Consider the following 288,358-nt stretch of genomic DNA (forward strand, 5'->3'; position numbering starts at 1 on the left):
TTTCCAACTTTGTAAGTAAGCGCCGCCGTACCATTTCCCACAGTGTTTGAATCATCATCCGGTCTCACACACCGTGTATGTGATTTCCAAGGTCTCCACACCTGGCCAGCGTTTGCTCTGGTCTGTATTCTTGAACTTTGCTGTCGCTGCTGGGATGAGATGACATCACGTTGTTGTTTTGATCTGCATCTCTCTCCTGGCTCATGATCCCTAGTATTTCTCCCTTTGTTGGTTGGCCACCTGAATCCTTTCTCCGGTGAAGTTCCTCTTCATGACTTCTGCCCAATTTATTAAATGGATTAAGAGCAAAAAAAAAAAAAGTAACAAAACACTTCCTGATGACTGATCATGTGAAAATCCCAGGGCCCCATGCAGCAGGGGACCAAGATAATCAATATCAATATCCATGCTTCAAAGAAGATTCCAAGAGGTTAGAGGAGGTGCTGTTTAGGGAAGAATCCAGCAGCCAAAAGACTGTTCCCGGGACCACATTGCTGAGGCCAGTCATTTATTATTGAACACTGCTTTTGATCTCGAGGCAGAGGGAACAAGTGGATTTAAGGCAACATATTAGAACTTCTAAGACAAACTTTAAAGCCCATGTGTTTGACCAGCTTTAACAGTAGGTAGACAACAGCACACATCTTCATTTTATTTACCTACTCATTTTGCGCAGGCACTGGACCCAAAGCCAGAAAACACTATATGCCAAGGCCCTGATTAATCCTTGCTGATATATTTATCTTGCTTACATGGAAATGAGAGGCTCCCAAAAGGTTAATTTTCAAGATGACTAAAGTTTATTCCCTCAAGCACAGTCAGTTGTTTTTTGTTGTATTTTTACCCTTTAAAGAAATTGATCTAAAATTCTTATAAACCGTTCCACCCTCGCAAACGGATCACTCGACACAACTCAACTCCCGGGGGGCATCAGGATGAATCAAATAGTTTCCCCAACTTGGAACACAACCAAGCCTCCCAGAGTCATCCGTGAGGAGGACTGTTATCCTGTCCCCACCAGGGCTCAGCTTCCCAACTTCCGGGACTCGTGTTTCTGCTTCCGTTTGTCCACTTCTGCCAGACTTAAACTCTCTTTTCTGTGACTCTCTGCAGGAGAAAGACTGCAGGCTTTCTCTTCCTGAAAGCGTTCTGGTCTCAGAAACCCACAGGTGCAGTTCGCCCCTGACCTGTAGGGACACTTGAGTTGGAATGTCTCAGTGACAGTGGTTTTTATTGGGGGCAGGGGGGCGGGGTTGATGACTGTGGCTATGTCTGCTTTCAACAGCCCCCAAACTTTATAATTGGATGCAATTAATCTTCTGCTGGTTGGGAATCAGATAACAAAGTCTGCACGAGTTCGGTATAAAATTAGAAAAGGAAAAACTTGAATCTGTATGAGTGTCTGAGGAATTCCCCCACAAAAATACATCGTTGGCTCCCTTTTTGAATGTCTATTTTTAAAGCTCTGGAGGTGTTAGTTTGCCTGTTTGTTTCTCTGGGTTTATAGATAAGTTCTGAGTGCTGCGTTTACGGGAGTCTATCTTCCGACAAAGTAGAATATTGGTGTGTTTTAATCCTAAACCCAAAGCCTGCTGGCCTGTTCCCATCTACTGCAGGTCCTTGGGGGCACTGCACCCAGTTTTCAAAAAGCATGCTTATGAGAATGATTTGTGAATCCACAAATCTGGGGCAATTGCGAGTAAAAGAGCAGTGGCTGCTTTTGGAGAACCGTTCTTTAGTCTCTGATGCAGAGAATCTGGAAGGACTGACTTGGGAAGTTAATGCTCTCATGAGGAATTTGTCTACTGGGGCCTTCGTGTCCCCATGCTGCAGAAATACTCTAAGTGGGTGACTTTGAAGAAGATGCATTTATTTTCCCATTGAGATAAGAATTCAAGACACAGCTTTATGGGAAAGTCCTTACTCTGCCAGCTATGATGGTGGGGGTCGGGTGGGTCCTTGTCTCAGTTTCTGTAACCACAGCATCCCTGGGTTCTCTGTGGTGCTCATGAGCGTGTCTGTCATCCGTAGTTTGGGTTGACTGACCTCTGAGTCTCCTCTCTTCTTGACATCACACAAATGATTACTTGTGAGGCAAAGTTCAACTCAAAGGCAGTGCATTTTACAACACACACTACACTGATGAGGCAAGGCAAACCTTATTTCTAGGAAGAATCCCATCCACAGGTATAGAGGTCGCTTAGTATCCCAATAGAGATTTGAAGGAGATTCTAGTTAGATGCTGCCATCAAGTTGACTGGGGCCCACGATGATCTTAAGTACAACAGAACAGAGGTATATATAGCTCTGTCCTCAGCCATCCCCACAAAGACAGGTGTGTGTGAACCCATTGTTGTAGCCACTGTAGCAATTCTTCTCATTGAATGACTCCTTTTGTTTCACTAACTCTCTACTTTACCGAGCGTGATGTCTTTCTCAGGGACTGGTCTTTCTCCACATGACCTGTCCAAAGTAAGACAAAGTCCTTAGACCACACTGAGCAGAATCCATATCTGGAGTGTTGTCTTGGTCCGACTCTAACCCTTCCGTGTCACTGCTTCTCAGCTTGCTGGACTGATCCCTGTTTGTCTTCTGACTTCCTGCCCTTATTCTCCTCCCTCTCTGATCTCTCCCTAAGCAGTCCCAGCCTTGCCCATGGCTTCAATTACCACCTAGGAGCAAATGACTCACAAGGTTATATATTGGGCATAGACCTTTATTTTGAGTTCTACATCTGTAACTTCAACTATCGACTTGTCACCACCTCTTGTTTGTCTCAAACGCAACACGTCCAACCTGAACCCTCCTCTAAAGCTTTGTTCTCTCCCCAGCTTTCCAGTTTTAGTGCAAGGCATCACCCTCTCAGATTGCAGGCTGTCAGCCTCAAGTTTCCTCTCCCTCCAGCTATGCCAGTTTGTTACCGAGCACCATACCATGCTTTGGTATACCCCCTCTTTTCTCCGTTTCTATGTCTCTGGCAGGAGTCTCTAGATTGTGCAAACGGTCACAGGATCAATCGCTAACCAAGAGGTTTGCCGTTCTTGGCCATGCAAAGCCCCTGAGTAGAAAAACTTGGTGATCTCATTCCACAGGGGCCATCTCTGAAAATTCCACAGAGCGCAGTTCTACTCTATCCTAAAGGGAAGCGAGGAGTTGACGTGAACTTGATGGCCCCATTTTGGTTTTAGTCGAAGTGGCGATCTGTTAGCTGGACTGAACATGGGCAATGGTCACATCAAGCAGTGCACATTTTCTGTGAGCTTTCTCCCATTCGTTCTTCTCACTGTGACCAAGACATTTTTGAAACACATTCGACTGTATTCCCTTTTACTTGTAGCCTCATAAGCCCATCAGTGGCTTCCAGGAAGTTTCCTGGTGCAGAAAATGTTCCTAAATGTGGTATATAGCCCCCTCAGAGCCACATTCCTCACTGTCCCTCTGCTGCCCCCTGATCTTCCCTATCCGTATCTGCCCAGCCTTTCTCATTGCTGCCGATGGTCCATTACTCATCTCAATTCCTTCACCCTGGGCAGCCTATTAGACACATTTAATCTCTAGGCTCCCTCTCACCACAGATCAGTTAACTCACTGCTTGCTCCTCCTTTCAAATATTTCCTTATATTCTTCTCATCTTGAGATGTTATCTCAAGCATCACTTCCTCAGGCATGGCTCCCCTGGCCCCCTGGCAGGTGCAAACCCCTTGTTAGGTATGCTCAGAGTAACACAACTTCCTTAACCTTTATCCTAGCACAGTTATAATTGTCCACTGAATATGTGTGAACTTTTGGTTAATATGTGTCTCTGCTACTGTACTATAGGTGTAACCATTGATCACCCTATTCATATAGGTGTTTTGTCAGGACCTGGCATATTGTAGTTGTGTAATAAGTATCTATTGAATTAATGAAGGGATAAAGGTAGAAGTAAATCTATGAAAGAAAATTGATGTGATTACAGTGTTTCCGAGGTTATATCCACCCAGGAGGAGAAATAAGTTAGGTCATCAGTTATACATCTGGTGTGGAATTTGTAAGAATTTCAGATACTGGTTGAAGTATCATGTTTTTGGAGATAAATAGTAGCATGTGAAGAAATAGAATGTGTTTGTAAGATACATGGAAATATTGTAAAAAGTACTTTCCAAATCTGTGGTTTATGTCCAAGGATTAGAGGCATATCTCAGAGTTATAAAACCGATGATTGGAATCTCTCAAAGACCGGCTGCTGTTGTTACTACTTCTTTGAGTTGGCTTCAGTTCATGGGGACCTTATGTACAACCGAACAAAATGCTGCCTCGCCCCACACCGTCATCAAGATCACGGATATATCTGAGTTCTGCTACACTATGAGTTTTCCTGTTTGTCACAATATTCCCCTAGAACTCAATGGTCACCAATTTCTGTCCTCCACATCGAAACCACCAACCTCTGTGGGAAGAATGACGAGGCTTTCTACTCCCATAAAGAGGTAGGTACCGTCTGGGAAACCCAGAGGAACAGTTCTGTCCTGTCCTCTAAGGGCACTTTGAGTCGGAAAGAGTGACCCTGCATTCTGATTATTCACTAGGTGGCACGGTGTCCTGACCTCTCTTAAGGTTCTATTGTTAAGTTGTCCATCCTAGTTTGGGCTCAAATAAAATTGCCAGCAGGACTACATTCTTTCTGGAGGTGCTAGGAAAGAGTTCTTATTTTTTCTAAGTCTTAGAGGCCACTCACATTTTCCTTGACTTGAGGCCCTTTTTTTATTCAAAGCCAAAAGAGTCAAGTTCATGTGTCCTGTCTCAGCTCTTGGGGTTACTACTACAATTCAATGAAAAGAAACCTAAAATCTTCACAACTGAACCAACAGGTAGTAAGAATTGGACGGCTAACTATAAGGTCAGTAGTTTGAAACCACCAGCTGCTCTGATGGAAAAGGATAAAGCTTTCTACACCCATAAAGTGTTTATCTTCTCAGACAAGGCAGTTTTACTCTGCCCTATATGGTCACTGTGAGTCTGAATGGACTGGATGATGGTGAATTTAGTTTTGGTTTGGACCAATAGGCAATATCATGATAAATGGAGAAAAGATTAAGATTGTCAAGGATTTCATTTTACTTGGATTCATAATCAATGATCACGGAAGCAGCAGCCAAGAAATTAAACAAAACTTTACACAGGGCAGAGGTGCTGTACAAGAGATCTTTAAATATGCTGTACAAGAGATCTTTAAAGTGTTAAAAAGCAAAGATGTCAACTTGAAGATGAAAGTTTCTCTGACCCAAGTCATATTTCAATCATCTAACTTGCATGTGAAAGTTGGGCCATGGATTAAAAAGGTTGAAGGAGAACGGATGCCATTGAATTGCTGTGATGATGTCGGCCAAGAATATTGGAAGAAGCACCAGCTGCCAGAAGAATAAACATTTCTGTCTTGGAGGAAGTACAAGCAGAACGATCCTTAGTGCAAGAAATGCACGACTTCATCTCTGGAGTTTCTGTCATGTTATCAGCAGAGCCAGTCCATGGCAAAGGACTCGATGCTTAGTAAAATCAAGTGGCAGGCAAAGAGAGGAAGTTCTTCAACAAATGTGTTGGCCCAATGGCTATAACAATGGGCTCAAACACAACAATTGTGAGGAAGGGGCAGGACCACGCATAGTTTTGTTCTGTTGTACATGAGATCAGCGTGAGCCAGGACCCACTCAATGGCAGCTACAAACAATACTGATTGCATTAGTTCTGCCTACATAATCTAAACTATTCTCCCTATTTTAACTTCAGCCAATTGGTAAGCTTCCAACATAAATTACTTTTTTTTTGCCATAATGTGTTAGCCTAGGTTGATTAGAGAAACAAATCCAGAGACACTCATATATGTATAAGAGAGAGTTTCATATCAAAGAGCAATTGTGTACTGAGAGAACATCCCAGCCCTTTCCGGATCAAGTCCATAAGTCCAATACTAGCCCATGTGTGTGGCACTCATCTATAAATTCTTCTTCAGGCTCATGTTGCCACTTGCAATGATGCTGAGTGCAAGAAGATCACAGGCCAGTGGGTGAAAACTCTTATGGACCCAACGGCAGTGGGAGCATCACAGGGTTGTCTCCACTGGTCTCCACCACATGGCTTGCTCATGTCTCAGTGTAGCTCCACATGGCTTGTCCACAGGAAGAGGAAGGAAGAGGGAGAGTGAGTATGTAGCCCACTTCCAGGGAGAATGAGAGGAAGTTCCCAGAATCCTCAGTAGAAGGTCATGCCCACAGGAGGTGTCATCAGGTTGTGACATTATTGACAGACTAGATTCCACCTCCATCACTCTTAATACCCTCAACTTGACAGGAGATTATATAACTACCACACCATGTAAGAAACCATATTCACAAGTTCCAAAATTGAGGATGTGGACACTTGTGGGGCCTATTAGTCTACCAAACTTGGTAATATAAGTACTGAAGATTATTAAAAAGAGCCAAAAAATCTAGTCAAGGAGCTGATTTCTCAAAATATTTATTTTATTATAATAAATACTGAGGAAATAAAAATATGTTTTCATAACTGACAACAAATAGATGGGCACACTATCATATTACATGTAAAGAAAGTGAGGTATAGATTATAAATTATATATTTACTCAAGGTCATACAACATGTAAGAATTAGAATTAGGATCAAGGGCAGTGGTGCTCAACCTTCCTAATGCTGTGACCCTTTAATACAGTTCCTCATGTTGTGGTGAACCCCGAACCATAAAATTACAACCATAAAATTATTTTCCTTGCTACTTCATCACTGTCATTTTGCTACTGTGATGAATCGGGTGACTCCTGTGAAAGGGTCGCTCGACCCCCGAGGGGTCACGACCCACAGATTGAGAACTACCGATCTAGGGCATTTTCTAGGCTGACACCACTTTTTCATTTCATATACGAGGCAGTTATTTTGCAATATAATTTAGAACACATCTATCAGATGACTAACATCTTATTGTTTGTGGTCTGTGGATTTTAAAATCATAGATTTAAATTATGTGGTTGATTCTACGATGTGCATTGGGTCCCATTCTTTCATGTTGCCCAGAGAAGACATCCCTATAAGCACATGATATGGTGAGCATTGTTATGCTTAAGGTGACGTACACAGGACTCTATGTGGCCAGATACAAACTCAGAGGTGTTTTTCTACTGTCCCAGCACAGCAGCGGGTACCACGTGCACTCTTCCTCTGGGAGGCAGAGGTCCTCCACTGGCTGACATCGGCACCCAGAAGTGTGTGCAGAAATTGACAAACATCGGGGAGTTCTTTTCAAAGGAGTCCAAGATGAACCTCACTGAAGAAGAACATCATCTCTCTTGGTGGGGCAGGCCAGCGGGACAGTGAATGGAGATGTGGGAGCTTCCCTGAAAGTCGCCTAGTATGTTCCAGTGTTTGGAGTGGTTACGACATGTCCTGGTGTGTGGAGTTGCATCATGAAGTGCCATCGACAGTACGGAGTCCCTTCAGGGCTAAAGAACACTAGACAAAGGCCCCTCATGTTCATGCACAGTCTCATAGAAAGGCTGGGAAATGCTGGCTCCTTTGGTCGACTGTGCTCTGTAAAACTCACATAGGAGATGCTATTTATATCCTTAATAAAGCATTTAGATTGTTGTGTTTTTTTTCCACCAGTGTATCACGGGCCCATTTGGAGAGACACGCAGGCACCCTGGCTCGGGGAATGGGCTCTGCCCTTCATCTTAGCAAGGAGCCTGTGTCACTTTTCCCTCTCTCCGCCAGCCTGGACCACCATCGTTTGGAACACATTCTCTTTCACCCATGTCTTCAGAAGTCTAAAGATACCCTCCAAGAGGACTGTCACCTCCAGAAGGAGAAGGCAGGAGAGAGAGGGGATGTGGAGGGAGGGGGAGGGAGGGATGAATGAGGAGGGGAGGGAAAGAAGGGGAAAGGAAAATAAGAGAGGGGAGGGGAGGGAAAGGAAAGAGCAGCTTTTGGAAGCTTTTTATCCCTTGATATTGATTTTTCTAAAGAGTGAAATGGGATGGGTTTATCATCTGCATTGGAAATGCTGAAAACGTTCTGCTTAGTTTGAGATCCCTGTCATGGTAGTTGCTAGCAGCTGAGTCAAAGAGCCACAAACAGCGTTTCCTTGCTCTCCCTGTTGAATCTAATTTTGGATGCCATGCCTTGTGGATGTGCTTCCCTCGGGTGGGCGCCGGGATCTTGTTCTTCTTTGTTGTCTTTTTCCGTGGGGAGTACCGGCTCCACTAGACGAACGCGCTTCGCCTGGCAAACGCTTTCCTCACAATGTCTTTCCATGTTCTCTCTCTCCCCATCCTGGTTACTCATAGAAGTTACACCTTTGAATTGGTTTGCCATCAAGGCTTTTTGTTTAGATCACCAGGTAAGTTCATCACCAGATTAGGTCCCCAAGTGGCACAGAAGGTTTGCATTTCACTGCTAAGCCAAAGGTTTGAAGTTCAAGTCTATCCAGGGGAAACATGGGAGTCTGTAACACATTGGGTTACTTTGAGTTGGAATCTGCTCAGAAGCATCTCACAGCAAACACAGCATCTTTATATTAGAAGCAAAATGAACAGTAGGGAGCTCTGGAGAGGAAAGGGAATAACAGTCTGCAGTGTTAACAACCCCCGACATCTCAGAAGAATCCTCTTCAGTCAGAGTGAAAAAGATGTACATATGTTTAATGTGATACTAATGTGCTAAAAATACTTTAATAACATATGCATAGGTATATCATTGTGATTCTGTAGAAAACGAATAATCCCATATCCAAAGACAACGTATTTTCTGAGTTTTAAAGGTCTTCCATGAGGATCTGGGTCTTGTTCATGGAGGGGAGCCTGAGTACTGTCCCCTGTCACTGCTCAAGTTGTGAGCAATTAACTCCATCCAGATAGGGTTGAAAGGGAAAGCACATAAGCAAAGTCGACTTGGTGATTGGGGCCTGGGTTGGCTAGGTTCACACCCAGCTTTAGTGACCACACGCTGGCTTATTATATAAGACGAGGTTGCTAGGCTCAAAAACAGCAGGAGTGACATGGTTCAGGCCAGAAATAGCAATTTTTCATCTAAGAGAGGAGTTATCCAGCCTAAATGTACACAGCCATATCACAGTGTAAAGACCCAGACTCGAGATTTTCCAATTCATCCCAAACCCATCCTGAAGATGCTTGAAAGCAAAGTAGTCATTGGGGCTGAGGAAATGTTTCAGGGCAAAAAAAGGCCTGCGATGTGGGGAGACGCCTGAATTAGTTGGGTCAGGAAGTAATGCTCTGATGTTCTTCAATGATCGCCTGGAGTCGCAGGGAACTGGTTCCCATGATTTGCTGTCAGCAGGCACCAGGGTTTAATGGTTTAGGAACTCCATCCTGAAGGTTAAAGAAGCCAGAGCCAAGTAACTGTTGGCATTTTGCGATTGATATGGGGCAGGGCAAGTGTTTCTCTCTGCAGTAGAAATGACACCTTCCACACAGTCATCTAAGCACAAGGGCTACCTGGGTTTGATGTTGCACCCCAGGAGCTAATGGAAGTCAGAGAACAACGAGGAGCAGACACCACTGGTCCTTTCCTATCTGGAAAGAACACACATCTGTTTCCTGGTGTGATTTGAGGGGAATACAGGTTAAATTGTGACCAACAATGTTCCCTGTCCCCAGGCACACATTCCTAATGAATAAAGACACTCCTGCATAAGAAAAAAAGGCCTCTGATGGCATCATGGCATCTGCAATTGGCTGCGAACCACAAGATCAGCATTTTGAAACCACCAGCCACTCCATCGGAGAAAAAGGAGGCTTTCTACTCCCACACAAAGTTAGTCTCAGAAACCCATAGGGGTAGTTCTACTCTGTCCTGTAGGGTCACTATGAGTCAGGATGGGATCAATGGCAGTGACTTTGGTTTGGGGGACATAGGGCCTCTTTGAGTTAGAACGGACTAGACAGCATCAAACAACAATATTGGAAAGTGGACTTGATATCCCATAATGTCTGGCTACATCTGTTTTTCCAGAATGCTATGAAACCTGAGCCCAAAGATTAGCTAGCTGCTCATTGTTATGGGTGGATATGTGCCCACCCCGCCCCCCAAAAAATGACAGGTTGTAGTCATAACCTCCAGGCCTTTTGACTGTGACCTTATTTGGAAATAGTGTCTTTAAAGAGAACATGAGGTCACCCTGGGGTAGGGTGGGCACTCACCCCATGGGACTCATGTCCAGAGAGAAGATGGGCATGTAAAGACAGAGGCAGCGACTGGGGTCAAGGAACGCCTGGAGCTACCAGAAGCTGGAGGAGACAAGGAAGGATCCCCAGTGTGGCTGTCAGCCAACATGGCTCAGGTGCCACCTGGATTGCAGACTTCGGGCCTCCAGAGCTGAAACAGAAGCCCTGTCTGTGAGTTTCAGGCTGCCCTGTTTATAGAGCTTTGGGAAGGGGACTCAGGAAGGCTAGCCCAGTGAGGAACGTATGCCTTCAGCTTCAGGGCACCTTGCTGCTGGCAGATGTACATCTTGTAAGTGCTGTTTGATCCTCCAGAGTATTTCCCCGAAAACCATGACACTTGTCACGGCTCCCAGACCCCAGGTCAAGTGAGGCTGAGCAGGAGTCCAGCTCTGGGACTAGCTCTGAGCAGGAGAAACCTCAAGGCCCAGCCATGAGTGAAGAATCCAAGATTTTCTCCAGGGGGACGCGAGAACCTTTCCACATGTGTCTATCCCCCCTCCGAGGTGTGAGCCTCAAGTGCCCAGGGCTCTCTCTGGATTTGCCTTGGCCGCTCTGATCTCTGTGCATCAATCGCATGATACATGAGTGCTGGTGGGCCGATCGCCAACCCTTCAAAATCAGCTGCAGTTGGGTTTTCTGAGAAGCACTCAGCTCTGAAAGAGCCGCAGGCTGGCGCTCTCAACAGGGCTGTCTGCAGTTCACCGCGCTGCAGGGAGGAGTTCAGCCATGGCAGCCTGCTTACAGAGATAGGGGCAGTTGGACTCATTTGCAGGTAGTGACCTGGGCGAGGGGGTGTCCCCTCCACATCCTGGGGCCCATCAAAGGAAAGCACACAGCACCACGCTGGAGCTCTCTAGCAGATCCTAAGTGCTGGTGCCGATGCTGCTCAGCGAGGCCCAACACCTGCTTTTGGGGCATCCGGCTCCAATTAACTCACTTTCTAGGAAAACGTGTTGTCAATAAAAAGGTTGGGAGACAAGGAGCACGTGTGTTGCCTTTGCCCTTGGCCTTGACTCGAGCTGCCTCAGAGTCATCATTCTTCTGCTTGTGTGTAACCCAGGCTCTTACCCCACCCCAGCCCCCTGCTACCACAGGAGGCAGAAAGGACAAGGAGTTTAGGCGCTGTCTTGCTAGGGGACTGCTTTAGAAGTTGTGGTCCTAGGCCCGGGACTCAGAAAGAAGCCATTTCTAGAGCGGAAAGCTCTCCATGTGGACTGATATTCTTAGCCACCCTCTGTGGAGACTTGCTTGGCAGATTCTGCTCTTGGGGTCACCGTGAGCTGGCTGCACCCTCAAGGAAGCAGAGGCTGGATCAAACCCCGTGCGTCACTGGTGCTCAGGCACTGATGGTTTCCAGGATCTATTTCTGTGGGATGTGTTAGCCTTTCCAGGTCGCCCTGGAAGGGTCCTTCCAGTCAGCTGACCAAACTGGCAAGTATCATGACTAAATAAACACAACCGAAGTGGCCTTCCAGCGTATTGTGACTCAGGCTGTCGGAGTAGAACTGTGCACCGTCGGGTTCAGAGGGATGGTTTGGGGGGAGCAGGTCTCAAGCCCTTTCTTCTAAGGCACTTCGGCATGAACTTGAACCCCTGATCTTTGGGTGATTGGTCATGCAGATGAACTGATTACAGGACCAAGGAGCTCCCAGAACGCAAACCAAGCTCACTGCCTTCCGGTCCATTCCAATTCATAGGGACCCAATAGGGCAGGGAGAACATGTCTTTTGAGTTTCTGAGATGGTAAGTCTCTACAGGAACAGACGGCCTCATTTTGTTCCTTCAAGGAAGCAGAGGCTGGATCAAACCCCGTGAGTCACTGGTGCTCAGGCAGTGATGGTTTCCAGGATCTGTTTCTGTGGGATGTGTTAGCCTTTCCAGGTCGCCCTGGAAAGCAGCTGGTGGGTTTGAACCGCCAACCTTTAGGTTCCTCACTGAACCACATCAGCCACACAGAGCTTCCCTACAGGATAACCCGGGGCTCTGCAGCCTGCGGCTCTCAAGCCATATATAGATCTTTCAGTACCTACATGTGGCTCTGAAGTAAAATTGGAAGAAAAAAACAAAACAATTTTTAAAGGATATTATTCAGATAACAGCGACTTCACTTGGATGTAAAAATACACTTATGGCTCTAGAATAAAGTTTTAAGTGTTGTGAGGCACAGGATTGGCTCTTCCCATCTCAAAAGTTTGCCGAACCTTAAGTGAGAAAGATTTCAGGTATTCTTAGAGCCACTCCACCACCCCCCTTTTTTTTGCACAATGAGTCACTGACTGAAGTCATTTGGGGGGCTGCCTGGAGAAGAGTCTGATAAGACAGGTCATTGTGAACATGGTGAACAATTTTATCTCTGGGACTCCAGCTTTGAACTCTGGCTGCCCAAAATAATCTTTTTTTTTTAAAGGGATATTTAAGCTGTTTGTCAAAATGCACTGTGTGAGGTATTGCCTGTCACATGTCTCAGTCCCCTGTCTTAGAGGGTCAGGGCTAGCTCCTAGCTCCGGGTGGGACCCACTCTTGCACAGACCAGCTGCCTCCCTTAGCAAACAAGGTCCTACCCTGCCTTTCCCTGGTCATCCTTAACCCTGTGATTTAGCGGCCTCCCAGTGGCATAACATTTTGCAGGGCGGAATTGTACCGGGACCCAGACCCCTGCATCTTTCCTTTGTTTCCTCCCTCCCTCTCCTTTTGCCCCTTCCTCGCCCTGCCTGTTGAAAAGAGCACCCGTTCTCAGTAGTTGGGAGTCAGCACCAGAAAATGTTTTCAGTCGCTGGATCACACAGCCGCGTCTTGCGAGGAGGAATGGTTGGAAACAGCTGCGGTGCCAAACTTCAAGAGAAAGGACAAGGCGAGACCGCGGGGAAAGCTATTGTTTGGCAGCCAGTCTCCCAAGCACTTCCCTCAGAAGCATCCCCGTTTGTGGATGGAAAACTCCTCCTCCGTGGACCGGATCTGAAGAAGAAAAGCTTTGTGCTGTTTGTTCTTGTTTTTTCCCCCAGGAGAAAAGGAGATTATCCTAAATAGCTCAGGATGAGAAGCCTTTAAACAACTCTCAGGGAAGGTTGGTAGGGAAAATGCTGTGCTCTGAGATGAGTCGGGTATCTCCCATGGCGCTACATTGAGATTTTTTTTCTTCTGGGAAGGCTGCAGAAGAATCTATTGGATGCCTAGGTTGTCATCTGGTGAACGCCCCCAGGACTGTGGGATGCCTGATGAGGTCGGAATGGTAGGGGAGCTCCTTCAGATCTCCTGCTCCTAAGTGCTTGCAGCCTTCCTGAGGTAGTAGTGATGCTTTCGACTGCAATCCCCAAGTTCACTAGTTCACCGGCGGTTTTGTGGGAAGAAGACTTTGCGGCCAACTTAGTTCCAAGAGTGACAGTCTTGGAAACTCCCAAGGGCAGGTCTATGCTGTTCTATAGGGTCACTATGAGTCGGCATCAGCTTGAGGGCTGTGAGTTTGTGGGGTTTTGGGGGAGGGGGGGCTAGTAAGTGCTAGGCTTCTCTGTTCCCATGAGCATAACAATTATTAGTATTGTGGGTGTTTAAGATGGAGTCCGGGTCATGTGACTATTCATCATTAATCTTTGGGCTACTAACTGCAAGTTTGGGGATTCAAACCCCTGCCAGGAGCTCCACAGGGGAAAGACCTGGTGATCTGATCCCCTAATGATTTGACCCCCAAACCAAAACCACTGCCATCAAGGGTTTCAGGGGTGGTAATCTGGACAGGAGCAGATGACTGCATCGTTCTCCCTAGGAGTGGCTGCTGGGTTTGAACCACCGACCTTGAGGTTAGCAGTCCAATGCTTGACTTAGCCAACAGCACAATGTTTAGGGCTCCTTTGAGAGCAGTTGTCCTCTGTCACGTGGGGCCACCACGAGGCATGATCCACTGGAGGGTACCTACTGCCAACAGCAACAAGAAGGGTCTAAGTAGTGTGGGGGTGCACACACCTGTCTGATGAGCAGTTACGAACACTAGAGTTGGCAGTTAGAACTCACCCAGCACCTCCGTGGAAGAAAGGCTTAGCAAATGGATGGCAAGAAGGTCACAGCCCAAGGAATCCTATGGAGCCATTTGGCTCTGAAACAGAAAGGAGGCTTCCATGGCAGTAACAAACAGAGGACAGAAATCACCTGGTTGGCATCTGTCCCCTGGACCATTGAGGGATGGCTATTCCTGCTGAGCAACCACCACCATGGTAAGTTCCAGACACACCGCGGCAAGGACTATGTCCCTCCTTCTCTCCCTCCCTCCCTCCAACAACCCCTCTGACACACCCCTGGGAACTTTGGTCGGTATGCATTTGCCTATAAATAATCCCTGTCATCAAGCCTATCCCAACTCATGGTGACTCTACAGGACAAGGTAGACCTGCCCCTGTGGGTCTCCAAGAATGTAAATCTTTATGGGACCAGACAGCCTCCTCTTTCTCCCATGAAGCAGCCAGTGGGTTCAAACTGCTGGCCGCATGGGTAGCAAGCAACCCAACACATAACCCACTACACCAACAGGGCACCTGGGGGGTTGTATTTGTCCTTTTGGCTGTCTGACTTCCTCCGCTCAGCATGATGTTTTCATGATCCCTCATGCGGTGTTCTGAACCACGACTTCATGCCTCTTTTATCCCCCGTACATAGTTTTATCGGCATATCATTCACATAACATACATTTCAATAGTCCAATCACATCAAGAAGAGTTGTACAATTCTTACCACAATCCATTTGAGAACATTCTCTTCCTTTACTGCATTCCTTGTTATTAACTGCCCATTTCCCCGCAACCTCCCCAGCCACACCCTCAAGGAACCATCATTCCAGTCACTGTCTCTAAAGATTTGCCTATCCTAGATTTCATATGCAGAAGCACACACACGTGCACACACGCACAAGCTGACAACAATAATCAAGTAAAACGGAGAAAAGCCTCAATTGAAAATAAAGCAGAAAATATTGTAAACTAGAACAAATTTGAATGAATTATAAGGGAGATCAAATGATAGGCTGCTACATTTTAACCTGTGTCTGCAACAATCCAGTTTCCAATGCCTTCTGCATCATAGCTGGATTATTCACATCCCAGGTTCATGGTCAGTGGTGATTCACCAGGGGCTAAATCCACATGGATTTTCCCCTTCACTTAACCAACAACTGAGACAGCTTGCCTGCTCCACTGTGCGTGCAGACCACATTGAATGTGTCCCTTGCTCTGTTCATGGACACCGGGGTAGTTTCCACCTTCCGGCTAGTGTGGACAGGGATGAACAGTTGGCATCAGTGGGAGATGAAGCACGGGGTGGGAAAGAACCACACCTCTTGGTCCTTTCTCCTCCTCACAGCAAAGGCCTTCATTCCATTTTCCTGGTTCTTGGAAAACAGGAGAGGGAGAGAGACAGCCACCCAACCTGGCAGGGAACCACCCGTCCGCCCTCTTAACCCAGCACAGGATGAGAGAGTGCTGATTTGTGCATCTAATTGCTGAAGCCTAATTACTGCTGCCAGGAGTTCAACACGCTTCTACAACTCAAGTCTCATTCCCAGGGATGTGGCCGGCAGTCAGTGGTGACCTGACTGATCCTCTTCTTCCAAAGCCTGCTTCCTCAAAAACTCAAAGTCATCTCTCGATACAGCTCCACAGAGCATGCCCCAAAGCAGCGAGGGGAGCTGGTAGGTAATGAAGTTTTCCTTCACAAGGGAAAATGACTAATTTATTAGAGTTCTCTGAGGTGGAAAATAGGCATGCAGATAAAGGGAAGCCCGTAGATGCATTCTGCAAAGGCTTTAGAAAGCACCTTGGAGAATGTTCCACCCCAAAGGTTACTAATATGCAAATGCCATGGTCCCCGGGTTGGAGGCAGGTCCTCTTTAATCTCGGAAACCAAACTGGCTCTGGAGATAAAACACACACACACACACACACACACACACACACACACATCTATACAATGCTCAGGAGACACATGATCTTTCCTTGTGTCTAAGGGCCACAGGAGGGCAGGGCGGAGAATAGAGTTCTCTCTGGTCCCTCTCACCAGGGATTGCGGTTTCACACCGCTTTCTGCAGGATGCTGGGGAGCTATGAGGTCTCTCTGGGTGGCTTGCCTCTTCACCAAGGCTCATTCTTAGCTACTGAGATGCTGTTGGTTGTAAGCGTGGCCCAGGAATCTCTATTTTTCAATCGTCACTTGTAACTAGAACTAATAGCCGTTGTGTCCCCCACGTGCTTCTGAGAACTTCACAGGCCCGAAGTCCGTCATCTCACATAACTGGTGGCCTAATGGTCAAGAGCCTGACAGCTAGCCCAAACTTTGGCAGCTGGAACCCACCGAACAAAGCGTGGCAAACTGCTTCTGTGGATAATCGTTGTCGTTGATGTTGTTTGGTCCCATCAAAGCAGTTGCAACCCATGGCAACCCCATACACAGTAGAAGGAAACACTGCCCAGTCCCGCACCGTCCTCGCACTTGCTCCGATGCTTAAAGGCACTGCTGCAACCGCAGGGACAACACATCTCCTTAGTCCTTCCTCTCCTTCGCTGTCCCTCCGCTTTACCAAGCATGGTAGTTTTCTCCAGGGACCGGTCTCGCCTGACACTATTTCCAAGGTATATAAGATGAAGTCTCACCATCCTTGCTTCTAAGGAGCATTTTGAGCATATTCTTCCCAGACAGACCAGTTTGTCCTTATAGAAGCTCATGGCGCTTTCAATATTCTTCTCCAGCACCAACATTCAGATGCACTGATTCTTATTCAGTCCTTTTTATTCCATGTCCAACTTTCACATGCAGATGAGGCAATTGAAGATACTATAGCTAATACAACCTAGGCAACCCTATGAAGGAGCCCTAGTGGCCTAGTGGGCTACAGCAGAGCTGCGAATCACAAGGTCAGGGGGTTGAACCCACCAGAGGATCCTAGAGAGAAAACTGAGGATGACTATCCATGGACAAGAGATCAACAGCTGGATTGCATTAGGTAAATCTGTTGCACGAGATCTCTTTAAAGTGTTGATAAACAGGGGCGTTACTTTAGGACCGAGGTGCATCTGACCCAAGCCATGGCATTTTCAATCACATGGTGTTATCATATGCATGTGAAAGCTGGACATTGAATAAGGAAGGCAAACGCAATTGGGGAAATTGGATGTGCTGACCCACGGAAATAGAGCTGAGTGTCATCGGGGTGTGGCCTACTGGAGTGGGGTGCCTCTGAGCACTTCTTCAGGGAGGTGGGTGAGCTGAACCACAGAGCTTCAGTTGAATGTCTTTGTACATCAGAGTGGTCCTTAGAGGCAAGGATGGTGAGGCCTCATCTTACATACTTTGGACATGTTGTCAGGAGACACCAGTCCCTAGAAAAGGACATGGAGCTTGGTAAAGTGCAGGGGTAGAGAAAAGAGAAAGCCCCCCAAGGAGGCATGTGGACACGGTGGCTGCGACAATGGGCTCAAGCATAGGAACAATTGTGAGGCTGGGGCAGGACCAGGCAGCATTTCCTTCTCTTGTCCATCGGGTCGCTATGGGTCAGCACGAACTTGGTGGCACTATGAACAACAAAAACAACTTTAAACATTTTTGTTTCGCAAACCCAAAGAGGAAGCTCTACTCTGTCCTGTAAGGTGTCTGTGAGTCAGGGCTAAATTGGTGGCAGCCAATTTCTATCTGTTGCTGCAGTTGTCCTTTGCTGTGGAGGTGACTCTGGCTGGTAGAGACATCATGTATAACAGAAGGAACCAGCGTTGCCCCCTGCTTCACCTGTACAGCTGGTGGAAGTTGTGAGAGGATCCTAGTGGAGTGTGCTGTCAATCCATCCTTGTGAGGGTCTCCCTGGTTTCCCCTCTCCCTGTACTAAACATGATGCCCTTCCAGAGATTGATCCCTGCTGGTAACACATATGAACTGTCCAAATTGATGGGTCCTCTATTTTATTTTTCTGGGTCTATTACCCATTGCCATGGCTACACAGAACTTACAGACCAAACACATGATCAAAGGGCTTATTAAGACGTTAACAAGTTGTAATGCCGGGGAGAAATGCTCTGGGTTGAGTTGTTTTATCAGGACATGCTACAAAATTTTGTCAAGGCTGCTAATAAATTCCCAAAGGTCAGACCACTCTGCTATGAGTTTCAACCTGAAGACATTCAGCTTAAGCTCTGTGGCTCAGCACACCCACCTCCCTGAAGAAGTGCTCAGAGGCACCCCACTCCAATAGGCCTCACCCCGATGACACTCAGCTCTATTTCTGTGGGTCAGCAAATCCAACTTCCCCAATTGCGTTTGCCTGGGTTGACTAGAGAAACAAATTTATAGACACTCGTCTGTATAAGAACTTTATATAAGAGAGCAACTGTACATTAAGAAAGCATTCCAGCCCAGTCCAGATCAAGTCCATAAGTCTGATATTAACCTATATGTCTGATACCAATCTATAAAGCCCTCTTCAGACTCATGAAACACATGCAATGATGCCGAATGCAGGAAGATCACAGGCCAGTGGGTGGGAGGTCTTGTGTACCCCGTGGCAGTGGAAGCATCTCAGTGCTGGCAGGGCTCTCCCCATGGCTCCTCCAGCTCAGGGACTAGTGCAGCTCCATGTGTCTTGTCAGCTGCAATGTCTCCCAGGGAGTGAGCTTGCCTTCTGCTTCCAGCAAGCTATTTATCTCCTTAGCACCTCCAAATGAGGTTAGCAAAATGGAATCTGATTGACAAGCTAACCTCCACCCCTTCATTCAGTCCTCTCAAATGGACAACAGATTATCTAACTACCACACCAATTAAGTGCCCAGAGGCACTCCACCCTGCAAGCCAGCTTTCTGCACCAAAAATGTGCATCATCTTCACTTGCTCCTGGGTGGGGAAGTCCCTCGCTCTGTTACATGCTCTGGCTCCCGGTTCTCTGCTGCTCATTTGATGGTGTAGCCGTCACCTGGATCCAAGAGGTTCACTGAGCAGGGAGCTAGGGTCTAGAGGACACACAGCACCCCTAGCTCTTGCTGGTAAAGAGACCTACGCCTGCAGACAATTTATTTTATACATAGCAGGACGGCACTCCAGGAAATCCTGTTTGAAATTACTCACAGGTGAATCTTATCAGTCTTCTCCCACCTTCTTACCAAACCTACTTGGAAAGATCATTTGGTGGGAGTTAAGAGACTTTGGCTAGAGGAGCCACGTTAAATAATCCACTGGCTCTGCAATATCCTTAGCAGGGAAGGTGGAGTTTCAAGGAATACTCTGCCATCTATCGGGTTTTCACTGGCTCATTTCTGGCTGTACATCATCAAGCCCTTCTTCCTAGTCTGGGGCCCTGCTGAAAACTGTGCATCCCGAGTTACCAGAAAGGTATTTGAAATGCTGGTGGCCTAGAATCGAGCACCATAGCAACACACAAGCCATCCCCAGATTACAAACTGGCAGAGCAGCGAAAAGACTGTTTTACAACCTCCTACACATCAGGCTGCTCACCACAAGGTCAGCAGTTCAAAATCAGTAGCAGCTCCGTGGAAGAAAGATGATGCTTTCCACTCAGGTAAGAATTCACACTCTTAGAAAGCCACAGAGGCAGTCCTCCTCTGTCCCAGGGGGCCATGGAGAGTGAGGGTAGACTGTATGGACAGTGAGTTTGGATTCGGAAAGACTCAAGGAAATTTACTGTTCCAAGACCCACCCAAGGTCACCAGGTGGTCGATGTGCAGGTGGAGGGTGTTGAGGAGACATGGGATCCTACTGCTTTCTTTCTGGCGCAGACTCTACAAGTGCCGACACCCACTTGGTGGTCACTGCAAGCCAACAGAAAGGACAGGGACTTTCAGCATGGGATTTCCATGTACCCATTGATTCTATATTGCTGTAGAATTCACTGCTTTGAGTGTCTAACTGATAAATAAATGTCTTATATGCAACTTATATTTATAGACAAAGTCAATGCTTGTAAAGGACAGGGACACTGGGCTTGGGTGTTCTGTATATGACCTATGACCTCTCACCCCAAACACTGAACTCAATGTGCGGAACTGAAGGCCACTGGGCATCTTCAATCAATGCATCCTACATTTGCTTTTTGTCTCTGAGATCTTAAAAGTGGTGCCTCCAATTCCGGGTTATTCAACTGACAGCTCCCATCATGTTTTGTACGTCTAATTGTGGAAGACGCACGAGACAAAAGCAGGCAGGTGACCTGACCATGTCTTGGATGAGCTCAGCACACACCCTGACTTTCCCAAATGCAGGTCTTGGCCTCAGCAATACGCAAGAACCATTTTATTCTCGAATCAGCATCAGAAAGCCTACTTAATCTAATTAGGCGATTGGATGCACTTTGTGAATTAATAACGGGGTTAATACCTAAAAATGATGGATTCTTCTCTAGGAAGCAATTCCTCATTGCAGCTAAAGAATAAAACCAAACGGGAACCTAAAGAAGCAACGTTCACATACTTTTTCCCCCTTTAAGTGAAGAGCACACGCAAAGCATCATGAATAATCCTGTGAGATCGGATGGGGACGCTTTCAGAAACAAAAGCACGAGTGTTGACTGCCGCTCTTAAAACCAAACCTGGTCCTGGAGAAACAGACAGCCCAGGCTTAGCTCTGGAATACAGCGCCTTGTATTCCACCTTCCTCCAGAGAAACCAGGCTGGCGGGTCATCTTCAGGGATCAAAATTCAGCTCCATGGAGGGTGGAGAGAAGGTGGGGGAGAAAGAGGAAACAGATTACAAAGATCTACATATGACCTCCTCCCTGGGGGACTGTCAGCGTGGGTGAAGGAAGACGTAGGATGGTGTAGGATATGACAAAATAGTAATAATTTATAAATGATCAAGGTTTCATGGGGCAGGGGGGAGCAAGGAGGGAGGGGAGAAAATGAGAAGCTGATACCAAGGGCTGAAGTGGAAAGCAAATGTTGTGAAATGATGAGGGAAACAAGTGTGCAAAGGTGCTTGACACAATGGATGGATGCATGGATTATGATAAGAGTTGTAAGAGCCCCCAATAAAAGAATTAAAAAAAATCAGCTTCGAGTTCTTCGCCAATTTTCCTGTTATCTTTCTAGCAAAGCCTCACCTTGCAAGGAGGGCGCTGTGGTGCTGGGTGCTAGTGTACGGCTTCTGAGCCACGTCTCAAGCCCAGGGAGAGCTGGGCTCCAGGGACGGACGCGGCGCGGGGCGCAAGGGAACTGAAGAAAGTGCAGTCATCTTTGCTCCGGAGAGCCGCCAAATCAGAGAGCAGAGGGAATTTCATTGGAGGAGCGTTTTCACCAGCAACTCATCCTGTCATATTGAAAAAAATTGTAGACGCTCGCTCCAGAAATTGTCCGCCCCTGGGAGCCCATCGGACCCACACGCACCCACACAGACGCGCTCTCCTCCCCAAGCCCAGGCGCCAGGGCGCAGGGACCCATCGAGCGAGCCAGCGCGAGCGCGCGCGCTCACACACACACACACACACACACACACACACACACACACACACTCCTCCAGCCAGACACACGCACGCACACCAGCCTGCGGGTTGGCTGGACTCCCGAAATCGCACCCGCTACTAGGACGTCGCTCGAGGCCCCCGGGGAGGTGTGGGCCCGGCTCACAGGGCTCCTTTCCCCCACTGCCCAGCACTGGGGCGGGGAAATGCACGCCTCCCAGCTCGCCTCTCGGGCCGAGTCTCAGTGCCCAGCTCTCCAGACTCCTAGCCGCCGCCAAAGCCAGGTTTGAAAGTCGGGTCGGCGTCTCCTCGGGGGCTGGGGGAGAAGCGCGGGGGCGGCGTGGGGAGCGCAAGGCCGGCGGCCGGCGAACGCCCGGGCCTGGCCGCCTGCCGCCTCCCCGCCCCACCCTCCCCTGGGCGGCGCGGCCCCAAGTCCCCTTTGCCTTTTCTCTCGCAAGATCCTGGGCGACCGCGAGCCGCCGGCGGGCTCCCGACTCTGAGCGCCGCGCAGCTCCCGGCCGGCGGCGGGTGGTTCCGACCCGGCGACCCACCGGCTCCACCGCCCCAGCCTGCACCGGAGGGAGACTGCAGCCAGAGCAGGTAGGACCCCGGGGCCCGGCGGCTTGCGGGGGTCCAGGGCGCAGGGCGGAGCAGGGCGCTGGGGACTGGCCCCCTGGGGCAGACTCGCGGGCGGAAACTTCGGCCCGGAGGGGTGGCGGGAAGGAGGCGGCGAGGCAAGCCCCGCGGGAGGTGGCCGCCGTTGGGGAGCCAGGGACCCGACGCACTTAACCGCCATTCCCGCGCCCTCACCCGCCCTCTCACCCACCAGATGCCACCACAGATAAGGTCAGTTGAGGGTCCCCTCCCCTATCCTCCTGTGCCTTCTACCCGGAATCTGGCCGCAGGTCAGGGAGCGCTGGGTGACAGCCGGATCTCCGGGCTTCCCACCCGCCCTGCCGGAGCCTTCCGCGAAGCCCCCTGGGCGGTTGCTCTGGGTCGCTGGGCAGAGGCGCTGCGGTGATGGACCCCGGCCAGGAGGAGAGGGCTGGATCCTGGGAAGAGCGGCTTTCTGGGACCTCATCCCACTTGATTCCTGCGCACGAGGTCCGTGTGCACGAGTCCTGCCTGGGACTGGGTTTCGAAATTTGCCACCCCTTTCACGACGGGTCCTGGCCACCTCCCCGCGGTGGTCTCTGCGGTCCTCACCTGTGGCGCACGGATCCCACCACCTGCCTGCAGCTGGGCTGGTGCGCCCGGGTGGAGGAGGCGCGGCTGGAGCGATCCCCCGCCGCCTTCCGCGGCGCCCTCCTTCTCTCCCTCAGTACCTTTCACCACCCTTAAGGCTTCGCGGAGCCCTCATTTGCCCCAGGGCGGGTCGCCCAGCCCGCCTGGCAGGGCCGCAGGGTAAGGCGGGTTGAGCCTGGAGATGTCAGTGCTTCCAGCACTAAAGCGACACGGAGAGGTGCAGCCAGCTCGCTCGCTCTGAAGAGAGTCTAAGGTCTCACCTGGGCCACCCTGGCTCCCGTTCCTGTGTCACTTCAGAGCCCAGGCTGAGACCGCATCAAGGCGGCCAGGACTCCTAGTGTGCCCACCCTGGCGCGCAGTCTGGAAGCGCGGCGCCACCCTGGCTTCCAGCCCAGGTATCCCCCGCATCGACTGTCTATTTCCCCGCGTTCTTTTCTGGGTGTTTGTTTTGCTTCTCTCTCTCTTTTGCTTAGCGCTGGGGGCACCGCCCGCCCTGCAGTGTTCCGTCCCCTACACACGCAGTCTGTAACCCCGCGGCCCGCGCACTGGCCACCGGGCTTGGTGACCCTGTGGAGGGTGGCCCTGTGGGAAAGCTGGAGGCGGAGGTAGGCAGACCAGATTGTGGATTGAGGCATGGGGCGGGCTCGCGGTGCTGGGTGCAGGGCGCTGCAGGCCACCACCGTCACTGGATTTGACCGGAGGGGGTACCTTTCTGGGCCCCTTGGGGAAGTCCAGCTGTCAGTTCCTGTGGAAGCCGGCCTGCGCCCCATCCTAGGCATTTCTGGTTTCACAGAATTGCAAGGCTCCTTGGAAAAACTTGCGGTAATGACCTGGGGGCGCTTTTGCTGAGGTAGAAGGGATTGGGGTAAACATATGCTAGGCATATGCATTTCCAGTGCATGATAAGCAAGCAAGACGATGACATGCCACTATGGAGAAGGGACAAATACCTCAGCAGGATGTGCCATTGTTGGGGCGACAGATCGAAGTGTTTAAAACCAGGTGTTTGGACATAGCGGCAGTTAATGTCATGCTAGGAGCAGAATTTGGCCCGCCATGGAGAAAGTGGGATTCTTTGGCTCAGTCCTCAAATGAAGGGTTACATGTTGTGACAGCAACCGGTGCAGGGGGAGCCAGGGTTTGGCAGCGAAAGGCTCCAGAAGAAGTGTCATTGTTGCTTCTCTAAGCGATGATATTTTCAAGTTGTGCAGATCCAATGGGCAAGCAACTCCCCTCGGCGCCCTTTGCTTTGCTGGACTGAACAGTCTGTCCATTAAAAACTTAAAAATAAAACCTGGCTCTGAAAAGAGGTTCAACAATCCCACAGCCAGCCACCCCAGCTTCCCGTTTGAAAACTCTGAGAATTGAGGTGAAGGGTGGCAGTGTGGGGAAACTTTCAGGACCTCAAGTTCCAGGTGGGCTGGCTGCATACCATGTTATCTCTCTGGAAGCCAAGGAGAGAGGCGGCAGGGTGTTTATGTAAGTCTGTTGGAGGAGAATCTTGGAGGGGTTAGAGCCTGAGGCTCCCTGGCCAAGTTCAAGCCCAGGATCCTTGAGGGGCAAGCCTGCAGCACCAGCCCAGCTGACTCCCCAGGCAGACATGCGAGACCCTGGCAGTCTGAATCAGGTAAAAGTCCCTTTGGAATGTGTCCTTAGTCTTGGAGTCTCAGAGGCACAGAGACCACTGTCCTAATTTTTTAAGGCCCCAGCGGTGACCTTTTCTCCTGCTTTACCCAGACCACTCCCAAAGCAGGGCAGCCAGATTTCTGTGCAGCTGGGGTCTCCCCTTTCCAATTCCTATCCTGTTCCAGAACAGCGGGTCCCAGGACCAAGGACCCCTGAGGAAGGGGAGCTTTCCCAACTTCCAGGACTGAAGGCATGCCGCTGTCCTCAGAGAAGGGAGCGCTGCTTTGGGAGGGGGGGGCGGCTTTTCTTGGACCCACTGTGGCAGGCAGAGTGAAAACACGTCGTCAAGAGGAAGAAGAGTGGACAGAATAGAAGGAGGACCAAGAAAGAAGCGGAGAAGGGAAGGGGACAGAGGACAAGGGTCCCTGGGCATGCCGTCGATGCCCACCTAAGTTCCAGGGTTGCCTTTGTCTCCAATGCCAGTCCGTATCTGGCGGTATATGGGAGACAATGCAGAGCCTTTAATGCGATCACCCAAACCCCATCCTCAATCGTGTCTTCATCTTTCCACACTTTGCCCTATAGGATCAGTAGCGTTTTTACCCCACAGGTCCATTTAAGGACTGCTTTTCCTCATTCCCACTCCTGTTGGCACTGGGTGGATATCTCATGATGGGGAGGCTCGCTGTGTTATCCTTGATGGACTCCTTTGGTCACACTCTGTTAATATCCTCCAGGTGGTTCATCCCCGGCCCCCCTGTGTGTCTCTCTGGGCCACCGAGCAGATGCTAGAGCTGCTAGCATGCAGGGGTGTTTGTGCTGGTGTGCTGATACCATGCTCCACGGCCGAGTGAGACCATCTCGTTGACGGTGGTGGTGGTGGCGTGTGTGTGGGGGTGGGCTGGGGGTTTGTTGGTGGTGACGGTGACGATAGTGGTAGTATTTTTGTCGCGGGGGCTGGGGGTGAGGGCGTTGTTGTTCCTGGTGGTTGTGTTGGTGGTGGAGGTGGAGGTGGAGGTAGAGGTGGTGGTGGTAGCAATGCGGTTAGAGATGTGATGTTGTCTGTTGCGGTGAAGGGAGTGGCGGTGGTGGTTCAGTGGTGGTGTGGTTTTTGTCAGTGGTGGTGGTGATGGTGTTCGTGATTTTGTTATTGTTGATCTGGGTGGTGGTGGTTGTCGTGGGTTGAGCCAAACAGGGCCTCGCTCCTTGAAAAAGGTATTCTTGTGACATGCTAACTTCCTAGCACTGTCCTAGGGGCTTCGTACGCAATATGTATTATATGATCAGCTTGGCCTGTGCTTTGTCGCCACTGTTTAAGATGGTGCCTGGCACCTCCAACGACTCACTAGTCATTGAGTGCGTACGTGCATGAAGGTGATTTCTCATTTTACCACAGCGACAGCCCTCTGCAGGAGGTGTCACTGTCCTGATCCATCAGAGAGGAAGCTAGCATGCGGAGGCTCAGGTAATGGCCCAAGGTCACACTGGCTTTCAAATGATAGCACCTGGAGTCAGCCACTGGGGCCCAGAGTCTTGGCTCCCCTTGGGTCTGATGCATGCTCTACAGAAGACATGGCTCTGGCTTCCCTGTGTTTAGAGAAAGCAAAACAGTGGTGTTCAGGGTCCAAGTACATTCTTCTCATTGTTTTAATTCAGCTCAGCACAACCAGTTTGGATCCTCTAAACCCCAAGCCAGGATGCTTCCTTCCCAACTACGTGGGTTCTTGGCTGGCACTGCCTGCTCAACTGTTCACCCATGATCACCAGATGCAGAGAAGAGGCAGGGTACCGGAATGAGGTGATGTCGTGGCAGATGCACTTCCTATCCATCTGCTTTCCTGAGACATGACTGCACAGGTTTTCTCTGGTCCCATGGAAAAGGATGACAGAGCCCTTGATTTTGTCCAGGGAATATCAGGAGAGTGCTAAAGAGGAGGGATGGTCTTCTCCAAGGTCAAGAGCAGCCAGGACCAGAGCACACAACCCAACTTCTCATCCAGTTATGTCTACTTTGGGTCACACCAGGTGATAGCTTTTTGGCTTTACCCTGCTGCATTTCAATGGCGCCTTTAAATTTTAATTAGGGCCTTGTATCTGCCCTTACTTTGAAAAGGCACAACAAGGTGATCCTCAAACTACTACTAGCCAAGGGTGAAGTCAATCCTGGATGCTTTTCCTCCTGCATTTTTTAAGATATGTTTGAAACGTAATCCCACCCCCCTTTTTCTTCTTCACATGTTCAAGCTCCTTCTTTTACACTATGACCTAAATATACAGTCATCTTAACCAGTGCTGTTACCATGGTAATGCTTCATGGTAGATAAGGGCACACACTAAAAAATCAGTTTCTTTCATTAGCAATGGAATCTTCCTCTCTCTTTCTCTCTCTCTCTCTCTCTCTCTCTCTCTCTCTCTCTCTCTCTCTCTCTCTCTCTCTCTCTCTCTCTCTCTCTCTCTCGCCCTCTAGTGTTCAGTGAGAGCAGGTATGTTGGTTTGGATGGGACTAGGATGGTTTGCCACTTACAAGGCATTTAATCCCAAGTTGAAACAGATGTAAGCGAGAAAGACTAGACCCTACACCTCATCTGTTTTGAAGTAAAGACATCACCAGAAGGCATGTATCCTTTGAGTGTGTCCGGGTCTATTTTTTAGGTGGCATTTTAGAAAGGGTTGGGAAGATAGGGATAGCTATACGCTCGTGTGAGGGGGCTTCAAAAGGTCCGTGGAACCAAGGGAATGCAAAGATAAGGGGACTTTCGCACACACTTACCGAAGCCCTCTTGATGTGTTTCCTGCTGGTGAAAGCCTGTTTGTGGATGAGAAGGAGGTGCTGATGGGAGACCCATGGATCGGAACATTCTCTACACCCGAGCATTCCAAGTGGTAGGACGTCGATATAGAGGTTGTCGCACCTCAGAAGACTGGGGATCTCAGGAGCGTCACTCGACATAGGTACATAAAACCAACCTGTACACTTGTGTTCCTTGCAGAGGCCAGGACATGCTGGCAGGGCGGCCCCAGGGTTATCAGGTGTCTTTCTGCCTCCTCACGCCAAATCCCACGCCACCAGCACCCCAGCAAGGGCTAGTCAGACACCACGTTGGATCAGTGCTCCCTCAGCCATGCTCACTCCACATGGCTCCCAGGCCTCTAGCATCTCTCTAGGGAACTGTCTCCAGAGCCATCTGTTTCCCACAGGCCCCCCGCCCTCCCCGCTCTCTAGTACAATCTAGCCCTCACCCTGCAAAGCGTGGCCTTTTCAAGATGCAAATCTGAACATGCCATTCTCTTGCTAAAAATTCTCCTGTGTTCCTTAACCAGCTATGATAACCCACACCCCACTCCCCATTCACAGGAGTGCTTGGGTACATGGCCTCCCTGCCACCCCTATGCCTACACACGTGGCTGCTGTCTTGTGATGCCCTGTTAGTGCCCACTCACGCCAGCCACATAGGCCTAGCAGGGCTGTGCTAGGCTGTAAATCTTCACGGAGACAGATCACCAGGTCTTGTCACCCACAGAGACACTCTCTTGCTCCCACTGCCACTGAGTGGATGCTGACTCATGGCAACCCTGGAGGGCAAGGTAGCACTGCCCCGGGAGTTTCCCAGACTAACTCTTTATGGGAGTAGAAAGCCCTTTCTCCCCAGGAGTAGCTGGTGGTTTGTTGCTGCAGACCTTATGGATAGCAATCCAAAGGGGACCCCTGTGTGAGCAGGACTTCTCTCAGAGTCACTGGTGGATTTGAAACCATGACCTTGAAGTTAGCGGTCAAGCTCTTAACCACTGCACCACCGGGCCTCCTTAGGAGCTTCTTCAGGTCGTGACTAGTGCAGAAGGAATGCTCAATAAATAACTGCCCAGTAGAGATCTATTTCTTTGGCATTCACCTCAACTTCTTGTTCTCCTCCTCCTCCACCACCTTCTTCTTCTCCACCATTCTCACCTTTCTCCTCCTCTTCCTTCCCACCCTCCTCCTCTCCTTTCTTGCCCAATTTACTATGATCCCCACCTCACTGAGCACTATCCATCTCAAATGAACAATCGCTAAAATACAGCTCTCACGCGGCAGCCATTTGCGCTGAGCATTTTACATCCTGTATCTTATCCATCGCTGGCAGCTTTTCCTTCTCTGTGTCTGGCTCATTGCTTGGTATGTACAGGGTCCCCCATCTGCCTTGGCTAGTTTTTCATCCAGAGCCAACATAACAATCAGGGACATGGTGAGCACTTCAGAATCACACAGAGGACAGTGAAACATGTTGCATTTCAAAGAGCTGGCTGAGCCGATTGGCACAGGACTGGGCAGTGTTTCATTCTGTTGTGCATAAGGTCGCTATGGGTCGGAAACCACTCAGTGGCATCCAACAAACAACAACAACGACAACAAACTGAATAGAATTACAAAAGGATTCACCTGTCAAAGAGCTAGGCCACTTGGGTGATACGAGATGTTGCCTTCGTAAAACAACAACTGGAACTTTGTTAGGGACGTTGATGAAGTCTGGGATGAGAAAAGAGGACACGTTTTTGTATTTGGCAGCAGGATGCAATTCAAATGTGTTAACTATAGAGAACTTTAATTTCTTTCCCCCAGGTTCGCTCTACCCCCAAACCCCCACCCCTGCCCAAATTCTTGCCTGGATAATGTATCATATCTGAGTTACGCATAGATTTTTCTCCCTTCCCATGTTTTAGCAAAGAAACTGTAAGCATCTCCACCAGCTAAATACTATTTTAAATTCAGCTCTGCAGCCAATGGATGATAATGTACAACAACAACTTCTACAATAACACCAAAGATCTGCCTCTCTGAGATTAGAGAGAATAAGTAACATTAAGTAGCAGGCCTATGTTTTTAAGTTCTCTGTACCTATCACAGAAATGTTCACTACCCCTCAGTTAATTATGACCCTTAGTGGCCCTACAGGACAGATTAGAACTGACCCTGTGGGTTTCCAAGACTGTAATTCTTTAAGGGAATAGAAAGCCTTGTCTGTCTATCTCATAGAGTGGCCAGTGGTTTTGAACTGCTGACCTTGTGATTAGTAACCAAAGGTGCAACCACTTCACCACCAGGGCCCCCTCTGTAGGTGTGAGGTTCAGAAAAGCTGGACCTTGGAGGTCCCTTCAGCAGCCTGCTGTCACAGTAACCAGTGATGTTTGCTAAATTGCATCTAAGACATTTATCCAAAGAGATGACTTCACAGCATAGAATCTGAAATACTCTCTTCTTCCTGCAAAGATATGGATTCCTTTGGACTCAGGAAGCAGGCCCAGCCACCTGCCCACTGAAGAAGTCCCTGAGTAGTAATCTCAGGGTCACACTTGAGACAAATGCCCTTGGATTGACACCTAAAGGCCCCTGAAGAGGACAGCAGGCAGGATGCTCAGCACACTTGTCCGTGACCTTGCCATCCTCCTAGTCTGCTGCCCTCTGCAGGCTGTGCAGGCCCTGGCTGGGAACTCAGTTGTGGCCAGGGACTTGGTTCCTCAGGAGATGGGCAAGGAGCCCTGATGGTGTAATAGGTTATGTGTTGGGCTGCAAACCCCAAGATCAGCAGTTCTAAACCACCAGCTACTCCAAGGGATAAAGATCAAGCTTTCTAATATAGTAAAGAATTACAGGCTCAGAAATCTATTTACTGGGCAGTTGTTCCCTCTGCTATAGGGTCATAAAGAGTTGGACTCCATTTGGTGGCAGGAAGTTTGGGGTTTTTATTGCTTTAGTTTTTGTTTTGGGTGGGGGAGGCATAGGCATCCACAGGTACAGACCTTCTCTTCCATTTTATGTGACTGGCAGTTGATATGACATAGCCCCATGCAGGCCCTCTGCCCTTGGAGCTCAATGGGGCCAGCCCATGGAAAACCCAAGTTCATGGTATGTCCTTTGTCCTCCTTTGCTGATGCCTTTCTTCCTCCCTGGTGGCTTTGTGGCTACCTGCATCTTCAGGCCCCCAGAGACCCTCTGTGCTGTCCTCCACCCAGTGTTCTCTCTGGCTGTCACTAGCATTCTAGCAGGGCCGAGCCCTGATCTCCTCCTCTTCTTCCTCTTCCTCCACCTCCTCCTCCTTCTTCCACTTTCTTCCACCTTCCTCTTCCACCCACCCAGCCCCGTTGTTGGGTGCCATCCATTTGGTTCCACCAACCCATGTGACAGTGTACAAGGGCCCCCTTAGGGTTTCCTGGATGTGCTCTGGAGGGGAGCAGACCACCAGGTTCTTCTCCTCCAGGGGCTCTGGGTGGGTTCTAACCAACAACCCGTCGGTTGGCAGCTGAAGGCTTAACCCTTGAGCCACCAGGTCTCCTCCTGCGCTGTGTGGAGAGTTGGGGACTCCTGCGTGTGAACTCGGTGCCTTTCACACTGCTGTGGAGCTCTGTGGGTGCCATAGGATGACATCGAGTCAGAGATGGGCACGTGTGACCTCTAGGAAGAGGAGACTGAACTTTTCCTTGTGTGTGTTCACTTGAACATGGAGGTGATTCTTCCCACTAGTCAAGGAATGTAGAGAGAAGAGCTTGCTCTTCCTTGAGCAGCGGTTCTCAACCTGTGGGTCGCAATGCCTTTGGGGGTCAAACAATCCTTTTACAGAGGCTCCCTGATTCATAACAGTAGCAAAATGACAGTGATGAAGTGGCAAAGAAAATAATTTTATGGTTGAGGGGTCACCACTACATGAGGGACTGTATGAAAGGGTCTCCGCATCAGGAAGGTTGAGAACCCCTGTCCTAGATTATTATTATGAAGGGCCATTCTAGAAGGGGGACGACGGGGAGAACTTTCCAAAGGCCACCCTCTCCTACTTTCCGGAAAACCTGGGCATGGAATGATCTGATTCATCAAAGGAATGCAATGGACTTCCCACTGAATTCCCTAGTGCTGGAGACGAGGCGGGCTGCCCGGTCCCGTGTCTCCTCCGGTGAGGGTACTGAGCGAAGTGGCTTCTCCCTTTTAGCTAGCATCAAAATACAAAAGGACTTGGCTATTCCCTGGAATGGCCTTCTTTGGAGAACACCGGGCACTGGGTTTCAGTCTGGGGAGAAGGTTCAGTGTGACCTCAGGGCCACAATGCAGTTCCCAGAGCTGCTCACTGGTCCTTTGTTCCTTGGCTTTAACCTCAAAACAACATGCTTCTCTCTCTCTCTCTCTCTCTCTCTCTCTCTCTCTCTCTCTCTCTCTCTCTCTCATCAGATCTTTATCCGTGGTATGGGCATTTATGGCTTCATACATTGGCCTCCACATGAAAGTGGTTTACTTTTGTTTTGGACCAGATGCTGATGAGCAGAGAAGGCTGGAGAGGGGATGGGACAGGGAAGTGAAATGCCTTTGTTGGTGCTCACCCGACAACTCACAGACACACCCTATTGGACAGGGATAGCACTGCCCTGGGTGGGGGGTGGTTCTAAGTCTGTAACTCATGATGGGAGTAGAGAGTCTCATCTTTCTCCTGGCTGGTGGTTTCAAACTGCTGATCTTGTGGTTGGCAGCCCGATGTGTAACCACCACAGCACCAGACTCCTGTGTTGGCCAGTCGTCTCTTGAAAAAATATTGGTCTCCAAAACAATTTCAGCATATGGTGACCCCAGGAAGCACTTGACTCCCTAGGGGGTTCCATGGCTAGTTGCTAGGACATAGAATCAACCGGCAGATCTTTCTTGCAGGCAGAGCATCTGTGGGGGCCTTCAAGCCCCTAGCAGTGTCTGTTGCTAGTCTAGGGCGCACATGGATGCTTTCCACCCCACCCACCTCCCCAGGAGCAACCCCTCCACCAGACTCCTGGTTCAGTCTAACCTACTGGCTTCACATTTGAAGGGGTCTGCCATGTGCCCTGGTGGGGACAGTCTCAGACACTCAGGGGGGCAGTTCTACCCTGTCCTGTAGGATGCCCATGAGTCAGCACCGACTCCATGGAAGTGAGTTTGTGGGGTTTCTGAGCAGAGTCCCTGGGAAGCACATGGACCCTTCACATCACCCAGGTAGCCCGCAGTCTCCTGGTTTTGTCTAACACATTTAAGGGGCCCGCAGAATCCCCGAGGACCTCATTTCAGGTAGGAAGGCTTAAGAGGCTCAGCAAGACTCCCTGCTTGCAAGGGCCCAAATCTCAGTTCCCTACATTTTCATGAAATGGACATAGCTGGGGACTTCTCTGTTGACGACAAGAACACTCGGTGTTGGTGAAATGCCACCCTTGGATCCTCTTCTGCTTCGCGCTGCTATCTCTGGGCTCTGGCAAACAGGCCCTGACTTCACCCCTGCAGTGCAGGCGCCTGCCAAGGGCCAGAGGAGCTGGCTGCTCAGAGGAAAACAAGTGAAACCAAACTCACTGCCTTCGGGATCCCGACACCCGGAGACCCGACCGATCGGCAGTAGATGGATTCCCGTTTCCATGTCCATCGTCAACTCCAATCATTTGGTTGTGTATGCTCTAAAGCTCCCGAGAACCACTAGTGTCGGGAGGGAAATGATAACACTGGCTAATTTTTATTATTTTAACAATTAATTGGAATTCCACACTCTTGCATCAATATCAGTCAATATTTTTACACTTTTAATCAAGGATTATCTTTCACGAGGGAGCGACAGCAGAGCCCTAATTAATTAACGTGATCATTGCTCCTCTCCCTCCCCGTTGGGTAGTTCCCTAACACTTCCTTCGGAAAATTCACAGGCTCAGCATTCCCTTTGTAAAGTTCCTCCATTCATAAGGAGCCGCGCCTTGGTTCTCCAGGGCTGCAAGGATGGACTGAAAATTCCGTTTTCTGAAATGGTTCTGGCAGTGAGACGGAAAGGAGGTCATATTTATTTTCCAGCAACTCTTCACATTCACGGGAAGCAAACCGCCTTCCTTCCATCATGGAAGCGTCTGCCCGCCGGAATCCCTGGGGTGGTTTTCAGGGAAGAGGAAGGTTGGGAAGTGTCGCTCCTTTGATGCGTTCCTGCTTATTTTAGCTCCTTTGTCACAGTGCAAAGGAGCCCTGGTGGCATGGTGGAGCAAGGGTTAGCCTGCCGCTCAAAGGACAGTGGTTTGAACCCACCCTCTGCTCAGTGAGAGAAAGTGAGGCCCTGCCCATCCTGAAAGGGAGAGACCCAGTGGGTAGTTCCCTCGTGGCAGGGTCGCTCTGAATCCGATTCCACTGGAAGGCAGTGGGATTTGTTCTTTTGTTTTTGTTTCTGGTATTATCATGTAAAGAGACCCGCTGGCACAGCAGGTTAAGCGCTTGGCTGCTTTAGGAGAGGTCTGCGGCTCCAGCCATAGGACAGTTCTACCCTGTCCTTACAGGACTGCTGTGAGTTAGCATCCACTTCCGGGCAGTAGCCTTGGGCTTGGTCGGGTTTGGTTTGTATCACAATGCAGCCTCCCTCCGTGGTCCATTCTTCCTGCATTTGTCCCCACTCCCTGCCACCAAATTGCTCCCACCTTTTCCTGTCACTTTCCCGGTGCATCAGGTTCCTTTCCCTCTGGTTCCATCCCATGATTTTTCAGAGACCTTTGAATCCAGAGGGCTGGAATTCATTGTCCACCTGCTCTTTTCTACTAGACATGGCTTCTCCTCCTGTGCTAGTTTCTTACATGAAACCCAGCTTCAGAAATCATTGATGGAGACGCCAGATCCCCTAGCTGGGTTCCCCCACGACTTGGAAATGCGCCTCCCTCTCTGCACCACGCACTGGTCAGAGGTGGAAGCAAGGGTCCTGCCCAAGCCCATGGCTTCTTTTTCTTTTGATTACCTGGATGTGCGTCGTCCATCCATCGGCAGGATGCACTGGCCAGACTGTCGGCATTTCCCAAACATCCATGAGCCCGTGCAGACACTTGACACGAGTGGTTCCCTTCCCTGGCATTCTAACTCTCATTTCTCTCTTTTCTCTTGCTCTGTATAATCACGACAGACACTGTTTCTGGTGGCACGCCCTGCAGCTTGCCTTTTGTAGTTTCATTATTTGCGTATTGCCCTTTATTCTCCTTCCGAGTTCCTTGAAGATACATTTTTGCTATGTTTTAGAGAAGTGCGTCTCTTCTTTTAACCCGCCGTGTTCATTCTGCTTTTGTTCTTGCCTGGGCGTTTCTCTTGGATTTACAAGTTCTTCCACTTGGGAACGTCCTTGCAATGTGTCCATCACTCTGATTCTGAATATTTGAACTCCCCCAACACCCCTCTCTCTTTTTCCTGTTTCCTTCACTTTACCTCTGCCCCGATTTCAGCCCCTCGTGAGAAAAGGGCCTAGTGCTTGGCATCTCATGGCTTTTATTGAATAAAGGGTAATCTTTATTTTCCCATGATGCTATTCCTTACAAGCTGGGATTTAGGGTTTTTTTGTTGGGGTGGGGGAGTGTTAGTTTTATAATTCAGGTAACCAGAATCTCTTACCACTCCGTAGAAGAATTTAAATGGCGTGTTTATCTATTTTTACCAAGTGGTCTGCTCCCCTGAGTCTGCGCAGACAGGGAGGGAAGAATGGCCATCGACGTGCTGTTTCTTTTCCATTTCTTTTCCTCAATTGCTTGCCAAGACTCCCCAGCCATGGCCGGCCCTGAGTACTGGAAGGGACAACGCTGAAACCTACCCAGGATGCTTCTGCCGACTCGTTAACGAGGGACCAGATTCTACCAACAGCACAAGGGCCGTCTGGCTTCACTGGACCTGGCAAGAGAGAGGAATCCTCAAAGCTTGCTCAGTCATCTTCCATTTGGGTCGCTCCTGTGTTTTCTGCCTCTAGATTCTGACAAAAAGATGAGTCTAGTTGTTCCGTTGTGCAGGTCCAGCCTGTGCATGACGCAATTCATGGGGGTCCTGCTTTCTTTCCTTTGCTACTCACATTGTCGTTTGGGTTCGCTTGTTAACTTCCATCAAACTGCAAAACCAGTCCCGTTGTGTTCAGTGGATTCCACCTCATGTCTACCCTATGGGAGAGACCAGCATGGCTCCACCAGCTTCATAGCAGTGGGCAGCCTCAACTTGCTCCTGTAAAACAGCTGGTGGCTTCTAGCTACCAACCATTTGGTTAGCAGCTGAGCGATTTAACCACGGGGCCTCCAGGGCTCCATAACATAAACTTATGCATAGGCTTCATGTTCATCTTCTTTACACTTGATGCTTTTGATTGTTGACCGTCAGGTTGACGGGGCCTGCCAGTCTACTTCCATGAAAGTTACAGCCAAGACAGGCTCTGGCCTGTAAGGTCGTCATGAGTCAGAATTCACCAGACGGAGATGGAGTCGATTGGGTTTGATTATATGACAAGGTTCTTTTCGATCCTGTGGTTTCATTAGAACCTTGCTTCTCCAAGAAAGAATTGATGTATCTTCCCCCCAGCTTCTCCTTCCCAATATTGGACCTCCTGGTGCTTGGTTATGTTCTTGGCACAGAGCAGCATTTGATAAATATTTAGTTCATGATGATTTTATGCTACCACTTGGCTCCGAGTCCCATGTTTTCTGCATCCTCAACTTGCCTCTTACAGGGGTCTCATTATAAAGTCCTTGTAAGTCAACTTTTCCTGAAATAACTCAAAGTAACTCTGCCCAGGGGTAAAGATTTTCCTCTCAGAATATATCTTCTCTGCAGAAGCATTGCCTTCTCTTTGAACAATTTTTTTTCTAGACTTAAACAAGATCTCTGGGCTGATTTTAGAGATCTGTGGTAATAATATTTTGCTTATGTTGATTTAATGAATCCTCATGAAAGAGATTCAACTCTTGTTTTGTACCTCACCTGTTGTTGTTGTTTGGTGCCATCGAATTGGTTCTGACCCATAGCAACCTATGTAGGACAGAACAAAACACTTGGTGGGCCTGTGACATCCTCACAGTTGCTCCTTGCTTGAGTCCATTGTTGCAGCCACTGTGTCCGTCCATGTCCTTGAAGGCCTTCCTCTTTTTGCCGTCCCACTGCTCCACCAAACATGATGTCCTTCTCCAGGGTCTTGTCTCTCCTGATAACATGCCTGAAGTATGTAAACTGAAGTTTTGCCATCTTTACCTTTAAGAAGCGCTCTGGCTGGACTTCTTCCAAGACGTTTGTTTTCCCTTTTGACAATCCATGATATTTTCACTATTTTTTAACAGCACCGTAATTCAAATGCATCGATTCTTCCTTAGTCTTCCTTATTCATTGTGCAACTTTCACAGGCATCTGAGGCGATTAAAAATTCTACGGCCTGGCTCAGGGATCCCTTTGTCCTCAAAGTAACATCCTTGCTTTGCAATTGTCTAAAAGGGTCTTGGGCAGTGGATTTTCCCAATGCAATGAGTCTCTTGATCTCTTGACTGTGAACTTAGCTTTGGCACAGAACACACAGGTAGATTCAAAGCTAAGCCCACGAAGAACACACATGATTTAAACAGGCTATCTGTCCCCATGAGCAAGATAAGGTTTTAGAGCATCGTTGACCCTTTTAGCTTTTGACTCCTACAAGACAGAGACATAGGTCCTTAAAAATGAGAACAATTTGCGTCATTGAATTCTGGATAATATGCCATACTATAGGTTTGATTTTACTGGGAGAATTGGGGGATCCATTCATCTATTATGCAAAAGCTATATTTTGCTGTGTTTTGGGATGAAAGTTTAACCAGAAAAGCAGGCTTGCATTTGACAATGATGACCTCAAGTGGCCGGAGACAATGGTTTTTCACAATGTGCTAACCTCAACGACTCTCTTCTGTATGCTTTACTTCTTGGTATCTGGTCTCCCTGACCTCATATCTTTTCATCATTGCTTTAGATTAAGCGCTGACCATGTGGCCTCAAGGAGCCCCGGTGGCACAGTGGTTATGAGTCAGGCTACTAACTACAAGGTTCGTATTTCGAAACCATCAGCTGTTGCTTGGGAGAAATACAGGATATTTTACTCCCATAAACAGTGAGTCTTGGAAACTCACAGGGGCAGTGGTACCCCATCGTATCAGGTAGCCATGAGTGGACATTGACTTGATGGTAGTGAGTTGTTGTTGTTGTTGTTTAGGGTGGTCTCATATAGGTGTTTTAAAAAGAGTGTTGAGTTCTCACTAGTAATGTTCTTTCTTTTATAAGTCAACATAAACAATGACCTCAGGGGTATTTTGATTCAAGGATTGTGGAGAATCTGAGGGCCATAGTCTGAGGGAATCTTGGAGTCTCCACAAGTACAGTCAGTCTGGACTCTGTAAGCATCTGGGCCTCTGTTTCACATTTTCCCCCTGCCTTCAGGACCCATGTGTTCTGGCTCTGATCAGAACACTCGTTCTTTGTAGCTGGTTACTATCTAGCTTTTTGGGCCCCGGGGTAGATGAAGCCATGGTTTTGGAAGACGGTTCTTCTGTAGACAAGTTTTTTCTCTAAGTCTCTGCTTTTCTTCTTTCTCTTTTGCTCCCAAAGAAATAAGACCGATGGCTATAGCTTGGATGTTTATTTGTTTCTCTCTTCATGCATGCAAGTAGTATTTGCTGAATATGTTTTGTGTGCATCTGTGGACGCACTGCCTTCATCTACAGCCTCCACCCACTTTCCTTCACAAGGCTGAGTCTCTCCTCTCGACACCACTGCTGCAGCCATGGTGTTTGGGTGGAACAGTGCTCCCTGCCAGGTGAACTGCCAGCTGGCCAGCAGTCCCTCCGGGGAGCTTAATACAGAAAAGAGAATCTGCTCATCTTTTCTCGTCTTGGGGTTTAGCTCAAGAGGTGGATTGTATGTGAAATGTTGTTGTTGTTGTTAGGTACCATCGAATAGCTCTGACCCATAGCGACCCTATGCACAGCAGAATGAAACACTGCCTGGACCTGCACCAACCTCACAATGTGCCAGTGCCTGAGCCTGTTGTCACCCTGCTGCCAACCCCTCTCCTTAAGGCCGTCTCCTTTTTCTTTGCTCCTCCACTTTACCAAACATGGGGTCCTTCTCCAGAGACTGGTCTCCCAACAGCATGGTCAAAGCACATGAGAAGAGGTTTTGACATCTTGTCTCTAAGGCGCAATCTGGCCGTTCCTCTTCCAGGACAGATCAGCTTGCCCTTTTCGCAGTCCACGGGACTTTCAATATTCCCCCCAGCCCCACAATTCAAATGCATCGATCCTTCTTCAGTCTTCTTTATTGCTGTCCAATTTTCACATGCCTATGAGGCAACTGAAAATACAATGTGACACACTGGCTAATAATGTACACTTTGGAGACTGTGTCTACATTGCAACATTAGTGTTTCTTTCCCCTACAATCAAGGGTGTACTAAGTATCTAGTTAGCCAGAAACATTGTCCAGCCTGCTTTCCTTATTTTATATGTATTTTATATCCTTCCTTCAGGAGACCTTGACCAGGAAACCCAAGTGGATTGGCCCACGGAGTTCACTGTTCTGAGACTGAGAAAACTAAGCTTCACGTTGGAGCAGCTTGACAAACCAATCCACTGTCAATCCTGTTACCCACTTTGGCCATCCTCATGTAGTGTCCAATGTACTTATTTTTAAATTTGGAATTTAATTCTTTGGAATACTCATCTGAGGCTATCCATCCCTCTAATATTTTCCCTTTGTGTCCCTAGGATGCTAAGCAGATTTTAGTGGTGCTTAAAAGAGGAAGGGCCTCGAGATATACTTCTGGGAATTCGCCAATGAACTTCTGGATGACAATTGAGTCTCAGCGGATCTTGGGAATGCTGCAGGCCCAGGCAGGGTCTTGTTCTGTTGTATGTGAGGCATGCCTCGAGCAGTCCAGGGCCTCCTCTGTTGCATAGCCCAACACCGAAGCTCTCTGTGGTTCTGGGAAGGGTGGCTCGGCTTTGTGGTGAGACCCTGTGTTGGAAAGGCTAGTGTTCAAACAAGAGTGCCCATCGCACGGCAGGTCTTATTGGATGAAAATCAAGGAGCATGCGTGTCTGCTATTATGCTCTTCTGGTGACATAAGGCCCTGAGCCCTTCAGATCCTGAGAGTACTTACTGTCCTACTTCCCAGGGGTTTGGGAAATCTCCATAAATTTCTGTCAGTGATCGCATTTAAATCATTGCTTTTCCTTAGTCCTTGCAGAATCTATATGGGCCAACAATTACATATGTGTGTCTGTGTGCGTGTATATATCAACGTACACATGTATCTATAATTGGATATGTATAATTATATAGGTAATATATGTGCATGCATACATATAATGTTGGTACTCATAAAAACAAAGCAACTCCACCGTTTAGCTTGCATAATCAAGAAGCATTGAAAGCAAATTGCCGAAGTCTTGTTCCTTGGAGTTGTATGGCCACTTTGAGGATGTGAATGAAGCCTTTTTTAAATTTTTAAATAAAACAACTTTGAATCTACTTTATCCTTACATCTCCATTTCATGAGGACATTAGGACACTTGTCTACTGCCAAATTGGCATTTAAAAAAATCCATGTGGTACCTTTAGTGAGAGAAAAAAGAACAAACAGGAAAGCTACATTTTGATGTCACTTCTCCTAATTCAATTAAAATACTTCTTCCAGCTGAAAGATTAATACATCCCGGAATCCTGACAACCTTAAGCATAACCAGCTACTCCATGACCACTTCCGGAATGGAATATGCCTCGCTTGAGGTTCTTGTTTCCTCGTGCTTTGCTCTGTGTCAGGGGAAAGCAGAGAAGAGATGTGCTTGGTGGCTGGTTGAGGAGCTGGTGTTGTCTGGGACACTGCGCATGCCATGGTCCAGAGAAATTTGCAATGAGGTGACAGATTGCTCACTCTGACCACTGCCACTTAGACCTGGAATGTGATGTGCTCCTGGGGAACGTTGGGAAGGCACTCGCGAAGCTATTTTAAGAGGCGTTGGGAACTGAGAGGACAAGGAAGCGCTGGAGAACGGGCCAGCAGCCTCCTTTGTCGATTGTGTTTTCTCTTCAGGGGTTACTCAGTGGCAAAATCAAAAGGATGTGTTGCCAGGAAATAAAGCTGCTTATCTTGCCTGGAGGATTCCTGGTGGCGCAGTGGTTATGTACTTGACTTCTAATGCAAAGGTGGGTGGTTCAAACCCACCAGCTGCTCTGCAAGACGAAGATCTGACAGGCTGCTTCCGCAAAGACTTCCGGGCTTAGAAACCCCAGGAGGCAGTTCTACTCGGCTTTGCAGGCTGACGATGAGTTGGAATCGACTCAGTGGCTCAAATCACACCCCATTTTAAGTCAAAGTCAGGGAATCTGGCTCTTGTGTGTTAGCTTTTGTTTCTCCCCTGTGTGTGTCCCATGCTCTCTGCGTGAAGAACTCGTGTCATTCGTTGATACAGCTTTTCCTCAAAAGACAGATGGGGTTCTATTTCCAAAGAAGCTGGATTTGACCAGGCTAAAGGCTAATCTTCTGCCGTCCTTGCAGCAAGTGTTCCATCCATCTTCATGTAGGCCTACAGGAACAAGGATCTGGACCGGCAGGGTGGCAGCCCTTCCTTCATCTATGGAGCTGGGATTCTTGCTGTTACTGTCAGGCGCCATCCAGTTGGCACAGTCGAAGGAAACACTGCCCGCTCCGCCATTATGCTCACAATCATTGTTACGTTTGAGCCCATTACTGCAGTCACGGTGCCAATCCTTCTCCTTGATGGTCTCCCTCTTCTTTTATGACCTTCTACTTTTCCCAGCATGATGCCTTTCTCTGCTGATAACATGCCCAAAGCACTGTGATGAATGAAGTGAGACCATCCTCATTTCTTCTTTTTCAAATTTTCATTAAGATATCATTTTATTGGAGGTTCTTACAGCCCTTATAACAATCCATACCTCAATTGTATCAAGCATATTTGTATATATGTTGCCATCATTATTTTCTAAACATTTACTTTCTGTTGAGCCCCTGGAATCAGCTCCTCTTTTTTCCCTCCTCCTCTCCACCCCCTCATGTCCCCTTAATAAATGATCGATTATTGTTATTTTCATATCGTACACTGATCAGTGTCTCCCTCCCCCCATGGTTTCTGATGTTCATTCCCCTGTGTGTGTGTGTGTGTGTGTGTGTGTGTGTTGATCATTGTGGTTGGTGCCCCCTTCCTCCCCACCCCTTCCCTCCTTTCCCTTACCCTCCTGGTATCACTACTCCCATTCCTGTTCCTGGATTCCGTGTGTCATGTGCTCTTCTCCTATCAGAGCATTCAGACTGCACTTCTTCCATGCCAGATCTGCTTGCTCTTTCGGCAGTCCGTGGTACTTTCGGGATCCTTCACCAGCTCCGTCATTCGATGGCAGTGATTCATAGAGCTCTTAGGTGGCACAGATGATTAAGCCCTCGACCACCAACCGAAATGTTGAGTGTTCACATCCATCTAGAAGCACGCCGGGATATAGGGCTGATGATCTAGTTCCCAAAACTCACAGTCATATGAAAACCCTGTGGAGCTCTGCCTTGCGGTGCACCCAGGGGTCGCCCAGAGTTTCAACCCCCTCCATGGTGATCAGTAACAACACAATCCATGGAGCAAAATGAGAAAAAGAACCCCGGAAACACCCTGCCTTTTCAGGATGGGATGTGCATGGATGTCAGAGACCTGTGCACAGGCTGCTGACTCAGCCAAGGCAGCTCAGTCAAACCACCTCTTCTGGAGAAGTACCTTCTCCGCCCTCAGTGGCCTCATACTTATATGTATTCAAAGGGGACGTTATAGTCACTTAAAACAGATCAAATTCAGCACTAAGTTCAGTACCATGCTCAGCTTGCTGCCACACCCCCCCGAGTCTATATGGTACTCTGCATCATCAAGCTGCCTCTTCTCCCTCTCCACGTTCCCACACCTTTTAGGGAAAGGCATGTCAGTGCTTTTTACGGGCTAGCTATTGATGCACTAGACACATAAGGTTCTGTATTTTTCTCTTCATCATTTATTGCCTGCACAATTAGGTGTGGCCAGACTCTCTAGTGGGCATCTAGGATACCAAGATGATTCATTGCAATCCTCCTCCTGTTAGTCTGGCCTCGATGCTCAATCAGATAGGGACAAGATACCGGCGCCCAGTGGGACGGGAGCTGCAGCAGACAGCAGGCTGTTTGTTGTTGTCAGGTTGCACGGAGATGGCACTGACTCCTGGTGACCCTGTGTGCAACAGAATGAAAGATAGCCGGTCCTGTGACATCACTGTCACTGGTTGGGGACCTCACTGTTGCGATCCATAGGGTTACATTGACTGATTTGGGGGATGTACATTGTCAGGCCTTTATTCCTAGTCCATCTTAATATAGAAGCTTCCGTTGAAATATTCAGCATCTGAGCAGCACAGACGTTTCCACCGACAGATGGGCGGTGAGTGAATTTGAAGTACATTGTCCAAGAGTTGAGCCTGGTCTCCCTTATGAAAGGTGAAAATTCTCCTAATGAATAACCACTGTGTAAGATAAAGGTTTTTATTGTTGTTGTTATATGCTGTCCGCTGGCTTCTAACTCATTATGACTCCACGTGTCATAGGATTTCCTGGAATCATTATGGAATCATTTGTAATCATGATGGAAGCAGACAGACAGGTCTTTCTCATAGGGAGCCTGTGGTGGGTTACAACTAACAACCTTTCTTTTAGCAGCAGAGACCTTAACCATTGCACCACCCGGACTACTTTTAGGTGAATTAGGACCTTCAAGTCACAGAGGAAGTGAGTGAGACTAACCTCAGTGATGTTTGGGGTCATAGACTATTAAAGAGTGAGTGGCAGCATGCGGTCACCATGGGTTGAAATGGCCTCCATGACAACCAGTTTGGTTTGGCTTAGGGTTTTGATGGAACAAGACTAATGAGAAAGGCGGAAGGGAATCACAGAAGAGAAGACCGCATGTGCCAAAACAATCATGGGATATGCAGGGGCTTGAGCATTATCTAAAGTGGCTATGGCCCGGCACGGGTATGAGTAAATGGGAATGAAAAATGAAGAGGTAGATTAGACTCCTCCATGAAATATTAATCTCAGATGCCAAGAAGTCTAGATGTATCTTATTGGCTAGCATAAACAAAAGCTCTCATGTAAAGGACTCTATTTTTGTTTTTAAATCCTATGCCCTGCACCATTTTAACATCAGCTGACATTTACTTAAGTTATTGTTGTTATGCGCTGTGGAGTTGGTTCCAACTCACAGTGACTTTATATACAAGACCATGAAATATTGCCCCACTCTGAAGTCTTGATAGAATCTTGGCAGAGTAAAATATTTAGATTGTTCAAGTGTCCACATCCCTGGGATGATGTCTGCTAGCATAAGAGAGGCGTGTCCTAAGATCAAATGGCCCATTGCACATAGGATGCTATCTTTCTATCCTTCCACAACTTCCTCCATTCATAACTTCAAAATGCCTGGCTTCAGATCAGACACAGGGCCACACCTACTTGCTTTGGAATTGGGCAGAGGCAGTGGAAGGAGTGAAAAATATATCTGACTTACTAAATGTTTCATTTTGTTGACAGATATAGAGTTGTTGGCCGTTTCCAAAATACTAAAACATCTGGGGTGAAGCACTGAATAATTGAATTATTTGTCCAAATGTTTTATATCCACTAGCTGTTACAGATGCTGGTACATATTCTAAAGAGCTTGTTTGTAGAATGAGAAAAGGAGATTCTTTCATTTGCAGGCCAGTCAAAGCCAAGTTTATTTCAGGGAATTACTCTATGACAACTAGTCAGGATCTGTCAACTTAGTCTGGTGGCTTCCCCAAGCAACCCTCTACCCCACACACAATATAATAATTCATGGACTTCTGGACTTTCTCTTGGTTGCTTGATTGTGCAGACATACCTAGATAACTTGACATATGAGTGCCTTGTTCCAATAAAAAGACCAATACCAGACTCATGGCCATCTAGACAATTCCAGCTCATAGCAACCTTCTAGGATAGGCTAGAACTGCCTGTATGGTGTACTAAGATTGCAACTCTTTGTGGGAGTAGAAAGCCTCATCTTTCTCTGATAGAGTGGCTGGTGGTTTGAATGCAAAGACCAAAATATTTTTTAAAAACCACCAATTCAGTGCTGTATTTGGTGCCCATAACCACTTGGGAAGTATTTGATCTAGAAGGCAAAGTACTTTTTTAAAATATTAAATATGGACACCCAGAAGGATAGGTTCTTAACCGGCATCATCTTACACCCTGTACTATTGTATGTCGACAGACATTTACTTGCAAAGGTGGTAGAATTAAGACAGAAGAACATTTAGATAATTCAAGTGTCCACACCCAGCATGGACACTACGACTCACTAAGGTGGGCATCATCATCCCAGTGGTGCCCAGGACGGGACGGAATCCAAAGGGGTCAATTGTTTCACTCCCCACCAAGTTGATAGATGAAAGGGCTGAGATTTGAAGCCAGATGCACTTAACTGAGAAACTGCAAATCCAGTTCATAAAACCAGATTTTCACGGCTAACATACTTATACACCAACCATGATTAATACCTTTGTCTGTGGGTATTAGATTGAAGGATTTACTATGTATCCATGCTTATTATGTACAAGGGACACGAGCACAGGGGACCTAATTCTGCTGACGGATGAGTATAAGATTTGAAGATGGTAACTGCCCTTTATCATAACTTGCCAAGCTGTCTCATGACAGACTGAAAGGACGAGTGTTTAAATATGTAAACGTTCTCATCTCAGTACATTGACATCCAGTCAATGCCAACTCATAGCAACCCTCTACAGCAGACTGCCCTGTGAGTTTCTGAGACTCTCACTCCGTATAGAAGGAGGCAGCCCTATCATTCTCCCTTGGAGCGGCTGGTGGTTTCAAACTGCTGGCCTTGCGGTTAGCATCCCAACATATGACCGCTATGCCATTAGGGCTCCTAAAATAAACATTGGAGACCAGAAAAACAAGAGTGCGGATCAGAACTATCTATCCTTTGTGTTGGCACGGTGCTGGTGGATGTGTTGTGTGTTTGAGTAGAATCGGAAGCATGTACAACTCTGCCCTCTTTGTCTGGCCCGCCAGTGAGGAATGCTTTCTGCATTATTAATGGCTTGTTACCAAGAAGGAGAAAGTGCAACAGACCAAGTGTAGCCTCAATATCTATAATGTTTACTAGTTGGTCCTTTGCAGAAAAGGTTCTGACCTCTATTCCAAAAGAGGCCTCCGCCAATCCCACTGTAGGCTCTAAGGCAAGGTGAGTGGTGGTAAACACCCTGACACTAATGCGATCTGAGTTAAGGACCCTTGATGTCCTTCATTGGTTCTAAGCAGCAGGTTTTGTATCCCGTGTCGCAGTAAACTGAGAGTGCCGTCAAAGGGGAGTCACTGTGAGCCCCCATGCCAACGGACCAAACTTAAGTTCCTGTTTCCTATAGATGCCTTCTTGGGAGCCAAAATCTAAGTCGATGCACACAGCCCCACTTGCCTCTGTATTGGAAAAAGCAGCGATGCCAATTCTCTGTCATCCTTGACTGAGCGCAACAGTGAGCAGTTGACCTGGGGTGCTGGGAGCTCGGGGAATTCACACCGAAACATTTTAGCAGGTTCTCAAAAAGGAATTATACATATGAGCAGAGATCCTATTTCTCAAATCACACTAATCATCCACCCTGAGCCTGCAGGAGGAAGGACTCGGTAGGGATGTGTTTTGAGAATTGCTCAGGGGGTTGTTTATAACCCCAGCCCTCCAAAGCTCCTTAATTTAACATGGGACTAGGACTGAATTTTTTTGCTCCTGCGGGGAAATGGTAAGATCAGTTGATTTCTTAATAATGAAGTGACTTGGGGGGAGGTGGGGGTGGGGTGAAAGTAATGTTGGTGTGTGTTTATTCTAATTTAAAATAATCACCTATTGACAAAAGGACATTTCTGAGTCATAATCCACTCTGTGTGTGCCCATTGCTGTCAGCGTTACTGCTGGTGAGCAATGCACCCCAGAACTGTCCAGGGAGGGGTGGCATGCACTCAGCACCTGGAATCCCAGCCCTCTGAAAGGCCCCTCCAGGGAGGACAAACCCCTTCTCAAAAGGAAGTCGCTTGATAGCCTTCCCCACTAAGGATAGTCATCTTATACCTGCATAGCATTCACTGTTTTGGTGTTTTTAGCATTCACTGTTTTATGTTTATTTTTGCATTCTCTTTTCCCTCACAGTCCTGTGAGGCAGGTGTTATTATTCGGATTCCCAGGGAAGGGATGTGGGTGTTTGTACAAACAAAGCAAAAGGCACACCAGCTTCTAGTTGACTCTGACTCACAGTGACCCTGCGTGTGTCAGAGTGGAACTCTGTCCCAGAGAGTTTTCCAGGCTGAGTTTTCAGAGATCGATGGTGGTCAGGTGTTTCTTCCTTCAGGTAGCAAACAGCCAACCTTCAGGTAGCAAATCAGGAAGGCGTTCAGGCACAAATCCCGCTTTCTAGTCCAAGTGCACCTCTTTTCAAAATGTGGATTCTGAGGAGATCTCTGGACCTTACAAGTACCTTTCCTTTCTCAAATAGATACTACCAGTGCTTGGAGTTCTTCCTTTCAAGGACAGAAAAACTAAATTTGGGAACATTTTGAAAACACTTAATATGTTATAAGAACTGAATTAGGATCACCATTACTGTTCATAGAGTCCTGGAGGTGTAGTAGGTTATGCTTTAGGCTGTTAACTGCAAAGTCAGCAGTTCAAAACCACCAGGAGAAATATGGGGTTTCTACGCCAATAAAGGTTTACAGTCTTGGAAACCCAAGGAGCAGTTCTGCTTGAAGACAGTGTGTGGAGTTTTATAATGATTCACTGTCATTTAGATTCCAATAAATTCTCCAATGTATTTGGTTTATGAACTTTGTGGTACTAACTTTTTTCTAGATGGAATGAATTTTGAAGTGTATGCCTTATATTTTAAGATTATTTTACTTTTCCCATTGGACCCAGAGTCTTTTCGTAAACTCAGTATGCAGATATCAGATATATATGTGACTTTCTCAGTTGTCTAGGATAATTTCCCAGGATGGAATAGAGACTTCTCCCTGTCATACCATACCTTACAATCAGCGGCCCCTAATTTTTTTCCATTAAAATGCAGTATGGCAGTAACCAAGGAAGAAGGGAGAGTTGGGAATGGGAGAAGGCCATGGGATACTTGACGAGTTGCTGTGGTAGTTACATAATCTGGTGTCAGAGTGAAGGAGTGGAGTCTAGCCTGTCAATCAGGAAATAGCCAATGAGGCCTCTGTGTGGGCGTGCCCTTCTCTTGAGTCTGGGAACTCCTGTTTTTTCTCCTTGGAGACTGAAGACACTCTCTCTGCTCACTCCCTTGGAGACTCTTTACTGTCAAGACTCAACACTCACTCCCTGAGAGACGCTCTACTGACAAGACACATGGCACCATGCTGATAGACCCTGTGCCCTGGGAACTGGTGGAGCCATGTGGAGACCCTTGCCAGTGCTAAGATGCTACTTCCACCACTGGATCCATAAGACTTTGTACCCACTGGCCTGTGATCTTCCTGTATTCTGCGTCATTGCATGTGTTTCACGAGTCTGAAGAGGACTTTATATATTGGTATCAGACATCCGGGCTAATATCAGAGTTATGGGCTTGATCTGGATTGGGCTGGGATGTTTTCTCAGTATTCAATTGCTCTTGCATATAAAGCTCTTTTCTATACACATATGAGTCTCCCTGGATTTGTTTTTCTAGTCAAGCCAGACTAACACAGTTGCATCCATTAACAACTGCCTCTTTGCCTTGAGACCAGCAGAACTCTGTGGTGGCCAACTACCACTAGTGAACAGTTTGAGCCAAGATTCCCTAGAAGAATCCTGATCAAAATGGAGGAGGAAATACAAACAGAATTTCAAGTTCTCTTGGATGTCACAGTTCCTGTATGAATTCCCAAAACTATTGCCCTGAGATAATTTTTAAACCTTAAGTTTTCACCTAAACATACCCTCTGGTGTCTTCTCTAAACCAAACAATGCTTGGTTCAATTAATCAATAATTTCTGTCTCAAGCATTGACACCAGCAACTCAGAAGTTAGACAGGCAGCTTCGGGGGCACAATGAGTTTAGGGTAATGGTCAGGACTAATTTGGAACAGGAGGATGAGAACGGCTGCTTGTTGGAAGTAGTAACCGATGTCTTTATTGACGATGTGGAGGTTACTGAAAGGTGCATGTTTTCTTGTTTTCATTTCAAGCAAAGCCATAAAATAAATTATTTTTAAAGGGAAAGATAAAAGAAAGTTCAACGTTAACCTGAAAATTAGTCTTTGTGTAAACCTCGCCCCCCCCCCTTTTCCTAACTGAGAGTCAGTCATAGGTTAAAGTTGTGGGCAAATTATTAAGAAAATTCCTTCATCCCCAAGATACTATATTCCTACTCGTGGTGAGTTATGAAGCACCTAGTTTTCCCTTAAAAACAGTTTCTGGGAGTACTAATTTGCATGCCACTGATGAACAGGGAAGGAGGGAGCTGGATAATCTAAGGGCAGGTGTGGGTACGTGGAGTCAGAACTGTCATATCACCCCAGTACCACTTGGTACCGCTGCCTGTAATCAAGGCGTGGTGCTGCTTGATGTGCACAGGCCATTGTTTTTTTTTTCTGTGTTTTTTTCAATCTTTTTATTGGGTGAGGATTTACTGAGAAAATCACAAGGCTTACATTCAATAGTACAAACACATTTTGCTCTATGTTGTTTTTTTGTTAGTCTGGGTTGACTGGAGAAACAAATTCATAAACACTCATGTGTATAAAAAAGAGCATTTGTATACTGAAAAAGTAACCCAGCCTAGTCCAGATCAAGTTCATAAGTCTGAAAGTTGCCCATATGTCTGATACCAAATCTGTAAAGTCCTCTTCAGACTCATGAAACACATGCAATGGCGTCGAATAAAGGAAGATCACAGGCCAGTGGGTGGAAAGTCTCGTGGATCTAGTGGTGGCTGAAAAATCTCAGCACTGGCGTGGGTCTCCACGTGGTTCCTTCAGCTCCAGAGCTCTAGCGTAGCTCCATGTGTCTTCTTACCAGGGATATGAAAGAGAGCACCTCCCGCCTCCAGGGAGGAATACAGGAGTTCCCAGAATCCTCAGGAGAAGGCCGTGCCCACACAGAGGCCTCATTGGCTATGACCTGATTGACAGTCTAGACTCCATCCCTTTGCAAGTTGACTGGAGATGATGTAACTGCCGCACATTGATTGAAATTCCTTTAATGTAACATCACTTATCTGACTTCCTCCCTGTGTTTCCATTTCTCCTTCAGTCCTCTCCCTTCTGAGCTTCCTCCTTGGGGAAGGTTTCCCCTTTCATTTTGATCCCAAATGGTTGATTAGCCTAAGGTCTCCATACCTGTCTTGTGTTACTACTTCCCTATAGACCTGCTTGTTGTTTGACGCAAAATCCAGCCACAAGGGGTGGGAGTGGGGACAATGAATCCAGTTCCCAACCTGAAGCGTGACTAAGGGCCATAGACTTCGGGGTTCCTCCGGTCTCCGTCTTTGCCTCCTTCAGTTTCTGGGAACCTTGGGCATTTCTGGATTTATAGATAGGTCCTGACATGCTGTCATTTCCTCTGTGTTTGACTCTCTCCGTGTCTGTCGTCTGAAAGGATGAAGATCCATCCTCCTCCAGCATAACCTCATGGACTTACCTGATAATAAACCCTGTCTCCCTGAGCAAGTCCTCATTCGCACTGGCACGCGCTAGGACTTCATCATATCCCGAGGGGAGGCAATTCCATCCATAGCATCACTTGAATTCTGTACTTTTCCCCTGGAGCACCCCCACAGGTTGCCAATATTCTAAAGAAAAGTGCCAGCTCTGCCCTGGTGACGACCTGTGACTCAGAGGCTGTCTGGGCCCCGGGTGTTCTAGGGAGACGCCCCAGAGGACTGTCTCCTTCCTGATGGCCAGGACCCAGTGCTTTTCCCGTCGTGAATAATGAAACTGTGCTGTACAGGCTTCCGGCCTGAAGATGGGGTGGGGATTCCCTTACCACACGACTGCGCACAGTGTGATTCAGTGGATGACGCTAGTGAACCGGTATTGATTCATGATCTTAGGCAAAGCCCATCTTTATTGGAATTCCCTTAGTTGTTTTTCTCCCCGCCACTCCCCCCCCCCCCCCCCCCCCAGCTAATGGCCTTTTTTGGTTCCAGGGTCTCACGATCATTTCGCAGGCTTCCCTTGTTTGAAATGATTTTGACAGCCTTGAGCAGTATCAGTTGACTGCTTTGCAGATTGCCTCTCATCGTTCATCTGATGCTCCGCTGGCTAACCACGCTACCAGAACAACATTCCACAAACAGGATGTCTTACACTCATGCTCTGCACTAGAGGCCCTGGGAGGTACAGACAGCTCTCACACACTCAGCTGCCGATGGACAGAAATGCTGCATGTTTGAGCCCCTGCCAAAGCACCCAAGAAGAAAAACCTGGCAGTCGACTTCTGGAAAGTCCTAAACCCCTCTGGAACATGGGTCTTACTGTGACCTACACGGGGTCGCGTGCAGTTAGAATTGACTCGGTGCTAACTGGTTTGGGCACGGTCTCACACTTCCAGTGACTAGTATTCCAAATCTTGTTTCTTCTTGTTTCTTCACTGGTGGCCCCAGATGTTCCTCTGCTTGCAGCCACCTGTTTCTCTTTGAGATAGGAGGGCACTTAGATTAGACTAGGACCCGCCCTATTCTGGTGTGGCTTCGTGCTGATAAGATCTTCAAGGACTATTTCTAAACAAGTCCACATTCATAGGTATCAAGGTTGCAGGCTTCAGAATAGGTATTTGGGAAGCACAGTGCCATCCAGAACACGGGGGTTAAGGGATTGGATGGGGGCAGGAAGACCATAGAAGACGGAGGGGACAGGCTGTCAACAGGATGTGTCACTGGTGTTATGTTGGGTCCCATGACTAAGAGTATCTGCCAGGACTCCTTCTTGTCTCTTGCTTTCTTTTCTTCATTATTCTTCTTATCTTCAAGGTCCCGCCTGATCAGGCGCCTTCCGTTGTGAGCTGCTGGCTATCAGGACTGGTTTGTACTTCCCTCTTTCGACCATGTCATGCTCTTTTCTGTGTTAAGGCTTCTCCGGGGACAGTGTACCAGGTACTCTCCCCTTCGTGCGGGGCTTTCCTCGTGCTCTTTCTCCGTGGTTAGCGAGACGGGCACCTCTCATTCTTCAGTCTGCTCATCTGCTGCTCCTGCCAAGTCTCTCCTTGTAACTCATCTACAGCGGAGCCCTTGCCTGCAGAGCCATCAAAAGGCCTGGCCTGTTTCCTTCCCACAATTTAACATCAGATGCTTCCTCACTTTTCCTTGATGGTATTCATTTCTCGCAGGCAGGGATGACAGCTCTCCAACTCAATGTTGGAGCCACCCCCCTGTGGGTGAGTCGATTCTGACTGGGAGTAACCGTACAGGACAGAGTAGCACTGGCCCAGAGGGCTTTCAAGGCTGGAAGGTTTACAGACACAGACGGCAGCATCGTTCTCACGGGGAGCACCTGGTGAGCCCAGCCCATCGATTTCGGGTTAGCCGCCGAGCACTTAAGCCTCATGTTCCCAAGAGCTCCTACCATGAGATCTGAAGCATAGTAGGTATTGACGCTAGTTGAATGAATCTATCAATCATAATGTCTTAGGGCAAAAAGGGAGATTTACACAGGATGTCCACGATGATAGCTTACATTTAAGAGAATCCCTTTTGCTTAAGAAATATTGATAATTGGTGAATTGCACTTTCATTTAATTTGTTTCATGCTAGTTGCTTTGAAACAGTTAAAGGACACACTTTAAGAAGAGAGAAAAGTAAGACTTATTTTCCGTGACGCATAAAGGAAAGTGGCCTAGGAGACGGCATGGGTCTTGTGAGACCCCAGATGGGCCATCACGCTTGGTCATCCTTGCTTATCAAGATGGTGCAAACCGATGGACCAAGCTCAAAGGAAAGAGAGAAAAGGACATGTGATGTGGATGCGGAAGTCCGACACAGATCTGAGCAGAAACAAGTGTTCAAGCTCATATGGGGCAACATATAAGGAAAAGATGAAAGAATATTGCCCAGATTTAGCATCATCTAAAGATGCCGTCAGAGAAAGTCATAAGGATTCTTAGTGATGCTCCTGTACAGGAAGGTAAAATAACTTCTCAGTTCCAACTACTAAAATTTTCCTCTCTCTCAAAAGCCATGGGCTCACTCACGAAAAGCCCTTTGAGCTCTCCTTGGCTTTATCCTCAACAAACTGCACTGACCATGGACATGATACCCCATTCGATGAACCATGAGAACAAAACGAGAGGAGCTGGCAAAGTGTTTGAGAAGTGTGCGAACAAAATGCAGTAACGTCTGACCGCTCTCTATAGCGAGGCCCTTTTAATGATGTTACGACCGTCCTAATATAGATATGGAGGATAGAACGTTAATAAAGACCATCTTGAGAGGGATACAGACAGTGTACTACTGGTTATCTCTCAGAAGGAAATAGAGTGGACTTTCTTCTTTTTTGTTTCTATTTTTAAACATTTATAACATATACACGCATTCTGAAATGAGAAAAAAATATTGTTCTTGAAAATGTAATCAATATATAAGACATTCTCTATGTGGCCAACCTTTAGCTGTGACCTTCCATCAATCCCTAGGAATTGTCTACAAAAAAGGCAGTATTTCCACAGCAGGACCCTGGCCATTGTTGGTAGGTAAGGATGTAATCAAACTAACACATTCAGGGCTATCATTGAATAAGGCTTAAATCTGTACTTCAACTGGCTTAAAGCCTCTCCCCACCCCCTGCAGTACATCGGTATTGCTATTTCACAGGATTTCAGAGTATGTTTGCATCTTTTTGTTGGCATAAGCTGAATAATCTTTTCCAGAATCCGCCAAGAAAATTGGGGCAGTTTCATCTGTATGGATTCAAATGTTCTTGGGAATGATAACATTGCCAACTTCTATAAGGCATTACATATTATTTTCACAATATTATCCCTTATTGAATCTTCACAAAGGGGTTGTAGGTAGAAACGCCATACTAGCTGCTTAAATTAGATATAATTTCCAGTGTAGATAAAATAAATGGGTCCTGGCTGGCACCATTTTGAGCATGTGTAATGAGAACCCATGCCCTAACAAAGTTCCAGAACACTGTGAAAATATAATTTGGAAATGTCTAATTTTTAGCAAGTCAATCCCACTGCACCCAAGTGTTTCTTCTTGATGTAGGCTTGGCGCTCTAGTCTTTCCCCCATTCCACTCCTGGTCTCCATTCATCTGGAGCTGTGGTTCATTTGACAGGATTAAGAAGGTTCTATGAATCTTTGGTGTGTGTGTGTGTGTGTGTGTGTGTGTGTGTCCATGTTGTTTCTCATTCTTTTTCCATTTTCACTTCTTAGCAAGGATTCTCTGAAACGAATAGTAGTTCTGTTTGTAAAATATGGAGCTTGTAGCTTTAACTGGTCCGTGCTCCTGTAGCTGTCTTGGTTGCCGTAGTAATATCCACCCAGTTTTACTCGAGACACAGGAGCTTTGGTGGCCTCGTGGTTCTGCTTTGGGTGGTTAACCACCTGGTCAGCAGTTTGAAACCACCAGCTGCTCTGAAGAAGAACAATGAGGCTTTCTACACCGGCAAAGAGTCACAGTCTTGGAACCCCAAATGGAGCAGTTCTACCCTGTCCTGTAGAATCTCTCAGAGTCTGAACCATTTGGATGGCAATGAGTTTGAGTTCTTTTACTCACTGTATGTTTTACTCTCTCTTATGATATTCTTTGGGGAATCACTTTCTAACCCAGTCATAAAACTCTGCTTCTCGCCATGTAAGTCTCAAAGATGTAGATCACCAATTACCGTAGATCAGTGGTTCTCAACCTGTGAGTTGTGACCCATTTGGGGGTCATATGACCCTTTCACAGAGGTCGCCTAAAACCATCAGAAAACACATATTTCTCATGGTCTTAGGAACTGAGACACTGCTCCTGTATCCATCTCCAGGCAGGTCCGCCCACATGCAGATACGCTGATCTGGTGAGAAAGAAACTATCTCAACCTTGGCACTGACGTTGGCTTTTTGCATAGACTGTCGCAAAATGCAGCAACATAGTTTGCTGTTGTTATATTAAGACTGTTACCCATGATACACCGTGCTTCAAGACCAACTTTCATTTATTTGTCATTAGAAATAAGTATTTCACAATATATAATGACATATTGTTTTTGTGATTCATCACTATGCTTTAATGATGTTCAGTTTGTAACAATGAAAATACATCATGCCTATCTGATATTTACATGACGATTCATAACAATAGCAAAATGACAGTTATGGAGTAGCAATGAAAATAATTTTATGGTTGGGGGTCACCACAGCATGGGGAACTGTATTAAAGGGTCGTGGCCTAAGGCAGGTTGAGAACCCCTGAAGTAGGTCAGTGACCTCCACTCTTTCATGAGGGAGCTGGAAGGGACTGTGCTGTGCCAGGTCAGACCCTTCAAATGGTGCATCTTCTTGAACACTGCATGCCTGTTTCCTTGTTTCACGAATCTTAGACCCCAGGGCTTGGCTTCAGCAGTGCCCTGACAATGTGTTTATCATTTCCTCACAGTTCATATGAGAAGGAAATAAAACCATTTGAGCAGCAAATCCCTCTCTCTAAAGTTTTTCATTAAAACAAACAAAACAAGACACAGCAGACCTATGGTGAAAGTGTATCCCACCCTCTGGGCTTCCTCCGCAAGTGTGGGGGCTGAACTAGGTAGCGTCTGAAAGATTGTGGAGACGGGGAATTCTTCAGAGGCCTCTACAATACCAGATTGCATTTCTTATTATCCAGAAAAACCCGTTCCACAATTACCTGAAGATGCAGCACCGTTTCGTGGCGACTGTGAAGTTCAGGAGGAAACAGTGCCTCCCTGAATTCCCTTAGGTCTAGGCAAGAGTCATATAGAGATCCTCCTCTGTGTGCCTCAGGGCAGTCTGAGCTTCCTCTCATTGGTGGGTGATTATTGTCCAGTCCAGCACCAACATCAGAGTCGTTGTCTTTCCACCTATTGTTGCAGTCATTGTGCCAATAGATCTTGGTGAGGCTCTTCTTCTGTTTCACCAACCTTGTACTTTGCCACGCATGGTATCCTTCTTCAGGGACTGGTCTCTCCTGATAGCATACTTTAGAGTTGGTAAGACAACACAGCCCTCACTTCTAAAGAGCATTCTGATAGTACTTCTTCTGAGACAAAGTTGTTGTTCTTCTGCCAGTCCATGGTACTCCCAATATTCTTTGCCAGTGCTTTCCGAGGTAATAATTGTCTTCCTGGGACCACACCCCCCCCAGTAGGGTAGACTTGCTCCATAGGATTTTGGGGGGCCATCATCAATGTGGAAGCAGTTCACTGGGCCTCTCTTCAGCAGAGGATTCACATCATCAACCTTTAGCATCGTAAATGAGGGCAAACTATACATGGCTGCCATGACTCTGTCATATATGGGACCTGTGTGAGCACGCCCACATATGTGCACACTTCTATCTGAGAGGCTTTAGCGAAAAATGAGAAGTGTGTAAGAGCATCTTTAGAGTCATGCAATAACAGACGAAGTTGATGATGCCGCTGAAGGGAGAGCTGGCTGTGTTTCCTAAGTCCAGCCGCTGAGCGTGGCGAGACGACAGTCATTGGGAGCAAGTAGCAGGGATGGGTGCACTGATAGGCTCTGGCAGAGAATCAACAGCCTCTTGTGCTCATGACCTTAAAAAGGTGTGTTTGAGGAAGCAGAGAGCCATTGCTGTGTTCATCAGAGGAGTGGCGGGGCTAGCAAGTGTTTCAGAGAGATGGCGCTGGTTGAGTCATGCAAAGTGATTTGGAAAGAAGATTCAAGAAAGAGGGTTGATGAGTAACCAAGGGAACATCAAATGATGGCATTGAAACCCAGTGTCAATGGAGAGGACACTGCAGGGTGGAGACGAGTAATGTGACAGAGGCAGGACAGAGTGGGGTGGATGACTATTCGTAATGATGGAGAAAAGTTACCCAAGAAGAAAGTCGGTCTCAAGGGTAGTTGGACTCTCATAAAGGCAAACAGGCAGATGGAGGCGGTTCAGGTCTCCTATGAAGGGTGAATAGTTCAGGTTGAGGAAGCTAGAAGAGCACTGGTGAAGGTTCGTGGACACACAGGTCCTTGTAGAGGACAATAGAGACACCTGCAGTAATTACCAGGCTGGTAAAAGGCAAATTTACAGGATTGTATGTTGTTCGTTGTTTTTGTGTAGCCTCCAATTCCTATTGCCCCACATACAGCAGGATGTGGCATTTCCCAGTCCCTTGCCATCTTCCCAGTCCTCGGGAGGTTTTAGCACAAGTTGCAGCCACTGAGCACTTCAAATACTTTCCTCCTTGCACTCGAACCAAATGCCATCCTCAGTCTTGGAGTTGATTCCGATTCATTGCGACCCTATAGGACAGGATAACACAGCCACCGTGATTTTCTCTGACTATAATTCTTTATGGGAGGAGCTCTCATGGTGTATGTACCCTTGGACTGTGATCTGCATAGTCGGCAGTTCAGAACCACCAATACAGCCCTGTAAGAGAAAGACTGGGCTTTCTACTCCATAAACAGCTGCCGTCTCAGAACCCCACGGGCGTTTTCTCTGAGTCAGTATTGACTCCATGGCAGCGCGAAATCTTTATGGGAGTAGAGAGTTTCGTCTTTCTCCCACGGAGAGGTTGGTTGGTTTTGAACTGCTGGTTTTATGGATAGCAGCCCAAAGCACAACCACTATGCCACTACAGTTCCTCTTCCTTGCACTCGGCTGGCCAGTCTTCTGCGGGAGAAAACCCTATCCGTGGGGTGGGGTTTTCATTGGCTAATTCTTCCTAATCGATTTTCCTCTAAAGATGCCTTGGAACCCATCTCTGTGGGTGACCCACTCTGCTGGGATTTGAAATACTAGTAGCATTGTTTTTCCGCCGTCATGGCAACACACAAACCACCACAGGACCAGCCCAACCAGCTGACAGATGGGTGATGGACATCATAGGTATATTCATATAAACAGCTTATTGTCAACCTCCATTCCCTCCTAACTCAACAACTCTCTGCGGTATCCCTTTAGGAAGTCAAATGGCCAGACAATGACAAACAAAGGCAGCTTTGTAACAAATGAGCGATTAAACCGGAGAGCAGAATTAGGTCATTTTTCTTCATTGAAAGCAGTTTATCTTTTATTCATTTCCTCTGCGTTTTGTTTTCTGTGCTCGCCTTTCGAATGCCATAGGTGTAATTCGGAGTCTAATGAAAGGGTTGGGCATTGCACCAGCATTAGGGCCATTTTTAGCAAGCATTTACTGAGAGCCCTGAGAAGGGAAAACAGACCAGGCGCTTCCCAGGAAGAGCTTATCTTTGCTTAGCTGGGCTTCATTTAACTGTGCGGTAAGCCTAACCACTATTTCGTCCACATTTTGTTTTCATTTGTGTATTTTTATATTTTATTTTATTAAAAGATCATTTATTGGGGTTCTTACAACTCTTATTACAATCCATTCATCAATATTATCAGGCGCACTTGTACATACGTTGCCCTCATTCTTTTCCAGACATTTACTTTCTCCCGAGCCCTTGGTATCAGCTCCTCGTTTTTCCTCCCTCTTCTCCCCTAATGCGTTTTTTAGTACATGTTTTGAAAAAGAAGTTCGGTCAAGAAAAATGAAATTCTAAATGCCCTCTCTACCCAAAACCCAATCTAATTTTTGTGCCAGTTTCTGTTACATGATCATAGAACCCATCACTTACAGTGGAGAACACGCTCCTCTCTTGGATAGTCAAGAATTGCAACTGATATCAGTCAGCACCGTCCTCATGAGGATGGCAATGAGCACCTTCCAAGTAATGTTTATTTCTGGTACAAGATAATTATCCTCAAGAGCAGAACGCGAATGAAGCAGAAGAGCAGTTTCCTTAACGTTAACCTTGAAGGTTCAGAACTATTTTTCTCAGGGTTTATGCATTTATTATAGATATTGTAGTTATTCACAGTATACAATATGTACTTCTGGCAGTATACAATATATGGTTCTTGTGGTGCTTCTTGTGATAAGCTTAACTCAATATCGTGTGCTTCTAGGATTTAAAAAAATATGTCTACTTATCATTTGGTACATGCTCTCAGATAGAAAGTGCTCCTAATTTGATGGCAAGTTCCCTCTACTGGCAAACCCTCAAGAGAGCTAGAGGAAGACATTGTATTGACCTTATCAATGATCAGTTTCTTTGGTGCATCAGTTTTACCACTCATTCAGTTAATGATTCCCATTGTTCAATACCCGAGATTGAATACTCAATTGGGTGTGTGTTTCAATAATAGAGGGAGGCTGTGTAGGCCTTTCTGAGACCCTGTGGAAGACAATGTTCTAGCGCCTAATTGATTTTCAAGGTTAAAGAAGGAAGAGGCAGCTGACTAGAATGGAGGAGCCACAGCTTGATGCGCAGCAAGTACAAAGCAGCAGAAAGGATTGGCCCAAAGTATATTGAGTGAGGCCGAAAAAGTGATTCTAGAGCCACACCAAGTGGTGAATTACGAGGTGAATGGGACCCACTGGCTATTATTTGCTAAAGGAAGCCTATCACTGTTCCCTATCATGAGAGGCATGCTAGGGAAATGTTCACAGGATCTTCAAACCTGGTCCTTAACGGAGGAGCATGTGTAGGAGTTACAGAAGACTGAACGTGAAACTGTCCGTGATCAGGCACTGAGTTAGCTGTGCAGCACGTTTGGAAAACTAAAGTCGAGGTAACTGATTTATGATTCATGGTGAGTTCCTTGTGCTACACACATTTAACGTATCATAGTATTATGAGCTGTGGAGATTTCACTCCTAAGAGAGTATTTAATCTTGAGTTTTCACATTGTGGTTATAGTCCCAGTTTTGTATTATAACTTGCAATCCAAGTTGTTTATACTGCGGGCTAATAGGCATGGTTGTTGTGCCCAATAATGGAACAATTTTGTTTTCGGGGAGATTTACATTCAAGGGGGCTTCACGTAGGTTGTGGCGAATGGAATGAAAAGATAGTGGAATTTTTCCACAAACCTTTTGATGCACTCTCATATTTGTTGCTCTTGTTCATTCTTTAAAAAACAAAATAAAGAACCAATTCTGCCCGGAAATTCCTTTTTGCAAACTGAAAATGCCCCCCACCATCAGGTCACATGAGAGGAGTGACAGCTACAGTGTCCACCACAAGTGCTGCCCACTGGCCCATCTTCAGCTTAGTAGTGGTAGAGCGTGGCTTAGCTCCAAGAAGAATCTGAACCACTGGCTTTAAACTTAAGAGGATTTTTGGAGGGACACTGTCAGAGGAGGTTGCATAACCAACACGATCTCTTTCTTCTACCATGTTGCTGTTAGCTGTCACAGAGTGGGTCCCTGACTCATGGTGGCCCCATGCAGAATGGGTCACAGTTTGTGATCCATAGTTGTCTGATTTACAGAGGGAAATCATCAGGTTTTCCATCCTACTTAACATTAGTTTAGAAGCACCATTGAAACCTGTTCAACATCATAGCCACACAGAAGCCTCCATGGACAGACAGCTGGTGACTGTACACGAGGAACATTGGTTAGGAATCCAGCCCTTGTCTCCTGCATAGAAAACAAGGATTCTCCCCCGGAACCACCATTGCCCCTGCTACTGAATTAGATAAACAATATGGATGCTTTCTGTTAAGCTGTGTCACATTCTTCCAGTTACGCTGATTAAGAAATGAGATGTGTAAGAGTGTAATGATTCATGTTGCTTAGAGCCTGGATGTAACTCAAGCCTGGAGATGCAATACTGAAGGATGCTATGGGCAAAATATTGAGAAACGTGGAACCCTCAAAGTCAGAAGGAGGGAATACGCAGAATCACCGTACCCAAAATAATTGGTCAACGTCCAACCATTCTTGGAGGCAGGATATGACCACAAGCCATTGTCATTGAAGGAAAAAATTCAAGCTACACTGAAGGCATTGGCAGAAAAAACAAGGCTACAGGGATTGACAAAATACTGATTGAGAGATCAATCATGCGGATGCCCTACCGCTCTGTGCTAAGAAATTTGGAGGGCTGGGCCAAACGAGTAGGGCCATAGACATACCCATTCCGAAGAAAAGTGACTTGATAGAAGGTGGAGATCATGGAACAATAACACACAGAGAACACAATTCAGAAGTGGATGCCGCCATGCATCCACAGGAAGCTGCTTGGAATTCAAGGTGAATGCAGAAGAGGATATGGAATGAGAGGCAAAAGCTGGACACTACGTAAAGAATCCCGAACAACTGTTGATGCTTTTGAACTACGCCGCTGGCAAAGACCATTAACTACACGACCGAAACAAGAATGGCAAGACTTGGTCTCGCGTACTTTGGATGTGTTGTGAAGAAGAGCCAGTCCCCGCAGAAGGACGGTGAGCTGGGGGAAGAAGCAAATCAGAAACAAACGGAGATCCCGAATGTGATGGATTACCCCGAAGAGCTCAGACATAAGAGTGCTTGTAAGGATGGAGCCGGAACATCCATACGGTGGCTGTGTGTTCCATGTCCCCTAACAGCCATATAGCTAGAATCTATGTCATCCTATCAAAATGAAGAAATTCAGGAGGCATTAATATATGAGTATTGAGGAGTGTCCCACGACTTCCTGTAGATACAACTCAGCAGAGTTTTATAGACAACATTGAATTTCACCCTTTTCTCCAGCATATGTTAATATATACTATGAAGCAAAAAACAAAGAGGAGTAACCATCCCTTGTTTTACAGTATTTTATCATGGACCTCATGGACCTGCTTTTTGTCCACATCAGAGTGGTTTGGGGGATTTATTTGGGAGGAAAGATACAAAGAGAGGATTATGGATGCAATGACAAGAGCAGGGGTGGGGCGCGCTTGCTAGCTTAAGAGGTTGCTTTCATGCAAATATATCTAGTCAACTCCTAGGGGAAGATAAATACTGAAAATTATCTGATGAAGAGGAATAATTTTCTCTAAACAGGAGCGCTTCACTTTTATTGCCATCATTATTTTTCCTTTTAGTTTTCCAGGAGGCTCCGAGACTGTTTAAACAAAAACAAATACAGAAACCTAGTGCACCTTAGTTCTGTTTGCACGAATGAGCCACCGAAAAGTCATTTCCCCACTTGCGAACAAAAGGCAGGGCGAATTCAGATAGTGTTATTTCCACCGCCCTTGGGTACCTTCCCATCCCTCCGTTGGTGGTGACCTCACGTGGACATTAGAGACAGTGGTTAAAGGAAGCAAGGATAGATGTGTTGCTGTTGAATTTCTTTGCTTTCTTTCTTTTTGGGGTATTGTTTCCTGAAGCCGGGCGAGAAAAACCAGTAGAACTGGATTTCCTTGTGTCAACAATTAGGAGCAGATTGCCTTGAAGATCAGGCCTGGCCATGGTGAGAAGCAGCAGCTGTGGGTGGTTTTGGGGTAGCACATCCATTTGGGTTGGAGGTCTCCCAGAATCCAGACTCCACATCTGCGTGTGAAGTGAGTTGCTGTTTGTGGTCATGGTGTCAACTCTTGACTCACGGAGACCTGGTCATTGCTTCCTGTGAGTCGTCCCCATATTGTAACATGGATACTTTCATCAATGCACCATCACAAACACCCGTGTTGTGTCCATTGATCTCATGGAGGGTCCTCCAGTGATGGGCTTTCCATGACACGGGGTGCCACCAAGGGTAGCGTGGAGCATAACCACCCAGGGAGTTCTGAGGAATGGCGCCGAAACACTAGGCTCTTACCAGTCTTGCCTGAGGGTTGAGGGAAGTTAGCACTTCTATGCGGGAGCTAAGGATCATTATTTGTAGCCTATAACCAGGGCTTGTGAATCCCCAGGATATTTCCAGTTTGGCCTACGGTGCAGGCAGCAGAGCCTTCTTGGGTTCCTGAAAAGTTCTGGGCCGGACAACAGAGACACATTGGGAAGTGGGCCGCAGCGGCACACTGGACAAGCCCAGGGAGATGGGTAGGCTACCACAGATGCCTGCTAATATACCTGAAGCCACAGCGGTGTTTTAAACTCTGAGGAATGTATAGGTGGTTGTTCAACGCATGGATTATATAGTGGATTAAAACATGACTCGAGGGCGTGTATTGTAGGACACACAGGGGCAGAAAGAGTCAGATACACACAACTGAGAACAGAACCTCTGCTACTGTCTCCTGCACACCCGAGGGTTGGCTTACCTGACCTTGGAGCATGGGCACCTCAGAGGCAGGTCACTCTCTGCTCTGGGAATGAGGAACCTCCCTCTTTCCACATCCAGTGATTGACGAAGTTACCCACCCAACCTTGGGTTAGTTGTGGAGCATGGCACCACTTGCACCTCCAGGGCTCTGCCAGTTACGACAATGGTGCTTTTGCGATCCCAAAGGGGCCATTTGGAAGACACGGGTGCTCACAGCGGCTTACAGTAAGGAGCTTTAAGAAGACGGAAAACTGCTTTAGTGGAAAGGGCAAGGACAGGTGGACCCGGGCATTGTTTTCCAGCATGCCAGTGCATTTGCTTACTCTTCTAGTGTAGCAAGGATTATCCTAGCAAGGAGGATTTTGTTGGGAAACTGACCCCGTGCAGCCTACAGCACTGATCTTGCTCCTTCAGAATTCTTTTTGTTCCCCAAACACAGATCAGTGAAAAGGAACACAATTTTGAGCACCCTCCCCCACCCTCCAAATGCCAAAGTGCCGTTTTGACATGGCATAAGTGGAAGGGTGCAGATGTTTTTGAGGAAGGATTGGAGAGACGGAAACTTCCCCTTCAGGAGCATCGAGAAGGAGATGTAGGAGATGTTGAATCAAGACAATAGCCTCCTATTTTGATAGTTTACTAGCATTCTCTATGGTTCTGTAGCCATATTTTGACTGACTTACCCTCAGGGTGAGATGCAATCCTTTCCAAATCCTGTCACTTCACCCTCTGTAATGCAGGCGCTTTCCGCTGCTCCACCTGCAGCAGAGTCCAGGGACTACCGTTTTGCTGTGAGAGGAGATCAATGTAAAGCCGTGGAGCACAGAGTGGATACTTCTGATGAGCTGAGGCCCATAGCAGAAGCAAGCACTAAAGAACCAGTCTCTGGGGAGCCCCTGAAATGCAGTCTCTGGGGCGCTGGGGGCAGATCACAGAAGGGTGCAGCAGCTCAGAGCGAGGGCACTTGGGAAAGGATCTGCTGTAGAGAGCAGAAATCAGATGAAACAAAACCCTTGAACATGGGTTGCATTTCTAAGCCTAGGTCAGAGTTTGCAGGTAATAACTAGCCGGCATCCTTCCTCCGCCCAGGCAAGCACAGGTAACAATCACCATCAGAAGCACCCACCTTGAACTTTGAAATTCCGAAAGGAAGAGTAAATATCTGTTCACCAACTCCTTCTCCTCCCCAAACCTGACCGTTGCCACCAAGGCGACCCCGATTCATGGAGAGAGCCGGTGCACCCAGGTAGAACGGTGCCCCAGAGCTTTCCTTGCTGTCGTCTTTAGGGGAGCTGGTTGCCAGGACTCCTTTCCAAGGTGCTCTGGGAAGGTTCAAATCACCAACGTTTACTCTACGACACATGACGTCAGTGTGAGTCAGAACTGGATTAATAGTACCAGGTTTGGTTAATACGAAAGAGTCTAAACTAGTTATTGAATATAGTTCAATGCGCTTCTTAAGCAGTAGCCTGACTGTAGTTCCCATGCTCTGTAGATCCCTGCTTCCCAAATTGGTCACTGGAACAATTAGGGCAGCAATGAAAGCGCATCCTGGATGATTGGCTGTAGTAGAAACGTTTTTAAATGCTGTGGGGGTGCTGAGTAATTAATTTCTTTCCTGAAACAGGGAGGGGGAGGGTAAATAAATTTGGGAACCGATGATCTAGACCTGGTTGATGAGATAGATAACATCTGCAGAGGGCCCCATGTGGAGCCGAAGCAAAGGGCCAATGGAAGGGGCGAGACAGAGGTTAGGCACTAGTGGATGCGAGGACAGGTGTGGGTTGTGTGTTCTACAAGCATCTAAACATCGGTGGGGAAGAGGAGCACTCAGTCTTGATGGCAGCCTTGATGGTTTACAAATTACGTGGTTCGACACCATGGATCTCCAGGTGGGTCCGAGATAGACGCACACCAACCTGGTGGACTCCATGCTGTTGAGCTATTTCACAAGCAGCGATACTTCCCCCAGGAGCCAACTCTTCATCAATCGCCATGCCAGTCTTCAGAGGGAAATTCTACTCCTCCCTCTCCCAACAGCAATAACCAATCCATACCCGCATCTGCATCACAAGACAGAGGATTGGATGCATATTATGAAGGCAATCAGTGTCATGGTGTGTAACGTTAGAATAATTTTTTAAAACTGTACAAAGTTGTCTTTTCATACGCTAACTAGAAATGATAGAGGTATAGGTCAAAAATTGATTTGTGGGTTTTATTTATACATGGAGCCACTTTTGGTAATAAGTGAGCCTAGTATATGGAAACTCAACACATTTCCCCTAAAATTTAAGCTTACTGAACTATTGTTGGTTATAAAACACAAACAAGGAAAAAGTCCCTCGCTTTACATTAGATATGTTAACTTATTTTTGAGTTGGTGACACTTTTTCCTTCTTAATCAGCGTTAAACTAATAATGCAGAAACCGTCAATCTTGTCATATTTTAATTAGAATTCTACCAGTCTTTTACCCCTAACATGATATTGGTGTTTGGCGTAATGTAGGCATCTCATATGATATTAAAGAGTTCACGTTTATCAAATGTGTTATGCATGTTTTCAATACACAAATGTATATATCTATAGGGACTATTTTGTGATGAATAGTAGTTTCCCATAATAAAATTAACTACATGCTCTATGTTACAGACAGCAATTATCATGAAGTATCTATTATAATGACTAAACAATGGACTCTTGTTGTCACCATATTCTAGTGATGGACCATCAAATTCTGTTTGTGACTCTGTTACTAAGGTTATGTGTGATCCTCACTCATAAACGAGGTGGATGGAGTGTTTTAATTAAATTCTAAATGATATCGAACATGCCTCTGTACCAGAACTGCACTATGTGGAATTAATTGGATGCACCCCACTTCTCCCTATGCAGTTGAAGAATGTATATTCATGAGCATTGCCTCTTATTCTTTAACTACTTGAAAGTCCCCACCTATAAAACTTCTCATAGAAACTGAAATCTATTTTTAACAAGAATTTTAAAGATTGCTTGTAATGCTTCCGTCCATCGTTTGCTTATGCGTGTTTCACATATACCCATTAGTTAATTTGGGATTTTTAACCAATTATTTATTTGATGTGAAAACGAACATATAACTGTGCAATATAATACCAAACCTAATTATGCTACATCTCTATTATATCTATTTTCTTGATTTTAGTTGTGTTTTTCTCATGCTGTCTTGGTAAGGTTTGCTAGTTTTGTGAGTTTTAACGTTTAATTTATTCTATTGTTTTGATTTTATAACTTATTTTCATTACGTGTAATGGCTACTTTTTCATTCCATGAGAATGTTTCCCCTTTAGTCTTATTATTTTTTTAGTTGAATATTTCTTCCTTTTTCTTTCCCAAGCCCCACCACCTCACCTACTAACCGGCATCCTTGTGATCAGTCATGGAAGACTAGGAATTCGTCTCTGCCAACAACTTTGTTTTCACCTAAAGCATTTTCTCAAGACGCTATTCTCTACCTAAGCCTCAGTGTCTTCCTGTGCAAATGAGTCACAGTTCTTCTCTACGGAGTGTTTTGTAGGCGTCAGTGAAATAATATACGTATAAGTGCCTAATACACTGCAGCAATATTAGATGCTGAACTTAAACCGTGATGTTTGTGGAAATTGAAGTTTGACTTCCCTTTGGGCTCTTAGTGATTTCAGTGTATTTAATCTAAAGTTCTGAGCCTTTGCTGCTTTTATTAGCTTTTAAAAACAGTTTTGGTGCAATTTGCTTAGATATTGTGGCCTTAAAACGTTTATTTATGAACTCTTCTGAGTTTTCGATTTTTGTGTTACTTAAACACCAAAAAAGCAACATGTCTACTGAAGAGGGCCAGACTAGAACATTGATTTCTTTCTTGAAGAAGACCATGCTATACACACACACACACACACACATACACACACACACACACCTATATGCATATTCATAGTCAATAGTCATATTATTCCTTTTGTCTGTGCTTTTTAATTTTTCATTTACCTAACCCGTAGCTTTATTTTCATTTCTGGCACCACCTCTTGTGTTTTCAGTCAACTTCTCATATTCCTAACAGCTGTTCCTTTATATTTTTTATTTTTATACATAACTGATTATTCCTGTTTTTCTCTGTTCTGCTAAATGCTTGAGATTCTACTTCTACTTTGCTTGTAACTCTGCTCCCCTTAAAACTAGTATTGTCTCTTCCTCTCTTGTCTCTTTCGCTTTGCATTGCACACATTTGCCATTCTCTGCCATTTAAGTTCTGCATCCCAATTTGTTCTGGGCAGTCTCTTTTAACTGGGACATAATGGGATTCTACTCTTTGTTTTTTTAACTGTGAGTTTTTGCTTTGAAATCAATAGCTTCATCCTATCATATTTTCTTCTCTCCTTTTTATGCTTTATTTTATTGCTGTAACCATACACAAAACTCAACACTTGCCAACTCAGTAGCTTTCCACGGGACAGTTCCATGACTCCAATGACAGTAATCATGTTGTGCCCATGACTGAGCTGCGTGACTCATTCTCCCTTCATGCTTCCTCGTTGTTTAAGTTCTTTTTCTTGTTTTGTTTTGTGATGTCTATCTCTGCCTCTCTCTGTCTGTCTATTCCTCTTGCATTGTAATGATTCGAAGAGTGTATGCCAACTCATAAATTCTTCATTTTATTCTTTTTTTTAATGTGCCCTAGGCATGAAACAGCTCTGGCCACGATCTAGGCATCAAGCTAGGATGAACAAAGGGCTGCCAGTCTGCTCTGCCCCTGACTGATATAAGAGCACCACCACTCAGGTGTCTCTTTGCCCATAGCCAGGGGATTCATTTTATTCTTAGGATCATATTTTATTATTATTCCCCTCCCTCTGGTAAATTTCAGAATCAAGGATAAAATGTTACATTGTCAATTATCATTTGATAGTTCTTTCACCCCTAATGTCAGATGTTTGGTGATAGAATGTGGAGATTTAGAGTCAAATCACTGCTATGGTCCACACACATCCATCTACGTTTTCTAACCTTTTTCAATCTGCTTTTAAGCCATTACATCGACTCTTTCACCAGACTCTGTGACTGAAAGTCCTCATGGAGCAGTGTGTATCTATCTCTAAATCTCTTGCATGGTTGAATTCCATGTCTTGGAAAATTGTCTTAAATACATATTCCTGTTCTCATGAAAATCTTTTTTTCCCTCCAGCCTCCACATATCTTTGTACATCTTTCTGTTCCCTTCACATGTTTGAACGACCTTGTGGATGACTCCAGACTTTTGAATGCAAAATTTCTATCCCATGAGTCTACAAATGTTTCTTAATCAGCTCATAAAAGTACAGGTGGAAACAGTGGTCAAGAATTTGGCAGCATACCTGATTGCTTAGGACAGACACATGGTTGGAATTCTCCCTTGCTTTCTTTCCCCCCACCCCCGACTCCTCCTTTTCTTTGTATGTTTCATCCAATACAAACTTACTGGTCTTGCTCTTAGTGGATATTCTTCCCAAATTCACCCCACATTATTAGCGTTTGGTTATTTTTATGTGTCTTTTGATGTATTTCAAGGAGGAGCGGGTGCATGGTGCCTTAGGCTGCTGGGATCATAGCATCCTAAATCCCAGAGAATATTTAACTGCCACTAGAGTGGCAAGGGGGTTGGAAATGGCATCACACAGGAAATTACTGCAAGGACAGGAAATGGGCATCCAAGAAAAATCTCCATGACTCAGAGGAATAAATAAAGAAGGCTCAATAGCCAAATGTTCTCTACTTTCAGAGGCCAACTGTAATGACTGAGAGAAATTATAATTAAAAAATCAAACAAATGGTATTTTCCCAAAACTGGTAGGCTCTATCTTGATAGAACCTAGGGACCTCTCTGTAAGAGGCCTCTGAAAGAGAAGTCTCCTCTTTGTAAGAGGAGCCATGGTTACTCTGGGGTCGCTTACAGAAAGGTATGCGGTTTGAAACCACCAGCCACTCGAAGGGAGAAAGTTGGAGCTTTCTACTGGAAAGATTTAGTCTCACAGACACACAGAGGAAGCTAGGCTGCCCCACAGGGTTGCCATGGGTTGGAGTAGACTCTATGGACGTGCGTTGGGGGTTGGTTGCGTCGAGGGCTGACCTCTGTAATGTGCTTGTATTCTTATTGGGTCCTCGCCAACCAAACTCGTTGTTCTTGAGTAGGTGAGAAGAACTCATGGTTACCCCTTGTGTGTGAGAGGAGAACCATGCCATGTGGTTTCCAAGTGTGACCTTGAGAACTCAGACTGACAGGTCTCTCTTCAAGATACCTCTGGGTGGGTTTTGAACCGCCAACCTTTTAGTAAGTAGCTAGGCTTTAACCATTAACACCAGTTAGGGTGCCAACAAAATGGGTGCTACCAACACCTGAGCACAAAGGAAAGGGAGGGATGAACCAAAAGTCCATCAAAAATACCTCAGTGTAGCATTTACCCAAGGAGTCTTGGGGGGTACGCTGGTTAAACACTTGCCTTCAATCCAAAGGTTGGCTGTTCAAGCCTACTAGCTGCTCCACGGGGGAAAGATAAGGCAGTCTAGATCCCTAAGGACTATAGCCTTGAATAATAGGCTAGAGGGCAGTTCTACTCTGGCCAACAGGGTTCCTATGGGTTGAAATCAACTCTGGCGCCATGGTAGAACTTTGCCCTGGAGTTTTATAGAAATCTTCATTTTTATCCCAGAAATTATATCTTCCCAGATAATAAAAATCCTCCCAGGGACTCAGTAAAGTGAACGCACAGCCCACCCAGGTCTCTGGCCGAGGGCAGGGTAGAGATGGTCTCCACTCTGCCTTTTCTTATTTCTGCAGCTACTGCCATCCTGCCTTCTCATGGGGACGCTTTCCCGCTTCTCCCCAAGAGCATTTGCTTGACATCACTTGAGCTTCTACATAAAGTATAAATATAGGTTTACTAGCAGAATAAATGGGAAAAGAGCATCCCAGGCACAGAAGATAATGAAAGAAAGAAAAAAAGGAAAGACAAGCTCTTAAATGTTTGAGGACTCAATTCATGCCTGAAATGCTCCAGCCTTTGTATTCATTCTATTACTTAATTCTCAGAACCGCTGGGTGAGATTGCGGTAATAACCAGTCACTCTCTTTTTGGGGGGCGGGGGATAAGAAAACTGATTGAGTAATTTGGTCAAGATCAAGCACCTCGCAAATGAAAAGGCACCCTTTGAAGGCACATTATCCCTAATATAACTATGTAGCCTCAATACGTTAGCTTTATTTTGGACGAAGACAAGGAAAGAGAAGAGCAGGCATGCGTTTACTGATGAAGAAAAATGCGGTCTGTGCTTACCCATAAATAGGTTTATATTTAGATAATGATGATGGCCTTTATAATTTTGGTTTTTAAATTAGGCTAGTGTTGTTAGTTTGGCTCTGAGTCGGTTCCAACTCTTTGGGACTTTATGTATAACTTAATAAAGCGCTGCCCAGTTCGGCACCACCTTCAGGGTAAGTAAAGGCAGTGAAATGCGGAGCCATTAGTGGTCAGAAGCCTGCCACTTACCCTGATACCTGAAGTAGAACTGGCTTTCTGGTTAATTGGTGGGGTTAGTCTGAGTTGACTAGAGAAACAAATTCATAGAGACTCATATGTAGATAAGAAAGCGTTTTATATACAATAGTAATTGGATATCAAAAAAATGTCCCAGCCCATCCAGTCTAAGCCCATAAGTCCGATATTAGTCCATCTGCCCAATACCAATCTATAAAGTCCTCTTCAGACTCATGAAACACATGCAATGACACTGAATGCAAGATGAACACAGGCCAGTGGGTAGAAGATCTTTGGATCCAGTGGCATTGTAAGCATCTCAGCGCTGGCAGGGGTCTCTATATGACTGGTCCATGTGGCTTCTCCAGCTCTGGGCACTGACTTAGTTCCATGTGTCTTGTCAGCTGCAATGTCTCCCAGGGAGTGAGCCATGAGAGAAAGTGTCTCCCACCTCCCAGAAGGAAAATACAGGAGTTGCCAGAATTCTCAGGAGAAGAATTGACCCAATTGACAGAGTAGATTCCACCCCTTCACTCTTAATCCTCCTAAGTCCTAAATGGACACCATATTATGTAATTACCACAATTAGCAATAATTGTGCATGTGTCAATCATTCCACTTCCCTTTTTCTCTTAGGCTTTAATAGAATGCTTCTGCGTAGTGACTACGTTTTGAATGTTCAGGAGTTATTTCTTATTTAAGATTTAAAAAACCACCCTGATGTTTAAACAGAAATTTGTGATAGTCAATCTGTTTTCTTGGAGAATCTACTTGTTTGATTAATATCCTGTGAAAGCATAAGCAAAAAAACAAAACAAAACTATTTTCACTACCCCTGAATTTTCTCCCTTATGTGAACAGAAGAGGAAAGTGAAATATATTTGCAAGAATAAATTCAGAGAATCAAAGATAAGCCTGCACTTTTACCATATGTGTGAGATTGTCTTAATATACACAGAATTTAAGATGCCAAGTAGATCATATACACTGGCATTGAACAAGAAAAAATTTAAATTATTTAAAACTATGAGTCATAGAGATGTCTGAGGGTCTTCAGGAATTGATTGAAAACACTATTAATGAATTTCAAAACTTTTTGGACCCAAATAAATATCTACTACTAACAGAACAAGATCTAATTTGAGGGATCAAGGAGGATAAGATATCAATTTGAAAAGAGCTCCAAGCAGAACAACATGAATTCTACTAAAATTGAAGCAAAAGAAAATATCGGATATATGGTAAGGCTTAGGTGAAAGAATGGTGAAATCATTGGTGCATCACAAAAAGTTTATGGGGACAATGCCCCCCAGCCCCAAATGGGCTGTTTACAAATGGGTTAACTTGTTTTAAGAAGGGATGAGACCATTTTGAAGATGAAGCCCTCAGTGCCAGACCATTTTTCTCAATTTGTGAGGAAAACCATCATCTTGTGTTTGCTCTCGTTGAAAAGGACCAACAGTTAACATAAGCAGAGGCAATAGCCAGCACCGTGATGATTCAATTAGTTCAGCTTACACAGTTCTGACTGGGAAATTTAAGTTGAGCAAGCCTTCTGCTTCATGGATGCCAAAACAGTTGAACTAAGGTGAGCTGCAGACAAGAGGATACCATTCAGTGGACATTGTAAACAAGTGGGATCAATTCATGCCTGAAATGCTAGAGCATTTCTGGGGAGATGAAGCGGGGTTTTACCACTACAATCCTGGAGAACACAGGGTGATGACTCACAAGACATGGAATGGATCCATCAAGAGCAACAATTACAGCAATAGCTCTGGGGGTCGCTGCAATAAATTTTCTTGTTGACTTCCTGTACCGCCAAAGGATGATAACGTGTGATATTATGAGAGCGCTTTGCGAAAGGTAGCCAAAGCTTTAGCAGAAAAACATGCAGGAAAACGTCACTTGGAGACTATTTTGCCATGACAGTGGTGAATGCCAATAGGCATTCTTCAATCAAACCCGGGAAATTTTGCAATAATATCTATGGGAAATCACTGTACAGTCCTGATTTAGCACCTTATTTCTTTTTCCCCTTGTTTCCTAATCTTAAAATATCTTTAGTTAATATTATTTATATATATTTGACTTCCTTAAATTCCCAACTCCTCAGTTCTTTAAAGATGGACTAAATGGCTGGTATCTTTGCTTCCAAAGTTTCTTGAACTCGGTGACACTTGTATAGAGAAATAGAGTTTATGGCTTTCATTTTTATCTTTTCGTTCCATTTACCACATACCTTTTTGAAATTCTCTTGTATTTCCCAAGGATGTGACACACCTTTGCCTTGGTTTACCTGCCTCTTTCTTTTGTGTTGTTGTTAGTGCCAAAGAGTCAGCCCAACTCTTGGTGAGCTGATGCAAAATGGAAAATGCTCCTTGGTCCTTGACACCCTATGATTGGTAGCAGATCCGACAATGGTGATCCATAGGGTTTCATTGGATTATTTTCAGAAAGAGATCCATGGGCCTTTTTGCTTGTACCATTCTTGTCTGGGACCTTTTTGCTTGTACCATTCTTGTCTGGAAGCTTCATAGAAACCAGCCCAGCATCATCGCTACACCCAACTGTTCATCACCAGAAGGTTGGTGGCTGCTCATGAGCAGCACTGGCTGGGAGTCAAACTAAGGTCTCCTGCATGGGAAGAAGCACATTCTTCCACTGAACCTCTTTATTTTCTATTTGTGTATTAATATTAATTAATCAGACTGGGCACATGTGGTCCCCACCGGAATTATAACTCTTCAGTTCAATAATTGCTTCCATCGATTCTTACCAAAAGGAGCCTAGTGGCAGTCGTTAGGCTTTGGGCTGTTAACCATGAGGTCAGCAGTTTGAAATCACCAGCTGCTCCATGGGAGAAAGATGAGACGTTCCACTTTTGTAAAGAGTTTACAGTCTAGAAACTCACAGGGGAAGTTCCACCCTGTCCTGTAGGATCACTGTGAGTTGGAAGTAACTCAATGGCCATGAGTATTCTTACTAGTTTTCTATTCTCATGACTGAGAAAGTGCCAACATTTATATTTACGGGGGTAGGGCTGGAAAGCGTTATTATATATGCACAAGTTATAATAATCTTGCTTTCTAAATTAGATAAGCCATATAGTTTTATTTATTAAAGAACATAGCCTTTCCTTTTGTGTCTGTGGAGAAGAATGGGCAAGAATATATACTAATTACTAACCATGAACCACATCTAAGACTTAGAAAAGTTTGCTTCATTTAATATTCATTACAGTGTCCTGAGGTAGGCACAGTTTTAATACTCACTTTATAGATCAGAAAATTGAGGCAAAGTTAATTTAAAATAACTTATCTTTCCAATACAGCAAACTGAACTATAGAATTCAGGCTCATAATTATATTAAATTGGACCCTCAATATGATCCATTATATGCATATCTACATCGTGCATCCAAGTCAACACACTCATGAAAACGTCACTTGGAGAAACTCAAGTCCATAGATACTCACCTGCACAGACCCACCCACATGTGGCCTTGTAGTTGTGTTTTCTTCTTCATGCTCCACGTGTATGCACCTCAGTCCAGTTCTTGCACAAGTGACACAGATCTATACAAGTATCCATGGGTGAACAGCATTAGAAACACATCATTTTTACTACAGAAGAGCTGATTTTAAGATCACCTGCACAGTACAACCATCATCAGCAGAAAGAATTGTTCTTAGATAAATTTGATCTGCAAGATAAAATCATATATGCACACATATATAATGCACAATCTATAATGTGCATCTAGAATAGGAGATGTGTATATAGAATAAGCAATGTGCAAAATATAATAGTTAACATACACACATTTATTATTTTAATGAAATTCTGCATCCACATGACCCTGGTGCTTCCCGTTCTTCTGTGGTTTTGGATCGAAGCAGTCAAGTTAATTATTGTTGCCACAAGAAAAATTTGCCCATCAGGAGTTTGAATCATCTTTGAGAGCTTTCTGGTTCTTCTTTAAAAGCATCAAGTGCTCCATCAGCTCGGCTACTATTCCTGTCACCTTTGTCAAGTGCTCAGTCTATGTGCATCCTTTCATTTCTGAGTTCCCAGCACAAAGCATCCGTGTTTAGAAAGGTGGACCCTAACAGGACACGTGATTGGAGGGGAGCCTGCACCTGGGCACAGCGCAACCTGCCACCATGCCGTCCTCCCACCTCTCAGCCCTGCACCACTGCCTTTGCCAACTCGAGCCTGGCTACATTATTAATCGCAGCACACACGTTCTTTGCAGCTTATGCTTTCTCCGGGATGGGCAGTTGATAGTTCTGGTTGTATCCCTCTTAGGCTTTGGTGTGGCTAATTAAGTGATGTGCCTAAATGTCTTATATTTCTGTATAGATGCATACGTATCAATAGCATACACACATCTATATCATGTGTGGATGTGGATGAGATAATCAAATTATATCATGTTTCACTCATGTCACTCATGTGTCATGTCACAACTAGGTCCTAAATTAGTTGCTGCTTGGTGATTTCGTTGTTCCAGCACACCATTGCTGCTGTTCCCTGCAAGTAACTGAGTGGTTAAATTAGCATGTCCTTGTCTCTGTTACGCCCAGAGAACACTGTAGACATCTCTGATCAATGCCACCAAAGCCTTTATGGTACATCCATCATAAGTTGCTCATTTGGAACATGATTTTTATTTCTCTGCCTTTAGCAGGCTTACATGTTTGGTTTCAGCAATGAGGGAGACGGAAAACGTGTCTGGTCATTTTCTAAAATTAGCACAACATCCGTGTAATCTCTAATACAATATTATGCCTCATGCAATAGCTTGCCTTGGATTTATAACCCCCTTGAACATAACTCAAACCAAAACCAAACTCCTGTAGAGCTGATTCCGACTCATGTGGACCCGATACGGCCGGGCAGAGCGGCCTTTGTGGGTTTACAAGGCTATACATCATTGCTTGAGCAGAACGCATCTTCTTTCTCCTGAGAAGCAGCTGGTGGGGTTTGAGCTATTGGCAGCTCAGCGTGTAACTCATCATAAACATGAAAGCAGCAAAATCAATAACAAGAACGCAGAGCCAGCATTTCTTTCAGTGCTTGTTGTACCTTTAGGCTTGGCTCAGCGTTCACACACACTTCATCCTGTGAATTAGATGCCCTATTTTCCTCAATTGACATCAGAGAAGATTAAAGGTGACAGTACTCATCCAGCAGCTTGCTCAAGGTCATCCAACCAGTTGCTGGCAGAGGGTGGGCAAGGCCTTGCCATTCACTCCCATCATTCACTCCCATTGGAGGCTGACTGATGTCCTTGGCTCCTCAAGCAATATCCTGCACACTTTGCTTTGGAGGCAGGAGGAAAGCGGTGGGCTAGTCGACTAGAGTTTGGCTCTGAGCGTAGTTTTCCAATGAGTGACTATGTGATAGAATGTCTCAATCCAATCCATTTTTTCTCACTTGTTCCAATCAACTTGTCTGTTGTCTTTTTCATGTAGTACTTGTACAGGTGGAAGGAGCCCTCGGGGTGCAGTGCTTACAGGTTGGATTACTAATCACAAGGTCAGCTGCTTGAGAGCACCAGCCACTCCATGGGAGAAAGAGAAGGCTTTCTATCCCATAAGGAGTTGCGGTGTTGGAAATCCTGTAGGGTCACTCTGAGTCAGAATTGACTTGATAATGCATTTGGGGTCTTATCTATCTATCTGTCTACCATCTATCTATCTATCTATCTATCTATCTATCTATCTATCTAGGTAAATCAGATTTTTTATTTGTTTGTTTGCTTTTCCCCTCAATATAGATTATTAAATTCTTATTGGTGTGGATTAGGGCAAGCCTAAGGGTAAGTTAGTAGATCTTCTATAGGCAACAAAATCTGCTTTTTGAATGAAATAGCCATCTATAAAATTCTTCCATTCTATTGGTACAACTCTTATAATAAATATCCTTACAGGCAGCGCTTGGAAACACTAATGAACACATATGATTTCTCATTTGTTTATTTTAATAATTTCTCCAGCCATTGTTACAACTTTCTCAATATAAAGGTGATCAAAACACAGACCTTAATTTGTATACCTTCCTATGAGAATTTCTTTATAGGAAAGAGGATTTTTTAAGATCATAATTAAATATGATTAAAATGAAATAAATAACAGTTTCTGACTCAACTTTCCCCAAGAACATTATGGCTCTTTTAAAAATAGGATAAAGTTCTATATTTACTTCTCTACTATTGGATGTTTTGAAGAACTTTTAAAATGTCTGCTTTGGCTTCTGTCCATCCATCCGCCCACATTGAATTCAACCAATAGTTAGTGATGCCATCCCAAGCACTGCCGTGGGTTTCCTGGCTCTGGAAATGTATCATCGACGTGACATGTTTTGCAAATAATTTACAGACAAAAATATTCAGACAGCCATTTGTGAATGCCTCCTCCTTTAGTAAATGAAAGCAGATAAATATTAATCCTAAACTCAACACTTATGGGGGTGGTAGCCTCATCCTTCTGCTGTGGAGCAGCGGGTTGGATAGAACCACCAACCTTGTGGTTAGCAGGCCAACGCTTACCTGAAGTGCCACCAGGGCTCCTCTTGAATGTAGTCATTCACAACTTAGTATAGGCCCTCAAATGACAGAAACTATGTGGAATAGTATTTATTTCCCTGTACATTTCCAGGCATGTTCATTTATGTGTCTCTTGTAGACCCATGGCTATAACAACCGAATAGAACCTTGATCTGAGAACTATCCAGGAGGTAATCAATCCTCTTCCTGTCCTGATAGAATTTCGACGCAATGCCTTCTTCTCATTTTTAACCCTACACTTGCTTCCCCACTCTTCACTCGGTCTTAATGTGGTGATGGAATCTTACGTTTATTTAAAACCCATCTTTCTTATCACTGTCGTATAGTGAGGAGCAGAGAGTTGTTTCTTTGAACCTGGAACTGCTGACTCTTGGCATAGCTTGGGGAAAAGGCTGTTGTTTTTTCATAGTTAGTGGCTGAGTAGTAGATTACAACTCATGACGCCCCCCCCCCCCATGTGTGCAGAGTAGAACATGGTGCCATAGGTAACCTTTCAGGTGGGTGTGAAGCACTTACCCGTTTGCACCCCCTAGAGCCTCCTGGTAAATATTTACTATCATATTATTATGCCTGAGAGCATCGGGGCTAGAAACATCGGAGCTCCTCTGGAAATGTCATTTATTACTAAAAAGAAATAAAATGAATAGTTTCACTGTTACTATCTAGAAGTTAATGGAGTAAAAAACTAGTGACCTACAACAAACAACAACACAACTCACTGCCATCAAGTCAACTTCGACTCCTAGAGACCCAGGTACAAGCAAACAAAACAAAGCTGGTCCTTTGCCATCCTCACGAGTGTTCTTATGTTTGGGCCTGTTGATGCAGCCCCTGTGTCCATCATCTTGGTGGTCTTCCTCTGTTTCTCTTCCCCTCTGAAGTCTTGCCATCCTCACCTCTAAGGCACATTCTGGCTGTACTTCTTCCGAGATAGATTTGTTTGTTCCTTTGGCAGTCCACGGTACCTTCGAGATTCCTCACCAGCACCATCATTCCCATGCACTGATCTGATCCCTCTTGGAACTTTCCTATTGAGTGCCCGTTTCTCACATGCATATCAGGTGAATGAAAAGACCACGACTTGATCAGGCGCACCTTAGTCTTGTAGGATAGAAGAGAGCTGCCCCTTTGGCTTCTGAGACTGTACTCTTAGTGGAGTAGAAAGCCTCGTCTTCCTTCCCAGGAGCAGCTGGTGGGTTTGAAGAGCTGACTTTGTTGTTAGCAGCCCCACAGCATTAACGTAGCTAAGCCGTGGTTTCACCAGTCTGTAATATGGGGTGAGAATGATATCAGAGGGTGGCTGTATCAGAGGGCTGCTGCATGGAGTCAGTGAGTATCTCATCCATTAAGGAGTTTACAACTGCACCGCTAGGCATGTCTCGATGAGTGTTATTTTTTAGCGTAACTATTGTTAGTGTAATAATTAATGCGATTTTCACATTTGGTATTGTTTAGCTACTTTCATGTGGGGGAAAAAAGCAAAGAATCTAGAATGCAAACAGGAAACTGTTTTTATATATTAATTTATAATAAATAAATTGGTAATTAATACATTTATACCATACTAAGCTCCTGGCAGAATGTGTAATTTAATGAGTATTCATTATCTACCCAAATACTTGCATCATGTAAAATAGATGATGATTGTGAGCACATTCTTTGCAGCTGGTGCCTTTCTGACTGGGAGATTTCGAATAAAAATAAAATAAATAATGTATCAGACTGCTTATTATTCAAGGTGGCAGAGAACTGGCTCTCTATTTCTACAAGAAGGAGCTGCTTATAAAGGAACTCTTTTTCAGAAGCCAAGTCCCTGTGGCGACTTGACATAACCCTCCTTCCATTCTCCGCCGCACCTCCCTGTCTCTGTTATTGAGGCGACATTCTTTCAAGTTTCCATCCACAGCAGACACAGCTCCACTGTGTCTGCCATTAAACGCCGTTAAGTATGTAACTTTGCAGAAGAGCTCATGACCAACTGTCATGTCAAGTTCCTAGTGAGTGATTAGGGTCAAGGGAGATCCAATTGCATGGGAGAGACCTGGTACAGGATCTGGTCACTGTACCTCGTGCACAGCTACTACCTGTCAGTCATTGGGGGCCTGCATGATGCTAGAATGCTGAATGGCTTAACACTAAGAAGGCGCTTCCAGACAAAGAAGGGTTAGAAAGAAAAGCCAAGTGATCTACTTCTTTTTATCTTTTAACCTCACTGCCAGACCCTGTCTCTTTACTGGTGCATTTAAGCCCTTTATATAAACTATATATTCATTGATATAGCCATTTATATTCAGTGTGATTATCTATAGGTGTGAGTTTATTGCTTATTGTCTTGAGTATTCTTTGGGGTGGTATCGAGTAGTTTTTGTTCTATTTAATTCTTGATTTTCCCCTTGTGCTTGGTGATCTACTTCTGGCACTCAGCCAGTGAGAACCCTGTGGATCACAGCGATCCAATCTCCAATTGATCACGAAGTGATCATTGCCCGGTGCCAGGGGTCAATGGATGATTTATTTCCTTCCAAACCAAACTCCTTGTTGTTGAGTTGATCCAACTCCCAGCAACCCTAAGCTATAAAGTAGATACTATGATGATTAGTTTTAAAGACACTAGAACAGAAGTACAATCCAGGGAAATGCCTAGTAAATATGTAGAAAGCAGGTCTTGGAGTGTGGCTGCAAACTGCCTTCCTTTTCCTTTATCATTCACTGTCCCCATTGGAAAGGAATCCTGGTGGAGCAGTGGTTAAAGGCTTTGTGTGGGGAAAGTCAGTGCTGTAAACGTACCAGTCACTCCCAGAGAAAGCTGTGGAGTCTGTTTCCCTAAAGAATGACAGCCTTGGAAACCCTGTGGGGCCACTCTGCTCTGTCCTATGTGGCCTCTGTCAGTTGGAATGGACTCAATGGCGGTGGATTTGGTTTTATCCCAGTTTAAATTTGTTCCTTAAAACTCATTTCTGAACGTCACAATGATATCTATTGGAATTGACTGCGCATTGAGCCACGAACACTGTCATTCTAACTGGTCGTGACCTTGAAATACATGGACTGAAAAGCCTTGATTTCAGCAGCTACAGGAGCACTTCGAGTGAAAGTTGGCCGTCCCTAGTTGACTCCGATTCCTAGCTTGCATCCGATTCAAAGGTGATGGATTTGCTCTGCCTCTTTTCATTCCGTTTCATCATAGTTCCACGCGTTACTCTCCCTTCCTGGTTCACGCAATTTTCCTCAATTGATTATGCAATCATTGAAGTGGCAATCTCCAGTTTACCTGCTCCCAGAAGATTGCAAAGAATTCATAAAAGAGCTTCTAAAGAAAAGTTATATTTGGAAAGGAAAAAAAAACAATGACAGTTTTCATTTCTTATTGCATATTGCAGTGGTGAGTGAGAGAATTAATACTGCCGAGCTGCTTGTTTCAGCAGAGTTCTTTGTGAAGGCATTCAGAACACTCACACTGCGTCCCCCTGGACATGAACACACCTCTCCTCTTCTCAAGGTAGGCTCAGGTGTGAGCATCGTGACCTGCTCTGGAATGACCCCTGAGTGGGAAAAAATAAACCTTGAAGATCAATCAAGGAATCCCACAGGATCGTGTCAGAAGGTGGCCATGGCATTGGCTGTGGCAAGTGCTTACTGTGATGGAATGTTGGGCATCTGAAATAAACACTGGAGCTGTTGAAGTGTACTCTAAAGTATACATTCATTTTTTTTAGAGCAGTTTTAGGTGGACAGGAAAATTGCCCTCCAAAGAGTTCCCACATATGCTGCCTCCCTCAGACCCTACCTCTTAATCGCATCTCACCTTTGTTACAATTGCTGCATCTCTATTAATATCAAAGCATGATTAGTAACTGAAGCCCACAGGTACACCAGGGTGCTGCACCCTTTGTCCAGTGCGGTTCTTTGGGTTTTTACAAATGCATCCGGGGAACAGCAACACTGTCCTTCAAATGTCCTGAGCGACGTCTATTCATCCCTCCCCCTCCATCTGGAACCCCAGAAATGACTGATCTTGGTTGTTTCCAGCAGCAAGATTTTTGAGCCTTGTTTTCCTCATTTGTGAAATAGAAATATTAATCAGACCTACCTCTTCTCAACCCAGGACGATGGCAGAGGAACAAATGAGATAATGCAAATGACAGGTTCGTGTAAATTGTAAGCAACATATGAATGTTTGTTATTTTAATGAAGAGAGTCTGTTTGGTGAATAGCAAATTAAGTCCTTGGGTGCTTTAAGTTCTCTGAGGAAGGTGTTGGTTCTTTCAGATAATAATTGGTCCTTTCTGTGGATAATAGAAAGAGTTGAGATTTCATGAGAAACAAGTGGATTAGACAGAGGTATTAGTGGCCCACCAAATGCCCCCCGCCACACACACACCGAATACACCCAGAGTGTTGTCCTTCCAGGGTTGGCATCCCCGATTAACTCTTATCCTACCGCCTTCACACCACTCCCGGTCATGAACTTCAAAAGGAAATAGGCCTGTTTTGGAAATCCCATGTATTGATAGATAGTGCCACATTCACATCCAGAGATTTGGGGGGAAAGATACACGGGGGAATGCCCTGGAAACGTTATGCATTATCTTGAAAGGCACAACGTTCAGCTAGACATTAGCAGTCCCGGGATTCAGAGGGATTTATTCATTAAGGCCTTGCCCTGAACGTCATCAGATTAATTGACTGAATAATTCACTGAGAAAAGTCTGCTCCGTTTTCAGAACCTCTCAGTTCGGATTTCTTCTCTGGACACACTTAGGTCAACTTCTAGTTCCCATTCTTTCTCACAAAAGCTGACTCTGAAGAGAGGAGCCTGTTGGCAGCAGAAGTATGCCTGCGCCCTTGTTGAACCTCTGCAAGAGATCCTTTGTCCTCAGGGCAAGGACAATAGCAGTACCATATTTTCAGAGAAATCATGATTCATAGCAACGCCACGTTTTCAGGGAAGAGCTGAGCTCCACAGAGTTTGTAAGGGCTGTGGCCTTTTTGAGGAAAATCACCAGGTCTTGCCTACTAGGGAGTTCAAACCGGCAACTTCTGGCTAGAAGCCACATACTTAACCGTTCATGCCACCAAGGGCTTCCAAGGCCAGCGGCGAAATACTTTTGATTATTCTTCACGATAGAACTCACTTCCCACAGCCAGTGGGCCAAAGTTCATTGAGGTCGCTGCAGTGTGACAGCAAACCCCAGAGAAGTGCTTTCCAAATTAGGAGACAGCTTGGAAAGAGGCACATGTTCATTTCTTGATCTGATGAGATAACCTCAAAGACGCCGTGGGTCATTAAAATTTCTAGTTTAGAAACAGAAACCAGGAGAGGAAGTAGACAGCAATTGAGCACCACGTCACATCCAACTTTATATCAACTCAATACCCCCACGCCTGGGCCTTTAGGCTACTAACCACACTTGCAGCCATTGAGTCCACACCGACCCAGAGAGGCCCTCTGTGAACGTCTGAGACTGTAACTATTTGTGGGGATGGCAAGCCCAATCTCTCTCCCAAGGAGTTGCCTGTGGTTTTAAACTGCCGACTGCGTGGATAGCTTCTCAATGTTCGTCCCCTCCCTATTGATGTTGAATTAATAGTAGTAGATGATCTAACCCCTAGGTCCCCCAAATAACTTGGCCTACCACCCCTTTTACAGAAAAAAAAAAGATTACCCTGGCAGTTAAAAACTTTTGTACGATAGCCCATTATCTGGAATAAAGTCTAGACATCTGCTTTTGCAGCCCTTCTGGATCATTCCATCACCCCTCAGCGGGGCTGACAGCGACTGCCCTGGGGCGCACTGAATTGGTGCAATCTGCAGCCACAGTCTTGGCTTCGGCGTCACCCTCGCTGTGTGTCAACTCAGCCGAGGACCTCTACTTGAGAAAATGTGGTTCTAACGGTTGCTTAGCACCATCACTGAAATTGCCCATCTTGATTTCCGTATCAGAACCCTTATTAGTGAGAGCAGTGTGAGAGTATACATTAAATCTGGTCTCGCTTCATTGAGGAAACAGCTGCACAACTTTGAAATCAAATTTGATCTCAAAAAGAAGAAGAAATAAGATTAGAACAAACATAGTTTACTAGCCTTTTGCTCGCATTTCTTCATCTGTTTTCTAACCTCCCCTTATTTTAGAGAATACGCTGTTACCTCCAGAGACTAACTCACTCCGTTTCAAATGGTTCTGCCTTGGACTTCATAAAAGGGGACTTTTATCTTGAGGTATTTAAAGAATTTCATCTTATCTATGAGAGGACCTCTTGGTCTCCATGCCCAGGACCATAACTGAGGATGAATCTCATGCCTACTTTCTTTCTATTCTTTTCTCGAAGTGAGTGTTGTTATCTTGGGTGTTTTCTCAAGATCTTCCATACTCTTCTTTCTTGATTTCCTTTTACCTTTTCATTCCACTTGAAAGTATATCCTCTCCCCTTGTTTGTTGTTCCTATTTCTCTTTAAGCATTCCTTTTGTAACAGTCTCTTCATCCTCAAGACTGCAACATGCTGTGTGTCTCGGTTTGGAAGACTCCCACTGGGAATACGGTTTTCTATGGGAGCGAGCCCCCGTGGGGCTGTCAGGAAACCACTGAACAGCAAGGTCGGTGATTCAAACCCACAAGCTGCTCCACTGAACAGAGATGAAGCGATCTGCTCCCTAAAAGATTTACCATCTCAGAAACCCTATGTCTACCGCCTCAGAAACCCTATATCGCTTCTCTATGCACTGGAATCAACTCGATGACAGTGCGTTTGTTTGTTTTTATGTGATATGAAGTTCCATATAAGGTCACAGAAGCTAAATACCCATTGTAATTCAGCATGGGAGAAGGGGAGTTGACAGCTCATTTTATCTTTCTTTTATTGTGTGTGTGTGTGTGTGTGTGTGTATGAGAGAGAGAGAGAGAGAGAGAGACTAGAGAGAGAGACTACAGAGAGAGAGAGAGAGAGAGAGAGAGAGAGAGAGAGAGAAAGAGAGAGAGAGAGATTTCTTTAGTTAACAGAAAGCTCAAGCTTAAAGCAAAGATTTTGATTCCATTTTAGAACTTTTATTTTCTGGAAATTTTAATGACCACTCTGGCCTGTCTATGACTTCTGGGACTCTTGGCCCTTGTAATAATGGATTCAATATGTTTCTGACTTATTATAAAGCTCCACCAGTCCCTTTAGTGAACTTGCTATGTTATGAATTTAGGAAACAAAAACAAAACATGTGATAACATCTGCATACAGCGCAGTCTTATTCACAGTTTTTCTCTTTCCTCAGTCTTATTTTGACTCAACCTCCCAACCTCACTGGCTCATTCATTTATTATGTTTTCTGGTATATTTTTCATCCTCCCTTCCTTCCCAATGTTCAGATCTTTTCTATGTCCATAACCACATTATTGTTGTTGTTGTTTTCTTGAGCTCTAGTTTACATACAATGCATTTCAATCATCCAACAGTACTAAGAAGGGTTGTGAAAAGATCACCATGATCCACCTTGGAATACTGTCTTCCTTCTCATGCCACGTTTTTATTCCTTATCTTCTCCCATGATCGAGCTGGGAAACCCTGGGAGAATAACCAGCTTCATGTGTCACTTGGCCCCCTATTGGTCCACAAATACTTCCACTTGTCCCCTTGAAAGGAAGGCTGTTTGCTCGATGTTCCCAGGCTTGGAATGCCCAAGTGGCTCTGGGAGATGGGTTGGTTGTGTTTCGTGGTTCCCTTCTGCAGCACTAAACCCAGAGAGCTCTTCTGCACACCTTTATTACTGGTTGCAAGGAAACAATGAGGCTATGGAGGTTTGGGAGGGTGGGTTGTGGTCAGCTCTCACCAATTCCGTTAAATCCCAATGGTGATTCAAAGTGACCACCTTCCTAGAAAACAGAAATGTCTAGAAGAGTAGATCTACAATAAGGTTTGCTTGTTTGAATGTACACCCTTCCTCATGTCGAATCTTTCTCCCATCACGGCCACCGAGTCTGACAGTGAGCCTTTGGGTTAGAGGGTAGGTGGGGTTCAGGGTCGGTAATACCCATGGAGTCTGATAGAGCATGAATATGGCCAACGAGAGCATAGCCCATGAGAGAAGATGCAGACCAAGGTTGGATTAAGAATGCTAAAGTCTTTACAGAGTAAGTCCTGGCATCTCCTCTCGTCCAGTAATCATGAAATTCAATATAAAAGTGTTCATCTAAAGTTTATAATGAGGACAAAGAATGCCACCCTGAATGCTTTTCGTGATATTGACTTCAATACATTTGGATGAATTATCAAATTCTTTTCCTCCTTTGTGAGAAAACACATAGAGGGATTTATTGAGAGGATGCGAGAGAGAGATCTTTTGTTTTCATGGGGTCTTAAACATGTGCGTCCATTTATCAGATAGGTAATCCACAGGAAGCAGGTATGAAAACTTGAAAGTTCACTACAAAATAGATATAAGATATTCTGATGCCTTTACTTTAGCACATAAATGGGGCTTATGCTGGTTTTACGCCAAGGGCAAATGAACAAGGACAAAGGAAAGGAAGAAAGAGCAAGGGCCAGGCTTTCTGGTGAGGCAGGAGTCGTCTCTTCCCTTGCAGTTTATAAGCCACGCGAGCCCAGTGCTGTACAGCAGAAGACCCATGCTCTGTCAGTGTTTTGTGGGGAATGGGCATTCAAAAATAATGTATGGGATGAACTAATGATTCCTCCCACCCTCAAGCAGATGGAATGACACAGCAGTGACAACAGTGGGCTCAGGCATAAGGAGGATTCTGTGGGACCATGCAGTGTCTCCTTCTGCTGTGCATGGAGTCCTTCTGCGTAGAAATTGATGCAGTAGCCCCTAACCAACACCAAATAACGCCTCAGTGGGAAGGAGCTTGGGTAGTGTGATGAGCTAAGTGTTGGGCTGATAACCAAAAGGCTGCAGGAGTTCAAGTTCACCGGCCCATCTGCTGGATAAAGGTATCATGGTCTGCTTCTGTAAATATTTACAGCCTGGAATCCCTGCTCTGTCCTAGAACCTCTGTCCTAGAACCTCTGTCTTAGCGGCTCACGATGTGTCATTATCTACTCAGTGGCAGTGGGTTTAACATCTCAGTGGACACAGACAGTTGAAATTCACTACTTCAGGGCATAAGTTATACCCTTCTAATTATATGACTATTTGATAGAATTTTGATTTAGCAATAAGTAGCTATGAATACTACTGACAATTTGTATTTTGATCAATCTTTTTCCATAATAAAATGCTATTAAATGTCAGCCAATTGCATTTGACTTGGAGACTAGCTTTCACCTTCTAAGATTCGTGTAACACTCATCAGAATCCATACCCCTGTGTTCATCTGTCTCGATGTTGATACCCTCAGCATTCCCCAGTGACAGCTTTGGCATTGTCAGCTAGGCTGTTGATTCACAAGGCAGGTGTCACAGAGAAATGCCCAGCAGTCCAGTGATATGATATCTCTCAATGGGACCTTCATGACCCAGCACTTCATTCCTGGCCAGTGAGAAACACGAGACAAAGCAGATACCCCGGGAAGCATACTCTAGGCAGCACTCGGGTACCCAGCGATGCCATTTCCTCTTAATATGGATAAAAAGGTTTAGTTGTTGTGGGTGATTCCCCTTGGGGAGTTCTAAGGTCTTCAGACATCATTGCATAATGAGAGGCTCATGCCAGATGGTTTCTTAATAGAATGATTGCTTAACAAAATGGAACTGCAGTCATAGCTACTATTGATGACCCAAATACCATGGCCAGGTAATGAAGATTTTTAATTTTTATGTGGCTATTTATAAAGTGCAATGAGGCAGAAAAGAGTTGGTTGTGTCCTTTACATTACGCTCAATAGGCAACCTTGTGAAGACCGCTATGATGTGCCTCCTCATTTCATTTCACCTATTTTCAGTTCAAGGCACTGATCCAAGACAATCATTTTTCTGGCCTTGCTATATTTGTTAAGTAATATTGCATCTTTTTCTGACTCATCGTGGTCCTGTACACCACAGAGTCAAACAGGACCTGGTCCTACAGCCTCCTTTCCATTGCTGTTACACTTGAGCGCCTTGTTGCTGCCACAGGGACCATCCACCCCTCTGAGGGTCTTACTCTTTCTCACCTGTGCTCGATGCTAGTAGGCCTACCGGCAGGGGTGTTTACATCAATTGATTTCCGACCGAAGGCAATATTCTTTTTATAACTTGACATTTTGAGCTAAGAACTTACTATAGCTCTTGGTTGCTTCTGAGTTGGCGCTGGTTCATGGTGAGCTCATGTGTGATAAGAGGACGGGACGTGACCTAGTCTTGCACTAGCCTGTGTTTGTCAGGGTGTTGGGGGTCCATTATTGTCAATCCATCTACTTCAGTGTTTCCATTGTCTTCACTCACCTCCCATGTGTAAACAGGAAGCCTTTGCTCGTGATTGTGTCTTGATTTCAGTCAGGAATTGCTTCACTCCTCCTTGCTATTGAGTCCCTCCCAGCGCCGACTGACCCCGTAGGACAGAGGACAACTGTCGCTGCCACTCGGCTTCCAAGATTATGATCTTTAAAGAAGAAGGCTGCTACATCTTTCTTCCACAGAGCAGCTGGTGGGTTCAAACTGAAGGCCTAACCACTGTCAGATCCCCGCACTTCCCTGATCCATCTTTAGATTGACTCCTTCCCTAGATATTTATTTCATGGCAACTGGAGATCTTTGTACAGATGTGACTTCATCATACTTCAGACATACCCGTAGCATCAATGGATGCAAGCTTGTGAAATTGACAAAGACATCCAAAGAACCTCTAACCAAATGATCCAGTTCTTCTGATAGTTTGTGTGTGACCCTCATCCATTGAATTTATTTTCTTTGTCATCTCTTCCTATTATTGTCCATCCTTGTTGCTGTCGATGTTCTAGCTGCCAATGCCTAGGAAAGATAATGAAATGTTTTGCATCTCACTTCTTCCCCTATAAGCAAAATATTAGTAGAATTCATTTGGGGAGCATAAAATTCAATGAACTGTTAGCATCAATGTTTGCAAACGATTCTGATGTTGGTCTTTCAAGGACTAAGGTCACTGAGGCAATGTTAGTTGGAGAACAATGCGTGCTCATCAGCTCCACGCTGAACGCGCTCACCAACCAGATCGCTAAAGTTTGTGGAAGCGTTCGGAGACTTCAGCAGAGAAGTTTTGATGGGGTGTGGATGTGAAGATATCATTCCTCAGAGGGCTTGGACCTATGTCTTTCACTCTTGTAGACTAAGTCCCATGTTTTTATTCCCTCAGGTCTGACCACTCATGAACTAGACTTACATACTAGTCATTTTGAGGGGGGAAAATGATCCCAGTGGGTTGTTTTGTTGGTTGGTTTGGGTTTGGTAACTGATGTGATCTCTTGAAAACGCCTATTTTCTGAAGCCTGTCTTGTTATTTGTGGTCAAAAGCTAAAGTTCCTTGATGGAACATTCAGCATTCAGTATGATTGTCTATTATGGTGTCTCCTATAGTTTCATCTTCCAGGTCCTGCCTTTCCACCTCTCTGTCACCTTAAGGTCCTATGAATCCTGACATTCACCCTCCCTGATCCCTATGCTCACTGATACCTCCATCACTGCCTACAATTGGCTCAGAGAACACCAGTCTACAGTCCCATTGGTGAACTGGATGCCATTCATCTGGGAGGCCATTTTTAACTCCCCCTCGGCAATCAGGAGCAATTAGTGTATCCTCCTGACACTGATCGATCATGTAGCCGATGACCTCACATGTAAGTTGCTGCCGCTTCTGCTCTCCAATCTGTATGGTGTGGTCCAGTCTCACAGAGACCACTCAGGTCTCCATCACCTCTTAAGAAGTACTGCAAATGCAAAACAGCAGTTAAGTGAGAAAGAGATTGATTTCTAGAGTGGCAAGCCCTAAACCGTATCCTGAATCACGGACTGTAGAGCAAAACTTTTTAATTGCTGGGGTGTGCCAAGTAATTTTATTTTCTGAAAAGGGTATGCCATGACAAATAAGTTTGGGAGCCAATGTTGTAAGTCAATCGCAAATATCAGCTGGATAAACCAATCAAAGTTGTGAGCCATAATATGCAGTTGTGTGGCTGGGAGCTGGAAGTTGTGATTTATGTGTTAAACAGCAAAGAAAGAAATCAAAGCAAAATATGACACCTCTAGGTGAGGAAATCTACAGATCAGTTAATCCAGAGATTCACTCCTTTCCGATGATGCTCAAGGAACAGGGCTGACTCGTGGAAAATGAAAATTTAGCTAGTTTAGCACTGCCACTGGTGTCTAGTCTAATTATCAATCTTAGTTTTTTGTTTTTATTGTCTTTTCTTCCACGGAGTTTCCTGGCTTTCTTTATTTAAACACAATCTGTTGATCATTCAACTTAAAAAATCCAGCCCATTCGTATTTATTGTGATGACTAAAAACTTGATGCTAATCCTTCCATCTTATTTGTTTATATTTGCTTTGCTTTGTGGTGTCTTCTGTTTCCCTAGTCTTCTTTTTTCTGGCTTAATCCAAGTTCTATTTATGCTATTTCCCCATATTCTATTCTATTATTCTATTACTAACTTATAGGTCTTTACCTCTCTCTGTGTAGTAAACAGTATCCCTGCTCTAGTGCATGGGTTGGAACGCATGACTTCTAACTACAAGGTTCAAACCCGTCGTTGCTCTGCTATAGAAAGATGTTGCAGTCTGCATCCTCAAAGATCTTCAGTCTTAGAAACCCGGCTGAACAGCTCTGCTTTGTATTACAGGGTAAATATGAGTCAGAAGCCACTGGACGGCATTGGGCTTGTTTTTCTTCTTAGTTACCTTCTTTTCCCTCAATAAATAGACTCGTGTTTCTCTGCTACTACTTGAAAACAGAATGTCACATATCCCACCACTTACCCCGTAACCAAAATAAGCACAGACTTCCTCGTGCTCCCTTACGAATCGGCAGGGAACAATTTCACATTTTTCCATCCCATCAAAGATGCTTTCCCTGGGTCTGGCTGACATCTGTTTCTCTCCCAACCTCACAGCACCTTCCTACAGGATCAAGACCTCTTCTCAAATTTACAATCCCTGACAGGGGCAGAATAATTAGCAAGCAAGGTAAGGGCACACTTACTTGTGCCTAGCTAATGATCTTTGAAGATGTTTCACGTGTCTCATGCAAGTGCTCACTCCAGGCTGTTAAGTAAACACGAGTTAGGCCCTGCTCATTTTTCATGTGGTGAAAAACACGAGAAACTGTTCATTATGGATTAATAAGCAAGTTCAGGTAGATCCATCCCCACCTCACTTCCTGGGAGCTGTCCCCCTGGCCACTCCCCTGTGTGCTTTCTCAATTGGACAGATGTCCAGGCTCTGGTCAGTCTCTCTTCCCTTTTTGTCCTATCATTTCCTTGTGCAGTTCACTCGGAGGTTACCATCTTCTGTCCACCTTACGCTTCTCCCTCATGCTGACCCCTGATGGACAATTCTGGTCTGGGAGGGGTACACCTGAGTTGGAGGAGGGACTCCTTCTCCCCCGAGGCCTTGGCTTCCGAGTGGACCGGCCTGTGACCTGGGAGTGGGGAGGCAGCACCGTTTTCTATAGTTCCTGCAGCTCTGCTGGGTTGCCAATGAGAACTTGCGGTCTCCAAGGCAGAACATGTTACCGCCTTCTCAGAGGAATAGCTGTGACCACAGAGAACGGGTGGTGAGGGATACACTGAGTCCTGCTGACCTGTCCAGCAAGCGTCTTGTGCTTTTGGAGGCCAAGGGAACGTTCCAAAGTCTGAGGTTTGAGCCAAATTTAAGACACTTGGCTTAATTTGGCAAATACGGTTTCTCTTACCTCATCCAAGATTTAAGGCACGTAATAGAGCCCCAGAGGAAGACAAGCTTTTTTTTGTCTTCTTCTTTTGCTTCTTATGGTGCAGTAACAAGGAGACTTCACAGCTCCCTTAAACCTAAAACACAGACTTCCTCCTTTGAACGCGCACAGCAGCGATCTTGGAGGTCGTGCCAATTCTGCTTCAGCGCCCATCTCAGTTTACATGCTCTTCTTCCCAGAGAAAGGGGACCTGAGAGCCCAGTGGTTAAGCACTCAATTGCTGATTGAAAAGTGAGCTGTTCGGACCCATCAGTCTCTCCTGGGAGAACGAAACGGCAGTCTGTTCCTGTGAAGAGTAATCCCAAGCTCACTGCCATCGAGTCAATCTGGACTCATGGCACCCCTGTAGAACCGTGCAGATTTGCCTCTGTGGGTTTCTGAGACGATGGTTCTTGGCAGGAGGATGCCTCACCTTTCTCCTCTGGAGCAGCTGCTAGTTTCAAACTTCTGACCTGGATGTTAGCAGCCAACAAGTAATCCTCTAGGCCACCAGGGATCCTGTCAAGATTAGAGCTTTAGAAATCTTTGCCCTGCCCTACAGGGTTGCTAAGAGTCCGTGCTGACCAGACAACATTGAGTTTGGGTGTGGGTTTGGGTTTTAGTCTCAGAGGTTAAATATGTCACACTTGTAACAGAAGCCAATAAGGGATTGAGTGGACATTCAAACCACAAGTCTGACTCAAAAATCTCTAAATCTCTAGCTTTGCCAAGGATGTCGTAACTGCATCCCCTTTCTTTGCTCTGTGGCCGTGAAATCACGAGTGAATTCTTCTTTGAATAATATTTACTAAATAATCTCATTGAGGAAGAAGTAACAGCTGGAATAGCCACACAGCTAACTCAATCAGTCCCATTATTTACAATGAATACAAGTAAAGTGGGTGAGTATTAAAAACATTGTTTCCGCTGATGCTTTGAAGAGTCGCGAAGCACGTGACCATGCTCCAGGATCAACAGAGCATAGGATATGCACACCCCCCTCTCAGCACTCAGAAAGTCACCACCGTGCCAGGCTCCTTGGTGCTTTACCGCTCACAGGGCCTTTCCTCTTCTGGTGGCTTTGTTAGGTGCCCTCAAGTCACTTCCACCTCACAGGGACCCATGTCCAGCAGAAGAGAACACTGCCCAGCCCTGCACCATCCTCCCATGCATTGCTGTGTTGGAGTCATCTCTGTGGTTGCCATGTCAATTCATCTCCTTAATAGTCTTCCTCTTCTTCCTGGTCTTCTACCTTACCAAGCCTGGTGTCCTTCGCAGAGACTGGACTCTTCTGATAACATGTTCTCATAATGGGAGATGTGTTCTGACTTCTAAGGAGCATTCTGGCTATATTTATTGGCAGCAGATACGTTGGTTCTCCTGGGAGTCCTTGGCCCTTCCAATATTCTTCACCAACACCATACTTCAAATGCATCGATTATTCTGCAATCTTCCTTTTTCATTGCCAGCTTTCACATGCATAGGAGATGATTGAAAAGACCTTGGCTTTATTCTACAATCCGATTCATGGAAACCATGAGGTTCAGACGGGACCAATAAATTACTTGTTGGCCACATGGTCAACAAGAAAGGGTTCGGATTTGGTCCCAGATTCTAGTGATCGTTGTTTTCTGTCTTCCTCCTCTTTTTGTAATGTCCAGTACAAATTTCCCTTATTTGTTTTCCTCTGATCCCTGTTTTCTGACCCACTCCAATCTTTTGATGCAACATTCTCTGTAGCATCTCCAGAGAGAAGTTATTCTGCCCTTGGAAGGATGTCTGAGCCATGACATGCGAAACCTGTTTTCTACCCAGGCCAGACAGTATTTTGTCACAAATACCCGAGCATACTAGGCAAATGCCTTTGGAGTCCAAAGCATAAATGTACTCTGGCCTATAGGGTCACAGTGATATGAGTCAGGAGCTATTCAATGGCAGCAGGTTGGGTTTTGGGTTTTGTAGCATGAGTCTATACTCTGTAAGTTATTCACTTGAAAGAAAGATCCCACGACATTGTAAACTTAAACTTCTCTGGACAGATGTTAAGAGGGACCCTCTGCCTTGCCCTGACCAAGATCCTAATATTCAAATGTGCTATAAGTGATGAGGATGAGGATGAAGATGAGGATGAGGCTTGCTCCTGACTCCTCCGAGAGAAACAACTCTCTTGACCCCATTTCCATCCTGACTTCAAACAGCTGCGCAAGACACACTTCTGGAAATGTTGTCCATTGGTGCTAAGACATAGGGTGATTCATTCTATACAGTAAGTCTCCCCGGTTATGAGTGTCCAACGTAGGGACACAAATTTGCTACTTGCCCTGGACTCTTATGTAAATTGGCCCCCTTTGATCTTTATGGGAACGGAAAGCCTCACCTCCCTCCCTCCCACAGGGCACCTGGTGGTTCAAACAGCCGGTCTTATAGTTACCAGCCCAATGCGAGCCCCTCGTCTTGTACCAAACCCATCCACGCAGCACCATCGAGTGGATGCTGACTCATAGTGACCTACAGGATGGAGTAGAACTGCCCCTCCCTGTGGGTTTCTGAGACTGTAACTCTTTACAGGAGTAGAAAGCCCCATCTTTCTCCCTCAGAGCAGCTGCTGGTGTCAAACTGCTGACCTTGCAGTTACCAGCCCAATGCTCACACCTGCTACCCAACCAGGTTCCTTTCTTGTACTCAAGGAAGACTACAAACAACTGAATGCATCTGTTCTCATCCATGTCCAATTTAGACTTAAAGACGTTCTTAGGAAAAAAATGTCCTTCATAATCTCATGTAACTGGAATCAAAACCAAGCTCATTGCCATTGAGTTGATTCTGACTCACAGCGACGCTACAGGACAGGGTAGAACTGCCCTTGTGGGTTTTCAAGAGCTGTTACTCCTTATGTAAGTAGAACGCCTCCTCTTTCTCCTTTGAGAAGCCAGTGTTTTGAACTGCTGGCCTTGTATGTCACCACCAGGCCATCGGGGCGCCTATAATTGGGATCCTCTAGCATAAGTGTTGTAGTGCTTCTTTGTGGAGTTGTTAATGATATAATTCCCTCAATCATATTTCTCTTTTTAAAAAATCTACAATCTAGGGACCCATCAGTGGATGGTGGCTAGCAGCATTACTGGCGCGAAAAGCAAATTTGTGTTAAAAAAAACTTTGTGTGTCCCTTTCCATTTAATACCCATGAGAACTGAGGCTTGGGAAAGCTCAGCGACTTCTCCAAAGTCACACCGGCGTGGAGGGCTCGGTGCAAACCTGGGGACTTAAATACGGGTGTTTTGCCTTCTGGTCCAGAGCCCCTTTCAGTGCTCATCCACTCCCCTGACTGAACAGCAGATACGGAGTAGTAATGGTGATCAAGTGTCGAGTGCTTAAGGAGTCCTGATGGACTATGGCTTAGGTGTTGGGATGCTAGCTACAAGATCGGCCGTTCAAGGCCAGCAGGCAAAAAAGGGATGGCAGTCTGCATCCGTAGAGATGACAGCCTTAGAAATCCAAAGGGCAGTTCTGCTCTCTCTTCCTGAGTGCATGGGAGTTGGAATTGACTTCATGGCAGTGGACTTGGTTTGCGGCCTTGGGGATGTATATTTCACCTTCCTTGACAAGTCCTGCTGGTATGGTGGTTAAAACTCTTGTTGCTAACCCAGGATCAGAGAATCAAATCCACCAGCTGCTCCACAGGAGAAACATATGCTCCTGTCAAGATTTGAGTCAGAACTTAAACATACTGGCTGGCAGTGGGATTGGTTTTTAACATATTGAATGCTCACCATGTATGTGCTAATTGCTGTGCTATGATTTTGATATGATCCTTTATGCAAACTCCCCAGTACTGTATGGCAAAGATGATCTACTGTATGGCTCGACATTGTAGCTTAGTGAATAGAGACAGAACTTGAACCCAGACAAGCTGCTAACAGAAGCTACACCCCTAACATCACACAACTAGCCTAGTCTAAGGTGTGACTCGGGGGGAATGGAAAATGCATGTTGTAGACACTGCCACTTGGATGCTGGAGACGGTAACAAGAGGACCCACTGAATCTGCTGGTTTCAGGAGCAGGGCTTGGTTTTCTAAGTTTATCCCTGAGTATAAATAGAATTTCGTCAATTACGTCTCCATCCATCTGACAGCTGCAGCAGGAGCACCGTCAGGAGGCATCGCAAGTGTAGGAGCTGCCTGGTTCCTGGAACTGCACAGCAGAGGACAAACCCAAGCCTGGGGAGGAACAGAGGCAGATCCTTTGGGCTCTTGGGGCTCAGAGCTCTCCCGCAGCACCTTTAACACCACTGATTCCATTTGCTTCCTTTGGAAGATTTCATGCTACAGCTTCCATAAGCCATGCTACGACTTCCACAAGATGTGGAATAATGTGTTCCTCCTGTGTGTTATCTGATGTACCTGAGTATCCAGTTTCCGGACCCCAAGCCAATCCCACTGCTTTGGAGTCCATGCCAACTCACAGTGACCCTGCAGGACAGAGCAGAACTGCTCCGTAAGGGTTCCAAGATTGTGGGGCTCTACAGAAGCACCGTGATGCACACATTCCTCCTGCGGAACAGCTGGTGGGTTTAAACCACTAACAGTTTAGCCCTGTTGGTGACTCCAAGGTCCCTGCACTATCTAATTGAGAAAGACTCAGATGTGTAAAGTCCCTGGCCTGAGTGTTCTTATGACAAATGTATGAGCACAGGATGCAAGGGAAGACCTGCATTTCTATCTGCGGGCCAGTATCACCCATAACACCATCCCTGACATGGGATTCAGGGTGTATATGGCCTTACCTGGCCACAAGCAGCCCTCTGCCTGTGCCTGACACTGGGCAGGTGCTCAACAAGACATGTTGAATAAATTAACGACAGGCAGGAGCTCAGACGTGTTGCATTGGGTAAATCTGCTGCACAAGACCTCTTTACAGTGTTGAAAAGCAAGGATGGTAACTTGAGGACATCCTCACAGCTGTTCCTAATAAGATGGATTGACACAGCGGCCACAAGCATAGGAACAGGTGTGAGGATGGTGCAGGAGCGGCCAGTGTTTCACTCTGTTGTGCATAAGGTCATTGTGAGTCAGAACCTACTCAATGGTTAGTCTGGGTAGACTAGAGAAACAAATTCAGAGACACTCATATGTGTATAAGAAAGAGTTTATATACAAGAGCAATTGAAGACAGAGAAAACACCCCAGACCAGTCCAGACCAAGCCAATAAGTTCAATATTTGCTCATATGTCTGATAGCAATCTATATTTTCCTCTTTAGACTTATGCAACATATGCAATGACACTGAATGCAGGAAGATCAGAGGCCAGTAGTGGAAAGTCTCATAGGTCCAGTGGCGGTGGAGGCATCTCAGCAAGAGTGTGGGTCTCCACGTGGCCTCTCCAGCTCCAGGGCTTTAGTGTAGCTCCACGTGTCTTGTCCACAGGAATGTCTCCCAGGGATTAAGCGTGTGTCCCTCCTCCAGCAAGCTATTTATCTCAATAGCGAATCCAACTGAGGTCATCTAGCTGCAACCTGATTGACAGGCTAAACTCCACCCCTTCATGCTTAATAGTCGCAAATTGACAACAGGTTATATAACTACACAGCACCTAACAACAACAATGGCTCAGAGAACCGTATCAAAGACTAGACCCAGAATCTCTCCATGCAGATGCTCTCCTCTAAGGAGATGCGTTGAAGGTTTATCTGAGAAGACCTCAATGTGGAGACTCTTCAGGGTCAGGCAGATACTGGAGGCGCCATTTAAGTTTCCCCACCCCTAATCAATAGAGGGAACTTTGTTAAAGCCACCAGGGGGGGTGTTACTTTTGAGTTGGCGCCAACTCGAGGCAACCCTAGACATAGGGGAGCAAAGCACAGCCCGGTCCTGGGACAGCTCCAGGGTTGACTGGGGATCTACCAGTTGTAATGCACTGAGTTCTCCATGGCGGATGGTCAGGGGGAGCGCTCCAGGTCTTTCTTCCTCCTTCGTGTAAGTTTGAGAGCTCTGCCCAAGCCTGTTCAGCATCAGATTAATACTCGTCTCCCCCTGAGAGATGGGTGGTGGTTGCTGATGAGATGCACTGGCTGGAATGGAACCTGTTCTCCGGAATGGAAGGTGAGAATTCTACCACTGACCCACTGATGGCCTTTAAGCCCCCAAAGAGCCTACCCCGCATAGGAAATGCTGGAGGATGATGAAGACCCATAGCTTAACATAGCCACGTTTTTTTAAAGTTGTCTGTACTTCTAGATTGTTCTACCTTTTGGGGATAAGAGTTCATCAATGAACCTGCTGGGAATTGAGAGTTCTGCTTCTTTCCTCCCACTGCTGTCCAGCCAATTCTGACTCCCTGTGACTCTAAAGGACACAGCAGAAATGGCCCATAGGATTTCCAAGGTTGTAATCCCTATGGGAATAGATACCTTAGGCCTATAGAGCAAGTGCTGGGTTTTGAGCCTCTACCGTTCAATTAGCAGTTGACCATGTAATCACTGTGCCACCAGGCAGGTTTGAATTGCCACCTCTGGGTTTTGGGTTGCCATCCGCTTAACCACGGTACCACCTCCATTTACTTAACCACCTAATTGTTCTGTGACCTTGAGCACATGACACCATTTTACTGCATCTTAATCCTCTCATAGGTCTGAAAACACCTGGAGGGCTGTGAAGACTAGACACAATATGTGCCCCGCAGTCAGGATGGGATTGGTCATTAGCTGAGATCAAGGAAGACATGCACTTTTATTGGATGCCCCTACAATGAGGCCGGACAAATACAGGCTTTGCTAATAGAAACATGGGATCCAGATCAAGAGAATGCGTAGCCTTCCTGCATTCTGCATTGCTCCGAACTCATTGCGAGGTGGTGTTCAATTCTTTATGTGATATATTAAGAGGACATCAAAAAATCACTTGAAGATGGAAGTGTATATTAGGGGTAGGGGTAGGAATCAGTTTAGAGGTAGAGTAGAGATGGAGAGAGGTATTAGAGGCAGAGAGCTCTAGTACCAGACAGGATATCCCATATTTTTAAAAAGCTTTTACTAAATAAATGATTACAAAGTATGGATGGTGGGTCCTTTTCTTTTTTTTAAGTTCCTTCTGCTTTATTTCTCTCATGCTTTCCATAATGAACATGTACCATGTTATATTTTATTTCATTTTAAATAAACATACTTTTAAAAAAAGGTGTGCTCAAAGATCATCCATGGTCTGGGCAGACCTCAGTCCCACTGGCCCGTCTGCCCTGCAGGGAGGAAGCCGCTTCTACTTCCTCTTCGGGTGGAGGGCAGTTTCTGGGGCGACTACCTGACTACTTATCTTCAGGAGGGCAGCCCGCCCCTTTCTTTCATTTTATCCTAAGTCCAGAACTGATAACAATGTCCTTTCAAGCCACTGATGTAACAGGAAGCCATCCCTTTTTAAGAGGACAGCTCTGAGCCCGGCTGCCGGGTTGTTCCCCTGTCTCCCCTCTTGCAGTTTCCCGACTGTGCATCTCCCAGAGGTAAACACTGGGCGTAGAGAGCGGCTGAGGCAGCTCTGATGTGGAAGCTCCAGCGGCTGCTCAGGCAGAACACGCAATGGTGGAGGGCAGGACATGGCCATATGGGACCAAGCCCTGGGCACTTGGGATAGTTCATCCTGTCTCCCAAAGACACGCGGTGGCCATTCTTGCTACCAAGGAAACATCAAGCCCCAGGGTCTGGATTGGAAGTAGCGCCTGGCTGGGATTTTCCGTGGGAGCAGGTGACAGATGCAAAGCATGCAGCACTGGTGGAGTAGGAAGCACAGCGCATGGGTACTGTGGGGCTTTGGAAAATAAAATCGCACATGGCTTTTATTGATGCTCCGATTTGGAAGGGATGGTAACACTCGGACAACAAACACCATCAGGGCAAGTTAGAAAAACAAGGAAGATCTCTGAAATGACTTTACGCGACAAGGAGCCCGAATAAGTTAAGGGACCGGTGGCCTCCTCTGGCAGGCGTCTTACTTCATGTTCGTCACAAACTCCTCTCCCTTCTTGGTGGAGACTTTCAGCTCGGGGATGGCATCGGCGACCATCTCCTCCTCGAACGAGGACACCTTGCCGATACCCAGGTTTTCCTCAGCCCGTTTCGCCCCAGCAGCAACGGCGTGGAGAAGTAGGTGCAGTCCGTCTCCTGGGACTTCAACAAGGAGCGCTCGATGACGCTCTCCTTGCCGTCCAACGCGTCCACGATGGAGAAGATGAAGCGGGCGCCCGCGTAGGCCATGGACAAGGTGGCAGAGCCTGCCCCTGCTTTCTCCTGGACCTCCTCCGTGCTGGCCTCCTGGATACGCCCCGTGAGGGCCATCAGCTGGACCTGGGGGCAGTCCACCTTGGGCATCCGCTGGGAGATCAGGAGGATGATGGGCTTCCTGGCGTGGCCGCCAATGACTGGAACGTTGACTCGAGCCAGGTCCAAACCCTTCAGCTCTGCCACAAAAGTGTTGGCCCTGAGGACAACATCCAGGGTAATCACGCCGAAAATTTTCTTGGGGTTGCCCATGCTGTGCTTATTGAACATCTCCAGGGTGATGGGGATGGTGGAGTTGACCGGATGGGTGATGATGCAGATCATGGCTTCGGGGTGATGCTGGGCAGTAGCAGCCGCCACGGTGGCCACGATCATGGCATTGGTGTTGAACAGGTCGTCCTGCATCATGCCTGGCTTTCTTGAGACTTCCGCTGGGATGGCCACCACGTTGCAACCTTTCAAGCAGTAGGCAGCTGCTCGGGTCCGAGGTACCCTTTCATATGGACTCTGGTCTCGACGTGGCTCAGGTCAGCAGGTACTCCAGGGGTATGAGCGATATCGTAGAGGGTCAGGCGGCTCACCAAGGGGCTGTTCTTAAGGAGAAGTGAGAGGGGCTGCCCGGTTCCTCCAGAAGTGCCCAGCACGGCTACTTTAGCATGGTTCTGGGCCGAGGTGCTGAAGCTGCGGCGGAGAGGGCAGGCGAAGACTGAGAGCATGGTTGGCGGGAGGGAACAGGCCGTGGAGCAAAGGAGCTGGATGGTGGGTACTTTCATGGGTTGAATTATGGCCCCCTCAAACTGTGTGCTGAAATCCTCACCCCTATTCCCGCGGATGCAATGCTATTTGGAAGTGAGGTTTGCACCGTAATGTTAATGACGCCCCACCAAGATAGAAGGTGTCTTATGCCCAATCATTTCTGAGTTGTGGGGAGCAGCACGGACGCAGAGACAAGAGGGCCCTAAAAAGGGTTGGGGAAGACGACAGTTTCTCTGTGCTGACTATAGAGGCAAGACTTGCATAAGCCCGGGGAACTCTAGGATTGTCAGGCACTAGGAACTGCAATGGACAATGAAGACCCGCTTCTTAGAGCCACACCTTGAATTGGGATTTCTCATCAGTGAGTAGAAGTTGAGAAGATGGAAATTCAGTTCACCTTCCAAGGGCCTTCCTAGCAATACATCTGGGGTGGCCAGTGGGCCAAGGTAAGCACTATTGGGAAGGTGTCAACTGGGTAAGGACAGCCACACATCAGAGTCAGCAGAAGACGTTCCAAGTTGAGGGGCTGTGGGAGATGTTATCTGCCTACCTGACTAATCCCCATCATGATGACCTCTCCTGATGTGTAAACCTGGCTTCCGAGCTAAGCTCCTCCTTCCACAGTACCAATGGGAAGGGGAGCTTAGAAAGGATGTAGGTACACACACATACATTTTCTTTAGAAACTTTGCATTCAGGTAAACGGGTGGGACCTTATTGGGAACACGCCTCTTTCAGTAAATGAGAATTAGAAAAAGAGGGGACGAAGCAATCTTTTTCGTTTTGTGGTTCAAATGATTACGGGCTGGTGTTTGTACAATCAGGAAAAGGGCATTCGTAAGACTAATGAAATCCCATCAGGATGCACAATGCACGGGACTATGGCCTCCAAGCAGACACACGGCTCCTGTGTGAGGATGTTCTTAAAATTCAATAGCAGTCTCCTTATGGCTACTCTACATTCCAGAGCAATCCTAGAAGTCTCTGTGCTCCACATGCCCGACTCAGGCTGAATTGAGGTCAAGAGCTGATGAGACTGAACCAGCACATCGGTCTCTTGATTGACAAGGAACACTCATACCTGACCCATTCGGATCGTTTGCATAGATGGTATAGGGACCACATTTCTGGACATGGGAGTGTCCAGGCCATGTCCACAGTACCCACCAGAGCTCAGACTCCTTGGAATCTGACTTGGGAATTCTGTACTTGCACAGGCTCTTCACGAGCCCTGATGGAGGTCCATCCGCCGCCTGAGCGAGGACGTGGTCCTCTGCTTCTGTAAGCAGATGAACAGCTGTGGAATCATATTGGGCAGGTCTACTCTTTGCTATAGGGCCACGATACGTCAGAACTGATTCCACAACAGTGGGTTTGGGTATTTCTGGTTTTGGATTGACCATTGGAGAACAAAATGATAATTTGGATGTTATTTTTATTTTGACCATTTATAACCGCTGTGTTTCAATAACTGGAGCCCTGGTGGTGCTTTTGGGTGATGTTGACCTGCTAACCCCAATGCTGGCAGTTTAAGCCAACCAGACCCCCCACTCAACAGAGATGACGTTGTCTCCTCCCCCAAAGAGTCATAGTCATGGAAACTTGATGTAAGGTTAGTATGTGTCAAAGCTGATTGATGACAGTGAATTTGAGAGTTTGGTTTTTGTGAGAAGCATTTGTATCACCATTTGGTCCTTGAATATTTGGTTGCTGAATTAAAGAAAATGTCTTCCATGATATTTGACATCAGATTTGAAAAAGATGAAGGCCCTCAAGGAGTTGGCTGGACGCAGTGGCAGCAACCATGGGCTCAAACCTAAGAACAATTGTGAGCACAGGACAGGAGTCCATGGGGCATTATCAATTCGTTCATTGACATGCTCACAGAGTACTTGCTAGTTCCTTTCTTTACATCCCCTTTGTCTTTAGGACGCTGACTTCTTGGGCTCTTGAAAAAGAAAAACAGGCTTTGCTGTGTTATGTCTTGCTCTTTTGTCTCAAGGTCATTGTTTCAGCAATAACTTTCCCAATAGGATCTCATTGGGGGGTTCACAGAGCAATGTCTCCCCTTCATCCAGAACCTTGTTGGAAAAGCACTGAAGTCTCAGAGCTGTGGAATCATAATCTGCATTTTCAGAAGCCCCTCGGTTGATCTGTTTCATGTTGAATTTAGAGAAGCATTTCCCTACACTTTTATTCGTCTGATATGTTAATTCTCCAACTGAAATTATGATGGTGGCTCTGTAGGAAAACAAACAACCAGAAAGGTTTTGGGGCCCATGTTTTCACTCCTTTCTTTATCTGCAGGCAACTTGGGGCTGCACAGCGCGCCGCATCGCAGCGATTTGCCTATCGCACGTTTTCTGACACCGTTATCTCTGTTTACATGTTAAGATGGTTTTAATTCATTCTGTTGCTTAGTGACTTAGACGTGTCCACATTTAATGTGCATAAACATCTTCAGAACCTTCTGGGAAGTGGTATTCATAAGAAGGAGGGGAACAAAATCTTCAAAACATTGTCTTTTCGGATGGAAGCCTTTAGCCGTGATGGGGACGAGACATTACTTCAGCTTTCAATTCAGTTGAACGCCTTTGGGCACAACGACAGAAAGGGAATTTTGCTCCTGCAAAGGCATGGTTGGAACCCAGGGAGAGAGAATGCACTAAGTATAGCAGTCAGAGATAACGGTTTTGATTCCTAAAGTGGCAACTCCCAAGCCTCAAAGCAGCCGTGGCAGCAAACAAATGGCATGCGGCTTCCGGAGCGGTAAGGGGCCTTGGGGTCTTGTCAGACTGGAGGTACGTTCTGTAGGGACGGACAGTTGCGACTGGTGGCAGTCACCTGGGGATCATACCCACCACCAAGCTGTCCTCAGAGAGTTACCAGAACTTTCCTAATCACAAGAGCCAACAGTCTTTTCCAACTTGTTCCCCGTTATCTCTGTAATGCTATGTACTCCTGACACAACTATTTTATTTTATTTAGCTTTGGGCTTTGCGGACTGCCTTGTGCTGTCCTGACTTGCCTTCTTGTTCTGACCTTTCAGTGATGGCGCTTCCTCCACTCAGCCTCTTGAATGTGTTGCTTCAATTTTTCATTTCCAGAGAGGTAACTGAAAGGCACGTCCAAGTCCATACATCCAGAATCCAAAACAAGAATAATATCTTGGCTGTACTTTAAAATTGTTAGTGCATTAGAAAGAAAGCCAAAAAGAAAAGAAAAAACCATAGAACACCATATTTTTAATGCTGTGCCCTATATATTGGTATTGAAGTCTACCCTATAGCATGATAGCATTTTTTAGGGTTGCCGCGGGAGTCAGCAGGTAAGAGGACATGCCCCCTGAGGTTTATGCAGACCACTCCGTTCGTGTTTGATATACTGGTAAGATAGGTCAGGAAGCATTTGGTAAAACGATAATGGTGATAATGGCCAAATCTGTGTGAAAACTTACATTATCAGTGTGACCGAAACGGAAAGGATTATCAGGGAGAACTATCGACAGCAGCAGATTGTATAGAATGGACCAAATCCTGGAAAACACTGAGATGAACTCTAGAATGAATAGAACATCTGTGTACAGATATGATAGAATATGATATGATTTAAATAGTATATGTGTTGTTGTTAGTTGCCATCGAGTTGGCTCCAACCCATAGCAACTCTATGAACAACAGAATGAAACATTTCATGGTCTTGTGACATCCTCACAATTGTTCCTGTGCCTGAGCCCGTTGATGCAGCCACCGTGTCCACCCATTTCTTCAAGGAATTTTGATTTTTTCTGTTTCCATTATGTACTTACCTCTATATTACACACATATATACATATATATACACCCCTCTGTGTGCATATATGTGTGTGTAACATTAAAGAGATTAAATTAAGAGTCAAACACTAGCCACTAAGAAAAACTTAGGCCCATTACGAATTCTAGCAAATGCTTTCGATTAGAATTAATTCCAGTTCTCTACAAATTTCTTTCAAGACAAGAAGAGGAGAGACCCTTCCCACTTCTCTCATGTGGCATTTATAACCCAATCCTAAATTCAGACAAAGACATTGCAGTAAGGAAAAAAAACAACTATAATTCCTATGGGTACAGATACAAGAATCTTTTACAAAATATTAGCAAACGGAATCCAGGGACATAAAAAAGGACAATAGACCTTAACTAAGTGGAAATTTATTCCAGAAATTCAAGATTGGTTTAACATCTGAAAATCAGTTCATGGAATACATTAGATTAATAGAATAAAAAACTGCCCCAGGCTGGACTCCCTAGGGAAGCCAAATCAGTGAGTGTGCATACAAGGGAGCTTCAAAAATTTCATGGAGAAATGGAATAAAAAGATAAGAGAATTTTCCATGAGCTTTTTGAAGTTCCTTCTTATATAGAAAAGATAAGGGATTTATCTCAAGGAAGTGGCTCACATGCTTGCAGAGACTGGCAATCCCCAAGTCCATGGGTCAGGCACCAATATGGAGGCTTTTCCTGTCTCACTCAACTGCAAGACTGATGTATCCCGAGATCATCAGGCAATAGGACAGCTCAAGACCCAAAAAGTAGAGGTCAGATGATGACAAGCTGGATGCAGTTTGAAAGCAAATTCCAGTGAGCTTTGCCCAAATATCTGCCTTTATCAGACACAAGCCACACTCCAGAAAAAACCCTCCTTACAATTTATTGGCAATCTGGAAACACCAGAATACATCTTGAAAATAATTACATCAGATCACAAAATGCAGGCTGATCATATCATTATATAATTGCCAATTTACGTCACAACCATCAAATCACTGAGAATCATGACCCAGTCAAGTCGACACAGATACCTGACCAACACAGTCAAACCCTTATCAATGTGGCACCTGAACGCATCCACTTAAACCGCACATAGTCTCTAAACAAAGACAATGATGAAGTTGTACGTGTGTCCTACAATGATACAACTAACACATGTAGAATCGGAAATCCACTGGTCCCATTTACATCTTATATCTTATAGGTAAAATATTTTATATACACATACAAGGTAAAAACACTCAAAACAAGTATAATCCTCATTTCTGGTCTTTAGAACTACCTGCTTCCACCATCCAATCTGTATTCCCTTTGGCCTCGGCAAGCACTTCAGCTGGTTATAGCTCTTGGCCTGGTGGCACGACCTTCATTCCTGAAGGGTCTGGGTCACTGGGTTGTGAGAGTTTTCCATTGACTTTAATCACAGGGCACAGTAATTCTGAGAGAAGCCCTGCAGTGCCGTGAATTACTGGATGTGGCTCTTTTTAAATTCCTTCCAAGTGACTAGATGGGACTATGAAAATGAAGGTGTGTGGCTCAGCAAAGGGTTTAGATATCTTCCTGATAATGTCCACGGGGACCGTGGCACCCACGTGGAACGATAATGTCCACGGGGACCATGGCACCCATGTGGAATGGGACCATTCAAATAGGAAACATGACACTCTACTGTGGGGATTGCTTAGTTTTGTCATCCCACTAGGTTTAAAAAGAATCATCTCAGAAACACAAAGGGGGACCTCAGGTCTATCAAAAAAGCAGAACCCAGAGTGGAGTGTGTCCATTGGACCTGGATATCTCTTCATGCTGAACCTCCTTGAGCCAGGAGACAGGAAGATGTGACACTCGAGACCAAAAGAGACATGGCAGAGACACAGCAACAGCACAGGAAGTAGATCCAAGAGGACAAGACATCCTGGTGGGCTTCCAGGTCCCTGGAGTGAGAAATCTGTGTGTGGTAGAGCAAGAGGTTTGCTGGCAGGGTAGGTTTCCAAGCTGCAGACACCTATTAATGGTGTGGTGCAGAGAACTTAATTTGTAACCCATGGAGCTAATGCTGAGTGATTGGGGGCCGTGGGCTCACTGGCAAAGTGAGCATTTATCTATTGGTAAAGTTGCACATTCCCAAACAGGTCACAAGCCAAGGACTCATGTGGCCAGAGCCTGAGTATCAGAGAGAGTGCGCCTGGTTGAGAACAGGCTGTCCTGATTACAGAACTGTACTCTGAGCATTCCTGATGCTGATTTGTAACCTGTTAACTTTTCTAATAAGCTCCATAATTATGGATATTGTCTGTGAATTTTGTGTGGCCATTGCAACAGACTACCATCCCTGACAGAGAAATAGGCAATGTGTTGGGAGGGATGATGGGGGGCGGGGGGAGTTGTAAGAAGGGTGCAGGGCAGAGGTCAGACACTAACCCAAGCTATTATGCCATGTCCCAAGGAACCTTCTGTATTCCAGACATGTTCTTCTTTACCTCCAGTCTGCAATATCAATGTGATTTCCCCTCAGTAATGAGGATCAACAATATCAGCCAATAAAGTTAACTCCTTCCGGCGGCATGAGGAACCCCATGTTGCAAGGTAGTGTTATTAGCTTCCAGTTCAATTGAATCAATGTTGCGTCTCCTTCTGGAATGTCGGAACTAAGATTTCTAGATCCACAGAGCACAGGGTCACAGGTCAAGAAGCCAAAATTTGCAAGTCACTAGAGATAATTGTGTAGGTGTCACTTTTATTTCTGTCTCTTGATTTCTGGGCCCCTGAATTCTGAGGTTGGGAGAAAGAGCACTACATCTTGGAATCTGGGTTGAACCATACACAACTTTTTGGAGAACTTTGCCCCAATTCCACCAAGAATTACCACCGACCTGACTTTTTAATTATGCCTTTAGAAGGCCATTATACTTTTCGCTCAAGCCAGTTGGTTGTGGACGATGGGGTCGTGGTAAGACAGTGGATTCCATGACCATTTCCAGGCTTCCTTTGCTGTGACGTGAGTTCCTTGACCTGAGACAATGTGTGGTGGGATAGTACCATGACTGTGCATGAGGCGTTCTGTACTGGCAGGAGCAATGGATATTGGGTTTAGTAGAAGCACTGTAGGCAGGGAAAGTAAACTGTTATCCAGACTGTCTGCTCCTGTAAGAGCAAAAGTTGCCTTTTCCATAGTGGAAACGATTCAGTGTAAGCTACTCGCTGCCAGCTTGTTAGCTGGTTTCTCTGAGGAATGGCTCCCTGTCAGCGACTCAGTGTTAGTCTCTCCAGATGCCAGCTTAGGCACTCAGCAGTGACTGTAGCCAAGTCATGCATCCCCTTAATCCCTGCCACCATGTCCACTTTGTTCATGGGACAATGAGGCAATGACAGGAGTGACTTTGGAAAGAGGATGGCTGGTTTCCACAGAGCATGTCAACCTATCCCCTTGATGGTTAAGATCCTCCTCTTCCCAGATTGGTCTTTGGTAAGCAATCACACAAAACACAAATACCTTCACCTTTTTTTTACCTACTTCAGAGGTCTGTTCACACACCGTTTCCTCATATCTCCTTGTCACCAATTTTCTAATCATGTTCCTTCCAAGCCAAAGCTTTGGCCACAGCTCATGAATCAGCAAACAATCGCACATCTAGCCATTTCGCCTTCCAAGGGAAATGCCCAGTCAAGTGTGGTGCTCAAATTCTGCCCATGGTGGGGGCACAGATGTCTGTTCTTCACTCTGCTTCAGGAAGGAGCTTCAATGCTGCCACCATGCATATGTGAGCAGTGGTTGTCTGTCACATGGAAAAATCTATTCAGCAGACATACATTTTCTCTTCCTCAGTCAACTGAGCCTAAGGAACTCGCCATGAGACCATAGGTACAGACTGTGAGGGGCAGGGTAATGCGGCAAGAGGGGAAACTGTGGGTGTTTAGACCACATCATCCTGCAACTTACTTGTACCTTCCGGTCCTGCTTGATCCAGATCTCATATCGACCACTTCCATTTAACCATGCAGTGCTACTGTCCACATCCAAACTGATAACTATAAGTCAAACAAGCATCAGTCATTGTGGTCGGCGCAGGTCACATGGTGACTTGGTGGCCCATGCTTTCAGTTGCTACAGTGGCCCAGTAACAACCCCAAATCTGTTTCTCAAAAAGAGAATGGTTACCCGCAGAGATTGGCAGGACTTGGTGCCCCAATCCTAAGGGTCTACACTGTGATTCCCCAAAGACTTCAAACAGCATTTCTATGTGCTCCTGTGATGAGGAGATAGCTCTGTGACTTCACACATTAAGCAGGTGGTGCTATGGTATGTGACATGTATCTTGGTAGGGCTACTTTAAGAGAATACAGATAAGTGGGGAAAATAAAGTCCCAAATATTTGCCCAATATCTTTTCCCACTTCCCTGTCAATTTCATTATTTGCCAAGTTTCCCAAACTGAGTTTTCTTAGCTCACTCCCTCTCTTTTCATTGCCTTTCTGGATGGCCATAGTGAGCCCGTTTCTTCCTGCGTAATGTCTCCAGTCCATTTCTTACTCTTCATTCTGGTGTCCACAAGAGGCATTCCTGGGCATTCTTCACCTTGATGACCAAAAGTATCTTCTAAATAGCTCCTCCAGTCTGTCTCTTTAAATGGCCTAATCAAAAACTCAGTGGTTTGAACCCACCAAATGGCTCGGAAGGACAAAGACCTGCTGATCTACTTCCATAAAGATGACCAACAGGAAAATCCCCCATAGGAAGAAGAACTAGGCAGCCACCGTGAGGCCAGTAGAGGAGACACTGACAGTATTGTTCACCACCAATTGCACTAGAAGCACCATTGCGCTTCATGGGCATGGCATGTTTAGAGGTCAAACGTGGCTCTCTACCTTCGATTTTCAATACTGTGCAATGAAGAAGAGCCTGGTGGTACAGTGATTAAGCACTGCACTGCTAACAGAAAGATCTGCAGTTCAAACTCACCAGCCACTTTCATAAAAATAGAAACAGTTCTACTCTGTCTTGTAGGTTCACTCGGAGTTCACATCCAGCAAAGGATATACCACCATTACCACCACCACATGCAATGCAGAAATAAGCATTAACTAAGATATATGCAGTAAGGCCGGAGTGCTCTTTAGAAGCAAGGATGTTGAGACTTCTTACATAGTTTGGACATACTGTCAGGAGAGACCAGTGCCTGGAGAAGGACACCATGCTTGGTAAAGGAGAGGGACAGTGACAAGAAGACCCTCCATGAGATGGATTGACCCTCTGCTTGCAACAGTGGCCTCAAACATCACAACTGTGAGGATGTGCAGGACCTGGCCGTGTTTTCTTCGGTTGTGCAAAGCTTTGCTGTGGGTAGGAACCAACCAGAAGGCACCTAATAACGATCATCCACCCCAGCAGCAAATAACAAGAAAATAAAATTGCAAAGAAGGCATTGGGTCCTACAGTATCAGAAATTATCAAGAGTCTAGAAATAAATCCAAAAATAATTTCATTCCTTGAGTGGGGAAAATCATGAGCATTATGTTCTTTGATAACTAAAACAGCAAAAACAAAAGTGTGTGTAAGAGACCCTATGGACAGCAGCTCTCTGAGAGCAGACGGGAAGTTTCAGGGGGAGCCGGGGAGGAAGTAGATTCTAATGGGAGTGAAACCAGAGGAACAGAACTAATGGGAATGTTGACACAATGCGAAGATTGTAACCAATGTCATAGATCATTATGTCCAAAAGCTGCTTCGTGGGAACAGGTTTTTCTGCCTGGGTTTTCACCAAAGCAAAAATATTAATATAAAGAGCCATAAAGCTCAAAGGTGCACCAGTGCTGACCCGCCTAAAAATTGAGATGAGATTGGGTTCAAAGGTAGGGAGACAGGATGCTGAAAATCTCCATTCTCCCTTAGCTGTGTGGTAGAATCAATGCCCTCCTAATTAAAATTTCTAATTGAAATGCTCATGGAATGTGATTAAGCCATTCTACAATGCATATGGAAGAGCAAAGGGCCGAGGAAATGGAAGGCTTCAGCTCTACCCGATATTATGACTATATGAATCCATCATAATTAAGGCAGCGTACACTTACGCATGGTAAATAAATTGACCAGAATCATAAAGTAAGGACCCAGAAATACAACCATGCCTGCTGGAGAACCGACCCTTTATAGGAAGCCAGATTCACCCCTCAGGAAGTCAGCAGCTACAGGAGTTGGTGGAGGTGGGAGGATGGGGGAAGTCCATCCTAGCTCAGATGCGGCCTGGCAAAGTAAGGAATCATTTGCAACCCAGCTGGACCTAGAGTAATATAATAGGCTGTTGTTGGGTGCCTTTGAGTGGTTCCCAATTCATTGTGACCACATGGGACAGAGCAGAGCTTTTCCCACAGGGTTTCCGGGACCACTGGGAATCACCTGCAAAGCACACAATAGCAATCTTTCCGGGAGCATATCGCCAGGGACTTCCTCCCAGGGAGCGGCTGGTAGATTCCAACTTCCAACCTTTCTGTGAGCAGCCCAGCGCTTCACTGGTGGGCCACCAGGATCCCTAAATTCCTGGCAGCATCAGGCTGCTGAAACACCACGGGCAAGTTTCCAACAAGTCTAGACAGGCAGTTCTCAAATGCAGGGACAGAGATCTGCGAGTGCACTCAGCCTTAAAATCTGGTCCTTCCCTCCGGAAGGGACTGCTCCCCTAGAGTCTTTTGTCCTGGGACAGCCTACTTATTCAGGTTGCCCCACTTTGGTTTGCTCTCCTACTTATACACGATCAGTCCCACTGGAGGTGAAAGCCATCTTCACGCTCATAAGATCTATTGCTATCTTGATCAGAAAGGAGCACTGCCCCTTTCCCACAAGATCAGTATCCACAGAAATGACCTTGTCCTCTGGGAATCAAAGAGTTGGTGTCCTGGAGGCACAGTGGGTCAAGCATTGCATTGCCACCCTAAAGGTCAATGGTTCAAACCCACCAATTGCTCATTAGGAGAAAATTGAGGCAGCCTGCTTCCATAAAGATTCCCAGCCTCTGTGAGCAGCCCAGCGCTTCACTGTCTCCTTTAAGGTCGCTATAACTTGGAATCAACGCAACAGAAATGGGTTGCATCTTGTTCTGGTCTGTGATAGTACAGAGCACAGCTCCATTCCTCACTCAAAAATGTGTCCTCTGGAGACCTTGGCATGCCTGGGAAAGCAAAGTGTTCCTAGCCCAGTCAGAGCCTCAGCTGTTAACCTTCAGTAGTATTTATGAGATGAACATGGACACTAGGATCCTTCCCTCTGTGGCTGTCCTTCCACGGCTACTCCCCACGTGTCCCAGGAGCACTGGGAGGGCAATGTGTAATGGGTGCATACTGAGCCTTTGCGCTGATTGTCTTATTTGGAACTCGACAAAAACTCTGCTTTCAACAGGCACATCTACTTGTGGGAAGGGAGGATAGTCCATCATCATCTATTAGGATTCCAGTTCACATGACCCTAGAGGACAGAGCAGAACTGCTTCCTAGGGTTTCAGCAGCTATAAATCCTTGAGGGAGCAGACAGCTGCCTTGTATTTATTCTAAGGAGTGATTGGCGAATTTGAACTGCTGACCTTGAAGTTACCAGTCCAACACCTAACCCAAATTGCCACCATGGAACCTGAGGTGGCTATAACTTAAAACTCTGGACCCACTGCCATTGAGCAGATTCCCTCTTACGGCACCCTGTCAGACAGCGTAGAACTAACTGCCCCTGTGGGTCAGTCTTTATGAGAGCAGACAACCTCATCTTTCTCCTGAAGAGTGGCTGATGGTTTCAAACTGATAACCTTGTGGTTACCAGTTCAACACTTAACCTACTATGCCACTAGTTGGTAAGTAATAGGGACCTATCACCCGACGCCTGTTGACTGGTGAATGTAGGAAGTGCCCTGAAATGAATGACAAAATTGAAAGCACAAGTCAGCCATGGCTCATTGAAACTCTCCTGCGTGTGTGTGTGTGTGTGTGTGTGTGTGCGTGCATGCACAGGCACACTTAGAGGTGTCTGAGTTAAGTGTATGCATAGAAATGCAGGCCTGGTAAAAACCCCAGGGACAATTATTATGGTCTTTGTTTTGCTAGCCTGCATATTTGACATTTTTTGCAATTCACTTGTTCCACCCTTATCATCAGAAACAAAACCAACGACAATTTCCAAACATCTGCAGCATGTTTATATCGGTTTTGTCACAATTGTGCATTAAGCACTTTTTTCCACTATCCCTTTCTAGCCCTGCCTGCTTTCCTTGCTCATTGAAAGGGCTCTGCATAGAGGTGTCGACTGTAGCCGGAGACCCGTTGTCCCAGCTCTCCTATACGATCAGCTGTATTTCAAGCAGATCAAGGTCACACATGCCTTCAAGTCTTAAGATCAAACCTTTTCTATCAAGCCAGTCAACATGAATCATTTCTTACACGCACTGGCTTATACTACAAGTCCTTTGCTCATCTTTTTACTCAGGACATGAATGCATTGCAGCTTTGCTCGTTGTCTCTGAGCCCAAGGACTAGAATGATAGCACAGAGCTCCAGTGGTGTGCGTATTGACTCGGTGACCTACAGAAACAGTGGCGATCCCTTTCGAAGGACACGGGGACGAAGGTAACAGCCTGGGTGATTCAAATAGACGCTGTCCAAACAGAGGGGCTTCAGAGTCGGGAAATGTTGGCTTGGGGATCCCTTTTCTCTCGAGTTGCGACATAAGGCAGTCTGAGGGTGCAAAGGTTAAGCGCTTAGCTGTTAACGTGAAGGTTGGCGGTCCACTGAACTGCTCAGATCTGACCGTCTTTTTCTGTACAGATTACAGCCCAGACATCCACAAGAGGCAGTTCTGCTCTGTCATGTGGGTGTTGACATTGACATGAGGGTATCCAAGAAGAAGTCCTCCCTGTGAATGAGAGACCCAACTGAACGCAAGGATTCATGTCGGACCTTGATGGGTTTCCTGATGCAGACAGTGGCCTTTCTCAATAACTTGTTGGATGTCAATGATTTCCATTTACCTGGCGGGGGGTTTATTATAACACACCCCACTGCCATCAAGACAATGCTCACGTATAGTGGCCCTACAGCCAGAGAAGGACTGCGCCCTAAGGCCTCCGAGGTTGTAAATCCTCATGGGAGCAGACAGCCTCATCTTTCTCCCCAGGAGCAAATGGTGGGTTCAGACCGTTGGCTGCATAGTCAGTGGCCCAAAGCCTAACCCACTGACTCACCAGGCTCCAGTATTGACCAAATTGAAGCATATTCACCCCAGGAAGGAGCGCTAGTGGTGCCAACTGGTACGTGTGGGACTGCTTAGCAAAGGTCAGAAGTTCAAATGCACCAGCTACTTTGCAGGAAAAAGATGAGACTGGCTGCTTTTGTAAAGACTGACAGCGCAGAAACCTTCTCAAGGGTTGCTATGAATCAGAATGGATGGAAACAGGTGTGGGGTTGGACCCTCCTTTGTATTTAATAAGCGAGAATTAAAAGGCGGGGTCACTATTATGACCACAGCACCCTCCAGCTCCCGGGGCAGACTGTGAGCAGTTGGAATGGACCTGAGTGCCACTGTCAAGAGCCTGTCACAGCCTTCGGTGTTGACTACCACTTGAATAGTGGTCCAGCATAAGGAGATAGTCCAGTAAGTGGATAGAAAAATGAGTCGTACAAGCTCCTGTAAAGATGGTCCTTTTCCCTGGACTAACTAGGTGAGATGGGGTTGAGGGGGAAAAAATAGGGAATCAGGTCTTTAGAAGATTGACACCTGTTTGTTTGACCACAAATGCTGTCCATCCATGTCAGTTAGCCAGGAAAGTAGGGCTCGCGATTTCCTGCATCATCCAATACCTGTAGGTTGTGGCATCTCTTGCATGACGTCATGGGAGAGCGTCGGAAACTCGTGGTTGGAGTCACGAGTTCGCTGGGGAACTGAAGGGACATTGAGCTCCGTGGCTGGCTGTCGGTGAGTGAGAAAACCCCCACAGCGTCATTGGCAGCAGTCTGGCAGGTACTCCCCGTGGGACGGTGTCTCTGGCTTCATTCTGAGAGAGGCAGGTATTTGTGCTGATCTGAGTTGGCCTGCGGGGTGGGGCGGATCGTCTTCCTAAGGGGAACTAAGTCCTCCAGAAGCTGTTCCACTCTGTAAATAGTTGCTTCTCCCTCCGAGGAGCCGGCCCTTTGAGCTTTGGCCAGGGGCATCTGAAGCTTTGCAAAGCTAAGTGCTTGTGAAGCCGTTTAATGTATAAATAATCCCAGTTCCAAAAGGTCGACCACCGCAGACAATGGTTTCAGATGAGGGAAGTGTCTCAACCAGTCTGCTCACTACTCCATTTTGCAAGCCGTCTCCTAATTTTGGCTCCGCTCTGCCATCCCGGACATTGGCCTGCTTGTTCCCAGGAGGATGTGGCCCTGGGGTTAAAACGGCTTCACTGGCGCCCTTTGCAGGAGAACTCAAACCCCACGTCTCACCTCCCTCTTAGAGAAGGACCTTTGGTTTAGAAAGAACTCACTGTCCCTCGGGCTTTTATCAGCTTGCCGAGATGTCATGCCCGTTTACCTTGTAACTCCATTCAGGGCCTTATGGTTCAATAATCATAACAGAGGTCAACACTGTTTGTTGCTGTGGAGCTCTGACCCAAGCAGATCCCAAATACAACAGCTGAGCAAAACCAAGCCGGGTCCCACACGCTTGTCGTGAGTCCATTGGTTTGAGCCCATTGTCGTGCCTACTGCTAAGTGATGCCTTGCTAGCATGCCATCCAGCTGAGATCCAAGGGGTTTCCATGAACCCATGTGGGCACACAGATGACCAGTCCTTTCTTCCTAGTCTTAATCTGGACTCAGAACCGTGTTAGGTTGAGTGGTCTAGAAAACATAGCCGGAGACACTCATATATGTTTAGGAAGGACTTTTCTATTGAGAAGTAATCTTATATCAAGAAGACATCCAAGCCGGGTCTAACCTAAGTCCACTGGTCTGGTGTTAGCCAGGGCCTCCTACAGACTCACATAGCTGCAGGCCAAGGAGGCCAAAAGGTGAAGCAGGAAACAGGGAGATTACAGGTTGGTGGGTGCAGAGCCCTGTGGATCCCAGGTCAGGGGAAACACAGCAGGGAAGCAATAGGGTCAGATGGAGGCAGACGCTGAGTCTCAGAATGCAGGAAGGCAGAGGGGCAGAGGGAAAGGAAGAAGTTTCCAGATTCTGTCTTATAAATGGGCCACACCCCCCCCCCAAGGAGGCACCATCAGGCTGTGGCCTGATTGACCACCTCCACACAGTCAGCATCAAGTTGACATAAAATCTCATGACCACAAGCACTAAAACCTGCCCACTTTGGGTAACCCTGCTGGGACACAGCACCCAGCATTACATCAGCACCCAGACCACCACATTATGACAGGCTGACAGCTGGGTGGGGTCAGCTGTTCTCCCACAGCTGGTCTTTTGCACTTTAGCCAAGAAAGATCAGATATAAAGAATGCAATGTCTAAGTCTGGTGTCATTCTTCTGTGGGATCCAATCATTCCCAAGAGATCCCAACCTGCAGCAGTTAGACACTTCCTTGAGGAATCTGTGCACCCTGGAAAGTGGGTTTGTGTGAGCCCAGAGCTTCGGAGCTCACCCACCTCTTCCTTTGGGATGCTCCTGGTTGGTGCTCCCAAAGGACCACGTGTCAGGCTTATTCCTTGAAAACCCCAAATAGGCAGGGCGGGCCCGCAGGACTCGGCATTGAGCCTCCTGCCTATTTTGAAAGATGAAAGGCCCGAGCTGTCCCTCACTCTCGCAGCCCTGGCGTCTGTCCCCTCTCCTTGAAGCCTGGCATTTTTAGTTCTCCTTGTGCCCCTGCACCCTTTCATTAAACACAGCACTCCTTAACAGAGCCTCACTGTCCCCAAGGTGGACAGAGATCACCGCGGGGCACCTCTCGTTCCCATCAGCTGCTGTGCCAGAGAGGAATGAGGAGCAATCATTCCGTGTTTCCCAAATCTCTTTATCCTCTTTGATTTTTCCTATGCTTTGTTGGTTTGCAGACACTCACTGGGACGGCCACAGACAATGTACAAAAGGTTTATTTTGTGTGCGTGCACCCTCCCACCCCCGACTGACCCGCCTTTCAAAATATGTCTTGGTCCTTCAAATCATTCCCTAGCCTCTCGCTGCCTGTCCCCCTCCCGTCTTTCCATGCTAGGAGCTGCGTATTTATTCCCACTTTCATTCTCAGTATTGCCTCTGAGGAAGGGAAGGGAACGTACGGAGCACAAAGCCCGGCTCACCGGGACTCTGTTTCCAGCACCAAAGACAGACAGCCATCCAGCCCAAGGTGGGCACTTCCAGGGTGCGATCACTCCATGATGGAACACTTCCACCCCCAGGGTTTGCCTGTAGTTTCTTCTGTCATCTGTCTTCTGGGGGACACCCAGCCATGGCTGAGGTTTTCCCTGGAGCCCACAGAATATGTTCAGCACGCCTGGTACCTGAGAGCCCGTCTGTCCTCTTCTCCTCTTATTGTCTTCAGTCTGGAATTATCACTGACATGCTGGAGCTTTCGGATTTGTTTGTTTGGCTTCTGGTGGGATCCATTACCCTTAACAGCTACTGCTTACCCCCAATGTTAGAAACAGCGAGTGCAATGGGATTATCGCTTTCTCTCTGGAGAGCAGCATTTCTTAAAATAAGAATTATAATACAGCCCAAGACCGTTTGCCTTATTCTGGGGAGTGCTTGTTTCTGCTAATGTTCCCTCCTATGATACATGGTGTCTCTAGTGCATGGGCAATGGGCTCCCTGCTAATATTGCACTGACGAAAAGTCTATTTGTGAATCGGTGCTTCTTTTACTAAGGTATAATTGACAAGGTGGCTGGAACAATGGGTCCAACTATAGGAGCAAGTGTGAGGATGCTGGGAGACCAGGCGGTCTTTCCTTCTAATGTGCACAAGGTTTCCATGGGTTGACACTGACTCAGTGGTACTTAGCAACAGCAGCAAATATGCTGGGAGCTCTGGGGAGCTAGAGACTAAAAGGTTCTTAAAGACCAAAGGCAAAGGAACACGAATCAACAAGCCTTTGAGGGAAGGATGGTGTCTGACATTGAAGCAGGATGAGGCAATCTCACAGGATGCTAGAGGAGAAAGGGAGGGGGATTTGACTGCCCACACTTTGACTGAAGGAGAACATGAACCATCTGAAAGTACACTCACCAAAGGAGAGCACTGGCATGTCATCAATATCAGCAATGCCCTTGGCTATTGGATGTCCTCTTTCAGCAAGTTGAATGTTTATTCACAGCGTCTGCTCATATTTACCCCCCAAAAGGGGGCATCTGGACACATATTCAGACCCAAGAAACCATTCCAAAGCCCTGTGATTGACAGAAGGGTTTGCAGAAATGGGAATGTGCACTTAGGAACTGTGTCTGTAGTAAAAGGATAAACACAACCTTCCATGTGGGTTCTTCGCCACAGACTCAAGGGCCCTAGCCAGCAGCAGACAGAGGGAGCTGGTGGAGAAACTGGCACTGCCTGGAGTGGCGTCTGTATGCATCCTTGGTCACCGTAGATCAGTTCAGAGACAGAAGTTCCCAGAGCACGGAGGGCAGGGTTTCTGATGCAAGAAGGAGAGTGTGTGAGTGATGAGTGGGGGATGAACGAGAAAGAGGTCAAGTAAAAGAATGTTATGGGGTGAGGGGGCGGGCGAGGAAATCCAACCTTGACTTCTACTGACTGATGAAGTCCAAGTTGGAGTTTTGCTTGCCTCAGTGTTTAAGCATATATTTTTTTTATATTGAGTCCCTAGATGGGGCAAATGGTTTATGCACTCTGCCACAGTTCAGCCCCACCCACAGGAGCCATGGTAGAAAGGACTGAAGATCTCCTTTAGAAAAGTCAGCTACTGAATACCCTCTGTCACTTCTTCTCTACCTGGGGTCACTGGGATTGGAGTGGATTCTATGACAATTTACTTTTCTTAATAGAAAACCTGTAAGATCTGTCAGAGGACAACTCAAATATCTGTGTGTGTGTTTGTGTGTGTGTGTGTGTGTGCGCGCGCGCGCGCAAAAAGGTGTGATAGGAGAGTGGTAAGACAGCAAAAGTGGAAGACTTGCGCACACCTGGAAAAAACAAGGCTGGGGAAATAGATCTATGTGCATATATTTATAGGTTTAATGCTAAGGTAGCAGATGGACATTGGGTCTCTACACTTTGTTCTGTTAAACTGGAATTCCATGATGCTCACTGTCCTGACATAGTCGCTGAAGATAAAACAGGTGCATAAGCAAATGTGATGAAGAAAGTTGATGGTAACCGGCTATCAAAAGATATAGCATCTGGGGTTTTAAAGGCTTACAGATAAACAAGTGGCCATCTAGCTGAGAAGCAACAAAGCCCACATGGAAGAAACACACCAGCTTGTGTGATCACAAGGTTTTGATAGGATCAGGTATCAGGCATCAAAGAACAAAAAATCGTATCATTTTGAATAAGGGGGAGTGCAGGGTGGAGACCCAAAGCCCATCTTTAGGCAACTGGACATCTCCTTACAGAAGGGTGACAGTCAGGGTGCAGTGTAGCACTGATGAAACATACAACTTTCTTCTAGTTCATTAACGCTTCCAACCCCCCGCTATCATGACCCCAATTCTTCCTCACAAATCTGGCTAGTCTAGTGGATGCACACTGGTACAAATCAGAGCTGGAAACACAGGGAATCCAGGCGAGATAAACACCTAGGACCAATAATGAGAGTAGCAATACCAGGAGGGGAAGGGGAAGGTGGAGGAGAAAGGTGGAACCTATCACAAGGACAGCAGAAAATTGAGTGACAGGAGACATTGGACAGTGTAAGACATGACAAAATAACAGTAATTTACAAATTATCGAGGGTTTGTGATAGAGGGAGGGTGGGAGAGGAAGCTGATACCAAGGGCTCAAGTAGAAAGCAAATGTTCTGAGAATGATGATGGCAACAAATGTGCAAATGTGCTTGGCACAATGAATATATATAGAGTGATAAGAGTTGTGCCAGCCCCCAATAAAATGATTAGAAAAAGAGAAAAACAAAACACAAGGCTGGTCTCTCTAGAGTCAGCTCGTGCCGGTCTCACTGTGTCCACCTATTACTATCCAGCCCTCATTGATGGAGGACCTCCTGTGTTCCGGGCTAGCACCAGGCTTGACAGCTGTAGGCTTAGTTGGGGTTTGAGTTTAAAGAAGAAGATCAGCAAGGTAACATAACCACTAACAATGACCTTGCTAGCGGTGCATGATGGACGCTCATCTGTGCATGATACTTGGTTGTGTAGTGGCATGCGTGTCAGGCTCCTAACTGCAATGCCAACAGTTCAAAACAACCAGCAGCGCAGAGTGAGAAAGATGGTGCTTTCTACTCCCACAAGCATTCACAGTCTTGTAGACCCACGGGGCAGTTCCACTCTGTCCTATAGAGTCACTGTGGGTCAGAAGCTACTCCATGTCAGGGGGATTTTGAATGCCTAAGACCAAAAGGTGCTCTGGTCGCACAGTGGTTAAAAGCTTTTTGGACTGTTAACCAAGAGGTCAGCAGTTCAAACCCACCTGCCACTCCTCTGGAGAAAGACCTAGTGGTCTGTTTCCTTACAGATTACAACCTTGGAAACACTATGGGACAGGTCTCCACGGTCCTAAACCAGTGTTTTTGTTGTTGCTTTATTTGTGAGTCCACAGGATTGGTATTTGAGCACCATTGCATAACAGTTCTTTTTTAAAAATTCACCAATATCAAGTCGATTCTGACTTATCGTGGCCCTATAGAATAGGGTAGAGCTGCCCCTGTGGGTTTCTGAGACTGTAACTCTTTACTGAACTAAAAAGCCTCGTCTTTCTCTCACAGAGAAGCTGGTGGTCTCAAACTGCATACCTTGGGGTTAGCAGCTCTACCTGTAACCACTACCCAGTGGGGGCTCCTCAAGGACCTTCACATTGAGAATATAATGGAGTTTTCCCACAAACTTTTTAGAACCCCCTAATGGTGTAGTGGTTACAGGTTGGGCTGCTAACTCCAAGGTCAGCAGTTTGAAACCACTAGCCGCTCCTTGGGAGAGAGATGGGGCTTTCCACTCCCATAAGCAATTACAAGCTCAGAGGTCACAGGGGCAGGTTTACCCTGTCTTTTCAGGTCACTGTGAGTCAGACTTGACTCAATGGCAATGAAAAGGGGGGGAATGTTCCCCAGGGCTTTGAAATGGGTTATTCTAGTTCATCTTCCCTGCTAACCGTCTGCCTTTTCTTGAGTAAACTAAATCAACCATTTCAAGTGATTCTTATAGATCCTCAACTTATTCCTGAACCAGCAGCCTGTTGAGCTGCTTGCCGGTCCTGGTAATTACCTGTCCTCTTACTTGCGTGTATACACAGGAATCGCCTGCACAGCTTGAGAAAAGGTAGCTGCTCGATTGTTGTATCTGGGGTAGAAATACAAAGGCTCAGTAGGGGTTCAAACCTGACCAAATTAGTTAGAAGCCCTGATTTTGCCTCAGATATATAACCTCTAGGATTTAATTCAATGCATCTGATCTTGCACGTGCCTTACATGTATTATAGGGAATGAATAATAGCGTGGTGTTAGAATGAAAAGAGAACCAAATGGAAACTGTGACATAGAGATTTTGAACCCAGCTTTGCTTTGAGCTAAATTCACATGATGCAAATCAGTCAACTCGAGACTCGGTTGTCGTAATTGAGTGAGTGGGAATAGCAACAGAGGACCAGGGATCATCTGTAAATCAAGAAACACAGGACTACGTATTCAGAGATGCTCTAAAGATACAAAGTGTTGTCTGGTGCCATGAGAACCCCTTCAAAAGCTTTGATGTTGGAAGCACCATCACAGCCCAGAATTTAAGCTACTGGAATCATGGCAAGTCATTAATGCATCTATGTCAATGGCCTTTATTGGATGCTTGCATCTAGGGGAAAGGAACCCTGGTGAGCAGTTGGTAGCCTTTGGTCACCAAAAGGTTAGTGGTTTGAACCCACCAGTGCTCTGCAAGAGACAGCTGTGGCAGTTTGTGTCTGTAAAATAAAGTCCAGGAAATCCTATGCATGTAGATCTCTTCTTCCTGATGAGGAAGACTCAACATAAAGGTGGCAGTATTTTGTTTATTTATTGTTTTGTGTGTGTACACACCCACCCACACACACATATATCTGTGGTATAAGTTACATCATTTCATGTTAATTTGATAAATACGTATAGGGGTGGAGACGATGCCTCCTTTTGAGTGTGGCCTTCTCATGAGGACTCTGGGAACTTCCTCTCTCTCCCTGGAGGAAGGCCACACACACTCTCTCTACTTCACCTTCTTGTTGAAGAGCCGCACTCAGGGAGCTGGAGGAGCCACATGGAGACTCGAGCCAATGCGGGATGCTTTCACTGCCACTGGATCTACAAGACGTTTCTGCCACCAGCCTGTGATATTCCTGCATTCAGCGTCATTACATGTCCTGTGTGAGTCTGAAGAGGGATTTAAGGACTAGTATCAGACATAGGGGCTAATGATCTGGACTGGGATGTTTTCTCAATATAGAATTAATTGATCTTTGATATAAAGTTCTCTCTTACACACATGACCACCTCTGAGTTTGCTTCTCTAGTCAACCCGGCCTAACACAATATATAAAGAGGTATATGTCAAGGAAATGACCCAATGACTCACACACTTGTAATGGTGGGCAAAATCCCAGTCTGTGGGTCAGATGTTAGGCTGGAGGCTTCTCCTGACTTGTGTAACTGGCAGGGTTGATGAGCCCAACGTCCTGCAGAAGACAATTAATCCAAAGTCAGCAGGGAAGAAGACAGGCCAGCAAGCAGCCCAGCAGGCTACTGGTTCAAGTCTACAGAACCAAAGTTTAACAAGTCAGCAGAATACAGACCCAGAAGCAAGCAAGCTTGTCCACAGAGTCCACTTATTTGGGGAGCAGGCCACATCTTTGAGAAGATCTCGCCATGGGAGGTTACTCGGTCTTAACTGCCACACCACTGAGAATCCTGGCTCAGCCAAATTGACACAAAACCGTAACTATCCAAACATAGTAGGTGGAGTACTGAGTACAGTAAAACCCACAAAGATGCATAAGGCACAGCTCTTTCTCTCAGAAGACTTAGAATCTAAGTGACTTTCACTGGTATTATTCGCTGTATTTTGGAAAATGACATTTTATTCCCAGCAAATTGTCTGGACTATTATTTTTTCCTTGTGACTGCAAGCATAGAGGGAGAAATTAAGATCTGGGTTTTGTTTCGCCTTGTTTTTATCCTTCCCGATATTGAGTACATATTGTGTAACTTTAGGCTGGTACTTTTATATTCTGAGATGGATTATATTCCAGCCTATTGCCAGGAGCAGAATCCTACTCATCTGTGAATATAAGGTGCTACTCATCTTATATTCATGAGTCCCTTGAGTCTGCAGAGCATGGAACACTTTAAATTCCTCATCATATTCTGCTTCTAAATCAAAGTTGGAGAGGCATGACTGTGTTCACAAGCAAGCATGACCTCAGAGGTCACCTTCTGATACCATGAGGCTTTTCAGGCTCCCACTGTGGGCTTCAGGGCCCTCAGTTGTGAACACACAGAATCACCATCAGCAGAATGATTGCGGAGACTTTCCAAGTGGGTCTGAGAGTCCAGAGTGGCCAGAGGTCTCCTCCCTGGATGCGTGGTATTGACATTTCCGCCCAAGGGAAACCTTCTTCCACTTTTTGTGAACCAAAGAGTTTTTGACACTCATCACCTGAAATAAGGTAATCAAACCATTATTGTTACAGGATCTTGGACAGGGATCCATCCATTTACCCCCCAAGGCCAGCAAATAATCTGGGACACCATGGAAATGTCAACTATGAAAGCAGTTGTTTTGCTTTGCTTTGGTTTTTTGCATAAGGAAGTAACTATGAAGGGAAAGGATAAAAAAGAGATGCTTATTTGATATGTATTTTCTTTCAAAAGTGTGTGTGTGTGTGCACATGTGTGTGCACGTGTGTGTTTTAAGTTCTTCCGTTTACTTTAGTTCTATGGATGGGGAATATTAGACATGTAGAAATGATGTTACTAATAGAATGTGAAATTGAAGGAAAACTAACAGCGTTTGAGGTATTCTCTTTTTTTCTATTTTAATAGCAACGAAGGTTAGTGTAGACATACAATAAAGTGGTTCTTATGGATTTTCATCCATCTAAGTAACAGCACATTCTTCATCCTCTAGAAAATGTATTACAGCTCTTTATCATTGCTGGTTTGGCTGTCTGCCCCAGTCGGCTTCTTTGGCTATGTCATGTACCTGTTAACCTGAGAAGGAGTCTTCCGATCAGGAATTACTGCTATGAAGCTCTGCTTTAAAGAAAACGACTGCCCCACATAATATGATTATAATATAATTTACTGATCTGGAAGGACGTTGAAGAAGCAGTAGCTGAGAGGATCTGGTGGTAGGATCAAATGTAGCTGTAAGTGCTGACTCCCATAAAGTCAGGGGGAAGGTGGGGTACAAAAGAGAGGAAGTCACATGATGGCAATGGTTAGGGCTCTCTGGAGACCCTCAATTGTCCTCCTTATTTAGGAAACAGCTGTGGGACTCGGGAGACTTGAGAAGTGTGGGGAAGGTTTCAAGCAGCTGTGGAGGGAGTCGGGACAGAACTGAAATCTATTTGGCGGCACCCAACAATGAGAACGTGAGGACGTTACTAGACACAGGAGCTGACAACGTCCACCCCTACCAGAGATGACCAAATGGCTTTCCATCAAGAAAAAAATGTCTCCAGCCTTGAAGAAGGGGTCATGTGGGTTTGTTTACCTTCTTCTCATCATTTGCCATATTGCATTGTTGTCCGTCCAGAGGAGATACTTGGTGGCTCATCATGGTCTGCCCTTGGTCCCCCTGATTAATGAGATCGAGTGTCTCCTCGGTGGCTTGTTGACTTTAAGTCTTCCCTCCTGTGAAATGTCTGTTCAGGTCCTATGCTCATTTTTCTACTGGGGTGTGAATTCATTTCCTAGGGTTGCTGTAGCAGATTACCTAAGAGTGAGTTGCTTAAAGGGAGAAAACTTTGTTCTCTCTTAACTGGCGGGCTGAAGTCTGGAATTAAGGACCTGGCAGGGCTGTGCTTCCTCTGAAGACCCTATGGGAGGACCTGTTCTATGCCTTTCTCCTTGGTTCTGAGGCTGCCAGCATTCCTTGACTGGTAGATGCATCACTCCACCTTTGCCTTCATCATCATGTCTGCCCTCCCTCAGTCTATCAGTGTCCCCTCTTCTGATAAAGACATCAGTCATATTCTACTAGAGTCCACCTTCTTAACCCGATCTCATCTGCAACGGCCCCATTTCCAACAAGTGGCACTCACGGGCACCAAGGGTTAGGAATTCACCATACCTTTTTGAGAGACACCATCCAACGCGTAACAAGTACGTTCCCACATCAGGGAGGTGGGGGCAGGGTAATGGGAGTCGGGCTTTACATATCTTTGCGTGGACACAGTTCAATACATCATAGAGCGATTGCTCTTTTCTGTTGAGTCCTTCTCATTAGAAAACATAGACTTTGCACCAAGAGAATGAAGAACGCCCTCTTTTTCACTTTTCAAGCATGGGGACTCAGTTGAAGTCACTGTCACAGGACATTGAGCTAGGGGGGTTCTTGTTACCTCAGCTCTATCCCTGCAGCCAACACGAAATGAAATGTGCCACGCACATCCACTCTGAGCCACGCTGTCAATCCGGTGATTCGTGGAGTGCATTGTAAAGCCACCACTAGCTCAGAACGCCCCGTCTGGGGGAAGGTGGAGGTGAATGCAGATTTGGTTTGAAACCTTGGGTAAGATCTATGATAGTCATTAGCAAAATGACACTTGGAACAGAAAATAATAAAATGTGACTTGCTGGAGAGGCATGCTGGCTAGCCAGCCTTATGAGGTCTATTATTGCAGCGTGCTTGCTCTTTGTTTTCTGGTGTTTGTAACATACCTGAAAGTTCTCGGCATTCTTCCTCTTCTGATTGCTTATAAGAAAAGCGGGGGTACTGGCATACCTGACGAGGAGGGACAGAGGTGATTTGCTTTCATTTCCTAACTGTCCCGTCCACAGGAAACAACTTGGGCTCAAGGCTGGAAGATGATTGTTCAGGTGCAATATTCCAGCCCCAGCTTTCCATCTATCCTTCCATCCATGCATCTTTAAGTTCTCTGATACTTACCCACATTTCCATTCACCATTTCAAGCAGGACCTCATGTCCTTTGAACAATATGCTGGTCTCAGGTAGTGGGGGCAGGGGTATGTGTGTGTTGTGTTTCCTACAGAGAGAGCATTCTGTGGCCTTCAGGCCTTCATTGCCCATCATCATGCTATCGGTTACGAGACTTGTCTCCCCATCTTTCTTCATGCCTTTCCCTTTCTCTGCCTCTTTCAGGAGCTCCCCTCTTGAGAGAATATGGTCTGTCCCTGGAGTCTCTCTGGACTGTCTGCAGCCTCAGATAACTCCTCCGTCAGATGCATTGGCTCTGGCTCCCTAACCTCTTTAAATGTGGAGCTGAAACCATCAGTCTTTAGAATGGGTAGGAGCAGAACTTAACTCCTCAGTCCCACCAAGGGTTCTTGGACACCACGAGTCCTCTATCTCCCTAATGCCTCGACCCTTTCATACAGTTCCTAATGTTGTGGTGACCCCTCCGCAACCATAAAATTATTTTCATTGCTACTTCATCACTGTCATTTTGCTACTGTTAGGATTCGGGCAACCCCTGTGAAAGGGTCATTCGACCCCCAAAGGGGTCGCGACCCACAGGTTGAGAACTGTTGCTCTATTGGGAGGGCTGATGGCCAGACAAGGACGGACCTAGACTGGAGAGCTGCCGGAATGTGAAAGAGAGATCAGACAACCAAAGAGTGAATCTTAACAGATATTCAAGAATCCTATTCTAGAAGCTCATCCAGGACCAAGCATCCGTTGTTTCTACTGTGATGGCATTCGATATGATATTTATAATGACGCCATATCCTGGCACGACAGGGTGTCATGTATTTAATTCAATTCTATTCTTCATTACCTTCCTCGAGTTTTCTTCTCTTTTCCTTCATCCTCCTGTTCTTGATTATGTTAATGGAGGCTTTATTGAGTCTTGGTTACAGATCAACTTCATCCTTTTGAAGATACGGAGCTGAGGCTGAAGGACATTATGTAGCTTGTCCAAGTGCTTAGACCCTGCAACTCTGGCCTTGAGTTCCTAAAATGGCCTGGTCTACCAGAGACGGCAGAGTGCATGCTCTTAACGTCTACTTCCAACACCTCCAACAGTCGTACCGGTTGCCTCTTATTTGTGGTTTTCCTTTCTGTCCCATGTCAATGAAATGAAAATGTGTCTAGGTGCTATTGAGTCTGGTTCAGCTCACAGCAATCCACGTGACAGTGTGGACCTGCGTATCTATAAAGGAGTAGATCGCGATATTCTCCCCATCAAAGTGCCTCTCACTCACTGCCATCAAGTCATTGCGAGCTCATAGTGACCCCCTGTGGGGTTCTGACACTGTAACTGTTCACAGAAATAGAAAACCCAGTCTTTCTCCCGAGTTGCTGCTGGTGGTTTTGAACTGCCGGCCATGCGGATGGCAGCCCCACTTGTAACCACTATGCCAACAGGGCTCTGAGGTGGATAGATGCGTTCAAGCTGCCAACTTTTTATTTAGCGGTCAAGCAGCATGCCTTCGGGCACCGGGGCTCTCTGAAGCAAAGAGACAATTTGAATATTCAGACTCTGAGCATCCTCCAGGTGCGCCAGGTGAGTTCTCTATATCCACCTCCCTGCTGTTGCGGTGTTGGTGAGTGGACCTTGCCGAGAGTGCGTGGAGGCAAGCTATTCTCTCCTGGCCGCTTAGCAAAATGCAGTCACATGTGGAGCAACTTTATTCCAATGGACGTGTTTCCTGAATTCTCAAAAGCCACACTATCTAAGTTATATGACAGGTCTAATTTATTTTTCCTGCCCTTAGGAGTCCATATTGAGTAAAGTCGCACATCAAATGGGACACTTAGTTATGACACCTGACAATCAAGCATTCAACAAGCATCCTTGGATACCTGCCATGAGTAAGAACCAGTGACAAGTAGTGAAAATGCAGAGGGAAGATCTGAGTCTTTCCCTCAGGGAGCTCAGATCAATGACAGAAATAGACATGCAACCTGACCATTTAAATCCTATGGCAAGGCAGGCATCTACTCACCTAAAATTTTAATAATAAACTGAAGTATTTGGGGCAGACAAAACCAGCCCAGAGAAAGCATGGTAGAGATACTAGAAAAGTTTGTACGTTAGTTCTTAGGTGTGCCCCAACTCCCCATCTACTCTGCAGATGATGCTAGAGGCAGGGAGGTGTAACCAAGCAGCAGGATACTGCCCTCCTCAGACAGACCCAGGCCCTCTGCCAGGTTCCTCTCCAGTGTTCCTTCTATCTCACCATTGTGGTCCGGAGCTGGACATCCCAGGGAATGCATCCTACGAAGACGAACCACTGTGCTGGTCTAATCTACATAGTGTTACAGATTGGCCCTTGGTGGGGAAATGGCCTTGTAGCATGGGGAGATAAGGGCTCTCGAGCTCGCCTGCCGGTATCAGTCAACCCCTTTGTGTTCTTCCTCGGAGGTAACCCATGGGTTCTTCAATGGCTGGTTTGACAGAAGTAGATGGATAGGCCTTTCTTCCAAGGTGCCTCTGGGTGGCCACAAACTTCCAGCCTTTTGGTTACCTGGTAAGTGCAGTAGCGACACCATTCATGCAGGGTCCCAGAGGGAGGAAGAAATAATCTTTCAAGGGCAACCAGGCTTGCTTCTTGTTGTTCTGGGCTCTAGTTCATATCTCTTTCCCCCCAGAGTTTCACAGTTTAATAGTTGGAGACTATGGGCAGAGCCAATAAACAAAGTCTGCATATTTAGCTTTATGCAAAATCTGAAGCTTCTCATCATTTTGTCTTTGGCATGGTGGCCAACTCAGTTCCAGAGTCAAAGGATCATACTCTGGAAAGTCCATGCTCTGCCCAGCCTCTTGTTCCATTTGCCTGGCTGTTCCTCTGGCTCCAATACTGTCTTTCCAATGCACTAATTCAGTGTGCTTCGCTTCCTTTGCCTTTGTACATTTTCCTTTCCTATTCAATAGACACCCCTGTCTGCACTTCCTTTGTGATGATTTCTTCCCATTAGCGGTGAGTTGATGGAACTTTGTCCAACAAAGAAAGGGCAGAGGCCAGAGAAACCATAAAAGAACTTTCAAAAGAAGATGGTCTTTGGAAAAGAAGATGTTCACCCTCGACTCTTTTCGCCGTGCTTAATGGCAGAGGCAGCTGACTCCGCCGGCCTCTCTCGTTGAATTTTCTTGCCCTTTGGCTGCCAATGGATTCAACTACCGGGAGGTGCCAGAAGATGTCAGAAGACAAGAGGAGAGTGAGATGAAGGTATTTATTCCTTTCGAGTTTGCATTTCTGTACAGGTGCACCTCGCTTCATCGCCCTTCATGCTGTAGCGCTTGGCAGAGACGACCTCCTTTTTATGAAAGGAAGCTTTGTAGCAACCTTTCCTTGAGCAAGCCCATCAGCGCCATTTTCCTAACAGCGTGTCTAACTTCATAACTTGGAGCTACTTTGGGTCATTTCCACACGATTCCAGACTTTTCCATTGTGATGCTGCATACTGAACGGACTACAGTGTACTATAAGCACACTTTTTATACGCTCCGGAAATCAGAATTTTCATGAAACTCACGTTAGTGTGACATGCACTTTATTGAGGTGGTCTGGAAGCAAACCCCACAATATCGCCGAGATGTGTCTGCACGGAAGACCCCAGAGGCTGTCAAGTGCCCCTCCTCAGAGAGCTATGCCCCTGGTTCCTTCAGGCTGGAGGGAGTTCACAACTTCCAGGAGTCTCTTCCCCGGGACTTCTGTGGTCGCCTTTCTTGGCTCTTTTAGGGAAGTCTCATGGAATCGAGCAGGTGTGGTGCACCCTTCCAGGGATCCTAGAGGGCAGAATAGAAATGGCCCCTGGAGTTTCCTAAGCCGTCATTATGGTCCTTATGTTCTCAGTGGGATTGTTCATAGGGGTCAGCTTCCTCAGCCACTCAGCATGGTGAGAAGAGTACAGCGTGCAATGCACCCAGCACACCTTCTCTGCCAAAGTCCTTCATGGTTCCCCTAGGTTCTGCCCTTACTGTATTGAGCACGGGGTCCGTGTAAGCCGATTGCCCAGTCTTTTCTTCCATGGAGTCACCGCGTGGGTTCACATCAAGACCTTAGGATTTGCAGCCAAACAACCATTGTGCCACCAGGGCTCTGGCTACAGGGTTTTGAGCCTTAGGACTAGGGTGGATACATCAGGGAGCCCAGTGGCATCATTGTCATGCATTAGGTTGCTGCTGAAAGACCAGCAGCTTGGAACCAAGGTCCCCACTTTGGGAGAAAATGAGGCTTCCGACTCCTATAAAGTTACAGGTTCGGAAGCCCAAAAGGGACCGTTCTACCCTGTCCTGCGGGGTCGCTATGAGCCTGGACCAACTCGATGGCAGTGGGCTTGGTTTGGGAGTTGGGAAGAATAGATCGGCCATGTAACCTGGAGGTTGGGTGAAGAACAGGAGAAGGAAATGTTTAAGGAGGGAAGCGTGGAGGGTGCCTGCGGAATGTTTCTCTGGGTGGTTGTTTTAGTGGTTTTTTTTTGTTTCTTGTTCTTGTGTTTTTTTTTTAACATGCGTCTCCTCCTTTTATAACCACGCAGACCAGTGGTTATGAGAGGGGCGTTTTGAAGGCTGTGACCCTTCTCTCTCTTTGTTTTACATTTTAATTTTACTCCTTTTTCAGTCTCCCCCCTCCCCTTGCTCCAGGGAGGTGGTGGTAGAAGCGTATAACTCCTTTCTTCTACCTTTCTTCATGAGGACATCCTCATCGCTAATCCCTTGTTGCACCATCTCCTTAAGCTCGGCTGTTTGACTGTCGGTGGAAAGGCCAGAGTGTGAAAGCAGCAGCAGCGAAGGAGGGATGACTGAATGGTGACATGACAGCTAACGCTTGCGTCAAACATTCTTTTCTGGAACGACCAGTGCTGGTGTAGTTGAGCCCGTAAGCTGGCAGCCTCTGTTGGAAAGGGGACTTTCCCTAACATGGACTCCGCGCTCATTCAGTGTCAGGAAACCCTCACATTTGACACCCTCCCCCCAAATCTTGCTTCCCATTCCCTACTGCTCTTGCTCTTCTCCTCTTCCCGGCACATGGATTTCAACGGACCCGGCCTTCATCTGGATGATCCCGTTCATGGAGTTGGATGTGAGTGTTTTCGCAGGTGGAGGAGGCCCGGGAGAGGTCATGCTCACAGCTTCCTTTATTTCTTCCTTTCTAGCTCGTACTGAAAGTTGTCAGCACTTGCGCTTTCTTTAGCCCTGGGCAACTCCTAGAAGGTGAGCGATGTAAGGAACCCTGTTCCTGAAGCTCATTCCCCTGCCCCTCACTTTCTCCGGTCAGATTCCCAAGGCCCATCGGTCTGCTTCCTTCACTGACCCAGGTGTTTTATAGGCTTGTCCCGTCGGTGTTTCATGGAATCAGTGCTTATAAATTGGGTTACTGATCCAAATAATAGTGGGAGGGAAGATGGCATGCATCATAGTTATTCCTGGGAGGTCTCCACTTGGTATTTGCTTACACCCTTACAATATGCCTGCCTCCCACCTCCCGCCCCTCACTTGGTTCTGCATTATTTATTTACTTTTCAAATCATTTTATTGGGGGCGCATACAATCGCATTATTTATTAACGTGTTCATTTCCATGTCAGACTAAGGCAGGTTATCCTCTACCTTGTGCACCATCATCAACACGTGACTCTTTCATTCCGCCCATGAGGAGGGTATCCCCAGCCATGATGAACCTGGCTCCACTCATCTGCTCACCAGCGTGTTCAGCTTCATGGCTCTAGGTTCTTCAGGAGGCTCCTTCGGTCTTGTCGAGTGGGCGCCGGGAAAGCAAGCTTCTGGTTCCCAGCATTTGCTTTTGCACAAGTTTGTACAAATTACCCTTCTTTACATTGAACTCTTGAGAAGGCCCTACGTTTTTATTACTGTTGTAAAATAAAGACAACAAAAGAGCACCCCAGGGTGCAAGTGGTTAGAACATTCAGCTGCTAACTATAAGGCTGAGCCTACCTAGAGGCGCTTTGGAAGAAAGGGCTGGCTATCTTCTTAGGAGAACTCAGCTACTGAAAACCCCATCAGGCATAGTTTCACACGGACACACATGTCTTGGAGTCAACAGCAACAGGTTAAGATAACGAAGACCTGCATCCTTGGTACTGGGCTCTCAACATGGCACATTGAACATGTAATTGCCTTTAGGAGAATGCATGAATCATTGTATGGATACTTGTCTGTCCATAGAGTGTTTGTTTTAATTTTTAATATTTCTTTATTTTACTGGATGTCTGTTAAAGGACAGTGCTCATCCGCTGGCGTGGAGGGGCAGTCACATAGACGGACACACGTCATGGCCCCAGTCCACCCTGAAACCTGTTCCTGGTGATGGAAGAAGAGACACAACAGTGATAGCCAGTTTACATTTACAACACGGAGTGGGGCGTTTAACAAGGATTATAAACGAGAGGAAGGAAGCGACCTTGAGAGTGCAGGGAGCCCATTCTGGGAACACAGGATGGCACCGAATAGAGGCCACGAGGGAAGGGAAAGACCCGCTCATTAGAGCCTTTGGGTTTGGGTTCATCCTTGGCTTTCAGGCATCCTTTTGCTTTAATGTACTCTCTTTCTTTCCTTCTTCTTCCCTCTCTCTTCCCTCCCTCCTTTCCCCACCTCTTCCTTCCTTCTGTTTTTCTGTTTCCTAGATGAACTGTTATACTGCTTATGTGGAAATGCACACTCGCCGTCATCTAGAAAACGTACTTCCCCTAACCTAAGATTCGCAGTTATACATAGCAGCAGGAAGCCTGCGCTGGAAATAGATCTGGCTCCCAAGTTCGCTGTCATAGAACACCAGTACACAAAATAGATATGAGTGGGGCGTTTTCTCTTGCAAAAAAAAAAAAAAGGAGAGAGAGATGTTACACATTTCCGCTCACCCACAGCCCAGAGAGTTTGAGAACTACTGGCATACATCTGTTCTGCCTTTCCCAAAATCTAGTGCCCCTGAGTTGCTTCTGACTCACAGAGACTTCCCATAGGGCTTCCGGGGTGTGATCCTTCGCAGGAGCAGATAGCCCCATCTTTCTCCTTTAGCAAGGGTGGCTGAACCTCCAACCTGTGGTTAGTAGTCCAGTACTTACCTGCCACTGCCACTACAACTCCAGTAGCTTATCCTAGAACTATACTGTGTTATTAAATACAAAAAGACCCTGGTGGTGTAGTGGTTATGCTCTGGGCTGCAATCTGCAAGGTCGGCAGTTCGAAACCACCAGCAGCTCCACCAGAGAAAGACTGGGCTTTCTACTCTCATAAACAGTTACAGTCTCAGAATCACACAGGGGGTCCCTATGAGTCAGCACTGACTTGATGGCAGTGAATTTGGTTTGGGGTATTAAATACAGGGTACCTGATACTTTGATGTTGATACTGTAAAGCACAGTTATGGATTGAACTGTGTCTCCCCAATGTGTACATCAACTTGACTAGGCTTTTGTTCTCAGCACTATATAATTGTCCTTCATCTTGAGAGACGGTACAATTATCCTATGTGTTGTAAATGATCCATTTTAAGATGTTAATGACGTAGGATTCATGTGGATACGTTAATGAGGCAAGATATAATTGTATTCTGAGATTAAAAAAAGGAATAAACAAGCAAGCAGAGAGAGGGACTTAGTTACCACCAAGAAAAAGGAGGAGGGGCATAGGATGCCCCTTGAACACAACGTTTGTACCATGTGAACCTCCCAGGCCTAGGGGAAGATCGACACCAAGATGCACGGAGCACTCCAAAGATTGCTGAAGGGGGCCGAGGGCCTTCCTCCTGCACTGTGAGGGGACAGAGTGAAGCAACATCGCCCTAGAGCGGGTGCGCTTGATTTGAACGTCTAGTCTCCTGACTGGTGAGAGAATAGATTTCTGCTTTTAACGCCATCTCCTTGAGCTCTTTCCCACCTTTTCTTCATTGTCCTTTGCTCCCATCTTCTCCCCGCCTTTCTCCGAACCACTGCCTTGATCATTTCTTATAATAATGTAGTCTCTAAACATACTCCAGTTAACAAAAAAACCTTGAGAATGTACTCATCAATTAGAATCAGACCCACTGCCATTGAGTCAATTCCAACGAATAGGGCCAACTAGAACTGTCCCATCGGGCTTCCAAAGTTGCTGTCCTTACAGAAGCAGACTGCCACACCTTCTCTCACGGAAGAGCTTTGACATTCCATGCAGTCGAGTGCTGTAGTCACTGCACGGCCATGGCTTCTACTACCCATTCATGACATTGTCCTTGTTAAGTGCTATCTGATCTGTTCCCGCTCGAAGCGACCCGAGGTACAGCAGAAGGGACCACTGCCTGATTCTGTGCCATCCTCACAGTCACGGTCATGTTTGAGCTCATTGTTGCAGCCAGCGGATCAACCCACTTCCTTCCTGGACTCTCTTCCTCTTTTGGGCTGACTTTCAACTTGATCAAGCATGAGGTCCTTCCCCATAGATGGTCTCTCCTGATAACATGTCCAAATGATCACGTCTGGCTGCACTTTTTCCAAGACAGATGTGTTTGTTCTCCGGACTGTCCATGGTACTTTGAATACCTTTCACCAACACCATCATTCAGATGGCTTCGGCTCTTCTTCGGTCTTCCTTATTCATTGTCCAGCGTCCACCGGCCCTGTATGAGGCCATAGAAACACCATGGCTTGGGCAGTTGCATCCTGGCTCTCCAACACTTTGAAGAGGTCTGATGCAGCAGATTTGCCCAATACAATTGTTCGCTTGATTTCTTGTGTGCTGCTTCCATGAGAACCGATTGTGAATTCGAACAGAATAAAATCTTTAACGACTTCAATCTTGCATCTACTTATCATGGTTTTATCTATTGGTCCAGTTGTGAGGACTCTGATCTTCTTGCTATTGAGTTGCAATCCATCTAAAGGCTGTGAGTCTTGGTCTTGGTCCTCAAGCTTTCCTTGCTTTTAGCCAGCAAGGTTATGTCGCTTACATATCACAGATGGCTCATAAGCCTTCTTCCCATCCTGGTGACATATTTTTTAATATTGTCCAGCTTCTTAGATTATCTGCTCAGCATACAGATGGAATACGTCCAGTGACAGGATACAATCCTGATGCACGTTTTCCTGATATGAAACCATGCATTCTTCCCTTGTTCTGGTCAGACAACTGCCTCTTGGGCCAAGTCCAGATTCTGCATAAACACAATGGAGTGTTCTGGAATTCCCATTCTTCTAAATGTCATCCATAATTTGTTATGATCCACAGAATCAAAAACCTGGGCATAATCAATAAAACACAACTGAACATCCTTCCACTTCTTACTGCTTTCAGAGACTATGTTTACTTATAAAAGCATACATTGACTACAATAGTAGTTAAAACACACTCCAAAGTATATGTTTTAAAGAAGGCTCATCCCTGCCCCATAAAACAAGTAAGGAGATTCGCATTTGTGTCTTGTGCTAGGGATCCCTGAGCCATGTAGATTCAGACATGTGGCCCAGGGTGGGTGCTATGCGGAGCTGGGCAAGAACATTACCTGAGGGAGCTTAGCAGTGTCCCAGAATGTGGAGGGGGTATTTCAACAAGACAGAAACAAGGGCCTCCATGTTTCCCTTCTGAAGATTTCTGAAATGAACCGTAAAGGGCCAGAGAAACTTTAAGGGTAGGGGACAAGCCCACCCCACTTCCTGGAAGTCTCACTAAGTGCAGACACTCTTCAAATGGCCCCTGGGGCTCAAGGCCAAGGGGAACAGAGAGCAGAGCAAAGACAGGAGCTGTTTGGTTTCCCAGGAACCTGCCAATGAGCAGCTGTGCTCCAACATGGAGAGAAGGAGGCCAAAGTGTGATAACACTGCTGCTCTGGAGCTGGGATTGAGGAGCTAGAGGGTTGGAATGACAGTGGCCACAGCCCTGCAGTAATATCTGCAGCATCCACATAGACATGGCCATGCAAAGAGAGGTTGAAATGCCAGGGTCATGAACTTGAGCCTGGGTCTGTCTCCTTGTGGTGATTATGTGGAAACCTGCTATGTGTCTTGTCTTCTCTCTCCCAACGCCAGAGGGCAGTCTTTGGGTGGTGCAAATGATTAATGCACTATTGCCAAGTCTGCCTAGAGGTACTTTAAAAGGCAATAAAACCGAATTCTACCTTGCAGGGCTGGATAGGGCAGAGGTTGTACACTGGTACATATGAGGGCTGGAGACAAAGGGAATCTAGGGTGGATAATACCTTCAGGACCAAGGGTGTGAGGGGCGATGCTGGGAGAGTGGAGGGTGAGTGGGTTGGAAAGGGGGAACTGATTACAAGGATCCACATGTGACCTCTTCCCTGGGAGAGGGACAGCAGAGAAGGGGGGAGGGGAGACTCCGGATAGGGCAAGATATGACAAAATAACGATGTATAAATTACCAAGGGCACATGAGGAAGGGGGCAGAGGGGAGGGAGGGGAAAATAAAAAGAGGACCTGATGCAAAGGGCTTAAGTGGAGAGCAAATGCTTTGAGAATGATTGGGGCAGGGAATGTATGGATGTGCTTTATACAATTGATGTATGTATATGTATGGATGGTGATAAGAGTTGTATGGGTCCCTAATAAAATGTAAAAGAAGAAAACAGGAGAAAAAATGATTAGGGCAAAGACTGTACAGATGTGCTTTATACAATTGATGTATGTATATGTATGGACTGTGATAAGAGTTGTATGAGCCCCTAATAAATTGTTTTAAAAAAAACACAAACCAGCCACTGAAAACTATACAGAACCCAGTTCTATTCTGACACACGTGGGATTACCATGAGTCCCCTCCACACCCAAAGAGCTAAACCCTGGGGAAGGATGTAACCAAAGCCAGGACACCCCACGCCTTCCAAGCACTGGAGTAAGAGAAGGGATTCCATAGTAGCTTGGGGATCCTTCCCATGTCAAGACCTAGAAATATATAGTCCCCTGCTTACCATGAGGGTGCTGTAGAGTGGGCTAAGTGACAGTGATTGAAAATGGTTGGAATCTCCCTCGTATAATGTTAGAGACATTTTCACCCATCAAGCTTGGAGGTCACGGTTAATAAAATATTTACAGTCTCATGTTTATAGCTCACTGTGTTCAGACTCAGTAAGCTGATCACGCAAGCATAGAGCTGAAGGGAGTTCGGAAGAAACCTTAAATTTACTGTATTATGAAACCTTAAACCAAGATTTTTTTTTTTTTTTTAGTGACGCGGATTCAACCAAATGTCTCCCATTAATGGAGCCCTGGTGGCATAGTGGTTATGCAGAGGACTGCTAAGTTCAAGGTTAGCAGCTTGAAATCACTGGCTGCTCCACAGGAGCAAGACCAGGCTTTCTACTCCCTGAATGAATTACAGTCCATAAAATAGCAGGGACGGTTCCACCCTGTGTCTCTATGAGTCAGCATTGACTCAATGGTAATGAGCGCCTGCAGGAATGCTATTTTTAACTCTACCTATTCAGTGAAAGCAAAGTAAATTTCTGTTGAATCAATAAATGAAATACACTAAGTATTACAAATAGGATTTACTTGATCTTCCCCCATCTAGTTAAAATGTATGCTTTGTAGTATATTTTAATACAAAAGTGAACACAGTGTTAGAGATATATTTATTTTTCTATAAGTAATATAAATATTGGTGGGTACATTCTCAAAAATTTTAAATGTAAGAAAAGACTGAAACAACTTTAATGGAGGAAAGATGTGTGGAAAATGGGAGGAGAGGAAGAAACAGCCCAAACTAGAAGAATAATTGGTCATTTCTTGTGAAAGGGGAGGGGGAGGAGAGGACAGGTGAAGAGCGGAAGCATCGGGAAAGCCAGGTAAGGAGCGTGACTTGGGCCATCTTTTCAGATCATCAGTGCCCATTCCAGAAGAAATTCTGGTGTGCTGGGCACAACTATCTAAGTGGTCACTCAGCCACCTTCTCCTGACATCTATCAACTGTAAGACAGCAGCTAGTACGGATCTTCAGACAGAAGAAACTAAACCACCTCGTGGCTTCCCCACGTGTGTCACCGTGGAGCTATGTGCCACTGGTGCTCAAGGCTGTGGGTGTCTACAAAGCAGATCACCAGGTTTGTCTGCCAAGGCACTTCTGGATGGGTTTGAGCTAGCAACCTTTTGGTTGGCAGTTGATCATTCAACATCTGTGCCACCTGGGCACTCTATACCAAGGCTGCGTACACTGTGGCTCACAACCCCATATAGGGCACCGGGTTGAATATAGTAAAGCATTTGACAATAAGAGTTTTCTGAATACGCAGTGACCAAAATTTAATTCAAAATCAGACCCAGAACGGATCCGAGGTTTCCTGATACGCTCTTTACCCATGTTGCATCACTCGGTGACACAACAGCCTTGGTTCTGAACACACAACTTGAGCTCGGAGCCAAATAAGAGTATCACTAGAGTTAGGTGCTGTGCTTCACCATACCATCACAACTATTGGCTCCGTTAAACGCTGTGTTCTATTTGTATTCTTATTCTATGTACCTGGAGACTCAGTGTCACCTAAAATTTTATCTGGTAAAAGGGAGTTGCAAGCGGAAAATGTTTAAGAAGTCCTGCTCGAAGTAAACTCGGTTGCGGTTACTCGGTACCGTCAACTCAAATTCTACTAATGATGCCCCTCTGTGAAAAGTAGAACTTCCCGACAGGTTTTCTTGGCTGTATGGTGTCACTGTGAGTCTGAAGCAACTTGACAGCCATAGGTTTGTTTGTTTGTCTTTGGTGTTTGTTTTTGGTTTGGGAATCTTTAAGGAAGCAAACTTCCAAGCCTTTCCTCCTATGAAGGAGTTGGGTGGGTTCAAACTACTGACATTTTTGTTATCCACCTGGCTCGTCAAACATCTTCACTATCCCTGGACCCAGAGAGTCTGTGTTGCCGTTAGGTGCCGTTGAGTCTGTTCAGAACTATGCAGCCCCGTGTGTAAATAAGGAACACCGCGCTGGCCCTGCACCATCTGCACAGTGGTGACTGCGTTAGCCCACTGCTGCAGCCATTGTGTCATTCACCTTCTTGTGGATCTTCCTCTTTTGGATGACCTTACACTTTATTTACCAAGTGTGATGCCCTATTCCAGGGACTGGTCTCTCCTAATCACATGTCCCAAAGAGTTGAGACAAAATCTCACTCTTCTCCGAAAGGAGCAGTCTCATAGTGCTCTTTCCAACACGTGTGTGTGTGTGTGTGTGTGTGTGTTCTTCTGCTAGGCTATGATGCTTTCAATATGCTTCCTCAGCCATACCATTCAAATGTGTCCATTCTACTTTGATCTTTCTTATTTATTGTCCAAAGTTTGAATGTGTAGGAGATCATTGGAAATCCCATGGTGTGGCTCAGGCACATCTTAGTCCTCAAGTAACTTCCGTGTGCTTCAACACTTTAAAAAGAGGTCTTGTGCAGCAGATTTGACCCATGGCCATAGATGGTTCGATTGCTTGTCTGCTCTTCTAGCCAAGCAAGATGAAACCCTTGACAATGTCTGTCTTTTGTCTGATGATTGTGTTATCTCTTGGTCCAGTTGTTGCAATTTTGGTTTATTTTCCATTGAGTTGTGCTCCATCCTGAGGGCCACAGTAGAACAAACCAACAGACAAGTGGTGGGGACGGGGGATCTGTACTGGGGATATAGAGCCAAATCTTGTGCAATATCACCATCAATTGAATGATAGCCAAGAGGAAGCCTAAATTAAACCAGAAAGCCTTGCCCTTTCCCCGAGGCCCTCTCATAGGCTTGTCTTTCTCACATAAAAAGGCGTCTTTTCATTGCACAGTCGATGGAGAAATGCAATTTGGGGAAATACGCAGGATTCCACTGACAGCAAATCACTTTGAGGAAAATCTGTTTAAACTAAAAAGATTTGCTTACCCTGGAAGAGACTGACGTGATGCAGGGAAGCTATTGCAACATGCACAGCATAAGAGCCAGCAGAGGTCTCATGAACACACGCTTACACAGAGTACTCTCTGTACTGCCGCAAAGCCACCTCCAAGTGGCTCAAGGTTCACCCACAGAAAATAATTAAGCCCCTAAAGTCAACAAGCACTTTCATATGAAGGGCCTAAAACAGGCTCGGCTCTCTACTAGGCTTTATGGTGCATATCAGGTGCTAGCCTTGCATTAACATACAGAGCCCCTTGTAGGTAAGTCGAAGTTCAAACTCGTCAGATAGACTTGATGCAGTTATGATTAAGGGCTCTCATCAGGACTGTTAGCAATGCGAAATTGGATTTAAATAGAAGCAGGTTTGAAACTCTTCTTGGCCAAATGGGAGAACGGAGCCAAATGGGAAGAGAAGAAAGAGACAGAACAGGAAAGTTGTATCTGAGGCAAAACTGTGTCCCAGAGTTCCAGAGAAGGACAGCAAACTAAGAGAAGCTCAGAGACCACAGGAGTTTTATACCCAAATAAAAGAAAGAACCCAGGAATGGTGATGGCAAGAAATATCAGCAACATACCTGAATGCTTGCCCGGTGCGCTTTAATCTCCACTGATTAATAGTTTGCCGAGCGAGCGAGCATTTACTTCGTGCTTGCCAGGCACAGTACTAGGCACTGATGCTACCAAGCCAACCAGGATGAGCTCATCGCCTTGAAGGAAGTTGAGGGTAGTCAAAATGTTCTGCTGTTGTTGTTGCTGGAAATACGCGTAGCCGGGCATACACCAATTCAGCAGATGCGACACGTAGCGTTTAATGATGTTGGTTACCTTCTCGGAATTGTGCCGCCAATCTCATCCTGCCGTTCTGAGTTCTTCTTCACCCTTTAACATAAACTCACCACCCCCCGAGTTTCCCTATCTAATTTTTCAATTTTCTCTCAGCAATTCAATCTCATGGAGATCTGAAAAGAGCACATGATCAAGGCAGACATCCTTTACTCTCAGCCACCTGGGTAATTCGGACTTGGAGACCTGTAGGGCAGGGTAAATGGTTCCTGTGGGTTTCTGAGACTGCGGCTCTCCATGAGAGTAGAACGCCTCCTCCGTCTCCCGCGGAGCAGCTGGTGCTGATGTTGTGGATCACAGCCCAGTGCATAACGCTCTGCCACCAGGGCTGCCCAGTTGGGTTTTACAACATCCAGGGCATTGTTAGCTTAAGGTTTTAAGATGATCTCAGGGCAGTCATTTCAGTGTGAAGCCTCCATGGCTTCAAACTGTCTGATTCCATGAGAATTTGAAACTACGATCAGCATTTCCCATCTTTTGATCAGGATTCTTATGTAGAATCTTTAATAAAAATATTTGTTACTGTTAATTGGGCACCATCCAGTTCTTCTGGTCTCAAGGCAAAGGAGGCCCTTGTTCATGGAGACAATTCCAAGTAATAAAATGGATTGTGCTGCAGGATCAGGAATGTTTTCCAGAGAAGTGGGTGTCCATGGGAGTACAGAAGAGGCCTCTGGTGCTACAACAGAAAATGCTGAAATGAATATGTGATGTTCATTTTTCTGTGTTTAAAGCATGCATCCCCATTGATCTAGTTGAGTCTGATCAGCTGGAGTTTACCTGTTCCCTCTATAGGTGGTGAATCCAAGATCTTAGCCCAGACTTACTTCTGAATTATATAACCTGACTTCACGGAGGAATTATGTGAATGACTTACCAAACACAAAACAAACAAACAAACAAAAAACCACCAAAAATGTTCCACCTGAAACAATCAAATCTATGTCTCTTAGGTGATCTGGTGCACAGGCTCCTTGAAACACTTCTCCAGATGATTCCATTGACTTTCAGAGTGGAGAACTACTGCGGCTTCTGTAGATATGGTCAGGCTCCTGCCTCTAAAAATGTCTATCACAGTCTCTGAGTGGTTCCAAGTGTTCCCATCAGAAACAGCCTCTTCTTCTGGACGCTTGCATGCCATCTCCTTATCCCACTCCTCCGAATCCTCCATTGTTTTCTTGAGCCCATGTGGCAGCCAGGCATCGCTGAAAGCTAGCTCACTGGCAGAACATTCTTGGTTTGGAGGTTTCGCTATTAGCTGCTGAGCAATAGACACTGGCCAACACATGGGCAGTCAGCATTTTTTCTAGGTGTTAGCTCTTGAAAAATGGTGCATTCTGACAGTATCACATTTCCATTAGAATATAAATGTCTAAAAAGCTTGCCTTAATGTCAGTGAATTCTACTCTCTAAGAAATGGGGGATGCATGCAGAAAAACTTTGCTGTGGAGTCAGTGTGGACGCATATGCAGCCCCATATGTGTGTCAGACTCCAATGGGCCTACACCGGTGCGCCCCATGTGTGTGTCAGACTCGAATGGGCCTCTGCCAGGTGTGCAAAGATGGGATTTGATTTTAAAGCAGATGGCCTTTCTTCCATGATGCCTGTTGGTTACCTTGGAGAGCCAGCCTTTTCCGTTAGCAGCTGAGCACCATGGCTGCATCACCTCTGGACTCCCAATGTATCCATGTGCCTATACAGTGCAAGAGGAGTTGGGAAACAAAAAAGAACTCTTACCTAAAGCGCTTTTATATCTTAATACCATTCAACAGAAAGCAGCTAAGCCAGCCTGTTCTAATGCAGAGTTTTGCATTTAATCAGCAGAAGATTTTTAAAGTGTTGAAGAATACCCCAAGTCTTTCCATTCTGTGATTCTTGAATAGTGCCTGGCACCTCTGCATTGTGATCGCCCGCCTGCCTGAGCCATTTCAGGCTGCAAAGAATGGTGTTTTCAACTGTCTGTCTGCCTGCCTAAGCTCAGCCAATGTTATGAGAGTAGTCAGCATTGCCTAAATACTTGACCTTCCTTTATCCAATGGACGCAGGAGACAGCAGATCTCTACCTCTCTATTGCTGCAGTCACAAAAAAATGAAGCCCCAAAGTCCATTAAGGAAGCATTCCCGCTTTTGTGAGCTCTGACTCTCGGCGTCGAGAGGAAAAGGAGCTATCTGTCACCATGACTTTCTCTCTGTGAATGCCATTTCTCTTTCTAACCTCTCCGATCAATGAAATAAGCACGTTCAATAAAAGATCCGATAAAAGCTTACAAATGCAACGACTACCTTTAGTAAAAGAACCAATAGCAGCTATTTCAAAGTGATTAAAAGGAATTACCGCTCTTGACTCGCCATCAAAGAAATTAAGCCTTTCTTCCTTGCCCAAATAGTTAGACATAGTTTGAACATACTCTCTGACCATTCTCCCTGACAATTTCTTTGTGCTTCAGTCTCACCGATCAATGTGTGCTTGTCACTGAGAAATAAATCCATAGTGGCAGTTTCATTCACAAAGTCTTCAGCTTTCTGAAATAGGGAGCTGACTGTAGATTCCTTCAGAAGTTAGTAAATGGAAGCCAGAATGGTTCAGTGGTATGGTGCAGTCCTACCGAGGTATGGTGCAGTCCTACCGAGGTATGGTACAGTCCTACCAAGGTATGGTGCAGTCGCACTGATGTTGGAGCAGTCCTGGGGTGACCCAAGCAGTTAAGCCCTGGTGATTAGCTGAAAGGTAGGCCGTTTGAATCCACCTGCAGACCTGTTTCTAGAAAAGCACAGTTTTGGAAACCCTAGTAAGCAGTTGTGCTCTGACACGCACTGGGTGACCATGAGTCGGAATCAGCTAGACTACAACTCACGACTAACAGCATTGGAGAACATGCAGAAGGGGAGTCTTGACTGGTGTAATGCTGTGGACACTACACGTGGTTGAAATTAAGAAAAGAGAAAGACAATGTAACTAGTACAACATCTAGGTCAAGAATCATATCAAACAGAAATCGGTAAAATCATGGACAGAGTCACTGTGAGGAACTTGCAAAATGTGCGATAGATAAAAGAAGCAGAGGCGATGGTGGTGAGGGTAATTTATCGGGGTTGGAGGCCTGGGTTGGTTATGTGGGCAAAGCCGCCAGTTACTCCGAAGGAGAAAGCTGAGCCTTTGTGGTTCCATTAAGATGGACAGCCTTGGAAGCCGACAGGGGACGTTCTACGGTGTCCTGAAGGGTTGCAAGGAGTCTAAATGGACTATAGGACAGTGCATTTGGTTTTGCGTTGCCTTATAAAAAATGCTTTCTTAGGAGACGAGCCAATCGGGGTGCAGCATAGCAACAATGAAACATACAACTTTCCTCTAGTTCCTAAATGCCTACCCCCTCCACTATCATGATCCCACTTCTACCTTACAAATCTGGCTAGACCAGAGGATGTACACTGGTACAGATAGGAACTGGAAACATAGGGAGTCCAGGATGGATGATCCCTTCAAGACCAGCGCTGAGAGTGGAGATACTGGGAGGGTCGAGGGAAGGTGTGGTAGAAAGGGGGAACCGATTACAGGGATCTACATATAACCTCCTCCCTGGGGGACAGACAACAGAAAAGTGGGTGAAGGAGACGTCAGACAGTGTAAGATATGACAAAATAATAATTTATAAATTATCAAGGGTTCATGAGGGAGAGGGGAACAGGGAGAGAGGGGGGAAATGAGGAGTTGATGCCAGGGGTTTACATGGCGAGCAAATGTTTTGAGAATGATGAAAGTAACAAATGTAAAAATGTGCTTTATACAATTGATGTGTGTATGGATTGTGATGAGTTCAATGAGCTCCAATAAAATTTTTTTTAAAGTAAAAGAAAAATGCTTTCTTCATCCAGATATACAAGCAGAGTCAGAAATAGCATGCTTATATCCAGAGTGAGGGAATGCAGACTCTATATATTCGTTAGAAGTCAATTTTCACTCTATAAAAACAAAACAAAATAAGTGAAAGCCCATTGCTGTCAGGTCAATGCTGGTATAGGACAAAGTAGACCTTATGTCTAGGTCAGAGTAGACGGCATATAACACAGAGCAGGGCCTTGTGGGTCAAAGAAGAACTGTCACACAGCATTTTCACAGCTGTCACATTTTTCTCCCTCTGAGCTGGTGGGTGGGTTCAAACCACTGACCGTTAGGTTAGCAGCCAAGTGCTTAACCACTGCATCACCAGGGCTCCCTTTGCGAATTAGCGACTATCACTTCCACATTTCAGACAGTTGAGTACATTGTGGATGAAACCGCCACCGAGGATATATTTCTCATCGACGAGAGCAAATTGATTGATGAGATCAAAGCTCAAAGAAATTGTCAGAGGGAATGGCCAAGTCATCTTATTGTAGATCAGGATGATGGCTTTTGGCCAAGGATTTCACAACAAAAGGGGAATCAACCAGATTTCAGTTCTCAGTGCTCCGAAGAGAGAAAAATCACTAAACCCAAATGGGAGGACCCCAAAGTGAGAGGGTGGCAACATTATTGCAAACACTCTCCGTGGAGACAAAAGCAGAGAAGCCCCACAAACACAAAACAGATCTCAACCAGAGCTGCTCTCCGAGCCACAAACCCCCTTACCCGAATGCCAACCAAGCCCACGGCCTTCAAGTCTACTTCTATGGAAAGCGGTCCTATAGGGCCGAGTAAAATTGCTCCACAGGATTTTCTAGGCAGTAAATCTTCACGGGATCAGACAGCCTCATCTTTCTCCCACAGAGCAGCTCATTTCTCAATGCACTGAGCCCCCAGGTATTCTTGATACCCACATAAGGCCCTCTAAAATTAATCTTCCAGCAATTAGCTATTGGAGCCATCGATGATGCATAAACTCCTGTATTAAGACATTCCATTTAAAAATGAGTATGAGAAACACACACAGCAAAGTAAACACTAAGATATGACTGACTGGGGAGGTCAGAGGAATATTTGGGCGCAATAATACCGAAATGAACTAAGATATGTTCGTGCTTTCTAAAAGAAGACCTAGAAGAAGAGGACTAAAGTGGGATAGCTAAGGAGCCTCAACAGAACCTTTGTTTGTGGATGACGCACCAAGGAAGGCTAGCCTTCCTCTGCACCTCCCCACCCCCACCTCCAACTCCTTGATTTTGGAATATATGTTTGGTTAAGATTACCAAAATAGAACTCGGAAAATATTGTTTGGCTTCCACTTTTTCTCTCTCGGAAGGAGAACACACTGTAAACTAGAGAGGGCAGAAGAAGAGTTGACCCCAAAAAAGGAGGGGAGAGGCTGGTGGTTTACATCACCAATGTCTCAGTATTTGTCTTCTGCAACAGAAGAAGTAGAAGGAAACCAATTTTGGGGATTTGTTTGATGGAACTTGATTTTAAAGTATCTTCCGTCTGATTCGATTGTCCTCACATTTTTTTGTGGGTTTCACCTCTCAGTGTATTGTTCTGTTTTATTGAAAGGAAATGATAGTGATGGTCTCTCTCAGCCACTGGATGAAGTCGGAGGTTGGCAGTGCTCTGCTATTGCCCCAATTTTAAGATGTTCCGGTTCACAAAACCCCAAATTCTAGGGTCCACTAGACTTTTCAGTATTAATTATTTTCGAAAGTCTTTTGAGTAAGGAAAAAGTGCGTTGGATACAAAACAGAGAAGGCCCACCAGGTCCTACTAATTTCTCCACTTCCTGTCTTCTGGCAAGGAGCCTGGTAGGACAGTAGATGGGGAGTTGGGCTGTGAACAGAAAGGTCAGTGGATCTAAGGCAGCAGCTGCTCTTCTGGGAAAAGATGAGATTGTTTCCTTCTGTAATGATTTAGGGCCTCAGAATCCCTAGGGAGCAATTCTACTCTGCCCTGTGAGGTTCCTAGGAGGAAGTGACCCTATGACAGGGTTGGGTTTTATCTTTGTTGTTTTAATTTTTACGTTGTTTGTTTGGTTTGGTTTGATCTTTCCAACCCCTCAGCTTTCCTCCACAGGACCACCCATGCAATTACTTCTGCAGACAGAAAAAGTTAGATAAAAATTACCAGCTCTTTTACAAAAATGGTGGCATGCACAGCTGATGTATAGATTGCTTTTTCTTTACCACTTAGCACTATATATCTTGGAGATGATTCTATGTACTTGGACATGGAAATCGCTATTTTAATTGTTTTTTGTGTGTGTTTGCTTTCTAATAACATTCAATCTAGATAGTAGAATCATTCATTGATGTGCTTGTGACAGTAGTGATGACCAGCTTACAGAAGTCCAATAGGATGGACCCCAGTTTTTTTAAAAAAGCAACAACAAAAACCCTTCGCTGCCACCCAGTCAATGCTGCTGCACAGCAACCCCCTGTGGGTTTCCAAGACTGTGCAAAGGTATAGAAAGCTCAGTCTTTCTCCCAAGGAGCTGCTGGTGGTTTCATATGCCAGTGATTGGGGACCACAGCCCAACTCGTAAGCAGTACCCTCCCCGGGGCTCCTAGATAGGATGAAAAAGGGTGTTACAATGCAGCCAAGATGAAAATGTTGACTTGGTCTTTCAGAAGGCAGCTACAGAAACAGACATTGTTTCAGAAGGAGCTTCTAGCTGAGCTGCCATCCCCAAGTCAATCTCAGCTCATAGAAACCCAAAGGATGTCCACGGCTATAAATCTTTACGGAAGCAGACTGCCATGTCTCCTTCCTGCAGATGCCAAGCGTTGGGTTAGCAGCTGAGAATTTAACCAGGGCACCCCCAGGACCATCCAAACCCAAAACAAAACCCACAGCCATCAAATTCTGACACCCCCTTACATAGGATTTCTGAGATGAAAGGGCTTTGTGGGAGCAGACAAGTTTATCTTTGTCCAGTTGAATGTCTGGTGGGTTAGAACTGCCGACCTTGTGGTTAGCAGCCCAGTGCTTAACCCACAGCACTGGCATTGCCCCAGAAATAAGCTCCTGAGGTCATCAGAACTTTCATGCTGGTGAACTCCTATCAGGTTTCGGATGATGACTTAGTGCAAAGGCTGACGTGGCGATGAATGAGGACCGCCATGCACTGATTGCTAAGAACCGTAAGAATTCTGATCCAATGTACCAGAGAAGGAAGCAGACATTATGTATTTATTTTACTTCTAGCCCTGTGTCAATATGTCCCAGTTTCTGAGTTCCGTCAAGATGCTGGAAGGTGGAGAAGAAAGATATCATGAAGCTCAATACTGGTGGAATAATTTTATCCAAAGGTTTATTACTTACTTCTTGGGCCAGCCTTTAAGGTTACCATGCCAAAGGACAGTGCTACCAGCTGCAACCTATTTTAGCCTGTTATCAACCAAGAAGGTATGATTAGTGAATTTATGAGCAATGCAAATGGGGGTGCAGGGGGAGAGGAGGCCATATCACAATCAGAATTCAAATAGAACTTGGCATTGTTGGAACTCTGAAAGCAATGAAGCCCAACTTAAATGCCATCCAGTTTCAAAACGTCCACTCGGTCGGTCTCTGTAGCTGGTCGTTAGTGGCCATCAAGTCTACTCTGATTCGTGTGGCAAGTGGTTTTCCAATGGCTGTGACCTTTTGGAAGCAGATCACCAGGCTTGTCTCCTGAGGTACTTAAGACGTGGCTCAAATCAGAACCTTTGGGCTAGTTGTCCAGCGCCTTGCCACTTACACCTTCCAAGAGCTCGCGACTGCTTCAGGGAATTAGCTGGGTAACCTAAAGATCATTCTGAAGGAGTTTGGAGAAAATCAGACAGAAAAGAGTAATTGTGAGAAGACTCCAGGATGAGGGGGGTGGTGATGGAGAGAAACGAGGGGATAGATTTACTTTAAAGATACATGAATAAAAGCGTACATGGTAGTCCTTACATTTCCTTCATGAGTTTATTAAATATCTGCCCTGGAGCCACAAAGCAGAGTAAAGGAGCGTCTTGTGTTCCATCCGGGCCACGGGGTTGCGTTCCCACCCTCTGTTCAAATCTGTACCGCTGATGGTCATCTCTAAAGGGAGGAGACCGTGGCCAGATCTCTGAACTCTCGGACTGGTTGAGCCAAAACAACTATTTGAAAACTGCGGCTTTGTTTACATGAGTCTAAAAAGAGCAAAATGGGTTGCCTGCCTTGCCTCTGATTGATCTGATATCTGGGCACGGCTCACAGTGTGCCTGGGAGGCAGAGGAGAGGAAAGAAGTCATGTCGGGGAATGCCGGCATCCGTCCCCCACGGCTTCCATGCAAAAGTTGCGGACACACCATCTTCCCGAGTGCCAGAGATCCACCGACAGAGAAAACAAAACCAAAGGATCTATTTACTTTAAGTGTGAGTCAACTCCTTATTGATCTCTTGAAAGTCTCTTGCACCCTCTACCTGGAGGGGAGTTTCTGTTCTCTTTGTTCATTTAAGACCCATCACATCTGTCCTCCTCCTTTGAATCTCCGCCTTGTTTGGTTCAATCTGGTGGATAATGGTGCCTATTACTTCTCTGTCTTGTTTCCAGAAACACTAGACTGTGGTACTTCCAAGATTTATTCTCTCTCTCTCTCTCTCTCTCTCTCTCATACACACATACACACACACACACACACACGTTTGCTGCTTGCCAAGAACCCTGCTTTTCCAAGCCAGTGATTCCATTCCCTCTAGCACTTTCTCAGACATAATTTATTGTGAAAGGAAATATACATATTCTAAAGGCAGCTTTGAATGAATTAGGCTGGATTTTGACAGGTGCTTGCAGCCAGCTCTGGAATAGCTGAAGGTGGTGCTAGTTGTCATGATGGTGATTGAGGTAAAGGTGTTATTAGTGGTAGCGATGGAGAGAGTGATGATGGAGATCGTGGTGGTGGTGGTGATGATGATGGTGGTGTGGTAAGGGCAGTGTCGGTCTTGGTAGTGAAGATTAGGCGATGGTGGTGATGGAGCTGGTGATAGCTATTGATTCATCAGAGTAGCTCCCCTAAAGAGCTAAATGTTTCAAGCGATATCTGATCACACTGTAAACAATAGGGGAAAATACAGCAGTAATGTAGTAGTCCGTGTCATTGCCATGATTTACAATAAGTATGAGGCTCCTACCTTATTTTTAATCATGGAAAATAGGTAAATTAATTTTTATGAGAAGACATTTTTCAGTAGTTGACCACTCTTCTTTTCGGTCTTGGGTGCATGCAATCTCTTGTGTTAAATTTTGTGTATGTGGGTGCCTATTACAAGCATGAAAAATAAAATGAGAACCTGTTTTTTGATAATGTCACGTTTCCTAGCAAGAACTCGGTTGGCCTCTGCCACGCACTCAATACTGCTTTCGACCCTGACAGGCTTCTTGGTCTTTGTTTTTAGGCCGGACTGCTTTAGCTAAGGAAGCCTTCTCGTGTGATCGACAGCTAGTTCTCTATTGCAATATAAAATATTCCAGCAAGAAGGTAGTGTGTTAGAATAGAGTTCTGGTGTGGGACAAGGCTTGGGTGTAGTCAAGGAGTCGTTGAGTGGAAGGAGTGTAGGGGAAGCCCTGTTGGGATTTTGTGCTCTGTGGAGGAATTCTCAACAGTAGAATGGTATCTTCATGTTTGCAATTTACAAAAGCCATTGAGATTCAGGGCAAAGGCTATAGTGGAGTGAATTAAAATGGAAGGCAGGGAAGCCCGGTGGGTGGTCTTCAGGCTAAGAAGTGAGGAGACCTTGAACTACTACAGTGATGATAGCAGTTCAAAGGAGATGGCTGATATGAAAAAATATGAAATAGATCGTGTTTGAGGGAGTAACAACCACAACAAAAAGAAATGTTTTTAATTTGGTGACAATTAAGGATGATTTCCCAGCTTCTGGCTTTCCGCCTGAAACAGAACAATTTAGCAACTGGTATGCTTAGTTGCTAAATTATGTCATTTCAAAAACAAGTGCTTTGGACTCCTGGGTAAGAATGGAGAATGTCTCCTTGTTGAAGACATCAGAAGGTAGGCTGCGTGGGGAACGAGGGCAGTGGGGTCTATACATGGCTTCTGTGGCTCAAAAGTGTTTTCCTTAAATGACTTAGAACCCAGTCTCTTGTGTCATGCTTTTCTCTGGAAGCTCCCGGGAACCCCACAAGAGAAGCTATTCCTCTCCTTTTACTCTGAAAATCATGGTCAGTGGGTTTAGAGGTGGTTCAAATAAAATGGGCATGGACAGCCTTTTCCCCAATAAATTACAGTTTTCGTTGGAGAACTGTATAAGTTCTCTTGTAGAAGCCGAAGAGAAGGATAGAAGAATAGGAATCACAGGAACAAAAAAAAAACCCACGCTATGGAGTCAATTCCAATTCAGTATGACCAATGCAGAATTCCCAAATTATAAACCTTTGTAGAGGATGGGAAAGGGAAAAATGAAAGAATTAGTAATGATTCTCTTTGAAGATGATGTGAGGGAAAATAGGATGATTTTTTAAATTAATAAAAGCTAACCGTCCTGATAGAACAAAATAAAACTCACATGGAAACGAATTATATTGGCATTCTCTAACACTTCAAAAAGCCATTTTTCTGCTCCCTCAGACAGCATGCATCCTATCAAAAATGAGGTCTTTGCTGCGTTATTGGGAGTGTAAGAATCTCCCCATTCATTTGATCTCTTCCTGTGGACTTTTCTTTCACAAGTTGGGGGAAGAGTCTAGAAGATTCATGCCTAGGCTGTCATCTTTCCTGGAGGGGTGCTGGTGGTGCTGTTATGTAAGCATTAAACAGCATCTAACCTCTGGCCTTGCAGTTAGCAGCCCAAAGCTCACTGACTACCCTGGCAGGCCATCGACCCACACTGGCTTCTGACTGGTTACACCCCACGCAGGGTTTCCCAGGCTGTAAATCTTACACAAGTGGATAGTCTTATCTTTCTCATGTTTCCCCGAGGTTTCCAGAGAGCAGCCCAGTGAGAAACCTACTCGGTCACCAGGGACATCAAGTCGGGATAGGAGAGAGAGGTCTTCCAAGACTACAACGAAGAGTTTAGACTCAGACTTTAAGAGATGCCAAGCGGGAGAGGGAGTGGCTGAAATTACTGCTTTGTGAGCGACAATATGTTACCATTATTAGTAATAATTCAATTCATAGCTGGCCCCCAGAGAATGTTCACTGTAAGCGCCAAGCACTTAAAAAATGAACGTGATCCTAACATCAACCCTATGGTGTAGATAATACATATGGTGACCCCCCCCTATCTTCCAGATAACTGGGAAGCAAAGTGTGTAGGGGATGTGCCCAAATATGGCAGGTAGCACACGGTGGAGCAGATGCGCGAGCTAGGCACATCCTGGCTACCAAATCACAGATCAGAGTTTGCCATCCACAGTACTAAATGGAAAGGCAAGAAGATCTGAGAAAAGCTACTTCAGCCTTGATGTTCATGCACGGAGTTGGAGATGATGAAGTCCTGGACACCCAGTGACCAGAGAGAACCTCACAGGGGAGCCCTGCTTTTATGCAGAGCCAGATGTCGATTCAGTTAAGATGAAAGTGTGCGTAAGGAGAGAACCTCTTGCCCCCTGTTTTGGAAGCGATGGTTCTCCCGACCAGGCCCAGGTCAGAGTGGGCCTCAAGTGGCATTTTCTCAAGGACTGTCATTTCCTTCGTTCCATTCTAAAGAGCTCTGCTTCCGGAAATGCTTCCGTCTGTTGATGACGCACATGGTGTGTTTGTTTTCTGTGTGTGGAAAACGAATGAAAGTGTGCTGTGTGTACTCCCGTTGGCTCTTGAGGGGGTGAGGAGCCCCGCAGCAGTGTGGGAGACAGAACATCTGTCTGCTTTGGGAATCCAAAGACGCTCTCTCACAGCTTCCCTCAGAAACAGGCTAACAACTAAGCAACTTGGGGACACAGCCATCCCGAGGGCTGTCTTGTCCACGTGATTAAGAGTTTAACGTCCCCTGGAACCAATTGCGGCACGTTAATGGTTACGCTCTTTCTGACTTCCATTTCTAATGGCGAAGGGAAACGGTGGTTTCCTGGGACTCTCTAAACGTGTCTCTCCGTCAGGATCTTCCCAATCAGCTGGATTTCTCTGGGGCTGGGTTTTCCCTAAAACATTGTTCTCTCACCCTTATTTTTACAGATATTTACAAGATTTGTTTACCATGTGCTGTATGCCTAGTTTCCATATAGGTGCTAGTTATATTAGGGACCTGCTCCAGCCAAGTCCCGCAAGGAAGAGAGACATGACAAGACTTGTAAGTGTCTTTCCCCGCCCAGAAGGAAGAGAAGCAACCAACATGGAGAGACATGGGAATAATCAGTCCGGCAGATTAGTCGGACATGCAGATAAGACATGAGATCAGGATGAGCAGGTGTCCAGCCACCTCGACTGACTTCTCTGAAAAGGGTCGCCTTAGAAGGTCCCAGGTGGAGGGCGTGAGAGTAGGCATGGAGGAATTTGGAAGAGAACTCGGTGTCATAAAGGACACCAGGTTTCTCATAAGATAGAGATTGGTGACCCCCGAGATGTTGGAGCTTCTAGAATTGAAACCACCTGTGCTTCGAGCGCAAACACGTGTTTCATATCATAGGACAGCATTTCCCCAAGGACGGAGTTAGGAGAGAAGGAGTAATGGAAATAGGAAACCCAAGGAGGAAGTGGGATCATGGGTGGTGGTACATCGAAGGGGCTGCGATGGAGGAGTTGGAATAAACTGCGTGTGTGTTGTTGACTGCAAAGCAGATGGTCTACGCTGGTAACATTCACCCAATTCATAATAAAAAGGGGGTCTTTAAAAAAGCCCCTATGAGTCAGAATCCACTTAAGAGTTTAGTGAGACTGGCAACCCATCGGGCTTTGTGGCTGTCATCTTCATGGGAAAAATGGGAGACCTGGTATCTGCATGCGAGACGGACGTGGCACTTTGCTTCCATAAAGGTGACAGCCTTGGAAACTCTCTAGAACAGTGTCAATTATCAACAATCACTGTGAGTCATCATCTCTTCCCAGCCATGAGGTGGGTATTTTTTGTTTGATTTGTTCTTTTTCAATCTTTATGGAAGCTGATCTCTGGGTCTTTCTCCCATGGAGCTGCCGTGTGATTTTAACCCGCCGGCCTTTCAATTACTCATCAAGGGATTCACCATTGAACCATCATGGACTGTCCTAAAACCGCCATCGATTCTAATCTGTTGCACTGTGACCCCCTATAGGGTTCCTATGATGGTACATATTTATGGGAGCAGATAGCCTCTTCTTTCTCCAGAGCAGCTGTTGGTGGGTCTGAACCTCCAACCTTGAAGGGACACTATAAACGGTGATAGAGTCTGTTGTGTTTTGGACTGCTAACCTGGAGATTAGCAGTTCAGACCCACCAGCCACTCCTTGGGAGAGAAAGAAACTTTCTGTTCCTGAGAAGATTTATAGCCTCAGAAACCCAAAAGACGTGCTCTACTCTGTCTTAAAGGGTCACTTGAGTCAACATTGACTTGGTGTTCATCAGTTTGGCTTTGGTGTTTTGACGTATTCATCTATGTGGTTTTTTTGTTTGTCCCTACTTATGCACTTGGGGAAAACGTGAGAAAATAAGAAAATATTGGAAATATTGAGATCAAGAATTATGCATAGTCCCAGAACACAGAAGTCTGAGTGTGTTCAAGAGGCTACTGACCTGGCTTCAGAGACGGAAATTTGGGTCTGACCAAATAGTGAGGCATGAAAATCAGAAAGACTGACCTCCTAACAACAATAACCTGTAATCTAATCAGCTGTCACTTGCTTACCTCTGTGTGGTTTACCCATTGTCCCACCTGGAGGCACTGCACTCATGGCGCTGGGAGCAAGTTTAGCTTCCGCTACTGGGGCCATGCTTGGGAAGTATGGGGTCTAAGACAGATCGAATGACTATGGGAAGACTATTGGAACATTTTCCCAAACCATCTGGAAATCCAGAGCTGCTTTCTGACTTCCAACTGAATGGTCAGGGGAAGATCCCTACTTTATGTCGGGGCCCCAGGGGTGAGACACGTTGCAATCACATGAGATGATGAAAGAGGGAGGAGATGAGTGACAATGAATCTGAAGCAGGAGAGGGCACTTTTAAATGCTAGCCTGCAGCAAGTCAGGCTGCTGCTTGCCTAAGGAAGCCCCTGCTGCTACTTGGTAGCAGGGCCACAGAGGAGGGAAGGCTATCCATCTGAACTTGAAGAAGAGACAGAGAACTGAGGGAGAATGGATACTTGCAGGCAGTATGAGACAGTGTCGGAGACATTAAAGGTATAATAGTTACAAGTGGAAAAGCAAACCCATTACTGTGATGATTTTTCTAGTCTTTCTTTGGGTGGTTGTTGTTTGACCTAAGACAATAAGTAGCATGCCGCTATGCTACATATGAACTAAATTAATCTGTGGATGAATAAATAGCTGGGCGCATGGATGCATGAATTAATAAGCGGATGATCTGAGTCCATGCAAAAATTCATAGGATTTTGGATAGTTGCTTGTCCTAAAGGAACGGATCTTTCTTCCTAAGTCCTCTCGGTGGACTTGAACTTCCAACCGTTCAGTTAGTAGCTGAGTGCATTACTTGGTTGCACAACCCAGAGGCACTGAGGATTGGTATTTGTCTGGTAAAATCAGAGTGCTTTTGAATACCCATAACAGCTCTCCTCAGCCTAAAACTGGCATCCAAGTGGCTCCTGTAGTCATGGCAGATCCAGGTAAGGTGCCTATTATGCCGTGCTCCTGATTGTGCTTGATCATGCAGGAGTCCGCCATTGGGCTTGAGCAAAGAATGTTGTCATGTGGCGTTGCCAACTGGTTTCAACTCAGGGTGACTTAATGTACAACAGAACTGAATATCACTAGGACCTGAGCCATTTTCGCCATCCTTCATCCGTTTGAGTCCATTGTCGAATCTGTGCCATTCCATCTTATTAAGGGTCTTCCTCCTTTTCATTGACTTGCTGTTTTTCCAAGCACGATGTCCTTCCCCGGGGACTGCTTCCTCTTGGTAACATGTCCAGAGTGTATGAGGTCAATTCCAGTCATTTTCGCTTTCGGGAGCATTCTGGCTATACTTCTTCCCACACAGATTGGTTCAGTCTCCTGTGAGTCGATGGCATAGTCAATATTCTTTGTCAATGCTATGATTCAAAGACATCAGTTCTTATTCTTGGCTGCTGCTTCTGTGGGCAAGAAAGAATGGGAAAATCGGGCCATATTAGTAAAGATAATTGGATTTGGGGCTTTTTTTTTTTTTTTGAAAACTCAATGGGATATCCAGGGAAATGAAAATTAGAATTTAATACTTTCATCTTAAAAACCACTGTCCTGGGTTTAGTTTAAAGGTATATATATGTAGGGTGGACTTGGGGCTTCGGAGAAGAACATTTTCACCATTTCGGTCCCTAAATGTGCATGTTCTACAGATCATCTGCCTTTGTCTACATCCTTTGGCACAGTGGTGGCAGATTGAACAATTTGATATACGTCATCGTTGATCATCCATCCATCACATGATGATTTATATCAAATGAACAACTGAGAGTCATCATTCATCCTCAGACCTTCCCCATTGCTCCACCTCCATTCGGACATTTCGGGTCTCTTGGTCTGCGGCATTGAGTGTGATCCACCGCCCTGGATCAAAGTCCCGCGGCTTCCCCAGCTGCACCACCAAGACTGCTTACTCAAGAACAGTCATTTGATTTCAGGCTGTGAGTTTGATAAATACCCTAGTTCTATTTATATGGTCATTCAGCAATGTGGTGTTGGCTCTCAAGGAATTAAAGAAACAAATGCAAGTTGGGGAAAGTTAAAAAAAAAAGTTCATTTTTCTTTAAATTTTTAAAATAAAATTTCCCAATGTTGACACAAATAGACACCAGAGGTTTCTTCCCATTTCCCCAAACTACTAAAAGCCCTGACACAATACACAGGCATTGTTAATAATTTCTTTAACGCAAATGATCTAAAACGATCTAGTCCAACACATGATCTAAAAAATTACCAAACATCTCTGATTTATCTCAATTTCAATTCACTGAAAAGAAGGTTAGATTTCTTGCAACACACTTAGCATTACAATTGATCTTCATTTTTCATCGATTCCATATTTGTATAATTACCTGCTTCATAAAAATTTTAAAAGCCCAATATGGAAAATGTCAACATAGCCACACATGCTCATCAGAGGTTTGCTCATAGCAAAAGGTGGTGCAATTCCATCTGACTCATCAAACCTGCTTTAACGTTGGCCCCCTCCAGTGGAATACTACATAGGCAATCTAGGGCATTGCTCAAGTAACAAAATGTCCTGTCCATAAGGATATGTAAATTTAGGTCACACTGGCACTGATTCTGAGAAGCTGATTAAAACCCCATTTCGGACACCCTCTTGGAAACATGTAATGTAGTCCCATCTTAGGGTGCTACACACTCCATCCATTTCTTCGGTGTCCTGACTGAAGACACAGTGAATATTTGCGATGCTTCCCAAATTAAAGTCTAGCTATTTCTAAAATTGCAAGTAACCTGATCACAAATGATATGGTTGATGAGCAGATGTTCTCACACCTACAGGTGTCATATTGAGGTTGCCCGTCTTTCCAGAACCTGAACTGTGATGTTTTTCTACCATATATATGTATATATATATATATTTCTTACCACCCATCCATTCACCAGAGGCCCATCCATATGCTGTATTCCTGGTCTTAATGTACATTTTCAATAGGATTTTTTTAAAACCTCACTGCCATTGAATCAATGCTGACTCATAGTGACTATATGGGATAGGGTACAACTGCCTCTATGCCTGTCTGAGACTGGAACTCTTTACAGGAGTGGAAAGCCCAGTCTTTCTCTAGAGGAGTGGCTGGTGGTTTCAAACCGCTGACCTCGCAGATCCAAATCTGCCAGGGATGACAGAAATGAAAAGACCCGTAAAGAGTTGATTGCTTAGGTGGTGCAACACAATGCCTTAAGTCGCTCAAAGCTATTCAGCGGAAGAAACCATTTCACTGTCAAATAGGTTCTGGAAAAATGATGCTGTTTTGAGGAATTAACATCTACATTGTGTGTTGCAGATGACATGGTAAAGAAATCATGTCATACTTGATTATCTTTGTATCTCTCAAATGGATTTGAGCAGCGAAGACCCTTGTCTCCTTGCACACATGCTAACATCTTGCAGAAACAAGCCATAGAACACATCGTGGGAAAATGACATTACATGAGCCAAGAAACTGAGGTGTGCTTCAAATCATTGAAGTTTCACAAGAAGCCCAATGATTTTGCTACCTTGTCTTTGTATTGGAACTTCTCCCTGGGTGGATCATCGAAATCAGCACCCCACCTGCTCCCTGGGCCTGGCCCAGGTTGGACATGACCTCCACTCATTACAAATCCCAGCTTAAGAGTACTTGTCTCTGGGAAGCTTTCCTTGATACCTCAAGACTGGATTGGAGACCCCTCCTCTGATCTCTCCCAACACTGTGCCCTAGCTCTGTATTTGATGTTTTTTGTTCCTATTGAGTCCAATGTCCACCTCAGATGATGTTCAAGGCTGTGACCTTTCCAAAACAGATGTGTAGGCTTATCTTCCTTGGACGCACTTAAGGGTTTTAAACCATCAATTTTGGGGGGCTAGTACTAGAGGAGTGCTTAACCAATTGTGTCACCCCAGGCTCCTAACATTCCTCCATAAAGTTTACAACCAAGGAAGCCCTATCAGACAGTTCAACTGTCACATGGGCTACTAACTACAAGGTCAGCACTTTGAAACCACCAGCTGCTCTGCTAGAGAAAGATGGGCTTCTATGCCAATTAAGAATTAGTCTCAGAAACTCAGAGGGGCACTTCTACCCAGCCCTAGAGGGTCGATGAGTTAGCCTTGACTGGATAACAGTGAGTTGAAAGTAAATAAACATCTGTATGCCTCGCCAACACGTACACAAATGTACATAGTTGTGTGTTGTCAACTGGGTTCTGGTGACTCCGTTTCTCTCTCTTTTTTGCCCTTCATTCAAGAGCCCATTTGGCAAGTCTCAATTTAATTTGATTAAACTCTACTTTTAAACTAGGCAGACAGTTGAGACTGTCCATTGGGTTTTGATTTCATTTTCCATCGACTCAATCATTCCTATTAAAGAAAACATGTTACTTTTATTTGGGTGTGTTGATATGATTGAAGTGCCTGCGTGGTACAAACAGAAAGGTTAGTGGTTTGAGTCCTTATAGAGGCCCCTCAGAAGTAAGGCCAGGAACTCTGCTCTGGGTAAAGAAATCAGCCTAGGAAACCCTGTAGAATACAGCTAGACTCTGACACACACACATACCTACACACACGTGTGCGCGCGCACACACACGTGGGTCTCCATGAGTAGGACTGACTAAATAGTGACCAGACTCATTTGACCGATTTGGTCAAGACTCATATTGATGCACTTATATTAGGCCCAGACCAGCCCACCAAGGTGTGTTTTCATTTATAGTGATCAAGTGTAACTATAGCTTTACCTGTGTAAACACACCCAACACCCACATATTTACGCAGAAGAGGTAGCCTGCTTCCAGGATGAATGGGAGCAAAAGCACTACCATGAGGCCCAGTTGGCTTCCCGTCAAAACCTCACCACACACGAGCCATCTTGGGAGAGTTGGTCTTGCCTCCAGAGCCTTTATTTTCTTATCAGCACTATTGTAGCAAGATACAATAGTCCCGTGAGACCTAAAGAAAACCTGGCACGTGACCTCCTTGACACGGTGCCTGGGCTTTGGAGATTTTGCAGACGTGTTAGCTGTTCCGAGTCCTCTCAGAGGGCGATGCGGAGAGACGCAAGACCATCTCTGTGCACCTGTTCCCAGCAAGGGGAGGCCCTTTGCGGGTATTGGAGGCATGTTGGAAGGGCATGTGGGACTCGTGTTTCAGGAGTTGTCATGCTCACCTTCTACAGAGAACATCTGGGCTGCACTACTAGTCAATGCACCTCATGCACAGCCACGACTCATCTGTCCATGGAGGTGAGACAGGAGAGACCAGGCCCTGGAGAAGCGCGTCATCCTTGGTAAAGTGGAGGGGCAGCGGAAAAGAGGCCGGCTCTCGACGAGATGGATGGACACAGCAGCTTCAACAATGGGCTCAAGCAGCGTCCTGTGAGGACGGCGCAAAGCCATGCAGTGTTTCGTTCTGTTGTGCATGGTCGCTACGGGTGGGAACCCAGGACACAATGGCACCTTCCAACAGAGGCCATCTGGGTGGCATTAGTAATCAATGGCAGGCATGTCTGGGTGCAACTTCCAGTCTAAGGCAGTGTAGGAGAAAAGGTTGGACTGGCTCCTTCCAAACACCAGCCCGTGCAAACCCTGATCTTGGTGCTGGCACCGGCCACGGTTCTTTGAGTGATGAGTGGGCCAACTGAGGACCACACCAGGCAGAGCATGGGCATGGGGTGGGGGCAAGACTTTGAGTCTATTATCACAAGGAAGAAACACATGCCCATAGAATAGCCACGGAATCCCCAAAGCAAGACAACACAGAAGAACCCCCCCGCCACCACCACCACCACCAGCCCCTGCCCCTGCAGAGCCTAGTCCACCTCATTTGGACTCTGTGGGACTGGGTAGAACGTCTCCAGAGGATTCATAAGGCTCTAAATATCTCTGGAAGCAGACTACCTCAACTGTCTCTCAGGGAGCACCTGGTGGGATTGAACCAAAGGCCGTCTAGTGAGCAACTGAGCGCTTAAGCTCCATGCTACCAGTTCTCCTCGAAGCAGAGGTACCTACGAGGAAGCTTCAAACAGCTCAAGGAGTGATAGACAGGGAATATCATGGAAATAGTCAACAACCTTTCTGAAAGCCCCTCCTACTTAAAAATGGGAGAAACAGATAGATGCCAAATGCCTTTCAAAGTCTTCTTGGCTCTCTCGTGTTTCTTTATTAAGAAGCACCCCGGACCTCGGCCCACGGAAGAAGCCGCGACTGCCGATTGGAAAGTACAAATAAATCAGTGAAATCCAGTCAATGGACAGTGGGGTGACTGGGCGTGCACTGGTTTGTCTAAAGCCTGCTCATTTGCACACAGCTGTGGTTGACTCCGCGTCAGCGCAGGGAACATTCTGGAGAAAGGTTGAAACTGGGGACCTTGTGATGGCCAAAGCGCCGGATCTGCATGTACCTGCGCCTGTGCTCCCCACCTTCCCTGACCTCCCTGTCTTGGCATGACAGACGGGGAAAACAGAAATAAACCTGTCATTTTTAGAGCCGAAAGTGTCCAGTGCACCCATCAACAGTGCTCCGGAGGAGCCAGTCAGGTATTTTTCCTTGACTTTATTGACAGTGAGTGGCCGCTCCTTTCCATAAGTTTACGCCTTCCGAGTAGCTCCGGAATTGGAAGTGAAAGACTTTTATTACATCTTTGGCTTAAAGAAGTATGGTTGTCACTTTGGATTTCACTTCCTGAGTCACAATGACGCACGCCATATCAATTCCTTATTGAAGATCACCAGACCCATCGCCCTAGACTCAATTGCAGCTCCCAGCCACCCTGTAGGGCAGAGGTATGCCCATAGGGTTTCCCAAGTGCCTGTCTTGACGAAAACACTCGGCCATACCTTCCCCACCCCCACCACTACACTCCCCAAAGAGCCACACGTGGATATGAATTTGTGACCTGTCCATTCATGTCTAGGAGTCTAACCACTGCACCACTTTGATTCATTTCACGGCGTGTATGTGGTTTCACCATGCAGCTATCAGAGGGCCACTGGGTGGTGGTTCACATGTCACTCTGATGCTGGAAACCGTGCCACTAGCTGTCCCATACTGGCAGGGTCCCCCATAGTGGACAGGCTTCCACAGCGCTTCCAGGCTGTGACAGATGAGGAAGAAAGGTCCGTTGATCGACTTCCAAAGATTGGCCAATGAATACGTGTGGTCCCCAGCAGATTATTGTCTGCTATCATGCTGGGAGAGGAGGCCTCTCCGTGGAAGGCAAGGCACAGCAGCTACCCCGAGGACTCAAACTTACGTGGGATCATGCAGCTGAAGGACTGACCAGGCGACAGTCCATTCTACTGCACATAAGGTCCCCGGGTGTTGGAGCTGATGGTGGCATGGAAATGCAGGCATTTGGTGGTGCAGTGCTCACATGCTAAAGAACTTTCTGGAACAAGGAGGGACAGAGACCTCAAAAGAATTCCTGTATTTGAATTAGAGTACTGGCGAAGAAAATGGAAAGTACCACCGACTACCAGAAGAACAAACTGCCGTAGAGGAAGTACAGCGAGAACGCTTCGTAGAAGCGGTGACGGCGAGACTTTGCCTCACGTACTTTGGACGTGTTGTCAGGAGAGACCAGACCACAGAGAAGGACATCCTGCTTGGTCAGGCAGAGGGGCAGCGACAAAGAGGAAGAGCCTCAGCAAGATGCTCGGACACTGTGGCTGCAACAGTGGGCCCGAACGCAACAATTGTGCGGATGGCGCCCGAATGGGCAAGGTTCTGTTGTACATGGGGTCGCTGTGAGTCCCAATCAGCCTGAAGGCTCCTAACCACAGAGGACTCTGCCCCTTGAGTGGAGAAACACATTTAGCAGTCTTATCCTTGCTCGGGTCAGCAGTGCGAACACTGCAGCCACTCCAGGGGAGAAAGACTTTTTACTCCCGGTTCTCAGCCTCAAACTCACAGAGGGAAGTTGTACTCTGTCTGATAGGATGGGAGGGGAGAGGAGAGGAGAGAAGGGGAGGGGAGAGGACAGGAGGGGAGGGGGGAGAGGAGAGGAGAGGAGAGAGGAGGGGAGAGGAGAGGAGAGGAGGAGGGGAGGGGAGAGGATAGGGTAGGCATGGACTGGATAGCAGTGAGTTTGTTTTTGTTTTCTTGGTTCTTACTTAAATGATTTCCATCATAATTAGGCTATTTCTCAGGTTACATATGACTAAAGAAAATATATTAAATGTTTTTAATCTGATTTTTTAAATTTAGAAATGCCTTAAATTTTATATCGATCCCTAGAGCAATACTGGGTGGGCTGCTAACTATAGGGTCAGCATTTCAAGACCAGCAGCTTCCCAGCGGGACAAAGATGAGACTTCCTGCTCCCGTAAAGGTGCGCGGTCTCCGAAAGCCACAGGGAGAGCTCATCCCTGTCCTACTGGGCTGCTGTGGGTGGGAATTGGCTCAATGGCAGTGGGTTTGGTTTTCTGGTTTGGTAACTTTTATAAGAACTAACATCTGAATGAAATAAATGCTTCATTCGTTTGTCTTGAGATTTATCGAGTTAGGAAAGAAAGTTGCTATATGGGTAAATGTTCACTGGATGGAGGGAAATTTCTAGGAAATTTAAAATAGATATTTTAAAATAAAACTTCATTGCACGAAAGATATATGTTATATATGGTAGATATTTTAAAATAAAGTTTTATTGTATTGAAGATCCATGTTATCTTTGAGCTAGAACATTGCAATTAATGTTCAATGCTGACTATTAAGGATTAAGATTGTGCTGAATAATAAGCATTCCTCAAGACAGCAGCTCTAGGTTTCCTCAGAGAATAAACAGAGTAATACTTAGAGGCAACTAGTTCATATCAAAGGAGCCTGGCGACACGGTGACTCAGTGCTGCACTGAGCTCCCCAGCCGCTCGATGGAGGAATCACACACCATTTGCTTCTGAAAGATGTACACTCTTAGAAACTCTATGGCTCAATTCTATCAGCTACCTATCTATGAGTTGGAATGGGCTCGATAGTAGTGGGTTTGGTTTGCATTTGCAATGTGGTGCTGGCCATTATGGTATTGAAGATACCACGGACCGCCAAAAGAACAAACAAATCTGTCTTGGAAAAAGTGCAGCCAGAATGCTCCTGAGAAGCACGGATGGAGAAGCTTTGGACGTTCTCAGGAGAGACCAGTCCCTGGAGAAGGACGGCATGCTGGGAAGTCAGAGGGTGGGAAAGGAGGAAGGCTGGCCAGTGTGGATTTAGCTGCAACAACAGTTCTAACAAAACAACACTTCAAAGGACGGTCCAGGACCAGGTCGTGTTTTTTTCAGTGGTACAGAGGGTCCCGATGGGTCAGTACCAACTTGATGGTACCTCACAGCAACCAGAGCCTTACGTAATCTACAAACTCCGTGGAGGATGAGGACAAGAAGCGCATCAGGAAGTGCTGACTGCATCCCTGGGGGCATGGGGCATGCTGGTGTGTTGTCATTGGGTAGCACTCTATTGAATGGAATTGCCCCATAGGGTTTCCAAGGCTACCATTGTTATGAGAACATCATCAGATCTTTCTCCCAGGCAGCTACAGCAGCAGGTGTGCTTAGTAGCTGAATGCTTAACCATTGCACTACCAGGGCAGTTTTTCAGATATTAATATGTATAACTATGTCTCTCACCATTGACTCCATTCTAACTCATCCTGGCTCTGTAGGCCAGAGCAGAACTGCCCCCACAGGGTTTCCAAGCTGTCATCTGTAAGGAAGCAGACGGCCACAGCTTTCTCCTGTACAGTGGCCAGTGGGTTTGAACTGCCGACCTTTCAGTTAGCAGACCAGTGTGGAAAGGCTGCCCCAGAGGAGTCCTTTTCTAAAGTGTAAAAACCAAACCAAGCTCCCTGCCATCGAGTCAGTGCTGACTCACAGTGACACCCACCCCCGACCCCACCTCCCGTGGGTTTCTGGGACTGTAACTGTTGACGGGAGTAGAGAGCCTAGTCTCTCTCCCTCAGGGCTGCTGATGGTTTCGAACTGCAGACCATGCGGATCGCAGCCCAACTCAGAACCACTACTGCACCTTCTAAAACACAGTTCACATCAATTACAGTTTCAAATATACAGTACGTCAAACAATTCAAGGAAGTCACAATTCATTCTTTACGTCTTTGAGTGAGAAAATTCTTTTTAAATATACCTATCACCAGGCTAGATATTAAAAATGTCAATATTTACATTTTAAAATATTCTTGTTAAGAAGACAAGGAGGAAAACATGACAAGAGGCAATAACTAAAAAAATAGGACTCTATACATAATCAAGAAAACAATAACAAATTTCAATCAGAGAATCCTTTATCTCATTTGCAAAGATTCTTACCCCCTCCCTCCATCCAATATAGTTTCTTAAAGAGTTTTTAATCAACACTAGACAAATACCATAATCATTGAATTCTATAAAGATTTTTTTTTGTTTTTTATTTGAGTCATTAAATCTTCAATATTCACTCCAATCTGTATGGCTGCAATAAGTCACCTTGATCTTGGCTTATCTCATATATTTGTTTGCTAAGATTTTATTATTAAAACAAACGAATGAAGAATAATGATGCAGAACTGGGGTTCCTGCTCACTCTTTGAAGGTTTGGGTCTCAGCAAGCCACCCGAGATCCATAAATGCAATTCATAGACTAGGAAATTCACGGCGATGTTACTTGTTAGAGTGAAAAATTGGAAGTGGCCTGCAAGTCAAAAATAATCCCTAGAGGATTGTTTAATTAGTGATAGTGTGTCCACTGCCCTAAATCTATGGCACCATTAAAATGATACATTAGAAGATTATCTCATGTCACAGAAAAATGTCCAACCTGATCTTTATTTGAAAACATTGTAAGCTCGTGGATACCAGAGGTCATCAAGCAGGGACTACGGGCCAGAGTTCTAGAAGGGATGTTTCTTGGCCTGTCAACGTTGTATCACATTGAGCCAAGATTTAAATGTGGGAGAGTACATGTGGCGATCCAGATGTTTCGTGTCTGTGCATTTCTGCACGTCTGCCCACCCTGTGTGTGCAGGACCCCCACTCCCCAAGGCAGCTGAGCTGAGGAGTAGCTACCAGCATTGCCAGCTTGACGCCAACCTAAGGTGACCGGCCGCCATCTTTTTTTGTGAGTCTCAGCCCCCAGCTTGGCCCCAGGGGCACATGGGTTGGACTGTACTATATGATCTAAAATGTGTAATCATCTGCCTTGAGGTGTGTGTGTGTGAGGGGAGGGGGATGGCTGGTACATAAGAAGCTTTACGAGGGGGCTGGTGGAGAAATGGAATGGGAAGTTGATGGGAATTTCTCCACCAACATTTGAAGCTCTCTCATGCCATCAGATTTAACCATGGGAAACAGTCACAAAGGGGGGGAAAAAAGCCTATGGTGCAATGTGTATAAGGGCTCTAGAATTGACGCGTGTATAGAGGCTGAGGTTGACGGATAAGCATTCGACTCTTAACCACAAGGCAGGCAGTTCAAACCCACCAGGGACCCCAAGGGGGAAAGATGAGGCTGCCTGCTCCGGGAAAGGGTCAACGTCTCACAGACTCTCAGGGGCAGTTCTACTCTGTCTTGTGGGGGAGCTATGAGTTGGAAATGACTCAGTGGCAGTGCATTTGTTTTAGTTTGTGGATGAGCAGGGAGGAGGGAGGAAGAATCGGTGTCTAAGGGACACACAGCTATTAAGGGAGATAAAAATGGTGGGTTGACTGAAGGGGATGGTGGGGCCCTAGGGTGAAGTAGCAAAGTCACTGAAGGTGACCTAGTGGTGGTGTAGTTACCAGTTGGGCTGCTAAGTGCAAGGTTAGTGGTTCAAACCCACCAGCCTCTCTGAGGGAGGATGTGGCTTTCTACTTCCATCAAGAGTTAGTCAGTCTCAAAAATCCACCAAGGCAGGTCGTCCTTGTCTCGTAGGGTCTCTATGAGTTGGCATGGACTCGATGGCAGGGAGTGAGGGAAGGCGACCAGGTATTAAGGCTGGTGCAATGGCACATGTGTCTCTACAGACACTTCCCACAATAAAACAATAGCTCGTTCATTGATTCAAGCAAACAGGGAAGCAGGGAAAGTGCATCCCACTGCATCGAGGCCTTTGACAAGGACCTTGCCCGCTCAGTTTGGGGTTGTACACCTGCAGGGTCAAGGAGGAAGTTATCTGAGGGATGAGCAAGTACAGGGGAGCCTCTTATATGATCCCAACACAAATGAACTATCCAGAAACCAAGATTTATTAGCACTTACCAGGGGAAGGGGGAGAGGCAGCTATTGCTCCGGGCCAGATTAAAGTAAAATAGAAACACAAACCCACTGTCTTTAGATTGATTCAGACTCGTGGCGGCCCTGTAGGACAGAGGAGGACTGCACCATAAAGGTTCTGAGACGAACTTTACCCGGGAGTAGCACGCCTCTACTTCCTCCAACGAGCAGCTGGTGGGTTCGGGCTAGGCGCCAATCAGTTGCTGCTGAGTGCTTAATCACCGTGCCATCGGGGCTCCTTAGGATCAAGGACTGGGGAGGGGGTAATTCAAAATTTGATAGGGGGCATGGACAGAATGAAATATTATGGAAAACTTCCATGAACTTTTTGAAGCCATGTACGTGATTCAAAATCTTTTGCTCTTCGCCGGATGTGCTCATGGGGAAGTCTGAAAAGAAACTCTCGGTCATGTTAAGCAGTGAAAAGGGGGAAGGGACCCTCACAGAGGATGGACACGGTGGCTGCAACAGTGGGCTCAAGCGTAGGAACAGTTATGAAGATGGCGAAGGACAGGGCGGTGTTTTGTTTCTGGTTATACATTGGGTCGCTGTGAGTTGGAACTGACTTTCTGGTAGCTAACAACAGCAAGAGCAGAAAGATGCTTGGAGGCGCAGCAGTGTGTGTGTGTGTGTGTGTGTGTGTGTGTGTGTGTGTGTGTGTTCAATAACATTTCAGGAATGTGTTCAGCTACAAGGGCAAACAAACCCTTCTCAAAAGAAGCCCAACACAGAACTCGCTGGCCGGGCTCCAGCTATACAACATAATCACCTGGCGTCTAAGGCCAATGGATTCCTGCCTGCTCTTTGGAATCGTGTTCGTGTCTGGGGTGTCAGGTGGAAGGCTGGAAGCACATTTCCTGATATGCCTGTTGGACTGGGGAGCATTTCAAAGGCAAGTTATCCAGCATCTGTCCCGCCTGCCCCCTCTCCGACAAAGGTAGGAAGGTAGGGATGATGGCGTCGGTGTGAGTCCAACTGCAAGTCACTGGAGGCCTGGTCCTCGTCTGCCTATTAAATAAGTCCGGGCTGAAATCACTTGCACCAGGGTGTCAGCTAATTAAAGAATCAGACAGCCGAGAGACACCAGTCTCTCAGAAAGGACCTTCGTGCCAGGGACAAACCTTTTGGCGGAGACATCGGAGAGGAGGCACGGATGACCTGGACCAGCTGCTTGCCTTCCTTCTGGAAGTGACGGACTGTAGATCCAGGGCAAAGGCAGCTTCAGAAAGTCCTTAGGAAATGGCCCTTCTTTTGTTCACCCTGCAATGAGCCGGGTGGGTGAAGCTGGAGCTGGATGGAGGGAACAGTCTCCTGCTTGTGCCTTTTCAATAACGAGAGTGGAGTAAAGGCTGAGAGCACAATGCGATCTCATTTTCCAGCTTGCATGGACGAAGGGTCACCGAGGGAAGCTGACACAGACCAGGATAGTGTTGGGGGGGTGGGGGATGGGGGGACAGGGGGCAGAGGGAGTGCCGAAGAGAGGCAGCTGGAGGAAGCAGAGGCCTCCTGGGAAGGGCTGGGGCCCCTGGGAGCTTGGGTTGGGGGTCAGCGAGGGTCCTTCTCTGTGTAGTGCTGGGTGCCAAGCCTTGGATCCTGCAGAGCCAGGGCAGCTGTTGGCCAGCGACAGTTGTCAGCTCCCTGACCTCACAGCCAGCAGCTTCTAGCTCCTAGGGAGCACTCTTAGAGTAGGGCAGGCTTGGGAGAGGGCAGAGAGAGAGGCCACGGTGAGAACCCAGCACAAGCAAACCAGGCGTGCTGATCTGTCCATCTGCAAACAAGCAGACCAAGGCGCTGCGGCCGGAAGCCGGGCCTGCAGACCATCTGCCTGCACACCCAGGGAAGACGACGTCATCTCAGAGCTTTACAAGTATTCCTGAGATGAAACAGATCAGAAATAAAAGCCCTTCTTGGAAAACCTGTTGATACTGAGTCAACTCAGCTTCATGTCGGACCTGCCTGCCCCTGTGACTCCCCAAGGCTCTCAGTTTTAAAGAAGCAGACTGCCACATCTTTCTCCTGCGGGGAGACTGGTGGGTTTGAACTGCTGATCTTTTGGTTAGCCGCCAAGCACTTAACTCAGAACGCCCTCCCTGTGAGTAGATACCGACTCAGAATGACCCTACAGCACAGGGTAGAACTGCCTCTGTGAGTTTCCCAGACTGTACTCTTGATGGGAGTAGAAAGTCTCTTCTTTCTCTAAAACTCTAGTTAAATGAGGTAGGATTTACAAATTTTTTTGAGTGGTGGGGGGGGGAGACCTAATTTAGTCTGTAACAGGGGAATTTGCCTTTTTCATAATGCACCCTTATATTATTTTCTCCTCAATGTCTCCCTTAGACCTAACTTTCCTCTTAAATCATCTTTTTTTATTTTGCTTGATCTTGAGTTATGAAATTGGGGTTCATCTGCCACCGTTGTACTAGTTGTCCCACCCAGACCTTCAGCATTGGGATTCCTGTCACCAAATTGACCTTCGGAACAAAGCGGCAACCAAATCTCACTGCCCTCAGATCCAATCCATGCATAGTGACCCCAACAGCTCAGAGCAGCGCTGCCTGTAGGAGTTCTGAGACTCTTGTCGATAGGGAGGCTGGTGGTCACATCGCTCCCCCGCAGAGCAACTGGTGGGCTCGGACCTGTGCCACCCTTCAGACTCGTATGGGCCCTCGAGGACAGAGCACAACTCCTCCTTAGGGTTTCCAAGACTGACCATCTTCAAGTAAGTAGACAGCTTCGTCATTCTCCTATGGAGTGGCTGCAGGGTTTGAACTGCAGACCTGCAGGTGGGAAACCCATGGTTAACCCAACACACCACCAGGATGAGCTCTTAATATCTATTTTTTAAATATCATTTTATTGAGGACTCCTACAGCTCTGATAACGATCCCGACATTGACGGTGTCAAGCATGGTTGTACATATGTTGCCATCATTATTTTCTAAACTTTTACTATTTGAGCCCTTGGTACTCTCTACATCTCTGCATCTATACAGGCATGCGTCCATCTACAGCATCTTCGGTTTGGCTGTACTTCACCAATAGTGCTACTCTTACCAGTTGGGGACGTTCCCTGCTCCGGGAGAGTCTGGGGTGGGGGTGGCGGACTCACTCTTTCAGCAGCGTGTGCTCACTTCATGCCTCTCCGCCCCATCTGCTTGTCCTCCCCCTCACAGCATTCCAAATGTTTGCATCACATGACAGCGCATGTCCAGTCCCTGGAGAAGGACACCATGCTCTGTAAAGTCGAGGGGCAAGGGAGGAAGTGCAAAGGAGGAAGTGCAAAGGAGGAAGGCCTTCCGTGAGCTGGATCACACAGTGGCTACAGCGATGGTCTCAGAGACAAGCACAAGTATGAGGATGGGGTAGGACACGACAGACGGGGTTTCCTTCTGTTTCCAATGGGGTCGCTGTGGGTCAAAACAGACGTGATGGTCCCCAACACCGACAACAAATGCACACTTATTAGATTCCTCCCTGCCATCGAGTCAGTTCTGACTCACAGTGATCTCACAGTCGGCCACCTCCCTCGATAGTGACAACCACCTTATGACAGACACCTGGCAATGTCTCCAAGACATGGCTGTGTCCTTACGTCATTTATTGAAGCAAAGTCATCCTTTCCACATTCCTTTCACCGCCACGTGGCCAACGCTCTCTGAGGCTGTCCCTCCACGGAGTCTTTGAAAGCCGCTATGAAAAAAAGGAATAACAACTGCCACTGAGTCTATGCTGACCCACAGCAACCCAAAGGGGCAGGGTAGCACTGCCCCCATGAGCTTCGAGACTGTAACTCCTTACCAGGTTAGAAATCCCCGTCTTTCCAAGGAGCAGTTGGTGGTTTCAAACTACTGACCTTGCATCTCACAGCCCAATGTGTAACCACTACGCCACCGGACTTCTCTTCAGGGTTTGCCTTTGTGTCAGGGGTGTGCAGCGCCATCTAAGAAAGGAGGAGCTCGCTCTAGGTCGGCTGTTATGCCGCTTGGGTAGAAGGCATGGACCTGCATGTTGACAGACAAGACACTGGGTTCCAGTGGCTCCCAGTCTTTATTTACAGGTACAGTAATTTGGGAATGTGAGGATGTACTGGGCATGGTGCCAAACACAGTGCGATCCCCACCCACCCTCTGCAGCACCCTGATTCTGGTGTTTCTGTCGGCTGGCTTCCCGCACCCGCCACTCCCCTTACATAGAGCAGTGCCACTCTGGTTTACTAGTTCAGCCTTTGTTTAAAGAGGGCAGCTTGGTGGGTGCACAAAGTCATTTGTTACTTAAATAACAACCAAAATCTTCAAAACCCACCTTGGAGCAAAGCTGGGTCAAGCTGTCACCTTTCAATTTCCTGGCGGGCTTTAAAATCCAACCCTAAAGAGTCAGAGGCGGGCTGCTTGCCAGACTCCTGTTCCTAGATTCAGGCAACAGGGGTGAGGGCATTTGGTCACCAAGAGCAGAGCCTGTCCTTGGAACCCAGTGATTGATTGTCCCCTCCGGCCAGCACACGTGGCCCTGAGGGTACGCTGCTTGAAGGTACAGAGAGCTCAGAGCAGAAGGGAGGATGAGAACCAGACCAGGCACCAGCTGATCCCCCAAAGAGCTTTCAAGGACTGCCTGAGGCATAGGGAGCCCTGGTGGTGAGATTGTGCCCTGAGCTGCTGACTATAGAGCCAGCAGTTCGAAACCAGCAGCTAGCCGCTCCACAGGAGAAAAATGGGACTTTCTACTCCCATCTTGGGAACCTACAGGGGAATTGACTCAATGGCAGTGAGGTTGGTTTGGGCTCTGAGGTGTAGCACGCATGGCTTGCATGGGCCCTGGGCGCACACACCTGGAGGGGTCTCCACTGAGCAGGGTCTCTAAACCTAGTGTGTCTACTGACAGAGTGCTGCCATCCACTGGAAATTGTTGGGGGCTTGGAGGGAGCATCCAGCTTAGAGATTGCTCCTGGTCACTTGGATTGGAGGTAGTGGGGCATAAATTCCAGATGGCCCATAGGGTCTCAAATTGTTGGAGGCACAAGTTAGAGACTGTCCTTGGCACTCGTTACTGGTTACCCACCCGCTCACACGCCTCCTCGGCAGAATGGGCTTGGAAGCCTTGTTGTGCTGTTAGAGGTCACCTCTGTCCTTGTTCCAACCTTTGGATCCCAGAGTAATGAGGCGTCGTGGCCCGTTGTCTGTGGAATCCTATTTCCAGATTAATGTTCAGAACTCATGGTCTCCTAAGTAAGGTGATGGGCTGCTAACCCAAAGCTTACTGGTTAGAACCCACCAGTTGCTCTGCAGGAGAAAGATGCAGCCATAAGTTTCCATAAACATTGTTGTTGTTGTTGTTCTAAGGTGTCATCAAGTTGGTTCCAACTCATGGCAACCCTATGTACTACAGATTAGATTAGACACAAAGATTAGAATCTTGGAAACCCTGAGAGGCAGTTCGACTCTGTCCAACAGGGTGGCTTAGAGTCAGAATCTACCCTTGGACAATGGGTTTACATTGCTCATCAGTAAGTGCCCTGTTCTGTCAAGGCCATGCTTCCTTCTGTTATCCTGGAAGTCACTATGAGTTGGAGCCGACTCAGTGGACACAGCACTTGTACCAGTCTTGGTGGAATGATGACGTGTCATGGGAAGGGGTCCCTCATGGAGCTTCCTTAGATATGCTCCTTGTTCCATGATCTACTCCCTAAAGATGAATGGATGGGAGAGAGGTGAATAAATAGGAAGGTGGTGACGATTTATGTAGACAGAGTGGCGGCACAATCAAAAGCAACCAGGAAGAAAGAAAAAATATCACAAGCAACCAGCCACTCAAAGAAACTAGCATTTGGCAGAATGAAAACCATCCTTTTCTTTTTTCAAGGTGTCTTCTTCCAGTCAGCAGTCCAGTCTTTCTATGATGAATGAACAAAAACCAAGCAAAGCAATACCAATGGTTTTTTGTTCATTCATACTAGAGTGTGTCTGAGAGGTGTTTTGTCAATGGAGGTCACTCTCTTGAAAGTGTTATATGCTTTTCGGTATATGAAACCCAGGATTTAAGAACCTATAGAGACAGCAAGTAGAATAAGGTGTTTGGGGGAATGAGTACAGTGGTGGTGATGGGTAAGTGTGGAGACGATGTCAAGGAGTCCGTGTAGGAAAAGGATAATTAGAAGCTGATTGTGGTAGCAATTTTACAATTCTTCCTGAATGATTGAAATATGGAATGATACAAGGGGGTACCCCCAAAAGGAAATGAAGAGCCAACAAACCCAGGGACAATGGAAAAACAAGTGAGCTACAATCAATGTCAAGGAGGGTATAGAATGCCTGGTGGGGTCTAATCCAGGGCAATGTAGCCGGGAGGAATTACTGAGAGCTGAAAGAAAGTCAAACATGATAGTGGGACAAGAGGAACCAAAAAGGAAATAGAGGAAAGAACTAGGAGGCAAAGGACATTTAAAGAGGTATAAGGATAGGCACATACATATGTAACTATATTCATATATAACAATAGGGATATAGGTCTATGTACATATATGCTAAGTATTAAAGTAGCAGATGTACATCAGCCCTCTAGTCAAGTACTCCCTCAATGCAAGAACACTTTGTCTAATAACCTGGCATTATGTAATGCTCACCTTCTTGACAGGATTTCTGAAGACAAAGCAGGTGCATAAGCAAATGTGATGGAATAAGCTGATGATGTCCAGCTATTAAAAGATATAGCATCTGGGGTCTTAAGGGCTTGAAGATAAACGTGCTATGTTTTTAAAAGAGCAGCTTTGACACCACCCAAACTCCCCGCCCCCCGCCCCCCAAGTTTGTTACTGGTGATGAGACATGGTGCTATTCTATGACCCTGAAAGCAAATGTCAGTCAAGCCAGTGGAAGACGCCATCGTCACCTCACCCAGAAAACCTCGCCAAGTGAAATCAAAGATCAAGACCATGCTCTTTTTAAAATTCTTTTTTATGTTTGGGGCATAGTGCATTAGAAGTTCGTTCCACCAGGTCAGACTGTTACTCAGTTTTATTTTTAGAGGTTCGGAAAAGATTGTATAAAGGTGTGCAACAAAAAATGGCCTGGTTGGTGGCAGACAGCGGACTGGTTCTGCCACCATGCACCTGCTCAGGCAGCCATCTCAGTGTACCAGTTTTGGGCAAAAAACAGCATGTCTCTCTTGCCCTATGCACCTAACTCACCTGACCTCGCTCTGTGCAACTTCTTTTTGTTTCCGGGAATGAAGAGGGACTTGAAATGACAGAGATGTGCAGGCATAGAAGAGGTAAAGAAAAAAAATGAGGTGCTGTCAGCCATCCAAACGAGTCTGAAAAACGTTTCCAGAATGGAATCACAGATTTGACAAATATATTAAGCATAACAGAGACCACTTTGAAGGTGAAAAGGTTGTTTTGTAAAAAAAAAAAAATTCCATATTTAGCTTTGAAAAAACAATTCTGCTTTTTGGGTGGTGTGTGTGTGTGTGTGTGTGTGTGTGTGTGTGTGTGTGTGTGTGTGTGTAATAAACCAGTCCTTTCTTTGGATACTTTGGGTGATGTAGTTGGTACATGTTAGTTCATGTTTAATATCATTCATGTTCATTGGCCATCAGGTCATGTTGCTCTAAGCCAGCGGTTCTCAACCTGTGAGTCGCAACCCCTGTGGGGGTCAAATGACCCTTTCAGAGGGGTTGCCCAATTCTTAACAGTGACAAAAATTATAGTTATAACATAGTAACCAAAAATAATTTGATGGTTAGGGGTCACCACCACATGAGGAACTGTATTAAGGGGTCACGGCATGAAGAAGGTTGAGAACCCCTGTTCTAAGCACTCATAACTTGACAGAGAGTGAAGTTTTCTTTTAAAAATAAACACAAATTTGTCAACCAGAAATCTTCCCCTTAGTTACAGGAGTTGTTCTAAATTAGCAGCAGGATAAAAATGTCCTGAGCCTTAGAAAGATTATATGCCCTCCTCCAAAGTAAATGGATTTGCTTTAGCCACAACACCAAGTACAGAGCACTGAATAATCTTTGGTGAATCTACAGGAAGAATTTTAAATGGAGATTTCCTTGCCTCTGACCTTCTGACATTTCAACCAGGGAGATAATTCATTCCTCTGTTTTTAGATGGAAGAGATGATGGGCTTGGGGTGATGACAGGATTTCCAGAATCCTTAAGACAAATGCACGCAAATAATAGAAGTGGCATAGAAGGGACACTGAGAAACTAGAAATTGTTTGATACTATTTTGCTAGACTAAATACAGAGTGCCTGCCCCATCCCTTTTCTCTCATTCCCCCCACCCTCCGACCCCTTACACTGTCTGCTTGTTGGTTAGAACCACTTGTTACATTAAAATGAGTTTTATAATAATAACTGTTTTAAGATCACCTACTAGGAGCCTGGTGTCTTCTGTCCATTTACAAAACCGCACGAAGCAAATCAGAATGGTAGACTCTGTTATCCTCAACTTTTAGATGTGGAAATAGAACCTAGAGTTAAGTTCACACAATCAGGAAGCAGACTACAGATCTCAAGTGAACTCCATTGCTTTACCTAGATCAAAGGTGAGGCACACTTTCCCTTATGAGGTCCGTAGAATCATCAGTGCCAGATAGCATCAAACACTTCAGCAAAGAGAAGTGATTCCAGCTATCACTTTAGGGGTGAGTTAAATGTTTGACCAGTATAGTCCAGGAATGATGTTACTCTAGTCTAGACCTGCATTAGTCTGGGTTGACTAGAGAAACAAAACACTCTTATGTGTATAAGAAAGATTTTTATATACAAGAGCAATTGAATATTGAGAAACCATCCCAGCCTAGTCCAGATCGAGTCCATAAGTCTGATATTAACCAATATATCCGTTACCAATCTATAAAGTCCTCTTCACACTCATGCAGCACATGCAATGACACCGAATGCAGGGAGATCGCAGCCCAATGGGTAGAAAGTCTTGTGGATCCAGTGGCAGTGGAAACATCTCAACGCTGCAGGGGTCTCCACGTGACTCCTCCAGCTCCAGGGCTCTAGCATAGTTCCATGCATCTTGTCAGCAGGAAGATGAAGCAGGGAATCTGTGTGTATCTGGCCTCCAGAGAGCTATTTATCTCCATGGCACCTCCACATGAGGTCATCAAGCTGCAACCTGACTGACAGGCTAGACTCCACCGCTCCACAAGTTGACCCCCAGATTACGTAACTACCCCCAGGGCCATCCACAGTCTCTGTGCAGAATAGTTAGAGAAGCCAAGGAGCCTGTCTGTAGCAAGACCCCAGGGAAGGCTGCAAGTTCTTTGTTTTAATGGGTCTCTCTGCCACGCCATAAAGAGTTACAGTCTCTGAAATTCACAAGGGCAGATCTAGCCTGTCCTACAGGGTGGCTGTAAGTCGACATTGGCTAGATAGCAGTGAGTTTAAAGGGCAAGAAGGAGCCCCGGTAACGTAATGGTTTATGAGTCGTGTTGCTAATCTCAAGATCGGTAGTTTGAGACCACCAGCCGTTCTTTGGGGGGAAGATGGGGCTTTCTATTCCTTTAAAGATTTACAGGCTAAGAAACTACAGGGGCAGTTCTGTTCTGTTCTATAGGGTCACTATGAGTTAAAATCAACTCACTGGCAATAAGTTTTTAGAAAGGGGCAAAACCAGAGAGTTAACTCATTGCCCTGGTGGTGTATTGGTTAAGCATGAGCTGCAATGCTCATGGTCAGCAGTTCAAAACCACCACTTGCTCCTACTGAGAAAGACCTGGCTTTCTACTCCTGTATACAGTTACAGTCTCTAAAACACACAGGGAGTCACTACAAGTCAGCATTGACTCAATGGCAGTGAGTTGACAACCCATAGCCAGTCCACAGAGGCCCCGTATTTGCATATAAGTTTCTATTATTATGCCTTATTTAGATATAGAAAGTGTACTTAAATACCTCTATAATGTGAACAATGGAGCCCTGGTGGTGCTGTGGATTAGGCTTTGGGATGCTAAACACAAGGACAAACGTTCAAACTCACCACCCACCTTGCAGTAGAAAGAAGAGACTGTCAGCTGCCATAAAGATTTACAGTCTTGAAAACCGTATATAGGGTCACAATGAGTCAGAGCTGACTTCGTAGGAGTGGATTTGGTTTGTTTTTCATAATGTGATCACAGGAGACTGGTGGTACCATGATTAAGTATTCAACAGCTCATGGGAAGGTTGGTAGTTCAAACCCACCAGCTGCTTCCTGGGGTAAAAGACCTGGGAATCTCTAGATCTGTACAGACCTGGAAAGATTTAAAAGTTTTGGAACCCCGGTGAGGCAGTTCTACTCTGCCCTGTAGGGTCGCTGTGAGTTGCATTCCATTTGAGGTCCTATAAGAACAACAGCAGCAGCATAGTGGGAACAGGTGCTTGGGCAGTCAAAATGATTTGTTCTCAGCTAGGATCTGAAGAAGAATTTATGCATCTGAATTATGGTGCTGGCAAAGGATTTTGAAAGTGCCAAAAAAAACCAACCAAATCTGTCTTTGAAGAAATACAGCCAGAATGCTTCTTCGAAGTGAGTGGTGAAACATTGAACATGTTCTCAGGAGACCAGTCCCTAGAAAAGGGCATCAGGCTTGGCAATGTAGAAGGCTGGTGAAAACGAGGAAGGCCCTCAATGAGATGGATTGACACGTGGCTGCAATAATAGGCTCAAGCATCGGAGCAATTGGGAGGATGGCACGGGACCAGGAAGTGTTTTGTTTTGGTGGCACCGGGAAAGGCAGGGGTTGTCCATTTTTTATTCATCAAGAAAATTAAAACACACACACGCACACACAAGGAAGCAGGGTTACAGAAAGAAAAGGTGAGAGTGGGACATGGCCTCCCTGCTGAGGTTCAGGCCCTGGGGAGGACCCGTGACCCCCTGAAGCTCCCTTCCCTAAGCCCCTTGTCTCAGCACCTCTAGAGACCAAGAGGCTTCAGGGTCCAGTAGGGCCCCTGTCCCTCTCCCTCTTGCCTCTAGACAGGGCTAGATCTGCCAGGTCTTGGGAGGGGAGGAGGGGGAAGGGGGAGCCATGGGAGAGGAGGACAGACAGACAGGTGAGGGACATGTCATTTCCAAGTTCAAATGGGCAATGGGGGCTGTATCCACAGAAATGTATTATTTCTTCCCGTTTTTCATTTAAAATCTATAAAAAAGCGCAGCTGGGGTAGGGCGTCCGTCACTCTCTGTGCTAAGGGATAGGGGACGGGGCAGCAGGGACCCAGGGCCATTACTGCCGGGCGCCGTCGCCCACTGTCTTGAGGCCGTGCTGCTGCAGCGGGGCTCAAAGCAGCGCATTCTTGTTCTTCGGCTCCTCGATCTGTTGCCTCAAGAGCTCATTGTCCATCTGCAGCTGCTCAGCTTCCCTGAAGATCTCCTGCATGCTCTCCTTGTCTGGCCGAGCTCCTGCAAGTCATCACTGGCTTTCCACAGCCTTTTCTCGCTGTCTGCATTACAATCTGGAATGGTTTTTGAAAGCCGGGCAATCCAGTTGTTGATCTTGTCCCTCCGCTTCCGTTCCATCCTGCCCAGAAGGAGAAAGGCTGCTGGGGGAGAAGGCAACAACATGTTTTGTCTTGGGTCAGTTGGTGCAGTCATCTCCAGTGTTTCGTTTTATTTTGTTTTCTTTTGTTGTATAGAGGTGGCTATGAGTAGGAACAGACTGGACAGAACCTACCAATAACAATAGCAGGATCTGGAAGGTTGGCAGTTTGAATCTACCCGTCATCCTCTTGAAAGAAAGGCCAGGTTGTTTATTTCTATGAAAACGACAATCCTCAAAAAACTTGATGGGGCAGTTCTACCCAGTGACCATGGAGTCCCCACTGGGTGGACCCCAACTGCTCAAACCCAACTGTCACCACTCTACTAGATGGCCTGCTGGAGAGGGGGCGCCCAACACGGGGCCAGGGGTGCTCCCTTACAAACCTGGTGCCCTTCAAGAAGGGAATTCCATTAATGTGACGATTTTCACCCCTGGGCTCAGTCAACGTGGGACCTGCCTTCTAACCAAGAGACAACAGTGCTTGGAGTTTGTAATTAGACTTCCGTCTGGTATGCAGAGTCTTGGGAGAGGTGGTGGTGAGAAAGAGTTGGGAGACTGAAATCGGGTGAACTCACGGTGTCAGAGAAGGAAAGCAAAAGTTCGACAGAGGAAAGGGGTTGAGAAAACAGTGGCGCCTATGACGGTGTGACACCCCTGTGCCTCGCACCAGAGAGAAACGGTTTTTCTTTGCAGCAGACAGGACTGTCACTTGGCCTGATTCACCGCCGCCAAAGGCTTCTCCGCTCTGTCCAAACAACTGGCTTGCCTTCAGCTCTCCACGAGTGCTTTAAATACAAACATCTTTGCTGAGTTGAGGCAGTTTTTTGGGTTTTTTGTGTTTCTTCCTGTTGGCTGCTACTGGGTCATCAAGTGAACACTTTAATTTTCTTCAGACTCTCATTTGATCAGTGCCAGTGGGACAGCATTGAGGTCCTTCTGCGCAGTCCTAGAAATAGGCGGCAATCAGAGTCCAGAAGGAGCAATCATCTGCTCTCGCGATTGGAAACAATAAAAATAGTGACTGCCCCGACTCTATCCTCCATTACTATTTCATTTTTATAGCGCATTGCGGCTGGTATGACTCATGAGGCCTGTGTCATTTCCGTCATTGAAAAGTCCACGGACCTAAGGCTTTGACCAATGGAAGTGAATTGCTCTCTGGGAGGGCTCTATGCTCATTGCCGGAAGTTGTTTTCAGAAAACAACAACAACACAACAAACAGTGTCTGTTAAGCGAGTGATTAAGAGTGCAATTGTTTGAAGAAGTGATAGCTTGAAGGAGGCAGATCTAATCAAATGCTAATCCACTAATCGTTACTTTCCACGTGAAAGTATTTTCTTACAAAAAAGAGCAGCACGGGTCTTAACTTTTCTGATCTCTCCATAAGCAACGCAGCCTTAAGGAGGGAAATGCTTTCCAGAAATGTGTTATTCGTGTGATCTGCCATCCAACGGCCTTCCCAGACACAGAGACCGCATGGAACCAAACTCTGCCTGCTCCCAGGATATCCTCCTGATGAGCCGGGATCATGCCGTTGTTCCCTAGGGTCTTCATGGGCTCTTTATGGAAGTGGATCCCTATAGCTTTCTCCCTCGTTTGTCTTACTTTGGAAGCTCACTGAAACCTCTTCCCCTCAAAACAACACACAAGCTTCATCAATAGACGGGTGGTGGCAGTTGCTCATGTGGTCCATTGATCAGGACCCGAGCCCATGTCTCCTGTATGAAAGGCAAGAGTTCTCCTAGTGGAGCACCAATACCCTCCACTCAACTGTTAATTAATACGCTGACTTAAGTTTGTGTCTTCTTTATACTCAGGATAAGAAATCCCACTTAGATGTTCATATCCTAAATTTTTTCACTTCTGATTCCATTTATCCCTACCTCTCTGGTCTCCTCTTTCAGAGGACTAAAAATATGAAGTGCCGTCACTAGCTCCTAAACTGATTTTCTCCCCTTGCCTCAAAGCTATCCTTGACCTACCACCCCAGATTCCACGTCGCCCTGTGCTGCTCCATCTTGCCTTCCCGTGGAAAGCACATGCAGCCTTGAGAAGACTCCCTAAAGAGATGCATTGTTCTGAAACATCCAGCTTCTCCTCAACATCAGCTTCCATTCTGGAATTTTCTGTCAGAGTCATCACAAGCCTCAATCCCTGTGCAAATTGGATTCACATCTTTTATTCAAAGCAATGAATTAACTAATTTGGAGTTATTAAACCAGCAGCACGCCAACTTTAGGAAACAACACAACAAAATATATTTTAAAAAGAGCCGATGATTCAGATTTCCAACTTCTCCAGACAGTGAGCAAAGACACAGCCATTGATTCAAGTGCAGCTGCCTAATCAGGTTTAACTCTCTGCAGCTCTCCAAGGACTGAACCCCATTCCTTGTCTTCCTCTTCCTTGGGAAGATGTAACAATTTTCAGAGGGCAGGCTCTCTGCACGGTTGCTGCTTTTCCCTCCTCAAATCCATACACTGCTCTCAAGTTGATGCTGACCCATGGGGGCCCCATAGAACAGAGAAGAGCTGCCCCATAGGGTTTCCAGGGCTATAATCTGTACTGCAGCCAATTGCCACATCTTCCGCACACAGAGTGGCTGGTGGGTTCAACCCACGGGATTTTTGGTCCCCTGGCCGACATTGAACTACCACACCACTGATGCTCCTCCTCCCTTCTGTTGTGGTTAGGTACCATCAGGGCCATTCTCATGCACGGTGCCCCATGCACAGCCGGACATAACACTGCCTGCTCTTGCACCGGTCACACAAGCATCGTTATGCATGAGCACTTGGTTACACCCACTGTGTCAATCCGTCTGGAAGAAGATGGGCCTCAATTTTGCTGAGCCTCTACTTATGCCATGGTTTAAAATCAACAAAGGGGTCTATCACAGTTCTGTCCTCTCACCGTACATTTGCGGTCTCTGTTTTGAGCAAAAACTCCGAGAAGGTGGGCTATCTGAAGAAGAATACATCACGATTGGAAGAAAGCTTATTAACAACCTACGCTATGTAAACAGCATCATGTTGCTTGCTGAAAGCAACGAAGACTTGCTGATAAGATGCAAAGACTGCGACTTTCAGGAGGAATTACAAGTAAGTGTAAAGAAAGCCACTGGACCTGTAGGCAGCACATGCCAATGAAGAGATTTAAGTTGTCAAAGCTTGGGTCCACAATCAACGCTCGTAGAAACATCAGTCAAAAAAAATCAAACAACAATTTGCCTTGGGCAAATCAACTGGACAGAGGAGGGCATTTTGAGGACTTGAGTGCACTTGACCTAAGCCGTGACATTTTTAATCCCTTCACATCCATGTAAAAGCTGGACAATAAATAAAGAAGAGCACAGATAATGGATGCATTTGAATAGTGGTGGTGTTGAGAATATTGAAATTACCAAGACAGAAGAACAAACAAATCTGTGCTAGAAGAACTTCAATAGCCTGAGGCTTTGTCTCACACACCTTTGACATGTTATGACGGGAAACCAGTCCCAGGAAAAGGACGTCATGCTTGGTAAAGTAGAGGGTCAGCAATATATATATATATCTCCTCAGTGAAATGGATTGACAGTGGCTGCAACAATGGACTCAAACAAAAATTATTGTGTAGCTGGCGCAGGACCCGCTAGTGTTTTGTTCTGCTATATATAGTGTTGCCGTGAGTCGGAACAGACTTGAAAGGAACAAACATCATCTTCTTTGCCAAGCATGAATAAATACTTCTACAGTTGTGTCATGTACAGATCACAGATTGGAGATCCGTATTCCTCTGATCCTGGTTCCTCATTCTTCTTCAGAGAATCCACCTTCTCAGAGTAATTGGTCAGCATACAGATTAAATTTACATGCGAAACAATAGACCTTGAACTCCGATGCACATCTTTCCTGGTTTTAAATGATGAAATATCCCCTTATCCTGTTCAAATGACTTTGCTTGCTTCATTTCCAGATTCCTCGGGGACACAAAGAACTGTCCTGGAATTCTTACTCTTAACCATACCATCTATAATCTGCCATGGTCCACAGACGCAAATGCCTTTGCATAGTCACTCAAGTGCAGGGAAACACCTCTCTGGCATTCTCTACATTCAGCCAAGGTCTATCTGACATGAACAATGATATTCTTTATTCAAAGTTATCTTTACAATCCAGTTTGAATTTCTGGCAGTTCCTGATGATGTACTACTGCTATAACCATTTTAAAAACTCATTTTATTGGGGGCTCGCACAATTCCTATCACAATCCATCCATCCATCCATTGTGTCCGGCACATTTGTACATTTGTTGCCATCATCATTCTCAAAACATTTGCTTTCGACTTGAGCCCTGAATTTCAGCTCCTCAGTTTTCCCCTTCCCTCCTCTTATGCCCTCCCTCATGAACCCTTCATAATTCATAAATGATTATTATTTTGTCATATCTTACAGTGTCCGACATCTCCCTTCACCCACTTTTCTGTTGCCCATCCCCCAGGGAGGAGGTTATATGTAAACCCTTGTAATCGGTTCCCCCTTTCTACCCCACCTTCGCTCCAAAGTGTTATCCAATAAAATTTTACTTGTGTATTATGTTAATGATATTGCTTGATATTTTCCACACTGTTGTGTTAGCTTTTTTTTAAATGAACTTGTACATGAATCACTTCTAGTTGGTTGGTCAAACATCCTAGCATAGCCAAGTGGGGGTTTCCAGTATTTTCTCCAATTGTTGGAAGCTCTCAACTAGCTTTCCATCAATTCCTGAAGGCTTAGTAATTTATCTCCAATACCTTCCATGGCGCATGGATCATTTCCTTTAATACTATTTGTTCATCCTCATATACAACCTCCTGTGATATCTGAACATTGGTTAATTCTTTGAGGCAAAGTAATTTTGTGTATTTCTCCCATTTTCTTTAGATGCTTCCAACATCATTCCATATTTTGCTTCTACCACTGCCAGTGAGTTGGTGCTGACTCATCACAATCCTGCAGGACTCAATCAAACTACCCTTTGGATTTCCAAGATTTTTTTCAATCATTACAGCAAGAGACATCCTCACCTTTCACGCATAGAGCTACTGACTCGTGGGTTCACACTGCTGACTTTGTGGTTAGCGGCTCGATGCTCAAGCCATTGTGCACCAGAACCCCATTGATGCTCACAGAACCATTCATCCTTGCATCTCAAGGCTTGTGTTTTCTTCAGTTCCTTCAGCTTGAGAGGCTGAGCATGTCAGTCCCGGTTTTGTTTTTGAACTCCAAATACATTATTCTACAATACTTTTTCTTCTCCGTCCCCCTTTGAAGTCTTCTGTTCAGGCCTTTTGCTTTATCATTTCTTCTGTTTATTTTAGGTAGTGTACATTCAAGAGGAAGTTGAAGCATTCTTCTGACATCTTATGTGATCTTTCTTTTTTTCTTTCTATCTTATTGACCTGTTGTTTCCTTCGTACATGATGTCTTTGATGTCATCCCACGCTTCTTGTGGTCTTTGGTCATTCGCGTTCAACGCATCAAATCTATTCTTGAGATGGCCTCTCATTTCAGGGGGGTTATAATTGGTTTCAGTCTCTTCCAGCTTAAACTTGAATTTACAGGCACATAATTGAGCATCTGTTTTTGAGAGACAGCTCCTCGTCTTGTTCTGACTGATGAGACTCTGTTATCTCTTTCCCTAGATGTCGCTGATTTGGTCCTTGTGTGGGCCATGTGTATAGTCATAGTTCCTGTTGTTGAATAGAGGATATTTCCAATTAATATGCTCCTTTTGCTCTAGAGCCCCCCCACCACATTATTTAGTCAGCACCATTTCATAGCTCGTGCTCATCATCAGTATGAGTTTTATCAAAGACGATGCTCTAGCCATCTCTCAGATGTCATTTCACTCATTTTTAAAATGGACAGAAGGGTTCCTTTGAGATTTGTTTTGTTCATTGTCAAGGCTTGATTTCTTTATTGGCAGAAGGTGCCCTGTGTTAAGGCTCCAGGTGATGCCAATGGTTTAAGCCTGGTTCCTAAGGTTGGAGATTTGAATTGACTCAGGGGTGACATCTAACAGGTCACAGCCATGGAAAGTTCTATGCAGCACAGTTCTTTTATGAAACACACAGTGTCATCCCATGAGCCAGAATTGACTCAGTGGAGACACATGCTTTGTGAACAAATAACTAAAAGGTGCATAGAGATGGAAAGCGAATTAGAGTACCAGGTAAATCATTTCTAAGCCTCTTCCCCTCAGTCCTAAAGCTTGGTTGGTGTGCTGGTGTTTGGGAAGTGTTTTAACAAAAATCAGGGAAGGCTCGGCTGACTTGGAGTGGAACTCTGTCTCCGTGTCACTGAGAATAGGCGTATGGATGACGGGCAACTGAAACTGAGCATGTTTGCATCATCCCAAAGGCTTGGAACATCCTCACACTTCAGACACGGGGAGGAAGGGAGAATCTTCTTGTCCTTGTGTGTTGCTCTTTTTACTCATTTTTTCTCTTTTATATATAGAAGGGCAACGTGTCCACAATCCAGGGCACAAACCTGAAATGCACAGCTTGATAAGTAGGCATGGGCTTTGGAGGTGGCTTTTCTCTTCAGATGTATCTGGGCACGACTGGCTGCAGGATAAAAGTGGCCCGGACAGACAGCACTTGTAGCAGTTGTCGGCCACCTGGAGTCAGGATCCTGAGTTCAAATGTCAACTGACTTACAGTTCTATGGTAAAAAAAACGGAATAAAAATGATTGTCTCAGAGGTCGTTAGGAAGAATAATTATGTTTAATACATGTCATTATGTTATTATCATTCCTACCACCACTACTATATTTCATACCGTATGTACTTTCTCATTTTTAGCCTCTTTCAGATAAAAAAGGCAGCAAACAAGCAAGCAAACCAGACAGAGAGATTGATAGACAGATGTACATTGTTGCTGTTGTGTGTTAGGTGCCACTCAGTAAGCTTGGGCTCATGGCCACCCTGTTTAAGCAGAATGAAACACTGACCCTGCACTATCTTCATCACTGTTGCTGTGTTTGAGCCCAGTGTTTGCACCACGGAGCCCATCCCGCTCGTTGACTACAACATATTCACTCACTGCCATTGAGTTGATGCCGACTCATAGCGACCCTGTAGGACAGAGTAGAACTACGTCTTTGAGTTTCCAACACTGTACCTCTTCATGGGAGTAGCAAGCCCTGTCTTCTCTCAAGGAGTGGCTAGTTAGTTTTGAACTGCTGACCTTGTGTTTAGCAGCCCAACATGTAACCACTACACCATTAGGAGGTTCCAAATGTAAATTGGCATAGAGGGTTTGCCTTGTGGAGGTATTGATACACGTAATCCGGGCTTACAAATAAATGTTTCTGTTGTTAGGTAAGAGTCAGTTCCGACTCCTAATGACCTTGACTACAACGCAAGGAACCACAGTCTGGTCCTATGCCATCTTCACAATCTTCCCTGTGTGTGTGCCCATTGTCTCAGCCAGCGTGTCAAGCCATCTTGTGGAGGGTCTTCATCTTTTTTGCTGCCCCTCAACTTTAGAGAGACATTTTTTGGGGTGAGCACTAACAAAACTGGTTCATTTATATATGTGCAAGACGTACAAAAATTAATAATACTTGCCTTTCTTTAATGTCTCTAAGTCACAGGCATTCACAGCTTGGAGATATTCCTGCCCACCACTCTGATAGGAAAAGGGGATCATCCTTATTTATGTTTGAGAAGAAGCCAGTGTTCAGGACCATGGAAATTGAGTGGCCTAGTCAGAGTGGCACAGCTGATAATTAAACACTGCCACCCATAACTTATCCAGGAGAATATTTAACCCTGGCGCACTCCTCGCTGCCGTGTACAGAAATCTAGTAGCAAGGAACAAAGGGGCAGGAAAGTCACTCTCTTATAAGTTTCCATCGATCTTAGTCTTAAACTAACATCCTAAAATACCAAGTGTATTACTCAGGGGGTGAATCCTCTGAAGGCCATCTTCCTTGTTTAGTCTGCTGCAATTACGTTCCTTCACCAGTGAGGTAAACCTTATTGCTTGAATCACACTCTGCGGTGCCACGCCAGAAATGTAAACGGTGGAAGTGGGCAGATGCCCGCCGAGGGGAGGGAGATATTTTCTCGGATGGAAGAGACACCGCCCTCTCGGAGCCTGAACATCACATGGGGGTGAGGAATGCCGTCTCCAAACGCTGGTGCTTGATTCTAAGTGAAACGGTTTCCATCTCTACTCTCAGTCCATAGTCAAGCCAGTGCGACAACTCCAGACACTCAGGTCTGTGAAGATCATACAAATCTACCTGGGAAGAATCTCAGGCCTCTCAAAGTAGCATTTTTCTTAACTAAGCAGCCTTCTACTGTAATTCCTTGTTATGTAGTGTCAAACAATTCCATATGGTCTTAGATAGAGATTCTCCAAAGGGGAAGATAAACTGGGAAAGAGAATTTCACAGTAAAAAGAAGGATATTGGTTTTAGTTACTGGCCACTTACCTCAACAAGTTGTTTAACTTCTTCTCTAGGCCCCTTTGATGTAGAAAGGGGACGATAGAATGAGTTACAAATAATTTATGGAGCTATTGGCAGTAAGCATGATCACATACAAAGGAGTGTTTCAGAGGGCTCATGGAAAAAATCCCATTCTCTGCCAATTCTTTTGTTTTCAATGGCAGTCCCCTCTCCATAAGGATGGCTGTCTTTGGGAATTCAATGGAACAGTTCTACTCTGCCCTATCACAGGGCCACTGTGAGTTGGAATTGACTCCAGAGCAAAGGGAAAAGAGTCCCTACACCCAACCAAATCTAGTCCCATTGTCATCAAGTCAGTTCTGATGCGATGCTGCTCAGAGTAGAACTCCCCTATGGGGTTTGCATGGCTGCAATCTTCGTAGAAGTAGACAGCCTCATTTTCCTCCACTGGAGCAGCTGGTGGGTTCAAACCACGATCTTTGGTTAACCAGTCAAGCACCTAGTCGTGTGCTCCATACGAGGACTCCCTTCTCTTCTTTTAATTATTGTTTAATAGGAAAATCCAGATGGGTCCATGTTATGCTTGCGAAATGAGATGGAGGAGGGAGGGAATAAATAAATGAATGGATTGATTGATTGATTAATGATGTGGAAGAGGACCACTGAGTGAGAATCATCATACCAGGTCAATGGAAAAGTTGTACAAGAATCTTTATGATTCCTAGCAACAGGTGAAGACAAGAGGCAGACGGCCGTGGGCAACCCATCTGTTTGCATTTTCGGTTTCTAAAACTGTAGAATGTGAGGCCCTACTAGTTGATTTCAAGGAACTATTTTTGTGGCCTATGTGTTCATAGTTACATATTATTCTCCAGAGGAAATGACTAAAACTTCCTTTGAGATCAGAGTCAGGGTTGTCCGGTGTTTGACCACAAGAGAGTGGTGATGATTAACTCAAGAAATAAGTGACTGGTTTTCAATCAAAGTCAATTAAAACTGACATTCCAAGAAAGCGGTGTGCATACAAGCCAACTGCAAAATTGTTCCTGAATTTACCTAATGAAGAGACAAAATCGCTGCTGACAAGTAATCAGGAGTTTGATCTTACTGTTACCTAGGCTAATAGGGAAAAATTGCAAAAAGGACTGAGTTAATGGTTTTAATTTATTTGAATAAATCAGACAAATGCACAATGGCATGAATAATGACGAAGAAAGTATGGCTGAAGAGAAGAACTAGGGAAACAATTCCACCGATGAGGTAGACGGGGTGGAATTATGAATTGTTTTCTCTGTGGTGGCTCAACAGACATTTTGGAAGCACCAGTCAAGTGTGAGCCGTGAGCTGAATCGCTGAGCAACAAAGACGAAGAAGCTAATAGGAAGGACAGTGGGATGTCAGAGTTAAAATGAGGGTCAGAACACCTATTAATAAAATCAAAATAAGGGAGACTTTGCAAGCACTTGTGGAGAGGTTGGCTATAGTGTGAAGCACATGATCAACTCATCTTTCCATGTGCGATGCCAGACGCAGCGAGTGAGCCATAAAAACACAGAGCAAAATCTATGAGGATGACATAGAAGCAGAGATGGAAGAAAACGCAACTTGATAAGGGCTGTGACAGGACGTCATGCCGTGATGTTGCCTAAAGCTCCAACTGGAGGCGGACAAATTTGAGATGTGGGGAGAGGGGCTTTGAAGAATGTGAAATGACACAAAGTCAAGAAATACGATGCTGTGTGTGGAGAGCATAGTGCCATTGCCTCCGATGCGGGGATTTAGGGAGCCTCGGAGAAAGCATCTGTCTTAAAGAAGTGGGGGTGCTAACCCAGACGGACAAATGCACACCCAGGTTCGCTGAATCACTGTTTACAATAGAAAGAAGAGGGAAACCCCTAAATCCCCATCCATAGAAGAAGAGATAAAGGCACTCTGGTACATGTGCATAATGGAATACAAACATTGGGAAAAAAAAGGAAACCACAGAACAGCATCCCCCCCCCCCCATGCATGGGCCTGTAGAACATTACGCTGAGTGAAATCAGCCAATCACAAAAGAGCAGGGATCAATGAGATCAATGATGCAGGGAGGGGAAAATATAAGAGAAAGACTTTTATACCAAAATGACCGATGTTGGACATTGCCAAGTGAGGAGGGCAGAGGAGGGTCAGTAAAGCAGTAGGCCAGCCAGCCAGTTGGCCGCGGCTACCTCAGGTGAAGTGGAAGGCAGCAGTCCAGAAGAGGTGGAGGAGAACTAAAGGAAGGGGGAATTCTCAAAGGGTTTGAAAACTGTTGATGATCTGAAATGTAAATCGCTTTCTTTTGCAATGCACAAACCATACAATAAGGAAGCAGGAGTTAAAAGACAGAGGACAAGTTAAATTTCAAAAGATATGTGAGAAGTCGATGTGGCAGATGGTGACTACCCTTGGAAACAGGAAGGGTGAGAGGCAGGAGTCCAGGAGAGGCACAGGATTCCCACTTGAGTACTTAGCTTATGGTGATATGATTCCCAGAGAGGGGTAAACAAGGTGAGTAGAAGCTTAGAAGATATGAAGGTAGCGAGTTCCAGTCCCTCTAAGTCGCTGTGTTAACTAAAATGCTCAATGTTTCCTACACACACACACACACACACACATAGATGGATATGCACATACATATATAGCATTTTTATATATGTATACACCACACACACAAAGGCTTAAGTCAGGAAGTATTGACACTGTTCCGGGAAGCACTGGTTTATTTGAAGCAAAAGGTACTTACACATGTCTCACCGATCAGTGGATGGCTGCGGACAGATTCTCTCAGTACTGTACGTGTCACAGTCCAAAAGGGGTGCGTTTGTGCCAGGGTAAAAAATGATTTTAAGAGCACAGTCAATTTCATTTTTTTAAACTCACATGGACATCGTTCCACATCATAGAAGCTTTCAACAAGTTTACAAGAATACGGCCCCGCATAAGTCAGCCGGTTTTAGATGGAATAAAGCTTTTAAGGAACTTTAGGAAGCCCCCAGCAGTGAGCCAAGAGAAGACAGACCATCCACCTTAATGCACGAAGAAACTGTAGCTCGTGTCCACAAACAGGTGGGAAAAGATCTTAGAATGACCACCGATGTGGTCGCTACTGACATGGGGATCTCACCAGGTGCAGGCTTCTCCATTTTAAAAGCAAGCACCTTAGCCGCAGCAGGTTCGATGGGTGCTAGTGGTGTTGCTTGGAGATGCTTGGAGAGCTCATCTTTCCATCAGGGGGTTAACCAAGATGGAAGCTATTGGAGAGGATTTTGTGGAATGAACTGTGGTTGGGGACAACTTGGATTTACCAATATGAACCGAAGAACACTGTCTCATCAAAGCAGAGGCATTCAAGAGGCTCTGGGCGGGGTGGAGGGGGAGCAGTGAATTCAAGGCAGAGAGGTCAGCTCAGGTTATGGAGACTTGTTTGGGGGAGTCCCCAGAGGTCATCTTGATAAATTTCCTTACAGGGCACAGGACTAGCATGGGGGCTTGTTATGGAGAAGTTTTAAGAAAATGGAAAGCATCACCACTGAGAAACAGGCCGGGAAAGTTGCACTGAGGAATGCTCCACCACCCCCACCCCCATCACCAGGCACCTGCTCATTCTTCTAGACAAGTAAGGGCTATGCTGTCAGAATGCTGCTGGGAAACTCCAGCCACACTACAGCCCTGATCTGACCCCTTGAGACACCTTTGGGTCCCCACACTCAGAAGACTTTTCAGAAGAATACAATTTGAGACCCTGGAGGACGCTAGACTGCCTTTCTGATATGGTCTTAATCACAGTGCAACATTCTTCAGGGAAGGGTTAGAGAAATGAAAATCCCACCTTCAGAAGAGACTAGACCGAAATGGAGGATGTATCGAGAAGCAATAGCTTCACATTTTGATATTTTTGTTGAATAAAAGGGTCTATGATTTGGTAACAGTATCTTTTCACTGATTCTAGTATGTTCACATTTTGTATCAATCGTATTGCCTTCTCTAACATTCATCTTCTTGCTTTGATGATGTAATTTGATGACTGTAACTTTCCCAGAAAAATCAGAAGACCAAGTTGAGTAGAGACACACACCCAGAGATACTCGTATGTATGTAAGAAAGAGCTTTATATCAAAGAGCAATTGTTTATTGAGAAAACATTCCAGTCGAGTCCAGATCAAGTCCTTAAGTCCGTTATTAGGCCCTATGTCCAATACTAGTCCATAAATTCCTCTTTAGACTCATGCAGCACATGCCATGATGCTGAATGCAGGAAGATCATAGGCCGGTAGGTGGAAAGTCCTGTGGATCCAATGGCCGTGGACACATCTCCAGGGCTGTGGCTGCCATCAGCGTGGCTTCATGTGATGTCAGAAGGAAGGTGAAGTTGAGAGAGAGGGAGTGGCCCTCCTCCAAAGAAAAAGAGAGGAAGTTCCCAGAATCCTTCATGAGAAGGCCACACCCAGCAGGAGGCATCATCAGGCTGTGACTCTGTTGACAGTCTAAACTCCACCACATCACCCTATTTATCAAGTTGACATGAAATAGCGTAACTACCACACACGATAGCATCGACCAATCTTGTCAGTGATGCTTCTAAATCGTTATCTCTCTTTTGTTTCGCTATGAAACTCCGGAATGACTCTGCTTGAGTATGCTTCTTTCCACATATGACTACCGCTGAAAGATGAATTCCAGAGACAAGTGTATCTTCACTTTACATTTGTATAAGTGTAAATTGCTCTCCAAAGAGGTGGCCCCAATGCATCTTCCTATCCCTACTCCCCAATAACCTCCCTAACTCTGTGGATGGCGGATGCGTTTCTTTTCTTAGATTTGCATTTATTTTCAGCCAAATGCAGTTGAGAATCTTTTCTTTTGTTCATAACATTAATATTTTTCTCTTTGCTCTGATGTTTAAGATCTTTCCTCGTTTCTCTGCAGCATTCTTTTTTATATCAATGCAATTAGTTCATTGTCTCTTACAGCCGTTGCACCTATCGTCCCCACCCACTAACAACGGAGTGTTCCGCCGTCCCTGCCCCTTGATGAGCAGCAGCAGAAATGCCCTTTGGGGGACATGAGCTTGCATCACTTCTAACCTCCGGGTCGGAACTGACTGGATGGCACCTAACAATAACAACAACATCCTCATAGCTTAGCAAAATGCTGATTCTCAAATATTTGAGATCATCCTACCACCACCACCCCCTATTTTTTTTAAACTTTTCAATTTTTTGCTAGGCTAAAACCTTTTATGCTTCTGTAGTGTTTACATCTATTTTTCCTGTGGCTTCTTATCTTTTAATTAGAGCCCAGCTCCTCCTACGTTAGGAAGATTTTTGTTTTGTTTGCAATGTTTGGAGATAATTGGTTTTTGGAAGCAGAGGAAACCAAGATGAATGTGCTTAGCAAATTATTTTCTACCTGGAGTTCAAAGGCAAAGGACTGCCTCACCTGTGTCTGACATCGTTACTTCGTAGACAGTGGCATCTGAGATCTCAGATAACTGAGTTTTGAAATGCCGACACATAATTTCTCAGCAAGGCTAACTTTCCACCACATAGCTTGTGCTCTTCACTCAGGGGAGGGGGCTACTTGGACTAGTTTTTCCTTCAGATGCTATATGTCTTTCAAAAAGTGGCAGAGCCTGTATGATGGGCTCTTAACGTTCTTTCTTCAATCCCTCATGAAAGGTCGCCAGACCTCAGTGTCATTCTCTGAGAAATGAAGGCCATGCATTGATGTGAACAGAACAGGGTCGGGCAACAGAAAGGGCAGTGGAGTTTAATAATCACTTCTCCACAAATCCATCTCTAACATCGCTTCGTATACCTTTGATGGACTAGACCTTAGTCCCAACCATTGCTGAATGCCCAGCCGCTACCACAGTGCTTCATACAGATAGGTTGCTCAACAGTGATGCTAGGACCCAGTGACTGTCTCAATGAAAGGCAGCACAGACTAAATACACAGGCTCGGCCCTGGCACTGAGTTCACTTGTGATTCAGTATCTGTGGCTCTTTCCAGTTTCAGTACTCCCGTCTCAAAACCACTTACAGTTCCCCTCCTGCCGGGGAGGTCTCTGGGTGGCCAAGTGGGTTTACACTCCACATCGGAGCTGAAGGTCAGCAGTTTATACCCTCCCAGCTTCACCACAGAAGAAAGTCCTAGAGATCTGCTGCCATGCATATCTCCAAGAAAGTCTGATGGGGCATGGTCTGTGGGTTCACATAGGCATCTGAATGGACTACGCAGTAATAATAGGCTTGGTGTCCTAACCGCACCCCATGTTTGGTTTGAAAACTGGTAAGGTAAGAGCTGTAAGGAGACAGTGACAATCCTATCAACATGTCTGTATTGAGTGAGTATTCTTTCGTAGGATAAGGAATGTTTGAGATGATTCTTACAAGTGCAAAGGGGACAGAGAAAAATAAGAGGCTACTCTTATTGTATTATCTTTGTTATTGCCAGTGTTGTTATAAAAAAAAGACGGTGATGGAGTACGAGCGTGTCGCTGACAATAAAAAATCAGCCAGTGTTCTAACATTTATGCCTTCTCCCATTATTGTGTCCTCTCATTGGTTAATTAACTTTTATGTCCATTACAGACACCTCTTGGTGTTTTGGAAACTTTTATGATCACTTTTAGCTATTATTGTTCAGATACAGTAAGATGGATGAGTGCATGGAAGACAGGTAGCTGGGTGGGTGGATGGATGGATGGATGGATGGATGGATGGATGGATGACAAGTAGATAGGTAGGAAGATGGGTGGGTGGCCAAGTAAGTGAATGGTTAGGTAGATAGATGATAGATAGATAGATATTGATTTTAGGTGCTAGCTAGTTATAGAGACAAAATAGAATTGCCCTTTAGGCTTTCCTAGGTTTTAATATTTATGTAATCAGAATACCTGATCTTTCTCCCATGGACTCATTGGGAAAGGTTTACCCTCCAACTTCAGTTAGCAGCCAAGTGGTTGGCATTATACAACCAGAAGTCCTAGAAAGAGAGTTCTCAGTGGCAGATAGAAAGATAGGTAGGTAGGTGGGTAGATAGATAGATCTCTGCATAGAGACACCCTCAAAATCTTATCAGATTTGAAAATACTGTCAACCTGAAAGAACTTTTGGACCCACCATTCAAAGTCTGAGTTTGTGAGGAACTGGGGCAGGCAGGTACACTGAACCTGTAGGGGGTAGAGGAGATGCTCGGGGGAAGAAATCTATTTTAAAAGGAAGAGATCTGATGTCTTGTACAGCAATGTGTATCCCCCTGGCTCATTTATTCTATTTCCCTGCAGGTTTACATGCTTACTTGGCTCCTGGACTACTGATCAGAGAAGTCAACATGAATAACTCAACAAACTCGTCCGGCAGTGGCCTGGCTCTGACCAGCCCTTATAAGACCTTTGAAGTGGTCTTTATTGTCCTCGTGGCTGGCTCCCTCAGCTTGGTGACCATCATTGGGAACATCCTGGTCATGGTCTCCATCAAAGTCAACCGCCACCTGCAGACCGTCAACAACTACTTCTTGTTCAGCTTGGCCTGTGCTGACCTGATCATAGGCGTTTTCTCCATGAACTTGTACACCCTTTACACTGTGATCGGCTACTGGCCTTTGGGGCCTGTGGTCTGCGACCTCTGGCTCGCCCTGGACTATGTGGTGAGCAATGCCTCCGTCATGAACCTGCTCATCATCAGCTTCGACAGGTACTTCTGCGTCACCAAGCCTCTGACCTACCCTGTCAAGCGGACCACGAAAACGGCAGGGATGATGATTGCTGCTGCCTGGGCCCTCTCCTTCATCCTGTGGGCCCCAGCCATTCTCTTCTGGCAGTTCATCGTAGGGGTGAGGACTGTGAAGGACGGCGAATGCTACATCCAGTTTTTTTCCAACGCCGCCGTCACCTTTGGCACGGCCATCGCAGCCTTCTATCTGCCGGTGATCATCATGACGGTGCTGTACTGGCACATCTCCCGAGCCAGCAAGAGCAGGATAAAGAAGGACAAGAAAGAGCCCGTGGCCAACCAAGATCCGGTTTCTCCCAGCCTGGTGCAAGGGAGAATCGTGAAGCCAAACGACAACATGCCCAATCGTGGCGATGGCCTGGAGCATAGCAAAATCCAGAACGGCAAACCTTCTCGAGAGGCTGTGACCGAAGACTGTGTCCAGGGGGAGGAAAAGGAGAGTTCCAATGACTCCACGTCCGTCAGTGCTGTCGCCTCGAACATGAGAGACGATGAAGTCACCCAGGACGAAAACACCATCTCCACCTCCGTGGGCTACTCCAAAGACGAGAACTCTAAGCAGGCGGGCATCAAAAGTGGCGCCAAGGCCCCCAAAAGTGATTCCTGTACCACCACCACCACTCATGCCAGCGTGGAGCTAGTTGGCTCTGCGGGTCAGAATGGGGAGGAAAGGCAGAACATTGTAGCACGTAAGATCGTGAAGATGACCAAGCAGCCGGCCAAAAAGAAGCCTCCTCCTTCTCGGGAAAAGAAAGTGACCAGGACAATCTTGGCCATTCTGTTGGCCTTCATCATCACCTGGGCCCCATACAATGTCATGGTGCTCATCAACACCTTCTGTGCACCCTGCATCCCCAACACGGTGTGGACAATTGGCTACTGGCTCTGTTACATCAACAGTACGATCAACCCCGCCTGCTACGCTCTTTGTAACGCCACCTTCAAGAAGACCTTCAAACACCTTCTCATGTGTCACTACAAGAACATAGGTGCCACCAGGTAAACCCTAGTTGAAACGAAGGGAGGTGGCCAATGGGAGCTTGCAAAGAAGGAAAGAGACAGCTCCCAAAAGGTGAAACCTTTCGGCCATTGCCCTTCAGTGTTACGACAGAATGGGCCACAAGGGCACCCAGCATTGACTCTTTATCATGCCTCGGCTCTAGTTGGAAAAATCTGCACCCTATGAACCTTGTCACGGTAGAAGCAACGAGAGAAGGAAAGAGGCGCTTTGCTATTGTAGATTGAACGGACAATCTATGCTTTCTTGTACTCTTTTGAAGAAGGGCTTCTGAATCTACAATTTTATCCGTCTCTGTCCAGTGGAAAAGCATTTTGTTTTTGTTTGGTCACCCATTTTTATTTGGTGGTGCTTCCTTGCGTCCACCTGAGGAGGTAAAGCCACCAGGACAAACTACCCTGGAGACTTAAACCACAAAGAGTTAGTGACTAGAGAACAGGGAGGTGACTAAGAAAAAGGAAAACTCTGCCCTCATGGCCTCCCGGGGTTACTTCTACATTACCATTGTCAGTCTGATCCAGAGGATTACAATATTATAAATGCCCTTTTTAAAAAGAAAAAAGAAAACCTTTTCCTTTTCTCACTTTAAAAAGGAAACCAACAAACACAAAATTACAGTATTCTTCCCTATTCATATTATTTTGTGTAAGTCCTGGCTCTACATCATATATGCGAACATCCTGTGGGACTGTAGCTGAGTCCAGCCCAACCCAGATCTGAAGATAGGCACGTCACACCTGCCACTGTGGTGTCTGCATTCTTCTGGGTACAAAACCAATAAGGATTTAGTTCACTTTTGAATCTGTATGTATAGTAATCTCACCAACCAATTTTTCTCCGAAACTAGCCTTTCATTTCCACAGCCTAGTCCACCTAAACCACCAAGATGCTTCAGAAACCAAAGCCACTTGTAAAATTGAAGATTTATCGAATTCAGCCATGGTCCATCCGGTTGGAGAAAGTCTACAAAGACCGGATGAATTTTGAGATGAGAAAATTGAGGGTCAGGAGGGTGTTCTGTTTCAACCTGAAGCTTCATGGCCCTTGCACGAAAGGGAAACTTGTAAAACATGAACCCCTGACCTTTGACAGCACAGAGAACGTGTGGCATTATTCACTGGGACTCTCAAACCGGATTAGCAAACCCAAGTGGTTCTGATGACTTCTGGGTCCATCCCAAGAAGAGACCATTTTGCCCAGGCCTCTCCAAGAATGCCATGTAATTTATCCAGTCAAATGAGCTTGTCAAACTTCACCCTAGGACTCAGTTGAGGGGGTGGAGATAAGACTCATGTTAAGACAGTGACCACGTCTTCTGTATTCCTCAAATTGTCGGTTCTATTTAATATTATTTAGTGTCAAAATTCTCCTATCAAGAGAATTATAGTCAGATCTGGGAGACAAACGTTAGAGTGGGTAACAAAAGAGGTCATGGGAGCTCAACAGAACCTAAACAAAGAATGTAGGTGGCTGCACCTATACCGTTCCTCACCATCCCCTGAGGCTGTCACATAAGGTCTGCCCAACACTATTACCCCAATGTTGGCTTTAGGACAATCTTGGCAATGTAAAGACTTTGGAATGGCAATCCAAATAAGTAGAGGATTACATTGACTCGCGTCAACCGTGTCCAGCCCTCATCTTTCTATCTTATCTCTTATCATATTATTTATATTATTCCAACCAGATGTGCTGACGATAGCCCAATCCATCAACAGATTTATAAATGCCTTTTTTACATTGCAGACTTTTGCACTTTAGATTAATGGACTCGCTCTGTCATTTTCAGTTACACTGATGTGAGTTGCCTGAGGAGCTGGTACCATTAGTCCTTCATACGTGATACAATTGTTTTGTGTGATTTGACTCATTGGTGACAAGTTAGAGTTGTTGTTATATTTAAGTAATAACAGAAGCAACAACAACAGATTGCCAATAGGATCTGCCATTAACTCACTCTTTGTAGAAATACTTGGTTTAAATCACTTCAGCCATGTACCCCAACTCCTACAGAATTGGTTCAGGTAGATTATATTATACTACAATGACTTAACTGCCATTTTTCCTATCTTAAATCTGCATTTCGTTTTCTCTGGTTTCTGTAAATCAACTCCTCAATTGACCGTCAAGAGCACTGCTGGGTGGTTTGGTTTCTGTAAGCAAAACTGCCGAGTGACCTGTTGCACTGTGTGTTCTTTACCTGTCCTAGACTGATGTCGATTCCGCTTCGGTTTGGACAAACCCTTTGGATGTAGGTAGTCTGGATTTGGGCTTTACTTGTGTTTTCTCTCATCACCCAACCCCATGATGGAGCAGATGCCCTTTCACTTGTCATTGCCGCTGCAAGCTTTCTGTCCTTCATCTGTTCTTGACCTTCACCACAGCCACCACCAGCAAGGAAAACCATCCAGGGTTCAAGAGAAGACCTAAAGAGAGATTGGCACACCATGGGGATTTTGTCAACTGTTAACTGGAAGCCAGAAAGGACTGTGAAATAGTAGCTGCTTGGAAAAGAGGGGTGCTGTATAAAAAGAGTTTGCATAAACTCTCAGGGGCAGCTCTGCCAATGGTTCTGAACAAGATACTATCTTGTCCCCTACGCCCTGGGGTGGGGGGCATTTTGAAATGTGTGAGGACATTTTAATTTTTCACAACTGGGAAACATGGATAGGACTGTTGTCAACAATAAGTAAATGCAAAGGATGTTGTTAAGCAACGTACAGTATACAAGTCTGTACCCCCTGCCCCCCAACTATCCCTTATCAGGCTCACTGTCAAAAGCACTAGGGTTCAGGAACCTTGTTCTGTTTTAAGGGTTTCCTGGAGCTTGCCTCCCATATGTGTGGAAACAATCCTTCATCACTATCAGAATGCCAATTCAAATAGTGTAATCCTTGGAAGTGTGTATCAGAAACACGTGTGTGTCAGAAACACTATCATCCATTGAGTCTGGTGGATTTGTAGTTCATAGATTAGGAACACAGTCCATACACGTCTGTCTGTCCAAACGGTCCCGACCATCAGCACATTACCTCCAATATCTCAACGATCCATTATAATGGTCACAGAGTTCATGCCATGGGCGCTCCAGTGGTTGGCCATGGAAATGATGGCAGATGATTGATTCAGTTCCTGGGGGAGCCGCGGTATTGGTGTCTCCCTTTCAAAAACATTGGGAGTCCCTGTCACTAAAAGCAAGGAATAACCTGATTGTTTCCCTTCGTTTTCACTGTAAAGGTGAGTTTTGCTGCTCTCTCCTCATAGCAATAATGTAAATATTCCAGAATGCTGTCATGAGAGGGGAGGAGATGGGGACTGCAGGAAGAGAAAGAAGGGCCCTTCCTTTGGTCAGTTCATCATCATTAAACACATGCCACCTCCTCCACGTCAGGACAACGTCGGCAACATCATGAGTCACACGGGCTGCGTTTTCCCACAGTCTCCTGCACGTGGTCCATTCGCGAAAGCTCTGATCCTCAAGAGCTGACATCGGGAGAAATGGAGAGCTCAACGTAATAGCAACATGGACTTAAAAACACTTCTCCATTTATTTTCTCCTGCTTAGTTCCTTGCTAGTTGCCTCCCCCCAACCCCCACCCCTTCCAGGAGTTTAACGATATTCCTTTCAGCAACTCCAGCACTGAATTTGCAAATAGATTTAGGAACCCTTCACCCAAAGCTGGATGACTCTGTGCAAAGTGTATTTTCAGCATGTATATATCGAACCACGCCTCTGAAACATGCTTCTCGTAAGAGGGTGCACGCCGCAGCATGTCCTGTGTGCATATCTAACATCCCTTCCTGGAATATGCTGTATGCTTACTATGCATAGCCTATAAATAAAGGTATGATGATGTACAATAGAAATACATATTTCTGTATGCAAATAAATATATTATACACAAAACATCTTAAGGCGTCAGATGCGTCAGGCGTTGCTCCAGAGTGTCAGGACCCAACCCCTGGTCCTCAAGCCCATTGTGCCCCAGTGAGCCCACAGGGTCAGGTAGGAGTGTCCCGGGGGGGGGGGGGGTAGGGGGGGGGGTCTGAGGCTGTAATACTTTAAGGAAGCAGCCGGCCACATCTTTCTCCCGTGGAACAGCTGGTGGGGTTGAACCATAGACTCTTTGGTTCCTGGCTAAGAGCTAACTCACTGTACCACCAGGGTGTCTTGGAAAACAGGCATAGATTGTGTGTGCCTGATTTAAAAAAAAATCATGGTTGTTTATGAAGAAAGACGTCTCATCATGGTCACTACCCAGATGTGTATGTGAGCACGGCTTTATAACCCTTGAGAGAATGGCACCGGGTTTCAATCCCACTTGGAGGAGAGAATGAAGTTGTTGTCGGCTTCGCCCAGTGTGATGCCCAGGCTCCTCTTCTTCCCACTCCCTCCTCCCCAGTTGGGATTCTGCCCACAGCTGTGTTGGCCTCGTGGCTGATTGCAGGATGAGGCTGCACTCAACCCGTGCCCATCCAGCCGCACTCTCCTCCAAATTAGCTGATTTCTGTCAAATGAAAAACAATCAGACTGAGAGGAAAAAGGATGACCTTCAGAAACTGGTTTGTTTGTTTTTTTTTTCAGTCTGGGAAACAAGGTGGAAAACTGTACAGGCCAGGCATTTTATTCACCACTCTTTTCAATCTAGGTCCAGTGCACCTGTCTATATGGTAAATGTAATAAAAATAATAATAATAATATCAATGTATATGAATTTCTCAAAGAACTAAGAAAATGGACACTTTCTTTTTTGGTGGGCTGTCTTGTCTCCTGAAACATTTTCTTCCTTCCCTGCTATCCAGTTAACTACCCAACATCTCCCCCACCACCCCCACCCCCAAAACTTTCTTTGGCCCATCAGCATAAGACCTTGCTATTTCGCTAGTTGCTGACTACTATTGTTAGGTTTGTTGATATTGGGCTTATTAGAATCCCGAACGATGCTGGCATTTTAAGAGGAAATGCTTACTATCTGAATTTGCAAAAGATTCCTGTTACCACTTTTACATACAATGGGAGATTTGCCAGTGAATTCTCTTTTTCATCAAATTTTATGATGTACTTAAATGGCTGTCCACTTCCAAAAATGTACCTGTTCTGAAGCAATCCACGCATGTAGCTGCTGTCCTCCAGCCGTCTCAGTCATTTCTGGGGAAAGAAGAAGAAAGACGAGGTATGTTTCATCAGTTCCCTTTGGTTTCAAATCGTTCCACTGAAGCACTGTCATTTCATTTTTGAGAATGTGAATTGGGTTCTGTATCAGGGAATGGTCAAATGCTCTTCCCAATGGCATGGTTCACACAGAGACAGGACCAGTCCCTTGCGAGGCTTAAGTAAGGAGGTCTCAACTAGTCGTCCCCAATTAAGAACGGGAGCAAAGAATCAGAATGTAAATTGTGGAAAACTCTGTGTTGGCTTCTGTAACAGGCACCACAGAAAGGAAATGGAAAGAAAGAAGATAACGACTTTCTGCCCTTGCTTTATAAACCCCAGAGTTCATCTGAATCTGCAGTCCATTGCCTCCGCGGGGCCTCCAATGCTGTCAACCTTTGCCAGACCCAAGCGGTCACGTCCTTGCTTCCACAGAGCAGCTGGTGCGTTCGAGCTGCCAACCTCTGGGTTATCGGCCCACTGTGCCATCAGGTGGCTTCTTTCACAGATTTCAGAAATGCCCATTTGAAATCTTGCTGTCAGTTGGACTGCTAGTGGTAAGAAATATGCAATAATTCACTGTGTCCTGAAGGTGATTTTTTTCCACATTGGAAGCGTTGTTTTGCTCCTGCTCCTGTATAGGAAGCATTGCTTCAAGTTATGGTGGTGTGTGTACTGGGTGACATGATATTACACTGTACATCAGTGCTTCTCAAGCATTAGCTCTCAGTAGACTCACCTGGAGAACTTAGGGAAACTCAGATGAGACCCCTCCTCCAGACACCCCAATTCACTAAGTCTGCACCGAAGACTGCGGATTTATGTACCTGAACAAATTCCAGGATCTTCCCAATGCGTGCCCACTTTGAGAACCACTCGTTTGTTTTTATATGTGTTGTTGTTGTTGTTCCTTAAATATTTTATTTTGTTTTCAGTGAAGGTTCACCCAGAAGTTTAACCTCTCGTCCACCAAGTTTTGCAAAAGTTACTTTGTGACGCTGGTTGCAGGCTTCACGATGTGAGGACAAGTCTCATCATTTCCATCCCCAATGTTCCCTTTCCATTACTCTCGTTTCCCTGCCCTCTTACTCTTGCATCTTCAGTTTAAGTCGTTGTTGACCATTAGTGTGCTTATGGGTGATCCCAAAACGCGTGCACTGCCATTGAGTCCGTGTAGACGCATAGTGACCCTGGAGGACAGGGTGGACCTCACCCCTGTGAGTTTCCGAGACTGTCGCTCTTAGTGGGAGCAGAAAGCCCTCACAGTGAGCAGCCCGGTGTGCAACCACCTGTCCCGGGGATCCTGCTGACAGGGCCCTTTCAGTGTTAGTTTTGGTTCCAGATTTGAAGAGTCTCAACGAGTCCAGTGGGTTGGTGTTTTGTTTTGCTTTTTAAGATTTGCGGGCTCAGTTCTTCAGATTTTTCTCATATTCTGTCAGTGTCCGTGTTTCATGCTCCTCACGGAGCATAAACGGCCTTTTCTAGTCAAATGCGCATGTTCCCCACACACCGCAGTGTCGAACAAGACATCTATTACAAATGTAAAAACTTACCTCAACCCAGAAAGTTTTTCTTAAGATGTTAATGCTCACTTGCAGATGGGCTTCTTATGTATTCTCTCCTGGGGAACATTTGGATAACCATATTTATAAGTTCACTAGAAGAATCTGTAGCATGACGAAGCTTAAAGCGAACAAATATAATGGGTGCTTGATTTCTCTGTGTTATATTTATAAGTACAAGGAGGCTTCAAAAATTGGGGAAATTCCATTATGTCTTAATTCCATTGTTCCACATATTTTAAACACATTTTATATGATCCTATATGTCATATAGTTTTTGTACAGATCCTGTATGAAAACATTCTTCTCATCTAAGTATTCATTATTTTGTTGCTTAGAAATAGCTGTGAAATAATATGTGTGTTTGCCTTAAAGAATTAATGTATTAACCTCTTCTTAGCACACAAACACATATACAGCCACATATAGTCAGGCACCCCTGCACACTTAGGCAGATTCATACATACACATGTACATACAAATACACACAGATGTCCACGTGCGTGAGCGTGTGTATACACGAGTCTCACCTGGTCTATTTGAATTGTGTCCAGATGTACAATCTTTCTACTACTTCAAAAGACAGTATGAATCTTGCTGGAAAAGTTACTGAAATCTCACAGATGGGAAATATTCTCACCAACCTGGTTTTCTAAAAGTATTCTTTTATTTGAACAGAATTATTTACTGAACACATAAATATGCTTCAGACACCCAGCCATTTGGAGAATCAAGTTCTCATCCAATTAAACAAAGGTCAATGTCGGGCAAGGAAGTTTGCTGAAGCAGGGATAAATGAAAGCCTCTACTGTCCCCTTCATGTGGAATGATGAACCGTCCTACAGCTGCCTGGACCTTAAGAGTCTGGGTGCTCCACCTGCCACTGATAGCATTGTCATCTGGTCTGTGCACGCCCAAGGCCACCCAGGGTCATGATGCAGGAACCCATCATCACTCCTGGAAGATGCATTGATGATAACACACCCTCCTGAGGGATGCCCAACACACAGCCTCACACAGCACCATATGGCAGCCCTGGAGATGCCATGGAGTCCACTGAGACTCCCAGCGATCCTACGGGACAGAGCCACGCTGTCTGTGCCTTGGGTTTCCAGGGCTGTGATCTTTATGGGAGCAGACTGCCAGGCCTTCTCTTCTGTGTAGCAGCTGATGCTTCCACCCACTGACCTCTCAGTTATCAGCCGAGTGAGTACCAGGCCCCTGTGCCACCCAGAGTCCCCAAACCTGCCCGGCTTTCTTTGTTAGATGTGTAGTCATTTACCTCTGGGGACTGCAGAAAGTTGCCAGTGACAATTCCTTTCAAATATCTAACAGATGACCAATCGGTCTCATAGTCTGTTACCTAGAATTGATAAACAAGGAATTCGTTCTGGTGCTCATTTGGGTATCTGGAATGAATAAACAATAATTAATCTCCCACCAACACAGCATAGCATCTGTCTTATGTCTTCCATCTAGCAAATACATTCAGACGAAGATTTGTGTCACACAATAAAGAAGCTACATGCATCATTTACAGCACTCCTAGGGGGGATGTGGGGAACCCATTGGGCTGCTGACTGCAGTGTCAGTGGTTTGAACCTCCTGGCTATTCCTGGGAGGAAGAAAAGGCTGTCTGTGCACAGAAAGATTTACAGCCTCGGAAATCCTGTGAAGCAGTTCCACTCTGCCTGTAGGGTGACTCTAGGTCAGAATCGACTGCACGGCAGCAGATGCCTTTATTATTGTTTGGGTTTGGCTTTTAGGGAGAGGGACAACTTAATTTATGTAGAAAATATGAGCCTGAACAACTTTGCCTACAAATAGCAGCAAAAGAAAACAGGGCATGAAATTAAGACATAAGGACCCAATAAGTTACCTTAACAGAAAGAAAAATGTTCGGCACACATGATGATTTCCACGCTTCATTACCGCCCAGCGACTCAGCATCCATCTCCTTTGAGGCTGTTTTTGTGCCAGGCTGGCAAGGCCTTCTCACAGGAGCCCTGATGGCATGGTGGTTACACGTTGGGCTGCAATCCAAAAGCTCAGCAGTTTGAAACCACTAGCTGCTCCAAGGGAGAAAGACGAGGCTTTCTTCTACCGTAAAGAGGTACAGTCTCAGGAACTCACAGGGGCAGATGTACCCTGTCCTCCTGGGTGGCTATGAGTAGGCATGGACTGGATGGCAGTGCAGGAGGGGGGCTGCTTTGGTTTGGTTTGGTGGTTCGTTCACAATGTGGCACGCACCTTCCCTTACCCAATATCAGCAACGCGAAGAACTCAAGACATCCCAATAGCAGGGTATGGGGTTTTCACGGTTTTGTTTACATTTTCTTTCTTGTAATGTGGTAAACACATACGTAACACATCATGTGCCCTCTCCACAACCTTCACGGGTACAATGCAATGGAATTACCTTCGGTTCAACCATCACCATCACCGGCCTCCACTTTTGCCATCACTCTTAACAGGCTTTCGGTGTCCCCGAGACAGGGAGTCCCTAATTCCCGGTCCTTCTCACCTGCCCCTGATTAATGTTGGAGCCCTGGTGACATGGGGCTTATGAGAGGAGCTGCAATCCTGACCAGCGAGGTCACAGTTGGAAACCCCCAGCCGCTCAGTGGGAAAGAGACGGGCTTTCTACTTCCTTCCATAAAGAGGTACAGTGTCGGAAACCCACAGGGGTGCACTGCTCTGACCTACAGGAGCCCTGTGAGTTGGCATCACCTTAATAACGGTGAGTTTGCTTCTGTGTTTGGGTTGGGTTTTCTGTACACTTACCTGCCTTATGTATTTCAATTAAGTGGACCCAGGTCTACAGAGGAAAATGGGACATATGCACAGCTCTGACCTGGAGCTCATCATGATTAACCACTACCTGTGGATCCCAGTCTGAAGTTCAAGCCTGCGAGGAGAGGCCCTTTGTGAACCAGAGTGTATGGAAAGCCCACACTGCCCTAGGCTCTGCAGGCCGGGGGAAGAATAACATGATTGACAGCATCAGACATCATCAGAAATCCATCTAACTTTTATGTTTAGTGTCTGTGTACATAGGAGGGAATAAAAGTTTAACTCATAGTCTTCCTTGTCTCTGTTCAGATCAAATGTGCTCCATGTGCATTAAGGTAGCTATCCTGATTCCTAAAAACCTCAGTCATAATGATGGCTATATTACTTTTCCCTCACTGCTTTGCTTTAATTTTTAATTAAAAGAGAGCCTTGATTAGAGAGAAGAATACTTCATGTACAATCCCAGGTCCTTTAAAATGCTGTAATAAGAGACTTATCCACTGGTGTGTGAATTCCAAGTCATATAATGGGATTATCTAATAAAGGATATACATACATGGAAACATGAAAGATTATATATTCTTAAAGAAGGTTTTGAGATCACATAATTACAGAAGTACAATTTTATATCATCTTTGAAGGCAATATATATATATCTCTATTTGTATGTATACACACACAAACACACACATCTATGTATACACAAATATGTATATTTTTGTGGGTCATTGAGCTGAGTTGAAGCTAACTCATAACAACCCTATGGAAGCTGAGTAGAGCTGCCCCAGATGGTTTCCAGGACTGTCACCTTTCGGGAAGCCGAATGCCACATATTTCTCCCTGGGAGTCACTGGTGGGTTTACATGAGCAGCTTTTTGCTTGGCCAACCAGTATTTGCTGCTGAACCACCAGGCTGCACACACACACACACACACACACACACACGGTCTTAAAAAGGTGTGGAAAAATTCTTTATCTTTTAATTACATGCTTTATGAAATTTTGAATATATTTGTCTACATACAAGGGCTCTCTTTCTGTATATGTTTACACACACAGAGAGAGAATTCAAAAGGTAAAAAGCATTTTCTCAGAAACCCTAAGGATCAGTTCTGCTCGGCCCTATCAGGGTTTTGCTGTGAATCAGGAATTGACTGCATGGCAGTGGGATTGGTTTGGGGCATAATTATTTGTGTTCTTTGATGATAAAAGAAGAGGCACAATTTTAAAGACACAGTGCTGGGAATTTATTGGAAAATGAATCATGAATACCAGGAATGAGGTATGTACCAATGGAAAATATTCAGCATACCAAAGGAGTGTGGACGTATGTGTTAATAGTGGATGTGCGGAACTACATTCCAATTTCCAAATTCTTTGCCAAAGAAAGAGTGGAGCCAAGCCCCAGGCATAGTTGGAAGATGACCACATCCCCAGGCCATCCTTGGATGTCTTTGTGCCACCTGCATCCCCAGTGGAGCATCCATCCATCAGTGAACACAACAATCTAGCGCCTTTAATAGAATCTGTGATGTTTAGAGCATGTTCATAGACACCTTGGACGTCTGACTCTGAGTACCCCTGGGTACCAGGGGAAGTGTCTCCCTTGACAAAGAATGCAATTCAGTGCAAATTAGCATGAGCTCTGGTGCTATATTTTGTTCACCAGGTGAAAACCGACTCACAGTGTTCTTTCTATTGTCCTTTTTTGGGTTCCCAATCCCTAAAGCATGAGATGGAGGGCATCCCAGCTTGGGGAGACTGCTCAGCTTTCTGGAACTGTACCTAGTGGGCTCGCAGTGTAGGAAAGGTTTTCTGGTTTTGTATCAGCTTCTCCAAAGCAACCAAATTTGGGGCTGAGTTCTGGAATTCCTATCTTCTTTTCTACGTGAAAGAAGCCAGTCAAAACCCACCCCGATCACACACAGATGTTCTGCTCTATAGAGGACAAGGAACTCCATGGTAACTAGGCTTGGAGTTATGTTCTGACCAATTCACAGGATGGGATTCATTCAAACCTACATATGCACTCACATTGTTGGCATGATTCGATTCATACACAGTTGTGGTTGGTCAAAAGCTCCGTAGCTGCCTGTTGTCATCTGAAGCAGAGATTCTCTGTGGCTTCTATGATGGCCTTAGAGACTGTGTCAGCCTTCTCAGACAATCCGAGTTGCTCCAAGCTCCTCCCATCTCATAATTTCATTGTGATGATCCTCAAAGTAGTCATCTTCTTTGAACACCAGATCTATGTACACAGCCACATGCCTATCTACCTCAGATAGATCCTTCCTAGGAGTCTCCAGCAGGCCTCTCACTCATCAGGCAGGCCCAGACTGAAGTCATGATCTCACCCAGAGCACAGATCTCTTCCACTGTTCCTTAACCAAAGCACTGCCCTTGATGCTCATCCTTAATTGTCCTCCAGGTCCTCGCAGTTTAACCTCTTGACTAGCTGTCGAATCCATCTATTTATTTTATTTCCCCTAATGCCACTCTCTAGCACAAACTTCCTCTCCAATCACCTCTATCCCTGACTCCCATTCCATACAGAAGCTGGAGAGATATTTTCAGAAAGCAAATCTTAACATACTCCCCCTACTCAAATCCCATTGGGGATTTCCTCTCTTTTGAATTTTTTTACCTTAAAAGGCAGGAAAAATTTTTTCAGTGCTTAGGAAGGAGCTAGAAGTCCAAATTCAGAGTACTGGTTCTGAGAAAGCCTGTCTCTATCTCTGCCATGGAGTCAATGCTGACTCAGAGTGGGCCCCACCAGTTTCCAGAACTGTAACTTCATGGGCATACAAAGCCCGGTCTTTCTCTCAAAGAACTGCAGGTGGTTTCGAACTTCCAACGACTCTGACTGCAGCCCAGCACTAACTACTGAACCATTAGCTCCCCAATTCCCCCTAGGCCCCTCTGCCATACCCTCAAAGATGAATGAATCCAGTTACTATTTCTATATATTTACTGGATTTCATATACAGAAATCATTTTAAGAAAGTGACCAATGACAAAGTTAAACAGAAAAATCTAAAACTGAAAAGGAAGCAGAAAATATTAAAAATGAGAACAAATTGAAAATGGGTCAAAAGGAAAATCAAATGAGAAGGTGTTTAATGTTAACCTAACTGCATCTGCACAATCCACCGTCCACTGCTCTCTGTACACTAGCAGGGCTTGTCATGTCCCTGGTCTATGAGCAGAAGGCATTCGCCCACCACTCAATCCACGTATATTTCCCCTCAATTATTTTAAAACTGAAACAGCTTTAAAATGGGTCCCCCCCCAAATAAAGACCAAATGATAAGATATTATATTTCGGGTAGCATAATGGTTACAAGCCGGGCTGCTAACCTCAAGGTCAGCAGCTCAAAGCCGCCTTAGAATAAAGATGGGACTTTCTAGTCCCCTATAGAATTACCATCTCAGAGACCCATAGGGACAGTTCTACCCTGTCCTATAGGGTTTCGAGGAGTCAAATCCACTCATTGGCAGTGCGTTTGTCAGTGTGTCTTCCATGCTCGCTGTTAACAAGGTTTTTCACATCCATCAGCTGTGGTCAGAGGACAGTCCTGGAGGCTTAATCCATGTGTGGACACTGGAAATGTGTTTGGGGCTTCCACCATCACAGGGATTTCCCCTTTTGACCGTGCGCAGGCTCCTTCAGTTTGCTCGCAAGCCTTGCTCACCTCACCTCTGTCCATACAGTTTGTCATCCATTCTTGAGGATGAGCCACTCTTGCCATATGCTCTGCTTTTTGTCACACTTGAAACAATGGAGCCGAGACACCCACAACACAATGACGCTTATCTTTTGAGACATGGCTCAAATCCTTTACGTTAGTTTATCCTTGGATAATCTATAAAGACTTACTGTGTTTATCTCACCCACACTGCAATGAGAAATAATATTCCTGATGCATGAATCACCTCATTTTACAGGGTAGGCATTCTCTTGCTTAATTCTGGCCATGTTCATAAAAATGTTATTACACTGTTTTTATAGATGAAGACTCTCAGGTTCAGTGAGATCAAGTTACTGTCCAAGTTCAAAGCTAGTAAGAGGAGCAACCAAACCTCAAATCCTAAAAGTGGATGATTACAAGCAAGAAGCACGTAGACACGGTTTGAGCTGCTTTGCTCGGGCTCCCCCTTGCTTACACTGGTTGGTCTGATACAACTATTAGTAGGGCCTTTTGAACTTCTGAAAGCACTCTTCAAGATGAACAGTGTTGGCCAACCTTAGTTGGGAGCCCTGCCAACTGGAGACTCACAGTGACCCTGCAGGACAGAACACAACCCCCCCCCCGCCCCCGGGGCTTTCCAAGGCCATCTATATGTATGGGAGTAGAAAGCTTTGTCTTCCTCCAAAAGTTGTCATGTCAGGAGTGGGTTATGTTGAGTCGGAGTTGACTTGATATCAATGACAGAGACAGAGCTTACTAGAGAATAATGTTTGATCCATCCACCATTTTGTACCTGTGTAAGACCTCAGGACGTCTTGCTAATTAATTTTAACCAACATATTACATTATCCCAAACACTTCAAAAGTAAGCAAGTGTTATTTTCTGGTATATTCTAAGGCGGTATTAAACTTGATGCTAGAGTTAATGTTACCCACCATCCATGGGTCATCATGAAATGTGCTAGAGCCCACCTCATTTTGGACTTGGGATTAGGCTGTGTCCGGGGCAGGGGAGCAAACTGCCAGGCAGGGATTTCAGACAATGTCTGTTACCCAGACCATATTTTGTGCTTGATGTTGAAAGATATAGTAATTAGAAAATTCAACAGGATACTTTCCCAAGAAAACATTTTCTCCAAATTTCATTTTTTTTAATTTGATGCCTACAAATATGAGGTAGGTGAAATGTAAATCATCTCAAGAACAGATCCATGGGATTGTTTATATTAACATGCTTACTCCGGACACATCACTAGGAAAGAGCAATCACTAGGAAGAGACGCGGCATTTCATAAAGACAAATGAAAATGAGAGGCGCATACCATGAGATGGATTCCCATCAAAACAAGATCAACAGGCTCTGGCATTCCAAGGATCACAAACATGCCTGTAGACAAAAGCGACATGCTTAACCACACAACAATTGTGAGGCTGGCTCAGGATGGGTGTGTGGTGGGTCCCTAGGAGTTGGAACTGGCTAGATGGCGCTAACAATAGGAAGTATGAGTGTCTAAGATGTGTCTTAGAGGGGGCTGCTTCCAGGTGTTAAAGGAGGCTTCGGGGGACCGTGGACTGTGAACTAAAAGATCATCAGTTAAAACCACGTGGTGCTCTGCAGGAGAAAGAGGAGCTGTCTGTTTCCACAAAGATTCACAACCTTGGAAACCCTAGGCAATAGTTTAACTCTGTCCTATGGGGTCACTCTTAGTTGAAATCACGGATTTAGGATTGGTGGGCCACTTATGTATTAAGACCATTAGGATATTGTCACAGTTGTAACTGCCACTTGGGATTAGGCTAGACCTAGCAGTTGGCTAATGTCTCCCTCAGGGGAGGGGTGGGGGAGGGAGCCACAAGATCAATGCTGTGAATGTATTTACTTTATTTCAAAATAGTTCATATGTTCATGTCTCTAGTCCAGCTGCTTTCCACACAGTGGAAGAATCGCCCATGTATATGATACTATTTCCCTGAACTAGAACTCAATTTGTTGAAATAAACTCTGTGTGTGTGTGTGTGTGTGTGTGTGTGTGTGTGTGTGTGTGTGTGGTGGAGGTGATGAGAAAATCAAATTCACAATTAGGTTATCTCCTTGGGGACATTCTGATGATGCAGCTTTAAGATTTCACATTCACATCTTCCTCAGGAGAGTCTGAGTCTGTTCCTTGCTTCTTTTCCCGTACCCTCTCCTGAGAGCATTAATCACATTTCTTATTCTAACTGCCTCAAGGGTCAGAAATAATTTTTCAATTCTAAGTCTACCTAGACCTGCAAGGAAACGTCAGACTGAAGAGGTGCTTTGGATTTAAAGATGGTGGCAGGCCGTCCAGAAAGTTCCCACCAATGGACAGAATGAAGCTAGAAGACATTGGAAGTGAGGAGAGATAAGGATGTACAGTCACGAGGGAATTGATCATGTGTTACTAGGCAGACTCCTGCTACAGCGGTTCTCAGCCTCTGGGTTGCAACCTCTTGGGGGTTGAACGACCCTTTCACAGGGGTCACCTAAGATCATCGGAAGACACGTATTTCCGATGGTCTTAGGAAGTGAGACACCACTGATCTATCCGTCTCCAGGCCGGTCTGCCCACATGCAGATATGCCCACATAGGAGTACCCGGCATGAAGACTTAACCATGCTACACTATGCTTCAAGACAAAATTACATTTGTTTGTCATTAGAAGTAAATATTTCATAATATATAATTACATACTTATTGTTTTTGTGATTAATCACTATTCTTTAATTATGTTCCATTTGTAACAATGAAATACATCCTACATAACAGATATTTACATGACGATTCATAACAGTAGCAAAATGAAGTAACAACATGAGGAACTGTATGAAAGGGCCATGACATGAGGAAGGTTGAGAACCACTGCACTACCTGGATCCCAACAACAAACAGCCAAGCATGCTGGAGACCTCCTTAAGCCCCTCCCACCAGACTCTGTGCTTCCTAGGAAACTTACGTGTCCGCCTGACAATTGGCACGTGCTGTGTCCTCTGGATTATAGTTGGGTCATCCCGGGGACCTTGGCAAGATAGCAGAGGGTAGAAGGAGAAGAGGATCAGAACTGTAACAACTGTGGGCTGCATCCTCCCACAGTAGGCCACTCACTGCTCCCTTTTGACCCCTCCCATGACCCCTCATGCCCAAGGCTAGTAGTGACTCTTCGCTGTTACTGGCCACAGAATACTACATGGTTCTTTTGGGGATTCTGGGACCCTACCATCACCTGTGTACATCTCACTCAAATTCACAGAGATCAAGTAGATAATGGCTCAAGGCAACCCTATAGGACACAGAAGAACTGTCCCTGTGGGCTTCTGATACTGTACATCTTTGTGGGAGTAGAAAACCTCATCTTTCTCCCACAGAATGACTAGTATTTTTGAACTGCTGACCTTGGGGTGAGCAGCCCACTGCATATCTCACTACATCACCGCAACTCCTACCTTTGTACATAGAACCTCCACCAGCCAAACCATGTGCTGTGGGGTTGATTCTGATTCATGGGGATCCCATAACACTGTGACTCATAGGGTTTTCAAATACTGATTTTTTCAGTGGGTTCCCAGGCACTCCTGAGAGGACTTGAACCACCAACCTTTCAGTTAACAGCCATTTCACAGTTTACATCACCCTATTCAATCATCCACAACTTAACCCATTTTGAGTGGACCGTTTCCTATCATACTCTAAGGGTTCCACAAGGGCATACCAGGAAAGCACATCCAGGTCTCTTGTTTCCATGAAAAACACCGTGAAAGTAAATGAGCATTAACTCCTAAGAAATGCACTCAAAAGAGGGAGTATTTGGGCTGGGAGTAAGAGAAAAAGAAGAAAGGAACAACCAGTCAACTGTTATGTTTTAGAGCCAAAATTTCATTAGAAGGATTGGCCAGATCATGCAGGAAATAATAATTCTTCCACGCCTTATTTTATTCAGTTAGCACGTATGGAGTGGAAATGATATGCCCAAATGTGTGTAGTTGTCATATGAGGGGTTTTGTAGTAATAGAATGTTCTCCTTAAAACAGAAGCTAGGAGACAGTGGCCCCCTCCCATCCTTTTTGGACACAAATGTCAAATACTTTTTAGTCTGCACCCACATTCTCAGGAAAGGAGGATTCCTCAAATGTTTAGACGCCTCTGGGCTGCAGGCTGCTCTCCCCATAGCCCTGTAACCGCACCGGACATTACACTAAAATCTCTTCTTGCACCCACAACCACCCCCTCCATTCTCAAACCAGGCTTTCTTCTTCCTACAAGTCTGAGCTAATTCTTAAAACAAAAACAAAAAAACTAACCCTACTGCCAGGGAGTCCATGCACACTTATAGCGACCCTATAGAACAGAGTAAGACTGTCCCATAGGGTTTGCGGGGACTCTAAACATTTATGGGAGCAGACTGCCTCATCTGTCTTAAACCATCAACCTTTCAGTTAGCAGATTAGCACTGAATTAATCGCACTGCCACGGCTCCTTAACTAATTCTAAGCTTTCTGGGGAAAAACAGGTGAGAAGATCATACACATTTCACTTTTGTCCTAAGTCTCTTTATGATGATGAGACATTTTAATGGGGTGCCAAAACCCAGAGCTTTGAAAAATACTTATCTTACCAATTAGGAGACTGGAATTCATCAGCTCTTCTTCCCTCTAATCCTTGAGTTTGTACTCTTTCATCCCTTCATTTTTGCTAACACATTGGTAAATGTCCTTTGGAGCTCATCCATTTTATCAATAATTGCAACATCCTCTTCCAATATCTTCCTCTAGAGTAGCCAGCTCCAAAGGTGTATGTTCTGCCCCTATCTTATTAATTAGAATGAGCTACCCCCACCCAGGCCCTGATACGTTTTCTTGTTATGTTGTTGTTAGATGCAGTCCAGTGTGTTCCGACACATGGAATCTCTCCTTTGTACAACAGAACAAAACAGGGCCCTGCCTTGCGCCATCCTCAGTTTTTAGGGTTGAGCACCCAATATTAGATATCTTATGTATGACTCTCTCTGTTGATAATAGTTCTTAGGTGCAAACAGAACTCCTGCTAGCTGCATAAGACAGAGTCAGCGATCCCCTAAGAGGGTGTAAGAGATGGTTCCCATAATCTTGTTGGGAAGAGATCTCTATGATAGCAACTGAGCACTTAACTGTTGTGTCACCAGAGGCCAAGCAGTATACTCAGCACAGGTCAGCATTCTCTTAATCAGTTCACTGGCCAGCAATGACGCGGGCATCAGGACCTTTGAAATGTTGAGATGTCACCATGTTAGAATCTTACATTTTCTGACATATGGATGCTTGGAGAGAGAGAACCAAGGATCTAGCAGGAGAACTTAGGAGAAGATATAAAATGGTCTAGACTACTGTTTCTCAAACTTTAATATGCATAAGTATCATCTTATCATATAACAAACCCCCACATCCTATTGGCCCAACCTAAACAATGGGTCACAAGCTAATACCAAAGGGCACTTGGGCACTACATTTTCCAGTGTTCCCTGGAATAGGATTGAGATTATGAAATAGCTGGCGATTTTCCATTGCACATGTTGCGTTCTTAGCTCCGAAAGAGTCAGCTTCAACTCATAGCAACTCTGGGTCCTCATAAAGGTTGTTTTGTTGGAAGACATTGGCGTGTCAATGCATTTCATCAAGGGCCTTCCTCTTTTTTACTGACCCTCATCTTTACCAAGTGGGGTGTTCTTTTCTAGGGACTGGTCTCTCTTGGTAACATGTTCAAGGTCTGTCATCATTGTCTTCCCATCTTCCATTCTTTTTTTTATTCGTTTATTAGGTGCTCATACAACTCTTATCACAATCCATACATGCATCAACTGTGTAAAGCACATTTGTACATTCATAGCCCTCATCATTCTCAAAACATTTGCTCTCTACTTAAGCCCTTGGCATCAGGTCCTCAATTTTTCCCCTCCCTCCATGCTCCCCCCTCCCTCACGAACCCTTGATAAATTATAAATTATTATTTTGTCATGTCTTGCCCTGTCCGACGTCTCCCTTCACCCACTTTTCTGTTGTCCATCCCCCAGTGAGGAGGTCACATGTAGATCTTTGTAATTGGCTCGCCCCTTCCAACCCACCCTCCCTCTACGTTCCCAGTATTGGCACTCACATCACTGGTCCTGAAGGGATCATCCGCCCTGGATACCCTGTGTTTCCGGCATCCATCTATACCAGTGTACATCCTCTGGTCTAGTCAGAATTTCAAGGTAGAATTGGGATCAGCCCTCTAAGAGAAAAAGCGCCTGTGCAGCCCTCTAAGACTGTGGGGGGAGAGAGAGCAGAGATGGGGAAAATGCAACAATGTAGCTAAATCCCGATCCTAGCCCGTGGAGCTGCGAGGGTCCAGTCCCTGCCCTGAGGCAGCCGGGGGCAAACTGTGGCTGTGTTTATGCCAAGCCCCCCTACAGGCTCCAGATGGTTCCAGCTCCGGCAGATACAGTAGCAGGGACAAGGTCAAGCCCCAGCCAGCTTCCACTGATGTAAGCCAAAATCCCTGTCCCTCAAAATCCCATGGATCTGTGCCTACGTATCTTTATGATGCTCCTCCTGCATTCCAGCCGCGTTGAATTTCCCTCTAAGCAACTATGCTAGGCCGAATTCCTCGGAGTTCCTCTGGAATGTGTCATTCTGTCGCCATCTTCCCGGAAGTCCCATCTTCCATTCTAAGAGGCTGTCTGGCTGCACTTCTTCCAACTCAGACTTCTTTATTCTTTAGGTAGTTCATTATATTTTCAATATTCTTTGCTAGCACCATAATTCAAACACATCAGTTCTTCTGAGGTCTTCCTTAGTCAATGTCCAACTGTTACATGCCTACAAAGCGATTGAAATACTGTGGCTTGCATCAGGCACACCTTTGTCCTCAAAGTGACAACCTTGCTCTCAATATTTTTATAGAGATCTGGTGCAGCAGATTTGCTCATTGCAGTTCTTGGAACCTTACTTTATGTCAATACCTTCAGCTTGAATTTCTTCTTTTGATACCATTGGTTCTTAAGTATATGCTACCTCTATAAATGATACTTTTCAATATTCTTTACCAACACCAAAATTCAAATGTATCAATTCTTCTTAGATTATATGCTACCCTTTGAAATGCCCTACCTAATATTATGGGATCCGCAAGTGATATAACAGGTTAATGAACCAGATACAGGATCTATAACCAGCATGTGAAATGAGCTAGCTTCCTCCCGCACTGCCAACCTCCACCAAGAGTAGGCCACCTCCAGTGAAACCTCCTTCCATTGTATAAAGACAACGAACAGATTAGGGAGGTAGTACTCCACCTTGGATGTGGTCAAAATGGAAATGGAGCACATGAAGATCAATATCCTAAGCATTAATGAGCTGCAATGGACTGGGATTGGGTATTTAAATCAGAAAATCATATTATATGCTATGCTGGGAATAGCACAATCAAGAAGAATGGAATGCCATTCATTCTCAAGAATAACATTGAAAAGTTAATCATTAAGTACAGTATAGCCATTCTCAAAAATAACATTGAATGGATTGTGATAAGAGTTGTATGAGCTCCTAATAAAACCATTAAAAACAAAAGTTAATCATTAAGTGCAGTATAGGGTTATATCAGCCTTCAAGTAAATCCAATAAATATAACTATTAATCAAATTTAAGCACAAACCACAAAAGCTAGAGATGGAGAAATTGAAGAATTGTACCAATCAATGACTCAGTCACAAATTGATCAAACATGCAATCAAGATCCATTGATAATTATTGGCAATTGGAATGAAAAAGTTGGAATCCAAGAGGAAGGAACAGTAGTTGGAAAATATGGACTTGGTGATAGAAATGAAGCTGGAGATTACATAATACAATTTTACAAAACCAGTGACTTATTCCAAAAACCAAATATCTTTTTTCAACAACACAAAAGTCCACTATATGTATAGGTTTCTCTAGATGGAATATACAGAAATCAAATTGACTACATCTATGGGAAGACATGATGGAGAAGCTCAATATCAGTAGCTAAAACTAGGCCAGAGGCTAACTGTGAACACACGATCAATTGCTCAAATCTAAGTTCAAGATAAAGAGAAGAAAATTAATACAAATCCACAAGAACCAAAATATGGCCTTGACTCCATTTCACCCAAATTTTGAGAACAGATGTGAGGCATTGAACACTAATGACAGGAGACCTGTTGGCTTGGGAGGACATCAAGAACATCATACATGAAGAAAGAAAAAGGTCATTAAATAGACATCTAAGAAAGAGAAGGTCAAAGTGGACGTCAGAAGATAATCTGGAAATCGAACTTAATTGTAGAGTAGCTAAAGTAAATGGGAGAAATTATAAAGGCAAGGAGCTGAAGACAAGGGCGACTCAAGAAGACAAAGCCAAATATTATAATGAAATGTGCAAACTTAAAATTAGAAAACCAAATGGGAAGAATATGCTCATCATATCTTAAACTGACCGAACTCAAAAGAAGATTCACAATGAGTGAATTCACAATGAGTGGCGACCTTGAAAGATTCTGTAGGCCAAATATTGAATGATGCAGGAAATACCTAAATGAATGGGAAGAACACAGAGTCACTAAACTAAAAGAACTGGTCACCAATCGGCCATGTCAGGGGGTAGCATATGAGCAAGAGCCAATGGTCCTGAAGGAAGAAAGTCAAGCCTCACTAAAAGCATTAGCCAAAAGCAATGCTTCAGGAATTAATGGAATACCAATTGAACCATTTCAACGATGGAAGCTCTCACTCATTTATGCCAGGAAATTTGGAAGATAACTATTTGACCCACTGGCTGGAAAAAATCTATATTTATACCCATTCTAAAGAAGTGACTCAACAGAATGTGCAAATTATAGAACGATGTCAAAGAGTGTGAGATTTTTAAATTGATGTGATGTGGGAAAATTGACATGCTCTATAATACTGGGGAGGGGGAGGGGTGTTAGTCTAGGTCAACTAGAGAAACAAATTGGTAGACACTCAAATGTGTATAATAAAGAGCTTTATATATATTTATAGGTTTTGTATTAAGGTAGCAGATGGATATTGGGGCTCCACTCAAATACTCCCTCAATGCAAGAACACTCTGCTCTATTCAATTGGCATTCCATGATGCTCACCTTCCTGACGCGATAGCTGAAGACAAAGCAGGTGCATAAGCAAATGTGGTGAAGAAAGTTGATGGTGCCCAGCTGTCAAAAGATATACCATCTGGGGTCTTAAAGGCTTGAAGATAAGCAAGAGGCCATCTAATTGAGAAGCAACAAAGGACACATGGAAGAAACACACCAGCCTGTGTAATCACGAGGTGTTAATGGAATCAGATATCAGGCATCAAAGAATAAAAATCATATCATTGTGAATGAAGGGGACTGCAGAGTGGAGACCCAAAGCCCATGTGTAAGCAACTAGACATCCCTTACAGAAGGGTCATAGGGAGGAGACACGCCAGTCAGGATACAGTATAGCACCAATGAAACATACAACTTTCCTCTAGTTCATTAATGCTTCCGACCCCCCACTATCATGATCCCATTTCTACTTTGCAAATCCGCCTAGACCAGAGGATGTACACTGGTACAGATCAGAGCTGGAAACCCAGGGAATCCAGGACAGATAAACCCCTCAGGACCAATCATGAAAGTAGAGCTATTAGGAGAGTAACGGGGAGGTGGAGTAGAAAGGGGGAAGCGATCACAAGGATCTACATATAACTTCTTCTTTGGGGGACAGACAACAGAAAAGTGGGTGAAGGGAGACATCAGAAAGTGTCAGACATGAAAAAATGATAATAATTTATAAATAATCAAGGGTTTGTGATGGAGGAGGGGTGGGGAGGGAGGGGACAAAACGAGGAGCTGATACCAAGGGCTCAAGTAGAAACCAAGTGTTTTGAGAATGATGATGGCAACAAATGTACAAATGTGCTTGACACAATGGATGCATGTGTGGATTGTGATAAGAGTTGTACGAGCCCCCAATAAAACTATTTTTTAAATTAAAAAGCTCTATACACAATGTGATAATGTAATATTCATTCTAAAGAAATAAATTTAGACAATATTGCTGAAATTAATAATAAGCATTATGTAAGTTGAATATTCCAGTTTTGCTTTATTTTGGCCATGATGTTGGGGATCAATGGCAACAGACTTTGTTTACTCAACATCATTGCTGACACCACCCATAACAGGGCCTGGTGCCTAGAAGATGCTCAATAAATAGTTGCTGGATTGTTGTAAGTTGCATTTGATACGTTAAATCAAGATGTGTCAGAAATCAATGTCCTGTCGGAAAATATCAAATTCTAGGTCAAGCCATCCAAGCAAGCTTTGGAGGCCTGGGACAGTGGGCTCCAGCCTGGGAACCGTTTTGAGGATGGCGCAGAGCCAAGGGTGTGCATGGGTTGAAACCTACTAGATGGTGCCTAACAACAAACAACGGCAAGGCTTCCCAATACCTGTTGACCCAATGAAGCCATTCTCCACCATAAATTACCAGGAAAACAAAGTTGCCCTTGTATTTAGCAATCCATTGCAGCTGGCTGAAATGCATTAGGACCCAGATAATGCCGATAGGCTTTCTGCACTGCCCCCCTAGACCCTGTAAAAATCCTTTCTCTGGCTTACTGTCACTCTCCCTCTTCTCCACTCCCCCCCCGCTCCCATTCCCTCTCCTTCTTGGCATTCAGAGGCACCGCACAGTCAGCTGGAAATGGCAGCAGCTCAAGTGGAAATTCTTTCTGACACTAATACTTTTCCATCACTCTGAATTAGTATGCATAGTAGCTAATATGCCATGAAAGTCACTTACCAATCACAATGCAATCTGTGAATACTAATCTGAAAGGACACTCACCAGAAAGCCAGGGCTGTTCAGGGCCGTTCCCCTGATTGGGTAAGGTTAATAAGAGCCCTGGGCAAAGTGAGCCACTGATCTTTATTTGCATGTATTACCCCTGCTTCATCTACCCTCACCCCTTCTTCATATTCTATTCAAAGTTGGAAAATCAACAGCTATTAATGAAGACAAACCCATCGCAGCCCTGGTAGCCTTGCTACCTCCCATTGCTCTCCTGCACTTGTAAAATATATACATAATTGGTTTGCTGGTAGAAGACTTGCAGTCACCTGTTTTTCCTTCTTGAAACTCACCACTAGCCCTTTCAGAGATTTAAGGCAGCACTTAGTATGTCATCATTTCACTTCTTCCTCTTCTTGGAATCCCAATGACTCCATACCTCCGTGCATTCAATTCCGTTTCAGCAGGTCTACATGTAAGCATCACCTGGGAACATCTTTCAACCATACTGGTGGCTTTGTCTTATACCAGGCAACGAACTGAGGATCAGAATTTTGGGGACATGGTCTTGGCCTCTGTACGGTTTTAAGCGCTCCAGCTGGTCTTGATGCATATTAAGAATTATCATCACAGGCTCTGCTCTGCTAGACCCAATTATATTTGTGGTCCTTTCTAGGGTGTCTACGTTATATATATCTTCTAAAATATATAGAGAGTAAGAGTATATTGATATTGAGTGGAGCAAATATTTCCCCATTCTTCCAGATAAAGCATTTTCTGCAACACAGAGTCCAAAAACAGAAACCTTGTTTGAGGCTGTTGTATTATTTTCTCAAGTGTTTTCTTTGGTGTTAATAACTGTGGGTCAGCAGAAAACTACAAAGCAAGAGAACACTCCACTGTGACCTTAACCCAGCTCCCCCTACGGTTAATATTAGGCAATCGTAATACCTTTGCCCAAACTAACATTACAACACTATTCAAAACTATTCATTAAATGACTTAAATTGAGCTTTGCCAGGTTTCTTGTTTGTTTCTGATCAAACTTAGGGCATTGCACTGTCCTGGGATCTGCGAGAGCTCCTCAGTTTGATTTTGTAGAAATTTGGCACTTCAAAGAGTATTCATCAAATGTTTTGCAGAGTACCACTTAACGGGGTATGTCTGATGATTCCTCATGACTATGAATCTAGGTCCAGCCTATAGTCAAAGGGAGGGAATTCAATCTCCACCTTCTGGAGGATGTGTCAACTATATCTATTACTTAGAAATGTGTGAAGATTATTTTTCCCTTGTTCACTATGAATTATTATTATTCCAATATGTATAGCAGTACTAACCCATAAATATTCCATTTATTCTCTGTTTTTCAGCGTTAGCCAATAAAAAGTCTTTGAAGTTCATTCCGTGTCCCTATGGCATGTCTCCACTCAGTTCATTTTGTTTGGGGACAGGCATTATAACTTCCTAATTTGGGGACATTACAGCAAGGTCTAAGCTCACCTTACATTTTCCAGGCTCTATTTCAGCTCTTTCTTCAAAGCCTTTTTTTATTGAAAATGGTGCTTAGAAGCCATGATCTAGGCAAGAGATGTGCTCATTACCACAGGAGTGGGAATGTGGTAAGGTGTTCAAAGTTACTTTTTAATTACTCTTTTTACAAAATTATTTCTAATTTTTGCTCAGCTTTGGAAAATTCTATAGTTCTTGAAGAACTATAGAAACCCTTAGAGTTTATACATTCAGGTAAAAATCCAATTCACTGTAACTGGAGATATAACTTCTAATTCTTAAACAGATTATAAATTCCTGGACATCTTTATGATTCTAACTTCATTTTTCTAGGTATTGTTATTACTGACACAATAAAGCTATCTTGAACTCATTGTCTTTTTCAGATCCTAGATTTTGTTCCAAATACATAATGGATGATGCCTACTATCTTTGCTTGAAAATGATGCCCATGATCTACCCAGAAATACATTCTACGTGTGAATGGTCTTCTTTGGTCCTTTTGGGACTTCTCCAAATTGAAGAACTTCATTAAACTTCTGGAGCAACTAACAATTGAGTTACGCATTGCACCTCTTATATTCACCCTCAAGAACATCACATATTAGTGCCTAGATTTCGTTTGAGTCACTTGCCCTTCCTTTCTCATTTCCAAAACCCGCCGTGCTTCAGCTACAGCAACTGCTTCTACTCAGCATGTGAAGCGCTTTGCTGGCTGTGGATTCGGGCTCATTTCCTCACAGTACTGTTCAGGGCTTTCACTCACACAGTCAGACTCGATAGGAGGACATTCGTATTCATCCTGGTTATTAAAAGTCAGCGCAGTCATGGAAAGGCCTTCTGAGAAAGGAGACAAAGTAAAAATTGACCTTGTGGAGTCTGCAGATCCAGTGCGATTGCATTACCAGGGAACTTCATTGACGGCCTGTCGCCACCTGCTTCTAAGCACCCTTCTCCTGCAGAGTTGATTTCGCGTCATAACAACCCAGGAGGGCAGAGCGGAACGTCCCCGTGGATTTCTCAGGCTCTGAATCTCCCAGGGAGCAGGTTGATCCATCTTTCTTCTGTGCAATAGTTGCTGGGTTGGAAGCATAGGATGTCTGGCTAGCAATCCAAACTTCACAAACTCTATCACCAGGTAACTTAAAAAAAGTTTTACTGGCATATAGTTCACCTATCATACAGTTCAATAGTTATGGGTTATGTGAACTAGGCACTCCTAGGTTAGGGTAGGAGTGGAGCCCCACCTAACAATTCATAGCCTTGGGACAACTCCTTGGTGTCATCGAACTGTATGTATAAACGAGAGAAACAAAGGAGAGTTGAACTCTCTTTAAACCTTCATCTTTTGCTGAATCTGGATCTTGCATTTGCCTCCTTGATTTCCTGTTGTGTCACCTACTGATGTCAGGCACTGTCAGCAGACTATGAACAGCGGATTTAGTCAGCCAACTTCGGACCTCTGCATCCACCATCCTGTGCCCTTTGCAGTCTCTGCTGTATCAGCCTGCTTCTTGTTCATCAGCTTCCATGAGTCAGGAGAACCCTGACTTGAATCAGACTGGATTTGCCTATTTTTACAATTGTGTAAGCCAATTCTTGATATAAATATCTTTCCATGTAAAAACCCAAGTTTCACTGACTTTGCTGGAGAACCCAACCTTACACACATGGTTTAACAACATTAAAAGGAGTTGTGTGATCATCCCCACAATCCATTTTAGAACACTGTCTTCCTTCGCGTGTTTCCTACTATTAGATCCCCATCTCTCCCCACCCTTCCCTGCCACAAACTAAGAAACTACTACTCCAGTTACTATCACTACAGGTTTACTTACTCAGCGTTCGATACAAAGAAAAATGCGCATAAACAAAACACAAACACCCATCAACAATAACAAAATAAAACGTAGAAAAACTTCAATCAGAAAGGAAGCAGATCTCTATAAATGTCCTTTGTCTCTTAGTTCTCTCCTCTATTTCCTTTTACTTTCCTCTTGTCCCACTATCATGTTCAGCCTTCATTTGGGTTTCAGTAATTCCTCTCAGTTACATTGCCCTTGATCAAGCCCTACCAGGCCTCCCACACCCTCCTCACCATCGATTTTCAGTCACTTGTTGTTCCCTTGTCCCTGGATTTGTTAATACCCACTTCCTTTCCCCTGCCTCCTCCTCTCCCATGTCCCCCCAGAACTGTTGTTCCATTGTTCACTCTTCTGGCTTGTTTATCCTGCCTATCCCATCCAGATAGACATGCAGCAACAACAATAGACTGAGCACAACAAAGCAACAATAGAAAATAAAACAATAGCTACAACAAAAAGGTAATGATAAAGGAAAATAAAAGCCTATAAAGAGTTCAAGGCTATTTTGTTGTCCTTTAGTAGTGTTTTCCAGTCGAGTCTGATGGGGTGCCATATCCTGAACCCACAGTCTATTTTTGGCATTTATGCATATATATAAATACATGACATATATAAATACAGGCATGTACACATGTAAATATATTTATATATGATGATGGGGAAATAGATCTATGTACATATATTTATAGGTTTAGTATTAAGGAAGCAAATGGACATTGGGCCTCTAGTACTCCCTCAATACAAGAACACTTTGTTCTAATAATCTGGCACTCTGAGATGCTCACCTTCCCAACACAATGGCTGAAGACAAAGCTGGTGCATTAGCAAATGTGATGAAGAGAGCTGATGGTGCCCGGCTATCAAAAGATATAACATCTGGGGTCTTAAAGGCCTGAAGGTAAACAAACAGCCATCTAGCTGAGAAGCAACAAAGCCCTCATGGAAGAAGCACACCAGCCTGTGTGATCATGACGTGTTGATGGGAACAAGTATCAAAGACTCAGAGCAAAAAATCATAATGTGAATGACATTGGGGGTGGGGGTGGGATGGGGAATGGGGAGTGGAGGCCCAAAGTCAATCTGTAAGCAATTGGACATCCCCTTACAGAAGGGGCTTGGGGAGAAGATGGGCCAGTCAGGGTGCAGTATAGCCCCAATGAAACATACAGCTTTCCTCTGGTTCTTGAATGCTTCCTTCCCCCCACTATCATGACCCTAATTCTACCTTACAAATCTGTCTAGACCAGTGCATGTACATGGGTACAGATAAGAGCAGGAAACACAGGGAATATAGGACAGATAAACTCCGCAGGACCAATATTGAGAGTAGCCATACCAGGAGGTGAAGGGGAAGAGGAAGGTGGGGGGACAAAATGTGGAACTGATCACAATGACCTACCTATAACCCCCTCCCAGGGGAATGGACAACAGACAAGGCAGTGGGGGGAAGACATAAGACAGTGCAAGACATGAAAAAAAAATTATCAAGGGTTCATGAGGGAGGGAGGGGGAGGGAGGGGGGAAATGAGGAGCAGATACCAAGAGCTCAAATAGAAAGAAAATGCTTTGAAAACAATGATGGCAACATATGTACAAATGTGCTTGAGACAATGGATGGATGGATGGATGGATGGATGGATGGATGGATGGATGGATGGATGGATGGATGGATGGATGGATGGTGATAAGAGTTGTATGAGCCCCCAATAAAATGATTTGTTTTAAAAGGAAGCAGAAAATAAACACTAGAACAAATTCAAAATTCAATTTTTTTAATTTAAAATTTAGAACCAAAGATAAAATGTGAAAATTTAAGCTTACTACATTGTCATTAATCCACTTTCCAATACCCTCTGTCTGAGAGAAGGAGATTCTCACCCGTGGTCAATGGTCAGAAGAGATTCTCTGGAGACTTAATCCATGTGGAGACACAGTAAGTGGGTTCGGGGCTTGCACTGTCACCACAGGCTTCTGCACACTGGATGCTCAGAATTTAAGCTCTAGTACAGTTCCCCCCTCTGGTTTGGGGTTTTATTATTTCCAATCCTTGTGTCACACATACTGATGTGCTTCCTCAGGATGGACTTAGATAACACCTCATTTAGATGGCTTCTCTTTTAAGACAAACCTTTAAGACCCCAAATGCTGTTCTTTTGGATATCTGGCATTGAACTACATCAAGTAACAGTGACTGGCTCTTGCTCTCCAGTTTCTGTGCCTACTCTGCCTCTTCCAATGACACTGTATGGAAGAGGAACATGAAGTAAAATGCTCTCATAGATAAAATGACCTAGTGCTTCGTGTGTGATAAGCAACAACCTTATACGCCCTGGTAAGCACCTTATAACTTACTCAGTGATCTCTGTTTCAATCATCTCAGTTGTCTAAGGAGGCTTAATTCACCAGAAGATTTGGAATGCTCTACCAAAAAAACGATACACAATTCTTTGTAACTGGAAGGCAAAGTGTGTAGGTTTGTTTTAAAAACAAACCCTGCACCAACATGAGTCTTAAAAAGGAAATTCAAATGCAAAAAGTGCACCATAATGACTGAGACAGGAGTTAAATGCTTGATCATTTCCCAGAGGGCCAGAGCAGCAGTCTCAGCCACAAACCCCTCTGAAGACAAGGGAGAGTTAAAAGAATTAAAAAATGAGTTTTTAATTCAACTTAGCCAAACACTCAGCCTCCAGGCGCTCTGGCAATGCTTGTTCCCTGAAGGGCAAAGATGAGCACTTTCTAATTGTTGACTGGAATCTCTTCCAGGACTTTATCTAGTTTTAAAGTCTTTACTGTGTCCTGGTGAGCCAGGAACAGTGACACACACATATTCACATCCACTCTTATGAAAGTGATTCATCTTCGCATGCTGAGAAGACAATTAGTGTCGTGAGAAATGGGGGGGCTGGAATTAGAATGCCCTCGTTAAAAAGCAAAACAACCCAAAGCCGCCTCTAATCTCATTACTCTATCTTCAGCAAGAGCATCCCCAGTCCCCAGCCCTTCCAAGCATGTCTCTGCTCCATGGCGATGCAATGGTGGACTTTGCTTCGCCCATACGCTTGCTAAACGAACATACAAAATCCTCAAAATGCACAGAGGTGCCTGACATGTGTTACCAGGGCTTTCCAGAAGCCCCCCTGGGTTGAGTTTTCGGTGGTGGTGGTGGTGGTGGTTAGTAAGCCCATGTGTCTGAGTACAATGGCCTTATAAGGTTTTCCAGACTGTAATCCATACAGGAGAAGCCCTGGTAACATAGTGGTTCTATGGTGGGCTGCTGCTAACCACAAGTTTAGTGGTTCAAAACCAGCTGCCGCTACTCAAGAGAAAGATGGGGCTTTCTACTCCTGTAAAGAGTTACAGTCTTGGAAACTCAGCTCTACACTGTTCATTCACATCGCTCTGAGTTGACTTTGACTGATGGCAATGAGTTTTGTTGTTTTGTTTTTTTTTGGAGTAATCTATATGGTAGAGATAATCAGGTTTTTTTCTCCAGGAAACCGCTGGGAGGTTTGCACAAGTGATCTTCTCAGAGCCTTTTCATTTAAACAGCAGTTACCTTGTGGAGGGTGGGGCGTACTCCAAAGAAATGTCAACCTCCAAGACCAAGTGGCAGCATTTCCCAAAAAACCAGGCTCAGAAGGCAGGAAGGGTCGGGCAGCTAGCTTCCGGGAATGTGGAAGAGTGTTGTTACACTGAGGAGATTGCAATCGATGTCAAAAAGCAAGATGTGCTTAAAGTGCTTAAAGTGCTGAATGGAAAATGAATTCATTCCGTCAACATTCACCCAAACTACAGCTTAAAAAAATGGTTATCTTGGATCTTCAACCTTTCTCGTCATATGGTTCTCACTGTGTGGCCCTCTTGTTACTAACGGCCGCACTCAAGAGAGTGGACTGACTGCAATGACCACACCAGTTAATTGGTATGTTGTTTTGTCTTTCTAGGCCCTGCTGTGGGAAAACACAAGAGGTAAGGAAAGGCTGGCTCTTGCTCAGGAATGCACCAGTGGAGAGGCTAACAAAGCCATATATCAGCGTGAAGGAAAATTAGGCTGCTCAGGTATAACAATGGGTGGAAGTTAAAGTGCATTCTTGCCGAGAGATTCCGACAACGAATTGCAGGTGAAGGTCCAGCATTCCTCGGTAGAGGGATGAGCTATTGCTCTTCTCAGTGACTCCCCAAAGAAACCCGCAGCCAAGTGCACGGCCATCAAGTTGATTCCGAATCGTAGCAGCCCCTTAAGACAGAGCAGATCTTCCCCTTTGGAGATTCCAAGACTTTCAATCTTTACAGGAGAGCATGGCATCACCTTTCTCCTATGCAGCAGACGGTGGATTTCAACTGGTCACTTTGTCAGCCGCTCAACGTGTAGGCCACTAGGGTTCCTTCAAGAAATCCGTAGCAAAAACCACAGACTGACATAAGTGGGCAGATTGTGTTTGTCTTATTGTTCAGTGCCATCTAATGGATTCGGACCTATAGTGAGCAGCCTTATACACAAAAGAATGAAACGCTGCTCAGTCCGGCCGCCATTCTTAGAATTGTTCATATGGCTGAGCTCATGGTTGGAGCCACCATGTCCATCCGTCTCATTGAGGGACTTCCTCTCCTTCACTGCCCCTCTACCCTACCTAACATGAGGTCCTTCTCCATAGACCTGTCTCTCATGCCCAAAGTATGTAAGACAACATCTCGCCATGCTTGCCTCCAAGGAGCACTCTGGCCTTATTTCTGCTAAGACAGGTGGCTCTGTCCTTTCAGCAGTCCAAGGCACTTTCAATATTCTTCTCCAGCACTGTGATCCAGATGCATCGAGTCTTCTTCAGTCTTCTTTCTTCCATGCCCAACTTTCACATGCCCATGAGCATTCAAAAATACCTTGGCTTCGGTCAGGCAGTCTAGACTCTGCTAGTTCAGAGGAAGTCTGTTGCAACGAGAAGAGAGTCCAACACTCTGGCATTTAGAAGAACACACCAAAGGTCATATCTGAGAATCAGTTTCTTCAAGAAGGTAGGTTACCAAATCCTGGACCTGTCTGAGCAAAAGGAGGCCTCTGGAATTAGAAGGAAGCTACATCACAGCTGTGCTTTCTAGCGGAACCCTGCTGCTGTCTCCCAGCAGGCACAAGCAGCACCCTTAGAAACCATCTCCAGATGTGGTTGTTGGGTGCCACAGAGTCAGCTGTGGACCATCTGGACCCCATTCACAACAGGATGACGCACTGAGGGTGGTGCCTCGTGGAGAGTTGGTGCTCTTGTGGTTGTTAGTTGCCCTCAAGTCCGTTCTGACCCATAGCAGCCCCGTACACTACAGAAAGAAACACCCTGTGGCCCTGCACCATCCTCATTGTTCCTATGGTTGAGCCCATCATGACAGCCGCTGTGTCAGCCATGTCCTCGAGGGCCTTCCTCTCCACTGCCCCTCTGCTTTACCCCACTGCATGCCCTTCTCCAGGGACTGGTCTCTCCTGACAACATGTCCAAAGTATGGAAGGTGAAGTTCGCCATCCTTATCGCAAAGGAGCACTCCGGCTGTACTTCTTCCAAGTCAGATTTGTCGGTCCTTTGGCAGTCCATGCTACTTTCAATATTCTTTGGCAGTAGGTGCTAATAGGGCTGAACACGACCTTGATTTTAATCAGGTCAACACGGCTTTCATCGGTTTTGGATATTAGCATGATGAAGGAGATGATTTGGGGGGGGGGAGTGGATTTGCTATGTGTAAGAAATTAAACATGAAGATCAACGGACATAAATCATCTGAGTTTTAATATCTTCCCACCTCTAGATTCTGTCATCATCACCTTCTCAGCACTAGATCTCCAGGGCCTACACAGCAAGGTCTTCCCCTGTCCTGTTCCGTGGCCCCACGTCTTACAGAGGCATTCTGTGGACTGGTTCTTCTTCTGCCCTCCTTTTAGTAGTAGACATACAGACACGTGATTTGTTTGTTTTCAAACCAGCGCATGACTTATAAAACCTCAGCAACTCGTACAAATTGTTTGAAAGAAAAGCATTTGTCTTCTGAAGAAGTACAGACTCCTTTGCTTATTTTTGCATGACGGTAAGTTGCTCTCCCTTGAAGATTCTCACTTGTGACCTCAGTGGTCCCTGTTCTTTTCAATGATGATGGGAGGGTGGAACCATTAGCAATAGGAGGACAAGCCCTGTGGTCCAAGCCTTTGAATAGATTTTCCCACATAACCTGGCTATAACAGCACAATTTTTTTAAGTAAAAATGATGTTGAGCAAACTGGGCTAGAATTAATGGTGCTTTCCTACTTCGACAGAACAGTCAGTGGGCAGTGGCGGATCACTGGGAGAGTTGTCGCTTTCACTGTTGGGAAGCTCTAGCGCAGTTCCTGGCCAATGCACCTGATGCCCAGCTGCCAGCTACCTTTCCATGGAAGCTTGCATGTCACTGTGATGCTGAACAGATTTCAGCAGAGATTCCAGAGAAAGCCGACTAGGAAGAAAGGTCTCCTGATCCCATTCTGGAAATCAGCCAATTAAAAACTCCTGGGGCTCACAGCTCTCTGATCTGCAAGAGAACCCAGGGATGGGCCAGGACTGGGCAGCCCCTCATTCCATTGTGCATGAGGCTGCCATGAGCCAGACATCTTCAACAACAGCTAGCAACAAAGAGCACAGATCACTCACCTGGATCCTTGTTTTCGAAAGTCTGGGCTGTCAAATAGGAGAATCTGAGGGTCATTCGCAAGGATTTCTGGTGGCACACTGGGTTGTGAATCAGACTGCTAACTGTCGGGCCAGCAGTTCAAGTCCACTAGCCCCTCTGTGGGAGAAAGATGAGGCTTCCTCTAATTGTACAGCCTTGGAGACCCACGGGACCTGTTCTGCTTTGTACTCCCGGGTTTCAGGGAGTCAGAATTGACTTGATGGCAGTGAGTGAGGCCCAATCTTTTCATGTTAAAGACATGATTATGGAAACTCCTTTGGGAAGGATTCAGAAAGTGATGCAACTTTGTTTCCAGGGTGTGTTTGTGGGCACTGTATGCACATGGAAGCCATCGTGTTTCCCCAAGAGGAAAACCAGGCAAGCTTCCTCTTTCACGGAAGGACCAGCTCCTGTAAAAAGAACTGTACCAAACACTTTGGGAGGATGGCTTGCCTAGATAGACTTTTCCTTCATTTTAAATGTGTAAGTCTGTTATGCAATTATGCAGATACGCTGAGATGTGTTGCTGGGATACATCAAGAAATATCCATGGTTGATTTAAATTTCTTCTTCAATATTGATCTATTTTAAAATTATCCAACCCAAAAAACAAATACTCAGAAGTACAGCCGGAATTCTCCTTGGAGGCAAGGATCGCAAATCTTCCACGCACATGGTTTGGACAAGGTGCCAGGAGAAAGCAGGCCCTGGAAGAGAACACCACGCGCGGTCAGGCAGCGGGGCAGTGAAGACGAGGCCCTCGGCAAGGCGGTCTAACACCGTGGCTGCAACAAGGGCCTCCAACAATGGTGAGGACAGGGCGCGTCTCCTCCTGGTAGCACAGGGCCAGCATTCGTCAGAACGGACTCGGCAGCACCCGCCAGCAGCGAACACCTTTGATGGTTTTTGTTTTCCATTTAAAAACTTAGTATCTCTACTGCAGTCAAAAACTACTTCCCTTCATTTATTCTAAAGGAGAGTAGCATCCAAAAGACTGTAGGGGGATTTTCAGCTCTCTAAAAACGGTGCTGGGAACTCCAGTGGCACAGGGGGTTGGTTACCTGTTGAACTGCCAACCCCAAAGTCAGTAGCATGAAACACCCCGTCACTCCAGAGGAGATGGCTGAAGGGTCCTACAGGAAAGATTCACAGGCTCAGACACCCCCAGGGGCAATCCTCCCCTTCCTGTAGGGCCACTATTAATTGCGATCCACTCAATGGCAGTTGGCTGAACTGAGGAGTAGTACAAGCGTAGAAAGATCTAACAGCTATAGTATGGGACCTCCATGCTTTGTACTTTAAAATTGCTCTTTTATTTTAAGATGACTCAAAACCAAAAGAATCAGTACACCCGATCAACTAGATTCTTTCCAACAAGATCTTCAAATAAAAGGCAAAGATGTTTAATATGTTCAAGGACATAAACGGCACGAATAAATTAAGCAACAACTTTATCATCTATTTGGAGACCCTTGGTAAAACTCTTCATATGCTAATTGATAGAATATATTGAAAGTAGCATTGGGAGTTTAAGAAAGAGAGAGTCTTAAATCATTTCCCATTTACAGGAACATTATAAAATAAATATTTGTCCTAAAAATAAAGAAAACCACAATAAAATAAGCAAGCATAAAGAAGGAAGAAGAATGTAAGGGAGACGTAAACTTGAAATTCACCGGACATTAATAAATATAGAATAAATAAACAATTTTGCCAACCTATTTGAAGAAAATAGCAAATGAAATCACTATTAAGATTTAGAAAGACACAGCTACAAAAACAGCAGTGAATCACATGAACATAATGAAAGCTTACTTGCTTGGTGATCAAAAAAAGGAACTTTGGGAAACAACAATGCCATTCTGATACAGTGTAGAGTAGTGAAGTTCATCCTCGAAAAGCTGAGAAACTTGAATCATTGCCACAAACTACTTTGAAAATAAAATTAGTAATCTAAGTGGCAAAAGACACGAAGTCTAGTTACCTTCACAATGAACTTTTTATCTGGCCTTAAAAAAAGATCCTTCCAATGTGACATCAACTATTTCAGGCAATAGAAAAGATGGCAATCCCTGTTATATTTTATTAAATCACCATAACTTTAATATGCACACGTGCTAGAGATGTAAAGTAAACACTCTGAGGGATACAGAAGCCGAAATAATACTTTAGTAAATAACATCCAGTGTCTAACAACAAACTGATGCGTGATGATCTAGTAAGCTTTATTCAAGCAATATAAAGACGGGTCCTCAACAGGAAATGTTCCCTCTGGTCCTTAATATCAATACATCTATGGAAAAAATGAATGTGGCTACATTACTACATGTTTTGAAGGCATTTAATAAATCCAGATAGCCATTCTAAATAAGTGTCCAAACCTATGAAAAGGAAGAAATTTCTTGAACATAATAAAATCTGCATATCTGATACCCAAAGCAAATGTTATTACATATGTAACTTCAAATGAGATTAGCGGCCAGAAAGGGAGGCTCCCTATTATGATAAAATATCAACATTGTTTTGGCTGGTTTTGCAAATAAAATACAATAAAGTAAGACTATTAAGACATGAGAATAGACACTAGGAAAGATCATCCTTGTCTGATAAGATTAAAATTCTAAAAAGTTTCAAAACTCTCATAGATAATCCAGCAGAATTAAATGCTCTACTAAGGATTCCAGTTGATGTGCAAAACCCAATAGCTTTACACGAACATTAACACTTAGCTATAGACACGGTTACACTAATTTCATTTATCTTCACCCCGCATAAGTCAGCATCTCATTTAGAAATGCAATGAATATGCATGATGCTGGGCCTCGTGAAAAAGGTGCTAAGTCAAAATATGAATGCAAACCATAAACTAAACTTTGAAGAAATGCTAATGAGTACTTTGTTGTTGGATGGAAAATCTCACCATCTTAAAAGGTTCCCTTTTTCCCCTCCAAATTTATTTACTAAGACCTCAATAAGAATACTAATAAGCTAGAATATGCCTAAAGGTTTCTGGTGTTTCTCTCCCATGGGAAGATTGCTGAAACTATCTAATACAACAGTAGACAATTATAAAAGGATTTTTTCCTAGTCACAAAATTTTTTTAATAAAGAGAAAAAGGTCTTTATAACAATGATGATGATGACAGGGCAATATAATACATTTATAAATAATAAATAGTTTGAAAATGTATGAAACAAAAACAGAATTGAAAAAGGGGAGAAAAATCTAAGTCAATAATTATTGTTGGATATTTCAATAATCATCGCTGTCCATTAGACAAATCCAATAGACAAATCCAATAGTTGGGAGACTTGAATAGCACAACACATCAAATTGATGCTCAAGCAATAAGAGGAGAATACAATTCTTTTCAAGTCAACAAAAAAAATTCATTATAAAGAAGTCCAAATAAATGTAAAAGAGTTATATTCGTGTCCAGTATCCTCTGGAACACCAACAGGATTAAATTAGATATCGATCACAGAAATCTAGGACATCCTTAAATACGTGAAAAATGAATGAAAGAAAGAAAGAAGCCAACAAAAATAGCACAAACATATTTCTAAGGAGTCCAAGGGTTAAAAAAGAGATTGCAAGGGACATTAAAAAATATCTTGGACTGGAAGAAACGTGGGTTGTCATTGCCGCAATGACAGTGGGTTTAGTTTCGTGTGACATGTGACACAATCGTCAAACTCTATTCTTAGGATGAGCGATTTTATGGCCCTAACTTATACCTGACTAAGGTGCCAACATATAAATATAAGAATTTTAGGTTCACTAGACTAGTAAACTATCTACTAAGGAACTTGACCAGGAAGTATGTGTAAAAAATGTAATATCATAGAGTAATAATTTTTAAAATACTGCCACTTTTCATGGGGGAAAGACTACTTGAAAACTTTTATTCAGATCAGCAACAGATATATTTTGGCCTATGAATTCCATGCCTAAAGATCTATTTCATAAACTCAAAAGTCATCCTTTCCAGGAATTTTCATTGAAGAATGATTATCTAGCATGGTCAATGGTGGAGTGGCTACCTCACCTTCTACAGAGGCTGGCTGTGCCCACTCAGCAATACAACAGTCATGACTTTTTGTTTTTCTTAAAGATGATACTTTATGTTCCTGAAAAATAAAATTAAATCAATCAATATGAACAATATTGGGGTGTTGATGTATGCCTTTTAGTTGGTTCCAACTCATTACACCTTACTTGACAAGGAACTGTCAGGTAGGGTTTTCTAAGATGTAATCATAATGAGAGCAGATCACCAAGGGTGTTCTCCCATGGAGATGCGGGTGGGTTTGAACCACCAAACTTTTGGTTAACAGCTCAGTTCTTGGCCATTATGCAACTGGGGTTCCTAATATTGGACTAGACAAACAAAATGTATCTATAATGTTGAGTACATGTCTATAGTACATAAGCATTGAACACTAAGTTGTCCAACCTCACACAATCCCAGGCAACTCATAGTCCAATGACTCCCTGGCTGCAAGCTCTCTGTAGAGAGCCAACAGGCCTCTGGCTCCCTTCAGCCCAGATTGGTCTCTTTCAGGTCACTCGCCTTCTCTGGATTAAAAAGAAGAGACCGACAGAGGCGGGACCAAAATGAAGATACTCAACATTGAGCATTAAAAAGGAGATCCACATGAAATACAGCAGAAACTGAAGAACTACAAAACAATAACATATGCAACTCCTTCGCAACATATTTGAAAACACTGAAGGAATAATTTGCTAACAAAATGTATGTTTCTAAAAGAAACACACACACCGGCCAGTGCGATCACGAGGTGCCCAAGGGACCAGATATAAGGCATCATGCAAAAAAAAAAAAAAAGATATGTGTGTGTATGTATGTGTATATATGTGTATATGTATATATGTATGTGTATATATATATTATATTAAATGAAGGGGGAAGTGCAGAGTGGAGACCCAAGGCCCAAGTGTCGGCCAATGGAGATCCCCTCATAGAGGGGCTTAAGAGAGGAGATGGGTTAACTAGGGTGTGAGGTAGTATTGATGAAGAACACAGCTTTCCCCCAGATCCTGGATGCTTCCTCCCCCCAACTACCATGATCCGAATTCTACCTTGCAGGGCTGGATAGGACAGAGGCTGTACACTGGTACATATGAGGGTTGGAGGTACAGGGAATCCAGGGTGGATGATACCTTCAGGACCAAGGGTGTGAGGGACGATGCTGGGAGAGTGGAGGGTGAGTGGGTTGGAAAGGGGGAACTGATTACAAGGATCCACATGTGACCTCTTCCCTGGGAGAGGGACAGCAGAGAAGGGGGGAAGGGAGACCCCGAATAGGGCAATATATGACAAAATAACGAGGTATGAATTACCAAGGGCATATGAGGGAGGGGGGAAAGGGGAGGGAGGGTCGTGGGGGAAAAGAGGACCTGATGCAAGGGGCTTAAGTGGAGAGCAAATGCCTTGAGAATGATTGGGGCAGGGAATGTATGGATGTGCTTTATACAATTGATGTACGTATATGTATGGATTGTGGTAAGAGTTGTTGGAGTCCCTAATAAAATGTAAAAGAAGAAAAAAAAAAAAAAAAGAAACACACAAAACCCAAGATTAATATTGTCAAGGACTTAAAAGAAGATATAGAATATTATTAGGGACAGCAACCCATATTAAGAACTTCACAGCTCAGTTTTAGATAACTTGAAGCTAACAGATAATTGCAATAAATTAAGCTATAGAAAAAGATGGTAACCTTCATTTCTTTGATAAGGGCATCACATTTTTTATTAAAACTTAGTAAGGATGGAATAAATTCTCTCCAGACAAATTTTATTTATAAATATTTGTGCATGAATTTGATTAAAATTTTAGTAGAAATACGAGGGGTACACCCCCCCCATAGGAAGAAAGATCAACTGGGCGGAGCTTTTAGAGAATGCATCCCCATCCCACCCTCACTAAGTGAGCATCAAGCAACTCCTTCTGAGTTAGTGTAATTTTTTTCATAAAGGCAGTTTCACTTGAACCTCATTTTTTTGTAATGGCCGCTTTAAGAGAACAGCGTGTGGCTCTGAAATGTTATTTCTTGCTTGGGAAAATGCTGCAGAAACTGTTGTGATGTTGGACACAGCTTAAAGAACAGTGCTATGGGAAAAACTCAAGTGCACGAGTGGTTTTCTCATTTCAAAAAGGTGAAATGCCCATTGATGACCATCCTTGTTCAGGACGTCCTTCATCTTCCCAAGCAGACGAAAATGTCCACTCATAGTGCATTTGGAATGTGTTCCTCCAGGTCAGACTGTTCATCAAGCTTTCTATTTAGAGGTTCTTAAAAGATAGCGCAATAGTGTGGAGTAAAAAAGGCCTGATTTGTGGCACACAAGGGATTGATTTTGCCACCAGGACAATTCACCTGCTCACACAACCATCTCAGTGTGGCCGTTTTTGGCAGAAAATGGCATGCCTTCTCTTGCCCCACACATCTTACTCACCTGACCTCACTCCATGCGACTTCTTTTTGTTTCTGTGAATGCAAAGGGACATGAAATGACAGTGAAGAAATGAAGAAAAAATAAGGGAGGTGCCATCAGCTAAACAGATGAATTTGAAAAACGTTTCCAAGAATGGAATAGCCGATTTGACAACTGTATTAAGTGTGGTGGAGAATACTTTGAAGATGATAAGGTTGTTTTGTTAAAAAAAAATTAAATACATAGCTTTGAAAAAAATTCTGTCTTGGGGGGTTACCCCCTCATAATTCAGCTGAGAAACAAATTTGTAACATACCATAACCATAAATAGTTCATGTTACAGCAATGCTGTGAGAATTCAATTCCACCAAAGAAATCAATATAATAGACTTAAAAAAAAATCTGGAAGCAAAAATCATCTTAGTAGAGGTTGAAAAAGAATACTGAAAGGTCTAGTAGCAATTTATAATAACATTTTGAGTTAAAACAAATTTGTATTTGAGTGTTATTACTTCATAAATTTTGAGCCTGTGTGGTTAAGTGGCTATGCAAATATCTGTTTTAATGAGCATCGTTATTGTAAAAATGTTTCTTTTATTAATATGTAACTGAAGATATTTATTAATTTAATCTCTTCTTTTTCAGAAATTAATATTGCTGCTCCAGCTATCTTTTGGTTCATAACGACCTAGTATATCTGTCTCATCCTTTAATTATCAATGTTTGCGTGTTTGTATGTTTATCTGTATGTGTATGTCTCTGGTAAATAACATTTTGTTGAGTTACTTCTTTTGATAACTGAGACTATTCATTTATATTGATTTCAACGCCTATTATACTCCCAAGCCCACTTGCATTGACTCCATTGTGACTCGAAGCAACCCTATATAGGGTTTCTAAGACTGTACATCTTTGTAGGAGCCAAAAGCCTTATTTGTCTTCCACATAGCATCCGGTGAGTTTGAACTGCAGAATTAGTGGTTAGTAGTCCAATGTTTACTTAACAGCACTGCCAGGGTCCCTTAACTACTATTTTAAAAACCCTCCAAATGTGCTGCCATATAGTCGATTCTGACTCATAGCAAACCTATAAAACTCAAACCAAATTCACTTCCATCAGATGGAATCCAGCTCCTAGTGACCCTAAAGGGCAGGGCAGACCTGTCCCTGGGGGTTCCCAAGACTGTCGATCTTCACAGGAGCACCATTTCAATCGGCAGTCCTGTGGTTATCCCCCTATCCTGTAACCACTATGCCACCAGGGCTCCTTAGCCAGCCTACAGAGCAGAATGAAACTGCCCGAGACTGTAAATCTTTACTGGAGCCAACCACGCACCATCATCCTCCAGGGGCCTACAGCTTCTCCTTGTAGTTAGCAACTCAGTACATCCCCCACTACTCAAGCGAATCTCCTTAACTGCAGTTTAGTAGGTAGGTCCTAATTCTTACTTGATTCAATGCATTTTATTTTCTTATCTCTACTTTTGACTGGATGTGTATGTGTGTGTGTGTGTGTGTGTGTGTGTAGTTGTTCACTTGTTTAAATCCTATAGGATCCTTAAGGCGGAACTCTGGTGGCATGATGGTTATGTGTTGGGCTGCTAACTACAAGGTCAGCAGTTCAAAACCACCAGCTCCTTTGCTGGAGAGAAGAATGGGCTTTCAACTCCCACAAAGAGTTACAGTCTTGGAAACCCAAGGGACAGTTCTGCCCTGTCATAAAGGATCCCTATGAGTTGGCATGGACTCCCTGACAGTGAGTTGGCTTTTTGGGTTTATGATCCCTATGTCCTTTTCTCACCCCGCCCACACCAGCTTAACCTCCACTGAGGAAATAAGGATGGCTTACAGGTGACAGACTGGACTAACGATATGGCACGCTTATGAACGTTCCCCTGAGAATTACTGACTTCTGTAGCCCTACTGCACGCTGGTTCTTTCTAGTATTGCCATCGTGTGCCATGGAGTCAATTCTGTCTCCTCGCGAGCCAATGTGACAGGGAAGGAACTGCCTCTCATGTTTTCCAGGGCTGAAATCTTTCAGGGAGTGATTTCCTCCAGACGACTCCTCCCACGGAGGGACCATTCAGCTAGCATGTGGCCTTGAACGATTGTGCTAGCCAGGGCTTCTTCTTTTCAACCTAGTCATCCTGAAATATTGTCTGCATTTCTGTTGTTTGTGACCTCAAGCTGCTATCTTTGTTGTTACCAGTGTTGTTATGGTACGCTGACTCTTCAGTAAGAACCCTGTGAGTCTTCGGCCCGACGGGAGGTCGCATCACCACGGAGAGCATCTTTTATCCTGGGCTGGGGTCCAAGCATGAGCAGTGAGCCAAGAAAGACTGAGGCCTCAGATGTTGCTGGCTTTCAGAACATAACAATTTAGAGGGAAGAGAAGCCGGCATCCCTGTTGAAGGAACATTTTCATCATAGGCATCTTGTCTCTCTGCCATTTTGATCTAGAGTTCAAAAGGAAGCCCAGTCTGTGCAGGAACTGCAGAGTTGAGCTAGCTTTGTATCCATCAAGCTGCAACCTAATGCATGGAAACCTTTATCTTTCAACGGAATGAACAGAAGCCAACGAATTCAGGAAGAATATTTTTTACTTCTGTAAGGTACAAAGGCTCCTGGATTTATGAATGGGGCCCAAAAGCCAAAGCCACTGCTGTGGAGTAGATTCCAACTCATAAGAACTCTGTAGGGAAGAGTAGAGTCTTACCATCAGATTTCCAAAGCCACAATTGTTTGTGGAAGCAGACTGCCACACCTCTCTCCCTTGGAGCAGCTGCTGGGTTTGAACTGATGACTTTTGGGTTAGCAGGTGATTGTTTAAATACAAATGGAAAGAGATAGAGAATGTATTTCCTTCAAAGACTTTCTACCTAGAAAATACTATAGTCATTATGTGAGATTTGTTAAATGGGAGAGATTGGCATGAAACCCACTGATTGGAAAGCCAAGCTGTCTGCATATAAAATATATGGAATTAATCATATGCATATATAATATATGCTATTAATCTAAGAGTGTTTGATTGACATTTTAAATGAACACTGAAATTTTGATTTGCTCACAGAACATAAATATGAGGTTCAAGCTACCTTTATGTTTACTGGGTGGTCTTATTATAAAAATAAATATGCTTCCTCCTCTCCCCCTCCACTACCATGAGCCCAATTCTATCTTACAAATCTGGCTAGATCAGAACGTATACTGGTACAGATAAGAGCTCGCCACACATGGAATCCAGAGCAGATAAACCCCTCAGGATCAATATGGAGAGCAGTGATACTAGGAGGGTAAGGGTAGGTGGGGGGAGTAAAGGGGAACCGATCACAATGATTGATGTATGCCCCCCCCCAGGGGGATGAACAGCAGAAAAGTGGATGAAATGAGACATCAGTCAGTGTAAGACATGAAAAAAAAAAGAATAATTTATAAATTATCAAGGGGACATGGGGAAGGGAGGGTGGGGGACTGAGGGAGGAACATGAGGAGCTAATGTCAGGGGCTCAAATAGAAAGAAAATGTTTTGGAAAAGATGATGGCAACATATGTACAGATGTGCTTGATACAATGGATACATGTATGGATTGTGATGAGAGCTGTAAGAGCATATATATATATATATATATATATATATATATATATATATATATATATATACACTTTTCATAGTGTTAGGATTATTGGTCTTCTATCTAGCAATTTTGCCTCTCTACTGAAAATGGGCTGCTACAGGCAAATGCTTATTTTCCTTCTTTGTTATTTTTTCCTTCTTTTGAATCCTCCATGAGCATTTAGTTAAATAGCAATCGTATTTTTTTGTGATTATGTTATTTGCAGGAGATTTGAGCAAGAATCTTTTAATAATTAGAAATGTCCTATTTACTTCTAAACAGAAGAAAAACATCATACCACTGTGTAGTTTGTACCTCACAAATAAAGCCAAAGCTCCCAAGAGATGGCCCGTTGAAGGTTATACATATCCTAATAAACGTTACAGATTTTGATATCTGACACATGAAAGCTAAATTTATTTTACTTGGATTTTTTTATTCCCATTTGCTTTCTCACACATGTGGTTCTAGTCCTGAGATATCCAGGAAAGTCCCCAAGGACTCCTATTTTCATGTATTAGATACCAGGCCAAAGGTAGGTATCTACATATCTTTTCTGACATTTAACTCCACCTCTAAACTAAAAGTGGACAGTTTCAAAGAGAATATTTTACTTACCATATATACTCGAGTATATGCCCACCCAAATATCAGCTGAGGCACCTAATTTTACCACCAAAACTGCATGAAAATGTGCTAAACAAACGCAGCTTATACACGAGTATATACAGTACATTGGACACATCATCAAGAAGGACCAACCAACAGAAAAGGGCACCATGTTTGGTAGAGAGACCACAAAAATGAGGACAACTCTGAATGAGATTGATTGACATATTTGTTGAGCAATGGACCTAAACGTCCATGCTTATGAAGATGGTACAGAACTAGGAAAGACTGCACTCTGATGTACATAAGGTCATCATAAATTCAGGCTCATGCATTTGCAACCAACAACAACATTACTCATACATGTGAATGATACCAGCTCCAGGTCCCCCAGTTTTGTAGAAATATCTGTAATACCCAAAGATGAACCCAAATGAAACATGAGAATAATTTCTTCATAACACACATTTAAGTATTTTAGAGCTAGTTTACATTCAATTTGGGGTGGGGGTGGAGAGGTATTAGATTTAGCATGTGATCCTCCCAACAAATACCTGTATATTATACCTATGATGGGCTAGAGAAACACATATTCATTGAAAAGCATAGTCATTTTAGAGAGTTTCTGTAATTCCATCATAACTAATTAATATGTGATGTGGCTGTTAAAAAACAACACAGTGCTAGACCAGACTAATAGAAGTGTTGTCTAACCCAATTGCAGGAAGTCCAAGGCCCACTCAATCCCGAATGAGTCAGGTCCCACCTGGGGAATTGCATTGCGAGGAAAGCACAAGCCTGTGGATTCCATTCAGAGGAGAGTGACCAGACTGGCAAAAGCTCTGGAAACCAAGCCATATGTGGAACTGATGAAGAGAAACACATGGGTGTGGTTGAGAGGGCCGGAGGGCAGTCGGGAACACTCTGGTTGACAATGTTTATTTCATGTAGGATGACAGGAGACTGGTAGGTCATGGAAAGGTTATATATGCCTATTCTTTGACGTTCCAAAAAGCTTGACCATATAGAAATGGCAGCCCCAATTCAGCTGCAATGCACACAACCAAAGCAGCTAGTGAGGCTCAGAAGAGGGTGGGCCTAGAGAGAACAGCCTCCTTCCTCGGGGTGGCGGTGGGGAGTGTGCTGGGCTTCTCTTGGCAGAAGCAATGACCATCTTTCATGGCACTGTGTGGGCACAAGTCTCCCTCCGACTCAAAACCCATGCTTCTCATCTTCTCATATACACATGGCCTCACTTCCCCTTTCTCATCTAGAAATACAAATAAACGCAGAATAGAATAGGTCTGCAAGTGAGTCGATTTACTCTGTAGTTGTTGACATGGTTGTTTGGAATCCTCACAGGCATTTATTGTTGTTGTTTTGTTTTCCTTCCCCGGAAAATGAAAAGAGAAAATTGATCTGAAAAATGTCAGGCTCCTTCAATTACATCCCACTTCGTCTGTCAGAGTGATAGCAACAGGATATTGACTGATAACAGTGCCAGAAGACGAGCCCTTCCAGTTAAATTGTGATTGAGAAAGAAGCTGCCTTCTCGAGGTTAATGATACGAATGGAGCAGAAGCATTCAGGACCTTCATTGGCTGATGCCTCTGGACTTAATATGAGAGGAGACAGCTGCAAAGATCCATTAATACCTGGAATGTGGAATGTACAAGGATGAATCTAGGAAAATTGGAAGTTCTCAAAATGGAAAGTGGAAGTGGAAATGGACTGATATTGACCACATTAATGGAACAATCTCATATAGTCTATTATGCCAAGAATAACAAAATGAAGAACAATGGTGTACCATTCGTTGTCCAAAAGAATGTTTCAAGATCTAGTCTGAAGCACAAGGAGCCCTGGTGGCATAGTAGGTTACATGTTGGGTAGCTAACCACAAGGTTAGTAGTTTAAAACCACCAGCAGCTCTGTGGGGGATAAAATGAGGCTTTCTACTCCAGTAAAGATTCATAGTTTCAGAAACCCACAGGGACAGTTCTACTCTGCCCTATAGAGCCAGTATGAACTGGAATCAACTAGATGGCAGTGAGATCCTGCAGTACAAATGTTATTAGTGATAGGATAACATCAGTTAACCTTCATAGGAAATGGACTATCAACAAGAAAGAAGATCTGGGAACAGAGGGCGTCCTTGGGAAGTAGGAGTCCCTGAGCTGAGAACCTCCTAACTCAGGGAAAGATTAATAGCAAGACACACATGGATATCTCCAATGAACACCAGGCCCACAAAAGTTGAAAGCGGATATTGACCTTCCTGCAGAGCCTACAGAGAAAGTATTTTCTTAGAGGTGCACTTTGAATTTGGACTTCTAGCCTCTACACTGTTGGAGAATAAATTTCTGTTTGTTAAAACTACTCCTTCTGTTATGGTGGCACTAGGTAACTGAGAATGTCCCTTAGAAGCAAGGATGATGAGACTTTGTCTGACGAACTTTGGACATTATCAGAACCATGCCCATACTTGGTAAGGTAGAGGGTGAGCAATACAACAGGAAGACCGTCAACAAGTTGCATTAACAGAGTGGCTACAACAATGGGATCAAGCACGACAATGTTTGTGAGAATGCTGTAGACCTGGGCAGTGGTTCTTTCTGTTGCACATAGGGTCACTGAGTTGGAACCAACTAAGCAGCAGCATGCTTACATGCGCTTCTGTGGGCGGGACAAATGGTTAAGTGTTCACGATCCACATAAAGGTGGTGGTGTGAACTCACCCAGACACACCTTGAAGGAAAGGTCTAGAACCTGCTTCTAAAAGATCACAGTTTCTGAAGCACGGCTCTGCTCGGCACACATGGAGTCTCCCTGAATCAGACTCAACTTGATGGCAATGGCTTTGGTTGACTTGATACTGACGTCTACCACCCTTCTGTCAGTTGGCCATCCTGTGATGGCTTGCCTGTTGCTATGATGCCGGAAGCTATGCCACTGGTGTTCAAAAGACCAGCAGGATCATTATCTCGGGCACCCAGCGCTGCCATAAGAGCAGTACCACAGGTAGATAGCTTGAACATACCGAAATATGTTCTCTCTCAATTTAGGAGGCTAGAAGTCCAAATTGAGAACATTGGCTCCACAGGAGGACTCTCTCAGCAGCCCAGAGGAACTCCCATTATTTGTGGGGCCAGTGTTCCTTGGAGATGTCCATGTATGTGGCATCAATCTTCTCCAGAGTCTAGGAGGTTCTCAGCTCAGGGACACGTTCTCCTCCCAGCTCTTCTTTCTTTGGGACCACTCACATCTCTCATTCTTTGCTTATTTCTCTCTCCTCTTGCCTCTTGTGAGCTAAACGGTGGTACAGGCTACACCCCAGGGAAATGGTCTTTGCATGAGTTCAGGTCTGTGACTTGAGTAAGGGTGTCGGGTGGAAGATGACCCCCCACTATTGTAAGACAATCAAAATACACAGTGACCACAGCCTGGACTTGAGCAGGCCAGAGATTGTGAAGAAGGTGCAGGAGCAGGCAATATGCTCATAGTGGACATGGGCTGCCATGAGTCAGCGCCAACTCAGCCGCAACGAGCTGCAACAACACACGCAGCTACACAGAAATCCCATTTTACACGCGCCAAAACAGGGGTAGGATCATGGGCTTATCTTTGCTCCTGAGTAAACATAGTTTGAGTGGAAAATGACATGTTTTCTCTTTTATTTCCAGCAACTTTTATTTAGATGAATTTATGCACATCCTTTGCGAACGACAGATCCAGAACCCTTCCAAAGCCTGGATCTGGGATTCCTCAGCACAGTGTGTCAGGCTGACTGCAATTCAAATCAGCTTTCCAACCGTATGCTTTCTCTGTTTAGCATGTAAAAGTCTAAAGATGCCTCAAAACATTTCATTCCTGTCCAAATTGGCAGGAATTTCCCCCCTTCTTTTGGCAAATATCCTTCTCACTGGGGCCTGTGCAGAACAAATGCCAACGTTACTCAGGGTGGTTAGATTGTGTTTGTGCAACAAACTTATCATCCACAATGAACACATGGCTTGGAGGGACAGGAATTCATCAGTGCTGGAGACAGGCCGCTGGCATACACTCCAGGCTGCATAAGGCTTGCATAAGCCCCCATTTGGGATTCATGATCCAAGGCTAGATCCAGGGCTGCAGAGCACAAATCCCAATCATACTTCTCTGCTCACCTCCAACTGGACAGAAAATGTGTCCAGGTTTTTTTTTGGGGGGGTGGGGGTGGGGGGGGTCAAGCAGGGATGTGTGAATGGCAAGTCTAATTTGTCTAATTCATCACCAGATGAATGCAAGTGTCAAACAGAATCTTTTATAGGGAAACATTCTGATCATGCATGCCCTACCTTATATATTTTTTTCAGTTTTAAAGTCTTTTCTACAGACACAGATGCTAGCACGACACCTGTGGTAAGTCCATAATATCATGTCAACTGGAAGCTATATAAAAATGTAGGGGTGGTATTCAACCTGTCAATGGTGCCTCCTTGTGGGTGTGGTCTTCCCAGGTGGGCCCTGGGAAGTTCCTCCTATCTCTCTGCCTTCCCCTTCCTGCTGGCTGCTCCCAGAGCCCTGGAGATGCATCCAGTGCAGCCAGCTCCACAAGACTTTGCACCTACCAGCCTGTGATGTTCCTGCACTCTGCATCATCCTTTGTTGCCTGCCTGCGTCAGAAGAGGTACTTATGGACTAGTATTATACTTATGGACTTGAGTTGGGACTGGGCTTGGATGTTTATAATTACTTCTTGATATAAAACATGTATGAGTGTCACTGGATTTGTTTCTAACGCAAACCTAACGCAACACCACCTATTTGACGTAGCTGAGGAGGACACAGAAAGTATGGACACTCAAGAAGTAGTCAAGAACGAGGCAGGTGAGAGTTGTATCTCCTTGGAGCTTGGTTTTCAACCAGAAGAGATTCGTCTTTGAATCTTAGCGCTCAGAGGGCATCTCATCACTTTCATAGGCACAATGTCCATAAGGTTACTTGGAGCCACGGAAGCATAATTGTTCCCCTAGGATGAGGAGAGAAGGACACGCCTGCCGAGGGTCTTCTTCCGTAGAACACTCGTGGAAAACCAAACCAAATCCAGTTGCTGTTGGTTCAAATCCAATGCAAGGTGGCTCCGCGTGTGTCAGAGTAGCCCTGAGCTCCTCAGGGTTTTCGCTGGCTGGGTTTGGGGGGTTTATTTTGGGGGTGGGTTTTTTTCCCCCAGAAGTAGAGTATCAGGCCTTTCTCGCAAGGGGCCATGGGGTTGATGCCAAAGGCCACCTTTGACTCAGCAGCAGGGCATGTCAAACTGCTCGGGCCACCCTAGGACTAGAGGACATGGTTCCTTGTAGCAAACAGCTAACCCCCTGCACCGACGCACAGACAGATTCAAGTCTGATTGTGCCACAGGTCCACATGCACAAAGCAGTTCTGAAAGCGCCAACCACATACACAAGGCTTACCACATCCTGCCGATGGGACTTGGAGACTGGAGGAAGCCAGGGGGAAAGAACTGGTCCCTGCCACGACACCTCGTCTGCTACAAAGCCTGGGTATATGTCAGTTATCGTCATTGTTATTAGTGTTGTGGTATGGAAAGCCAGGTGGTGAACTTTAGAAGCGATGCCACGAGAAATAACAAAAACAAAGCAACCCAAACTCACTCCCGGGAGCAGAGTCTGGCTCACAGTGACACTGTTGCGTAGAATAGAGCTGCCCCTTCGGGTTTCCAAGACGTCCCGCATGCTGGCAGCAGACAGACGTCTCGTCTTTCGCCTATGGAATCACTGGTGGGTTTAAACGGCTGCCTTTTGGGGCTCCTGAGTATTTCCCCACTGCACCAGCAGGGCTCCTCTACAGCAGTCAGTAGGAAATCTGAAATGCTAGCAGGAAAGAAAGTCATGTTGCTGTTGTTGTTGATAGAGTGGAGTCCATTCAGATTCATCACACCCTGTGCACAGCAGAACGAAACGCCCCCTGGTCCTGGGCCCTCCCCACTGCCATTGTGGTGCTTGAGTCCGTGTGGCAGCCACCATGTCCCTGCATCTCCTGTAGGGACTTTTTCCGTGGTGCTGCCCCTCTGCCAAGCATCATGTTCTTTTCCAAGCACTGGTCTCTCCTGATTACATGACCAAAGTACGTGAGACGCAGTCTGGCCATCTGGCTTCGAAGGAGCATTCCGAGTGTACTCCCAAGACAGATCTGTTTGTTCTCTTGGCATCCACGGGACTCCCAGTATCCGTCACCAGCACCATCAGCCAAGTGTACGTACTCTTCTCTGGTCTTCTGGATTCACTATTCCGCTTTCACATGCGTGGGAGGTTATTGAAAATACCAAGAGGCCATTGAAACAAATAGTAACTCACTGCCATTGTGTCCATTCTGACCCACATAGGGGCCCCATGGGACCGGAGAAAACTCCTCCTCTGGCTTTCTAAGACTGTGACTCTTTACGGGACTAGAAAGCCTCGTATTTATCCGGAGAAGCGGCTGGTAGTTTCCAGCTGCTGACCGTGCAGTCAGGAGCCCAACATGAGACCACTATGTCAAAAAGGCCACGAGAAATCTTACTTTTCCCTTTGTTTATCTTCTGCTGGGAAATAATTTTCCTTTCGTAATATCTCCCTGTGGAGATGGCTTTTCTCCAGGAGGGGCTAAGTGGGAGAACCTTCGCAGACGTGTAAGTGGCCTTTTGGTTAATGACTCTCAAAACTTCTGAGATTCTGACTTATTATGCGCAGATCGATAGTCCTAATTAAGGAAGGCCATTTATTTGTGCTACAAGAGTATACCATGGAAAATAGGAAATATCCTATAATTTTACAATGCTCTCTGCATACATGAAGGGGGTATATGTGATATAGGAGGGTGGCAAGACTCCACCTCACATACTTTGGACATGTGATCAAGAGAGACCAGCCCCTATAAGAGAACATGATGCTTGTTCATGTAGAGGACGAGTGAAAGAGGGGAAGACCATCAATGAGATGGATTAATACAATTGCTGCAACAATGAATGAGCTCAAGCATAGCAACAATTGTGAGGATGAGGATGAGTCGGACTGGGCACAGTTGCCTTCTGTAATACGCCTGGTCTCTGTAAGTGGGAGCCGACCAAAAAGTATCTAAAGCAGCAACGACATTTATGCTATTTATAAAGCGCTGGTAATTCACACCAAATAGAGAGCTGATATTGGAATGGCCTTTGATAGATCTTTTCCCCCAAAATGGTCTTTGTTATTTATATTGAATTTAAAGCAGCCAGTATCAGAGTAGCTGGGGGGGGGGGGGGCAGATGGGAGAATTAGCCCACTCTGAAGATCCTCTTTCCCTCTGACATTCACTGGGATCAAAAGAGGAAGGTTTCCCTGGTTTTGCTTTTTTGTGGGGTTGGGGGGGCAGTCTTTCTTAAATTAAAATGAGATCCTTGGTCACAGAATCCCACAGTCATCGAGTTCGTTCTAACTCTTTTCCTTCCCAATATAAGAAAGTGGCTTCCCCAGTGGCTGTCCCATAGTAGAAGCCTAAAGATATGCATTTCATAAATAAATAAGCAACATTTCTTATTTTTCCTCCCCCTGTTCTGCTTACAGACTATGGAAAGGGAAGAAAATGGTGAAAAATAGTAGTAACACATCGTGGGCCATTTACTCAGCCAGCCATCGTAGCAAGCTCTTTAGGGGCATTCCCTTGTTCTGTCACCAAGGCAGCCGTATGAACCGGTGAGGTTAACTCACATTTCCATGGCCACAAAACTAATTCGCTTCACAGCTGACAATAGAGGTTATGTTTCCACCCCAGAGCCCAGGCTTTTAACTCCTGCAATGTGCTGTGGCTGTGTTTGCTAGGTAGTGCCGAGTTGCCTTTGACTCCTCATGACCCCAAGTGACAGAGTAGAATTATCCATTAGGATTGTGTTGGTTCAATGGTTCCATGTTGGGCTGTGATCCGCATGGTCGGCAGTTGGAAACCACTGGCAGCTCCAAGGAAGAAAGAATGGGTTTCTTACTCCCATAAACAAATACAGTCCAGGGAATGCATGAGGGAATCACTAAGAGTCAGCACTGACTTGGTCACAGTGAGTTTGGTGTGGTTTGGAATTTTTCTGGGAGCACCACGTCTTTCTCTCACAGAGTTGGTGGGTGGATTCAAACCCTCAACCTTGTGCTTCGTAGTCGAGCACTCACCATGTACTCACCCATGCTCCTATCATTCACATGCTGCTGCTGAGTTGATTCCAACTCAGAGTGAGCCCAGAGGACAAAGTCGAACTACCCCACAGCGTCTCCAAATTTATCGCCGTGACAAAGGCAAGCTGTGAACATTTTTCCCCCATCGAGCACCTGGTGGGCCTCCCTGCTGACTTCTCAGCCACCAGCTGAGCCTGTGCCACTGTGCCACTCTGGTTCCTTTCAAACGTGGCATTTGAGGGAAGAGAGAGGATCCAGTCTCCCTGGATCCTAAAAAGAAGCCTTTGCGGAATAAATTTAAGCTAAGCCCCAAAGAACATACATGGTTGAGTTCCTGAGAGGCCAAGAGGGGATGGGGGATGAGGAAAGACTAGATGGCTTGAGCTTGAGATACAATATAGGTGCTTATGTGAAGAAAAAAGGCGGGGGGGTGGGCGGCGGGGAGGGAAGGGACTGAGTTAAACAATTCAGTAAATAAATGATTCTTTAACAACACAGTCACTGAAAATATTACCACTTCCTAAGTCCATTGGTGAGGGCAGAAGACATCTGCTTCTATTGAGAATGGGGCATACAATGTATATAAAACATTTGTCCTTATTCCGGTGGTCTCCCAGGCCTCACTCGGCTCAGCTGTAGAAACACAAAATGGTTGAGAGTGAGTAAAGGAAGCTTCACTGGGTTGCCCAAGCAAAGGAGGGCACCTGAGTCCTGGGCCAGGGATCTCTTCTTAAGATCTCAAGGAAAACAAGAACTCACTGCCATCAAGTCCATGTTGACGCACAGCGACCCAATGGGACACAGTAGAACCACCCCTGTGGGTTTCTGAGGTTGTAAATCTTTATGGGGCTAGAAAGCCTCATCTTCCTCCTAAGAAGGGGCTGGTAGTTTTGAACTGTTAGCCTTGGGTTTAGCGTCCAATTCTTAACCCTTTATCATTTATTAGGGTCTACTAGGGTGATAACCGATATCTGATTTGTGCCCATCCCAAGATGCTCACTATACTTAATACTAATAATATACTGACAGCAATGTGCTTAGGAATAACAATATCCTTAAATATATTTAAGAATAATAATATATTTTAAAACATACTTAATTAGGATAATAACACTAATTCACCTTTTGGGTATCCTCAGTCAGGGAGGGGAGTTCCAGGGGTGGCATTTTGCACACATCTGGGCTGTTCATGGGAATTTGGTTTTTGCCTTTTAAAGTCAAAAGCTTAGGCAGAGGCCACGCGGTCACTTCTGCACATGACTGGTGGGCCCTGTATGGATCTAGCCAAGTTTTAAGACCCAATCCCTTGTTTTCCTTTCCTGTCTCAGTAGCCTAATAAGAAAGCAAAATATGAGCCCCTCAGGACCAATAATGAGAGTAGCAATACTAGGAGGGTAAGAGGAAGGTGGGGGAGAAAGAGGGAACCGATCACATATAACCCCCTCTCTGGGGGATGAACAACAGGAAAATGGGTGAAGGGAGACATCAGTCAGTGTAAGGCATGAAATAATAATTATAATTTGTAAATTATCAAAGGTTCATGGGGGAGGGAGGGAAGGTTAGGGAGGAAAGGGAAAAATGAGGAGCTGATACCAAGGGTTCAAGTAGAAAGAAAATGTTTTGAGAATGATGATGGCAACAAATGTCAGAGCACCATCTCTTGGATCCCTGTCTGATCTCCGTCAATAATGTGCACTACGGAGCATTGATGGCACAATGCTGAAAGCATCCAATGGCTAACTGAAAGGTCAGCAGGTCCCACCCACCTGTCAGCCCAGAAAGATGTGGCAGTATGCTTCTGTACAAATGACAGCCTTGGAAGTCCTTGGGGACAGTGCCCTATAAGGCCTCTCTAGGTTGGAATCCACTTTGGGGGAAAGGATTTGATATTTGGGGTTTATTTTTTTTAATTGGGGGCTTGTACAATTCTTTTTTTAACATTTTATTAGGGGCTCATACAACTCATCACAATCCATACATACATCAATTGTGTAAAGCACACTTGTACATTCATTGCCCTCATCATTTTCAAAACATTTGCTCTCCACTTAAGTCCTTGGCATCAGGTCCTCTTTTTTCCCCGCCCTCCCCACTCCCCCCTCCCACATGAGCCCTTGATAATTTATAAATTATTATTTTGTCATATCTTTCCCTGTCCGACATCTCCCTTCACCCCCTTTTCTGTTGTCCGTCCCCAGGGAGGAGGTCACATGTAAATCCTTGTAATCGGTTCCCTCTTTCCAACCCACTCCCCCTCTACCCTCCCAGTGTTGCCACTCACACCCCTCCCTGGTCCTGAAGGGATCATCCGCCCTGGATTCCCTGTGTTTCCAGTTCCTATCTGTACCAGTGTACATTCTCTGGTCTAGCCAGACTTGCAAGGTAGAATTCGGATCATGACAGTGGGTTGGGGGAGGAGGGAGCATTTAGGAACTAGAGGAAAGTTGTATTTTTCATCGGTGCTACATCGCACCTTGACTGACTCATCTCATTCCCCTAGACCCCTCTGCAAGGGGATCTCCAGTGGCCGACAAATAGGCTTTGGGTCTCTACTCTGCACTTCCTCCTTCATTTACTATGGTAAGATTTTTTTGTTCTGATGATACCTTATACCTGATCCCTTTGACGCCTCGTGATCTCACAAACTGGTGTGTTTCTTCCATGTGGACTTTTTTGCTTCTGAGCTAGATGGCTGCTTGTTTACCTTCAAGCCTTTAAGACCCCAGATGCTATATCTTTTGATAGCCGGGTACCATCAGCTTCCTTCACCACATTTGCTTATTCACCCGTTTGTCCTCAGCGATCGTATGATGTACGTTACACATTTCTTTATGCCTCTGATGGCTCAATGTGTCTACAGAGGACCTTGCCCCTCCACCAGTGTGTCCTTCAGCCTTATTTATTCATCATGTCCATGGACACTGGAAATACTGTTCTAATTACAGTGTTGGCACTTTAGGAATGCTGTGAAATTTCTCCTGGATATGTACCCTCCTGTCCTTTCCATCAGGAAAGCAAAGAAAAGGTTCTCGTGCTTGTCAAGTTGCTTATCTTTTCAAGGCCTCCAGCCATTCCTGGCACCCTCTTGCCTACACATGGATGTCTGGTTGAGGGTTACAAAGCACCAACTGGACCTCAGGGTTGGCATGCTCAGCATTTGCTGCTTGTCCACATTTCCATAAGAAGATGCACGCTGGGGGAATGGGGAGTGAGTGCGACAGCTTGGCCTCCCACTGCTGCGCACAGGCGTGTGAAAGGGCTCCGTCTGACTCACGTTGGAGACACAAAATTGTCATCCAGCTCAGGAGGCGAGCTTGGCACCAGCAGTATTTATAGTGTCTGTGAGCAGAAACTGTGGGCTTGGAAAAGGACTGCTGGGAAAGGCTGGAATTCTTAAAAGAAATCCCAACATGCTAAAAGGGTTCTGGGCAGCCTCAATGAAGAGGGAGGAACCTTTCCATCGGCCGGGATGGCCTCGGATGTCTCCAGATGATGCCAGTGTAGAAATAGGTCCTTTCCCCCAAGCACATGGCTGTCGAGTCGGTGCTGATGAGCAGTGACCCTCTATGACAGAGTGGCGCTGTCCTTCTGGCTTTGCAAGGATTTATGTCTTTTATGGAAGCCAACTGCCACGTCTTTCTCCCACCGAGCTGCTGGTGAGTCCAAATTGCTGATCCTCCCAGCAGTGGGTGAGCCCTTAGCCCCCGCCCCATTAGGGCTCCTCTAGAGACTCTCCCAAACCAAACCCAAGCCATCAAATGACTCAAAGTGACCACATAGGACAGGGTAGAACTGCCCTTGTGGGTTTCCTACATGGCAACTCTTTACGGGAGGAGAAGCTTCCTCGTTTGCCCACAGTGGCTGGTGGCTTTGATCTGTTGACCTTGGGGTTAGCAGTCTAGCTCACAACCACTACACCACCGGGTTCTCCAAGGTCCTCTGCTCAGCATAAGCGATACGATGCCTGTCGCTGTGGAGTTGGCTTCTGGCAGGGTGGCCCTGTGTGCTGCCTGTAGAACTTAACTCCCAGGGCTTCTCACGGCTGTGATCTTTTCAGAATCGCATTGTCAGGCCTTTCTTCCTCACTGCCCTCTAGACTGACTGGAACCCTGTAGGTGAGTTTGTATCCTCCAGGCACCTGAATGATCCACTGCTTTGCTACGTCTGCGCTTTCACCCTGGGAGACGCCAGCCACGTTCTCCTCTTGTTTTTCCTTCCTGTGGAAATGAAATCCTGAACAACTCCCTCATCAGTTGTCAGACTTAGCTACTGATGTATATTTCATCTTCATTCACTTGTTGATTTAGGAAACATTATATTAATCCGCTATGACACCGGCAAGCGTTGAAGACTGCATTGTTGTTAGTTTGTTTTTAAATAATAAAAAGTCTGGCTCTCACGAGTAAGCACAATAGCCTTGTGAATAGCAGGGCAGCAGGTCTCACTGTGAAAGGCCCTCAGCCTTGCCCTTGTCACTTCAAACGGATGGTAAAGATTGGCACAAGGTGACAGAGCAAAGAGACAGAGCCAGGTCCCAACAGCTGGGCTTCTGCATGGCTCTCCCCACCAGTCACATGCGGCACGGGGAGAGCTGAGTCACGGCCTTGCTAATTACAGTAGACACGTCAGGTGCACTGCTTTCTGGGCTATCAATTGAGCGTCCCTGTCAGCCCCAGGTGTTTCAGGTGTAGCTCTTTCAACCAATTACATTCCAGGCTTGGATTTAAAATAAGGATTCACTGGTGATGTCCCTGAAAGAAATGCATTCATCTTTGCCAAGGATGGCAGCCACTGGGAGACATGGGTGTTCTGGTCACAGTGAGCTGCCTCTATTGTCAACAGACTCTTCAAACCCATGGACTGGTAAAAATTTCAAAAAACTGTTTTGAAAGGCAGTGCGTGGGGCCCCATTATTTATTTATTTGGGCAGCTGGCATTTCGTTTGGCCATGGATTGTTGTCCATGGGTGCCATCAAGTCCGTTCCAACTCATAGCAACATCTGCACAAAAGACTGAGACACTGCCTCGCCCCGCCCTGCCCCAGGCTCCCCACGGAACGATGTCCTCATTTACACCAACCCTCTACTATGCTGAGCATGCTGGTCTCTCCTAAGAACAAAGTGGTGCCATCCTGGCTTCTAAGGTGCCTCTTGATTGGACTTCTTTCCACACAGACTGTGGTACTTCCAATAGTCTGCACCAGGCATACTTTCAGGGGCAAATAAAACAATCTGCTACTCTTTCCATCATCAAACAAAAGGCACACTGAAAGTGGGGAAGACGTGATTGAATATTACGGAAACCTAACTGTGCGTGCTCACTTGGCACATCCCCTCCTCCCCCAATCCGTGAGCCCTTCTCCAGGGACAGAGGGACATGCATTCAGTAGTCACTAAGCATCATCCGAAGGAAGAGGAGGCAGTCTGCCTCGGAAAAGGCTTCCGCCTTTGGAAACCCTACAGGGCCGTTCCATCTGATCTCCAGCATCCCTGTGCATTGGAATTGACTCGCTAGCACTGGGGTTTGGTCATTCTTCTGGGAGTTCGTGGTTTATTCAATACCGAGTCCTCACCAGCACCGTAATGCAAATCCATTTTGCTCCAGTCTCCCTTATTCATTACCCAGCTTCCCCGTGTATGTGAAGTGATTGAAAACACCGTGGTTGGCTGCGTTGTAAGCAGTAAATTCTGATTTAAGCACGGGGCATCAGAAGATAGAGGCCAAGGCCGTCAACGTTCTCATTTTTCATCTTAAGACACTAAGCATAGCTGAACTTGAAAAATAAGAGGTATTGGTAGTATAACACGATGAATTGGTAAAATGGTCCACAAAGGGACAATTTATTTTTCAAAATATGCAAATTAGGAAAAAAAGGCACAGGTGAGTTTACTATCAACTGGCGCCTATAAGATCTGGCAGAAGACAAAGGCCTGGTTCTTTGCTTCATTTGAATTAGAGAGCTCGGCGGGCATTGTTTCGACAGGCGTGAGAGTTAACCAGGCAGCATGCGTTTGCACACTCTCAAGAGACACACCCGAACAGCCCTGCGACATGATGATATATGGAAGGACAAGAAAAGGAACCTATGAACCAAAGTTAGCCAGAGAAGAGGAGGGAGGGGGACCATCGGACCAGCCAGAGAGTGGTGAAGACTAAAGAGAAGGTAATAGCAGGACTAATCGGGGCGGGAAAATGCTTTCTGCCATTTTGCTGTTGCTTTCAATAAATATGGAAATGTAAGCATGCGAGGGTGGGTATTTCTAGGACACACCCATCTGCTGTTTCTGTGACTCAGTTTCTGTTGTGCTTAATGAATCAGAGTTGACATATTGGTGCCGCTTTACGTCTTCTCATTTTCTACCTACAGACGCCATGTTGCACTGGCTCTTCCATGGCCACTCACTGATGCTCCCCTCTGGGCAGTGCCCCACCCAAGTGTCTCTAGAGCTGACAGCAGAGGTGCCCTGGCTGGATAGGTTCCCCTGGCCTCATGGACCCCGAAGAGCTTGGGACCTTCCCGTGTGGGGTGGCTTGTTAAAAGCCAAGAGAAGGAACTAATGGGTAAGGAGTTGTTGACTGTGCAGAGTAGGAATTGGATGGGTAGAGGGATTCTGAGGGAGATGCTCTTTTTCTCTCTGTTATTTTGTTTTCGGTACATAAACAGGAGGACTCTTTTCCACACAATGTTTAAGTGCTTGGCTATAAACCTGAAAAGTCAGCTGTTCAAGACCAGCAGTCATTCCACAGGAGAAAGAGGTCTGATCCTGCCACACCTAAGAACGCGCTTTTCTTGCCTTCACTATATCGATATGCTGACATCCTTCGTTTTCAACAGTCACTATATAAATATACTGATATCTTTCAATACATGCATATATTATAAACTGCTGTGTAAAGTAATACTTTGGAAAATCGAAATGGGAATTTAAAAGATAAGGAGCAAAATATGAAGAAAAAACTAATAAATATAGTAATGGTTGCCACCTGGCTACAAGTAGGCAAACAGCAGGATCTCAAACATTCTGGAAGGAAAGGCCAGGCCCATCTCAGAACCACCGCAAAAAAAAAAAAAAGTGACTATCTCAAGAGAGCATGCAAGTGAGTTTTGAAAATTTCCTCTGTGCATATAAAAGTTATGTTTACACAATACTGCAGTGTCCAGTGGAGGCAAGGATCAGTGACACTTTGTCTCACATATTTGAACGTGTGGTCAGGAGAGAAAATATGCTCGGCGAAGTGGAGGAGGAGCAGCTGAAGAGGGGAAAGCCCTCGAAGAAACGGAGGGACACGGCGGCTGCAGCCATGGGCTCAAGCACAAGAACAATTGTGAGGCTGGCACTGGGCCAGGCAGTGTTTCGTTCACTTGTGCATTCGGTCACTATGGGTCGGAACCAACTCAATGGTACCTAACAGCAGCATGCTATAGCAGTCAATGCACATTAGCCCTGGGGACAAGTGTGAAATATTGTGAGGAGGACCAAAAGGTGTCCCAGAGACACAGAGTGAGCGCATGCTGTTGGGGAAATGGCGCCCAGGATCTCCCCTGAGGTAGGGTTGCCACAGGTTTTCCATCGGTAAAAAAAATGCAAGGTCTGCAAAAGCCCGATCAAGTGCACTTGGCTGGTATTTGCGATCTTCATCCCGACACGTAATCAAACCGTGCATCAAGCTGGAGGACATCATGAAGGTATTTTAGGCAGGTGGGTGTTTAAAAAACCCACCTCCCATGCACCTTTCCTTAGGAAGATCCTAGAGGCGGCATTTATCAAAGCAGAGGAGAGAGAGCAGTGGGGTGCAGAAAGGAATGGCTCCGTATCTGTGATCCCTCTCCCCCGTGGTGGAGAGAGTGAGTCTAGAGGAGACCAGGGAGATGGCGGCGCATCCTTACGAAGGTTGATGCAATGCTGCTGCAGGATGTTCGAAGTGAGACGATGCATCGCCATTCCCTGGGGAGTGACACCCATCACCTTGGAACCTTGTTAAATTGTAGATTCTGGTTCCGTCTCTCTGGAGGTGGAAATGCATATTATCAGCAGGGTGATCTACCCAGAAAGAACTGGCTCCACACCCTCAGATTTAGTCATCCATCGATCACCAGTAGCATCCTAAAAACCCAGGCTTGTCCTGCAGAAGCTGGCGCCATGAAGAAGCATTGGTGCCATGAAGAAGCAACAACGTCATGGGCCAGCCTCAGCAGTGTCTAGAAAGAGAGGTGGCTGTGCCTGGGAGAGGGCTGGCGCTGAAGCTGTGCAGTGGAGAACTGTGTGGCCTTGAGAAAGAACAGCTGTCACCAGTGGCATCTCAACAGCTCTGGCTCCTGGCTGCCCCCTAGGCATCAGAGAGGGTATGATGTCCTATGAGATATTCAGTGACCAAGTGTTTGGCTCTTGATTATCTATTAAAAATAAGGAGTTGTAGCTGTATTTACTGGCAAGAAATAATGACTACAAGCCTCTAGAAACAGAAATAACACTGACAAGGACCCCTACGAAGAGACCATTTGGATATAATTTGCTTGGTGGATGACTCCCATCCTTAAAAAAAAATAACATACTGCAAACTATGAGTTGATTCCAACCATAAAGACCTTATAGGATTGAGTAGAACTGATTCATAAGGCTCCCAAAGGCTTTGGTCTTCAGGACAGCAGCTTACCACTGGTTGATGGGTTTGAAGCTCTGATCCTCCAGTCAGTATCTGAGAACATAACCAATTTCCCACCAGGACCCATCTTCCAGGGAGCCCCCATGTGGTATCTAACATTCTTATCATGGTAGGACGGGTGTGAAATTGGTAGGACGGGTGGGAACCAAGGGATGGTGGGGGCACGGTACTCCTGTTCCCTCAATTTTCTTAATCAAACTCTTCTGAACCAAGTTGCCAAAGTGGGAGCCAACTAAGAGAGTCATGGAGTCAGTGACGTGATCATAGCGACCCTATGTACAACAGAAGGAAAATCTGCCCGGTCCTGCACCATCCTCACAATTGATCTGCCGTTTGAGCTCTTTGCCTTCCTCTTTGGGGCTGCCCCCTCCACTTTAGCAAGTTTCACCTCCTTCTCTGGGGACTGGTCTCTCCTGATACTGTAACTAGGTCTCTCCATCCTTGCCTGTAATGAGCACTCTGCTGTCCTTCTGAGACAGATCAAGAGTCTGACAATCCCTGACGCTCTACTGAGCATTTCAGCAGTCCCAAGGCCAAAAACCTGTCGTTAGATATTCAAGTGGAAACATGAAAGTGACCCCAAAGAAAACCAGGACAGATTTGGAATGGACATGGTACGCATGTAATTGGTGGAAATTAACCTAATGTAAGTGAGGAAAATGCAGATTTCACAGTCAGGTTATGGATAAAGGAAATGTCCCTATACTGATTTAGAATTTTTCTCTAATCTTACCAAGGTTCTGCGGAGAGACGACTTGCTGACCTTGTCAGATGGTTTCACTCCATTCCTTCTCTGTTCAAATCGTCCCACGGCATGCACCTCACAGCCCGACTCTCAGCTGACCATTCCTTTCTGCATTTCATTTGGGAAATGGCTCCGATACGGAGTAAACACCTCCAAACCACTGGATGTAGAAACCCAACTGCATCTTCTGTGATGGCCCCACCCGAAACTCTGAAGCCTTGAGGAGGAATGTTGAAATGGTTTTCTCCGATGATCCGACCCAGCCTGCTCAGGGTGTTCTCCCCAAACTGGCCTGTTTGTCAGCGACAGAATATGTAAGGCCGACGGCATAGTCCCGGGCTCACTCGTCCCTCATTCTCTAATAAACCTTGCATCGCCTGTGTCTGTACAGTGCTCTTGCAGGCATCAACATGGCTGAGTGCCACACATGACCCACTCTCATTTCACGAGCCATGAGAATAAAATTCAACCCAAACAAACCCAAAGCCAATTTCCTGTGTGTGTGTTTTCATTTTTTATTAATCATTTTATTAGGAGGCGCTTACAAATCTTATAACAATCCATTATTCAGTTGCATTGAGCACACTTGTACATATATAGCCATCAACATTTCCAAAACATTTTCTTTCTAGTAGAACCCTTGGTATCAGCTTCTCTTTCCCTCCCCCCCTCCACCTTCCCATCCTCGTGAATCCTTGATCAATTATATATTATTATTGTTATTTCTTGTCTTACACTGTCCGTGTTCTCCTTTCACCCTCATTTCTGTTATTCATCCTCTGGAGGGAGGGGGGCGGCTATATATCCAACCTTATGATGGGGTCCCACTTTCTCCCCATCCTCCTTCATCCTCCATCCTCCTACCCTCATGACATCACTAGTCTCACTGCTGTTTCTGAGGGTTTTATCTGCCCTGAATTCTATCTCTCCTGAAAGCTCCTATGTGTAATAATGTGTGTACACAGGGCTAGACAGTTTTGTAAGGTAGAACTGGGTCATGGCTGTGGGAGGAAGGAAGTATTCAGGAACTAGAGGAATTATGTGTTTCATCGGTGCTATACTGCACCCTGGTTGAATCTTCCCTTCCTTGTAACCCTTCTCTGGGGCAAGGTCCAATTTTCTACAGATGGGTTTTGGGTCTCCACTCCATCCCCCCTCATTCACTTCAATATAATTATTGGTTTGGGATCTTTTGATACATGATACCTGATCTCGTTAACACTTCAATATCACACAGGCGGGTATGATTCTTCCTTATGGGCTATTTACTTCCATGCTAGATGGCTGCTTATTTAACTTCAAGCCTTTAAGACCCCAGATGCTATACCTTGGATAGCTGGCCACCATCCGCTTTCTTCACCACATATGTTTATGAATCCATTTTGCCTTCAGTGATCATGTCGGGAAGGTGAGTATCAAAGAGTGTCAGGTTATTAGAACAACGTGCTCTTGTGTGCAGGGAGGCCTTGAGTAGAGGCCCCAAATCCATCAGCTATTTTGATACTTAACATATAAATATATGTATATTGACCTCTATAGTTTTCATTATAAATTAATATATTTACATATATACATGCTATACCTCTATAATTTTTTAACTAGGGAGATTTTGCTCCCTAGTTCTTTCCTCTATTTCCTCTCACCTTTCTCCTGTCCCTCCCACTATTGTGCTCACCCTCCATTTGGCTTGCAGTAATTGCTCTCAGATACATTACGCTTGTTCAAACCCCACCAGGCATTTATTTACACCCTCCTCGCCACCAATTTTAAATCTCTTGTTGTTCCCTTTTCCCTGAGTTTGTTGACTCCCCGTTCCCCCCACCTCCAGCCCCTTCCTCTCTCATGTCCCCAAGGACCACTGCTCCCATTTTTTTCTCCTTGGGATTGTTTTTCCTGCCTATCTTATATAGATACACTTAGAGAGAAAGGTGGGGGGGGGAGCCAATTTCTATGAGGCGCATGTAAGACATGCCTCTACCCTCCAAATTCCTTCTCCATGTAGGGCTCACCAGTTCCAAAGGACAGGCTCCACTCCTGGCTCTTCTTTATTGATGGTGAAAAAGTCACCCCTGTTCCTGCTTCTGAGATGACTCATTTTACACCCAGTGAGTGACACAAGTGACTAATTCCCATTAAAGTACAACTTTTTACAATTACAAGTCATCTTGTTATCACTCATTCACCAGAGAACCATATAACCAACCAGCATCTTCTTCCACCTTCTCTTACTCAAACCCTTCAAGAGAAGAGGAGATACACTTAATCTGCATGAATCCACCCAGTCCTTTGGTGGGCATCACAGAGATGATAGTAGGTAGACGAGACATGTCAAATAAATCACTACACCACCACAGGTCAGCTATTAGTAAGCAGTGAACTATGTATCTCTGAGTTACTCATTGACAGCTTACTTCTGTAGTTTCCACTGAGGCATGGCAGATCTGGGTTTTCTACCTTGGTTTTATGTCAGCTGACATTTCACCAGCTCCTGACTCATGACAACCCACAGTGAGATGGAACCACTGTGATCCATTGAGTTCTAGCTGGTTGGTTTTCTGAAGTGTATCGCCAGGCCCTTCTTCTTCGTCGGTGTTAGTATAAAGCCTTAGGATGAAACCTGTGCACCGTCTTAGCAACATGCAAGTCTCCACAGACAGACAAATGATGTTTGATTACACTTGAATACCAAAAGCAAAACCAAACTCAGCCCATCGAGTTGATTTTGACTCATTGTGACTGTTGGACAGGGCTCTCAGAGACTCTAACTCTTTACAGGAGTTGAAAGTCTCAGGGCTGAAAATTGAATTAGCGTCCCCTACTTGAAAATCAAGAGTCCCACTGCACCATCATCACTCTTCCCTACTATATTAGTTGTTCAAAGAAATAATGAGTCTATTCCAACCCGCAGCTACCCTGTAAAAGAGGGCAGAACTTCCTTTGTGGGTTTCCGAGATTGTAATCTTTATGGGAGTCGAAAGCTTCATCTTTCTCCCATGGAGCTGCCGGTGCATTCAAACTGCTGACCTCTTGGTTAGCAGCCCATCATGCAACCACTACACCACCAGAGACCTGTGTAAATTAAAGCCTAAACTGTGCACTTTGGGGTGGAAGTGGGGAGGCTCAATTTCTCTGAGCTTGTCAGGTGAGCAGTTCAGTTCGGGGACTCTCACATGCTGAATAAGGTCCCTGGTGAAGGGAGCTTTTGGTTATCATTCTGACTTATGCTCAACTGGCTACCTGTTCCCACTGCTGTGAGAACACAAGCACCTGCCTTTAATCCCCACGATCTAACATCTGGAAACACCTGCCAGGTATCAGACTGTGGGGACGTGTTCTCCATCAGGTGACAGATGGCAGGAAATTCAATGTGTTAAAATTCATTCCCCAGGCTTGTTGATCCTGGAATTGGGATATGTCTGACTTGTGTAAGTGGAGAGGTGGGAAGTCAGCAGTGCCTCATCCTTCCCTTTTTAATGGATGCCTCTCACTTTGAAGATCAGGAAAACCAAAATTTAAAAAAAATCTCACTACTGCTCTGTGGTAGTTATATAATCTGATGTCAATTTGAGGATTAAGAGCATAGGGTGGAGTCTAGCCTATCAATCAGGATATAGTCAATGAGGTCTCTGTGTGGGCCTGGCCTCCTGAGGATTCTGGGAACTCCTGTATTTCCTCCTTGGTGACGGGAGAAACTCTCTCTCTGTTCACTCCCTGCAAGATATCCCTGAGGAGACGCTACATGGACTTACCCTGATGCATCCCTGGAAGATGGAGAAGCCACGTGGAGACCCCTGCCAGCACTGGGATTCTTACAATGCCACTGGATCCACAAGACTTCCCACCCACTGGCCTGTGATCTTCCTGCATTCAGCGTCATTCCATGCGTTTTGTGAGTCTGAAGAGGGATTGATAGATTGGTATCAACCATATGGGCTAATATCAGACTTGTGGACTTGATCTGGACTGCACTGTTTTCTCAATAGTCTCAGTGTTCAATTGCTCTTGTAGATAAAGCTCTTTCATAGACATATATGATTGCTTCTGGATTTGTTTCTCTGGTCTCCCCAGACTTACACACACCGAGTCCATTCCAACGCACAGCGACCTGATAGGACAAGGTGGAACTGCCCTGCGGGTTTCTGAGACGGAAACTCTTTAGAGGAGTAGAAAGCCTCGTCTTTCTCCCTCGGCAGCAAGTGGTGCTTTTGCACTGCTAACCCTGTCCCTAGCAGCCCAACACGTAACCACCCACTACAGGACCAGGGCCCCTGTTTTTCCTCAAAAACTCCACTCTCTTTTTTTTAATGTCTCCTCATTATGACCTGCAAAGTTGCCACTCTCTAAGAACACAGAATTTCTCTCTCAAAGATCATCCTCTTTGACCAAGGCCCCCTGTGGGAACGCATGTTTTGGATAAAGTGCTGCCCCGAAGTGGAGCCTCGTAGAACAGGAAAGAAAGAGAATCCTGAGAATGAAAACTCCCCCATTTTCCATGGACGCACAGGCGCCTCCGCCAATGGATCCCTTCCCATTGAAGAGCCCTTTGCAGATCTTTGCAGAAGGCTCAAGAAAGCAGATCAAGAAAATGCATGTCTTGAGAGTTAGCGTCAATTAAGTGTAAACGTTAGAGCCTTGTGTTGAAAGCATTACTGCCTCGTTGTGGAAATGTTTCCGTTTGTTAAAAAGACTAGCTGTTCTCCGTGGACTTGCCTTTAAACCTTCGTCAACAATCGGCTGGCTGAGTTGGAATCAGACTCTGTGTGCTCTCCTTCCATCCGCGGATCTATCCATGGATCCTTGTGCGTCAGTGAGACAGTGTTGATTATTGTAGCTACGAAACACACCTTAAAGCCAGCGACACTGACGCCCTCCACTTTGTATGTTTTTCCATTGTTTTAGCTCTGCTAGTTCCTCGGCCTTTCCATACAAATGTAACAGGAACAAATCTGTCCCGTCGCCGTTGTTGTCCGGTGCCATGAGGTGGGGACGTTGGGTCCCAACTCACAGTGATGTGATGTGTCACACAGCAAAACCCTGCCCAGTCCTGTGCCATTCTCAAATGTCCATCAGTCCATCTCCTTGAAGGCCTTCCTCTCTCGGCTGCCCCTCAACTTAACCAAGCATGATGTACTTCTCCAGGGCCTGGTCTCTCCTGACAACACATCCAAAGCACATGAGACAGAGTCTTCCCATCCTCAATTCTAAGGCGCCTTTGGCTGCACTTTTTCCCACGTAGATTTGTGTTGTTGTTCTTGGGCCTCTTTCCTCTTCTTCACCAGTAACGTGATTCGAATGCATCTTCTAGAGCTATCAAAGTATCTTCTTATCATTGCACTGCACCTACGTGTCCATCTGAAGAGTTTGGGATCCAACACGTAGAATTGTTTTCCATCTAATTAGATGTTCGTGGGTTTGTTTTGTTTTGAGAGTTTCCTTTGGTAGATTTCACAATCCAAGACCTGAGCAGGTTTTGTTGGATTTACACCTAAGCATTTTACTTTTTAATCGTTGCAAATATCATATTTTAAGTGTTGGCTTCCATATGCTCTCTGCTGCTGTGTCGAAACAGCATTGATGTTTTAAAAGCCGCTTTACCAAGCTTTCATTCAGATACCAAGCACTTCGCTTGTTTCAAATACACAGATCAATGGCTTTTGGGAAATTCCCCAGACATGTTTAATTTTTCCACAGCATCACAAAAAGAAGCCACATACCCTTTTTTTTTTTAACAATTTATTGGGGCTGATACAATTCTTTTCACAGTTCATACATATACATACATCAATTGTATAAAGCACATCTGTACAGTCTTTGCCCTAATCATTTTTTTCTCTTTCCTTCTTTTACATTTTATTAGGGACTCATACAACTCTTACCACAATCCATACATATACATACATCAATTGTATAAAGCACATCCATACATTCCCTGCCCCAATCATTCTCAAGGCTTTTGCTCTCCACTTAAGCCCCTTGCATCAGGTCCTCTTTTTTTTCCCCCCTCCCTCCCCATTCCCCCCTCCCTCATATGCCCTTGGTAATTTATACATCGTTATTTTGTCATATCTTGCCCTATCCGGAGTCTCCCTTCCCCCCTTCTCTGCTGTCCCTCTCCCAGGGAAGAGGTCACATGTAATCAGTTCCCCCTTTCCAACCCACTCACCCTCCACTCTCCCAGCATCGTCCCTCACACCCTTGGTCCTGAAGGTATCAGCCACATACCCTTTTAATGATCACCTCACCCAACTCTTTCACTTAGCCCGAGGAAAACACTAATGTTATAACTCATTGACATAGTCAAAGTGGTGTTTTTAATGTGACATCTAATAAGATGGTTGCCCAGCCATATTGCAAAAGCAAATAAACAGAACTGCTTAGCTTTCAAGGTCCCGAAAAAAATTATTTAAAACTATGGATCCATTATTTGAATGTTAAATCACCTCTAATGACTAGTGTTTTTTCAGGGATTGTCTATTTCACCAAAAATTTCTAGCTTGTTGACAGAATATTTCCAACACCACAAACCAGGTTCCCTTTCTCATTCTCAAATTGGTGATGTTGCATCTTCTCTCATCAACGCAGCGACTCAGAGTGCCTTAACCCTGGGCACTCTGCCACATGATGTATCCACATTTCTTCAGTGTTGTGAAACTCTCCTCAGTAGTAGTAATTATTCTTACATGCCACTGCATCTGAAATTGAAGCAACTCTTCCCTAAATACCCCAGTTTCCCATCATCTGTCATCTTCCAGTCATCGATGGATATTTTGCACACAAAAAAATGTAGAATCTTTTCAACCTGTTTCTTCTCTTCATAAAGCAAAGGTCTAAATTTTATACCCATCACTTTTTCCCATGTTGTATAAGCCTTATCACTGACAAATGAACAAATCCTGTAACTGCATGGATACATAAGAGATTGTAAGGTCAAGTAAATGAATTATCACCTAACTTATATCTGCTGTATTCTCCATGAACTTCCTATCCAAATCCCAGGGTTAGAAGAGAACCCTCATTGGACTGCTAGCCACAAGATCAACAGTTTGAGGCCAGCAGCCTCTCTAAGCAAGAAAGGTGAGGCTTTCTGCTCCTGTCTGCTCCCACGGGGCAGTTCTACCCAGTCTCATACGATCATGATGAGTGAGAATCCACTTGATGGCAATGAGTTTGGTTTGGTTTGGGAGGGATGGTAGGAGGAGGTACAGTGTGTTACATGTTAGGCTACTAACTACAAGGTCAGCAGTTTGAACCCACCAGCCACTCTGCAGAAGAAAGATGAGGCCAGCCTCTTCCGTGGCAACCTTGGGAGCAGTTCTCTATCCTACAGCGTCACAAGAAGCACAAATTGGTTGAATGTTAGTTGTTTAGGGTTAATAGGAAACAGCCTTTATAAAAGCATACCTGCCTCTGAAGGTGAGGGGGAATGTTCTAAGCTGGTGGCACTGTTAGGTACGTGTTGGGATGCTAACTACAAGGTCAGTTAGTCAAACTCACCCACAGCTCTTCAGGAGAAAGGTGAAACTGTCTGCTCCCATAAAGATCCACAACCTCAGAAACCGTATAGAGGATGACCGTGCATTAGAACCGATATCTGGCTATGCTTTTGGCTTTGGTAGATGGTTCACAATAAAACGTGTGCGCATGTATGGTTCATCCATCAAAAATCCTATAGGGCAAACTTTGGAAAGATTTTGTAAAGGATGAAAAGGAGAGAAACCAGTGAGTGGAGAGAAGTGGCTCAAGCTTGAAGCTTGAAGATGATCTTGATGATGACATCTTTGAAAGACGGACATTTGCATTGAGCTTCTCCGAAGGAAGACTAGCGAGGCATTTCCTTCTCTAAGCATCCTTATCTATGCAGAATAAGAGTTAAAACCCTTGGGGTCCATGATCGAATTAAATTTAAAGAGTGCAGAGCATAATCAAGCCACAGAACAACTTCCTTTTTCCAAGAATAAGTGGCAAGTAAATTATTTTAAAATACTTTCATCTTTTTAATTATCAAAGTCATTTCATTGGGAGTTAATACAGATATCCTATCACTCCATTGTTCAATCACATCAAGCATTGTACAATTGCTACCATAATCGGTTTGAAAACATGCTTTACCTTGTTGAACTCCTTGACATCAGCCCCCTTTCACACACCGCTCCCCCCCCACCATCAGACAGCACCACACACTCCCTTGCCCCAGAAACCCCTGTTCTATTTGATGTCCCTATAGGTTCATCAATCCTAGATTTCATATGCTGCAAAACATATGACACAACTTCAAGAAGGTGACCCCAATGACATAACACATCTGAGATAAACCCCAATATGAACAAAAGAACAAAAATACAGAAAATGTTAAAAACCAGATCATGCCTAATGCGCATCGGAGTGGGGAGTGAGGAGGATCAGCGGACGAGGTTTCAACCTTTCAAGTCAGGTTTATCCTTTTCATCTTCTAAGGTCATCTCTCCGACGCTCTCTTCACAACTGACTTTTCATATTCTTCCCAAACTCTGAATTTTACGTATGTTGTTCCCTCTGACAAAACGTCTTTCCCTACCTCGTGTTTCTTTGGTTAATCCTAGACATCTTGAAAGCCTCCGTTTTCCATTTCACACCTCCAAACGAGTCGCTCGTGCAGCCTGTAGCTTCCCACCGTGGCAGCTAATGTACTTTCTGTATTTATCTTCGGGGTGTGTTGTTCAATGTCTGTTTCCTCCATGAGAAGAGTATTGCATTAAGCCTATTTTGTTCATTGCTATACCCCTGGCACCTGGCATGGTATTGTCCTCTAATATAAATCCCCCAAATAGTCGGTACAAAGAAGGAACGCCTGCTGTTTGAAACATCATTCTCTTAGTATCCCTTCACACTTTCGTGTACATTCTGTACTGTCCAGAGCACCTATTTCTGGAATAGTGCTGCCAGAGCAAGATGATAAAGGTCGCCCTCTACGGTCATGGAATGAGGACTTTCAGTGCTATAGGGCCATTCACGGCTCTTTCTCCTTCGCAGAAAATCCCTAGACTGGTCTCTTCCTCATGAAGCCCTCCTGGCAGCCTAGCAACAAGTTGGGCTGCTAGCCGCAAGTTTAGCAGTTCAAAGCTACCAGCCTCTCCTCAGGAGACAGACAAGGCTTTCTCCTCCTACAAAGAGTTACAGTCTTGGACTCTCACAGGTGTCCTTCCACCCTGTGCTATGAGGCCCCCATGAGTTGGAATCAATGTAATGGCACTGCGTTGGGACTCTGTGTTTGTTTGGCAGTCTCTTTCTCCGACTCTCTACCTTCCACTCCCTGGCTGGCTGGGCCTTGCTCACTCCCAGTGCTCTCTGTGTACATGTTGGCTTTCTCGCTTGATATGATAATCACATCCCTGATCCCAACCGTGCCCTGCTACAATAGTGCTGAGCTACACAACTGATTTCCTCATTGTGGCTTTCCGTTGCGTCTGAAAGGTCTTTTATTATTTTAATGATAGGGCCTTGGTGGCATCGTGGTTGTGCACTGGACCACTGACTGCAAGGTAACAGTCTGAAACTACCAGCCACTCCTTGGGAGAAAAAGAATTCCAGTCTCAACAATCCACAGGGGCAGCTCTGCCCCATCCTACAGAGTTGTCATGAGTCAGAATCAGCCCAATGGCAGTGAAGTCTTGACTTGGGTGACATCGTGGTTGTGCACTGGGGCTGCTAACTGCAAGGTCGGCAGTTTGAAGCCACAAGGCTTTCTACATCTGGAAAGAGGCAGCAGTCTTGGAAACCCACAGGGGCAGTGCTGTCCTGTCGTACCAGGGTCTCTATGGATCAGAATGAAGGGCAGTGGGTTTGGCTTTGAGTTTCGGTTACTCTGCTTAGGCACCTGTGGAATGGCCGAGTTCTGGACATTTGGCAGACAACGACTGCCCACTGCTGCAATTGACCAGCCTTCCTTTTAGAAAGAAGATGCCAATATCTAAATCTGTGATAACGTGCCTGGAGGGAGAGACCCCCTGGCAAGGGAAGACTGCCTGGATTTAAATGACAGCTCTTATATTTTCGCTCCTTGCAAAGTGACCCCAGCCACTGACCTTCTGCTCATTATCAGTCCATTAGGGGCTGGTGTACTCAATCCGCAAAGAAGGGAAATGTGGAGTACTTTATGATTCAATAGCTGCTCAAAACAATATTAATTGATTGCCCTTGGAGACTTTAAACTGGTTTGGTGATCTGCGAGGGCGGAGAGTTCAAGTGCAGTTTGGAGACATCCCAATTGATGGGGCTGAGACCCTCATGGAGGGAACAGGCTCTTTTGATCTTTCCAATCATCCCTCTGAGGAGGTCCCAGTGCGCATTTGTTAGCTCTCACCAAGGAAAACCTGAGTGGGCGACAGTAAGCCCTGAGCCCAAGGCCACTCAACCAAGATGCTGGGGTGATTGCTGCTGCAGGCACGGGGCTCAACTCAGGAGGTCACTCATCTGCACGGGACCCAATCTCTGCCCTCTCACAGGGACCAGGATGGAAAGGCAGCCGGTCACAGAGCTGTGGCAAGGCGCTGGCATCGCAGGCCACTGCATTAAAGGAACGAGAAGGTAGCATGGCACCGAGAAAGGGGAAATGAGCATGCTGGGAACTTTGCACAGGGGGGCTTTTATTGGTTTCCATGGAAACGGTTAGACTTGAATGCATGGGTGCATAACATAGTCTTACCAGGTGTCTGTTATTGGTTTGGAGGAGGGGGGAGGGGGCGAATTACATTTCCATGACAGTTACAGATTAGCTGAGCAAGTAGCTTTCCAAAGTGGTGCACTTGCATAAGACAGATAAGCAGGGCCCAAATGAAATGGTTTGTGTTCTCCGGTGCCAGTGCCAGCTGTGTAACTAGATCTCCCCTTAGAAAGGGCCAGATTGCAGTTTGTCATGTCTGTCCATTCTCCCCAAGATAGCAGCATCTTCCACACAGAAGCAAGTTTCTAGGGCAGGTGTAGGTAGGGGGTGGGGAGGTGGGGGGTGGGAGACAAACTGGTCATCATGGGCAGGTAGACAGTAGGAAAGACAGTGGAAAGTGGGAGGGAACAAGGACCCCCCAGGAGAACTGTGCTGACATCTTAGAGGTTCCTAAAATAAGACATGGGGTGGAAGGTGTGTGCATGCATAAGGGAAGTTATGAAACATTTATACTGGTACTGAGACATCAAGGTCTTTGTCAGAGGAGAGAAGCGATGCTTTCTCTCTTGGTTTGGGATTTAAGGAAGCGAACCCAGGCCGCCATCCCAGATTCAGAGGCCACAAGAGAAGAACAGTAAACTAGACAGGTCATGGAGAAGCCAAGCTGAGGGTAGCCGGAGTGATGGTAGAGAGAGCAATTCAGTTACACATATTTTCAGAGACACAGAGGGAAAAACTCAGACTTTGTCCTCCCTAACAACTACTTCAAGAGGCTTCAAAAAGTCTGTGGGGAAGTTCCACTATCTTTGCCTTCCATTTCTCCATGGACTTGTGGAAGACTCCTGGTAAGTCTTCATATAAATTCCTATTTCTTCAATCATTGAGATATGCATTCAATGCTGGAGCTGGACATCATGCTTGGTAAAATAGAGGGGCAGAGAAAAGGAGAAGGGCCCTCCAAGAGCCGGATGGGCACAGTGGCTGCACCAATGGGCTCAAGCACAGAAACAACTGTGAGTTCTCTGACCCCTGTTCCATTATCACACTCCCAACCTGGGGCCCACGGCAACCATTGTTCGGCCATCACTGCACGTGAGTCATGCCTTCTCAATGATTCCATATAAATGGACACCATGTAGAGCAGCGGTTCTCAACCTGTGGGTCCCAACCACTTTGGGGGGGGGGGTCAAATGACACTTTCACAATTGTCACCTAATTCATAAAAATTTCAAAATGACAGTTATAAAGTAGCAAAGAAAATAATGTTATAGTTGGGGGTCACCACAACATGAGGAACTGTATGAAAGGTCATGGCATGAGGAATGTTGAGATGCACTGCTTCAGAGTATCTTGTTAACAGAGCATAGAGTTTTGAGGCCCGCTCAGCTAACTGTGTTATCAATGATTTGCTCCATTTTATTGATGCTTATATTATTTATTGCTAGTAATGATCTCTATTTTCTTGGCTTTCGTGGCTCATGTGCAAAGTTGAAGAATGTCTGTATTGAAGAACAGCTGGTCTTGAAGGCGTCTGCCTATCTGCCTGTGACTAACAGCTTTTTCCTTCAGGTTAGATCTTGAAACATTCTTTTTGACCTTGAAAGTGTACGCATTCCTCTTTGGTTAATCATTCCCAGCGTGGTAGACCATAGGACTGTGAAATTCAAAAGGGCCAATGCCAGTCCACTTCACTTCACCAGTGCAAGATAATTTGAATTTTGTGATGTGTGGAAATTCCAGAGTATTTCATTTTGCTCCTGTAGGATATGTATACAGACCAAGAGGAAGTGGTTCAAATAAAACAAGGGGGTGTTGTCTGGTTTAGAACAGGCAAAGAGTATATCGGGGGCATGTCCTTTCCACCAGATTTACTCAGACTGGAGGCTGAGCAAGTCATCCCACAAGTTTGACCTTATGAAGAACAATGTGACATCAGAAGTGGAAGAAGACTGAGGAACAACCTCTGATAATGCCGACCACCTTGCTTAATGGAAGCGAAGAGACTTTGAAGCATTGATTGATGAAGATCAGCGACTACAGCTTTCAGTGTGAATTACAACTCAGTGACAGGAAAACAAAAATCCTCAGGAAGGCCTTCAACAAGCTGGTTTGATACAGTCGGTGCAACAATGGCGTCAACCATCACGGTGATTATGAAACAGGTGCAGGACAAGGCAGTGCTTCCTTCGACTGTATCACTGCGTGTGGAAACAGGCTCACTGGACCTAACAATAAAACCAAACCAAACTCACCGCCATCAAGGCAATGAGGACTCATCGTGACCCCCTGTGGGTTTCAGACACTGCAACTGTTCACTGGAGGAGAAAGCCCAATCTTTCTCCAGAGTTGCTGCTGGTGGTTTCAAACTGCCGACCTTGAAGATTGTAGCCTAATATGTAGCCACTACACCACCAGGGCTCCATCTCCTCACAACAATAACAGACTTAAATTTGGAGTCTCTGCGTGGTGCAAACAGTGAAGTTTGGACTACGACCTCCGGGTGGTCTGAAGCACCTTGAAAGAAAGACCACATGAACTGCTTCCACAAGTCACAACCTGGAAAACTCTGTGGAGCGCAGTTCTCCTCCGTGCACTTGAATTCACCATGAATCAAAATCAACTTAACGGCAACTGAGTTGGTTGGCTTTCTGCTTGCCTCCACCGGCCAGCTGCCCACTGGTGATACTGTGGGGGCTTGGTGCTACCGTGATGCAGGTCGTCCATGGCACTGGTATTTCACATACGGCAGGGGCACTGCCTTAGTCTTCAGTGCTCCTAGAACTGAGCTCGAGTGGAAACTTTCTAACAGTTCTGTTAGCACTTCATCCACATATCACACAATTCAAGAGTTCAATCATATCAAGAAGAGCGGTACAATTGTGACCACAATCAATTTTAGAACATTTTCTTCTTCCTTGTACTCATTGTTTTCCATGTAATTCCTTTTTTAATTGTGGCCAAAATAGACTCAATAGAACATTCTCCAGTTCAACAACTTCTATAAGTATAATTCAGTGCCATTGATTCTACTCCGTGTGTTGTACAAACATGATCAATTTCCTTTTCTAGATTATTCTACCACCATTAACAGAAACTCAAGGACCCCTAAGCAGAATATTTTCCTCCTTCACCCATAGTAATCATAGGTCTCTAAGGGAAATTTATTATCTCATAATTTAAGAGGCTAGAAGTTCAAACTCCGAGCACAAGCCCTAGGACAAACGTCTCTTTCTGTCACTTCTTGAGGAATATCTGTCTCTTTTCAATAGTGCTCGGCTGCTCACCAAATGGTGAAAGCTCAAATCTACCAGACTCTGGCCAGGAAAGACATGACGGTTTGCTCACATAGAGATGACAGCTTTGGAAAAAGCCCATGTCCCTCTCTTGAGTTGGAATGGACGCAACAAGAGCAGGAATATGATCCGTTGCTTCACAGTCATAGGTTGAATGGATAAACTACAATTTGCTTATCATTTGGCTGTCCATGGAAATTGTGATTGCTTCCACCTTTGAGTTGTTGGGGTTGAAGTCGTTATGTGTGGACATGCATTTCCATTTTCACTTGGATACATATATAGGACTGGGATTCCTGGTTTTTATGGTGAATGTATGCTAATTTTGGCAAGAATCTGCTAAACTGATTTCCACAAGAGCTGCACTACTTCGTATCCCCATCCACCATGTGTGAGCCCTCCTAAAGCAGCACATCTCCAAGACTTGGTGTAGTGAGCCTTTCACGGGTAGTCATTCCACTGAAGGTGTTGGCATCTTTCTTTGTGGATGTAACTTGCAGTTATCTAAGGGTGAAAGGTTCTAGGAGTCGTTTACATTGCTTGTTGGCCATTTGTATCTTCTTTAGTGATGCATCTGTTCAAATTTTACTCATTTGTCGGGTGGAGGCGATGTTCCACATGCTCCTTTTGGAGCCAGAAAAACTTTTCATACATTCTGAATCCAAGTCAGATACAGGTGTTACAAATGTTTCCCCCTACTCTGTGGCTAGACTTTCCCTTTTCTTAAAAGTGATTTTTGAAGCTTGAGAAATTTTATTTTGTTGAACCCCAATTTATCAGTTTCTATGACTTCTGCTTTTAGATGGATTCTAAGTAGTATTTGTTCATCTCAAGATAGAACAATTTCTTTGTATGCTTGCTTCTAGAAAATTGATCGCTTCAGTTTTTATATTTATGTCGATGACCTGTTCAAATACTTTCTGAACATGGTGTAGAAAGTGGATAACGTCCCAGATGCACTTTGACTTAATAGGCATACAGTGTTTTCCACACGGTTTATGGAAAAGATGATTCTTCTCTCGTTTCAAATTTTGTAGAAAACCATACAATGCTGCAGATGCTTTTACTTTACAGACACCCAGCAATTTCGGTATGATTTACTGAGAAGACGATTCTTCCCCCGTTGCAAATTTTGTAGAGAATCAATTGAAAATGCCCTTGAAACTTCTGCTTCCTATGGAGAGATGTGCCTTGATTATTCTAGCTCTATAGTAAATCTTGAAGTCAGGTGCCATAAATTCTCCAACACGGTGCTTCCCTTGCAAAATGGTTTACATGTGCTTTTCCCATCAAATTTCCATGGAGGCCTTGAAATAATCTCGTCCATGTATGCTTCTTCTTCAAAAGAGCTCCTAGGAGCTTGTTGTTCTCAGACGGTTTTGAGTATTAGCAGCCCCACGTGTCCTACAATGAAATACTGCCTAGTCCTGCGCTAGGCTCCTCACTGTGGTTATGTTCCAGTCCCTCATTCCAGCTACTGTGTCAATTCATTTAATTGACACCATTCACCTTTTTCACTGACCCTCACTCGGCTTCACGAAACATGGTGTCCTTTTCCGAGGATCTGTCTTTCCTGATAGCATGCCCAAAGTACATGAGACAACGTTTGACCTTCCTTTCTTCTAAGGACCAGTCTGTCTGTACGTCTTCCGATACGGATTTGTCTGTTCCGCTGGAAGGCCATAGTGCTTTCAGTCGTCTCGGCCAACACCACTATTCACCTGCGTTCATTCTTCTCCAGTCTTCTTTTTTCATGCTCAGCTGTCAGGCACACCTGAGGCCATTGAAAACACAATGGCTTTGGTCCCATGCACCGCAGGCCTCAACGTGACATCTGGGTCGACTTTCTCAAAAGACATTGTACAATCACGGAGGCTTATTATGGGGAAACAAAATTTCAGAAAATTGAAACAGTTTTGGTAAGAAAAAGGCCAGGAAAAATTTCCTGGAAGATATTTCTTTTCCCTCTGGACAATGCACCTGCTCATTCGCAGCCCTTGCTACCCTATGGGAATTGCCTCAGTCAGCTTTGCCCCACCCGCCCAACAACCCTGATCTTACTAACCTTCACCTTTCTTTTGTTTTTTAATCATTTTATTAGGGGCTCATACAACTCTTTTTACAATCTGTGCATACATCATTTGTGTCCAGCCCATTTGTACATATGTTGCCATCGTCATTCTCAAAACACCTGCTTTCTACTTGAACCCTTGGTATCAGCTCCTCATTTTTCCCTTCCTTCCCCCCCCCTTCACCCTTGATAATTTATAAATAATAATTATTTTATCATATCTGTGTTCCCCAACTCCTCAAATATTTCAAAAGGAACCCACGTGGAGTCCGTGGAAGATGTCAAAACTGCAGGTTAAACTACAGAGCTCAGGGTTCTTTGGGGAGACTCTACAGCAGTGGTTCTCAACCCTTTCACAGGGGTCACCCAATTCATAACAGTAGAAAAATGACAGTGATAAAGCACCAATAACAATAATGTTATGGTTGGGGGGGGGTCATCACAACATGAGGAACTGTATGAAAGGGTCGTGGCATTAGAAAGGTTGAGAACCAGTGGTCTAGAGGTCCTCAAACTTTTAAAATAGGGGGCCAGTTCACTGTTCCTCAGACCCGTTGGAAGGCTGGACTATAGTTTAAAAAATAACTATGAACAAATTCCTATGCACACTCCACATATCTTATTTTGAAGTAAAAAAACACATGGGGCAAAAACACCCGGCAGGCTGGATTAATGTCCTCAGCGGGGCCCATGTGGCCTGCGGGTCATAGTTTGGGACGCCTGGTAGAGAGGGAAGCGCCCCCCTCACAGGTGACTTCCAGGGAGAACACGTCCAGAGACAATAGCTTCCCTTTGTGAAGTAAAGGTTTCTATGATCTCACAATACTTTTTAACATATTCTCATATATGCTGTCATAATTTAACACATACCTACTCTGTTGGTTTGCCGGTTATTCACCCCAGCCTCCAACTGAGGTGTTTTCGTAAGCAGGGATATGCCAATTGTTCCCCACAGGTTGCTGTGAAATTCTTTTAGGGTAGCATGCTTATAAAAATACCTCTGGAGGGAGGAAGCAGTTGGCAAGAAAATATGGAAGAATCATGTTATTTGTGTGAAGATCTTAAACATATGCATAGAGGACTACATAGATTTATGTGTATATATGCATAAACGTGTGTAGATGAACATATAATGAGCTATTTTATGCATTCCTGTTATTTGTGTGGTGAGCACACACACACACACACACACACACACACCCTGGTGATAGTATGGGTTAGGTGTTAGGCTGCTAACAGCAAAGTTGATGGTTTACACCCACCAGCCACTCAGGAAGGAGAATGAGTCTGTCTGCCCCCATAAAGGCTGACTGTCTCCAGAACCCTGTATTGGTCACTATGAGTCAGAATGGAATCAGTTTGGTTGGGGTGTACAGATGGAGACACAGACGGAGACGCAGACTTAGATATTGATACAGATGTAGACACGTACTTGCCAGCAGAGCCCCATCACAAATTAGAGGTTTACTTTCTGTTTTAGCCAGGGACTCCCGTCAAAAATAACAGAGGGTTTTGTTTTGTTTTGCTTTGTTTAATGCATGGCGTCAGAAGGTCAGAGTTCATAGAAGTGGGGTGATAAACAATGGGGGAGCTCAAATAGCAGCTCTAAAGCAGAGGAGGAGAGGCATAAAAGGGTAAGAGACAGTCATCTAACAAACCTCAACGACTGCTTCTGGGGAGATGGGAGGCACAGATGGGAATCCCCATTGTGATCGTCAGTTTATTGTGCCAACTAGGCCTCCATAGTAGCATGTGGGTGGAGTTTAATCAGGTTGCAGCTTGATTGGAGGGCAACGAGATAAATGGCTTTCCAAGGCCTGCCTCCTTCTCTCTTATCCCCTGGTGATCAGATCAGCACTCTACTGCCTGAGCTAGTCCTTCGCCTGAACCGGCTGCTGTGCTCCTGTGTGCCCAGCCAACCGGTGGATCGTGTGTGTAGCCTTGTGGTGCATCACTGAGGTTCCGTGGAGACCCGCTTTGCCAAGCTGCTAGTGTGTACATCACTTTGCCATGCTTCATAGATCTTGAGACCCTCTCTGGAGCTACTGACTGTTGCTACCCCACCCTGATGTCTGCTTCCTAGACCTTGGACCAGCAACCCACGTGAATTGTTAAACTGAGCCCTCTGTCCTGCTGTGTGGACTAATTAGCTGTTACAATCCTTCTCGCTGTATATATATAAAATCATAAGTGTCCTGGTTTTGTTTCTCTAGAGAACCCTGCCTAACACACCCTTTCACTCATGTCCATCATCATTGGTCCTTGCACAGAATGCTTGTATTTTATTTATCTTACTTTAATTCCTATTTTTTAATAATGGGACTCCATGAAAATATTGCCTAAAATATTTTACTAAGACGTAAATTACTCAGTCACTTGTATACAGGCATAAGCAAACAACAAGCAAACTCATTGCCTTCCAGTCTGATTCCAACTCACAGTGACCTATGGGACAGGGTAGAACTGCTGCTTTCAAACCGCTGACCTTGTCAGGTTAGTAGTCCAATGCTTAATCACTACTCCACTAAAACTCACTGCCAATGAGTCCATGTGACTCATTGTGAGCCTAGCGGGCAGCTAGAACTGTCCCTGTGTGTTCTAGAGCTCCATGTACCAGCATATCTCATTATCCCACGTTACTCTCCTGCACTTCACAGATGCATTACGTCTTTGATTTCTTGACTGTTACTTCTAGGAACAGTTCTTGTAGATCCAAGAAAATGAAATCGACAGTTCCCCTATAAGAGTTACAGGGTCACTCTGCATTGGAATCCACCCAATGGGAGAGGGTTTGGGTTTTTAAGTTATTCAAGCAAACCTCATTTCTTGAACCTCACGTTATTGTGCTTCACAGATAAAGTCTGTGACCACACTGTGTCGAGCAAGTCTATGGATGCCAATTTTCCAACAGACTGTGCTCTTAGGAGCCCTGGTGATGTAGTTGTTAGGTTATGATCTGAATGGTTGGCAGTTGGAACTACCAGCAGCACAGCGGGAGAAAGACTCGTCTTTCTACTCTCATATATAGTTACAGTCTCATGGGGAGAAGTGTGTGGTGAGCGGATGGCATCATGGACAGGGGAACAACTAGGGAAGTGGAACCAGTATCTAGCAGAGGGTAGAGATCCTGTGAGTATTAAAGCAACACCAAGTTAGTGGAGAGGAAGCGCTAAGAGGTGAGGTGGAAGAGAGAGGCAAGTGATGGCGGGCAGGAGGAGGCAAAAGGAAACAGAGGCAAGCCCTAGGAAGCAAAGGCATAGATGGGGAGATTAACAGAGGTGTGCACTTGTGTAAATACATGAATCCATAACAATAGTGGTATTGGTCTACGTACATATATTTATAAGGCAATACACTGAGGCTGCAGATGGGCCTTGGGCCTTGGTTCATACTTCCCCTCAATACAAGAACACATTGTTCTAACAAACTGGCATTCTGTGATGGACACACACACATCTCGGAGGTCCGGCCATGCATGTGTGTGTTCTTCCTGTGACTCATCTTCTTCTAACTCCCTCACCCTCAATTTTTACTTTTGTTGCTTCTTAGCCTGCTATTTGATCATTAGATTTGATATTGTGATTTCCACACATATGTTTTAACCGGGTATCATTTATTGCTTGTTTTGCGGTGTTACATAAAGGACTCATTTTAGGCATGTGGTTTGTGCTATATCCAGGTTTGGGGGTTGGAGGTAGCTCTTCTTGACCTGGAAAACTATGAACACCCCACCATCCGACATCCAATCAGGGAACAGAAAAAGGTGGCCACAGTCAACATTCTGGAAGACAAAGAATGGGTGCAACATACACTGGTCCCACGCATTGAATACCTGTCAGAAGTCATTCTGAAGGGCTTCTAAAGAGACATGTATATACATCCCCTTAAAAGTGGGTATGGGGTGATTCTTGAATAGGTTCTGCTCTGTTTCCTGTGAGAAGCCAGACAGTCCATTTTTCTCCTTGAGCCCCATTCTGCCTTTTATTACTTTGTTTTTGTTTTCTTGCTCTCTCCCATGACAGTATCTGAATCAACACCAGGAAGAAGCTCTTCGTAAGGCCAGTTCTGTCATGTCACATTTGGCCTGTAGAGTGTGGGGATCCCACATTTTTTTTAGTCTCGATGAGTCATGGGTCTATTTTAACCCAGGCAGGTGGCATGCTTGGCACCCCAACTCTCCCGAACATTTGGTACCTTCTCAGTGTCATGCAATGACCGTGCCCAGGTCTGCAGTCACAATTCTCACCTTAAATATGTCTGCTTTCGCTTCCCCAAGCTACTCTACCTTCCTCCATTTAATCCCACCACCAGTTGTCTGCCATTTTTTGTACTGTGGTGGCTTGTGGGTTGCTGTGACCCTGGAAGCTATGTTACTGATATTTCAAATACCAGCAGGGTCACCCAATGTGAACAGGTTTGGGTAGAGCTTCCACACTAAGAACAGACTACAAAAAAGAAAAAGGCCGTCCACTGTGGCGGAATTAGCCACTGAAAACCTATGGATAGCATTGAAACATTGTCAGGCACTGAACCCCTAACAAACAGCAGCAGAACAGGCTCAGAGGTAGTGCCAGAAGAAGAGCCCTCTGGGTCAGAAGTCATTCAAAATGTGACTGAGGAAGTGCTGCCTTCTTGAAGCCAAGTCCACCATCATGATGTCTTAGTCCGGGGAGACAAGAAACAAATTCATGGACACTTGTCAGGGGAGCCAGCCCCTAACAAATCATCACAGGCCTGGCAGGCGCAATTGTACAATGATAATAAGTAAAGATCATGGTAAAGTCATAGAGAATAAGAGAGAGAGAAGAGAGATTGAAATAATGGAGTCAGACACATTTCATGGTAGCATGCTCACCTCAGCTCCTCATGGAGATGAGAGACGAGAGGACAGGAGAGAGTGATTTACTGCTAACCAAGACTTATATATCTTTAGAGGCATGCATACCCTCCAATTACAGGTGAAGGCATACATCACAGGAAGGGGTTTTAACAGAAGCAATGCAGGCAATAGGAGGGGGATATACAATGGGCATAAGCACAACAGGAAGGGGATAAGCTGGGGGTGTACACATGATAGGAAGGGGAGGGACTAGGGGTACACATATGACAAGAAGGGTGGACCCTAAATTCTTGATTGCAGCCTAACCTTGCTCACCCTAGAGTGGCTTGGCCTCCCTGGGCTCTCCTTCAGGGAAACAATCTACTATCCTTATCAGAAGGCAGTGGGCCCCACTTAGAGTGGGACAGACTGCACAGTTTGATTGCTCTATCTAGCTGATAACTCTTAGGGAGAATAACCTCTGACTTACTTTCGTTGACCTCAAAGTGTATACTCATTTACCATGTGTAGCAAGTAGCTAGGTTTGGCATATATTTGGGGGAGACAACTTGGGAGAAATCGTTCTGTTTCCCACAGATACTCATATGTATATAAGGAAGAACTTTATATACGAGAGCAATTGAATATTGAGAAAACATCCCAGCCCAGTCCAGATCAAGTTCATAAGTCTTAGCCCACATTTTAATACCAGTCTAGAAAGTCCTCCTCAGACTCACGAAACACATGCAATGACACCGAATGTGGGAAGATCACAGGCCAGTGAGTGGAAAGTCTTGTGGATCCAGTGGCAGTATATGCATCCCAGTGCTGACAGGGGTCTCCACGTGGTTTCTTCAGCTCCAGGGCTCTAGCATAGCTCCATGTGTCTTGTCCACAGGAATGTCTCACAGGGAGTGAGGGTGTGTGCTGCCTCCAGCGAGCTATTTATCTCCTTAGCTCCTCCAAATGAGATCATCAAGCTGCAAAGTGATTGACAGGCTAAGCTCCACCCCTTCACTCTTAAGAGTCTCAAATTGACAAGATTATGCCACTACCACAAATGGTATCAATGAAGTAAAACCTGTGAGAGTAAACCTTCGCTTGCTGACGGGACACCACTCAAAATGAGAAGAAACAACTGCAAACATCAATTAAGAGTTGGAGTTACAATGTATAAAATATTAATCTAGGAAAAATGAAAGTTGCCAAAAGTAAAATTGAACACATACAGCTCAACATTCTGGGCAAGAGTGACCTGAAATGGAGTGGCGTTGGCTATTTTGAATAAGAAAACCATGTGTCACTATGCCAGCGATGACAGCTTCCAAAGGAATGGTGCTGGATTCATGCTCATGAAGGACACTTCAAAATCATTCTTGAAGTACAATGCTGTCTATAGTAGGATAATCTCTCTCCAAATAAAATGAAGTCCAGCCAACACAACTACTTCACAGATGCATGCCCCAACATATATAGTGATACGGATACTGAAGAATTCTACCCAAGTCTTCAGTCAGAAATTGATCAAACATGTGATCAAGATGCATTGATAATTATTGGTGATTTGGAATGCAACAGTTGGAAACAAATAGGAAGGAACAGTAGTTGAAAAATGGAGTCTGGGTGCCAGAAATGAGGCTAGAGATCACATGATAGAATTTTGCAAGACCAACAACTTGTTCAGAGCAAATACCTTTTTATAACAACAAAATGGTACCTGTACATATGGACTCCGCTAGATGAAATACACAGGCATCAAATTGGCTACATCTGTGGGAAGAGACCCAGGAGGGGGCTGTGGATCTTTTGTCCAGGTTGCCCGTTGTGAGAAGGGCGTGAGGCTTAGTTGGTCAGCAGGAGCCAGCATCGCCAAGTCTGATGAGTTCAGTCACATTGGCAGTAGCAAACTCTGAACGGAGGGAGGGAGATTTCAGGGTAAATTACTGGAGGAAATAGAGGGCAGAACTGGACTTAGCCTGACATCCTCCCCCAACCCCTTCTCTGGGGGCTAGATGAAATGGTTTTCTAAAACAACCACAGCTAACCCAAGAAATCCGATGTTTCTTCATTTCTACCAGAGATGGAGAGTTCACAAAGCTGGGAAAAGAAGCACAGGGAAGAACCTTCATTTTGTGTTTGGATCAGAGTCAGCCAAGAGGTCCGGATTTGCATCCACAAGCTGGGCTCTAGACCAGAGATGACAGATTTTAACTAAAGAGAGAAGCCACATATGTCTACGCTGATGTCGCTAAAGAATAATTAGTCAAATTCAGATTTCTTTAGCCAAGGTGAATAATATAATAAATTTACTTTATTCTACTTTTTAGAAATAAATGACCCAAATGAAATGAATAAGCTACGTGGTTATGATTATTCATACAATGGATAGCTATGTTTTGTTTAGTCGTTGTTGGGTTTTTGTTTTTCTGTTTGTCTGCTTCCTGTTTGTGTTTTGTAGATTTCCTGAATCGGTAATCCAGGATAAGTAGATCTATAGAGACTTTAACTGGATTAACAATTGTGTAAGGACGTGGCAGGGGAGGGTGGGGGGAATGGAGAACTAACAACAATGAGTTAGGGGCCTTGGTGGTGTAGTGGTTACGCATGGGGCTGTGATCGTCATGGTCGGCAGTTTGAAACCGTCAGCCACTCTGTGGGAGAAAGATGGGGGAGGCTTTCTACTCCAGTAAACAGTCCAGCCTCAGAAACCCACAAGGGGGTCACTGTGAGTCAGCATTGACTTGATGGCAGTGAGCTTGGTTCTGATGTAACAACAGTGAGTACGAGAAGACGATGTTCCGAAAACTCTGATGCCATTTGCACAAAGCTTAATATGACCAAATGATTAAATTGTATGATCTGTGAAAAAAATAAGAGTGGATAATTGAATACCTAGGATAAAATCTTAATATCTCTAAATAGTCAGTCAAGGATGAGACGTGGTCAAGTGATGTGGTCCTTCTAGCCGTAATTCCTTATGCGATGCACTGTGCCTGTGGCTATCGTCCCATTTCGGAGGGAGTTCTTGGTTACAGGATTAATTTAGGCTGTATCCTTAGTAGATGGAACCTTACTGCAGAGGGTGACTTAAGTTTCTTAAGCACTGTGACTTTGTTTCTCGGGCATTGTGGAATGCTGAGAGACAAAGACCAGACCTCCATCAGAGCCATTCCTTTGTGTATAAAAGCCGCCTCAGAAGCAGGAACACAGTGAGAAAGAAAGTCCCAGGACCAGAAGAAGGTGAGCACATTGCTGATCTCTGTCTGAAGTGGCAGAGGCCAGCGCCAGAGGCCCAGCCGAGGAGCAGAGGGACACCATGAGACTTAAGTGCCAAACTGGTTCCCAGGAGCCAGGTGGCTGAGAGGTGGTGGATTTGGAGAGAGACTTGGCTGCTGACTGAGGGGAGACATTGCTGTGGACCGGTGACTGTATTTGTTTACTAATCCTGGTTTGTGGTGACCTGTGATTTCCTCCAACTGTGAGCATCATCTCTGTGGTCATGAAATGGGTGCTCAAACCCAGCATCAGTGTGGCGGAGCATGGGGGAAACAGTTGGTGCCAGACTAGGTCGAGAAGGGTGGAGCATGTGTGACTCCTGTGATGTGGCTATAGCAAAGGCATCGGCAATTAGATTCAGCTCCCAGGCTGTTTACTGCGAAGAGATAAAATGTCGTCTTTATCGAAAGAAATACATCACTCTTAAGTTTATCATTTTCCACTTTGCTCTTTGCTGTTTCACTGTAGTCACCAGAATACTCGCTGATCTTTTAACCTTAAGTTGCTCAGATGGGTAAGGAAACCCGTAAGAGTAAATTCTCAAAATACCAGGGATCTAGTTACCTTCGAATCGTTTACAGAGGTGTGATGGAAAGTTGTCATTTCTTTTCATGCTAACTTAGGCTGACCCAGACGATTGGAGACTAATAAATTCATTCCCAAAATGAATAAAAGAAAGAAGGAGAAATGTTCAGTTAACATTAGCGCTACTGTTCCCGCCTCTTCTCAATCTGATCCACTGAGGATTTGAAAATAGTCAAACCAGTGACCCCTTACTCAGGTGGCGCCTCAACCAAGAGACATCAGTTGACAAAGGTGTAAGTTAAAGAAATCGATGAATAGCAGAGAAAACCCAGGGACCAATTCTAAATGAGGTAAATGGTACAAACACCATAGACGTTTATTCAGAATCATTCTGTGTGTTGTTGATCGATGGTGCAATTTTGGCAGAAAGGTATATATATTTTTAGTGCATAGTATTATAAAGATATATCAACTTGTTACTCAGCCCCTCTTCATGAAGGAATTACTGGAGTTGCAAAACTTGCTCAAAGGGAGAAACTGAAGAGAAAGTAAGTAATGATGAAAATATTGATCAATTAAAATCCAAACCTAGCTGATTTTACAGAGGAAAACATTTAGATTTATCTTCTCTCTAGACAAAAGTTATTTGCATCTAATTAGTTTCATACATATTAACAACTAAATCTAAAGACTTGTAAAATGTCTTCCTCTCCTCAGCAGTGAGTGAGCCAGAGGAATTTCACCCAAGTCAGAGCTCTGGAAAGAGGATTCTTGTGTTAGTGAAGATCGTTAGCAGTCCTTTGTCTTATTTTGGGATTTAGGATAGTTTTCCTAAAGATATCTTCTTGGGGATAAAAGGTAATCTCCAATATTATTGAAGTTGCATAAATGGTATTGAAATATAAATGTATTCATTTTCCCCTTCTCATTCAAGATTACAAACCTATAAAAGAACAAGGACGTTAATTAAGATTTTTCCGAGTTTCAAAATACATTGGTAAGAGAATGAAAACACAAAGTTTAGATTTGGAGGAATATTTTCAACACAGAAATCTGAAAAATTGACTTGTATCCAGTATATAGTTCAACAAATAAGACAAGTAAACCATATGAAGTAGACAAAAGACTCAGACATCTTAGAAAGGAAAATATGTAATTATCAACAGCTCATTAATAGATGATTCATATCACTAGTCATCTAGTATATTCAAATTAGAAACACACTAAAATATTCCTATGCACCCACTGGTGTGAGTAGAGTTTACAAGACTGGCCTTATCAAGTGTTGGTGGAGCAACTGGGATGCTGATATGTGGCTTGTGAGATTGCTGGAGGGTACGTACTCCCCCATCGTGAGTAAGAATAGCAGTATCTTATCAGGTAAATGGGCACTCACTATACAACCTAGCACTTCCCTTCCTAGGTACAATGGCACTTCTAGGGTTCCAGTTAATGCCTAAACAAGTTTATTTATTTAATGTGCTTAAATGTGTCTCTACAATCATTGGATACCTGTAGACAATTTCTCTCAATAATATGAATATATGCTGTTAAGTCTCCATAAACTCAAAACTCATTGCTGTGGAGTCGATTCCATCAAAACAGTGGCTTCCCACGGGACCTTCGACAGAGAGGTGAGCTCAGAATGTTAGGGCAACATTTCTGAGGTGTTAAAAGGTTGATAGGTTTTCTTGGAAAACGCAACAAAATCATGGGACCTCGTTTTTGGTTTTTTTTTTTGCTTTTTTTTTAATTTTAACAATTTATTGGGGCTGATACAATTCTTTTCACAGTTGATACATATACATACATCAATTGTATAAAGCACATCTGTACAGTCTTTGCCCTAATCATTTTTTTCTCTTTTCTTCTTTTACATTTTATTAGGGACTCAAACAACTCTTACCACAATCCATACATATACATACATCAATTGTATAAAGCACATCCATACATTCCCTGCCCCAATCATTCTCAAGGCATTTGCTCTCCACTTAAGTCCCTTGCACCTCGTTTTTAAAGAAGTTTTGAAAACATTTTTAAAGGACAGGGAGATTGTACTGAGGAATTTCTTTTTTCTATCCTGGAAAAACACAGCTCATTCTTTGATGATAGCCAGTGTTGTCCTATGAAAAAAATTTTATTGAAAACCTTACCTCATCCATCCTGTAGCCCTGACCTGGCCCCTGTGGGTGCCTTCTTCCCCAAACTCAAAGAACATTGCAAGGGAATACAATTTGAGTCCCCCAAGGATAACAAAACAACAGCATTGATGTAGTATGAATGGAAGAACACAGAATTGGGGGAGGTTAGGGTGATGGAAACCTACATAATAGAACTATATAATCATCAGAATTATATAATCATCGATATAGGCTCTGTCAAGAAAGGACTGTTTCAATTTTTTATATTTTCCTTTCATCGAGGTTCCTATGATTTGGTAGCAAAACTTTTTTTGACTTTACCCCTTGTTACTTACTTATCCAGGAGTCAAAGGAGACATAGCCGCGCAAAGACTTAGGCTTTGATGTCCTTGAGAGGGTTTCATCTAACACCCCAGCACTAGAGAAAACCACATGCTCAGTGAATGGAGACTAAGGAAAAAGAGCAAATACGTCTCCATAGGACCCTCCTCGTAAGCAACAACCAAAGACCTCGAAGGAGAATCGTGAAACGGCATGGATGACGAATCGTGAAATGGCATGGCATGGATGAGTCTCAGGAACATGCTATACTCGACCAAATAAAAGATTACAACATGAGTACATCCTGCACAAACGTGTCCATATGAGATTTTAGAATAATGCAAATAAAAATTTTTTAAAAAACATGATGTCACAAAGCAGGTCAGTAGCTGCCTGGTTTCAGGGTCAAAGGAGCAGATGCACAGCCAGGCGCTCACCAGATCTCCGTTGGCCGGCCTAAAACTGCTCCACACACTAGTGGCTCTGATTACAGGTGGCGTTCCATGATCCAAGCCATCTAACTTCCCGCTCAAAATGAGTGGCTTTATTTTATATAAATGATGCCGCAAGAAAGCTGAGGAAAGGTCATTTATGAAATCCCTCAAGTGGAAAGTCCCTTTTCCATCCGTTAGGTACTTCCACTGATTACCTGGTCAACACCAATACATTTCTGTGGAGAGAGATGTCACAGCTGCCGCACCACCACCCCGCACCCCACGCACATACAAAGCCCATTTCATTTTTAAACACAAAACATGGCAAATTATTCCTTTCATCAAGAAAAACCGGTGTCCCTGTTGCTTCTGGGGCAGAATCTCCATCCTATTTTCTTCCCCGAGATTGCTCTGTCAACAATCCATCTTCTTTTGTTGTTTCTAGACCTTTCACAATGTTATGAATTTTTCCGCCTCGACAGTATTATAAAAGTCTATTGCGCTACACACTCCCAATGTTCTCGTCTAATTATTTTCTGTCTTCCACTCAATAAGCAAATGCCCCTGAGTGATTGGAACTGCTTTTCTCCCGCAGAGCTGTGCACTTGTCACGTCTCTGTACCGCCTCCCCGAAATGATGGGTGAGAATGTCTTATTGCCGCTACATGAGAGTGCCCCAAGGCAGGACCGGGAGTCTTGCTGGGACCGAGGGGCTCTGGAAGCACTGGCCAGAGCATTAGTAGGTGAGACAACACAGAGACGTCAGCATAAAGAGTTGACCCAGGGTTAGCCCGACTTGCTAATGCAACACAGATGAAAGGAGGCAAAAGTGCAGTCGCTGGGTCCCAAGAAAGGAGAAGCAGAGTGAGACAGCATGTGAAGGAAACCCCAGGAGGAAACAGACACCGAGTCCAGGGGGACGCCATGTGCCCCAAAGCAAGTATCAGAGATCCACGATGAACAGAGAGGACCTGGAGACTGATGAGATGGTGGGACGCAGGGCTCTTGAGAACCAGAGACATCGAGAAAGATGCCCTTGTAGAAAGTGGGCCTGCGAAGCGGTGCCTGGATGGAGACGGAGAACCAGCCCAAAGGTCAGTCTACAATCACCAAGTGTCACCATCATATACTTCTTCTCTGTGCCCGAACTTACAGAGGTCTTACGGTCATTCTGGGATGCCACTGAACAAAAGGACAGGTAATAGGTTTTGGAAAGGCAGGGAAGGTAGTAGGCAAGGGGTCTCAGTAAAATAATCCTTCTGGGGTAATTCTCAAAGCACCTTATGGCCAACTCAGTTACCTTTTCTGCCCTTAACGTTTTTTGTCATACCCTGTGCTATGACTTCTCTTACCACCTGGATCTGTCCTTAGTTCTAACCCAGAAAGTCCTGCTGTAACCCCTTGCCCTCTGGTCAAACGATAAAGCTCACTACCATGGAGTTGATTCTGACTCAAGCTTATAGGATGAAGTAGACCTGTCCCTGTGGGTTTCTGAGACTGTAACTCTTCAAGGGAGTAGAAAGTCTCATCGTTCTCCCAACGAGCTGCCGGTGGCTTCGAACAGCTGACCTTGCAGATCACGGCCCAACACATAAACACTATGCCCTACAATTCCATAAAGGTAGATATATATTTTAGTCTATCTTAAGGCAGGGGCTATGAGCTTCCTACTCAGCCCAGGCCTAATCCCACTGAAGAAGCAGTTATCACACACCAACATGATGTAATCTCTCAAGACTTTCATGAAGTTCTTGGCTGGGTTACATCTTTGATTGGATTCTGAGTGTTAATGATCATCAACAGGTAGCATCAGAGGTTTGCAGGGATCCAAAGGAGTATGTTTTACATCACAGCTAAAAACCCTAATCAAAGTAGGCTGAGTAGGCCAGAGTTGAAACAATACCTCCAATATGTGTCCCTCATCTGCTCTTTTTTTAAATTCATTTTATTAGGGGGTCATACAACTCTTATCACAATCCATAGATACATCAATTGTGTAAAGCACATTTGTACATTCATTGCCCTCATCATTCTCAAAACATTTGCTCTCCACCTAAGCCCCTGGCATCAGCTCCTCATTTTTCCCTTTCCTCCCCACTCCTGCTCCCTCATGAACCCTTGATAATTTATAAATTATTATTTTGTCATATCTTGCCCTGTCTGATGTCTCCCTTCACCCACTTTTCTGTTGTCTGTCCCCCTGGGAGGAGGTCACATGTAGATCCTTGTAATCAGATCCCCCCTTCCAACCCCCCCTCCCTCTATGTTCCCAGTATTGCCACTCACACCACTGGTGCTGAAGGGATCATCCACCCTAGATTCCCTGTATTTCTGGTTCCTATCTGTACCAGTGTACATCGTCTGGTCTAGCCAGACTTGGAAGGTAGAATTGGAATCATGATGGTGAGGGGGGGTGGTGGGGAGGAAGCATTTAGGAACTAGAGGAAAGTTGTAGTTTTCATCGTTGCTACATCGCATCCTGTTTGGCTCGTCTCCTCCCAGAGACCCCTCTGCAAAGGGATCTCCAGTGACCGACAAATGGGCATTGGGTCTCCACTCCACACTCCCCCTGCCTCATTCACTGTGGTAAGATTTTTTTTGTTCTGATGATGCCTAATACCTGATCCCTTCAACACCTGGTGATAGCACAGGCTGGTGTGCTTCTTCCATGTGGGCTTTGTTGCTTTTTAGTTAGATGGCCACTTATTTATCTTCAAGCCTTTAAGACCCCAGACGCATATCTTTTGATAGCCAGGCACCATTTGTTTCCTTCGCCACATTTGCTTATGCACCCATTTGTCTTTAGCGATTGTATCATGGAGGTGAGCACACAATGATATGATTTTTCTTTCTTTGATGCCTGGTAACTGCTCCCTTTGGCACCTCGTGATCACACAGGCTGGTGTGCTTCTTCCATGTGGGCTTTGTTGCTTCTGAGCTAGATGGCTGCTTGTTTACCTTCAAGCCTTTAAGACCCCAGATGCTATATCTTTTGATAGCACCAAAAAGCACTATCAGCTTTCTTCACCACATTTGCTTATTCACCCGCTTTGTCTTCAATGTTTGTTTCGGGAAGGTGAGCATCATAAAATGCCAATTTAATAGAAGAAAGTATTCTTGCATTGAGGGAGTACTTAAGTAGAAGCCCAATGTCCTTCTGCTACCTTAATACTAAACCTATAAATATATGCACATAGATCTATTTCCCCATCCTCATATATAAATATATTTGCATATATATGTCTTTATCTAGACCTCTATAAATGCCCTTTGCCTCCCAGGCTCTTTCCTCTATTTCCCTTGAATTTCCTCCTGTCCCACTATCATGCTCAGTCCCCACCAGGGTTTCAGCAGTACCTCTTCGTTACATTACCCTTGATCATGCCCTACTAGGCCTCCCACACCCTCCTCACCACCAATTTGGATCACTTGTTGTTCCCTTGTCCCTAGGTTTATTAACACCACTTCCTTTCCCCCCACCTCCCCCTCTCCCATGTTTCCCCCAGAACTGTCAGTCCTGTTGGTTTCTCCTCCAGATTGTTCATCCAGCCTATCTTATTTAGACAGACCTGCGGAGATGATAACATGCACAAAAACAAGACAGAGCAAAACCAAGCAACAATATACAGCAAAACAACAACAACAAACCAATGACAAACAACAAAACAAAACACAACAAGAAAGAAAAGCTTGTAGTTAGTTCAAGGATAGTTTGTTGACCTTTAGGAGTGTTTTCCAGTCCAATCTGTTGGGGCACCATGCCCTGGGCCCAAAGTCCTCCTTCAGCATTCCCTGGGGACCTCACCACTTCATTCCCTTGCTGTTCTGTTGCAGCCCCTTAGTGTTTTACCTCGGTTTGGCGGAATCAGATCGGGTGCAATTCCCACACTGTGTCTCCGGTATTGTCCTCTGTGGAGCTATGTGTCAGTAAGGGGCATCATGTCTCATAGTGGGGCTGGCGATGTGGTCCTCTCTGCGGACTGGCTGCTCTGAACGGGAACATCATCCTCAAGGCCTGGTGGGCCAGGATGTGCTCCACTCTCTCCTGCTCCCCCTTCATCTGCACCCGTGTGCTCTGATCAGATATGTCCCTCTCCCAGAGCTGCAGATTCATTTGAAATAAATTCTCCTGGGGGGAGGAGCAGGTATCCACTTGGTAGTTGGGATTGGGGCCAGCCCCCCTCATCTGCTCTTTTGTTCCTTTAATTCTAACAGTTTCACGGACATATTGACATAATTTACATATCATACAGTAGTTCACACATATCGGGAAGAATTGTGCTATCCTCATTACAATCAATAATGTGGAATAGTTTCTCCTTTCTGGTACTCACTCTGTTAGCTCATCATTTCCCCACAACCCCACGAAGCTATCACTCCTGTTACTGGCTTTCTCTATATATTTACCAACAACAACAAAAACTCAATAATGATATCAAAAGTAAACCTCAATGGGAAAGTATAACTCTAA

General features: G+C 45.2%; 1 protein-coding gene, 1 non-coding gene and 1 pseudogene across 2 annotated transcripts; 1 reads left to right on the forward strand and 2 right to left on the reverse strand.

Annotated features, from left to right (window-relative positions):
* The first annotated feature begins 22,068 nt into the window (after positions 1 to 22,068).
* On the forward strand, positions 22,069 to 197,871 carry CHRM2 (cholinergic receptor muscarinic 2). Its single transcript, XM_075558714.1, has 2 exons — positions 22,069 to 22,257; positions 192,534 to 197,871. Exon 2 carries the CDS (start codon positions 192,581 to 192,583, stop codon positions 193,982 to 193,984), a length of 1,404 nt encoding a protein of 467 aa, XP_075414829.1. The 5' UTR covers positions 22,069 to 22,257; positions 192,534 to 192,580; the 3' UTR covers positions 193,985 to 197,871.
* On the reverse strand, positions 67,302 to 67,442 carry LOC142457647 (small nucleolar RNA SNORA48). Its single transcript, XR_012786346.1, has one exon. It is a non-coding gene; the product is annotated as a small nucleolar RNA SNORA48 (small nucleolar RNA).
* LOC142456590 (malate dehydrogenase, mitochondrial-like) lies at positions 98,522 to 99,527 on the reverse strand (annotated as a pseudogene).
* Positions 197,872 to 288,358: the final 90,487 nt, after the last annotated feature.

Source organism: Tenrec ecaudatus, chromosome 9, assembly GCF_050624435.1.
Source record: "Tenrec ecaudatus isolate mTenEca1 chromosome 9, mTenEca1.hap1, whole genome shotgun sequence".
In the NCBI taxonomy this organism is placed as follows: Eukaryota; Metazoa; Chordata; class Mammalia; order Afrosoricida; family Tenrecidae; genus Tenrec; species Tenrec ecaudatus.

Bases quoted from the DNA above. Each gene is read 5' to 3' on its own strand.
- CHRM2 (XM_075558714.1), top strand. From the start codon at position 192,581: ATGAATAACTCAACAAACTCGTCCGGCAGTGGCCTGGCTCTGACCAGC.